The sequence below is a fragment of the Mchenga conophoros genome, linkage group LG16 (genome assembly GCF_057382185.1).
Source record: "Mchenga conophoros isolate Kocher_MC1m ecotype Shallow Benthic linkage group LG16, M_conophoros_male_GT1.1, whole genome shotgun sequence".
Classification (NCBI taxonomy): Eukaryota; Metazoa; Chordata; class Actinopteri; order Cichliformes; family Cichlidae; genus Mchenga; species Mchenga conophoros.
The window spans coordinates 11,276,693-11,528,484 of NC_140541.1; the positions used below are offsets into that span (position 1 = coordinate 11,276,693).

A 251,792-nucleotide genomic window follows, 5' to 3' on the forward strand; every position below is an offset into this window, starting at 1 on the left:
TATCTACCTCGGGAGTTCAGTCATGTGATCTGTGTGTGTGTTTACATCCCTCCGAGGGCCGACGCAACAGCTGCCTGTGAGAAAATACACACAGTCACAGCAAGACTTCAGACACAAAACCCCGAGGCTTTCATTATTATATCTGGAGACTTTAACCATGCCACACTGGATTCTACTCTGGCTGCTTTTCACCAGTTTGTGAATTGTCCCACAAGGAGCAACAGGACAATTGACCTACTGTATGCTAATGTGAGAGATGCATACAGAGCCACCCCCCACTAGGGAAGTCAGACCACAACCTGGTTTACCTACAGCCACAATACACACCCCTCGTCCAAAGGCAGCCTGTCACAACGCGCTCCATCCGGAGATGGACCCCAGAAAAGGAGGATGCTCTGAGGGACTGTTATGACACCACAGACTGGGATGTGCTCCTGAGCCCACATGGTGAGGACATAGAGGGGGCGACACACTGTCTTACAGACTACCTCAACTTTTGTGTGGACACAGTCGCCCCTGCTAAGACGGTACGGTGTTATCCTAATAACAAACCGTGGGTAACACAGAAAGTCAAAGCTGTCCTCAACATGAAGAAGAAGGCTTTCAGGAGCAAAGTGAAGGAGGAGATGAAAGCAGCACAGCGGGAGGTGAAACGCTGCCTGAGGGAAGCAAAGGACACCTACAGGAGGAAGGTGGAGCAGAAGTTGGAGAGGAACAATATGAGGGAGGTCTGGAATGGTGTGAAAACCATCACAGGCCACAACACCAAGAAAAGCACAGTGGGGGGGACTGTGGAGAAGGCAAACGAACTCAACAACTTCTTCAACAGGTTTGACCAGCCCACAACCCCCCCACCCTCAGCCTCACCTTCACTACAGAGTCCTCTCCCCACTCTCCTACCTCCCTCGCTTCCCCCCCTTCCTGACACCATGACACCCCCCTCCTCCAATCCCTCTCTCAGCAGCAAGACATCTCCCCCCCTCCCCTCCTCCCAAACATCTCCCAGTGTCACAGTGGATCAGGTCAGGAGGCAACTGAGGAAGCTTCGCCCCAGAAAGGCAGCAGGCCCAGACAAGGTGTGTCCTAGGATGCTTAAGGCGTGTGCTGCTGAACTTGGGGAGCCGCTACAACGAGTCTTCAACCTCAGTCTGCGACTAGGGAGAGTGCCCGCCCTATGGAAGACATCCTGCATCGTCCCGGTCCCCAAAAAGAACCGGCCCAATGAGCTGAATGACTTTCGACCGGTGGCACTGACGTCACATCTTATGAAGACTCTAGAGCGGCTCTTCCTCAACTTCCTCCGACCACAGGTACAACATGCCCAGGACCCACTACAGTTTGCATACAAGGCGGGTGTCGGAGTGGAGGATGCCATCCTGTACCTCCTACACAGAGCCCACTCACACCTGGATGGGGGAAAAGGCACGGTCAGGATACTGTTTCTTGACTTTTCCAATGCCTTTAATCCGGCCCTGTATGCTTCAGGAAAAACTGAACAGAATGGAGGTGGACCCCTGCCTGGTGGCTTGGATCTCCGACTACCTCACCGACAGACCACAGTACGTCAGGCTGAAGGACATCACGTCTGACACTGTGGTCAGCAGCACAGGAGCACCACAGGGAACTGTGCTGTCCCCTCTTCTCTTCACCCTGTACACCTCTGACTTCTGCTACAACTCTGAATTATGCCATATTCAGAAGTTTGCAGATGACACGGCCATCATGGGGTGTATCTGGGATGATCAGGAAGAGGAGTACAGAAGTCTGGTGAGGAACTTTGTCGCATGGAGTCACACAAACCACCTGCAACTCAACACCTCAAAGACTAAGGAACTGGTTGTGGACTTCGGGAGGTCCAGAGAAGGTCCACTGCCGGTTCAGATAGAGGGGGAGGAGGTGGAGGTGGTCAACAAGTACAAGTACCTCGGGCTGTGGGTGGACAATAAACTGGACTGGTCATGCAACACAGAGTACCTGTATAAAAAAGCCCAAAGCCGACTGTACTTCCTCAGGAGGCTGAGGTCTTTTAACATCTGCAGGAAGCTCCTGAGGATGTTTTACCAGTCGGTGGTTGCTGGAGTACTTTTCTATGCTGTGGTGTGCTGGGGGAGCAGCACAGCAAAGAGGGACTCATCCAGACTGGAGAAACTGATCAGGAAGGCTAGCTCTGTGGTCGGCATGAAGCTGGACACTCTGGTGACAGTGGCAGAGAAGAGGACCTTAAAGAAACTGATGGACATTATGAACAATGCCAGGCATCCTCTGCACACGGCCATAAACAATCAGAAGAGTCTGTTCAGTGACAGGTTGCTTCTCCCAAAGACAAGAACTAACAGACTTAAAAACTCCTTTGTTCCACACGCCATCAAACTGTTTAACTCCTCTCTGGAGGGGAGAGGGAGGGGAAACAGGAAACAGGAGGACAGCCTCACTGTACAATACCTTGTGCAATACTTTTTGTAAATAGTCAACAGTGCAATAGACTCAATACTTGAAATGTGCAATTCACTTGTATTTTTATTTTTTATTCCTATTTATTCTATTTATCCCCTTTGTATATTTTATTTATATTTGTCTCTGTATTTATATGTGTGTGTGTGTGTGTGTGTGTGTGTATGTGTGTATGTGTGTATATATATATATATATATATATATATATATATATATATATATATATAACAATTCTGTAACTGTAACTTCGGTCGTTGCTGTGCTTTTTTTGGAAGTCGAATTTCCCAGAGGAACCCACCCGAGGGATTAATAAAGTTCTATCTTATCTCTTATCTTATCTTATCAGTAACACACTACAACGGCAGGGAATCAAATCCCGCAGTGCCAGACGTGTTCCGCTGCTGAAGCCAGTGCATGTCCCGGCCCGTCTGAAGTTTGCCAGAGAGCACATGGATGATACAGCAGAGGATTGGGAGAATGTCACGTGGTCAGATGAAACCAAAGTAGAACTTTTTGGTATAAACTCAACTCGTCGTGTTTGGAGGAAGAAGAATACTGAGTTGCATCCCAAGAACACCATACCTACTGTGAAGCATGGGGGTGGAAACATCATGCTATGGGGCTGTTTTTCTGCCAAGGGGACAGGACGACTGATCCGTGTTAAGGACAGAATGAATGGGGCCATGTATCGTGAGATTTTGAGCCAAAACCTCCTTCCATCAGTGAGAACTTTGAAGATGAAACGAGGCTGGGTCTTCCAACATGACAATGATCCAAAACACACCGCCCGGGCAACAAAGGAGTGGCTCCGTAAGAAGCATTTGAAAGTCCTGGAGTGGCCTAGCCAGTCTCCAGACCTCAACCCCATAGAAAATCTGTGGCGGGAGTTGAAAGTCCGTGTTGCTCGGCGACAGCCCCAAAACATCACTGCTCTCGAGAAGATCTGCATGGAGGAATGGGCCAAAATACCAGCTACTGTGTGCGCAAACCTGGTAAAGACCTATAGTAAACGTTTGACCTCTGTTATTGCCAACTGTTAGAGCCAATCTATAGAGAAATATTTTTGATACTGTTTCAGTTATTATGTTACATGTTTAATTTTGTATGATATGTTGTTAGAGAATAAATGCTGCGCGTTTAATTTGTATCGGGTAAGAAAACATTACAGCGCATGTGTGGTAGCAGGTTAGAGTGAGCCAGGACGGCAATGGAAATGTGCGCTGTAGCAGCAAATAGTTTTTTGACCGTGACATCTTTTGTTTGTATGTACGAGTCAGAAATAAATCTGAACAGCTCACATTAAGAAGTGGAAGAATTATTTTTTCGAAGCTTGGGACAGACATTCGCCACTACATAAAAGTCAAAAAACTAGCGAGTAATGGAGGAATGTTTTCTGCGGTGGAGCCACCGACTGAGACATAGAAAAGTTACCGGATCGTCGGCATAAGGATGCCTACACACAACAACACGGCGAACAGCTAAGTAAAAAGTGTTTTGTCAGATGCATCTTACCTGTGGAAGTAGCATAAAGGAGTTTGTGCAGTACACCACCCGACAGCTGTGCCGAAGAAAATCATTACGGCTTAGCGGTGTTATATAATTACATTGGCGGACGACATTAATGACAGTGTGGGTGTAGTTACGCGTGATGACAGCCAGAGGGCGATGACAGACAAAGGTCTGGAGTTCAAACTGCATCAGCTTACAAAGGTGAGAAGAGGCAAATTAGGACAAGTGACAGCACAAGAAGATGAAACTGAGCGACTTTTGAGCCATGAAATTCTGCCGGCTGTAAATGATGTGAGAGAGGCACTGAAAGTTTACAAGAAGTTGTATGAAGAGTTTCAAGAATGCAATTATGCAGTGTTGCTGTGTATTAAAGATGAGGAGGAAAAGGAGGCTGACCAACAACTTTGGTTTCAGCCAATGTCAGAACGATGTTTGCAGTTCATTAATAGAGTTAATACATGGATTGAAATACAAACATGTGATCAAGAGATAACTCCCATGGACAGTGCATCCAGAGTGTCAAAAACATCTAGAGTGTCAAACAAGTCTAAAGTATCCAACACGTCAAGGGTGTCGACAGCATCGTCAGAGCGTGTCAAGGAAGAAGCTAACAGAGCAGCTCTGATGGCACGAGCAGCGTCTCTGAAAGAAAAACAGGCTCTAGAGTTACAAGAAGCAGAAATTAAAGCTGCAAAGGAAAGACTGGAAATTGAAACAGCCATTGCTGTGTCTACTGCCAAAGTGAAAGTGTATGTGGAATGTGAAGGGGTTAAGTCTCAAGTGAGTGAAACCAGACTTACGGTAATGCCACGTCGTGACCTCCTGAAGATGAATAACGAAAATGGTCATGGCAACGTAAAACACACACCAGGGAAGCCAACAGAGATAGAGAGGTCTGCCTCTTGAAGGAATCCTGGTGATCCAGGTACTGCAGCAGGGGCCATACCTAAGACACATAGAACTCCACTGCAGGGGCCGAGCCAACGCCAAGATGGTGTCTCACTTCAGGAGACCAGACCAAGTGAGCTTTATCAAGTTATGCAGAAACAGGCAGATATCACAGAGATGCTTGTAAAGAACCAACAGCTGGCTCGGTTACCACAAAGGGATGTGCCAGTGTTCCACGGAGATCCTTTGGAGTACAGGTCGTTTATGAGGGCATTCATGCACGCTATTGACACCAGAGCTGATAGCAATTCAGACAAGCTATATTTTCTGGAGCAGTATACTCGAGGCGAGCCTCGTGATCTTGTGAGGAGTTGTCAGCATATGCCTGAACATCGGGGGTATGAAAGGGCTCTGCAGCTGCTTCAAGATAAATATGGAAATGAGTTACAGATTGCTAGCACGCTAATTGAGAAGACATCGACGTGGCCACAAATTAAGGCTGAAGATGGAAAGGCGTTGAGCGCATTCTCTGTATTCCTGGTGAGCTGTCGTAATGCCATGGAGGATGTGGACTATATGGAAGAGATGGACAACCCTGCAACTATGAGGGTCATCATTTCCAAGTTGCCATTTAAAATAAGAGAGCGCTGGAGAATCCATGCATATGATATCCAGGAGCAGCGCTGCAACAGAGCAAGATTCACAGAGCTGGTGGCCTTCGTTGAACGCCAAGCAAAGATCATGTCCGACTCACTCTTTGGCGATCTTGAAACAGCAGTGTCAGACAAGGTTATGAAAAAGCCACAGCAAGGAAATAAGTTGAAGAAAGACATTAGACATGGGAGCAGCTTTGCTATCAAGGTTAACCAAGGTTCAGAAATGGACAAAAGAAGCAGAGTGAGTAAGAACCAGAGTGACCTGTCACTCAACTGCGCCTTCACAAGACCTTGCATGTTCTGTGGGAAACTTCATACACTGCAAGAGTGTTACAAGATTAGAGAGGAGACTCATAAGGATAGAGTGGACTACTTGAAGAAAAACGGACTTTGCTTTGGATGCCTGCTAAAGGGTCACATGAGCAGAGATTGCAAAAAGAAGATGGTGTGCGAGGTTTGTTCACTCAAGCATCCAAGTTTGTTGCACTTCTCAAGTTATGAGGAAGAGAAGCCTCCCGATGAGGTCAATATGGGTAGCACTGCTAAAGGCCCAGCAGGGTTGTCTGAAGAAAAGGAGACAAGTGCCTGTACTGGGGCTGGAGGCAGCTGCGTGCTTGCCATTGTACCTGTAAGGGTGAAGTCCTGCAAGAGTGACGAGGCTGTGGAGGTTTACGCTTTCATTGACCCAGGTAGCTCTGCATCGTTCTGCACCGAAGCCTTGGCAAGGCAGTTGAAGGTGCAAGGCAGACGAACCGAGCTAACGTTGAGGACCATTAATTCCAAAAGTCGAGAGGAGAGTTATGTGCTCACAGAATTGGAAGTCAGCAGTCTGGCAGACAACAACTTTATCCCACTGTCAAAGGTCTTCACACAGAAAAGTATTCCTGTTTCCAGAGAGAACATCCCACTCCAGAAAGAGGTTGACAAGTGGCCGTACCTACGCAAGGTGCGGTTGCCTCATATTGAGGCTGAAGTGGAGCTTCTCATTGGAACTAAAGAATACACCATATTGGAGCCATGGAAGGTGATCCCAAGTGAGGACAATGGTCCATATGCCGTAAAGACAGCACTTGGATGGATTCTGAATGGACCACTCAGAGAAACAGATACTGCAGCCAATGATGTACAACCATGTGCTATTGTGAACAGAATAGCCATCGACAACGTGGAACAACTGCTTGTACGACAGTATAACCACGACTTTCCAGAGCGTCACTGTGATGATAAAGCAGGAATGTCTCAAGAAGACCACCACTTCATGGAGTCTGTGTCAAGCTCTACTCGTCTCACTGATGGACACTATTCTATAAAAGTCTTCCTACGAAGAAGTCATGCGTTCAGATGCCGAACAATCGAAGTGCAGTGTTACAGCGTGCACTGAGCCTTCAGCGCAAGCTGAAAAGGAATCCTGCACTCCATGAAGAATACACTGAGTACAGGATGATGGTGCATATCTTCGGTGCGACTTCTTCTCCCAGTTGTGCCAACTATGCACTGCGAAGAACAGCAGAGGAGAACCGCAGCAAATCATCACCTGAAGCTGTAAGCACAGTTCTGGAAAATTTTTATGTTGACGACTGCTTGAAGTCTGTTGCCACGGAAACTCAAGGTATGGAGTTATACACAGACCTCACTGAATTGTGTTCTGGTGGAGGATTTCACCTAACGAAATGGACAAGCAACAGTCGTGCCTTGCTCTCATTCATCCCTGAGCATGAGAGAGCCAAAGATGTCAGAGACCTGAACTTGAACCATGACCTGCTGCCTATGGAACGTGCTTTAGGAGTTCTATGGTGCCCTGAGTCTGACGCATTCAAGTTCAGGATTAACATCAAAGAAAGACCTGTGACGAGACGTGGAAAACTTTCCGTCACCAGCTCCATCTACGACCCACTGGGATTCCTTTCCCCAGGAACTCTCCCTGCAAAAATGATCTTGCAGCAGTTATGCAGGGAGGGTCTTGCTTGGGATGATGAGATTCCAGAACAGCTCAGTCATAAGTCGAACAAGTGGTTACAAGAGCTGTGCCAGCTGTCAGAGGTAACCGTACCCAGGTGTGTGAGACCATTGGACTTCGGTCCTGTCGCAACAGCACAGCTCCACCATTTTTCTGATGGGAGCGAAAGTGGATATGGAACAGCATCATACTTGAGGATGACTAGCAATGACGGACGGGAAAATCCCGTGTGGCGCCCATGAAGCAAACCACTATTCCACGAATAGAGTTGACTGCAGCTATGGTTGCTGCAAAGACAGACAAAATGTTAAGAAAGGAGCTTCAGATGAATCTTCTTGAATCTACATTCTGGACTGACAGCACAACTGTGTTGAAGTATATTGAAAATGAAAATCTTCGCTTCAAGACATTCGTGGCCAATCGCATTGCGGTCATTAGAGAGCTAACAAATCCCCAGCAGTGGAGGTACATTGGTACAGCAATCAATCCAGCTGATTGTGCATCCAGAGGGCTTGCACCATCTAAGCTCATGAAGAATCTAAGCTGGTTCCACGGCCCAGCTTTCCTGAAAACCCCAGAAAGACAGTGGCCAGAAAGACCTGGCAAGGAAAGGATTGATAAAGATGACAGCGAAGTGAGGCATGCAACCATGGTACATCTCACAAATGCAGCTGAGAATGTTCACACGTTGAACAAGCTGATCAATCACTACTCCAGCTGGCATCGAGTGAGGAGAGCTGTGGCATGGATGATCAAACTCAAAGACTTACTGCTACGATGATGTGAAAAAAGGAAAGAGACGTACGTTAAACAGAAAGAACAAGACAATGAATCAATGCAGACAACACTTACCCTGAAAGATCTGGTGCAAGCTGAGACAGAGATCATCAAGTTCTGTCAAAGTCAACAATTCCAAGAAGAGATCACCATGTTAAAGAAAGCCAAGTGTGTGATAAAGACTAGTCACTTGAGGAAACTTGATCCCGTGATGCAGGACGGAGTTTTGAGAGTTGGTGGTCGCCTCGCAGCTGCTGGGATGCCAGAACATGTGAAGCACCCAGTCACTACACCAACAAAGGTTATGTTACAAAGTATTGAGTTGTATTTTTGTTATTGACCAAATACTTATTTTCCACCCTGATTTACGAATAAATTCTTTACAAATCCTACCATGTGGGTTCATGGATTTTTTTTTCACATTCTGTCTCTCACAGTTGAAGTGTACCTCTGGTGCAAATTACTGACCTCTGTCATCATTTTAGGTGGGGGAACTTGCACAATTGGTGGCTGACTAAATACTTTTTTGCCCCACTGTATGTCTCAACCGTCCTCTCTGCCTTCAGGTCCTAAATGATGCTACTCTGAAGGACATTCGAGAAATGCTTTTGGAGAAAGATGAGTGACATTCAGGCTTTCCTGTGTCTCGTCACACAGCAGTCTGTGATAGAGTATTAAAGCACTCCCACTTACAGTGCGACATCATGAACTCATCTTGTGGAATGAGAGAACATGTGGTGTCAGGAATCAGGATAACAAAAGCCAAAGTTTTTATTATGATGAAGGCTAAATTATGCTATAATACAAGGAATTCAACATCAACTTTAGTCTGTAACTATTGCAATGCACAAAACCAAACAGCAAATAAACCTATTTAGCTTTTTCACACCTAATTACATTTTAGCTATTATGCCTCAACCTTGGTAGCTTATTCAATTACCACTTTGACAGAGAATCCTCTGTAGCTCCTTTTATTGAGACAAATGCAGAGTTCAGAAAAAGTGGAAGCCCTAAGGGGAATAAAAGCCCTGAACTGTCTGATAAGACCATGTTTCAACCCTCAAGATTTTTAATAGATGAGACAGGTGAACATGTGTTATCCCTTTAATAGTCCTGAAGCCAGGTACAAGGGCAAATTACCCTATGAATGTAAAATCCTGAGTCCCACGTCCGCCTGTGGCTCCTGGTAAAGTGATAGCGTGTTATTCGATTAACGTGGTGGAACATGTAATTAGTAAGCCAAGCTGAGCACTCAGACAGGAGCCTCAATCCATTAACCATTCGATCCAATGTGATTAGCTCTGCATCAAAGGCTTCATGACTTTGATAATATGATGATAATACCAACCCATCCTGTTCCAGTAGAGTTGCTCATGTCACCAGTCACACCAGTCCCATCAAACCAGTCACTCGGTCTAATTACAGGTTCATCCTGTTTAAGTGGTTTATGTAATCCTCTCCCAAATAAATCATCCTGGATTTATGCAGTAATGGTGAAAGTAGCAAACGGATATCTTAGGAGATGTAGGTGTAAACCCTTAAGCTACGTCCTTAGTCAGATCTAGATTTTTAGCCTGATGATTCTCTTTGTTCTCATTCTGTGGATTTATTTATTTTTTGTCACTTCCCCTCCAAAAGTAATCATTGTGTGTCTCTGCAGGATTGTTTTGTGCACCTTTGTAAACCCCAAAAGGTTGATTCTGTTCATCTGGTGTTTTCAGTAGGAGACACATTTCGTCACTCATCCAAGTGACTTCTTCAGTCTCAGCTGACTGCAGGTTTCCCCCAACTGTATAAACAGTACCTTTGCACAATGAATGAAACTAGCCCACAGTGAGCGGCTGAACAGAATCAACTTTTTGGGATTTTCTTACCTGGATGATTGAGCATGCAACAAGACACCTTTGTAGACTTGTTTTCTCTCTTGGGTGCCACTTTATGTATCTCTGTAGTTGTTTTCTGCCTCATTTCTTTCTGTGCTTTTTTGTAGATGTTTTGCATTTCTTTGTGTTTCTCATTTAGCAGTTTCTCTCTGGTCTGGCTTTTGTGTCTTTGTGTGGTTGCCTGAGTCGAGAGTGAAGCAATGGAATACTAAAAAGTTTTCCAGTGTTCATTTACTATCAGTCAAATGAAATTACCATTTTTAAAAGCCAATTAAAACAATGAATTGATTAATTAAATTTGCATTTAAATGAAGTAATTAAAAGATCACATGTCCAATCCAGTTATTAGCTCCTTATTAATAGACAGAATTAGGAAATGGAAACTGAATTATGTTTTCATTTCTTACGGGTTTTTAATTCATCATTTATATGCAAACACTGAAACGGTCGACAGTTACTCTATTGGCATATTTCACACCCCTTGGAGCTTTAATCAAGCAGAGCTTTGGTTCTGGCAGCCCGAGAAACATCTCAGTATCAGCTGATCTCCGTGCTACCCGATATCAGCTGATGGCCATCCTATTGGCTAAACTCAAATGGGATGAGCTACTTAAGCACCAAAGCTGGTGTTCTTTAGGAAACGAGTGAACATGCTAAGCATTCACCTGCTAAACATCAACATGTGAGTGTTATTTTTGTGTGCCCCATTATTCTGAGCAGTAGATCAGTTCTTTGTTGCCTTTTGTGTCTTATTTCCTAGTTTGTATTCCTTTGTGCTTTTCCCGTCTTTTTGTGGTAATTTCTTGTCGCTGTGTAATCATTTCTGGGTCCCTTTGTTGTCATTTTGAGTTTCTTTTGTGGTCTTTTGTGTTTCCCTGTGGAAGTCTTTGGTCTTTTTGTACTGTGAAAACTGGAGCCCTGACACTTTTCCCAAATGAGTCCCCATAACATGCCAACCTGACTGTAAACAGACACCCATAGCACAAGTGACGCCAGCACACAAAACACACAAACTCACAATATAGAGAAGAAGCCAATCGTTAGTCTGTCGGCACGTGTCAGGATGTTGTGATTTTAATCAGACTGAAATCCAATAACTTGCTTGAGTGGGATTCATGACAACTGTATGTGTGAGTGTGTGTGTGCCTTTTTGGCCTCTTTGCGTTATTGTTCTGTTGTTTTCTCTCGGGCACATGTGGTACAACAGTAAGCTACCTGTGTAATATTGTGTGGGCCTCTTTTATGCTGTCACAAACAGCTGACCTGCTGGGGACCTCTTGGGGTGTACTATGGCGTCTGGCACATGCCCAGTGGGTGCAGCTTGTTTGCTTGTGGATCGTGATCCTCAGTCAAATTGGAATGTGGAGCGTTTGCAGGCTGGGTCAACACCTCGGGCAGTATGTTGTGTTCAATGAGCCATTCCTAAGCAGTTTTTGTGGTGCGCTGCGTGTATTTTCCTGCTGGACTGAGCCAACAATCTGCAGCACTGATTGTTGGGTGGGGATAGCGGTAATTAACCATGCACATGAATACCATGATCAAAGGTTTCTCAGCAGAACATATGCACGTGTGTACGTGTGAATGTTTGTGTGTGTGCATAGCAAGCTGGTAAAACCCTTGTAAAAATAAAAAATTTTATCCTGAAGAAGAGAAGCAGATTTTCTGCCTTCTCACTTTGCATTAGACATTCAGGTGAACACAGCCCAGTCAAACTGAGCTTCTGCGAAAGAAAGTTGGGTAGTGTGACTTAAAGATGTGATTTAAAGATTTCTCATTTTACTCCAGTAACATTTTCAGATTGCATATTAAAGTTACTAAACTTCATATATCTTATTTAATGCAAAGCCACTTGGTCAGCTGGGTTTGCAAGGGGGGGTTTTCTTTGAGTGCTTGAACTTCCTCCCATAGTCCAGGCTCCATACTCTTTAGGTTGACTGGTGATTCTAAATTGACTGTGGATGCTTTTATATACATTTAGCTATGCAGTTTTAGCCCAATCATTTCCAACCTACCATGTATAGCACGTGACTACTGATCCCTGAAGCCACATCAGAAACGGTCTCTGGAACGGTTGCTGTCAAGAAGGAAGGAAATGAGAGCAGGACTAAGAATCACTGACAGCAGGTTTAATGAAGTGATGAACTCAAATTTGAAAATTCTAGTTCACTTCTATAGAGGTCAGAGGAGAAATATATCAGTGAATGTCTACAGCCGTCTGTAAAACTCATTGGAGACTCTGTCATAGTTCAGGGCGCTGTGGATTTTGTCAAAACTGATTGAATTACAAACACAGAAAAGCATGTAAGATCTTGATCCACCATGCATTACTATCTGGAAAGCATCTGATTGGTAACAACTGATCCCAAACACACTGCCAGTGCAGTAAAAACATACTTTTACAGACTAGACACACTCAGTCATGGATCGGCCTCCTCAGAGCCCAGACATCAACGTTATTGAAGCAGAGTGGGATCATCTTGACAGAGAACAGAACAAAAGGCAGCCAACATCCAAAGAAGAGCTTTGAATGTCCTTCAAGAAGTCTGGACAACAATTCCTGAAGAACTGGAACTGATAAACAGCCAAAAAACTGTTTTGCTTGTGTTTCATTTCGCCTTCCTTCGTGTCCTTCACTTGGTTCCTCCACTATAAACTCATCATACATGATATAAAATCTGCAAATGGTGGTGAATGCCAGTAAGGAAAGGATCTTGAATCTCATTTGTGTACTTCATTTTGACCACTTATTTGTACACTATCATCAAATTTCAGTTTGACATTAGCTTTAATCATAGACTGTGTTGTCTGTATGATATGTATATTTAACATTAGATGCTTGGTTCCCTCTGTCTCGCTCTGCGATATCACTCTCAGTGATATCTTACCTGGTTAAATAAAGGAAAAATGATGTGAAATAAAGTAAGGTCTTCTATGAAGATTGTCAGATTCTTCCTTGCAAAAGAATGGTAGTTAACCTGCACTTCCACAGCAAGTCACGGTGCTGATTACTGATGAAAGCCCCACTTCGTATGCAGGGACAAAAGCTCTGCCTTCTGCATCTCAGAGAAGCCAAATCAGCTCTCATCACCTGATGATGCTTTTATAGCAATGGATTCGACTGCAAAATGTTAGCCTTACTGGGATGACACAGGAATCGGCTGATCTCATACACGAGCAAATAATAATATGAAAACTGAAGAGAATTTTTTTTCATTTAGCCTTTAGAGTTGAACTAGGTATCTGTGAATATTTAATATATTAAGACTAGATTCCCAGTAATTTTGTAAATCTGGAATGCTAAATTGTAGCTTTATTCTCAAAATAAAAATGTGGAATAATTATTAAAATATGACATTACTTTTGAAAATATTATCTCTTTTATAGAAACGTTACTTTTTTTCCCCTTCCACCTAGCCGACTGTGTGAACGATGGAATTATGAGCAGGAAAACTGTTTGTGTGTGACAAATTCGGTTTTCAATGGAGTCCTCAAGAGCACATGGCTGCAGGCGTAACCATAATCATGTTGGGAGTGTATTTGAGGCTGCTGAGTGAATTTAATCTGTGGTGGGTTTTTTTCAGTTGGGGGGTGGGTAGATGAGGGGGTGGTGGATGATTTGAAATGGTCTAATTTAGGAAGCAGCTGCAGAGACAGACGGGGCACAAGTATTAGTGTACTCTGTTTGTATTTAATAAATTATTCACAATCTAAGTTGTGCTTTACGGTAAAAGAGAGTGAAGATTACAGGAAAAAACTGATGATATGGACAGAAAAGTAAAGGAGATGCAAACCTGCAGGAAGTTAGGGAGGTGGTGTAAAACAGACTGAGAGAGTTGCAGAGAAACAGAATTACACACATACAGAGACAATCAGATAAACATAGACAGACTTTATTGGAGTGAAATGAGACTTCATACACAATTTAAACAAATAACAGGAAGAAAAATGCAATTTTCTGTCTATCTTGGATCAAAGAGTGAGATTTCTTCTGCTTTTGAAAAGTGGAAAAGAGAGGTTACCAGTTCTTACATGTAATAGAGAAATTTATCCATTCATGGGCAATGCAGGTGCCCCCTAAAACACTCGGGTTTACTACAAATTATGCAGACCTACAAATCCAGACTAATTGGAATGAATTATAATTTGTGGAGTACACTATTACAATATAAATGTTACAACATGACACTATGAAAAGCCTCTATCTTCTGGTCTAACAGTGAAAAAAACGACTTTTAAGGCCTTTGCCATTTAATTGTGTTTTATAATGTTACAGCTTTATTCCTAAAATATGATACATGATTTAGGTATATGATTTAATTCTTAATATATTAAGAATTTATTCCGATAAACAAGTAAAATAAAGATATTATAATGAACAATACAAACAATATTGTTAAGTATTACTGGTTATTGCTCTGTGACTAGCAATGCAGCATTCTTCCTGATAAACACCGGCGCCATCTAGCGTCTATCTAGGGTTACATCAAGTCCTGCAATATTCTAGGGGGTGGCGTCATCACGTCAACCTTGACGTTGTCGTACTGTGGACTCTGTGCTTTGCACGGCATCGACGGGGACTTTAGCAATTTATCCAGTTACACTGATAAATTGATTGATTTAATAAGGTATGTGTTAGTCATGTGTTCTGCTGCTGCTTTGCTGCGTCCCCGTGTTTTCACTTATGTAACTTTAGACAGAAATTAAAAATGCCACTCAAAGATATCTACATGGGCTAACTTTACTTGCTAATCCTTGCACGCCCAACTCTTATTCTATTGCTGACCAATTTAACTCCGTCTGTGTAAAATCTTAACAAAAGCTTAGTGTGAATGGCTTAAAAGACATGTTGCATGTATAGAAAGCGATTATGTTTAATTCGGCGTCATGCAGGACGTAATTTGGATTGAATGTTGTACTGTAGGTGCTTTGCCTTGGTCACTGTCGTTAGTACCAGGGGTTGACTTTATTTTAAGCCAAGGCTGGAGGGTGACAGCAGCCCATACACTGACCTGTGGTTGTATTCGTTGCTGTTGTGGTCAGATTTGACATTTTCTGTAAGCTGCTGCTCAGCTGCCTTAGACTTTGAGACTTACCGTTGTTTCTCAGAGTTCGCCGACTGTACTTGCAGCGACGTCGCCTCGTGAGTACAGTGGACAGGTAACGGACGCTTCTTAGCCGTCCTAGTTAAAGCCTGAACGTTAATCGCAACCACCGCGACATCAGTTGCATCTGCTTAGTGTTTGGACTACCTGCGTTTGTGCTTATCAAATCCGGGGCCTCATTTATCGAAAGGTTCTCAGATTGGTGCTGAGCATTCACCTGTTTGTTCATGGAGCCATGTATGGAGTGTTTAAGTTCTTTTAAATGGGAATGCTTCTTAACCTGACTTATTATCAGTGCTGCTGCCAATAAATAGTTTTAATAACTAAGCCAAGTCCAATCCAAGTGGACAGTAACTAACAGTTACATCACAATACCTTATTACACATAAAGATTAGGGTGTAGTAGGATATGAAAGCCAGGCAGTCCATATTTCGAAGACTTGCTCATTTCTAGCTCTATATTCCCCCTCGATCTTCCTAGACTCCGCTCATTCATGATCAAAATACCTCTTATTTACTTCAAATGTGGCTTCAGCTTAGCTCCTCAGCTCATCCTTTGACTGAAACAACCCCCTTTAACCCTGCTTTCCTCTAATTGGCTGCCTTCTGCAAACAGAAGGTAGCTTCAGTGCCTAGATGACCATATTAGCGACACCTGCTGTCTTTGATGTGATAAAGAGCTAAGAGTAGGAAAAGCTGCGTGACAGCTGAGCTTGTACAGACACTGAACGCATTATTTCAAACTCTATCATGTTTACTTTGAGCTTTCATTGTACAAGTATTTACATGATAGAAAATAAGGAAATGCATAATATGGCCTCCATCCATCCGTTTATCCAATTCAGGGTCGCAGGAGGCTGGAGTTTGTCACAGACGTCATAAAGAGTGTGTTCAGGAAGTTCAGTTTGTATTTTAGCTTTGTTATCACCTTTTATAGAGATATTATATCCTATATTAATTCAGTTTGCACTCATTGTATTTATATTATTAAAAAACAGTGTCATTTGTTGCTCTTTAAAAGCGTGCTTAGTACAAGAAACATCCTCGTGTGCATCATTAAACTTCCATAATGCAGTGCTTCACATTTGCACCCGATATAAGAGATGTGTACATTACTGTGAAACAAAACCATCTCACCCAGTGGGGAGGTTGAGTAATGTGGGCTGGATGTAGTCTGAGTGACTTTAAGCAGGAGTACACTGTGTTTGCGTTTACTCTGCTGCTGTATGTCCTCAGATCAAAGATGGCCCTCACACTAGTGTCCTCCAACAAGTGCGCTGGCGGATTCCAGAAGGTTTTTGAACATGAAAGGTGCGACACATCTTCAGACACTCCTTTGGCCTCACCTTCAGTGACTTTCTCATGTGTGTAAAAGTGTATAAATGTGTAAGAAGACTGCACTAACGTGTTTGTATTTACTCTGTGCAGCACTGAGCTGAAGTGTAAGATGAAGTTTGCAGTCTATCTGCCTCCAAAGGCTGAGACCGACAAGTGTGCCGTCATGTACTGGCTCTCTGGTGAGTTTTTGAGTCATTGTTTACCTTGATCCATTAGATTAAGGTGTGTAAATGTTAAACGTTTTCTTAGATCAGTTGAGGAGTTTTTCTCCTGTTTAAAAGATTAGTAAATAAGTCAACAGGAAGATCCTGACTCGGTATAATGTATGACAGGTGCTAAACAATGCATTGTTTGTTTAACTGAAGAAGAGAAAATAGACCTGAGAGGGCAAAAAGCTCGAATTAGTCTCAGTTTGGTAAAAAAAGAGAAAAAGAAAATGATGATGATTTCAATTTTTTAAGTCAGAATTGAACATTTTCTCACTGTAAAGAATTGTTAAATCAAATTAGTAAAAAAACCCTCAAATTTATACCTGTTAGCTTAAGATTTTTAAGTTCGCTAACCATGCTAAATGATTGGCTGAAAGCGATAGGTGTATAGTTATGGACTGTAGAATTAGCTAAAATTAAATGGATAAATTGTTTGCTGAAAGAAACAAATAGCTGAGAGCAGTTAATAGATTGTTCAATATTTTTAATTGCTAAAAATTTAAAAAAAGATATTTATCAATATCCAAAAGTAGCTAACAGCGTAAAGTCATCTATAAGTAGTGGCAAAGATATTTAAAAGTAGCTTCAACATAATGGTTAAAAAGAAATAATAGACGAAGGGTTAACTGTAAATGCTTAAAGTTGTTTGCTAAAAGTAATGGAGATATGTTTAAAATGTTAGGGTGAAACGGTGGTGGCATAATAGCAAATCTGGTAATAAATGCATGGCTATATTATGTTTTTAGGGATGTAGAAATACCTATGCAAACTGTGAAAATCTATAAAGAAAATAAAAGTTCACTGTGACTGTAACAGTAAAGCCTCAGTCACATTAGATTGTGACGAGGAAGAATCAGTGATTTCCAGGTAACTGCATTGGATTTATTTTTTTTTTTTTACAGTTGTTGACAGATTGGTCTCCCAATCAATAGGCAACAAGATCTCAAGTCGCACTAATTGTTGCAGTAATTTTGTTCACTCTGTGGTGTTCGACCACTGTTATCCTTACGTGGCTCAATCACTCAGGTTCTCCTTCTAAATGACTGTAGTATGAACGATAACTTAAACACAGCCTGACTGATATTGATTAAAAACTTTTTCGTGAAGCATGAAATCAAATGAACGTATTTGGACAGCCTTCAGAAGATGATTTGATCATAAGCTATCATGCCTGTTCAGAGCAGCAGTGACTGCGGCTCATCAGTTTTCACTGTCTCTCTGCAGGCCTGACGTGTACGGAGCAGAACTTCATCACCAAAGCCGGCAGTCAGCTCGGTGCTGCGGAGCACGGCATCATCATCGTAGCTCCAGACACCAGCCCCCGTAAGTTCACCATCTGATAGTAAGCACCTCAGCACGAGTGCGCTTACGTCTTTGTGCTGATTCCCACGGTTTGTTTTGAAGTCTTGATTCTGCTCAGTGAAATCTCTATGAAGGTTATGGTGGGGCTTCAGCATCTTTAGAGCTTTTGTGACTGACCAACCATGTGTCATCCCTCCTAAGGTGGCTGCAACATCGAAGGCGAAGATGAGAGCTGGGATTTTGGCACTGGTGCTGGTTTCTACGTCAACGCCACCCAGGACCCATGGAAGACCAACTACCGCATGTATGCCTACGTCACCGAGGAGGTATGACGGATTTAAGTCTTCCACGTCCAGCAACACCTGTTTTTCCTAAAGCTCCTGTGATTTAAATAGTCTGCCTCGTCTCTGTCAGCTCCCTAAACTGATCAACGCTAACTTCCCCACCGACCCAGAGAAGATGTCCATCTCTGGCCACTCAATGGGCGGCCACGGGGCGCTCATCTGTGCCCTGAAGAACCCGGGGAAATACAAGGTACTGTACTATTCACTTGTACAAGAGAAAAGGCTTCATTAATGAGGGCAATTGGTTCATCTCTATAATCTCTAATAGATTTAAATTAGCTTTCATTTTTATTTTGTTTTTTAATCATAAATAACATTTCCTGTCATTAATTTGTCAGTCTGCTTCTGCTATGCCTTTTAATAATTTTTGTTATGTGCCAGGGATAATGAAAAGTTGTGAACTGTGTATGTCATTTTGACTGTTCCAATTATCAGACAGATTAAATTAAATGTTTTAAGTGTATCTGGACACACTAATTGAAATATTCCACATCTACACACAACATGTTTGCTAACGACTCTGACTTCAGTCTAATTGAAGTAAAGCTGCGTAAACGCTGGAAGCAATCTGCTCGTTAACGACCATTTCTTTTTTTTTTTCCTTGATAAAAATGGTGCAAAAAACGAACGCATAAGGACAAAAACTGTGATGAAAATCAGAGCTAATGAAGATGTGTAGATAGGCTCAGATAGACGGGATTATACAGGCGATTGCATTTATTAAATTTTCAATTTTATAAAGTGCCAAATCACAACATTTGTTGCCATCAAGGCACTTTATACTGTGAGGTAAAGAGCCGAGAATCAAAGAGACGTAAGGTGTGGTGGATTCTTTGGTTGTATGAGATTTGGTTTTCATGTCTCAATTGCTCAGTTATGTAGTTTGCCCAAGTACTCTTTTAAAAAGCCAACACCAGTGAAACTAGTAAATCATTTTTCTTTATCAGATTTGTTTCATTAAAACTTCAGGAATCTCTGTGGAAACATTTTATTGTCACAAAATATCACATCACCAGAACTCTTGCATCCTGTCAGCCTCGGCTGTCCTCTCTCTTCACTTTCCATCAGTAGAAACACATTCTGAATAACTGAAAGATGCTGATAGATCCTGATGTGTCTCCTGCAGGCTGTGTCTGCATTCGCTCCCATCTGTAACCCGATGCAGTGTCCCTGGGGACAGAAAGCTTTCTCAGGATACCTGGGCCCTGATAGGTCAACATGGGAGGTAAGAGCACTGAAGTTAGTGGCCAAAGAACCTACTAAAACATGACCCCTAAGCTGCTGGATGAAGAGTCAATGAGAGTTTCAACGAGGAGAGTTTGGCCACCAGAGCAGAAGAAACGGGTGATAATGGAGCATGATCATGTGACTTATGCAACTCGTCATTATTTCTTTCAGGCGTACGACGCTACCGTGTTGGCAGCTTCGTATTCCGGTCCTCAGCTCGACATCCTCATTGATCAAGGCAGAGACGACCAGTTCCTGTCAGCTAGCCAGCTTCTGCCCGACAACCTGATCGCTGTCTGCTCCGAGAAGAAAATCCCTGTCGTCTTCAGGCTGCAGCCGGTCAGTTCCTGTAGTCTCTACAAAGTAAAAGCTCTGATTCTTGTCAGAGAAATCAGAAATGTCTTCAAATAAGTCGTAGAGCAGCTGAGAAAATGAAGTTTATTTATTTTTGATCTTCATATTTATGCAACACCTGATCTGTGTCACTGTATGCTGTTTCCTTCTGCAGGGCTATGACCACAGCTACTTCTTCATCTACTCCTTCATGAACGACCACATCAAACACCACGCCAAGTACCTGAATGCCTGAACAGCCAACGCAGTTTGACCCCAGCCAGATCACTCTGACCCTGCTGCCATCATTCACCTTTTCTGTTTCATTTCTCCTCTGACTTCCTGTAGCACTGAGTTCACCCGTTTCTGGGAACTAAACAAAGCATGTCAGCTCACTGACAATTCGTCCCACTTAGAAGCCTTTGTGCCTTCACTGTGAAAAGAAGAGAAACTTCTGTGTTTAGTATTTTTTTGGGGAGGTGTGGTTACAGCCACGTTTCTAATATCAGGAAGTATTCTTGTGACCCGACTGCCAGCATGTGGATTTTCTTCTGGACTCAGAGCAGAGACTGGTCAGTCTTTCATAAGAATAAAATAAAAAAATAAATCTTGCTGATAAATTTTGGTGTTTTGTCTTCATTGCATTGCTGTTGAGTGTTTTTTATTTAAATTTGATTTCTAAAGCACCAACTTTGAACAGTCGACTCAAGAAGCTTTATATTGGAAGGTAAAGACAGTAATACAGAAGGAACCCCAACCACCAGATGAACCAGCACTTGGTGACAGTGGGAAAGAAAAACTCCAGAACCAGGCTCAGGGAGGGGCCGCCATCTGCTGCATTTGATTGGGGGAGAGAATAAAAGACACTGTGGAAGAGAGGCAGTTTTAGTAATTATTAGTGATTAAATGCAAAGTGATGTATAAGCACAGATTAAAATAAGGTGAGTGAAGAAGCAGCAGCCTGGGTCAAGCAGTGTAATGAAGGTTCACCTGATCCATCAGCAATACCAACCGGGAACGTTTTAAGGCTAATCTTAAGTGGGTGCCTGCAAGTCAGCAGTCTGAGAGTGTAGCGCTCTATTGGGGTAATATGGTACTATGAGGTCTTTAAGATTAGATGGCACTGATTATTTCATCTTTGTGACTGCAGTTATATAATCGGCCCTTAAGACAATTTTAAAGCTTAAAATGAGCTTCAAAGTCAATTCCAGCTTTAAGGGGTTAACATTTCTTTCTTGCATCCTTTGGTCATAAAAACAGTAACAGAAACATCCGTTTGTAGTGATGCATGCTGTTTTTTTAAACTTCAGAATGGCTAATATACATAAAAAAAAAAGCTCAAAAATACAGTATATGAAGTTTTCCAAACTTCATGTGAGGACTTACTTTGACATTTTTCCTTTTAATTAAATAAATATTGAGTTCATGTTTTACCATTTAGAGATTTTATTGGGGATATTTCACTGTTTCAAGCCTTTTGGGTTGATTATGTCCTCCTTTATCCTCAATTCATCAAATGGCTGCTCATCTGTCAGCCTGGTTCTGCTGCAAGTCTCTACCTGTTAAAAGTAAAATCTTCCTCCCTACCGTTGCCAAGTGCAACTTAGTGGTTAGCACTGTTGCCTGGTACAAACCCAGACTTGGTCTTTAAGTAAGATGTGCACGTTCTCTAGTACTCTAGTTTCTCCTGCCACCAAGAACCACGCTATATTAATGCTGTCCAGTTTGACCGAGGAGACTCGTTCAATATCAGAAATGATGCATCAATAGAGTCAAATTTTAGAGAAATTCAAGGGAGGAGAAAAAAAACTTATACAAATGAGCCAACAACAGACTTTTGTTTCAGGTGAGGTCTTTACTGATAAAGTGAAATACAGTACAGTATATACAGTATTCACAGCAGTTAAGGCGACGTTACAGGGACTATTCATGCATGTAGATTTGAGTTGCTGTACAACAAAAACTTACACAAAGGTTCACAAAGCGTTACAAAAGGGTATGTTACATCCAAATTTCAACAAACCTGAAAATAAGTCACATAAAAAATAAATGTGCTCCCAGTCAAAGTACAAAAATGTGAGTACAGGCTGTTTCTGGACAATAGATTTGTACAAAAGATGAAACCTTAAAACAAAAACACACACTGCTTTAGGTTCAGCAGGCACACATTTACATATTTTACAACAGCGTCACGTTTGGAACCTTAAAGGATCAGTGTGTAGGATTTAGTGGCATCGCCACTCTTTAGCCCTCTTAAGAGACAGTGTTTGGTTTGTTCCTTCTGATCTCACACTTGATGGTGACCTATAATAACACAAGTAAATATTACATTTCTACTTATAGCTCCCAGTAAACCCCCCACACTGGCCCTTTAACTCTCCATCTCATTTTCAAAGGTGACTTCAGATTTGCTCAGTTGCCAAAACAAAGATATAAATACAAGTTTAAAGTGCAGATTCTGTTGGGGAAGCAGCCAGTTTGGTTTTATTGCTTTTTCCCAAAACGCTGTGACATGATGTGCACAGATCTGTGGAAAATGGCATGATTATGTGAAGAAATGCAGATAGAGATTCAAAATAAGCACGCTGGAATCATCCGGCTCTGTTACTTATGTCACAGCTAAAGCCGACATGCTAATCCTCATAGTGGTAGTTTTCTCACTGTACTGTGTTATATTTAATATTTATTACATTGTTATTAAGAATGTAATAAGTATGTTTCCCTGCATGAATCAACAACTTATTATGGAGTGGAGGGGTATGCATGCCTGCATGATCCCAGGAGCAATGGTAGGGTGAGGGGGACAGGCTAAAAATGATTTAAAACACCCCTACGTAGAAGAAGCCATCAGACCAGTTAACTCACCTGAGAGAGGGGTTCAGGGGCAGTAGCCGCAGTAGGGGCCCCAGTAGTGATGGCACTCCCAGTAGGGGGTGGCACCCCATTCAGTACTTTGTGGGCTGGTTGAAAGTGAGCAGTAGGGGAACTGGCATCCTGATCCACAGTTGCTAAAGCTCATTGTAGGGATGAATGAGTACATTCTTACCCTGTTCACGAACTCAGGGCAGCAACTGAAGGAACAACATCATTGATACAAGCAGCAGAAATGAGGTTCCTCTGATGGATGTCTGAGCTCTCCCTTAAACACATAACTCCGTCAATCAGAAATCGTCAATCTGAGTAATTTTCCCCCGCAGTCTATGTAAACCAGCTGAGATGATTAGGACATCGGACTAAAATAAGAGATCGTGTCTTTTGACTGGCCTGGGAACCCCTCGGTCTCCCTCTGGATAAGATAGCAGCTGGTAGCAGAGAAGATAGGATCGGTCCTCTTAGACCGCTGCCCCTGTGGCACAGATAAGTGGCAGAAAAATGGATTTATTGATGGAAGAATTATGGTCTGTTTTTGTTTAAACAAACTTAATCTCTAGGTTAAAAAAAAACATTGAGCTTTTTATTTGCTAATGTGAGTGTTTCATGGTGAAATATACAGTACATGAACAAACAAATTCAACAATACAAAAAATCCTTGTGATAAATAATATGTACACAGGCATACAGCACATTTACATTAAATCCTTTATGTTTTATCACAGGAGAGAAAAAGGTTTGTTTTGGCAACTGTCAAATCTATCCAGTGGAAGCATTTATCTATTTATTATGGAGTTCTTTCTAATTACTGCTGAATATTTAAGTAGCTCAAGCTTTGGATTCCAAGCTGCACAGGAAAAAACAACAACAAACAATTAAAAAAAAAAACAACAACCCAAAAATGTAATCCCCCATTCATACAATGTTGTTGAATGTTGCTGTTTCATGTGGTGACATTCTGGCATTTAGGAGGAAAACATAATGTAATGCTTGTTTTAAAGGGGCAGTAAGAAGATTTGGGTTAGCGAATGTCTCAAGTGCAGCCCTTTTTAAAAATCTGGTCTAATGACCATGGTAACTTATGCTAAACATATGGTCATTTATTTTATATCCTGTACATTCCTGGATAAGACTGCAGTAGGCAGTACATGGTTGGTTTATTTTGTGAATAAAAACAGTCAAATCAGGCGTCCCACAGTCACTTTTATGCTAGCACACCCGGAGCCTGAAGCAGAACGCCTGTGTTAACCCAGGACGCTGATAACAGTGTTGTGATATGTGATGACTGTGGTTTCAGGTTTTGCCGAGCCAGCTAATGCAAAGAAAAAGTAGCTTTGTTAAACTTGCTATATAGCATAAACCTTAGTTTCAGAAACAAGTCCAGCACTTGTCTGACAAGTAAATCTGCCAAACAGTACAACATGACTGTTGTGTATCAATGCAATCACACAGCAGAGGCTGATCAAAGTCCATAATAATGTTATTCAAAATAATACTTCCTACTACCCCTTTAAAATCTCAGTCTGAGCCAGGTCTGCACAACCACATGTTTCAAAAGACCAACCAGCAACTGCCTTGATTTCACACACACCCATGACCACACACACACACACACACACACACACACACACACACACACACACACACACACACTGATACTGTTGACGTAGCAGGCTGTGGAATGAAGGGCCAACAGTGTAGTAAACCCAAACCTACCCTGAGTCACACAGTCTCTGATCTCACACACCAACAGCTCTGGCCTAAACCTCAGAGGGTAGAACCAGTTCACTCACGAGCCCCTCATGTGCTCAACTGTTCAGCAGAGGAGCGTTTCATTTTAACATCTTCATATTGACTGCTAAGCAGCAAAAACCTCATTAGACTCAAGTTTTTAAACCTAGGGATGTTTTTTTTAACATAGTGTTTTAAGAGTTTAAAAAAATGGTAGAGTCTTAACTAGCTGAGACTGTCTGAGCTAGGGCGATGGCTACATGAAAATCTCGTCTTCACACACACCTGAAATATAAAAGTCACATACAGTTTCAGGTGGTCTACGAGGCCTGAAGCTCAGACATAGACATATTACTCAACAACAGGCCCCCGGGCGCAGACCCTTTCTACAGTGGAGAATGACATCATCCAGAGCCTCTAGTCTATTACAGTATAATGGGTTTGTTTTTTTGGTCAGTCTGTTTGTCCTCATGGATGTTGTCTATTTGTCGTCTCTTGAAGTCGTTTTGTGTGTATTAGTGCAATGTTTCTCTGTGGTGTTTTTTGCAGTTTCTTTGTAGTCACTTGTTGTGTATACAGTAAGGGTCCTGGCTAGACCGCCCATGCTAAAAAACCAAGCCCTGGAATGGCGTGGCTACGTCTGCAGCCTGTTCGTAGCTCGGACACAAAACATTTCACTGCATGTCGTACTCTGTATGATTGTGTATGTAACAAATAAAGCTTGTTTGTTTGTTTGTGGTTAGTTTCTGTCTCTTTGTTGTTGTGGTGTGACCATCTGTTGTTTTTTATTATCTGTCTCTACAGATGCAGATTCTTAGTTATTGTGTGTCTCTTTGTAGTCATGTTGAGTGTGTTGTGTCTCTTTGCGGGTAGTTTTTGTTTTGTCTGGCTGTAGTCATGTCTCTCTGTAGTTATGAGGAGTCGGTTTTTTTTATCTTTTTGTGGGTACTTTTGGTTTTGTTTCTTTGCATTCATTTTTTGTCTCTTTGTAGTTATGGTGAGTCACTGTTATTACCATTTTTTGGTGGGTTGTTTTGTGACCTTTTGTCACTGATTTTTATCTCTTTGTAGTCACCCTGGGTCTGTGTTTTCTTTTTCTTTTTAATGTTCCAGATGAAATTAGCTGATCCCTTCAAATTGGGGCTCTGAGCTGGGCCACCCTGACCGTGGGTCCCTGTAACTGTAGGCCTGTTCAGTAATCCATCCATGACCACAGTGATGCATAATGTTCCCTTGAAACACTGACTGGTTTTTGCTTTTGTTTGTTCATTTGTTCCACTACCACCACATGTTTTGGCACATTAGCAAACTGCATCTCATGACAAATACCACAATAGGAGCTTCACGGACCAAGTCTGAAAACGTTTCCAGGTTCCTTATGTGAGCACTGACTACCAACACGCGTAAAAGGATAGAGGGTAAGAAAATAATCACCTGGAATCCATCAGAAGCTTGAGAAACACAGATTAGTGTCCCCAGACTAACGCACACTCAGACCTGCCTCATGGACGAGCAGACAGCTCCACACAAAGTCATACTACTAAAAATGTATAAAACACATACAGTTATACCTAAAATATATTAGAGAAAAATATTTTGGCCTTCTTTCTTTTTGACTGTATATAACAACTCAAGCGGATTTTCTCTGCATCTCTTTATATTATAAATAGTTTCGTGTTTAAATACAAACTGCAGGTAAAAGCCGACTCCCTCTACATTAAGACTAAAGTATTTTGGTTTTATTCTTTTCAGGGTAGTGAGAGCAACACACGAATTACTCACACAGTCCAAAAACACTTCACCAGAAACCTCAGTAGGAAAAAAAAAAATCTGTAGAAACATAACTGATAATTTAATAAAAATCATTTGTTAACATGTGCATAGACACCATGATATAACCTGGTGAAGTTGGTGCAACTGCAGTACGCCACAAAGGCTTTGGCTCCAGCCAATCCACTCGCAATTTAGAGTTCAATCGTGGATTTAAAACAACACATTACCAGAGCCACAGTCAGAGAACGAAAACATTGATTTTGAGAACACAGATGCATCTTTTTTAAAGAATATACCAATTAAGTTGTATAAAAAAGAAAGAAAATTGAGGTAAATAATTGAATGGAAGAATTATAAAACCCCCTCCTCCCCAAATTGCAGATTTAAGATTAAAATTATTATTTCAAAAGAATAAATCTATATTTTTTTTATAATATATTATGACACTTTCTAAACTTTGAGCCTTTTCTCTCACGTTATTTGTGATATTTTCCCCAAACTTTTCTGGTTCTACTCTCAAAATCCAATCTCACTTTCTGTCACATTGGTCTTCATGGTTCAAAAGTTTGGTACCAACCAGTGTAAGAAGATGACATCAAACAAACAAACAAACAAAAAAGATAATTTGAGTTTCCTAGCACACCCTTGGCTTGGCACGATGGTAAAATCTTAATTGTCCAAAAAAACTGTCCTCTTATGAATTAGTAGATAATACACTTCTGATGGGTTTAGTTCCCTTAACACCATTTTTTATCCTTGAATACTATTTTAAAAAACAAACAAACAAAAAAACCACTCTGTTACTTAAGCTCATGAAGGATCGGAGGCTTTTTTTTAGCGTTGTGTGAAATCACATGAGCGATTTCATCTGGGTGAGTGTCTGTGGTACGTGTCAGTCGGTTGAAGCTCCGCCCATCTTTACTGCTCACGTCAGGGCAGAGTGTCTGGGGGAGGCTTCATCCACCAGAGCCTGCACCGTGATGGACACTTTGACCAGGCCTTTCTCCTCCAGGATGTGGTGAGGAAGACACAGTTTGTCCTGCAAGAGCAAAAGCAGGGAGAGAAAAAAACAGCAGGAGAGAAGAAAGAGAGCAAGAGAGAGAGGGAAGGAAGAAATGTGGGAGCAGAAGTAGAGACAGGAAAGAGACAAAGGCGGCACTGGGTTTAGTCAACACTTAAATCTAACGTCTGTTATTGCACGTATGTCTGCACATTCAATACGTGCAACTCTAGCTTCGTCTTAGCTTAGTGCTGCTTTTCTGTTGAGAGTTAGTTTAGAGTTTATATGTATAACGATGCAACACGTGATGTTAAGTTAACCGTCCATTACACTCAGACAGTTCAGTTGGAGCAGTCTGAAGAGTGGACTCAGTTTCTGACATCATTAGTCAATCCTAAGTCATTAGCTAATAACTTTGACAAGATGTTAATCAAAGAGCGCATGTTTTCATACCACAGATATATCCTCCAAGACTGAGATTTACTAAATAAACTTTAGTATTTTACCCAATATGAGTCATAATAAAAAAACACAAGAGAGGAAGGTGTATTCCTGAAATCTTCTAAAGGCCAGAAGTCTTTTTGCAACAACAGCTATCACCATCCGGTGGCCTTCTGATAGAATGCAGTTGTAATGCACTTCACCATTAGCTTTATTTTCCAACCATGAAGCTATGTCTCTTTCTTTTTTTTTTTTACTGCCCACCTGTGATGACACAGGCGCACAGCCTTGTTCAGAGCTACTGTGTGCTAGTGGCAGCCAGTAAGAAGAATGTTGGTTTAAAGGGAGTGGTATGAACTCAGGAGCTGCACCAAAGCCACTGTGGTATAATTAAGGATTGTTTTGAATTATGAATTATGCAAAGCTACCCTAACTAACTAGCATCAAACTAAAAGTATTGTAATTGTTATTGTAAATGAGCACAATGTGTCTGCCTTTGATACATCTGCAAGTCAAACGTCCCTGTTTGCAGTATAATGTCCAAAATAAGGCCAGTTTTTTTAAATGTCACCTCTTCGTCCAATCTGATTGGTTGACACACTATGTGTGAGAAAAAAGAACTCTTGTAGAAAAGTGGCTTTATTCAGACATAAAAGCAGTGCATCAGTCTGCATATGGCAAAACCGGATGTAGGTCATGAAAAAAAAATGAACATGGAGATGACAGCTGACGTTGGTCCACTTTCTATTTTTTGTGATTTTATTGAATCTGTGTAGATCTGAATATGGTTGGGAATGAAATGAGCACATGAAACCTCCACATGTTAGACCTGAAAAGGTTTCAATATCAAATCCTAGTTGTACTCTGACCATTTCTTATTTCACATGGATGGACCTATGGCTGCCTAAACAATGACACCGAAGAGCAAAAAAAATCCCTAAACTGTATTTATTACTGATCTTTAACAAGTTCTAATATCATACACAGGTCATAAAAATAATCGTTCTTACATGAAATCTGTGCAGAGAATGTGGCATCGACAGCAAATCACATTTACTCTTCAAATCATTTCATGGAATTTGAACAAGCAGTAAACTACTTCAAATAATCACATTGTTCAAAAGCTTATCTGTTGTCCAGCTTCATGGCGATCATTCATACATAAAGATATTTACCATTTTCATACCATCACAACTATAAACTATAAATACTGGAGAAGACCTCTGTTCTCATTCACCCAGTGAGCTGTCAGGCATAGTTGTGTCTTTAAAGATTCAGTGGGCACATGTCCACATTCCTTTAGTTTTCAATTCAAACAGAACAGTCTGCAACTGCTCCATATACAGAAGACTAATATATAACTTATAAACTCATCGGGTTACTTTAGCCCTTCAAATATTCTCCAAAAACAGTCACATTGCATATCAGGGTGCAGCAGAGCTCAGTGATGTAACTTAAAATGTTCTCTCTGCAGGTGCCGGACAAACGTAAAAATAAATAAAATTCACATTTTCCTCAAGTTTCAAAACATCACACATCTCATAAATAGAGCTTTTAAATAATCCTTTAGGCAAACAAAGACATGAAAATACATCCAACTGGTTTTGAATAATCAACAAGTGAAATATGGCTTCCGTTTGCTTCAAGACTTTAGACGTCAGGAAAAGAGCAAATACTGTTTGTGTGGCTCTGTAATGGTGAGCGTCTCCGTACAGGAAACCTGTGCTTCTGTAGTTCACCCATTCTGATACTCGGGATCAATCATATTCAAGTCTGTAACTTCAGACAGTCTAAAAAAGAAAACTCCAAAAGAGCAGGGGGCAGTCGGATAAAAGTTCACATATGATAAAACAGGACCTCAGCAGTACTGTAGCAGCCAGTTTGGAGGTCTGCAGTTTTTACATCCAAGTTAACACTTGACAAATCATCATGGCATCATTATTATCATTAACTGTAACACTCATTGTAGTGTGACATGCAGTAAAAATACAGCAGCGTGAGATTAGATGCCATTTAAGAAAACATGAAGATTAATTTAACTGAGATTTTGCCTGATTTTTATACAACACTATAAAATACAAATGAGCTCGTTGACTGGGTCGGTTTTCCCAGAGCCAGTCAGAACCAAGTTCAGCCCGTCTTAATACAGTGGCATTTTCTTTGTACACCACAGTGGTGCACAGAGGCAAAATTGTGTATCTGAAGTGCAGACTTCCGGCTTTAATTCAAGGTGTTTAACAAAAGTATTGCATTTTTACAGTCAACCACTTTCAGAGGCTCAAAAGTAAGTGGACAAACTTACACGATTTGAAATATAAAGATTGTTTTCAACAAATTGATGAAAATACTTTGCTGTCAATGACAAAGTCATTTATGGATATAAACAAATACTGTTATGCTCCAGCCCTGGATTCACAGCATTTGCTTGCTCGGTCTTTACTGTGGCCACCTTCATTTGGGTCTTTGTGTCTTCAGTTTCATCTTCAGTAACTGAAAAGCTGCTCTTCTCGGTTAAGATGACTGAGTTGAAGAATATCTAACTTCTTTGCCTTGAGAAAACGCTATGCTTTGTATCATTGTCAATTTCTACTGTGTTACGCTGTCTGATCAGTTTTGCTGCATTTGGCTGAATCTGACCAGAGTACAGCCCTGTACACTTCACGATTCATCCTACTTTTATCAGCAATCAAATCATCAACCATCAGTCATGGTGATCTTAAAGGTCGGTACCATAACACTCCCTCTGTGCTGTTTGACAGGTGATGTGGTTTTCTTTGGATCATGAGCCATTGCTCTTTTTTCCCCATCATTCTGATACTGTTGAACTTTGTTTCATTTGTCTAAAGGACTATTTGTCATAACTGTGCAGGCTCTTTTACATGTTTCTGACAAACTCTACCCTGGGCTAACGGTTTCTAAGTGTAACCAGTGATTTGCTCCTTCTTGTTAGCCTTCTGTATTTCCATTCATGGAGATGTTCATTGATTGTACACCTGATACTCCCACCTCCTTAACCTTTATACTGTTAAGGTGAATTTTGAGCTGTTTTGACATTGCACAGCATTAAAAACTGATCGACTTCACCTAAAGTAACCCAGAACACAGTGAAATTAGAAGATTTTAAAATTTTATATTGTAAAGATGCTACAAATGTTTGCACATTCAGGCGTACTGAGACTGAGTCCCCAGTGTGGGACAAATATGGAATATGCCATGTCTGTGAGTATTTTTAATGTAAACTGGAGACAGAGTTCATGGGGGAACTATCACAGGTATCATGGTGACTGGTGAATTTGCCATGGAAGCGAAGGTAATGAAGTGCTTAGTGATTAGAAAAGTGCTACATGAAACCAAGTACATTACATTTGCACCTGCAGTGTAACAATAATCTACAAACAAATTATAATCTATTTATTATTTAACTGAAATAAAAGATCTAACTGAGAGAATATAAAGAGGGGCTGGTGGATGTTAAGATCAAAAGGGCACCCAAAGTGTCCCTGAGTGTGGGAAAGACGTGAAGTCCCACACACACAAGGTTTCCTATCACTGCTCTGAATGCACGCACTAGTTTTACTTTAAATGTTTTGTATTTATAGTTATGAGAATTTTTTAAAAGATATCGTTTTATAATAAATCCCAGTCCCTAGAAGTTCTTGCCATTTTCACTTTCAATAAAATACAACTGAATGATTACAGCCGTTATATTTTCGTGTCTTAGGTAAAACAGGTCTATAATCTGCCTAATCTGTCATGGAATACTGAAGGAGTAAACCTTACCTGGCTGTGAACAGTTTTTTAGTTTTACTATGCAATCACCACATATTAAGCCTCTGAGAAAGGGGATTTGTGTATAAAATATAATTTCTAAACAATTAATATAATAATTTCATTAAATTCTTTGAATTGCAGCTGAAAGTCTCCACTTTAATCACATCTTAATTGTCTGACCTCAAAACCTGACTGTGTCTTCCATATTTACAGACTACCATCATAATGTGAATGTGTTCTGTTCTGCTACTGTAGTGGAGTAGGTGGTGTTTGGAAGCTTACAAGACGGGGAAAGTTCTTTGGGGTATCAATTCCCACATTAACTTAAAGTAAATCATACACACAAGAAGCATCATCAGCTATTGTTAGCACAGGGACATTTTATTAACAGACCAAGAAGTAATTTGACTGAGGGTATGTAAACCACCACACCAGTGCAGGTTAAAAACCTGGTAAAGGCTTTTAAAGATGGTGAATGGCCTGTATTTGTATAGCGCTTTACTAGTCCTTAAGGACCCCAAAGCGCTTTACACACACAGTCACACACTGGTGATGGCAAGCTACATTGTAGCCACAGCCACCCTGACAGAGGCAAGGCTGCCGGACACTGGCGCCACCGGGCCCTCTGATCACCACCATCTTCTTGTGCACCTCTGGACCGCTTTCACAGTACAGACTATTTTTAGACTCCTTCCCTAAAGTCCTGTTCTGTCCCTGTGCACTTGCACTAATGGGTGCTGGATCTCCTCCAGTGCGTTCAAAGACTGATCATCCACTGATATATTTAGTCTCTCTCTTTTTTTTTTAAGACAAGTGGACAAGCTGCATTAAGGAAAACCAAAGTGAAGGTAGTCTTTCTGTGGACAAAGAACTCCTGCATTTAGCTAGTACACACTACAAAATAAGGCTGGTTCCACCATATAGTCTCCCTTCAATGCCCCAGAAAGTTTCAGTATTTGATTCTGGGGTATGAATCCATGAAGCTCAACAATGTGAACAATTCAGAAAAAAATGCAGCATGTTTCTCGTCATTCTTCAAACCTGAAGTGCCTCCTCTGGACCTTGGAACTGTGGACTTAAACTGAAGTGCTCAGTTCTAGTCAGAGCATTAAATGTCATCACCAGCAATAAGGTTTGAAAGTTTGAAACAGATTGTAATGTGGGCTCTCACTGGTCTGAAAACTGTGGTGAATGTATTTACAGAGCAAATGGTCCTAAGAGGACTTTCAGGGAGAAACCTATAAATAGCAATTGTCTAAGAATAGACGATAAGGTTGAAAGTGAAGAGGGGGCCAAATTTAAATGCAGCATGGTTTAGGATTTTTATAGTGATCTTTCCAGAACTCTTTGATCACACCTTTTCAGACAATATTTCAGAGCTTCTTTTTCAGTCAGTTCACCACTAGACCTCCAAAAGGCTGCAAAATACTGCCCACTAATCCAAAATTAAAATCTGATCACTGCTATGGAAGTGGTACAAATACTGGCATATTCACTCCCTCTGCAAGAAATTTCAGTGAAATTCAACCGTTTCAGAGCCCCAGACTGACGTGACCCAGAGAAAAGCAATAAGCCCTCGGTCCTGCACAGATGTGATTATCTCTGCTGGCCAACATGTTGATAAGACATCATTGACTTCAGATAACCTATTACTCTGCATGCCCTGCTTTTGTTATGTGTCAGTTTATTGCAAAGACGTCATAGAAGGATAAAAGGAGGATAAAAGAAGAGGCATCCACTCATGCTGATGCTGCATTTGTGTCACATGGGATGGTGCTCATTAAAAATAATAGAAATATTATAGATTCTATGTGAGGAAATTAGATTGTCATGTGTTTATTTGAGCTTGTTGTTTGACAGATCGCCATGGTTACATTTGGTGACTGGCTGACCATCAGTGACTCCAAAAACAGACTCATTGCATCGACCACTATGTTTATGGGAAGTATTCCTCTTTCTTATTTTAGCACCACACAGAATGCAATTTAACACTTAATTACTGCAACACTGACCGAATAATAACAGATGAGTGATTAGATCCACTAAATGAAATTTTTCCCACCCGTGTGACACAAATTCAGCAGAAATAAGGAGGAGGAGCCTGGGCAGAAAGAAGGCAGAGCTTGCAGGTGTCACGGTTACGTCAGCTCGGTCCAACTATAGGCCACGAAGAGCAGAACAAGGCAGAGGATGTGAACTAAGCTCGAACCAATAAGGTCCCAGATCTGCCAGGCAGGAGGCGGAGTTTGAGTGGTTACAGAAACTAATAAGGGAGTCTCTGATGCCCCAGGGGAAGTGGGGTTTGCAGCTGAGATTGCCTCCTCCCGTTTCCTGTCTGGATCCAAGGCAACCAGCGCCCGAACCGTGGTGCGAACCGGCTGCAGGCGGCACTGGATGATGTCATAAGGTGAGCAGAGGGACGACTGTTGCCCCCATTAGGAAGAAAGGAGGGAAGAAATGAGGAAGTGAATGAGGAAGGAGGAAAAATAGTGGGAGAAGTTGGAAGAGAAGGAATGAAGGGAGCAAAGATGGGAAAGATGAAGTAGGACAGAGAAGAAAGAGAAATATAGGGCAATAAAATGGAATGTGTGATGAAACAAATGAGAGAATATGATGGAAAGGTAAAAGACACGAGGAGGAAAAAAGGCAACAAGTGAAGGAAAACATAAGTGTGTAGATAAAAAAAATGGATTGAAGTTTGAGAAATGAGAAAAAGGTTAAATATTCTCCACAAAAAGCAAGAAGGTTGATGAGAAGAAGAAGACAAGGGAAAGGAGGAGGGATATGTGGTGCGATCCAGCCGGAAAGTAAAAAAGAGAAAAGGCAGAAGGTTAACCAATGGATACAGAGGTCAAAGGTCACAGAGTGAAGGAGCTGGTGGTGAGGCAAGCAGGGGAAGGAGGGATGCTTACTGAGAGGATGGCTCAGAACCTCTGCAGAACCCTTTGTCCTCCCAGTAAGCAGTCCAGTGATGAAGAGGTGAGGTGGCTAATGGGAGAGCCAGTGCAGCAGGCCAGCGCATTAGCATAGAAGCTGTTAGCACGTAAGCGCAGGGAAGCTTTGCAGAAGCGTTACTAGTAAAGCAGTCAGGCTGCAGCTTAAATGGCGGCTAGCGAACACAGAGGCCAGAAAACAGCCAGCAAGCAGAGATGGAGGTCAAAAGGTCAAGGCAGGTTAAACCTTTGAACTTTAATTTTCTAACAGATAAGAGAGCAAAAAAACAAACCTAAAACAAACACACAGATATCAACATAACATCAAATAAAAAAAATCAAACTACCAATCATAAAGTGTAATAAAATAACCAATTAACCCTGACACGTCTCACACATGCTGCTGTTTACTTTTTTGCATTAATGCTAGATTGCAGAAAAAACTATCTAATGTTTGCATTTCCCCTAATAACCTGCACCCTTGAGCAGCACCGTGTTAAAAATCCGTACTCCTGTTTCTCTTAAACTGGCAAATGGAGCCTGTGAATGTGACCTCAACTCTAGATCTGTAGCAGTTCTACCTCTAAAGCCAGTCTTTTTCTGTTTCTACAGCTGCAGAAAAGCAGAATGAGTAGTTTTTCTTGCTTTCCTTGAGACTGATCTTGCTTTGCAGTATGAAGCTACAGATAAAAACTGGAAACAAGCAGAAACAGCCAGCCTGGATGAGTATAGTGGTAACAAGGTCCGCCTGCCAGGTAGCCTTGAACTATAGGTGTGCTGGGATGTAACAGCAGGTGTACCCCTCTGTGTTTACTTTTCTTTCCTGACTGTAGACTTTAATTCTGCACAGCCTGCTGGGAAACATAAGTACCTTGGTAATGACCCAGGTCTTTGGACTAATGCTGCATTATAGTTGTCCATGATCTCATTTCCACAGCACACATTTCAAACATTTATTGTTATGTAAAATTATAGGAATCTAGCAAAAGCGAGCCTAAGTTTTCTCTTCTACAATTATTTGCAGTTGAGATGTTGTAAATGTTGCCCTCTCCTAATTTTGATTGGTTGATGAGTGACAAAGGACAATGGAGAGACAGTGGCATTTCAAATGCTGAGCTATTTTCAACCTAATAAGGTATAATCGGCCTTAATAATAAGGAAGACCGTGAGTGTCAAAACTCAACTTCACATAATTTGAATAAAAAATGAAAGCACAAAAATATGTTTCCTATGGAGACCCAAAATGCATACGAAACAGCTGCCAAAATGACAAACTGATGTTTTTCCTCAGAAAAAAAAGGTCATCTGTGTACAGTCTTTATGCTATCATAAGCTAACCAGCTACTGGCTTTAAGTTAGTCATTCACCATAAGGTGGCAGCACTTTAACAAAAGGTTTTGGGGTAGCTATCCACAGGTTGCAGTCTTGAAAGTTGACTTTTATGCCATCTTGGTATTTGACCTTAGTAACTTCATGTTACTAAGACCTCAGTCACAGACCTAGAGAGCAGTCAGTGACCATCTGCCCAGCTTTCAGTTGCTAGGGAAAAATGTGTTTGCTGGCAGTTGCCATGAAATCAGTTCCTAAGTCCTCATTCTAAAAGGCCAGTTAGTGATTCCCCGTGGTATCCACTGGTTGCTAGACAAGAATGTGTATTCTTCAACAAGTTGGCAAGTGGTTGCTAGAGTGTAACATAAAAGCTGCTCCTTTTGAAATGCATCTGCTGCAGAGGTAAGGCACAACTCTTACTTTGAAGGCAAATGTTTTTGGGTTCGAATTTGAAGTCTAAAAGGCAGACAGGTTGGTGTCTTCCATCAATCTAAAGGCAACTGCAGCCATCCACCAGCAAACAAAGCAATCACAAGGGTTTCAGAGCACCCTGTTTGCAGTTGATGTCAGCCTGCAGCCACTTCTAAACCAGTCAGGGAATACACAGTTCTCTCTAGTGACCTAGTTTCGATCTGGTCACTAGAAAAAAAACTGTTGCCCGAGGCTGAAGGCTAACCTGAAAAATGTTGGAATGTCTCAAGGGGGTATTGAGCCAATACCACTAAAGCAGGGGTGGGCAACTCCAGGCTTCGAGGGCCAGTGTCCTGCAGCTTTTAGATGTGTCCTTGATCCAACACAGCTGATTCAAATGGCTAAATTACCTCCTCAACATGTCTTGTAGTTCTCCAGAGGCCTAGTAATGAACTAATCATTTAATCGAGGTGTGTTGACCCAGGGTGAAATCTAAAACCTGCCCTCGAGGCCTGGAGTTGCCCACCCCTGCACTAAAGGGTCTGAGCACCATCTTGTGTTTCAAAGAGATATTACACAAGAGTGTATCTGGAACCTACTCCAGGCTGATATGGACTCGGCAGACATCTCTGTAACACGACACACAGACACACTTCATAGTGTTTGTCTCTTCACATTCTCACTATAGTTTAAGTTTATTTTGAAAAGGGCTTCAATTCCTTTTAAGGCGTTTCAAGCGATTTTATTTTTTATAAAAAGTACCATCAAGTGTGCATTTAACATCTAGCTCATCACTGTGCACACTGCTGAACTTTCACTTTAAATCTGTGTTATTATTATTTTTTATTTTCAGAATCCACCACACAGGGTCTATGAACAAAAACCTGCATGAAACATCATATGTTCTCAGTCTGGACAACACTCCTTAAATCAGTGCAGAGGTGGAAAGTCAAATCTGAACTTCTACAAGTGTGTTCACGCACAAGGAGTAAACACAATCAGCCCAGCATGCTCTGCACCAGACTGGAGCTGCCACTTTGACTTCTGTCATGATGGAGGAAGCTGTAAGCTGCAGGCAGCGATGACAGCGGTGATGAGTCAGCATTGTTGAAGTTAAACGACCCCATTAGACAGCCAAAAAAGACAAAAAGAACAAAAAGGAGGCAGAAAGGATATTTAACCAGCCGTGGGAAAAAGCTGAGTGGTTTTCAAGTTTTTGTAAGATTTGGGTTCAACCTGTGTCAGACTGCTCTACTTATTGTTCAGTGGCATAAAGGTAAAAAAATAATGCAATTGTGTTATCAGTTCTAACTGCTCAAGGATGACATTGCAAAAAGTTGCTTTTAGACACACAGAACCATCAGCTTTCCTTCCATGTCTGGTTTATAATTTAGTGTCTGGCAAAAATCTTTAATTGTAGTTTTCACCTCACTTTCTGATATAAATTACAAGGAAATGGAAGGTGCCAATGCTACAGTGTCATTAAAGTAAAATCATAGCCCTAATGCTGAAGAGATCTGATTTTTGCAGGACACTTCTTTTGACTTATTGTGTCAACAACAAGCCAACAACCCATTGAATCAGGCTGAAATGGACTCAGTTGGGAGTTTCTCTGAAGAACTGGGGGCGTTTTCAGGTTGGAGGTTGCTGGTTTAAATCCCAGCACAGGCTTAGAAAATGTCCTTCAGCAGCAGTGGGGCTGCACAGTAGCCATCATGGTATTACCTGATAACTGCAGCGTCAGACAGACTCAGACTCTGGGTGTGTAATAACTGATTAGACTTTAAGTAGGTTTTGGAAGTCATTCAACTTGAAATCCGCCCCCAGTTCAGACAGGCCATGGCGTCTAGTAAAGGTGTTATTAATGTACAAAGATGCACTTCTTACCTCTGGTACGCCTATTTTTCTACAGGCATCCAGAAAGTTCTCCACATTCCTCCGACACTTGGCCATGCTGAGTTTGGGCTGGAAGACAAATATAACAACTTACTGAGCTACACTTAGAAACACAACTTTGTATTTTTTACACTTTAAAGGGGATATTGGGAAACTGAACGCTCATCCAGTGATTATGCGAAGGGTCAAAGGTTGCAACTGTCAGTGAGACGTACCACTGCAGGTGAGGGGACGTGGATGCTGGCGACAGAGCGTGGGCGAATGTGATTGGCCAGATGGCAGAGCACGACGCCGTCCATCAGAGACGAACCAAGGTCTTCAGGAAGGACGACCTTCAGTCTGCTCTCGATGCTCTGAGCAAACAATGCAAGCAGCTTTGTGTGAGTAAAAAGGACTGGATCGCAGTATCATACAGTGAGAGAAAACAGAATCAGACATCCTGATGATATCGTCCAAAACAAACCTCCATAAACTCACTTAGATGACTGAAAATCTGAATTTGCCCGAAAACCGTAGCTTTGATGGGGTCAAGCTCAAAGATGCAGTTACTGAATGTTTGAGTGTTTTCTTTTGCGCTCCAAATAGCACAACTCTGAGTCACAGTAAACCTGAACGCATCACATTCAGTGTGGCAAAACACAAAGCAAAGTGGGAGATTAGTTTAGCTCTGGGTTCCTTCACATGAAAAAAAACAAAAACAAACCATAAAGAAACAGAACAGGACTTCCCTGACAGCTGGCAGGCTTTAAAGTTTTCTTTAGTTTAAAGGTTAACTAGTTACAACCATCCTTAAGTCTGTTGGTTACATCACATTCCAACATACATTTGACTTACATGCAGGCCACATACAGCCCTTTCTGATCCCAAGAGGCCAAACTAAAAGTGCCAAAAACAAGCCCAATTTCAGTAGCATGTTTCAGTTTTTCTACACAAAGACATACTGCTGCAGTGCATGAAAGAAACCTGTAAGCACGACTCTTTTACAGAGAAAGTTCTGGTAGCACACTGTCCATCTGTCACGTACCTACAGTGGGTAGTAAGAAAACAGGAACTTTTGTGTTATTTAATTGCTTATCTATCATTTTATTACTTTTGGTGTAGTATAAATGGCTATGTGGGAGGTCTTTACCAGTAGCAAAAGTTGTAAAACTAAAGATACAGTTAAAAGTCCAAAGTTCATGCCCTTCTTCATAATTTTCCAAAGCCATTCAATGCATTTATTCAGTGTGTTTTCCGGTCTGATTTTATGTTTGAGACCTGTGGCTTACAGAAACAAATATATGTCTAAAGAAAACGTCCAGGTCATTTGATGCACTTGTCATAAATATAAAGATATAATTGTATATTATTACCATCATCATTATTATTATTATATAACATATATTCTTACATCTTTGCAATTTTCATTCAGTGAGATTTCACTGAGCTGATAAAATGCTGAGCTAAGAAAACAAAACAACAAACAAAACCCTGTGGTTCCATGCAGAGCGTCAGACTTATTTTAAATCAGAAGAGGAGCTCCGGGTTTATGATCCAAATCTGCAGTTAAGATACAATGAAGGCTTTTATGGTGACAGATATTTAGTCTGGCCAGGGTGAAAACCTGCTTAACCTCAGTCATGCAGGCTGGATATGTTTGACATAAGCTCATATCAGCTCTATAACACCCCACCCCCCACTCAAATAATATAAAAAAATAAAAGAACATTAGCTTGTCTCACATCTCTCAGCTGCTCCATGAGCTCCAGTTCCTCCCGCAGCTGCTCCATCTTTCTTCTCATGGTGAACTGAGGATCCACAGACTCCAGGCTCTTGTGGCTCCGCAGGAACACTGCAGCAACAACAAAAGAAAATGGAACATAACACATTAAGCATCTGCAGGAGTACACAGTTAGTACCAGTTAGAGATAAAACAAGGACAGCAGACGTCTGAGGAAGGAGAGATTTGCCGTGATGAGCAGAGACTGAAAAGCTGCCACTGGAGGCGGGAAATCTAATAATCATATGCCACAATAAATACCAGCAGTGCATTTAAACAATGAGCAAAGACCTTCTCAAGCAGCTGATAGACTGCAAGATATTAAATATTCTACTGAAACTAAAAATGCAGTAGCAGGTCTTTAAAACACAAATTTAGACTCCTTTTAACTAAATCACACAGCAGGATCAAAATCCACAAAGACTTTGGAGCACCGACGGAGAAAAGAACGTCTGTCAAAACCTGGGAAAGGGGACAGAAAAAAACCTCCATATTTGTATCCTAGGACTACTACAGTAGCTTTGCATGAGTCAAAGTTAAAAGTAATGTTCATTTTTTAAATACTGGGCCGTGGTGCTGCACTTCAGTTCATCCACTGTGCAGCCTGATGCAGACAAACATCCCAGAATGAGTGTGTGACACAAACTGACGTGAGAGGAAAAAAAAAACTGTTCTGTGAAAAGTTTACACAAGCACAGCATTCACATGCACTCGTGCAGTCAGAGCTCAGCATGCTGCTCGCTGCCGCTCTGTCACAGGAGCCGTCATGTGAGGAGGAATTAGGGCTCCAATAAACAGCTTGTACAGGGAAAAAAAGCCCAGACAGATGGATTATTAAACGTTAAGTCCTCTGTGTCTCTCATGTGCTGTGGTCTTTCAAGGCCTGGAAAAGAGTCAAAAACCTTCCAGGCACTCAGATTTTTAATGTGCTGATCTATTAATCAGACAATAGTTACCAGGCCTACTGAGCTGAGGCTCAAGCAGGGAGACAGTCGACTGTCTTTTTGTGTCTCAAAAAACACATGAAACAGATGAGAGACGTGTTAATTAGTGAGTGTTCGAGGGCCTGGCAGGTGGATGTGTTCCCTTCAGTCAGACTCAGCCAGCTGCTGCCCCAGATACCAGTCCTAAAGTTTCTTGTCTGCTTACTGTCCTGCTGCCTCTCAGCAAAAAAGCAAATCACCATCAACACCCCACCCTTGTTACATTTACTCTCCAGCTTCTCTGCTGGAGAGTAAATGTAACAATATACACATATGTATATGTATATGTATGTATATGTATATATACACACACACACACACACACACACACACACACACACATATATGTATTCCCACATACCAGATCTTTAGTTTACCCTCAAAAATAGACAGATGGCGGCTCTTTCGTTCTTTTGAGGAGATTAAAATAAATATGTAAATATTTGCAGAGTCGCTTTACTTTTGCCTGAAAAAAAAACAACTAAAAGCATAAATTAAAGATCAAAACAGCTGCTGGGATTGGACTGTTCCAGCTTCAATTTAAATAATATCAACAATTGGAGCAGAAAGTGAAGAGAAGCTCGGATTAGAAATGCAGATGACGAGATGCACTTTTATTTAGCGTGTGTAGGAGGACAGAGTGTGAAACACACTTGGTCTCTTCCTACACACCCACACACATGAAAGGCACACCGCTAAACTCTGAATCATTCACCTCTTCACTGTCCTATTTTCCACACGCATACATCAGCCTCTTACAGCTGAATGAAGCTGAACACTGCCTGTGAATGTGCAGTTCCACTGAGCGACCACAGAAGGGAGCTCCAGGCTTTTCAGTGGGAGTCATCTCATGTTTTGAGGAGGAGAAGATGAGAGGGCTTCAGGGTGTGAATGTTTTCAACAGTTTTACCCACATTTCAACTCTGCACTGTCAACACTGACATTCCTCTGGAACTGAATGAAGCTCTTTGACTAAACCCACTGATCAAGTTGACGTTTTTTTTGAGTTGGTAAAATAATCTACTTGGACCTTGGAGCCTAGTTCCTCTGGGGAAACAGCAGGTGGAGGAGCTGGGGTCCACTAAAGGATAATGGAATACCGTCTTAGTGTGAAAAATCTTTTGGTTGGCCTGAGCTCTCCGTTTGAGACGAAGAGGAAGGGGAATATGGTGAAGGGCAAACGGTTTTCTCTCACTCGGTTTATATTCTGGGTCACGTCATGCTACAAGCTGCTCAACACTCCCTCCTCTTCATCATCTTCCTCCTCTTCTCTCTAAATATCTCTCTGTCTCTCTGCCATCTGGACATTCTGAGGCTGTAGCATCTTGTTTCTGTGCCTCTTCTCTGAAGGTTTTTTTTTCATGGGGGGGCTTTCAAAGTCCTGCTTGTTGGCGTTTTCCTCCAAATACCCTCCTGATTTGTAACTGGTAACATAAAAAATTAAACACTATCACAATCTAAGCAGAATTTGGACTACAAACTGCAGCAATACTGACAGAGCATCCCAGGCTGTGTTTACAATAAAAGCAATAAATAAATAATATTAATCAAAGAAGAATAAGTGTGGAACATCTTTCATCATGGTGGCTGCAGCCATCTTTCATAATGTCCACGGCTCCGCTGCTTGTCATTAAGTGGTACAGAGGTGGTCGAGATCCATTTATTATCCATAATCATTCACCTTAAGTCATCTGGATGCTCTCTGAATCAGCTGACAGAGGGATCCAAACAGTGTGTTGGTTCAGGCTGAAGCTAGTGTGAAAGTGTACAGTGGAAACATCAGCTCACCAAAGCATGCCCATGTTATTGCCCAAGGACCCCAAATTCTCCATGACTGTGGCGGAACAGAGTTTATATTTCCTCCTCTTAGCTCTCACTTTAGCTCCATCTTTTAACCCTGCCGTCTCCTCCAGGACTACAGGCCTCGGCTTGGGCAGTAGAACTGAGGCCAATTCGCCAATAATGAGAGTGAAATGAGATGAAAAAGACACACGCAGGCTTGACAAGACAAGACTTGAAAAGCAAAGGTAACCACATTTTCCAAGGATAAACACAAAAAGCAATGAATATTGACTTTGGATGATTGAATCGTTAAAAAAACAGCAGGAGCTGATATAACAGGCTGTTACACAGTAACTGCTCACATCTGAAGGGTATCCAATCAGGTTAGTATACTATCAAAGACTGGCTGATTGCCTTTTTGATTACAATTGATTAAACGCTCCTGGCCTTTGATTACATAAACCCGATTCCAAAGAAGATGGGACGCTGTACAAAATGTAAATTAAAACAATGCAAATACATGCAAATCTCATAAATCCTTTTATTTATAGCATAACACAGAAAAAATATATTAGCTCAATTTGAATATGATGGCAGCAACAGGTCTCAAAAAAGTTGGGTTTACCGCACTGCAGCATCTCAATTCACATCATATATGTAGTAACATCGGATTTTAGCAACAGTCCATAAAATTTGGGGAACTGAGGAGAGCAGCTGCTGGACTGACTGATACAGGATTGTAGCTGCTAAACAGCTTCTTTGTTGTATTTTACGTTTCAGAATGTGTGGAAAGATTGTAACTGGTGAAAGATTCTCCACTATGAAGCCACGCTGCTGTAATACTTGCAGTTTAGCATTGTCTTGCTGAAATATGAAGGACTTTGCTCTAAAACCTGTATATACATTTCTGCTGCTATCGTACCATCAGAGATGCACACCTGTGAACTGACTGCTGATAACAAGTTGGATGGTTCCTCTCCTCTTTAGTTCCACTTTTGATTTGTCTGACCATACAACACTTTTCCATTTTGCCTCAGTCAGTGTAAATGAGATCAGAAGTCATTTTCATATGTATAAAGAGGAAGAAAAAATAAACATTTGCAACAAAACATGTTTTAGTGTAACCTGCAGTAAATTCCATCAAGTAATCCAAATGTCCTTTGATTATTTTTTATGGATTCTGATGGTTTACATAACCATTTTTAAAACCGGCACATAGTTTTTAAAAATGATGGTAGTTACATGTTTAAAAAGACAAGTATTCAAAGACTGATCACACGCAGTCTGTGCATGCATCTGCACTTGAAGTCACTCACACAAGGTGATGATTGGTCACTAATGAGGTCAGGCGCACTGACGATGGGAGCATGATGTCATTCTCCCTGAGGCCTGAACCCATTACGGACCATTAGTCACCATCTTATCACGCTTACACATAAGGGGCTCGTGTAGAAATGTTGTGCTTCAAAAAGAGTTTCAGGAAGCCACTGATAGATAACTAATGATGCTCTCCTTACAACAGCAAACACTGAGAGCGCAGCAGCTCAAAGACGCGAGTCAGATAGCTTACAGTGTGAAAGTTAGCATCAACAGACCGAATCACTGTACTTTTAAGTTCAGCATCAGTACACTTGAAAAGTTTTTTATATAGCGAGGGCACAAAAGGGAAACACATGTAAAATGTTACAAGAGTGAAATGAAAATGAGTCAGACTTAAAAACTGAAAGTGGTGAGAAAGTGAAGTTTAAAGAGTCTCTGAGGGTTAGTAACAGATTTGTGAACATTCAAGAGTTATTACAGCGAGTGTGTGAACAGCTCACAGCTAAGAGTCGCCGCGATATATCAAAGCCTTTTATGGACCAAACGACTAAATTGCAGCTCTCTTCTGGGCCGCACAAAAATAACTTCTAGCTCTGTGAGCACCTTCCTCGACACACTGCATTTTCACATCCCCTTTAACCCAACCTTAAACATTACAGCTAAATGACCCAGCCAAACTTGACTGTTAATCCAAGTGTGAACCCTGTCCTAAAGTCACAACCAGGCAAAACATGTCCACACTTTGTGGTCTACAGTTGAAACTGGTGCTGATGAAGATAAATAAAATATGACACGGCTGTGATCCATCTACTATCTTGGACTCTATTCCAGTGGAAGTAGGATACCCCTTTAGGGACCATTATCTGACGCTTAAAATATAGGAACCGAAAATAGACGCACACGAAACCCAGACTCATTGATACTTCATACATGCACAGACGCATACATCTCCAATTGTATGTGTGTGTGTATCAGACTTTCCTAATACGGTCTCTGATGCTGCAAGCCATGTGATGGTTAGACTTAAGACATTTCAACTCACAACACATGCAGGCAGTGTCACGACAAAGCCGACACAAAACAGAACTGTTCCTTCTGGAGTGAAGTATGAGAACAGAAGTGAAAACAAATGCTGGGATTCTTTGTATTAACGCATTAAAAAAAAACCCTAATAATAACATTTTTTTCATTTTGCTCAAGTGCAAGAAGGACAACTTCAGTAAGATGTAAGGTCCACCAGTAACAGGTTTACTCAGTGTGCCCAGCTCAGTGCATATGCAGCAGAGCAGACAGCTTTGCCAACATACACTATATTATACACTACAGTGCAAGAACTTACACTCACCCATTCAAACCACTGAATTTAGGCGTTCCAATCACTTCCATGGCCAAAAAGTCTGCCCTGACCATCATGGACTTTCCTCCACAAAAATCAACCTCATTCAGCATTTATGAAAGCACTTGAGGACTGGGGAAGCTATGTATGACTGACAAGAAGCTCTTTAGAACACTGCCAGATCAAACTCAGTCCAGCAAACACGCATGTTCAGGCAAACAGTGGGTACCTGTGAGTGAACTGCGTGGTTGTGCACATTGCGTAATCTCACATTTCTCCCATGTGGGCAAATTTCCCCCCAGGTTAGCCACCTGTGGATCACATGTGGTTCCTGCACTGTGGGGCAAAGGTGTCAGACTACTAGACCCCAGTTTGTAAGGCACTGGGGTTTTCCTTTGAATCAGCAAGCTGCATTTGATGATTCTCAGTCATTAGAACACACTCACTTATATAGAAGCAACAAAACACTTGGTTTGTTACAATAGCTATTTTCTTAGAAATGTAAATTTCAGACCTTCTAGATCTTCTACACAAGCCAGCTGCAGTCGCACGCACAAATCATGGCATCAGCTCTAACTTCTACCACGTGCGCCTGCTGGTCCACAGCCACCACACACACACGGGAACAGCTGGAGATGAAAGCAGAGTGCGGTGAAGCTCGTCTTTGATCACAGTCTGCTGTTTCAACACACAAACGTATGCACGCGCGCGTGCATGCAGAGCATCTAATCTGAAACACCCTAACATGTGGTCTGAGGCAAAGAAACACACAGTGGCAGTGGACGAGAGAAATTAAGAGAAAGCTGTGACAGAATTTCAAAGGAAAGGAAGCTGCTGTCCCCATTCGCACCAACGAGAGGAGCCAGTGAGTCGCAGCTTGATGAGATGACAATAAAGTTTCTTAAAACCACAGGTGAACACAAACTCAGACCCTCTGTGTCAAAAGGTTGTCCAAAATGCTGTCGTCAAGATTAAAAAATAAATGAAATTTATAAAAAACTCAGCTTCACCTTAAATCTCAGTGTTTGCAGTTTAAATGTCTGCATGTTCAGATGCCTGCTGACAGCCCAACACCACATCATCAGACATTACTGCTTTTTCTTTAACTGAGGAGGAAAACTGAAGGAAGCCACAGCTCCTTTACTCCTTTTTTCTTTCACAATCGCCACTCAGGCTAACTCTAAAAGATTATAAAAATTATTTGTGACATATTTCTGCAGGTACAACAGGCAAATTCTTTTTTTGAGGTACTGTGCTCAACAAATTTATCAGACCACACAAATATTTGAGAAAGAACAAATCAAAAACTTGTTTAAAACTAATAAATATATTGTCAGTTAGTTGCCAAATAGCTGAGACTTTTTTCCCCAAAATTTGAGCTGGTACACTGGACTGAGAAGTGAGAACTACAGGAAGCAACATTAAGGGGGGTACACAGTTCCACAGTGAGAGTTGCTATGCCAACAGCTACAGAGAGTGGTGGAGGCAGCAGAGAACGTCACTGGCAAGCGCCTCCCTGCCACTAAGGACAACGTAAGACTCAGAGCATTATCGAGGATCACAGCTAGATTGAGAACAATCTGTTCCGAGATTTCCTTCATCAAAAATAAAAAACCATACCCGATCTCTCATTCAACACCATTGTCTTCATGCCTGGATGGCTTCCACAGCACAGCCGCTGTTTTTCAATATCTCTCTGCAACCTGCGATGCGCCTCCTCAATAGCCTCCAGTGTGCTAAAACGGTCACCCTTATATTATTGCACTAAAAGCTCAGTGGGGAAAACATTTTGGTTTGAAATAAAAATAAAAATGTAAAAAGCAGAGCTTGGAAAAGAAAAACAGTACAGAAAAATACAAAAATATCCTGGAATTCCCTTTAGTTTTAGTCTTTTTTGTCAGCACAACCAGGCTGTGAATGGTTAGCATGTCATGACTGGGACTAAAGGACCTTCACATGTGTATCAATAATGCTTATTCTGACAGATATAAAGCCTTGTTACAACTAAAACTGAACCTAACAAAACTAAACTAAAAGAAAACCTAAAATTGAAAAAGGTAATGAAAAATACAAAACTATAGCAACGCTGTTCAGATGGAGAGAAGCTGATGTGTGCACTCATGGCTGTGAAAGTTTGAAGGCTGTGGTGAAGTCAGAGTTGACAGTTATATAGTCATAATGGGGTTTCCATGGAGAGACAGAACAAGAGCAACTGTGCTGGAAATGGTTCCTTTACGTGGACTGGAGGTGACTGCAAGAGGAGATCGCCCAAATTCAAATCAGGTTGGTTTTTCATTTATAATGGCTCTGTTCCTGGAACTCTGAAATTAAACCTGGTATAGATCAGTAATTCCCAATGATATAACCTTAATTAATTAGTTAATTAATTAATTAGCAATCCTCTTTGCTTATCCTTTTCAGGACGGGGGGGCGATGACAGCTGTCTTAGCAATGACTCTGAAAACCAATTCTGATACGCTCACTTTTTGTGAGTGCTGCTGGTGTTAAATAAAATGATATGATATGACATAGGATGGTAAACAAGTTGTGGACTAATGAACAGAAAAACAACAGACAAAAGACTAAATTCAAAATGTTTTTTGTTTTTTAAAACACATTTAAAGACCACCTTTAAAGTTAAAGACCAGTAATGACAGGCTTTTCTGGCTTTGAAGAGAAAACGGTCCCTACCCAGGGTTTGTCAGCAGACAGCTCAGCCCAGATGTGTGTCATCTGGCCAATTAGCAGATAAAGCGGGACCTACCCCGGTTGTGATTGCCTCCGTCGTCATGGCTACGAGGTGTATCTCTATGGAGGGGCGAGGCCTGTGGGAGGAGGGAGGGGTCGAGAGAGGAAGGCGGGGGCGAGCAGGGCAGCGAGGGTGGAGCTACAACCAGGCGGGTGGGAAGTGGGAAGTGTTCAGAGACGCAGGAGGTGGGGGGTGTGTGTAGTGCAAGGAAGGTAGTTGGAGGAGGTGGTGGTGGTAGGGTGAGCATCAAGGTGAACCAAGTACAGCAAGGCAAAGTTCATTCCACGAAAAACACACCCCGAAAAACAGCAAAAATCACCAGGAGAAAGTGTGAATTAGTTTTCAGGAATCAATGAAGCAGGTATTGATTCAAAAATGCAGGCAGGTCAGATTAAATGAGTGTTTATGTGATTTTAAACATCAAAGGTCATGCAGGAGAAATGAAAGTGCCACAAAAAAAGGCAAAAAGCAAACAAACAAGTAAATCAGAAAAGGTAAAAAAGGTGAAGCAAAGAAACAGAATGAGATGACAAGACACAAAACAAAACAGCACAAAACAAAATAAAGATTAGTGGCATTTCACATTACAAATCACTCTCACATGCTGTTAGCATCATGTTAGCTTCATTAGCGGTTAGCATCATTTCACACTGGTAACAGCAAACAAAAGCTGGATGGTTGCCAACTATAATAAAGCATGGGCAGAAGCTTTCTATCATTCTGCAAATAAAGCTGATGAGCAGGGGCCACAAGCTGCCACAACATGACTGCTGCTGCTTCGCTTTAAGCTAATGACTAAGTTCAGGGTTTCCAGCGGTGTATCTGATATGCCCGTGTTGGTGTTGTTCAATACTGTTTGTCCAGGATCAACTGACCAGTCACACTGTTATGATGTCATAGCATTGCAATGTTCGGGAAAAAATGCCTTAGTTTGTATAAAACTCTGTATAAGATTCTGGAACAAATGGTAAGCATTTCAAGTTGTTAATTTTTACAAAATAATAAATATATTACAAAATTAGGTTTGCTGTTAGTCAAATTTAGGTATACATGTTGGTTTGTGAGCAAGAGTTTTTCAAAGCATTAGCTGAACGCTCAAACAATGTCAGTTTTAATGTTTATCCTGGACCAACATTATTATGATGACGTTTCCAGCAGTGTATTAAAGCTGACACCCTTTTAGGGCCTTAGAAGAAAAATAATTAAGTGCGTTTGCTTTTTCACCCACCTGTAGAAAGTTTTGCTTTTAGGGTTTTTAAAGCCATATAAAGCCACGTAAAAGAAAGACAATTTCCTACACTCTTGTTTAACCAATATGGATTATATCAATTAGAATGTTGAGCACTAGGCTAAGCTTAAATTAAAACTACATAAGCTACAAACTGTATGACTAGAGCAACAGAGCTCATGTCAAAATCAGGTGTTCATCCTACACTCAGACTGTGCATTTTTTTTCAGCGACCAGCATAGTAAATGCCATTAAATTATCACAGTGTGGTAACTGAAAGTATACTCTGTCCAGAAAAAAACCCCAATTTGTTAACCTGTACATCTGGTACTCCAGTTAACCTGGTCCACTATCTCAGCTGACTCACCCGAACGAGGTTTCAGTCCAAAGGGTGGGCTGGAGAAGGATGGAGGTCCGCTCACTGGAGATCTGTCATTTCGCTACAACAACAGAAATGGAAACAAAAATTAAAGTCAGTCCTATTTTAGTCAATTTAATGAAAAAATGCTGGACACTCTTGATCCTGTGCTTCATGTGCAGTTTTCAATGACACAGACTTATGAATGACTCCACAGAGAGAGATAAAGTACACAGAAACACATTCACTCCTGTGATGAACCTGTGCAGACTAACAGGAGCTCAGTGGCCTAAAATTGAACTCAGAACAACACTCCACTCAGTTCCTGCCTCCTCTACCTTCAACCATCACTCAACTCATATGGTGAGCAGAAACACAGATACAGCAGACTAGCTTAGTGTCAGCACCAACGCTCCAGAGGTGTGTAATTCAACAAAATTGAAGAGGTACATATTCTTTTCCAAAGACTGTTTTATTTTTATTTAAAAAAAAAAAAATCCTACGGTCTTCCATATTTTCACCTGGTAATAACATCTGATCTGAATTTGCATTTCTTATGTGAACAACAGCAGTTTAAAATATATGCAGAACACACTGCAATATATATCTTCTTTGATTTCCATTTGTTCTAAATACAGTGCTGCTTACAGGCCTGTACAAAGAGTGATGACCATCAAAGCAGAAACCCACTGCACTCATAGTGTCACAGGTTTGCTATTGTACACATTAAGTTAGCTAGCTAAACACAAGAAAAAATGTTAACATAATGGAGAAAACAAAGAACAATTAATTGTGACAAAACAGGATAACATTTTAGACAACATCCATAAGTTTTGCAAATGTAAACAGACCTTGCCCAAAACACCCCATGTAACATAAACTTAATGGTACATTCAATTCAGTGTCTTCCATACAGAAACCTATCATTCCTAATCTAATTTGAGGAAATAGGGAATGTTTTACAACAGAATTCAATTTTTCAATTGAATTCAATTTTATTTTTTTATTTGTAACCATTGTCAAATTACAACAACGGCTGCCTCAAGGCACTTTATGGTAAAGACCCTACAATAATAGAAAGAAAAAGGAAAAAAGCAATAGAAAGACTAATTCTGGTATTACTGTTTTAAGCATTGGATGTTTTAACCGATGCTTTAACCCAGAAATAAATAGAGGTAGTACAGAAATATAAAAAAACAAAGTTTTGGTGTTAATCCAATAAATAGTAAACATCATAATATATAGTTCATGAAATTACAAAAATAACCCTGAAACAGTGTTAATTATAAAACAAAGTCACACAGCCACTTCAGCAGATGAATGTTGCACACTAACATGGGAGAGAGAAAACACCAGCCACTTGTTTTTCTACTGTCCACTACAAAGGCTTTCAGTAAACCCACCTTCAGTTTAGCCAGTTAGTAATTTCCCAAGAAAGCCTGCGAGTAACTGGTGAAAGATTGAGACTCGCATGTAGCAACAGAGAAACACATTCCCTCTCTGTGCACATGTGGATCAGGCTGCTGGATGAAATGCGACACGTGAAAAGCTCAGAGAGGTGTGATCGGCAGCTAACACAGCAAACAGACACACGACCGTTGGATCACTGCGAAGCACGACCGTAGACAGCTCACTCGGAGGACAGAGACTACATCCAGAGGTCTGGCGCTACGTTTACCTTGATCGACATATGCCACTCATACTCCCGGCACGCAAGCTGGGCTTCAAACCTGGCCTTTTCTAGAATCATCTGTCTCTTCTTCTGGAACTCACAGCCACCTTCATCCATGTGCTGCTACAGGACGCATCAAAGGTTTCAGCTGTAAGTATTTTCTGTTACTAGCATACCTACATGTTCTGCTTGGATGGCTCAGGGATCATGAAGGAAAAATGAAGGAGAGTTTGAACGTTATTTGGCTGCAAGTACCAATTCTTTCCTCTAAAATGTTTATACCAAAATAACATTTTCATCTGTTGAAACTTCCTCTGGTGCTTTTGTCAAAGAGAAGAGCCACCAGGCATTTCCTGAAAGTTCTCATTAATAAAAATCACTGCCACCTGCTGACCCAGAAATCCAACAAAAAGCTCAAAATCCAAGTTTTAGCAGAACTCTTCAGACACAGTGAATGTTGCTATTTTATTATAAATTACTGGCCAACAAACTGGAGTTTGAACCAACCTGGAAGTCCTTCCAGAAACTAAGAAACATGTATGTGTGTTAGAGCTAAAGAGCTCTAACGAGCTCATACTGTACCTTTGGTGATGTGGCGCCGTCATCACTGTCCTGCCCGCTAAGGAGAAAAAAAAAGGAAAATAAGGGCAAGTGATCTACTTTACCATGACCCTACATAAAACAGTGTACAGAATCAGAACTACATTTATCTTCAGGAACGACCATATTGGCCCAAATACAAGAAAAGACATTTATTTTATGTTTTTCAGAATTTAGGTTTAGAAGCATCTTAGGAACAAGATGGCATTGAACTGTCTTCTACAAAGATGCATGATGAATTCTTTGTAATAGCCATTTTTTCAGCCCATTTACAGCAAAGGACTACAGATGAAAAGTAGCCTTTTTTGCTAATTCTGCCATTTTAAGATTAATATGTTCACTAATATACACTGTTCCTTTTAAATGAATGAATTCAATTCAAACTCAAAATTGTGAGACAGTTGGTCCAGGACTTTCTGATCATGCCTAGAATATTTACTTACACAAATTGAGGCTATCGATTGAACGTTAATAAAATGATAGCTGTCACTGACTGTGGGCTGACAGAGAAGATGATACAGAGTAATCAAGTCTGACATACAAGACACACTGATGGATTTTTTGTTGTGTTCATACACCACTCTTCACTCAATCATTACTCATCATTAATGTGTTGCTCTCCTCCACAGTGTGTCTTGGTCCCATCTCCCTCCCCTCACCCAATGGCTCCCCTCCCTGAGCCTGGTTCTGCCGGAGGTTTGCTTCCTGTTTATATCAAAGCCCTTTCTCATAGGGGGTCATCTGTTGTTTGGCGTTTTCTCTGTTTTCTCTGTATTGTCGTAGGATTTCCACCTTATAAAATAAAGCACCTAGAGGCAGCTGTTGTTGTGATTTGCTGCTATATAAATAAAACCGAACTGAATTAAATAGAGGTAGAATGCTTTCGGAGCTAAAAAAAAAAGAAGAGATTTTTAACACAAAAACATTTCTCCCCTCAGTCCATCAGGCCAAAACCTTTTCCACAGTCATAATACAAGTAGTCTTAAATGCAGATTCATGGAATCTTACTTGAGTGACTCGTCCACTGTGACCATCTCCACTGGATAGAGCTGGACTCCAGACAAATCTTCCTCTGTGTTCACCCTGATGCACAAAACACAATAGTAATGCCACAGAGTGCTGGCTTGCAAATGAGAAAAACAAACTAAAAACAAAAACATGACTTCAGTCAAGTTTAATTCTCTCATAGTTTAAGTAAGTTCAGCAGTGGTAACATAGTGCTGCAGATATGAATTATTACTCAGCAAAGGGAAACAGACTATGGATACTCTTATAGACTCACTGTGGTGTCACTTAGCTCTAACTAACACTCAGCTGTTGGTGTTTTTCACCTGCTGGGGTCCTGCAGCAGTTCCACAGCCTCTTTTAGCTGGTTGATCATGTCGATGTGGAGCTCTGTGCCCCCTGTGACTTTTGACCTGCAGCCACAAAGATAGAAATGAGAGTCATGTATATGTACAGTGTATTTACACGGGTGATGATGGTGCCATATCATAAAATCACAGCTGGTAAAATCCCTCAGAGGATACTTGTAGATTCTAAATTGTCATCAATCAACAGAAAGAAACACAAAAAAATCACTACTGATTTTGAATGATGCTGCAAAAAGATACTGAATAACCTGTGCTAATAAAAGTAGAAGAAAAATATCTAATTATGACATACAATACAATAATCTACCAATAAATGAGGAGAAACTAAACGTGAGTCATAAAGTGGAAATCGAAACGACACTATGCTCACGAACTTACGTTTGTTGTGTTGACCAGTGAGAGTCTTCTTCTATCCTGAGGGGCTCGTCGAAGTCTGCTGCCGTCCTACCCTGCAAAGACAAGCGTACGCAAATCAGCAACAGCTGCAGAAATCACATGATCCACAGTCCGGCTCAGAGACGTTACCACTTTCTCCTCCGTACAATTAGAAAACAGAGTCCTTTTTCTTCATCCATTCCTTCCATTCTTTATGCTTTTCTTGTTTCTTACTCTTTTCTAACAGCAAGTCTTTATTCTGCAATTTGACTGTAGAGTACTTTGGTATACAGAGGAGTTCACGGCCAATTCAATGACTAGAAGCAATGTGCAACTGGAGAATAACATCGGCAGAGGTAAAAACTGAGTTTTGATGATGTGAAACCCGTTTGTACTTTTAACTTGGAATAAGCTAAAAAAGGTGGATGAACTCCAATACTAAGTAGAGCTGGCTCTCTTCATGACAATTCAAGCAAAACTTTTAAGTCTAAAAGGAATTTTAATTGAGATTAACATAAAGTGACAGTTTATGCTGCAGGCTCCATTTAAACAAACCGCATGAGCCTAAAACGACAGGCAGCGTAACTAATGCTGGAATAAAGTAACCCAGTGAACATAATAGTTTTACATAACCTCAATCAGAGGGAGGCATTATGCATGAAGTGAACCATTTACTGCATCAATTTTTAACTGAAGCACTCAGAGGTGTGCAGACGCAACACAACACGAGCTCTTGCCTTGATGTAGTTGATGAAGCGAGTGCTGAGAGAAGAGTCTCTGTTCTGGTCTCTCAGGGCTTCCGTAGGGCTCTCCTCAATCAGCTGCACCGAGTCAGAGTTTGGGTCTGCTGAAATGAAGGAAACATGAACTCTCAGTTTTAAGCTGAAGTGTAGGCTGTAGAATTCTGCACCACAGGTTTGATAGAATATGAAAAATATGGGCACAAAAGCACAACTCCCATGAAAGTGAACCCACGAAGGATTATAATTACCTGCATAACCAAAGTTATAAAGGGACTTGTAAACGTCACAGCTCCATCAATTTTAGTCAGTCATGCGTAACGCAGCACAGTTTTTGTCTATGTGTTTACACTCATTCAAACAGATTCACTTTTTAAAAATATCAAAGTTATTATCAATGTGCAAGAAATAAAACACAGATACAAATACAGTCTGATCACAGCTCACCAGTCACAACTAACTAGACACTAAATGGAGGAAATAAGCAGAACTGAAGAATCCTGAAAAAAATTATGACAAAAATTTGGCACCAAGCCTCAAACAGCCAATCAACAGCTGAAACATATTTATGAGTGTCAGCAGGCACACCTCCGTCACATAAACTGGCACAGAACGTGTTCAGTCCTATGGTGGGATGAGCAGATGATTGGATTGAGATGCAGTGAAACTGTGCATGCACTACAGAAGTATAAATTGAGGAAAAAGAAAGCTACTTTAATCTTGTTTGGGGACAAAGCCGCCAAACCTTTGAACCACTACTTCAAGTTATGGCTGTCTCTCCTTGCACTTAGACAAGGATTTCAAAAGAACTGTCCAAATATCTGCCCGGAGCCGTTGCCAAGACAGATGTCGAGTGGCAGAATGTGCAGGAGAAGCGATTGGAGGAAAGCAGGTCAGGTGCGTGAGTTAGCCCTTAAGTCAGCTCTTAAAACCTTTGAGAATTCTTTCCCTAATTTTTTGTGTTTGTTTAAATTTCATTCATTTTCTAAACTTTTCACAAGAAAATTGGCGATAAATAATAAAAACCACAGCAGGAGCTTGCTGCTATTTTAAAAACAACACATTTGTCAAATATATAATATGTAAAACATCTTTGTGACGCCAGGATTAAGGATTTGTTTAGAAATATAAATAACCTCTTTTCACTCATCTCAGTTCAGTAAATGTGACCCTCCATCAGCTCTAACCTAATTAAGGCTGATTGAAGTCTATTTAAACTGTGTCTGGGGAGCTGCTGCTGTTCTTTAATAGAGTTCAACAGCCCAGATACTTTTACACACACAGCTGACAGGTTAGAAAAGCAAAACTACTAAACCCTCAGTTTGTACACTGCTGAACCACATCGCATGGCAGGGCTCGTACAGGATCTCCTGACTTGTAGATGGTGCTGAGCACTGCTTCATGCTGCATGAACAAATCCAGCAGCAGATAAATAATTGTGCAAGTCTGTTGATTACTTCACTCTTTCCTCTTTTCCATAATCATTGACTGAATCACTCAATGTGCATTCTCAAATTGGTTATGCTTTTTTCTCAACGGAGTCAAGTCCAGATGATGTTTATGCTCCCAAAGCATGAGTAATAAGAGCGCACGTGCACACACTATTCATTCACATGGATCCGGGCTGTCCAGAGAGTTTAACCAGGTGACAATAGATAGCATAATACAGTTTGTCTACCATCGCCACATGCTGGCCACTCTGTGTGTGTGTGTGTGTGTGTGTGTACCTGTCAGAGAGCTGATGTGTTCACTCGAGTCGTCTTTGCCGATTCCCTCCTCTGTGATGTGACTCATTGGCACATTAAGGCTCAGACTGTCTTCATCTGACGGCTGAAACAAGCAATGAAACAGCTTCAGAGCTGAAACAAAACTGTGAGAACCTCAACACAAGAACACAACAACTGATGAGTGTTAAAAGTGTAAACGTTCTCAGTTGTAGTTTATTACTTTTCTCGTAGTTTTGGGTCAGGAAAAGCATATCAGTTGCAAATTAGAGTTTATAATTTCAGTTTCGCAGACCTGGAGCTGGCTGCTGCCTTGAATAGCTTTCTATCTCAACAATGACCAAAAGTGTGAATTAGTAACAAAGAAAAAATGTGTTCATTCTAAAATGAAAAGGAGATCTCTGACTCCCACTGATGCGACGTGACGTCAGTTTACAGAATCCTACAAAATTCCTCTGCACTGCACGGATAAAGACTACGAAAGACAGAAAAACTTTTAGCTTATCAGTTCAAATGAAGAGAATAACTTCAACTAAACGTTAAGTTGCCCCTAATTACAAGATGAGGCCAAAGTGCCTCCGCTCTAACAGTATTTCATTTCAAGACCAAATCCAGAAGAATCTCAAATTCAAAGTCAAATATTAAAATTTTCAGTTATTTGTCATTTATTTCAACTTTGTATTAATTCATCTTAAATAATGCTCTTTAACAATTTACTGTTAAATGTAACAATTCATTTTTTGCCATTTTTCACAATCATTTACTCACAAGTCCACAAAAGAAATAACAATTTGCAGAAAAAGTGAGTGACGTCTAAACGGGTCCGTCTTTTAATGTCACCGCACTCACTCAGATACACCGACTTACAGAGGAAAAAAACGATGAGCTGGTGTGATTAGAAAATGAGGATTAAAGGAGTAAAGATGAGTGTATTAAGTACATGTCTAACGCATATTTGTGCATGGATACATACACACACATAACTATACACCTATATTTGAACATGTTACAGTCATATTGGTACAAATGTACAAAATCCCCCCCCACACACAGACACACAGATGCAGAGACACACACACACACCTCAGTAGCAGACAGTCTCTTGTCTCCGTTGTCGCTGCCGACTCCTGAGTCACTGTCCTGCTTCTTCTGCTGCTCCATGTCTTCCACACTGCAGACACAAGACACAGGTCACACACCTGACACACACACAGGAGGCAGGCGTGTGTGTGTGTGTATGCACAGGCGAGACAAAGAGCAAGGGAGCCACAATGACAGAGAGGGAGACAGAGAGAGAATGCTCCCCCTCCCCTCTCTGCTTCTCATGCTGCGTTCACACTGCTGTGTAAATTCTGATTGGCTGTTTGGATTTAACCTTTAACTGCTGTCATGAAAGTTTCAGGGCATCTACAGGTGTAAGCCGGTTAAACAAAAACTTTTTTTGACGTCACTGCAATCAACATTTAAAAATGAAACCTACAACCGAAATACACAGACCACAGCAAACAAAGTAAAGCCTTCATCATCCTCACTTCCATCACTGTACTGCATGTCTGCATGTACCCTCTCCCAGGCCTGAAGTATTCTTCAGGAATTTATTTAGTATTTTTATGCATCTTCTCGGCATTCTTTAACTTTACACATGTAAAGACAGCCGAATGTGTAATGAGGAGAAATTCTTGAGGTGACAGGACTAAAGAGAGACCCATCTGAACCACCAGTAGCACAGCTCAGCCTGCTATGTAGACACCCCTATGGCATCAGTTTGAAAATCCTACATTACCTTCTTCTCGAGTTATCGCATTCACAAGATTTTCAGAAAACTTGAACTTTGACCTTTCACTTTAGGTTCATGTCACAGAGATTCAGAGTAGTCTGAGATGATTTGTAAACGTGCCTGTGTTATTGATTTCAAGCTCATTCTGGAGTTATTGGGTTCACAAGATTTCAATGAAACTTGAACTTTGCAATTCAAACGTGTTCAAGATTTATTTTGTAGACACACCTATGGTATCAATCTGAAGCTCCTACACTGCCTCATTCTCAAGTTATCTCATTCACAAATTTAGGTTAGGTTTTCACTCTGCCCGCCCAGCCTGCCCGGTGGAGTGACAAGAATACTCCATCAGCCTTTTACAGCTGAGGGGTAAAAACTTATGTACAAAGTTTCTGAACCATCCATCCATCCATCCATTTTCATCCGCTTTGTCTGGGGCCGGGTCGCGGGGGCAGCAGCCTAAGCAAAGTTTCTGAACCTTAGGACGCAAAATTTAATTTAGGACCTTAAACAATCCAATGTCACATGTTTTTCACTGCCAAGCTTTCTATTAAGCCCCATGGATGGCATGAAGTTCCTATACTTAATCCTTCATTGATTTAAAGTCATAGCTTCCTTAATGTTTTATATTACTTAGACAGTTAAGTGCTTTTTTTCTGGCCTATGAATAGAACGACTTGATGCGATCAGACAGAGGAAGCCTAAAATAATATTAAACAATAAAGAAGCTCATTGAGTGGTTAATATGATAGTTAAAATAATAATAATAATAATAATAATAATAATAAGGTGTAAGCCTTCAAATAGAGTTTAAATCAACTTTTTCTGTAAGACTTTTCTTAAACAAACTGACCTGTCATACTCTGTATAATATTGAAATCTAAAGCATTATTAAACAAATTCTATTATGTTTATTATTTATTCATAATAGAACAAATAGAATATATTTGTTCTATTGTGATAAAACATCCCTATTTGATCAAGGGAAGATCTGAAAAAAGGTTTTAAAAATCAGTGTTTTAGAAAACACACAGGAGTCAAATACAAGGGCATCTGGGGAACTTTAATTGGCCGTGTGAACACTGGCCTGTGGCAGTCTCCAAGCAACTGAACAATAATGAGGCACTGGAATTGCTCACACACACACACACACACACACACACACACACACACACACACACACACACACACACACACACACACACACACACACAGCATTTTCTAATAACCCTTCTGTGAGCAACAGTGTCGCTCCTCTCCTCTCATCTCCTTGATCATGATTCTACAAGTGCAGTTGCTTCATAATAGCCCACACAGGTCACTTTAAGTCTGAGACAAATTAGGGTTCATCCATCTCTCTGTGACCTCTGACCCCCTGACATCCTCATCATGTCACTAAAAGACTAAAACTCGTGTAATAGCCAAAAAAATATGCCATCATAAGCAAATGCTATGAGCAGATCTGGAACTTGGACTGTGTTGTTTTACTTTGGCGGGGCACTCTTTCTTCATTTGGTAAACCATAAACGGATCCATGCTGGGTTTCATTTTTATCTAGCTCTGTTTAAGGTCATCGTATTAATGGGGTTTTAAAAATAGCATCACTCTGTTCTCAGCTTCCTCTGGAGTGAGACGGCAAACGACTGCACCTCACAGAAGCGTACTAATTTATTATCCACAGCCTTTTTTTGAGTGAAAGTGGCATTGCATGTTTATGAAAAACAAAGCTGAGAAACAACAAATTCAGAGTGATGGCTTGTAATAATGTTTCAGTGAAAGACGAAAAAAGAATCGGAAGCATTTGAGGATCACAGAAGACGACTAAGAAGAAATCATAGAGCAGGAATAGAAGACTTCTGTTAAAATAAATATGAAGTTGAACTTTAGCATATCTGTCTTTCAGAATCATAGCTTGTCAAAGTCAGGGATTGGTCTAATTTCAGTAACCCTGCATGGAAAACACAGCCAATCAAAAACGGCTCGTCTACCAATTCAAAGATTGGAGAAGTGCAGAGCGGAACCACCAGTCTGCATGCCAAAGTATCCTCGAGCAGGATACTGAACCCTGAGTTGCCCCTGATGCATCTATCAGTGTGAGATAAAAGTGTGTGTGCGAATGGGTGAGGCTGTAGCATAAAGCACTTTTGAGTGCTCAGTTAGAATGGAAACCACTATAAGTACCAGTTCATTTCCCATAAAATCAGTGACGTCACCAACTGTGTATTGAATCTAAATGCAATCGATTATCGATGGAATGCCAATCAGCAGGCGGTGCTGTTTTCTGGTATTAATTGAAAATATATGGAGCCAAAAAACTGACATATTAACGTATAAACCAATAAGCAACTTACTGGGTTTGGGGGGGGGGGGGTTAACATATTCCCACACTATAAGGCGCACTTAAAAACCTTTAATTTTCTCAAAAATCTACAGTGCTTACTCGACAGTGGTTGTGCTTACTGACCTCGAACTGCTTTTATGTGGTACACAGCACTTAAAGATCTGCCAAAAAATGTTTTAGTATTACTTTGGTAAGCTATGAAGGCGCACCGCTTGATGAATTGTCGGAGCATTATTTTACCAGGTGTAACAATTAAGTTAAAACATCCAGGCATCCATGAAAATAGAAGTTATTAAATTTAACGGAGTTAAAAGTTAGCAGGAAGTTAGCTCGCTAGTTTCCACCTAAACATGATATTGCATGTTCTGACTGAGAGATTTCTGAAAAAATTAAAACGTACAGCTCTGCTATCACTTCCAACATGAATGAAGACAGAAAACTAAACAGCAGTGACGTTTGTAGGGTTATTGAAATTTGGCTAGCTGGTATATAATGATTTGCTACGTGATCGCTAGTGACACAGCTATGTTAGTATAACATAAACACAGTGAAGCTGGAGGATGAACACTAACATTTTTCCACTCGATAAAAGTTAACGTGAGGGTTCCTGATGGTTAGGGACAAAAGCAATCACATGGCAGGATGATACAAACGGACCAAACTTCAGTCAGGAGAACAACTGAGAAAATCCATCCACAATACCAGATTAGTCATTAATACACTGCAACATCATGGGAAAAGAGCAGCAGAGAGAATTCAACATTAATGAATCAATGCAAGAAGAATGAGTGGAGTAAAGTTCGACTTATCTGACTGTTTTGTTTTGCTTATAATCTGGTGCGCCTTATATACGGTCCGAAATATACGGTAGTTATTTCTGGAGTGGCCACTTTAGGTGGTTCCAAAACCAAATTAATTCCCATAGACAGACAAGTCAGAATCCTCAACTTGATGGCATTAAAGAGTTTACAGCTTTTCCCAACGTCTTTACAGCAGAAATAAAATGGGGGGGAAATCTGCCAAACAGCAAAGCATGACAGCTGCAACAAATGATGAGCTTAAAACCAATCTGAAAATTACTAACCGTCAGAGAAAGAGAAAGCAGACCTGTTGCAGTGCTGTAGTTTGTCAGTCTGGTTTCTGTTCTGGCGTTTTATATGTATGGACTCTATATCCACACAATATCAGCGCTCCCTCTAGGTCACCCCTTCATACCTTGGATGTTGCTGATGCTTTTATCTTGTGTGTCATGTGGAGTTTATTTAATCAAAGAAATCAAGAAGACAAGTGACAAAAGCATGAACAAGAATGAAAGCTAAAGGAAAACCTGATTTACATGTAAGTGTAGAGTCTGTGTGAACTACAGGAGAACAGAAACTGTTTTTCCTGCCCACATCCTGGGAGAGTTTCATGTGGGCAGGAAAAACAACTCAGCTGAAGCTGAGTGTTGAAGGACCTGAAGAGGCAGAATTTTTATTTCCTATGTATTTCTGTTTTTACCGTACTTCCCTCCAACCCTCACCAGTTGCCCACCAGCTTTTTAAATATTTTATTCTTTATTCCTTTGCTTTTTGACATTACATCGCTTGGGTTAGACAAACTAGAAGTCCTTAATCCTAAAGCCTTTGGTAATCCCCCGACTTTGGATTGGAGGATGGATGAAATGACATAAATTCATTCTATACTGTACTCTGTAGATGTGAGTACTGTTCCAGTTTCATAATACAGTTTTACCTCAGACACACAGCTAGATTCCGGGTCAATCGACTGTCTGACATGATTTCTCTGCCTCCTCAGATGTTGTTCCCTACTCTGCCAACAAGAGTTCAAACTGTGCCACCAACATCCTAAAATATGTATGAAAGCGGTCATGACAAAACTTCAAGTGCTGGATCAAACCATGAAATTCTCCTTGCTGCTGCTGCCCCATGAGAACCGGATGAACCCAGAATCTCTGTTTCTTCCTTTTCTTGTTTAGAAACATCAGGACCAGCTCATCATCGCTTGATGTCAACTTCATTTTTTCCACATTGCATTTTTTCAAAAGATGAATTTTCTCACAAAGAAACAACGCTTTAACTGTGTACAGGGTGGGCCATTTATATGGATACACCGTAATAACACCGTGATAAAATGGGAATGGTTGGTGATATTAAAGTCCTGTTTGTGGCACATTAGTATATGTGAGGGGGCAAACTCCTCAAGATGGGTGGTGACCATGGTGGCCATTTAGAAGTCGGCCATCTTGGATACAACTTTTGTTTTTTCAATAGGAAGAGGGCCATGTGACACATCAAACTTACTGGTAATGTCACAAGAAAAACAATGGTGTGCTTGGTTTCAATGTAACTTTATTCTTTCATGAGTTATTTACAAGTTTCTCTTTGTTCACAGCCATTGACATGTCGAAGAGGTTAACACGTGAGGAGCAGATCGAAATTGTGTTGATATCTGGTGAACGCAGTAACCGGGTCATTGCAGCAGATTTCAATGCAAGACACCTTACGAGACCACCCATCTCCCATGCTACAGTCAGCAAACTGCTTGCTAAGTTTCGTGAAACTGGTTCAGTGTTGGATTTGCCAAAATGTGGACGCAAGAAAACTGTCACTAATGAAGAAACATCAGTGGCTGTCCTAGCTTCATTCAGCAAGAGCCCGAAGCGTAGCACTCGCTGCATGTCACTGGAGAGAGGCATTAGTCGAACATACCTTCGGCGGATATTAGCTAGTCACAAATGGCACCCTTACAAACTCCAGCTACTGCAGCATCTCAACGTGGATGACCCTCACTTCACGCAGAAGATTTTGTTCAGTGATGAGGCAAACTTTTATGTGAATGGTGAAGTTAACAAACAAAACTACCGCTATTGGTCTGACACTATCCCACATTGGATGGATCCCTCCAAGACTGTTGGAACAACAAAAGTGATGGTTTGGTGTGGTATATGGGGTACAACAATAGTGGGTCCATTCTTCATCAATGGAAACCTCAAGGCCACTGGATATTTGAAATTGCTACATGATGATGTGTTTCCCTCTTTATGCACTGAAGCTGGCACGTTCCCTGAGTTTTTCCAGCAAGATGGTGCACCACCACATTATGGGTGCCAGGTCCGAGCATTCCTAGATGAACAGTTTCCTAGAAAGTGGATTGGTCGTCGTGGGCCAGTTGAATGGCCCCCAAGGTCTCCCGATCTGACCCCCTTAGACTTTTATCTTTGGGGTCATCTGAAGGCAATTGTCTATGGTGTGAAGATATGAGATGTGCAGCACCTGAAACTACGGATACTGGATTCCTGTGCTGGCATTTCTACTGCGGTGTTGCTATCAGTGTGTGAAGAGTGGGAGAAGAGGGTTGCATTGACAATCCAACCCAATGGGCATTGAACACATTTTCTAAGTGGTCAGAAACTTGTAAATAACTCATGAAAGAATAAAGTTACGTTGAAATCAAGCACACCGTTGTTTTTCTTGTGACATTACCAATAAGTTTGATGTGTCACATGGCCCTCTTCCTATTGAAAAAACAAAAGTTGTATCCAAGATGGCCGACTTCTAAATGGCCACCATGGTCACTACCCATCTTGAGGAGTTTTCCCCCTCACATATACTAATGTGCCACAAACAGGACTTTAATATCACCAACAATTCCCATGTTATTACGGTGTATCCATATAAATGGCCCACCCTGTGTATAAGTTTGAAACTGTGTGTAAAGGCCTTAATGCTAATTTGCGTAACCAGGCAAAACTGTCCTCTGCCAGAGACCTGGGAGCTTGAGAGTCCAGTATCTTTGGTGTTCCTAGGACTGCGCACTTCTGGTGTTGTTCCCGGGACCTGCTGGAGCCACTCGCCTAGCTTGGGAGTCACCGCACCTAGTGCTATGATTACCACTGGGACCACCGTTACCTTCATCCTCCACATCTTCTACAGCTATCACTACAGCTGTCTTCCTCTGCTTGTTAGCCTTCACCATTTTGCCCTTCTGTATCTGCAAGTCCCACAGGATCTTAGCTTGGTCCTTTTTCGACCACCCTAGGGAGCGTCTCCCATTTTGACCTCGAGATCTCCAGGCCATACTTGGCACAGATGTTTCTGTATACTATGCTGGCCACTTGGTTATGGCGTTCTATGTATGTTCTGCCTGATAGCATCTTGCAACCTGCTGTTATGTGCTGGATTGTCTCAGGGGCATCTTTACACAGCCTGCACCTGGGGTCTTACCTGGTGTAATATGGATCTTGTGCTCAGAGCTTGTTCCTGTGCTGCCATGAGTATTAGTTTATAGGTGGCCAGCACTGCAGGGGTTGTTTGTTTGTTAGTTTGTATTCCTACCATTGTTTCATCTGTCAATTTCTTTCTTTTTACATTGCTTCCTGTTTGTATTGTTATTCACTCTGTTTAGCTCACTTCTTTTTCTTTTCTTTGTATCACTGTGTGCAGTCCATCAACCCATTTCTCTGACTGCTTCAACAAGTCTTTCTTTTGTCCCTGAGATATGTGCAGTCTTTTTTTTGTATGTCCTTACTAGGTGTCATCATTCAAGGATTGTAGTCTTTCATTCCTTTGTCTACTTAAATGTTTTCTTCCTGTATTCACTCCCGATTCCTTTATTCATCAGTCACAGAGAACATCTCACACACCGGTGATGAGATTTTGGACAAACCTTTCAGTATGATGGCAGTCTGTCACTGCTACCCAGCTGGGAGCCGGAGAAAGGATCAGTTTCAGCTGACTAATGGAGGATTTGGCTACAGGCTGAGAAACTGAGCAAGCTCAGATCACAGACAGTTTCTGTCTACGTGTAATGTTGTTAAAACCATACGAAATAATGGCCCTGGGGTGATGTAATGTGCTTCTGGCAACTATCTTGGCAGTCCAAAGCTTAAAACAACTTACAGCATTCATAAATAACCTAAAAGTCACAAAAATTTGAAACAAATGTCTCAAATGTTTTCTCTGTTTGCTAGTTTTCTCATATGTCCTAAACTTTTCTAGAAACAAATGATGGAGTGGGATGTGGATGTATCCTGTACACTAATACTCAATAAAACTGAGTATTTCCAGGACTGGGAATACAGTTCAGATGTGAACCAAAAAACAGAAAAAGCTTCAAAAGTTCATGATTTTACGACTTGAGTCAAATTATAGCTTTTTCTTGCTGCTGTTACACCCAAATTTCCCCTGAGGGACAATTAAAAGATTATTCTATTCCATTATGCCATGTCAGTAGTTATATATAGTATACTTTCTCTTTGTCAGGTTAACAAAACTGAAAGAAACCTTTGTTCAGGTTAAAGGTACAGTCAGTCATTTCTTTGAGGCCACTTAATAAAACAAATGTTGTAATCATAAATATAAATTAATAAGTGTGTAATTATTTCTTAGGACAAAATGATGCATTCTCATAAACTTAGTACATCAAAGGAGAACAGAACTCGTAGACAAATTTTATTTTGCGTCAGCACCTTCAGACTCAAGATATAAAAGATCATACCTGTGTTTTACCAACGGAGCAAAACCACGAAGGAAAGAGACATAGATCCAGATCAAAGTCCATCCTCTCCTTCCTAACCTTAAAGCTAAGAACAAGCTGGCTACATAACAATCGCTTTAAGCTAACATCACACCTACTAATGCCAGAGTCAAGTGTCCTAGAAATAACACTTTCCCTCTGATAAACAGTTTTTATATTCTCACATCGTAACAAGAGTTTATTCGCTAAGCCTCGGAGTCCAACAATGTTAGCCTCACTTCAATGAAATTTTCACCAACACCATGCAACGCATACTGACAGAAAAGTTCAGGATATCCTCAAAAACTCACACCAATATCACTGTGATCACAGAGAAGTGAGCTTTACTGACTCATCAGACCCCTTTCACAAAGTTTTACAGTCTCCTGCATAGTAAATAGAAGCGGATACTTCTCACGCAGCATTGACAGCTGAGATAAACTGCAGACTGAGCCTAACCAGATTTTTTTTGAGGTGACTCAAGGAAAAAAAAAAAGCTAAACCCTGCAAATATTTAGTGGACACATATCACTTTTTATTTATTTTTAAAAGTATTTCTTTTTTTTTGATTTATTGTTACATGTTGCTATTATTCAAATATTAGAAAATATAAAAATGTCTTTTTTACACAATTGGTAGCAGACACATGGTGGCCAGCCGTGGCCACTATGGCTCTTTTGCTGACTAAAGCACGTTTGTCCTGCAGCAGCCACTGTAGCTCGGATTATACACTTTGGGAGGGGGAAGAAAACAATTAAGTCGCTGAATTCTTGCAGGTTACATCCCATGCTAATTTTGAAACCCATCATTTAGCTTTAAAACTAAAACCATCACTAGCTGCAGTATCATCATGCTACTCAGACAAGAAGCCAAACAGAAACAGTTCTATCACTGTGTCTGGTTTTAGGTACTGGAACCATGAGGCAACACTGCCATCACAAGTCAACATAGACTCAACATCTTGCTCTGTTATTTTCACCCAGAATACCATTAATGAAAAAACAACAAAAATTGCATTGCTACATAACCGCTAGCAATCCTATTCACTTTAATGATAAAGAATTGACATTTCGACACCAGAACGTTGTCAAAGACGTACAGTCTAACTGCACTACAAGAGCAGACGCTGATAATGAAGAGAAGATAATCCCCCCCAGCTGTGTGATACCACGGTAACTGACCTGCCAGTGGTGGGCCTTGATAAGTTGATTCGCCCCATGACAGGCAGGTAGAGAGAGTCAGGCATCTTCTCGCTGCGACACGCCTCAATGCTCAGATACTTGAATATGTGAACTTTGCCCTTTATACAGATCTGAATAATGGGAGGAAAAGGGACTCAAATCAGCATCAAGTAAAAGTCCAGCTTTGCTTTGTTTTCTACATCATTTCAGCCTTTATTCACAAAGACTGCTGAGTCACTTGTGTCTTTTTTTAGCTCTTGCAGCTGCTCGTGCTTAACATTTCCAAAAGCAGGTACATAGCTTTATACTACCTATTGCAATACTGCTGCTATGCTGCTATGATCATGATGATTGCTGTAATGGCCAGATAATAGCCCTGTGCAGGAACATTAAGCTGAAATGATACATTTAAAAATATAAATTTATTATGAATGTCTGTTTCTTATATTAGGATGGTATCTAAAAAAATAAAGTAGGTTTAATTTTCAGAGATGTGCACCAAGAATTTATGTCGAATCATGACTCAGACACAAAGAATAGTGGAAGATATAAAGTACATTAAGACAAAAGTGTGTGTGTGTGTGTGTGTGTGTGTGTTTGTTTATGTACCTGTGCGGGTGGACTCTGCAGTGGATTGTTTTCTAACTGGAGAGTCTGGAGCTGTTTCATCTTCCTGTAACACACTGGGATGGTGGACACTTTGTTACAGGAGAAATCGAACTTCACCAGAGGAAGATCAGCCAAGTCTGTAGGAAGACACAAACGCACAAACATCAGGCAAACAGCTCTGGTCATCTGCTCCTTCAGAGCGAGCAGATTTGTTTTGATTTGGCTTATGTGATATACAATGCAGCACATAAGGGGATTATATCTCATCAGAAAACTTCAGGGTTATCTTTTTTTTTTACCCAAACCATGTTTGTTTTTCTTTTACTTTCTGCCCAACAATAACTCGAATGGAGACGCCCAGGAGGTTTAAAGTCTGACCCTTTTGGTTGATTTTTGCAGAAGACAACACTCAAAATTTGAGACAAACTGCACCTTTGAAATGCCAGCAAACTAATGGATTTAATCTTCCCGGGACTTTACCCCTGCTGTGAAAATGCTAATCACAATGTGCTGGATGAACTTTCACTCCCCAGAAAGTTCCAGAACATTCGTTTTTTCGGGGGGGAAATTAATGTTCCTGGAACAGCGAGTGGAAAATCACTTTTGGAGAACTTAGGCGTGTCTCAGTGTCTTCTGTTTTCATGTAATCCAGACTGACTCCATGGTGGTGAGATCTGTGGAGGTCGGATGATCTCTGCCAGAACACTTTGTTCTGTTCTTGCGTCTGAAGATAGCTCTTTGTGAATTTTCTTGCTGCAGAATTATTTTTAGACGGCTTAGACCTCTCTCTGATGGCACCGATGAGAAAGATTGCATCAACCTGCAACCTTAACCAGGCTGAAATGAGTGAATTCTTGTTATTTTGAACCAGGAATTCTTAAAATAGATGCTAAAGAACAACATATTTGGGCAGGAATATTGAAAAAGTGGCATTTATTTAATATGAAATGGTCAGAGCAAGATGCCCGCTCTCCTGCATCAGCTGCATAGACCATACCACCTGCCCAGTCAGGTGTGGGACATGGAAAAACATGCATTATCTAGTTTCTGCTGACATGCACACGCTTCAGTGATTTGCATAGAATTACAGATATTCAGGTGTTTTCCATAATACTACACTAAGAGGCTTCAGCACACACACAACCTGATTTTAAAATAGACCGATACCAGCAGTTTGTTTAGTGACAGTGGAAACCCCCCCTGTTGCTGATTTAGTTGATCTCAAGTAGACTACACACACTTACACTTTCACATGGGTAAAACCACCAACATGTTTCCCACCAGATAACACAATGCAGCTCTTGTTGTTATTTTCAGACTAGGTTTGTAATTGTTAGCAGCCCAGAGTCAAACTGTTTCTCTTCATGTGAACTTTATTCCTCATTAAATCCAAAATAACCTGGAAAACCTGGAACACCTCTCTTACACAGCGTTTTACTGGAGTGACTAAGCTGTAATTTAACAAAAGTGTCTGTTTTATGTTTAAAGAGTTATGTAGAGTCAATATACAAGCGTGCACACCTTCACAGAGTACCCAATATGTTAACAAGTTAGATGAAGAGGTTGACCACACACTTGATTACAGATTCCAGGTTGCAGCAAGCTTTGGAACCAGCTTTTAAACTAAACACGGTACATTTCTCTATGTATTTCTGTATTTCTTCCCACGGTATTGGGTTTTACACTGGAACAGTGATACAACACTGCTACCATGAGATCCAACTGGACATAACACCACCCCCCTTATGGTGGTACCATAGACAGTATAAGAGATGAATGTAGCTTCTGTGGGCAGATAAATGAAGCCAACGCTGAGGTGCCTTAAACTTGCATGCCTTATTTGTATGGCATTCGATTGCAATAGCTGTGGTTGCAAAAACACTTCCAGTCCTAAAGAAGTGTACAGGTATGGGATTTCATTTTTGACTGCTGTAAGCACTCTACTGTTCAGTTTATGGGCATGGTCATTTATGCCCATAAACTCAACCTTGAAGCTAGCTTCCAAGTACCCAACCTTATTATAACAACAGGAACCTAGAGACCTTGAAGCTCACTTCAACTGCACTCACTGAGTGCAGTTGACATTAACTGAGCTAATGATATTTAGCTCAGTTAATGAGGTCTCTTTGCGCCTAAATCTACAATTAGTCGATTTAGAATGTAATTTTTTAGAAAGCGAGAATTGCAATGAATGAAAGGGAACAAATGCATTTTTCAAAATATCAAACTGTTTCTTTGAGCATATCATAAATATGGGAAACAGAAACACAGAATCATTTTTTCAAAAGGTTAACACAGATCTAAAACTTACCCTGAACTGCACTCAGACTACTAGCTTGCTAATGTTATCCAATGCCTGTTTTCCCCAGCTGCTTGGCTCTCCCTGATATTACGTGATTTGGAATTTATTACCAGAGTCACTGTAAGCTCATCTAAATGTTAAAAAGGCATTATATTTCTCACTGTGAAGCAATTTATCTCTCTATCTTTTCTAAGTCTTTGCAGTTATATAATTAACCTTTCTTTGAAACCTAGGGCAGGGATAGCTCAGTAGGTAGAGTGGTTGCCCCATGATCGGAAGGTCGGGGGTTCGATTCCCCTTAACAGCTACCCTGAGGTACCCCTGAGCAAGGTACCGTCCCTACACACTGCTCCCCGGGCGCCCAATGGCTGCCCACTGCTTCACTGAGTGAATGGGTTAAATGCAGAGAGCAATTTCCCCACGGGGCTCAATAAAGTACAATAATGTACACACTTTCTTTCTTTCTTCTTTTAGCTGAGGATAAACTGTGAAGGTTTTTAATGGTGCCTTTACCTAGACTGGCAAACAGTCATATACAAGAAATGTATAAACTTTCCGGACTCCTGGTCCACCAAACGCATTGTCCTTATTTGTCTTCTTTCCCAGTGTAAGATGTCCAAAAGAAATTCTCTATGTGAGTGTATGTGTGTGTTTACAGATCCTCAGACGGATGTTTGGGTTTGTGGGCAGAAACCAATGGGGGAACCATATCCTGCAGACTGCTAATGATGCGCAGCTCAGGAACCCATCAATTTTGACAGCATGATCATTACAGAGTGTTTAGACAGTTTCTCATAATTAAAACCACGTGTAGGCGGTAATAATGTCAGCTAAGCACATGTGATGGTGTGAGTGGTGACACCAGAAAGCATTCCTCTGGTTACTGGATAAAAATATTCTCTATACAGTACTCGATTAAATTATGCATAAACATATGTTCCCTTATGCCTTGAGATCACTCAGGACAAATGTGTAAATTTCATCTATAGTGCTCTAACAATTTTATTATAAAACCATCTGACTTTAAAACCAAAAAAACAACAGCAGCAGGCCAATCATGACAGCAGGGGAGACAATTCCTATAAAAGGTACAAACTACAAATTCTCTTTTCACTCCGTTCCCTTCATCTACTCGTAGGACTGGACTCAAAATCTGAGGTTCTAGATCTTGTGCTGAAACACAAACAAAATATACTAGGGTTCACAAAGTTTTTAACCTGCAACGGTATACAAAAACGGGAAAAAACTTGCAAATTACTCCTAAATCTTTTTTAAAAGAACAATAAACAGAAAACTTTAAAAGAACTGAGGCCTCAAGTTATCTAGCAGTCTGTTTACATATGTTCAGATATGCACAGCATCGAATCTGACTGCTGCACACCACCTCACAGGTCTGGAGATCTGAGAGCTGGGCTGATATGAACCATTTTCCTGGTCTTAGTGAACTGTGGCTGTCTGATGAGAAATCTGCAAAGTAGCTGTGCCTGAAATAAAACACAATAACTGCTGATTTACTTCAGATGTTTGAACCTTTTATTGTTTTATGTAAAGCACTTTGGTATGCCCAAGGCTTTTAAATGTGCTCTATAATGTGCTCTATAAATAAAGATTGTTGTTGTTTGTTGTTGTTAGATGTTACACTTTGGGCCTGAGTCACTCAGGCTAGAGACTAGATGAAGATTTCAGACATGGCTCATAGTTCTTTTCACAATGCAGATTTTTGTTATAACTAAATTACTAAATTTTTACAAGACCATCCATGTTTTCTTCTTTCTGGGTTGATAAATAGCTGCTAATAGCATTATTAGACGACTTATTACTTATTGAGGTACAAACTTGCAGAAGCCTCCTCTGATGTCACTGGAAGGAATATGAAATGTATAAAGGATTGACGACACCAGTCTGCTCCATTGCAGCCTTGATGCATTATGCTGCTAACCAAAGCTGCTGCTGCTGCCATGATAATTCTGGCTTTAAAGATCATTTTCCTACCAGCTCTGATCTTCTAGTTAGAGTCTGACTCTCTGACTTTATGCTATTGCCACCCTGAGCTTGGCCGACCGTTAAAAAGCCCTCAGCAGTCATGGTGGTCTTATCTCAGGGACTCTTCAGAGCTGCACAAGTTCAACAGATATTAAATCAAAAACAACATCCCTCCCTTTGTCGGGGCTGCCGTCCAGTCTGCCTGGTTGAAGCCCCCCTCCCCCCAGCACCGTGGTACTAAGCTTCTGAACCAGTTCAAAGCTCATCAATCAATCCAGGAGATGGTCATAAAGGTGAGGGGATGGGGATATGTAACAATTCAGGAAACTGGAGCAACAAATCCAAACCGGCTGAATAAAGCGATTGGAGTTGCTGTTGTTTATCATTCTGATCAACTATCTGCTGGCCTGACTCCATGTCTCGACTCTGTTTATCAGACTATCCAAATGCTGGACAACTGACAATGAAGACAGAAATTGATTTTTTTTTTTTATATCTTGACTATATTGACTACAAAACAGGAAAAAAAAGATCAACAGACCCATTAATAACTAAAACAGCTATAAGCTCAGGCCCTAACTTAAAAAAAAATACTGTAGTCAGATTGTATTTGGGTACTGATACTGGCCTTACATGCAGAGTTGTTCTGGTGTTTATAAATGGCTGCCCGCCATGTAAAAGCCAGTCTCTCTCCAGCCTATCAGTTAGTCAGACTGGGCGTTGTCTCACTAGATGAGCACCAGACCTTTGTGGCTGTTGCTCATCTCTGTGTCACTGACTTATTTCAGACCTTTTGGGCTGGAGGTCGCTCCTCGGTCACACTGAGGGTTAAGTATATTTTTAGGCCCAAGGATGGGTGTGGCAGTGCACGCAGAGGACTCTGTGGTCTCAGATGCACCTCCCAGTCTTGCATATGGAAGAGATTATTCCATTTCTGAATTTCACTCTAAATGAGACTTGACTTTCCGATCCTCGAGTCACAGCACGGAGTGCACAATAGGCTTCTGTAAGGTGCAGAGGTAAGGTGGGATCAAAAGAAAAGTGAAATTAAAAGGCTTAAACGCTGCCTAAAGGGAACATAAATCACCTTAATTACACACCTAAAGTCAAAACAAAGATTTCCAACCAAAATTCACCAGTCTTTAGGACACAGAGAGCTGAAAGCCTTCACTTTCTGAAAGTCATCAAGAAAGACAGGACACTGCAATTTGCCTTATACTGGGGGGGAAAAAAGGCACTCACCTTCTGGCAGGACACAGAGAAGGTTTCGGCGCACGTTTAGCTCGCGCAGAGCTTTGAGTCTGCCGATGTGACGAGGAAGAGCTGTGATCTCGTTGCAGCTGATGTCCTGCAGAGGACAAAAATAAACGAGGGGAGTGAGCGGTTAATATTTATGATTAGTAATTGTTTGAAATGCTCTCAGCAGCACGGGAGCAAACGTCACAGCTGAGCAGATGGTGCAAAGTCGAGCTGGGTTTTCATGCTGAGAGGACGCTGCTGGAAAGTTAATAAGCAATAAGACTTTAATACCATATCACACACATATACAGAGTCCAGGTATAAAGAAGAGGTGAGAGCAGTGATGTAGTTGCCTGAGCACAAAGAATTAAACTCATACTGACAAGAAGTGAAATAACAGTAAGCAATGGGAAGCTTCCAGGTTCTGAGTTATCTCAGATTTGTTTGAGCAGACAGTAGCTGCTTTTAGCTGAAGTGAAGGACACTTCTGACTGACATATGAAGGAGTGGGAATCAATTAGAAGAGACAATGTGCGATGAGCTAATCACTTTATATGTGGGCGGGGCTTTAGTTTAGAGTCAGGCTTGGCTCACGACACTTCAGCTTATTTCATTTTCACCCTAAAAAGACTTAAAGTGATGATGTGCCCCGATTGTCCTGCTGCTGACCAGAACTAGACCGTTTTCAGCTAACAGGCCAGGATGAGGACTGTCATTCTCATTAGCCTCTGCTCCCTGCACAGGAGTGCTAACAAGCAATGTGATTGTTTTGCCTGCCAGCAATATTCCATGTAAAGAGCTAAAACAGCATCATTGTGGCATACTGACTCTCCTCTGAAACAAAACGGACAGTGTAATGGGTCATGAAAATATCTTCCTCATCAACCAATCTGCCAGTGCTGCCATCTGCTGATTCCTTGTTTGCACAGCTCTGTCAGTCCTTGTAAAAATTCACTCTGTTCACAAGTTTGACCCAATCAGATCAGGTCGGTCAGCATCACGCACATTGTGAATGAGCTAATCACAGCACACCACCACCACCACTGGATAAAGTGAAATATCCCGCAGATGGGCTTCTGTCAATTTTTCTGTCAAAATCCAGCTTCCAGTTTGGATTCAGGAGACAGACACTATCTCTACTTTCAAGATTAGGCTTAAAACTTTCCTTTTTGCTAAAGCATATAGTTAGGGCTGGACCAGGTGACCCTGAATCCTCCCTTAGTTATGCTGCAGTAGACAAAGGCTGCTGGGGGATTCCCATGATGCATTGAGTTTTTCCTTTCCAGTCACCTTTCTCGCTCACTATGTGTTAACAGACCTCTCTGCATTGAATCATATCTGTTATTAACCTCTGTCTCTCTTCCACAGCATGTCTTTATCCTGTCTTCCTTCTCTCACCCCAACCGGTCGCAGCAGATGGCCGCCCCTCCCTGAGCCTGGTTCTGCCGGAGGTTTCTTCCTGTTAAAAGGGAGTTTTTCCTTCCCACTGTTGCCAAAGTGCTTGCTCATAGGGGGTCATATGATTGTTGGGTTTTTCTCTGTATCTATGAAGCGCCTTGAGGCGACTTATGTTGTGATTTGGCGCTATATAAATAAAATTGAATTGAATTGAATCACTATCAGTTGTATATATTATGCAGCACTTTATTGTGAGACTTGTTTGATTTAGAATAAGAGATGCTGTTGTGGAGGAAAAAGTAAAAAATAAATGTCTTATTATGAGTTTAAGAAGAAAATACCATTTCATTTCTTCTGCTTATCCAAGGCAGGGTCCTGGGAGCAGCACTCTAAGCAGAGAAGCCCAAACCTCCCTCTCTCCAGCTCCTCAGGGAGAACAACAGAGAGATATAATCTCTCCATCATGTCCTGGTTCTACCCCAGGGCCTCAACCTAGGAGGCATCCTAGTCAGATCCATGAACCACGTCAGCTGGCTTGTTTTGATGTGTGGAGTAGCGACTCTACTCTGAGCCCCTCCCGATTAAATGAACTCCTCAGCCTTTCTCTAACAGACAGCCCAGCAACCCTTCAGATTTTGCTGCCTGTATCCGTGATCTCGTTCTTTCATTCACTACTCCGAGCTTGTGACTGTAGGTGAGGGTAGGGACGTAGATCAACTGGTAAATCAACAGCTTCAGTTCTCCTCACCACAACAGAACAGTACAGCATCTGCAGCCAATGTCCCAATTCATCTGCCGATCTCCTGCTCTGCTCTCCCCTCAGTCGTGAACAAGACCCCGAGATACTTAAACTCCTCTCTGACCCTGAGTGGGCACTACTCAGGGTCACAGAATCGACGATCTGATCTGATTTGTATCTTTTTTCAGAAAAAAAGACACAAATGTAACATCAGAATGAGCCAAGGAAATATAAAAAGAGAGTGACGACGTATGTCCCTAAATTTCATGTGACACATAAAGCTTACTGAAGAAGGGCTAAAAAACATAAGCCATAAATCCTCTCCAGACTGGGATAAAAGCAGTGAGCAGCACAACTGGAGCATAAGATATTCACATACAGACAAAGAAACACAAAAATAGAAATATTATTACTCACTCCTGAGTGCCACAGGAATAAACCAACACAGTGACACAAGTGGTAAAACAGCCTTACCAGCTCCATGAGCCTCTGCAGTTGTCCAATGGTCTCGGGCAGGCTGACCAGCTTGTTGTTGCTGGCGTTGAGGACTCTCAGAGGTAAACCACACAGGCAGGCCGGCAGGGAGCCCAGCTGGTTACGACTGCAAACACAAATATCATTCAGTCGAGGGGATCACTTGTGCTCATGTGGTTTTTTTCTTACACCACTTAGTATCTTTAAAGAGCTTTAAAATAAAAAAAGATTAAAACGGTAAAAGCCATTCCTTTTACATTGGACTACAGGTGAACTATAAGCTGATAAGCTGATCATGACGCAATTATAACTTTGTTTCTAAACATTTATGTTCCACACGGCCCAGTGGGATGTGACTGAAAGGGAGAAGAGCTACATGAACATTTTACCACCAAATCATTCAATGCGTTATTAAGATTACAGTTGGAGAGTTAACGATGAATGCAGGGAAGAATTCCTCACTCCCGAGTAGGGATGGGTACCGGTTCTGACATAAACGGTAGTAACCAGACTGAAAAGCAGTGCACATTTCGGTGCTTTATTTCGGTGCTTTATTTTCCTGAGCTGTGACACACTTTGGATTCTAACCAATCATTTTACGTTTCCGAGGATAGTAGGCGGGTCCAGGTACGTACGTTCTTTTAGAGCAGAGCTACAGATTAAAAACTCCCAAGGCGAAGCGGTCAAAAGTCTGGCTGTACTTCACAGCAAAATATGCAAACTCAGCAGCAACAAGTGCTTTAAGGTGATACTGTGCAAAGGAGGTAACACCTCGAATCTGATGAAACACCTGGCGACGCATAGTGTTTTTTTTAAAAGCCGAGAAATGCGCCGTATTTGATAGCTTGCTGCGAGACCTCACTCCGTGCACATCTACTGCGGGTTGTTATCGGACCCGGAGTTAGCAACATCCCCCAAGAACCCGAAGAGGAGAGTCCTGGCCCCTAGCCCTGCCAGTGTAGCAGAAATGATGACGGATGATGATGGCAGCAGCAGCCGTTCTTCTTTGGGTGAGTAGCTTAATGTTGTTCATGTGTAATTTACGTTGAGTAGGCTAACCACGTTATTACATTAATGCATGTAAGGTGAACTAGTAAACATCATCATAGCTACATGCGGCTGTCTTCTTGTTTGATGGCAGATACTCCCTTCACCCTGGCCAAAAAGGCTAAAATGACCAAAAAAAAAGTGGAAAATAGTTAAACATGAGAGGTGTTTTGTGTTTATTCCATTGTTTAAGCACTGCTTCCAGCCAAGAGTGATACCATATATGCCCCATAGCTGCAGAAAAGGCTAACATTGTTATCTTTTTACAAAAAAACAGCTGAACATGAGAGGTTTTTGGACAAAGTTGGTGTTCTCGATTCTTTAAGCACCGGTTTGAGCACCGTTTAAGCACCGGCACTGTTTCAAAAGTACCGGTTTGGCACCGGTATCGGATAAAACCTAAACGATACCCATTCCTACTCCCGAGTCTGTTTATGTTGCCGTTTGCACCTTACAGCAACCCTCAGGGAGAAATAAACATGTCACAGCAATGTTTCCTTTTTACTACACACACACACACACAAATATGAAAACAAAGATGTCTTTTTACTATTTTTACAAGAGGAGACACACTGCAGGAAACGCTGTACAGAGGAAGTTATGCTATGGATGGGCAACAGTCTATTGTCTTAGGGTCTTTTTTTTTTTACCTTCATCTCTCTTTTCTAAACAGGACACGACCACTTTTGAATTAACTTTACTCAACTTTTACCAGACCAAAGCTAGCAGGGGTATTGTACTCATGCTCTACACTGTGGGTGCCTGACTGACCTGTACAGTTTGAAGGAAGAAGTGGAGAGTTGTCACATCTAGTGCAAATAACAGATTACACGTGTCTAATAAAATCTGTAGTGTCCAAGCTGGAAGGCCAGCTACAGGGAAGGCAATTCAATATATGAAATTTCCAGGAAATCCCAAAAAATACAACAGGTGTCGCTCCTCCTTTTGAAGCCGTCCTTCATTAGTCACACACAGACACGCACGCATTTTCACCACAAGACTGCGAAACCCCGTCTGACTCGGGGTTCTGAAAATAGCAATCAGGAAACATACAGTATAAATGAGTTTATGCAGCTGTTCCCACACATACTCCGACACTGAAGAAAAAGAATGTTACACTTTAATACTATGATGTTGCAAAAGCTCCAGAGGTGGAACAGCCTGACATCCTCTCTGCAGACTGGGTGTGGTACAAGTAGCTACAGTATATTTTAATGGAACAGGTTAATTACACAAATAACTATTAATTCAAATATGCATCGTATATAATAGTATAACAGAGCACATCTCAGTAATGAAACAGATTCCAAATAATAATCCAAACACACTAATTCAACCCACCCAGAAATAAGATCCACACCCTTTGAAGATACTCTTAAATATCTAGAGTCGCTCTGTGTAGCTACATGTTGGCACAGTAGTGCTCTGAGCTACCCTTACTGTCCACCCCTAGGTCCACCCTTACTACTTCTATAGGGAATAAGAGGTTAAGCAGCAGCCAGGTGCTGATGATCAAATAGACTTGACTCATCAGCACCTTTCAGGACCTCTATAAAAGCAGAAATGCTAGCAGTTTGCTGGTCTGGAGCCTTCATGTGTGCATTAACAACATGTCCCAATCGTCCCATGAGTGGATGTCCCAGCAAATTCACCCCAAGGTCAGACAATGCAATTTTCAGAGAAACAAAACCCTAAAAGCTACATCTAAGACTTTACTGGCCTCAGTTAGCATGTTAAATGTTAAAGTTCAAGACAGCATACTTAGACAAAGCCCCTCCCCTCTCCCTCTAAATAAAACAAACAAACAAAAAGAAAAACATGGCAGCACAGCTAGCTTCACAAAGTTGCATTAGAACAAACCACAAAACCTCTGTAACAATGTCCTTTGGACAGACAGGACAAAAGTGAAATGAGATGTTTGGCCAGAATGCACAGTGTCACTTTTGCTGAAAATGAAACACAGCATAGTGGCATAAATACCTTATGCCAGCTGTCTAGCACGGTGGTGGTGGCATGATGATTTGGGCTTGTTTTGCATCCACAGGATCTGGACACCTCACAGTTATTGCACTGATCATAAACTCATCTTTATACTAAATTATTATGCAGTCAAATGTGAGGCTATCTGTCTGACAGCAAAAATGGGTTGTGCAAAAGGATAATGATCTCAAAACACCAGATCATCAAACCTACAAAGGAATGTTTGAAAAAGGAAAGAACTGTTGCCATGGCCTTCAAAGGAAAAAAGTTTGGCAGAATCTTAAAGGAGCTGTTTGCAACCTAAATGTAAAGTAATAGTGGGCAACTATGTGAGAGACAAAAAATGATTACTTTAAGTTATCTAAGGAGCTTGGAAAGAAAAGAGACTTAACTTCTTGAAGTTTCTTGACAACGTTTCACCTTTCATCCAAGAAGCTTCTTCAGTTCCTCCTTCTAATGGAGCTTCTATGGGTCCTGAATAATATGGTGTACCTAGCTTTTTATAGGATTGTAAAATATCTAGTGAAATTTGTGTTTCACATGTAAATGTGTAACACAATGAACAAAGCTATATTATATTGTTTAGAGTGTTTAAATTAATTAAACGACGAATTACATGCAATGTGGCAGATACACATCATCAGCTATATTTTCCCTTTAATTTCATATAAACTCAGGACCGGATAAAACCAGATATTTTTCCCCGTAACTAGGACAACAGAAGAAAAGCACCACTAGCAGGACTGTTCTCCTTTTACATGTTGTAAACACTGTGAGGAAAGAGGGCACACAAAATATTTGCAGCTGTGTGGTCCATATTTGGGATTTGTTTTCAACACCCTAGCAAAGTCAATCTTTTTGAATGCATATTTGTGGTCTGGACTAACGGCACTCAAAATAATCACAATGTAGTTTAATGTTATGTTTTACAAAAACTGACATTTTCAAATTTTAGGGAGGAAAAAATACATAATCACAACAAGTCTTACTTTTTGAAATATACTAACAATCTCCTTGTGTTGTAAAAAATAAAAGCACTTATGAGTAAACAAAAGTTAACACTCACAGAGGTCTGCGTTTCAGATGTGCCAGCGAGCTGCTGGACTTTAAAGACTAAAAATATCCTGGAGAGGAAGCAGAGTGTCCATCCTATTCGTCTGTGTGTGTATTAAAGCCTAAATGTGATATTACACTTCCTTTCTGCAACCAAGACTTGCTGCAGTGTTTAAAAATATTCAACACAGACATACTTCTGGTACTTCAGTCTTTGCAAGCATGGGCTCATGCAGTCTGGTTGTTTACTGAGCAGATCAACATTCAAATCATATCATCAGTTCATTTTTTATTACGTTAAGTTAACTTAACTTAAGTTACTAATGTAGTCAGTGACAGCACAGTGACTGGCAAAGCAGCACAATGTTCCACACTGCTACTAATGGGCTTTTCCAAGAATTTTTACTTTAAAGTCGTAGCTTTACAAAGGCTGCACTGGAGCAACGGCAAAAAAAAAAGAAAGAAAAGAAAGAAAAGAAAGTAAGAATAAAAGTTACTTTTAAAAAATCTAACTGTATTCACAGTCTCTTTGTAATGTTGTGCATTGTACTGGGAGACATACACCCCAAAAAATAACAAGATGATGATGGGAGAGGGTGGGGGAGTGTGACAGCGTGGGAAAAGTGTGGTTTAAGAAAACTGCTTTCTTCCAATTCTTTCAGGATGATGTCAAGTTGCAGGAACTTCAAAACAAAGCACAAAGCTTTCAAAGTTACACACCACACCTGCAAACAGCTTGTTTTCTGCACCTGAGGTAAGGTGTGAGTCGGGGTTGAAGTGGTTGAAATGTTAAGACTGCATTGCAGGAGGCAGAGAGCTGGTGTTGTAAGCCACCACCTCTGTTCCATGATGAACTCACTTCTTGCCTCGGGTGACCTCAGTAGGTCACATGATAGGCTGGGGAAAGGTAAAATGTCAAAATCGCTAGCGATTTTTCCAGTCAGGCTACTAAAATCCATCTCAGCCCTGCCGGTCGGGCTATCATAGGAAGGAAAAATATGTCAGTGCTTTTGCATTCTTTCGCAAACGTAGCTGGGCAATTATGGCATTGGCATCGATGAGCCTCTTTCAATATGTCACGTATTGAAATCGCGTTTGAATTTGTGCTTGTTTTTTGCTTTCACTTTCATTTTACAATAGCACAAACTGTGTATAAAGAGCGGCAGTACTGATTGGTGAGTGACGATTAATGGAGGTGAAATGGAGGGCAATGCACAGGAAGAGAAAGCTGATGAAGGAGATGCTATGCCCTCAACGTCGAGTGCCATTTTCTCATCTGTGACTTCAGTGGAAATTTCAGATTGAGGATCTGACACAGACTGATTCATGTTCTACAAAGTTCTTACACGTTCACAGAAACTTCTGTTCAATTAGAACCAAATATTTGAGTTGATGATTCTAATTTTTATACAGTTGTTGTAATTTGTGTATTAACAATTTTGTTTTTTGATTGATGTTTTGTTTCATTTATTTAAAAATTATCTTATTTTTTATTTGGGCTACTTAAATTTATTTTGGGCTACCAAAATCTGAAGAATGCCTGCCCAAAGGGCTACCAGGAATTTTGAAATTTTGCGGGCCCTGTATATGATTGTGAATGAACTTTGAGGGATGTTTTGTATGTGTTTTGATGTAAACTCCCATGTATTTTGTCAATAAAAGGCATTAAAAAAAAAAAAAAGAAAGGAGAAAAAAAAGGTCTCACAGCTGTTTCAACCTCATGCCATGCTCCAGATACCTCGGAACTTGGGAGTGTCATTAAGGCTGGGTATCGATTTCGATTTCTATACTCGATTCGATTCCGATCCACAAGGTTTTATTCGATTTTGACTCAGACAGTCAGAAATATTATAATTCTGATCATTTATGAGTACATATCCATATTTTTATATCTGTGTATAACAACAAAGATGACACTTGTGAGACTTCATCAGAGGTGCAAGCATCACAGCAGATGCCTTTGTGTTAAAATAACTGAGGATAAAACACAGAAAAACATGAAGGAAATTTTTCTTCCCTGGCTTTTTATAGCAGATAACCTGAAAATATTTTGCAGTAGATCAAAAACTGAAGAAAACCATGACTCAACATATGAACATTACCTGATGCTGCTGACGTGAAGCAGAGCAAAGTTACAGAGGTTTAATTAGAGACACAGCTAAGTGTTTTGAATAATTTTAAAAAGTTTATATTTCTTCGGTATTGAACAGCAGAAATGAGGCTTTCTTGTTAGAGGTCATTTTAAAAAAACAAACAAAAGAAAAACAACGACTGACAGCACCTTCGTCCATGTGACGACTCATATGACAGAGGGTAGGGTTGTGCCATATGACGAAAATCTCATCTCCCGATATAAAACATTTATCGTCCTGACAACGATATAAATCACAAAAATGTAATATTTTCTGTAAATTCTGTTAATCTCAGGCAACTCAACTTGCGTGAAGTTTTTACAGCTGGGCGTCCTTTACCTGCATTCGAGTGTTTTAACCGATGCATGACACTATACGTTTTTAGTAGGGGTGCAACGATACACAAAATTCACGGTTCGGTTCGATACTTTGGTGTCACGGTTCGATATTTTTTCGATACAAAAAAATGTTCATGCCTTTTTAATTTGTCATGTATTAAAATTATAAATATATATTTGAACTCAAAAGTACAGTTTTGAAATTTAATGTTGCTGAAACAACAACAACAACAAAAAGTGATTTCTCGATCAGATAGATCGAGAAATCACTCATCTTTGGAAAAGAGTTTATTACAGAGAAATGTCTCTTTCCAAAATAAAAGCTATACTATCCGCTTCTTCTGGGTTATATTCTCAGCAGAATATTAAACATATCAGGTCCCCATAAGGAGAATCATGTGCTAACGGCTGTCTAAATGACTCGGGTAAAGTTTGTAGCATGCGTGCTTGTTGTTTTTGTCTGCTTCCACTTGTCTTTGCACTAGGATGATGTCGGCGTAAATGTGCAGTCATTGTGTTCCCACTAGTGCTGTCAGCGTTAATCTCGTTAAAATGACGTTAACGCCATAACGTGGCAAATCTCCATTAGTGAGTTACCGTGGCTCGCGCCGTGCGTGGGGCTGGACGGCGTCAACACGTTAACGAGCTAACTGGGCTAACGCACTAGTTCCCACCAATGTAATTGAGCATTGCGTGGCACATCCGACATACTGGTTTACTTTTGTCCATCAGGGTCATACTTCACATGAAAACCAAAATAGTTCCAAACGCCAGATCTGAATGAGGGTGGGGGAGGTTCAATTTCAGGTAGCGTTGAGGCAGTTGCCATGTTGCAACGAGCTTAGCTTCTGTCTTGCTAGCTTGCGCTGCGCTCAGTGGATCTGCGCTCGACAGTGCAGCCTAGGCGGAGTAGTCGAACGCAGATCCACTGAGCGCTCAACACAGACAGCATCGTCAGAAGAAAAGTTGATAAAATAAATTACAAATTTTGTACCGAACCGAAAGCACTGTATCAAACGGTTCAATATCGATACGAGTATCGTTGCACCCCTAGTTTTTAGACATACGTTGTAACGGCCACCATTTGAGTCTAAGGTTTATTTTTTAGCACCTGACGGCTCTTTTTTTCCTTCTCATTTGTAAACTCTTGCATACTCTTTAACGTGATTCAGTTTTTTTTGAAAAGTCTCAACAGGATCTTAAGCTTAAACAAACAAGCGGACGTAAAAACAGTCGCTTGTCCGTCCGTAGTGTGGTTATATTAAATATAAGAGAAAGAGAGAAGTTTAAGAGATTAATATAGCCACTACAGTGACCATCAAAATGATGAAAAAATATTGCTGTAAACAGTTTATTTTACGACACCACAAAACAAACGATAGCGTAACAGGAAATGATAGACGTTTTTATATCGTCATCCAATATATATCGTCATATCAAACCGCCCTAACAGCGGTCATATGAGTCAATGGCCCGCAGGAACATATCCAAAGGGGACAATCAACCATTAGTATTGAAATACCTGGGACACCAATTTGTTTTTGTAGCTGAAGAAGCCTCTTGGATGACAGGGGAAACTTCTTTACAAACCTAAAGATGTCCAGTCACCTCCTTGTGTTCAAGCTTTCAAGGCTACCATGACCTAGAAGACTGAGAACCTGCTAGTTTATTTGACTGACACCTCTTCTCCTACCCTGCACAAACCAAACCAGGGGAGAGAGGTGGGAACTAGAGTGTCTTCAAAAAAATACAACAAACACTTAACCTTTGAGATGTAGAGTCACAAAACATTTCAGGCCGCCTTCACTTGCAGAGTGTGACAGATATGATACAATGAAGAGAGTGGCGAAACCTTGACCTTTAAAGGCAGAGAACAGCACAGTTTGTGAAGATCAACATAAGCCGAGTGTATCAAAGGTTTACAGTTAACTAACAGTTCACTGAACATCAGCTGTGTGAGACACTTGGCAAAATGATCACCCTGCAGCATTGTTGGCACATCACACAAACACGGACACACACCTGCATTGACCCCAGGCAGCAGTACAACAGCTCAGATGGGCCGAACACTGAAAGCGCTACCACCCAAAGCTGACACACAATAGCAGAGTCTGCCCACATTAAAGGACAATAACACTGCTTTATTTATGCTCTGTCACTCTCATTCAGTCTGATGCTGTGTTCAGAGTGCGGAGCCTCAAATCTGACAGGAGCCACACGCACTCACAGGTCCTTCTGTCTTTGTGAGGACACTGATATAATGCGTTACCTACGGCTTCTCTTTAGTTGTCACAACTAATTACAACACCCTAACCCATAAGGACAAGGTTATGGTCTCTCAGAACTAGTTTTCCCACGTATTGTGCAAGACGCACAGAACTGTACAACTGTGCATTCGTTTTTTCTCTTTTTTTGTCAAATTCTCATGAGGGTAGAAGAAGCAGAATAAAAAGACAAAATCAAACTGATCTCAAACCATGTACATCTGTCAAATGGCTTCACCCACAATGACAAACAGTAAGAAAGAAATGCACAATGTCTTACTCCTTACCTTCCCACAGCATTAAGTGCATCTGAATATCATATAACGATGTTGCTCTGACCAGCAGAGGCACTACTGAGTATAAACAGCACGCTCCTGCTGTGGCGCCCTCTTTGCCAATATAAAGAATTCTGGATGTAATTTTTACATAACTTAAAACACTATACACTGTATATTTATTGTATTTTAGCATATGAGAGAAAAGGAACCACTGTATCAGGAACCTTTTAGAAATCAAAGCATGCAGCTCAACAGTTGTGATGCAGCATCAGTGAGTGTAAAACTCCATCTGTCTGAAGAAAGTATTTAAAATATGCTAAAATTATGCAGCATCACATTATTCTACTGCATTTATGCAAAAACACAGAGTGTTGTTTAATACCTAGTTAATGGGTTTGATGTTCATAAAACAGAGGTTTCACTCCCTCAGTCCCTGCTGCAGAAAATGTTCCCATATCGTAAAACAGCAGTGACACCAAGTGTGTCGATGTGTGTACCTGAGGTTTAAGGAGGTGAGCGACTGCAGGCTGATGATGCTGTCTGGGATGGACCTGATGCAGTTGTGGTACAAGTTTAGTGTTTCCAAGGCAACCAGATGGCATACCTCTGAGGGGACGTCGGTTAGTCGGTTTTTTGACAGGTCTGCAATGGAAACCAAGAAAAACAACGTTTAGAACAATTAAAGGGCACATTGTAATAATAAAAGATGCAAAGGTAGCAATTTGAGTAGTAGTTGAATGAAATATTAAACATTTTAAAAAACAAAAACAAACTTTGACATCTGGTGTGTTAATTGTAATAAAAATCAAAAATAAGTTGAAAGACAGGTAGCACCACAGACTCATATAAAGGTCTGAAAATGAATCCAATGTGTCCTTTTTCTTATGTAAAAATCAGAGGAGTGGCTCTTTAAACGGTCTGACTGGATGGAAGTCTGAGAAAACAGTTTACCTCCTCCATAAACTTAGTAGGCATAGCCCAAGTTGCTAGTTTGAATTGGTTTTCAGTTCGGCCCTGAGTACAATAGATGGTGATGCCATGTTTTAAGACATGGCATGCATACAGTGGGGCAAAAAAGTATTTAGTCAGCCACCGATTGTGCAAGTTCCCCCACCTAAAATGATGACAGAGGTCAGTAATTTGCACCAGAGGTACACTTCAACTGTGAGAGACAGAATGTGAAAAAAAAATCCATGAATCCACATGGTAGGATTTGTAAAGAATTTATTCGTAAATCAGGGTGGAAAATAAGTATTTGGTCAATAACAAAAATACAACTCAATACTTTGTAACATAACCTTTGTTGGCAATAACAGAGGTCAAACGTTTACTATAGGTCTTTACCAGGTTTGCACACACAGTAGCTGGTATTTTGGCCCATTCCTCCATGCAGATCTTCTCGAGAGCAGTTATGTTTTGGGGCTGTCGCCGAGCAACACGGACTTTCAACTCCCGCCACAGATTTTCTATGGGGTTGAGGTCTGGAGACTGGCTAGGCCACTCCAGGACTTTCAAATGCTTCTTACGGAGCCACTCCTTTGTTGCCCGGGCGGTGTGTTTTGGATCATTGTCATGTTGGAAGACCCAGCCTCGTTTCATCTTCAAAGTTCTCACTGATGGAAGGAGGTTTTGGCTCAAAATCTCACGATACATGGCCCCATTCATTCTGTCCTTAACACGGATCAGTCGTCCTGTCCCCTTGGCAGAAAAACAGCCCCATAGCATGATGTTTCCACCCCCATGCTTCACAGTAGGTATGGTGTTCTTGGGATGCAACTCAGTATTCTTCTTCCTCCAAACACGACGAGTTGAGTTTATACCAAAAAGTTCTACTTTGGTTTCATCTGACCACATGACATTCTCCCAATCCTCTGCTGTATCATCCATGTGCTCTCTGGCAAACTTCAGACGGGCCTGGACATGCACTGGCTTCAGCAGCGGAACACGTCTGGCACTGCGGGATTTGATTCCCTGCCGTTGTAGTGTGTTACTGATGGTGACCTTTGTTACTTTGGTCCCAGCTCTCTGCAGGTCATTCACCAGGTCCCCCCGTGTGGTTCTGGGATCTTTGCTCACCGTTCTCATGATCATTTTGACCCCACGGGATGAGATCTTGCGTGGAGCCCCAGATCGAGGGAGATTATCAGTGGTCTTGTATGTCTTCCATTTTCTGATGATTGCTCCCACAGTTGATTTTTTCACACCAAGCTGCTTGCCTATTGTAGATTCACTCTTCCCAGTCTGGTGCAGGTCTACAATACTTTTCCTGGTGTCCTTCGAAAGCTCTTTGGTCTTGGCCATGGCGGAGTTTGGAGTCTGACTGTTTGAGGCTGTGGACAGGTGTCTTTTATACAGATGATGAGTTCAAACAGGTGCCATTCATACAGGTAACGAGTGGGGGACAGAAAAGCTTCTTACAGAAGACGTTACAGGTCTGTGAGAGCCAGAGATTTTCCTTGTTTGAGGTGACCAAATACTTATTTTCCACCCTAATTTACGAATAAATTCTTTACAAATCCTACCATGTGGATTCATGGATTTTTTTTTCACATTCTGTCTCTCACAGTTGAAGTGTACCTCTGGTGCAAATTACTGACCTCTGTCATCATTTTAAGTGGGGGAACTTGCACAATCGGTGGCTGACTAAATACTTTTTTGCCCCACTGTAGTGACTTGAGGTTCTTAGTCAGTTCCTCCCTAAATTTGTTGTGTAGTTTCAAAGGGCCAAGACTGCGACAGCCCAAACAGTCCACAAATCAATGGGTGACCTCATAATGCCTCCATCAATTTTTTTTATACACTGTAGTTTTCATTAAAAATATGGTAACCTGATTTAACATATACATAACTCATACAGTCCTCAATTTTGATTAAATACAGTGACTTATTTGATGACAGAAGGATAACCCGGGCTGTGTTTTATTTTCTGTTGGTGTTAAAGTCTAGGTAAAACATTGCTCATAAGGTAATTAAATATATTTCAGTACGATATAAAACTTTGTAATCACTCTCGTCGGAGCTGGACCTACAACAATTTGCTGTAATGCACTATACACCTATTTGCACACCCAACAATAACACATGCATTAAGATTTCTCGCTCCGTTTATTGTACAACATGCAGATTTTGGACTAAATTCTCTCTTTCCTTGTAACATGGAGCACCACAGACACGCCAGCAGAGGACCGTGAATCTGAGGTACGACTGACGTCAGACTCAAGGAACTCAGCATTTGACATGAGGACTCAGGTCAGCTGCTCAAGCCAGGACTGTTGACATCACTTCCTGCCGTAACTCAGCAACAATAATATCAACTTCAGTTATCAGCAACCCAGTAAGGCCAAGAAATGTCAGTGCAATTATTCCACATTGTTCTGCCGAGGCTGAACTCTGAGCCTCTTGAAAAACACATTTTGTTTTGTTAATGGTGCAAGAACAGCACAAGAGTTCATTTCCTCTGGTGGAAACAATCGGGGAAAAGTCATGTTGTACTTTTGTATTCAGTATTTATAGTCACGGTTTTCAATTAATATCCAGCAAGACTATGAGCAGAGACCTCGTTGCTATTTTTTTTGTTATACTAATGTTCCAGAGTTATGGAACAAGAGAGGTACTGCCTAACAACCAGGAGTAATCCGGAATTCTTTTATTTGATATTAAACAGGCCAAAGCAACAAATCATCTCACAGCAGTTGTGTTTTTTATTTGTAGAGGGAGCTGAACTGGTTGCAGAAAGTGTCACATTACATATAATATAGCTAATATAGCAATTAGCTTCTGCCAATGCCATGCTAATGTTGCTAAGATGGTGTGGGCCATTTTTCAACCAGTGACAGCTGGGATAGGCTCCACCTCCTCCAAGCCTAAGCTGGAAGACCAGGTAAGAAATATGCAGAAAAATGCAGTAACAAAACCATGACCTTCACACAAATTCTGTCCCTTGACTTAACTATGATGACACACAGGAACAGATATATATATTTTTCCATCATAAAAATGTCTACAAAAATAAATGACAATGAAAATAGGGCACTTTTACTGAATGTGCTTTGTAAGCTGGTGAATAGTACAAACACCAAACTGTACAAACAGCTCCTCTGAGGCACAAGTGTAGCAGGCTTTCATCAATTTAAAAAACAAAGAGAAAAAAAGAAAATCACATCTGCATCTGGGCATCAGCCACACGTAGAACGCATTGCATCATGGATCACACATTAACAGGAAGTGCTATTTAAAACACTGAACGAGAAACAAAGAGCCCGCCGGTCCTGCTTTCATCCGGCGAGCAAACGGCAGCAAGCTGACTCAACTCACAACAACACAAAGCTATTACTGGCAGGGCGTATGTGTGAGTGTGAGCGTAAGGTGCGTTCAACACCGTTAATGCTCTTATTAATCTCCAAAACAACACTGTGGAAACTGTAATGCGTTCAAAGCAGCAGTGACCTACTATAAACCACGAGACACACAGGGACAGATTAAGGACATGTCGATCCTACAGACACACATCTGTCAAGATACATTGGCCTGTATCTATATGTGAGGCCATGTAAGGTGACACAAGTGATGATGCAGGCCTCAGGACATTTAGTCCATGACATACATAGATCTTCTTTTCACTCATATCAGCAATACCAGCGCTCAGGCCTGACTGAGTGTTTACACAGACGCACCTGTGACCGTTTCTGAAGTTTCGTGTTTTGTTGATGGCACCTGTTAAAATCCTACACTTGGATGGATGGACGTGGCACTATGGCAACAACATATTTTAGGGATGCAGCGAATTGTTGTTTGGATTGGACATCTGTGCAATATTGAGTGAAAAGGCAGGATCCAGTATCACTGACAATGGGCTTATTTCTGGGGATGATCCATCCAGTTCATTCAATTGACTTTACAAAGTTCATGACTGATATTTAAGGAGCCACTGTGTGACTGAGTGTGATGAGAGTTTTTCTACTGTAGATACCCTTTTTAAGAAAAGAAAAGAAAGCAAATAAGTTTCAAACTTCAGCTGCAGTTATTACTTGCGTTTTGATGTAAGAAGAAAGAAAATGTTAAACATGGTAACTCAGGTATGATGTGAACGTAGCTTGAGGCTACAACTAAACCAGTAAGGGCGTAAAGGCGAAACCTGCTGTTTAAATGTAGTCCTTTTCAGCCATACATCTTTTTTTAAGCCCTCTGACATCAATTTTCCCACACTTTTGTATGTTGCATTTTATTCAAGGTTTAATGCCTAATGAACCATTTTAAACAATCTCCATCCCGAGGCCCTGATGCTGCTAAACAATAACAAGGTACTCCCAGTCAACTGCAAATTTAAGCTCTGGATTAGTTTCACAAGAACCCATTACAGAGCCATTAGATAGTTAATCCTGTTTATGGGGGTATTCCTAAAAGCTACAAGTCTTCATGCTGTAAATACAAAACGCACACACACACGCACACACGCCACACCCTGAAAAGCAGGCGTGGGGCTTCCTGTGTTAATAACAACACTCTCCCTCTCATATGAAAAAGGAAATGACCTATTGCTGCCACTGTGTGACCTCTGACTTAAGAAGAAGAAAGAGAAGAAGCCTGCTGCAGGAACACAATGACTTTACTTCGCCTAAACCTGATTCAGCATCTTTTTAAGATGTGAAACAACACATGTGTATCTTTCTCCCATTAACTGTCAATCCAACTCAGACATCTAGGACAACGTGCGGGATTATGAACATTGCAATTAGAGGAAATTCAACTGTGAAAACTGATACTTTATCTCTTGAGCTTCCTTGTTTATACCCCACAATTTGTTAGAGCCAGACTTCACCTACACTGCTGCTGGTGTGAGGAGGGAAACCACTGATTAATGAATGAATGTGTATAAACCAGTCAGCGATACCAGGAGACTAATCATTTACTGGGCAACTGTTTGCAACAGATTCAAGATCACGTTCAACAAGGTGCTGGAAAAATCTTCAGAGATTTCACATAGTTACTGTAGATCCCGTTGGCTGCACATCCACAATGCACCATGCTCTACTGGACTGAGATCTGGTGACTGTGGAGGCGATTTACACACAGTGAACTTATTGTCAGGTTCAAGAAACCAGTTTGAGGTGATTTGAGCCTTGTGGCATGCTGTGTTATCCCCGCTGGAGTCTCTGTAAACCCTAGAGATGGCTGTGCAGGAAAATCACAGTTAGTTTCTGAAATACTCTGACACCAGCAAAGATGCCAGATTAAAAGTCACTTAGCCCGTCTTCTCCACTTAGTTTGACATTCAGCAAGTCGTCTTGTCTTTGCTCGAGTCTACAAGCCTAAATACATTGAGTTGCTGCCATTGACTGAAATTGGTGATTGGCTGATTTGGCATCTGCGTTAACGAACAGTAAACCAGGTGTACCTAATGAACTCTAGTCCACTAAAGTTAACGTAACAGTTACACCTTTTTTTCCCTTAAAAAGAAAAAAAAACTTTGAAATACAAAACTGATCCTTCACAATAAAAAAATAATTCAACAACAACTGTGGGATAAAGACAGCACAGAGATAATAAAGAAGGCGGGTTTCGTTTTTTTTTTTTTAACAAAATGTTTCCTGTGCAGATGTTTCCTATTAAAAGCCTTTTAATCCATCTGAAGGAAGTTTTATTGACTTGCGTCAGCACAGTAGACTGGACATAACTGCAGCAGCGTTGTGAGTGTTACATTAATGTGCAGTCTTTGAGGATACAATTTCATGTAATTCAGTTTTACTGAGTCAAGACACATCAGAGCAGTGACAGTGATTTAGTACGGTCAACACAATACTGTGAAGACATTACATATGCTTGCTGGGGATTTTGATTTTGGCATAAAAGACGTGAAAAATTAAATTAAAACATGAAAAAAAAGGGTTCTAATAAGATGTTAAGGACACCATGTGACTATGCCTGGGCAATATGGAAAAAAAACACCCACCTTACCATGATAACTTGTTTTGTATCAGTAATATCAATATGTATGACCATATAAATCACTATATCTGTTAGGCTTAACAGTTCCTTTTTACTCTTCATTTAAGATATCTGGGTAATTTGTAATTTAAATATTTATGTTCTGTCTGAAGTTGAACATAATAACTGTACCATAGACCATTACACAGCTGTGCTTTAATCAAATAACATAAATATATGTAACAAAATACAAAAACTAAAGTTTTGAGGACACAATCCTACAAATATAAAAAGAAATAAAAAACAAAACATTCTGCATATATCCTCAGTACAAATTCAAGAAATGTGGTCTGGTTACGCTCCAAGGCAATAAGTACATGAATGAATAAGGCACAGTGCTTTACTGTGTCAGTGAAGTGGGCAGTGAGGCTTGCACATGGATCAGATGTGCGATTTGACCACCAATCTGAGGTGGTAGTGAAATGGCTCTACACTCTGTCTGGTGTCTCTCTAAAAGAAGCATATGTGCAGGGAGCAGGTAACGACATTCAGTTACTTTCCTCGGCTGCTTAAATCCAACATTTTCGACTTTGCTTTCTGCCATCGTGTCTTTCACAATAAGGCAGTCTGCAGCACTTGTGATATCACAGTATCTGTTGTAAGGCATATGTAACATCAGAACAGTTTTAATGCATCTCGCTGTTGTTTCTCTAGATCTCTCAATACCAACTTGGATGACAGTCTAACACACCACTTCAAAACCTCCACATGAGCTGAGATACAAATCGAGCTAGAGCTCTTAATTTGTCAGACATCTCTACCTGGCAAACCAATGTCAGAAGTCAACAAGTATAACCCCAAAATTTGATGACAGCTTCTACAGTTTAATATGTTTTAAGCTCTTTCCGTGTTCTTCATTAGGAACACGTGTGCACTCACGTAGTGTTTCAGCTTCACACTGCATTTTAAGACAGAACAAGTGTAAGGGCATTTTTAGTTCTTACCAAGCATGCACTGATACTTTGTGCTCTGCTCAGAGTAATCCAATTTCCCCAATTACATAAACTGTTTGAGTTAATATGAGGGTCATGAGGCAGCCTGCAGGCTAACAGAAAACTGAACCCTTTTTTTGTCTATTTTTTGACAAAGCTGAGACACGATTTTCCTTCCATTACGTCTGAGAAACTAAATCAAACATAAAATACAAACAACAACAACAACAACTATTAAAAAGACAGGCTGACACAATCTGTGAGAAATATATAAAGCTAGCTAAACTATTTGAAAGACATTAGAGATAAAGAGCAGTAAGTGTGTTAGTGACGTGAACTGTGAGAGCCCGGCTTGTCATACAAAGACTTGTACTATACAGACACTGCAGCCACTGCAAGAATGTGGAGGCTGAGCAGCTGAGACACGAGAATGTTTTCTTGCCCACTGATTAACACAGAGCTCTGTCATCTAACAATAATACAGTGCGACAACAAAGAGGGAGGGAGAAGTGGCGGGGGTGAGGAAGAAAGGACGAAGGAAGGAAGGAAGGGAGACTGAGGAAATAAAAGAAGATCTAAAGAATGACCATGTTCACATCTGTTTAAGTTTAGCTACTTTTAAATTCATTAGCCTGCTTATTTACCCACCACATAGAGCAGAGCATTAACTAATGTGACCAAAGGGACACCAAATAGTTGTGCTACTCAGCAATTACATGTAGTATATTTACTTAAATTCTCAAGGAAGCAGACTACTAAGTTTGCAAAAAATCTGACTGAAATCATCCAAAAACAAAAACAGAGCATGTTATCTGCCGAAGCATGCATCCAACCGTAAGCATAGCTACAATAATACCATTATTACTGCCTGGTTGCAACATAAGCTACTCTGGAGTTATTATCCACTGTAAAGTGTTTCAGTTTAGCCATCATTATACGCCGGTTCCGTAGACATCCCCATAACCCCAACTTGTTGTAGCGTAATACATACTCTGTATAAATCAGTATTGTGCCCCTACTTTCAACCACGCCATGTAATGTTATGCTGTCACTATGCTTTGTTCTTGATTAATGCTTCTGCTTTTTAAAATGCATATACCAAAAGTAAATAGTCACGTATCTGGTTATTGTTTTGCCTGTCATTCATGAACCAAACTGGTCACCGGAGTTTACAGACTATCCGCGGCTAACCACTTTAGCTAAACAATTTCCTGCAGTGACACTAAAATAAATATTCACTTCAGCAGCACGAAACCGACAAGACAGATCACAAACACAAGACTATCATTCTACAAGCAGTATTCTGCAAGGCATTACATTTGCCATACTGTATTTTTCTTTTATTTTTAACTATCCTTTTGAATCCAGGAGGACTGAGGGATAGCTATTTCTTGCTTGTGAATTGCATGTCTAACTTGCATGCAAGTTAAGGCTATCATTAAAAACAATTGCTTTATAGTTTTAAAATTAGGTTTTGAACACAAAAAGATCACAGTTCTAGTGTTAAAGTAGTGGACGTAGTTTGCTGTTGTCTACCTCCTGCATGAGTCCAGTTTTTTAAAATTTTGGTTGAAGACTTATAGCTATTTACATGAGTATGCATTGTATCTTAAGAGACTGAATTTTCAGGAAATAAGGTGATGAACATCATCGTAATTTTCTTAACTGTCACTATTTTTCTGGCCAGTGCAGATAAGAAAGATGTTTTGCCTGTGAGCTACCATTCTTGTCAGAGATTTGCTGCATTTGTATTGGCTGAGAGTGCATGAATATGTTTCTCATATTACCAAAGACTGCTGGCTCCTGACGGTTTAACTCTGAATTCTGCAGAGTCAGGCTGCGCCTGTCTGAAGACCTCGAATGTAAAAATGTTCTCTGAGCATGTGCAGCTGCATCCTTTGGTTGGACAGGAACTCCTCCCTGTAGTACAGTAATGACAGGCTTTACACCACACACACAAATGTGCAGGCAGGCACACACAAACGCAACAGACTAGTATAGAGCAACACTTTTAAACCAGATACATAGTGCGGCGTTAGAACAAAAGGTGTAGAGTTCAAAACTAGAACCAACACATTTGCCGAAAACAACACAGAAAAGGAGAGCGAGAGAGAGAGAGAGAGAGAGCGAGAGAGAGCGAGAGAGAGGACAGAAAATGTCATGAGAAAAAACAGAATAATAACGAGGGGAGATGAGTCAGGGATTATACAGCTGAGCAAAAGCTAGAGTGAACACTGAAATAACTCTGTGGTTACTGCTATAACTGTTCACTCGTGTAAACTTTTACACACACAAGACATTTTCACACAGTTTCTAACAATTTGTGGTGATATGTAGATTGAAACATTTGAGGAAGTTGAATCTTCAGACAGAAATGACATTTCAATTCCCAGTCAACTATCAGTAATAAGGTTACTTCAGTTGTCAAGTGTTTTGTTACTGTCACATACCTCTTAAATTTGAATATACATAACAAAATACAATATTTCACATTTTGATGTTGTGTTTAAATAACGTTCAATTAAAGCTGCACTTGGAGGGTTGTTGTGGCTAGAGGTAGAAAATATTTTGCACTGAACTCTGAATGAGTGGTTGTTATTCCAAACTTACTTGATGATTTTATCCAGTAGTTCCATCCCACTTTCTATTTTTGTCAATTAGCAGTATACTGGAGCTGAACAGAGCTTGTAAAGTTCTGTGGAGTTATGTTTAACACAAGTGTAACAGCTGGAATGGACAGCAGCTGTAAGCATTCAGTTAGAACAATAATAATGCCGTGTTTGTTATCGTAAAGTAATAATGGGCCCATGAATTTTCCACGGACACATAACAGCAAAAAAAAAAAAAAAAGTACACAAACTTCAGAGAGCAGACACCAGTGGACTAGACCATGAAAGGACTCTGATGTGTAAGACTGGGTTTGAAGGTTCAGGTTAGAATCAGCTTTACGTTAATAAGAAGGTAGCTATGATGGATGAGGGTACAGTACGCAGCTGATGCATGATGTGAATGAGGGTCCTCAAAAAGGGAAGCACTTGGTTTGTAGGGAAGGAAGGGGAAGGGGTTTTTCTTGGCGGTTTTCTCATCACTTGCTGCCTACAAAGGAAACAGCCGGCTCTCAGACGGGTGGAGTAGCTCCAGGATGCTGAAGGTGCCACTGGGCGAAAAACTTGCTGCCTCAGACTGAGTTACTGCTGATGAGGACAATGATGAAAACCAGCTTTGTTATAGTAACTGCTGCTGCCAACTGCTGCAGCCCTGAAAAGATACTCAGACACCAACCAAAACACCAAGAAACGAATACACTGATATTTGATAACCACAAACCACCCTTTTGATTTTTGTTCCCACTGACTATTGGACAGTTCGTGAGGAAGACTGCCCTTCCCTATAGGAAGCAAATCATGTGAAAAATGTCTTCTTTCACCAGCAACAGATTTCACCATTTTAGATATGTGGTCAATGTTGGAAGTTGCTACATCCATATACCGTGTATAGATGTAAGAACTATGACATCACTTCAGTTGTCACCATCTTGTTGTGTTGAAACTGGATGTAACACATTCCCACGCCTTAGTTATTTGTCGATCACAGAGAGGCTCATCCTAAACTATAGCTTTAGCCACCTTTTAGAATAAAGTGGAAATTATAAATTCAGTATGACTAAAAATGTGAACCTCTAACCAGCCTGTGTCCTGGTGGATACCAACAGTTCCATTCATTTAGGCTAATAAGGCTAATGCAGTGTCTGTGGTGGTGTCTGTTCAGGTCGTAACAAATTCCAGAGTGGTTCAATTATGGTTTGAAGGTGATCCGAATACAATCAGACCCCAACTACCAGGTGTATATTGCAAGTTTAAGCAAAACTCCTTCTGGTAGCCAGGAATCCTTTGCATTCTTGGATGCAACAGCACAGTACAAGTTAGCAAGTCACTGTGAAATGAACGTAATATTCTCCAGTGGTCCAGAACACAGCACCTTTGTTGCTCCACCCCAGATACTTTAAACTGAAATGTGTGACTGCAAAACCATTCTTACTTGGTTTGTAGTGATGCATTTTGGTTCACTTAGATATCGCTTGGATTTTTCTGTCTCAAAAGAAACCAAACCACAGGAAAAAGCTACAAGTTTACAAATTCATCAACTGAATTGGACCAAAGTAAACGAACTATAGATATGAAAACACTAAGTTATAGCTAGCAGCAATGTGGTGACCAGAGACCACAGATAGTCAGTGACTAGATAGTGCAGCAACTTCCCTGACATATTAGCGACAAAAACTAGCCACTGAGAAGTTAACCTTTTTTCAGCTTCAAAGCAACCGAATCAAAGTTGAGAGTTCAGAATGCTGCTGATTGACATGAGACATAGCAAATACATCAGAGGGTTATCTAAGCAAGCAGAACCTAGAATGTGAACAAGCAACCACCCATCCATGACAAAGCCACACGCACGCAAAGAGCAAGTTTCTTCCTGTGTTGATGGCCCTTAAGGAAGCAATCTTAGCAATTCTTCATCTGCAACCCTGAAGCTAATAGAGTTACTGCTGCTGACAATCCCTCCCCTGCCTTTGCTTGACTCTTGAAATATCTGATGATGATTCCTAACAAAACTTTGAAGTTAAAAAAAATATATATTCAGGAGTCCCTTGGGAAAACAGAAAAAAAAAACGAAACCACATACTAAGAATGCGGTACAGGAAGCAGAAAAGAAGAAATGAAGAAACAAATAAAGAAAGACAAGAATGAAACACAGGAAATAGTAAAGTGGGAGGAAAAGACAAAATAAAAAGTGAAGGAAGTGGAATGACAGGAGCCGTGGTTGCCATGACAACAACTTTCTGCATGAATGCAGAGTCATATCTGTGCAAACATACATGTGTGTGATCCCGTACACATCAGCAGCTGCTGTAAGCGTGTGTGCTTGAGTGTGTGTGGTTAATGTGCATCTTGTGGCCAAAACATGCTTTTGTCTAAGCATTTCCAGTTCTAAACATAGATGCAGTGTGTATGTGTGTGTCCTCCCACAGGAATTCTGCATGACCTATTTCTCAACCCATGTCCATCTGCCGCAACCTCGCTCACACACATTCACAAAAACAGCCAGCAGTAAACATCACATTGGTTTTAAAAATGTCTATTTATGGCAGAAACACACACACACACACACACACACACACACACACACACACCAGAACATTCCTCTCTCTTTAAATTTATTTAAAAATGATCTACAGTAACTTGGCAGTAAACAGTGGTGAGTGACTAAAAATCTAATATACTGGCATGTGGCTCACCGAGTTTGTAATCACACAACGATTTTCTCTTTAATATAAAATAAAATGTTTGAGTATTTTACTGTAATGCCTTGTTTTAAACTTAATTTTAAATGTAGGATGCATCAAAATATATAAAATATATTTAAAAAAAGGATAACACTGGTGTACACTGCTTCAGAGTCTGTGACCTTGACAGCTATAATTTGAAACAGTATAAATCTAACTGTAAATGAATACATAACTGTTGGTCAATGATTTCACAGAAGTAGAATGACCACAGGCCACAATGCGGTTGGAGTTTGGTGCTGCAGGAAACCTGAGGTGGCAAGATGGGGCTTAAGTTACTCTAAAGACAAAGAGATGGTGATGCATTCAAAAATTCAAAAATTTAGTCAAATCAGTGAAAGTTTTCAGGTTATTCCAACTTGAAACTTGTTTTGACTGCTTGACCACTTCAAAACTGACTTCTTCAGACCTGAGCCGCCGAGTTGTGAATGCACTGCTGAGAATTAATTAAAGCTGTAGATAATAACAGACTTTCCAACATGATTTGTGATAGTTGTTTCCATCTTTAAAGCCTTCAAGCACAGACAGACAATGCTTGGCACCCATATGTGCAAGCATACGTCTCGGTTAAATTTACATTGATGTGCTGTACAGATTGTTAGACTGGATCAGTAGAAGGGAATAGATTTCTGAGATTGACCATTTCACTATCAGTCCCCTGTTCTGAATTCCAACCAATCCAATCCATTTCCAAACTTCTCCTGATCTCCTGTTCAGAAAGGTCATTTTCAAGTGACTTACCTATGGCATAAAGTCCAAACAAGATGACGGCTGGATATGTTTATGCATAAGTTCCACAACCACAACTTCACTGACAGTTGTATGGATGAGGATAGGATAGTAAGCCTATGGCTCATGATGGCCCCACTTCATGTGCTGCAGCACACAAAAAATCAGCTTGTTTGATCTAATATCAGATTTTTGTACCTGTGAACTGAAGACTCCAGACCACTGTTTGTTCCTGCCGACTTTAAACCGTGGCTGTCCCACATATTTCTGACAGTGCCCGCTGGTGACGGTAAACACCTAAAGCAGTCGTGTGCTGTGACTTTACAGAAAGGCAAGCAGAGTTGATGCAAGCCCTGCTTGCCTTGCTTGTCCTAAGAGAGCTTCACTGAGCTAAAGTATGTAGACAACAGTCTGCAAATCTGTGTGCCGTCTCTGCATAGAACTGCGACTTTCCACTGCTGCTCATCTAGATAAATGGACTAACCTTACTGGTTCACAGAGTTTCTTTTTTGTCATTTTTCTTTTGTTTTTCACTTCTTTAATAGTGCGCTCAGAATTTGCACTTGTACTTTTACACCCTGCAACACAAATCACGTTCTCGCTGCTAAAATGATATGCATGCAAAAACACTGAAAAAGGAAAGACCGAGCAGTACCTACTGAAACAACAGGATGTAAACTTCCTGTTTGCATCCTTCAACATATTATGGAAGCTGCATTCATCTATGTAAATAGAAATCAAGGAAATAACAGCAATGGTGGTGCCAAAGTCCATAAATATTTCCTATTATGATGCCCAGGACACAAACATGCAGCACCAAATCAATGGAAGATTCACATATAAAATCATTGTTCCCTGCTGTCACTTCCCACCATTTTAAAAATTAACTGAGAAGTCCCCTTAAGGTTACAGTGAAAACAAATCTCCTGAAGAGTAATTTTGGCTTTTCAGCTGGATCCTCCTTAAGGGATTTGGTGACTGAGAGAATGTGTTCACGCATTAAAAAGAAAAAGGAAATGAGACTTTGTTTGAGGGTCCATGCCACTCCCCCTCCTGCCTGGTCACCCGTTCCCCTTGCTCCATTTGTCTCTGAATCTCTATGTTTTGTTCTCCAGAACAACTGAAACGACTGTTACATAACAGAGCCCAAGCAGTCCAAATGAACATCTACCCACATCAACTCTGAGAACAGTCATGTTCAGCGTGCAAAAGGGCTTACCAGCACATACACACAGGCAAGGGCTTAATTCCTTTTAAGGACAAAGCAGACCTAAAAACAACAATCTGTGTGTTTTATTTTTTTGTGCCATAATTCACTCATGCGACAGTGGGGGACAATGTTTCATCGTCCTGCTGCTTCGGCGCTTGCCGTCTCGCTTCTCTGCCTATCTGGAAGGAAAAGTAGGACCAGGGGAAAACACCCAAAGTCTGCTGCTTTATCATGTACGAACAAGCACACACACACACACACACACACACACACACACACACACACACACACTGACCTAACTTGGGTCCACAGTATTACATAATTAAGTCCTTAGAAAAATAATATGACACAGTCCATGTTGTAATGTTAATAGTCGAGCAGTGAAGTGAAATGATTTGTGAATTAGCAACATTTACATGCAAGTTTGACCTTCTGTGTCCACTGTCAGTTCTGTAATATTACAGATTCTCTAGCGCACCAAATGGAGTCATTTAAAGTAAGTCTTTTTAACCACTGTGCCCTACTTACTGGGTGATGACACTTCCTGTTTAACTGTTGAGACCAAAGTACTACCTTTGGCATAGTCGGTTATCCTGAGTTCAGAATATACGATACTGTTTGTCTGATATCATCAGTGTCACATTAGTGTAAATAGAGGCCAAATCCTATGAATGCACCTATTCATATGCCCTCTATTGATACTGGCACACTAAATATAGTCAAATCAAAGGGGGGTGTAAAAGCAACGAAAACCAAATAAAACAACTGAAACATGACACCTCCCCTATTGATCAAATTATTGTTTAGATCGCTACTGGCCTATAATCTCACAATTGGTGCATTCCTAATAAACTCCTGCCGTGTTTTGACCGAGGGAGGGACATTGCAAGTTTGTCCCAACTGCAGCTTAGCAACAAAGAGAAGGAAAGTTTTATGTTACTATTAGGGCTGCCACAAACGATTATTTTGATAGTCGACTAGTCACCGATTATTTTTGCGATTAGTCGACTAATCAGATCATCATCCATTGGACGTAAAACCTACAGCTTATTGCACCAGCAGCATCTGCTCTTATATAACTATCATTAGCTTACAGCTTTAAGTGTTTAAGGTCTGTGCTAACTAAAAATAAAGACAAGATGATAGTTTATTAAATTTTAATGAAATCTGCAGATTGTTTTGGTGAAGTTTAATAAACTCCTTGCTATCTAAAATATAACAGGACACCGCAGTATATTCTTGAGCATCTCACACTTCTGATAATCAGTTGTCTGCTTGATGTTTATTCAGCTGTGTAAAAACTGTAACTTTAATCTCAGCCAAACCGATTTACTCAGGAACAAATAAAATACAAAAAAAAAGCCAAACAATAACATTTTTAAGTTATCTAAGTGACTTATATATATTTAACCGGAGTAGCGAAAGACGGCGGTGGGTTTGAAAACGATTTGCCGGGAGTCCGGTGTTCTCATGGGCTCTAGTGAGCCTTGAATCCCGGCTAACTATCGAGCTGGTGGGTAACAGACGTCTCCGAAAACGTCGGAGCACTTTTGAAAATATGTGGTGTCTTGATAAACTGAGCAGATATTTGAAGTTTACACAGCTACATTCTAGCCTGAAAATATGTTAAACGTTTATTTTGTGACCCAGAAAGAATAATAAGAGTAATATTAAAACTAACTAGCTGCCGCCATTGTTGGAAACTGAGCTGGGCTGCGCTATGAATTCTGGGACAGAGCTACTTCTTCTTCTTCGGGGTTTAACGGCAGCTGGCATCCTTGTACATGCAGTGCTGCCATCTTCTGTTTCAGTCCGTTATTACACTCTTAAGTCCCACTACTTATTCCTGCCTCTTTTGTGATCTTACAAATCTTCAAACGAGGCGTCGAATATTAAATCAGTCGTCGGCGATTTTGATAGTCGACGTAATCGTGACTAGTCGACTAATCGTGGCAGCCCTAGTTACTATGCTCACATTCAGTCATATCTATGCAAGTTCACATGTTAACACAAAGCCGAGGCAATATATACACTCCAAGACGCTAGCCTGTTTTAATCAGTATAGTTTGGACTAAGTACAACACCTCTTTTGCACAGACCAGTAGGAAAATGTACCGCCTCTGAGCTTTTGTGTGTGTGTGTGTGTGTGTGTGTGTGTGTGTGTGTGTGTGTGTGTGTGTGTGTGTGTGTGTGTGTGAGAGAAGCTGGGGGATCTGTCTGTCTGACCCAGTGACCAGCTGACAATCACAGATTAGTATTTAGATTTAGGGAGTTGGTGTGATTATTGTCAGGGCAGACAGGGGAGTAAAAGTGACAGTCAGTGATGATTACAAATACACTGTATGTGACTCTTTTTTTAAAATCCAAACCAATGCTGAAATTTCACTGATTTCAAGAAACAAACTGTCCAACAGTTGTCATTCATTGTGTATTATTATTTTTTCCTACCAAAGTTTCTCATTTGAAAGCCAAGATGTGCAAATTATTTTCATGGAGAAGCTTCAGACACAAAAACCCACTCAAATTTGTTTCAATAAGTCAAAAACAGACCCTACACTTAAAAAAAATACATAGAACAGAATAAAAAAAAACCCAGATAAACACTGAAAGTCTCGAACAATCAAAAAAAGAGAGGTTTTACTTGTTTTACAAAAAAGGGAGGAGAGAGATAGAAGCGGAGATTTTACAGTAAAGATGAACTCAGACAGTGTGAGAGATGGCGAGGGGAAAAAATGTTACCTTTAAAAATAGCGAGAAAAAAGGAACATGGAGGAAGAAGGGGAAGAGAGCTGGCAGGCAGGGACATTAACAGGATTAGTGAGGGGGAGTTTCCTCAAACTGGCAACCCACCAGGCACACTGTCAACACATATACATACACACGCACACTCACACTCATCATCATCATCAAATGCAACAACAAACCCCCCACTACTGACCCACATCTTTCTCTGCTGTCGGCATATCACTAAACTGTGAGGCCAAGTGTGTGTGTGTGTGTGTGTGTGTGTGTGTGTGTGTGTGTGTGTGTGTGGCCACTGGCAGGGCTGCAGGGGATGGCATGCTTACAAAACAGCACCCACTCCCACCAAAACCCTGGCACACTGACACACAGACATGATTCCTGGCATTGTAGAAATGTTAGGTTATGAAGCCTTCAAATTCAAAATACTACAACTGCAGGGAGCGTCCAGGGAGGGGCTCTGTCCCTCACAGAAAACTGATTTCCTTAGTTAGCATCATTAGCTTAATGATGCCGTTTTCAGCTTGGAAAAGGTGCTGCTTTTAGTTGGTACAGCATGTTAATTCTCCGGGGTACCCTTCATAACTCCTCCTTCAGACATTCAAAGCTTTCCTAAATAATTTAATTGCCCAGACACTGATTGGCTGGCACGCCACAAAAAACCCACCAACTCGACAATCCTGTCTGTCAAAGTCTGCACAGAGGCGAAAAAATGAAACACTCTCTTAGCATCAACCTCAAACGAGGAAAAGATGAAGCCCACAGACATTACAACAACAACACTAGTCAGAAATAAAGAATCATTAATATAACTCTAGCATCCACAAACATCACAAACGCCTCACCTACTGTAACACTTGGACAGGTGAGAGAGCCAAACAGTCAAGTTTATATCCAAGCAGACTTTACGTTATGTGACTTAATGCTACAAGCTCTTTATCAGACGGGATGTGGATTTATTTTATTTCATGCATGTGTGTGCGTATGTGTTTGAGCATATGTGAACGCTTATTTATGTATGCTGGGATGTGCTTCATGGTGAATTAGGATAAGCCTGAAGCAGAGGGGTATGGAAAGTGTGTGCGCTCATCACAGTGAACTGGTTATTGATATGGATGTGTGTGTATGTGTCTGGATGACAGTATGATGCCAAGAGGATTTAAGTGGGAGATAGAGAGAGGTGTGTGTGTGTTGGTTTTGGGGGTGAATCTGGCCTACATTTGGAGGGATGAGAGAGTTCCTCTTTATTTATTCAAAGCGTCTGTCAGGACAGACCAAAACTGTACATCTCTGATTTAGAAAGACACAAGGTGGTCTCATTTTGTTTTAAAGCTGGGATGCAATTTCATTTTTTTATTATGCAGTACACATTTTTAAAATTTCACTGGATCACAATAGGTCACACTTCACTGAATGACTTTTTCAGGGTCCCTATCCCAACTGTCTTGGGGCGAGAGGCAGGGTACACCCTGGACAGGTTGCCAGTATGTCGCAGGGCTAACACATAGAGACAACCATTTGCACTCACATTCACACCTATATTAACCCTATCCCCACTAACTGCACGTCTTTTGACTGTGAGAAGAAGCCGGAGTACCCGAGAACATGCAAACTCCAAACAGGAAGACCCCGGCCTGATGGTGGAATTGAACTAAGGATCTTCTTGCTGTGAGGCAACAGTGCAATCCATTGTGCCACCACTCCACTGAATATGTTAATTTTCTTTTTATAAACTAGAGTGCTATATGGACTGTGGCACCATATAACAGACTACAAACTGCAGAAGGTGTCAGATCTACATGAACAAAAAGCAGAACTGCACTGGTGTCCAAATAATCGTCTGAAAGGGGACCACGCATGCTTCACCTCGTTTTCTCTCGTATACACTCTCTGGACGCTTCATACCAGGTTGCACCTTCATAACTGTCTTAATTCTTTGTGCCATGGATTCAACAAGGTGCTAGAGACATTAGTCCTCCCACATTCTGTTCCATATTGACATGACAGTATCACCGTTTCAGCAGATTTGTGAACCGCACATTAATGATGTAAATGGCCTGTAAATGGCCTGTATTTATATAGCGCTTTACTAGTCCCTAAGGACCCCAAAGCGCTTTACATATCCAGTCATCCACCCATTCACATACACATTCACACACTGTGAACATTAATGATGTGAATCTCTCATCTGCTTCAGGGTAGAGCGTTTTCAGAGATGATCTTCTGCATACTTTGGGTGTAACGAGTGGTCATTTGACTTATTGTTGTTTTCCTATCAGCTTGAACCAGTCTTTCCATTCCTCTTTAACCTCAGGGACAATTAACAGAACAATATTTAACATTTCTAAAAGCATTTTTTGCTCAGAGAACTGCTGCTCACTGGATATTTCGCTTCTTTTTTCTCTGTAAAGGTTTACTAGTGTAAATCCCAGCAGCTGCACCAATCATAACACATTCAAAAATCACTTAATTCACCTTTTTCTCCCTTTCTGCTGTTCTGTTTGAACTTCAGCAGGTCATCTTGACCATGTCTGCATGTCAAAATGAACTACGTTACCATCTGATTGGCTTATTAGGTATTTGCATTAACACTGAATTGAACAGGTGTACCTAACAAAGTAGTTCATGCGTGTATCTTTCTTCTTCTTTTGTCCCTGGTTGACGGTTGGCAGGGGGTGCCGTACGGTTTCCATCCCAGTCAACTATGCACTTCCAGGCCTTGCAATCTCTGGACTTGACCTTTGCTTGCTTGAGGGTTAGACGTCGTTGTTTAAGATTGTTTTCAATTTGCTTGATCCAACTCTTCTTGGGCATGCCATGCTTGATTCTCCAGTGGGCGAGGTGCTGCTGCAGAGTAGGGCGATATAGCAAGCGACGGCTGCTCATGCGGCAGACGTGGTCAAACCATTGCAATCATTGCTTTTCCATCACCTCTTCTATTGAGGGCTCCTGGTGACATTGACTACGTGTTGCACTGTTGCTGAGACGATCGCGGAGGGACACTTGGAGAATCTAACGCAAACACGCATTTGGAAGACCTCGAGCTTGTTGAGGTCGTGGTAGAGGATGACCCAGATCTCGGATCCATAGAGAAGAATGGGCAATACCAGTGTGCGGCACCAGCGGATTTGGTGATGAAGGTTACGTCTGTCTACTTCCAGAGGCACCATCGGAGGAAGACGAATGCCACCATCGCTTGACTGATTCTTCATGTGTGTGCTGCCCCAGGGTTGTAGGTCCTATTAAACATAGTCAGCATTTCTAATAATAAGATTAGAGTATGTACAAGTAGATCCTGTAAGCCAAAAGGTCAGACTCAGTGAGAGCAGAAAACATAAAAAAAGACAAAAAAATATATAAGACACCCCCTTTAACTGGTCCAGAGGAGACCATTAAGAATAGGGGCACCAGGCTCATCTGTAACTGTCAGGTTATGTTATTGCTCTTCAATACAAAAAGCTTGCTGTAAGTGAGCTGGATGAGGTGTGATTAGTCAATGTGAAGCTAAACAAACTAAATACAAAAGAAGCAGTTTCTCTCAGCTGACCACTGGTATAAAACCAGAACTGAGCGTATCCCTAAGCATAACAATGACACTATAGCAGAGTGATGATTTAGTGAGCTCACAATAATTAACACACAGACAGACACAGTTTATACGTGTAATCACACGGTGCACTGTGCAGCAGAGAACAGAAGGAAGTGACCTTCAGATTGCAAAAGGCCTGAGGAAGGAAATTTGTTCCCTTCCAAGGTTATCTAGTGAGACCGCTCAGAGGGGCACACTATCCAACAAGAATGCAGGTGGGGACGTCCTGATGCAGACGAGTGGTTCAAATAATTAGGTATTTTCCTTGGACCTTCCCATGTCATGACTGCTGGGGTGGGGGTGTAAGTGTTACTCCAGGACACCACACAGCAAGACAGTGTTTCACCTGCAGCAAATGTGGACCATTAGTACATTGCACTTCTCTGGAATTTCTTTAGCGGAAGATTTTAAATGAGCAGCAAAAGCTTTAAAAAAAAAATCATTCTGTTTTGCTGTACATGTCTAAATGTTAACATTAACATCTGCAACCGCCATTCATGAATCAGTGAAGGGTGGTAGCTAACCCTGCCAAACCTGAGGTAATAAATCCATGTGCTGAAGGAGGAGAAGCAGGTTTACATGAGCTGACTGAGGCTGGTCTTTGGTCTGTCAGTGTGTTTGTATTTTCAGCTCCACAGAGCAGCTTCAGAGACACGTCTGATCTGTGCAGCGCGCAGCAGCAGATGACAAACACTGATAGAAGAAAGCCTCAAAAGATCTAATTCAGTCACAGGCGCACAAGATGTGACCACACACATGCTGCACTGCCGTAATCGCAAGCACATAGTAGACTACAGGACAAAACGTGAACATGAAAGAAGAAGAGGGGAAAAATGCTTAAAACATGATGTAATGTATGACATCAGTGTCAAGCAATGTGTAAAGCGATGATACAGCCTCAAGTCAAATCCTGGCTTACGGGTAAGTGTCAGGTATCAAAAGCAAAAACCTTTTCCTTATATGCTCAGTGATCGAGTGTCCCACAAGTCATGCCCTCCTGATCCTTCCTAATCCTTTCTGTTAGAGCCGTAACTAATGGTTACTTAAAATATTTTCCCACCATTAATGAAATAATTGTTTGATCTGTGAAATATTAACCTGTCACAGACTCCCAGAGTCTTTGACTGGGAAGTTCTGACCTTAATGTTATAACACAAGAGGGCCTTGATACCAAAGACCACCTTAAAACAGAGGGGCTACAGTGTATCGCATGATTTCAACTAAACCGAGTTCAATGACTTTTGCTTAAGCAACATTGTAAGTCACTGTCACTGGTGTTCTGAATAATGCAACTGCACATCGAAGGCTTTCCTCATATCATCCAGATAACCAGTCTGTCGCAGGGCCTTTTAATAACCAATCAATGCTAAATTAAAGAGCAAAGCATTGCTAGTCTCTTCCTCAGAGCGATGATATTAATGGACACCCAAAGCCGAGGTATCATACACAAAGTGGAAAAAGTATATTTCAATTTCGTTATCAGTAAATGTCCAAAAGGCCGCTCACAGGAAGCGCAGCACATGTGGGCCACAAAAGGACTGTGTTAGTTTACAGAAGTTAGCATTTAGCTCCAATGATAGCCTCTCAGAGCTGCCAGCAAGTGTGTGACCCTCCAGTGTTATTGTTAAATTTATGTTTGCTGTGTTTTACTTCACTAGGAGAACAAAAAAAAAAAAATCAGCATTGCATTAGGCAGCCATAAAGTAATAATTATATAAGTCCAGCTGTAGCTGCGGCTACGCTTTACAGTTGTGGTGAGGGGGTGGGGAGATACTGGGCTTCCTTAACAGGAAAAGCTCCAAGGCACTGCCTCCTGAACACAATGTAGTGGGGAGCAGTTACTTCCCTCCTCTGTGCTGGTGAGAAAACCAGCATCTCCACCCTCATTTCCCCGCCTTACAGTATCATTATCACAACTCCACCCATCTTCAGGTTAGCTTTTGCTCCACTGACTAAGAGCAAAGCTAGTGCAAAGACACTTACAGCTCTGCAAGGTCTGCAAGCCTCTGGACATCTTTGTCATTAACTACACTTACAATAATAAAATAAAACACAGACATACAGTTCACCATTATCATCACTATTAATGAGTAATTAATTGATAATAGTGACATTGCCACGGCTACTACAGTAGACAAACAACTTTGTAAAATAGGTGGGAAAAAAGAGATTGTAAAATTGAGTAACCTAGAACAGTAGGTCCTTGGTGGCAAACCTGAGAGATAATAAGACATTATGTTTATTCTATTCTTTATCTTATATTAAAAAAGCTGATGTATCCAGAAGTGATCTATCAATTTTCCTATCCACTTCTACATTTGTCTGGAGTATAACATATAATGTTCATAATGGAGTAAGAAATTAGTCACCAGGAACATCCCTAGTTTGGGCAGATCTAACTTCAATGTTAGCTTGACCTCATTTTAGAACTTTGTCTGAGTTTGCTGTCTTTTGTACAATTACACAGAATTTCTCAGAGATGATGTAATATGTGACATCAGTGTGACAGTTTCGATGTGTAAAAAGATGTCACAGCCTGAAGTTATATCCTTACTCATAGGTAGGTGTCAGGTGTGCTCAGGGATCAAGTGTTCCATATGTCATGGCCTCCTCTGATGAGATCCTTCCTAAACCGCTGTTAGTTGTAACTAAGACATTATTACTTCATCAGGAATCTTTTTTCCACCATTAATGAAGTTGTTGTTTTTTCATAGAAGTGCTTTTTTCTATGTCTCAGTGTTTTTGCCCAATATTCTCTCACAAACACACACACACACGTATTCAGGCAAGGCATCAAGCCACTGTCTTTCCTTTAACTTAGTAAACACGACAGTGTTTCCCCTCAGGCACGATCTGATATCGTCGTGTTGGTGTTGTTCCCAGATCATCATACTAAATGTTGTTCCAGTTGCAAGTGACCAATCAGAATGTTGTGATGTCAGACTTTTGCGACTTCGGGAAAAACCGCCGTAAAAAAAAACTGTACTTAAGCTGCGAGAAACCGCCTCTGTCCGCCGATCAACGGACCCTGACCCTAACCCTTTAATAAACGGTAAGCAGAATTGATATAGTCCTTGCAACACTGGAATTTCATAAATGCACGAATGGCTTGGTGCGCAAAAGAATAACTTCACAACAATGTGATTGGTCACTTGCAATGTTGAACCTGGAACAAGATTTTCATGATGACCTGGGAACAACACGACGATATCAGATCATCCTTCCCCTCAGAATTAACCTACATTCGTGGTGGTAGTATGGAGGCATGCTAAGATATGTAAGCAGACTCTGTGAACACAGCGTAGCAGCATGAGAAAAGGCTCAGCACTTGCTGCTGGCTGATGTTAGACGGATGTTAAACTTTCATGCAGTGGTTCTCCAGATGAGAACAATGACCACAAGACAAGAGACTCAACACAGCTGAATGACACTGAAGACTGGCAGCAGCTGAACTTTCAGAGTAAGAGAAGGGAAGGTTGCAGTAGCTGATGGATCACATCACCATTTTGGATGGATGATTTAAAAAAAACTTGATAAATATTCTGAGGAGCTGTCAATATATCAGGTGAAACCAGTTTCCAAAAATCTTGCCCATCCATGCGCTGATCCAAGCTGACAGAACCTGGACTCGGTCCTGTTAGATTGCACTTTCCATCTCAGTCCACTGAGCTCTTTTCTGATGTCCCTGAGCTCCTCACTCTCTCCGACTGGCGTCTCTGTAGCTCTTCATTTCTCAGAGAGAAAACCATTAAATGCTCCATTAAGTGCTTCTTTAACTGCCTCATTCTATATGCATGAGCCGCTGGTCCTCCCTCTCAGAGTCCTCTGAGAACAAATCAATAGGAGGCGGCTGAAGGTGAAGCTCACAGTGAGGGGTAATGTTAAGGCATCTAATCACAAGGAAGGAAAGCATGCACTTCTGTCTTTTGGTTCCCTAAATTGTTAAAATGTGTTAATTAAAATTGTGCTTTTTGACACTTTCAAAAGACCACTCTGCTGTGGTTACTCTGTCCTCCAAATATAAAAGTGTTTGAGGATCTGAGGGTGTGTGTTTCCGTCACAGCTGTCACTACGTTCAGGTGTGGCGCGAACACTGAGCAGACAGTGCCTCCTCTAACCCCACATCCCAACACATTCCTGGAAATCCAACGCTTCCTGAAAGGGAAGGAACAGCACTGAGGTATAGGAAGTGAGGGTGGTAATGTCATGGGGGATAAATCATGCCTCAGGCACACATTATGCATCCATCTACACACATTAAACACACACAGACACACACACAGCTGCATCCTTCAAACCTTTATTGCACTCTTTCTGTATCATTAATGACTTCTATAATATTGTAAACCACTATCGGGCCAACATGGCAGCTTGTTGGTCTATTGACTGGTAAAATATTGCATAGTCAGATCAATAAGCAAGTTGCCCACAAATTATACAAGGACCCCACATCATTGTTTACAGTTTCTATGAGAAAAAGAAAAAAAATATTTTGATTTCTTCAGAAAAAAAGAAAAATCACCATGAGAGTAAACTGCGGGAAGAGCGATCGAGTAAACCTGTCCTCCCTGCGACAATGGCAAATGGCTCTTTGGTCAGGTCGGAGGGCCCTTTAGAGTTTTGCTTACAGACCCGGGGTCAGGACCCGTTCTGCGTTACATCTGGTATCTGGTGAAATAAATAGACCTGACTATAAGTACACGTCGTGTTGACAGATTTCTTCAACAAATATGGAAAACATACTTAAATTGGAAAGAAAAAAAAATTCCCTGTAAATAATTTCAGCATCTAAGACCTCTGCAAACCCCGGACTGCTGTTTTACTGTATTCATTTTCTTTTCCCCCAGTCACTCTGCATCTGCTCCTATTCCAGCTGACATTATAGCGATAGGCGGGTACACCCTGAACGTCACCAGTTCAGTGACAGCGCTTCTCATGCAGCAGTTTTAGGATAAAAAATACAATCGTGGCTTAAAGTTTGGGCAGTTGCACCACTACAAACTTCTCAAATTCCTCCTCAAAGAAAAGTCTAAAGTAAAGAAATATTAGTAGAAATAAATAAACTGCATTCATATAGCAACAGAAAACAAGCATTTATTAACTGTGTATTGTGCAGCTAATTTTCCAAAAGCATCTTGCTGCAAATAGTGAATGTCCCAACTAAAATTTGATCTACATAATTTAAAGGCATGATTTCAGTTGGGTTGGCTATTAAACAAAAAATGAAAAAAAAAACTATTATCATTATTATTATTATTGTAGTCACTTTTGATTGGTAACTTGGTCTGTGCTCTGGGACTTCCTCCACCTTTCATGTACACACTTGGAAAGTAACCACAGTGCAATAAAAAATGCTGAGATATGGCAATCCAACCTGCTGATGGTCAGAGAATGTCTCACTCCGTTAGGGTTGATGGTCAACAAAAAAAACTGCCTATTAACAGAATAAATCGCAGATATACTGATGAACATGCTTCTATGTGCAAATGCATTTAAGTACAAGTGGAGAACAATTTGAACTTTTTAACTCCATATAAAAATTTGCACAGTACACCTGACAAACGCAGGGAGGTTGTTGCTGTCAGTTTACACACATATTGTAAAGCTCTTTGTGTGCGTGCCTGTGTGTTCGTGTCTGTCCACTAAAAAAAACTGCCAAACACTGCAGAAATGTGTATTGTCTAGAGCTGGGTATGTGGTGGGAAGCACATGCTCACACACATAAAACCCACAGCAGACAGGCAGAGCATTAATACCAAAAAGCTCATCAGTGTGTCCACTGTAGGACAGTAACACAACCACACAGCAGCACAGAGACAGCTACAGTGTTTTTCTGCATCTATGTAGTAATATGAGGAGAAGATGATTAATTGATGAAGAAATTAACTGAATAATTCATAGCCCCATCATACATTGTACACCTCTGATTCAAGCCTTCCAGATATAAACATGTTTGTATATTAGTGATACATTTATTACAAAACGAGCGCTCCATAGCCGAGGACCATTTAGACACCGGTGTTGAAGGAATACCTCCAGGTCCCTTTTTCAGTGAGGTACAGGGCTTATGAGTAAGTCAACATTTTTTACACTTAACCGTGGAGCTGGATCCTGATGACCCTCTGCTGATTGTTTCCTCCATGCCATGTTAGCTCTCGGGCTAGATATCAGTGCACGGCTGCTGACAAGTAGAGCAGCCAACAAAGAACATGAAACTGAATTGAACTGATCACCTTATACATTAGCCCATCACTAGAGGACTAATTATCGTTATTGTCACTAGAAGGTACAGGACGTACAATGAATCTAAGTGTTAATATTTTAATTGATTGCCAAGGTCATTAAATTGTCACATGTTATGTGGCCGTGGCCATCTGCCACCAGATGATGCTGCAGCTCTGATACTGTTGTAGAAAACAGTCATAACTTTAAGCCTATTATTATTAGTTATTGAGAAGGCAAAATAATTAGATCGTGGATCTTTTGTGGGAATGCATGCTGGAGATTATGTCATGCTAACTGAGTTAGAATAGCAGAGTGGATGTGTTAAAAAGGAGGGTGATGTTTGAAATCATTGTTCTTCCTGTTAACCATGGTTATCTGCAAGGAAACACATGCAGCTATCATCGCGGTGCATAAATAGGGCTTCACAGGCAAGGATGTTGTTGCTACTAAGATTGCACGTAAATCTACCATTATCGGATCATCAAGAACTTCAGGGGTAAAGATTCAGTTGTTGTGAAGAAGGCTTCAGGGTGCCCAAGAAAGTCAAGAAGCACCAGGACTGGCTCCTAAAGATGATTCAGCTGCGGGATCTGAGTGCCACCAGTGCAGAGCTTGCTCAGGACTGGCAGCAGGCAGGTGTGAGTGCATCTGCATGCACAGTGAGGCCGAGACTTCTGGAAGATGGCCTGGTGTCAAGAAGAGCAGCAAAGAAGCCACTTCTCTTCAACAAACAAACAAAAAGAAAAACATCAGGGACAGACTGATATTCTGTAAAAAAAGTACAGCGAGTGGACTGCTGAGGACAGGCGTAAAGTCGTTTTTTCTGATAAAGATGTTTGGAGCATCTGGAAAAAAGGATGTCTGGGGAAAAAAAGGTGAGCGCTACCATCAGCCCTGTCTCATGCCAACAGTAAAGCATCCTGGGACTATTCATGTGTGGGGCCGCTTTCCCACAATTTTGCCAAAGAACACAGCTATGAATAAAGAATGGTACCAAAACATCCTCCGACAGCAACTTCTTCCAACCATCCAAGAACAGTTTGGTAAGGAACAATGGTTCAGCACGATGGAGCACCGTGCCATAATGCCAAAGTGATAACTAAGTAGCTTAGGAAAAAAAACATTGAAATTTTGGGTCCATAGCCAGGAAACTCCCCAGACCTTAAGCCAATTGAGAACTTGTGGCCAATCCTCAAGAGGCAGATGGACAAACAACAACCCACTAATTCTGACAAACTCCAAACTTTGATTATGGAAGAATGGGTTGCCATCAGCCAAGATTTGGCCCAGAAGTTGATTGACAGCATCTCAGGGCCAACTGTTCTTGAAAAAGAAGGGCCAACACTGCAAATATTGACTCTTCACATAAACAGACTTTGTGAAAACTAATATTCATGCCATTCTCACAACTGTACAGTGGTGACCAGAAAGAATCAGTTTTATTACTGAAAAAAATCATCTCCCTACTCTCTTCCTCTTTCCTGGAATCATCTTTAAACAGAAATCCCCTTCAAGTTCTCAGATTTTTCCCAAACACTTTCACCCTGAGTGCTAGAACTTTTATATATAGCAATTATATCAGGAACGGTACAAAAGAGGATTTGTAAGCGCATAAAATGAAAGCAAAATCAGTTACGTGTTATTGCTGTGGATGATTGCGATTTAAAAAATAAATAAATAAAATCTGCGGTTAAAATTTTGTCATTCCTCAGAACTAAACATTATGTCATTCTGTTTATCTTTTAACTGTCTGGCAGTTAAGGGATGTTTAACACCCCAAACACACAAACAGACACACACACACACGGTTTGGTAGTTGCTGTTGATCCCACCACATTTGAAAGCAGACTGACTGGTTGGTTTGGTTTGAAAATCACCTTCCTTCACCTTTCAGTTCCTGGACACAAGTGATATAATCTACCCTAAAATAAATACCTGCAACCACACATATGCAGCCCCTCCCTGAGCGTGTCATATTAATAAATCTTATCTCACGTTCAATTAGATATACCACATTTTACCCTGTTAACAATCAACATCAGCCTCTGATCGTTCTCAGTGTTCTTTTTCTTTATCCTTTATAACTGTTTCAGTCCCTCTTCCTTGATCACAACCATGTGCAACATCTTCTACGAGGAAGCTTTTGAAAATGTGCCTTATACTTTTTCAGCACCATACAAAATTATAATGATGCTTTATGATGTGATGTTTCAAATCTCTTCTTCATCTGTGTGTTGTATGAATCAGGTGTGATTAAGTATTAAATAGAGGTTTGAGAACAGGCAGAAGCAGGCCCAAAACAGCAACTGCAGAAAGGAGTTAAACCCGCCATCTTTCTGTGTTTCTTCAGCCCGCCTTTCAGCGTGGTTCACCCGAGTGACTGTAAACACTCTAAAAGTAGCTCTTTTCCAACAAAAAGCCACCTCTTAGTTTGAGAGAAGCCATTAGTGGGAGGAGGCTGTAAGGAAAGCAGCTCCAGCTTGTGTTTCACTACAAGCCGAGACTTGCGCGGCTGCTGATATGAAACTAGGAGGAAGCACAGTGTGAGTCCTTGCACTTCTGTCGACTCTGACACACTGCTTCTGTGTGCACTTTAGCTGATTTATATAAATACGCGTGTGCATGTGTGCATTTAAAGACGAGTGCTTCCACAGCACGCTCGTCTGTCACAGTGACTCACTTTGTTCTGTCTCATCTCATTTCTTTTCATGGGAACTGATCACAGTTGCTGTGTGATCAGAGACGCCTCCATCTTCACTACAGAAAACTCAACAGGCCACTGTTTACTACTGTCACACCAGCATGTCGGTCATATCCACTCCAAAATGTCTACAGCAGGATTTTCAAGCTTCTTCGGTTCTTTTTCCCAGCGCCAGAGATACTTTGATTAGGGCTGGGCCATATTATACCGTTCACGGTAATACCGGTATAATGTTAGGCAACGATAGGAAAATGAAATATCGCGATAGAATGGGAGTAAAGCGCGCATGCGCAGTGCCTTTGTTTTCATACGCACATGGCCGATTGTTGAGTGAAACAGATGAACCAGAATTGGTTTGTAAAAATGGTGCAACTTCTGTGATGTGGAACTGGTTTGGTGTTTGTCCGTCAGATACACAACAAAGCACATTTTTTTGCAGAACATGCAAGCGGCCGTCGTTATTGTCATATTTGTCGGACTAAGATGCTCTTAAATCTGGGAGTAATCTGGGTCCTAAACTCCGTATTCTTCAGGTCAAACAACACTGCAGCATCACTTAGAGTTAAAAACTGTCTAAATTCTTTCATCTTTAATAAAACGATCAGCATTGCTGCTTTACCAGGTGTAACTATAAAGTTTAACTTCCAGGCATCCATGAAAACAAAAGTTATTACATTTAACGGAGTTAGAAGTTAGCAGGAAGCTAGCGGAAGTTAGCTCGCTAGTTTCGCTAGTTACCTAAGCATGATATTGCATGTTCTGACTGAGAGATTTCTGAAAAAAAATCAAACGTACAGCTCTGCTATCACTTCCAACATAAATGAAGACAGGAAACTAAACAGCAGTGACGTTTGTAGGTTTACTGAAGTTGGGCTAGCTGGTATATAATGATGTGCTACGTGATCGCTAGCGACACAGCTATGTTAGCATAACATAAACAGTGAAGCTGGAGGACGAACACTAACACTTTTCCACTTATAAAAGTTAACGTGAAGGTTCCTGATGGTTAGAGACAAATGCAATCGCATGGCAGGATGCTGTAAACGGACCAAACTTCAGTCAGGAGAACAACTGAGATAATCCATCCACAATACGAGGTTAGTCATTAATATACTGCAACAACATGGGAATAGAGCAGCTGCCAGAGAATTCAACATTAATGAATCAGCCTGCCAAATGCTCCAATCTGGCCCCAGTGGACAGCTCTGGAAAATGTGATGAAATGTGATGAAAGGCATATGTTTGGACTAAGTTTTACAGCTTTTATCTATTGTATAATGAGCATCAGGACCTTTTCTCTTATTTTACATGTTTTGTTTCTTACAATTTAAAGCCAGAGAGTTGTGACAGTTCTTTCATTTCCTGCAGCAGCATTTCCTTATTGTGCAGAAAAAAACTGATATGTCCTGATGAGACTGGCCTTCTTTTTCCTCATATAAAGATAACTCAAGGATTAAATATGTAGTTCAACTTTTTTACACGGAAAGAAAGACTGTTTCTCATTTGGCCTATTTGCCAAATATTTGCTGTGACAACTCAACAAACTATTAAATAAACACTTATGACCTAACTATGTACATGAAATCATTAATCTCATTAATCTGACACCTCCTTCTGTTTCCTGAAGTGGTTAAGATAATGCACCTTAAAAGCTATTTTCGGCTAATCCCTCATTCATAGAGCCATCGCAGCAGGTAACGCTGAATGTTTGTTTTGGCAGACTTTCACACCAGATGCCCTTCCTGACACAACCCCAATGGGATTTCTGTCTCCTCCAGGATGGATCTGTAAGCCACTACATCAGGATGATGCACCTTGAGACCGTCATGGTAAGAAAGCATTAAATAAACTGGCATCAAATTAAAGAGAAAAAATAAACAGAGTGTTAGGAGTGTTAGGAGTAAGAAGTTTTGCTACCACGTGCTGCCAGAACAGATTCAATGGCCCTTGACAGCAATTCTATAAATCTCTGGAACAACATTTTTGTACAACAACATCTTGTCACTTTAAAGGAAAATGCCTTCAGCGTCCTGACACATATTACACAAACATCTACAGCTTGCAAACTGTTAGGGCCCAGTTTTACCTGCTTTCTTTTTTTCTCTTGACTGACTCTTAGGGATAAGAGGCAGGACAAGCACCCTCTTAGATTTATAAGAAGGATTCTCTAAAGGTCATTTGGTATGTAAGTGACACAAAACATCCCAGATCACAAAGTCTTGTCCATGACCAGGAATCCCTAATATATACTGCAGGAACGCTGTTAAACTGTAGCACACAATCTTCACACTCTCATTTTACTGCCATCACTTCTATCGCTTGACTTCATACTGCTGCTGCGGTGTGCGTGTGTGTGCATGCATGCGTGGGTGGGTGGGTGTATGGTTCTGTAAACGTGAGCTCCGCAGCAGTTACGTAATCCACATTTCTTTTTTAGTGTACATAAACAAAGTTAGAGACCGAAGTGCAGCAAAGTAACGTCACTTGTCTTCACTGCAGCACAGCCAACCCATTTATTCACTTACTCTGAAGAGCAAAGACAGCCACAACTTAGTTTTTGTTGCCAACGGCATTAGCAGGCAACATTTAGAGCACGTGTCTAACCCAGTGTTTCTACTACTTTTAAAAGCTGAAAGATAAAATGCCTGCACAGTACAGCAAATCAGCTTAACCAGCATGCCCCCAAATCTAACCTTATGAATCCACATGATGTCAGAGCGAACACTGAAAACTTATGTGGATCAGGGCAGTAGGTCAGTGATGAAAACTTGACTGTTTGATAACCACAGAGACCTGCACCTTATATCCTATACTCCGTTTGACCTGGTATGTATCAATAAGAAAATGCCAATCATGAACCCCAGTATGGATAAAGGTAGTCCTGCTTCTGGCCATACTTATCAAGACTCACAATATAGGGCTTTGGAGCGTGATGTCACGGGAGCTGGGCCACGCCCCCTCCCACCATGACAGTAGGCCAAAGAAAGTACACGGAAGCGTCAGCTATGGTTCGTACGTGCTGCGTTGTCGGTTGCAACGTTAGATCACACGATAGGGAAGGCAAGAAGCTGGAAAATGGGCTCACTTTTAATCGTTTCCCCTCCTGGAGGCAAAGGGAGGGATTTCATGTATCCGATATTACTAAACGAAGATGTCAGGCTTGGATTGCAGCGGTCAGATGAGCGGATATCGAGTTCTCTGCCATCCCCAATTTTTTGTTGGTTTGCTCGCAGCATTTTCTTTCCGGTGAGTCCTAAATAAATTCATATCTCTCTTAATAGGCTTTTAGTGTATTTCGAATGCGCTGAGGTCATAGATAATTAGATAAAACATCGTAATGTGTGATGCTATAGAATCACGTCATGTTGACGGAGTTATTTGGCATTATTGCAGGCAAACCAGCATATGAAATATGAAACAGAAAAGAAAAGTATGTTTATTTTTTTTATTCAAGATCTGTTCACCTGTAATTAGCAAGTACATACACATGAAATGCAAACTATTTACATGGCAACGCACAGCTGGCAAGCTGGCTGTATCTTGGTCATATGGTCAACGTACTCACAACGTGGAGGCTTAAAAACGGCCAAATCTTGTACCCAACTAGAACTAGATGTGTGTCTCCAGGAATTTATAATTCCAAAAAAGATTGGCCGTGTATGCGCTGACTCCACAGACAGGGTAAGCGAAGATATCGGGATAGGACAACGGCGGTAGGCTGTCTGGGTTTCCACTCCACTGCCTTATTTCATACGGGTCCACACACTATTTTTTCCAAGTACCATCTCTTGGCGTCTGGGCGCAACGGTCACGATACAGCCCTTTGTCTTTTGCGTTGATTTTAAGCAAGGTTCTGGCAGTCCCGCTTCCAACACAGTGTGTTTGTTTTGATTTGTGGCCTTCTGACATGGCGCCGCAATCCCACAATGCACTGCGGCGTGACGTCAACTCCAAAGCCCTATACACCAAGATCATAGACTGTATTTAGAAGACGGATGCAGCCACCAGCAGCCATCAGCCATTGGTTTAGGACCTCACACTGAAAGCTCAATGTTAGCATTTTGGCTGCTACCATGTTATTTATTTATTTTTAAGTCCTAAGTGATCACATATGAAAAAGAGAGTGGAGCGCTACTTCATAAGCTAACTGCTTCTATAGCCTGTACACATATATTGCAAAGATACAGAACACTGCTAGTTAGTTCTACATAACATATTAAACCCACACTATAATTTTATTCACAAAGACTGAGGCACAAACTTCTGAAAAGCCTGTTTCACTTAGCAAGTCATATTATTGTCCTTTAATGCAGCCACAGAGCCAAATTTAAGCCTTACCAGCACACAGACAGGAAGCTATTACATATATGTACATATGTTGTACAGAAGTTCATTAAAATTGCCCTCGACTCCTTTATTCTCTGACCAGAGTAAACACTTTCCTGATGAGTTTATGGGCTTGGTTGTTGATTTTGGATCATACTGAATAAAGTTCAAGTTTAAATCCAAATTATTATCATTTTTAGAGTCATAAATCAGGATTATTTAGGGCATAGGTGTCAAACTCTGGCCCGTGGGCCACATTTGGCCTGCAGTGTAATTACATTTGGCCCGCGAAGCCATACCAAATTATTATTAGAGCTGGCCTACTGATATTACACAGCTAATATATATATCGTTTAGTATTAAGCCTTGCTTGTTCCATATTCAGTTTTTCAGCAAAACTTGTTTGAGTCCATAAGAAAAGATTCATTCTTATATCTGGAGGAAGATTTTTTTTTCAATAAATATTTTTTTTTTTTCAATAAATATTAATGTTAGCCCGCAACATTGTTCCAGTTTTGAATTTTGGCCCACTGTGTATTTGAGTTTGACACCCCTGATTTAGGGTATGCTAATTAGCTAGTTATTTATGAATCACAAGACATCACCCTAGGTGTATGCATAGTTCTTTCACAGTCAGCTCCACCCCTTTGTCCTTGTCTAGTATCAAAACATGACAACAATAACAAAAAACTCAGCTCAGGACTTCATAATCAGTCTTCAGTAAGCAACTGAGGGTTGCATGGTGGCTACATCCATCTTTTACCTACAGTCTATGACATGGATAGGTAACTGGTCTGTTAGAGCGCAAACACATTTAAACTCATGACTCCTATATCAAGCCTTCTTTGTAACAAAGAACCCTCATATAAAACAACATCTGCTTTTCTTAAAGACCCTTTCCTTCAGCTTTTACAGCGCAAAAATACATCTTTTTTTTATTGTTTACCTTTATGTTAGAAAACTTCACACACATAACCTTTTGTGTTCTGGTAATTAACGTGATAGGGGATTGGGTTGGAAAGAAAATAGCTATGTTGTGCCTAAAACAGCACAGACTGAGTGTGTCGGGGTTCAGCCAACTCTCCATGCCTGTTTACATCTTGTAATGGATTAAAAGGAAGTAGTGGGGATTTCCACTGAACAGTCGGATCAGTGATAAATGCTCCAGTGCCCACTTTCACTATAGCCCTCCATAAACACAGGGCTTCAGTCATTTGGAAACTTGAAACTTTTCCTATGACTGTTCTCTCAATAATGAACAAATCTCAGGTCACAATGAGGCCAGTCAGGAGGCTAAACACAACTCAGTGGAGGGGTTAAAGTCAACTGTGCATCCGGTTCAGGTGAAGCCAAAGTTCCAACTTGCAAACACCACCAGGGCTGAGGGCTCGGCACACCACCCGTGCAGCTTCGTGAGCAAACGCTCAGTTAGTCCTCGTGGATAACGGAAATGCCAATGTTGTAAATAACGTCCAGCGGTTACTTAAAGGAGTCTCCACGCCGCCGTGACGCGTTTATAGCGGGGAGCAGTTACCGCCCAGCACCGGTGTGCCCCCCCCTTCTTAAAAGCTAACCGGGATGGGCTGTTGGGGGAGTGCAATACACCAAAGAACAACCTACCTGCTTCCACCGTGTCCGACAGGTCGTGGTTGGCTGCTGTCCGGGGAAACTCCTTCAGTTTTCGGCAGCTGAGGTTGAGGACGCCGCTGGCCGCCGCCTCCTCCAGCGCCCGCTCCAAGCCCCGGTTGGGAGGCAGGTTGGCGCTGCCGATGTGAGCCTGGACTAACGGAGAAGAACCCAGAGGGGGGCGAGCCGACTCCGGTCCCAACGTCGCCATAATTTTCCGCCTCTCCGCTGCGCGTGTCCGTGTATCGGTTATGTCCGAGAGAGCGCGCGGGGTTGGCTACGTTCAGGTAAACAGCGGGACACTGACTTCACAGACGTCCGTGGCCGTGCCGCGCGTTCTGAGTTCGTGATTGTCGCCGCCGCGTCTGCCTGGAGGTCTGCGCGTGTCGTCAAGCGTCTCAGTTGGACGGTGCGACATCCGGGGAACAAATTTCAAAATTGTACACCGACCAGGCCAATGTTACGGTGGAATGAAATAATAAATACGAAGCCGTTTCGGGTATAATTTAGATATTCATTTTTTAAATTTCAAATTAAATATTTCAGACACAAATGTAAAGGTCTTACCATTGAAATGTGGTTATAAATCCAGATACGAGGGGGAATTAATATACCATGATTGCAAATGTATAAGTAAAGCACTGTTAATGCAATTGTGTAAGTGGTTATGTGGCCTCAACTCTGTTCTTATAATCTATTATATAAAGATGACTGACGATATTCTACTGCGCTACGATTTTTATTTTGAAAACAGTGTTTCCGGTCTCACGCCGCATTTCTTCTTTCTTTTTTTTCACTCAGTGCGGCTGCGCACTAGCCTTTTGCGGCCCGTGAAAGGCAGTGAAAATGAAAGTGGGGCTGAAATTTAATGAACAGTGACCTCTGCTGGACAAAAGCGACAAACAACACATTTCGCGCACTGAAGCTTTCTCATAGAGTTTAATCTCTGTTATATCTGTTATAGTTAGTTATCTCAGAAATTTTCATTTTGCTTTAAAACACAAGGTTTAAAGACTAAAGGGCTGGGTGTCCTATTTTGCAGTTAGGCCTGTGCTTAAGTTATGGTGGTTTCCTTTTGACTAAAGTGGCTGCTGAGACCAAGATATCCAGGTCACACCAGTTACCTTTAGCAAGGATATAAGAATAAGTAACTACTAACAATGCAGTGAAAAGTGTATAGAAGATTGTAACTACAGTTCTCTTGTAATGTAAGTTCTCTCTGTGTAAGTTTTAGATTTAACAATTGGTACAAACCTTCACAATTTTTTCTTCATTTTTAATGTCATATTTACACTATCTGCAACACCACTGCTGCAGTTTATGAGCAGTAATGTCACCAGTTCCAAATGAACAATAAATGAACCATAAATATACATTTGATCAAATTTTATTGTTTGAGATTAAAGCACCGGAAAGCAGCTCTATGAGAGGAGAGAAGCTGATTCGTGCTGCAGGCCAAAAACCCTTATTTACAACCATCCTGTGTACATGAAGCTTGTGTGTGTGTGTGTGTGTGTGTGTGTGTGTGTGTGTGTGTGTGTGTGTGTGTGTGTGTGTGTGCATGAGTGATAATGAGAGAGTCCCACCGGGAATCAGAAGGAAGTGCTGAGTCAGCTCATTACATAACGAGCTTGCATCAGCAGATGATGCACAGTGCTGACCCCTGATTACACTGAGCACCATCACTTGTTCATACTTACATACTTGTGAGGACCTTTGCTAACCTAACACACAACACATCTTACAGATTAACTCAAACTCAATAATTATTGCAAATTTTTAGCCAGTTTGCTTTTTGCATGCACAGTTTAACCATATGGAAAATATATATATAAATCTTATAAAGTTTGTATCTGTCTTGTGTGAAACTTGTGTGAAAAGCATACAGGACTGAAAACAGATATAAGAGCCCTTGAAAAATTATATAAATGAAACTTGGATGTTTTGGATACTTACTAAAACAATATATGAAAGTAATTAGAAAGTGGCCACTTTCATGAGTAAATCATATAAGCCTTCTATGATTCACTGTATGAAGTAGGCCACATCTTATACAAGTCTTTTATAAGTTTTTACTATTTATTTTCCACATGGGTATAATTACATATGTCCTTTTTTATCTTCATAAAAGTCAAAGCAGAGAAGAGGGGAGTAACACGAGGCAGTGGAAGGAAGAAGTTTAAGAAGCGACTCAAATATTTCTCACAAAAAACGTTTTTACCAGTTAGAGCTTTCTTTTCTTTCTGATATCACAATTTTCTGACATAAAGTGATGTCATGTCAATGAGGTACCAGGATGTAAAAATGTGTGTTTCAGGAAATGTGTAGCTCGTGTTTCCTTTTTAAGCACTTTTTTTTTTACCCCCAAAATAGTGACTATGTTACAAAAAAGTTGAGCTCACTGTAAGTCAATTATGTGGTCTTCATAACAATGAAAGAGATCTGATTAAGCCACAAAATAACAGAGGAATAGACGACACTGACTCCAGACCAAGTCCCTACTTTCTATGGCATTTTGAATGGCATTATCAAAACATATGTTGTTGTTGTTGTTGTTGACTACAAAGTCTGGTATTCATGTTCACCAGCTAAAAAATGAGGAAGTACACCAAATATGCAATAGTATACACTTAAAGTGAAATTCAAATCATCTCTGGATGTTCATGCTTGAAAGAATGAAGTGCTGCGGTTTAAGATTTCGGTGTTTCTTTCCCAAAAAGACTCAGTCATCTATCTTTATCTTTTATTAAAGCAAACAAATGAGTTGTAATGTTTATTTCATAATCACTAATAAAAACAGCCATATTTACTTACAACATTTACTGAATCATTACATTTAGACTTGTAGTTTAAAATCAGACTTATAAGAGTTTTCTCAGATGACTCGTCTTGCTTTGTCTACTGGATCAAGTTACCCCTTAAAGAGAAGACATGGCAAAGTTGAAATATATTTTATTCATCCCAGAGTTGTAAGGTCTCTTTGTTACAGCAGTTAAAAATTAACTGAAAAAGTCCTGAGCATCACGAAAACATTTAAATCACTTCCCCCCTTCAGAACCTGGTTTGAATTTCACCAGTCGACTTGACCGTGTCTAAAGTACTGTGCAAAAGTTCTATGCTATCTCTCATGTTGCTTGGAAAATAGGAAATGTTGCAGCAGTTTACTGAAACATGCAAACCTCCATGGAAATGCAGTATATGAAGTGAACACAGACAGGTTCGCTTGTCTGTCACAGACAGACAGACAATTCCTGGTTGCATCCTTTATATCTGAAATACCAATGGTTCTGAAATATCAACCGAATGTCAACTGACGTTGAGCTATGTCTGGGCTCTGAAATGCTGCCACCTGGAGGTAAAGACTGGAGGTAAGTGTCTCAATCTGATCACGTCTCAACAACACCCTCGGCCATTGATACTTGTCTCTGTACTAGAACTTCCTCTTTCACCTCTGCCAGCTGCCAGCTAACATGCCAGCCTTTGCTGAGCACTGAGAAATGTCACGTAAGATATGCTGCTGAACGAAACCTTTGCACTCGCGTCTGTGACGGTGTTTAAATTGAGGAACCTTTGAACACAACATTTAAGACCTGCAATGGGTTTAAGGAAACACTTTTGCTCCTATAATCGATCTGATTATATTTCATTAAATGTTCCTTCATTCTTTAGAATGAAAGAAACAAGAAATATTTTAATTATATGTTATGTGTTATGTATTATGAACGCTCCTAAAATAAAAGCATGACTTAATACATAATGAATCAACTCCCTGTTATTAAATAGTTGAGAAAAAGTCAGAAGCCTGTGTTTTTTTAAGTGGCAGATTACATATTTAGGGTAATTTTGTGGTAAGGTGCTGTGCGGTGTACTGAGAGCTTCTTGGTGTCTCTGTTCTTAGTGGAAAAAAAGCCCAGCACTGACTGCTGAGACACAGAAAATACAAACCTGATTTAAATACAGGAAGTGCTGAAAACCAACCAGCCCTCTTCCTTTCTCTCCAGCTGCCGCAGCTTTTTGAAGACTCGCATTAGTCTTTCCTTCACCAGACTGACAGGTTTCCTCTTCGAGTCACTAACTGGTGAGTAGCCTGAGCTTTGTGTTCTGGTCAGTGCTGCTTCTGCTGTCTGCCTTCCCCCCTCTCTCTGCTTCCAACGTGTTGCTTTTTACTTTGACTGAAACAAAAAAGGGAAATATTTTAGACATTATCACTTACAATTGAATCTACTTCTGCATTCATACAGGAAGCTCTGTTTGCTGATTAAAGCGAAGCAGCTCCTTGAAGATATATGAGCGATATATAAGAGAGATTAATCAGCAGGGCTCATGTAGAAACTGCTTTCTGTGTCGCTTTGAGAGTAATACATTTGTATTTGCACTGAAATATCTTTGGCTGTTTTCTTCCTTTTTTTTTAAATCTCAAATCTTTGAAATCCACTTCTTAGATTTGTTTGGGGATACATTTTGTTGTATATGTGTGTTATGAGGATACAGAGGGTGGACTATAAAATAACTGTAGTTTTAGTTGGATGTGAGGTCTGTTAATGACGTTGAAGGCTGTTCAGTGCTACATTTTCTCATTTAATTTAGTTCTTTTGTGTTTTACGCTGATTTCTCATCTTTGATTAAACATTCCAGCTTTATTCAGATTCAAAGACGGTGACATTCGGTTCACAACACTTCAGTACCAATGTAACCAGTAACCACTTGTGACACCTCAATTTGATCGTCATGGATCATGTTTTAGCCTAAAATCCCCCTCTAGCAGGCCTTGTCATTTATTCCCAGGTAGAAGTAAAAAAAAAAGTAAAAAAGCAGAAGTTGGCCATCAGGGTGCCCTAAACTCAGGACCAATAAGCTACAGTGATGTCAGGAAAGTTCTTATCTTTTTAAATCACCAACTAACCTCTGCATTATGTTAGGCAGAACTGACTACGTGTAAGTCATGTAAAAAAAAAAGTTAAGCTGTAAGTTGTAGTTATCTGGTTGTATTGACAGCAGCTGAAACTAAAGACATGTCCTGGGTATTTTTATTTTGTTTTAGTTGGCTTTATAAGCGTTCGAGTTTTTTTAAAAATTTGAGTTCAAACAATAAAATAATTTTTTAAACGTCATTAATTTAACAAGTTTCTCAGTGTTACCTTTCACTGTCAGGTCTTTACAATAACCTTTATGTAGACTGATATGCTTCGTAGTTCTAATGTTTTGTCTTGCGTACAGGATAGTGCTAATTCTCACAGAGTGATGTCTCCAACACCCATTTTTTTTATCAGAGTCACACCCACACTGCACAGGCTGGGTTATTTTACAAAGCATGAAAGCTTAGATCTTAGATCTTTCTGCACATGGTTGTTGGAGTTTCTCGGCTGAGACTGTTCTAATTCTAGATGAACTAAAGACTTTGCTAGCATGTATTAGCTTTTATGAAGTATTGGCCACAGTAGCTGTTTTCCAGGAGAGTTTGTGAGGTCTTTGAAAGCAACTGAAATGAACGATTGATGTTCAGCCCCATCTGCTGTAACCTAAAAGACACCCATGTTCTGGTTCAGTTTTAGAAACTATCATTATAAAAACACCCAAATACCTCTGAACGATGGTTATACATAAATACTCTGCTATTCTCATTATTTTAGTATGATGTTTTATGTTTTTAATACACTGAATTCCTCCATTTGAATTCATAAGGCTGGTATGAACTTTTAAAAACATATTATTTTTTACAAGGATCTTCTTCATTATAGTAGTTGTGCAGCAAAACAAGTCATTAAGAATAGTGTATATAAACACATGCATCACTTAACTCTGTTAACTCTTTACATAAATGCTTAAATCCCCTTTGCAAACAGTTTTTTTTTTTCATCATTGTTTTTATTGCAGATTTTCCTTTAACACGACAGTGTCTCGACAGTAGACACAGAACAACAAAACAGTACAAACACAAAACGTACACAACAGCTCTTAAATAAGGCATAATACAAGATACAAAATACAAAATATAACATACAAGAGGTGGTGAGTCAGTCTTACAGCGCCCGGGTGGTGATCACGTGTGTAGTAGTCCTTTGAATAAGATAGCGGAAAGGTCCGGTCCAATATAGTCCAAAAAGGGGTGCCACATCCCATAGAACTGACCCACACTGTGGTGTATAACGTGTGTGAGGTATTCCAGAGGAATCAGTTCAAAAACTATTTTGCGCCAGCCACAGACAGTGGGAGTCCTATCGTTGATCCATTGTAAGAGGATATTTTTCCTGGCTGCAAATGTTAGAGTGTTATACAATCTTTTGTTGGCCGCCGCTTTTAGGCGGTCACTTGGAAGACCTAGAATCAGGGACAAAGGGTCCATCTCTATATCAACGTGGAAGATTTTCCCCAGTTCACCTGTAATGTCAGCCCAGTATTCTTGAAGCTTATAACAGGACCAAAAACAGTGAGTTAAAGTCCCTACATCAGTTTTGCACTTAAGACACACAGGGGAAAGAGAGCGGCTGAAGAGGTGTCTGCGGTGAGGGGATACGTGTAATCTGTGTAAAATCTTAAATTGGATTGCTCTTGTCCGAGTACAAATTGAAATCCTTTTTGCGAGAGACCAAACGGTATCCCACTTATCTTCATCTATGGTTACCGACAGTTCCCTCTCCCACACACGTCTAATCCCCTGCGCATCAGTGGTAGTCAAAGCATTAAGCACATGGTAAAATGAACTCAGAGACACCATCAGCTGTTGCCCAAACAAAACCCTCTCAACATCAGATACTTCAGGGTGCTCAGCAAGGGTTGTATTGTGAGTGATATAGTGTCGTATTTGCAAAAAACGAAAGAAATCCTGTCTAGGCAAGCCGTAACTGTTGGTAAGCTGTTCAAACGACATGAGTTCACCACCCGAGAAAAGGTCACCAAGAGACTTAATATTCTTATCAGACCATCGTTGAAAGCCGGGGTCCAAAGAACCCGGAGGGAAAGCAGGGTTATTCATTATAGGGGTAAAGGTTGATGTTATTCTCGATCTTCCCTCAAGACGGCGGACAATTCGCCACGCTTTTAGGGTGTTGATTGTTACAGGATTTGTACAAAGGGCCTTAATTCCGTTAAAATCATTACAAAATAATAGATCGCTCAGTTTGCATTGTGACAGAGCTGTCTCAATATCCGACCAGATTGAGGTTTTACCCCTAACCCAGTCGCTCACAAATCTTAAATGGGCAGAAAGCTGATACAATCTAATATTAGGTAGATCCAAGCCGCCCCTGGAGCTTGGCAGATGCAACACTGCCATCTTGAGTCTGGGTCTGCGCTTGTTCCAGATGAAAGAGGTGAGCCAACCATTTATGTCCTTCAGTACTCTCTTAGAGAACAAGACGGGGATCATTTGGATAGGATACAATAGCCTGGGCAGCACATTCATTTTGATCAGGGCAATGCGTCCTAGCCAGGAGACAGGAAGTGACGCCCACCGCTCTAGGTCCTGTTTGAGTTTGCCAAATAAGGGTGTGAAGTTGGCTTTGTACAATTGGTCGAGAGACGGGGTAATAAAGATCCCCAAATACACAAATCCATTAGGAGACCATTTAAAAGGAAAGGAAGGAACAGTAGCCGGCATTGTGAAAAGAGTACCGAGAGGCATGGCCTCTGACTTAGCCAAATTGATTCTATAGCCAGAGAAATGGCTAAACCTGTCAATCACCTCAATGAGACTGGGTACGGATGTTACAGGGTTAGTCAAAAGAATCAAGATGTCGTCCGCGTATAAGGTTATTTTATGACACAGCTGTCCAATCTCTAAACTACGTATTGTGGGCGTCGCCCTTATGGCCTCAGCAAGAGGCTCTATGGCCAGAGCGAATAGAAGGGGCGATAAGGGGCAGCCCTGCATAACTCCCCTATGAGTGTTGAAGTAATCAGACCTAAGTCCATTAGTCAGGACTGCTGCCTGTGGATTATTGTAGATAACTTTGACCCATTTTATAAAATTCTCCCCTAAGCCGAATTTGCCCAGAGTATACAACAAATAAGACCACTCAATTCTGTCAAATGCTTTCTCCGCATCGAGAGAAAGCACCAGGCCGTCAATAGATTTTTGCTTGAAAGCTACAATAGCGTTCAGTAAGCGTCTAACATTGGTGGCTGAGTTTCGACCCTTTATAAAGCCTGTCTGGTCCTCCCTTATCAGCACAGGTAAAAAATTTTCTAAGCGGGTGGCCAGAATTTTAGAAAGCAGTTTCCTATCTACATTCAAGAGGGCTATAGGTCTATAGGATCCGCACAAATCAGGACACTTCCCTTTCTTTAGAATTAGGGAAATGTTGGCTTCCTTCAGTGTCTGCGGGAATTCACCCGTAATGAAGGAGTGGTTGAACATATCAAGAAGCGGTTCCACAATAATATCCCGAAACTGTTTATAAAATTCACAACAGAAGCCATCAGGCCCTGGCGACTTTCCACTTCGCAGTGATTTAATAGCCTTAAACACTTCGGTCTTAGTTATAGGGCTGTTAAGGGCAGTCTTCTGTTCCTCTGACAAATTTGGTAAGTCGAATTGGGTGAAGAAATTATGCATCAGCTGCACCCCCTCCGGGACTTGTTGAGAAGAGTACAAGGCTTCGTAGAACTTCTTAACACAGTCATTTATCAGTTTGTTTTCATATATCTTGTGGCCACCTTCATCAGATATCGCTGCAATGGTATTCGATTCTGCGCGCTTCTTAACATAGTACGCCAGACATTTACCGGCCTTATCTCCATGCTCGTAGAACCTCTGTCTGGTGTATTTAAGTTTCTTCTCTGCATCTCTGGTAAGAAGGCAATTCAGCGCTGACCTGAGTGCGGTTATTTCTTGCCATAATGGTGGTGATGGGGAGGCAATATATGTTTTCTCCTTATCCATCAATTCGCTCTCTAAAGATTTTTGTTCCTCCATCCGTTGTCGCTTCTTTGTCGCAGAATACGAAATAATTAGGCCCCTCGCATAAGCTTTGCATGTTTCCCACAAAACAGAGGCAGTAGTAGCTGAGGGGGTGTTGATATCCAAAAACGCTTTAAATTCTGCAGAGAAGTGAGAGGTAAATTCCTCATCCTTAAGAATAATGGTATTAAGCCTCCAGTGGCGGGACCTATGAAGCGCAGCTTTAAGATCGAGATCCATGATTACCCTAGCGTGATCTGAGATGATTATACTTGTTATGTCGCACGATACTACTGAACCTAAGTCAGTTTTCGGGAGAAAAAAGTAATCAATTCTAGTTTGGGACCTATGCGGAGCCGAAAAAAATGTGTATTGCTTATCGGAGGGGTGAGTATATCTCCAAGCATCCACAAGTCCAAACTCGTCGCATAGAGCATGAAGCGCTTTGGCCTGAGGAGAAGGAGTTGCAATGCTGTGTGGAAATCTGTCCATAAGTGGATTTAACATTAAGTTGAAATCACCACCAATAATAACGGTAGAGTTAGGAAGAAATGGGGCTAATTCCAGAAACATTTTGGTAAGAAAGGTAGTTGGGTGGGCAGGTGGAAAATAAACATTCAGTAATAAGATATTTTGGCCTTGCAAAATCCCTTTGACTATCACGTAGCGGCCCTTCAGATCCTTAACGCAATCAGTTACTACAAAAGGTACATTTTTCCTAATCAACACTGCCACTCCTCTACTTCTTGTAGTGAAGGATGAAAAAAACACTTGTCCATATAATCCTTGTTGCAACTTCAAGTGTTCATTATTATCAAGATGTGTCTCTTGTAACATAGCAACATCTACACCGTCCTTTCTTAGACAAGTAAATATCTTCCTCCTCTTAATAGGGCTGTGAACCCCTCGTACATTCCAGGTGCATATTCGCAGCCTACTCATTATTAGACTTATTCATGTATCACACAAAGCATATTGAGCCAAAGGGTGCACCACACCCTGGTTGAAAAAATAAATAAATAAAATAAAAATAAAAAAGGCATGAAAGAGCTGTGTGACGGAACATTCAAAGAACAGTGATTTGGCAACAGCCCTACTAAACATGTAGGGAAAAACCAATCTCCTCCTGCCCGTCGGGAAAGCCGAAGGGCATTGCACGCGCGTAACTCACGCCTACCCATAGACGAAAACACAGTCCGTCCGGTGCCCGATGGGGTGGAAGATTTCACCTGGTCGCTTATAAGCAGCGAGGACGAAAAAAAAGAGTCATATACGCCTAGATTCGGCAAGTACTCACACCGGTTAATTAAGGCATAGTGTGAAGAAAAGGAGTACTCCGGTGGTTACGGGGATTCAGGGCAGCGAGTCCGCGTAGGACGCAGCTGCCTCCGGTGTGTTAAATCTCTTCTCCTTGCCGTTGGCAAACAGCCTCAGTGTGGCGGGGTAGAGAAGCGCATAATCCACATTCTTCTTCCTCAGGCAGCTTTTCACCTCGTCGAAAGCCTTGCGTTTCTTGACTACCGCCGCTGAATAATCATTAAAGAAGGAGACTTTGATCCGACTTGTTGGTTGGTTCGGCTGCGTAGCCAGGCGCCGAGCTGCGGCCATCACACGTTGTTTATCAGCAAAGTTGTGAAGCTTCATAATGATGGGTCTGGCGCGCTGGCTGGGGCCCGGCCTCGGTGCTAGAGAGCGGTGAGCGCGGTCTAGTTTGATCTTCCCATTTTTAGTTGTGAGCTCGAGATAGGAGGGGAGCCATGACTCCATGAAGGCGACAACATCATTTCCCTCCGTGCCCTCGGGAAGCCCGACCAGGCGAAGGTTACATCTGCGGCTGCGGTTCTCTAAATCGTCCATGTGGTCTGCCATGTCAGTTACTTGTTTTTCGAGTCGAGCCACTTTCGCCTGCAATACACCTGCCGTGTCTTCCACGCCTGAAATCCGTATCTCGGCGTCTCCCACCCGTGTCGCCAGAGCCTGGATCCGAGACGTCTGTTCACGGATTGCGGCCAGCACAGTATCAACTTTAACATCCAATAAAGTTGTAATGCTGTCAGTTATCTTACTCAGAGCCGCAAGGATATTCGGGTCGATATCACTCCCAGTTTCCTCAGCGTCAGCGGAGATTTCTGTGTCGCTGGCGTTAGCTTCTTCAGGCTCAGCCGCCATAGGACCCACAATGTCGCTAGCTTGCACAACCGGAGCTGTCTTTTTCTTAGACCTGACGTTAGGCATTTTAGAAAAATAGTCGTCCAGACTCATTATAGAGTTACTCCCACGCACATTTGTAACGTTTCACCAGGTGAACACGTATTTTAGACGGATAATCGGGGGACCTCACCGGAGCACAGCGAGACGGGTGTTCGCGCTACGACGCCATCTTGCCAACCTCCCCTTTTCAAACAGTTATCAGCATCTGTGGATGTAGTAATATTTATAACTTGCCAGTTGAAAGAATTGAGAACATCCAGAGAAGTTGATGGCACAGACAAACAGTTGCTCTACTTTGAGCTAATGAAATAATTCAGCTACACACTCTGTGCAGTTGTGACTTGCACAAGTAAAAAGTCTATGATGCCACATTTCCTGGGAAATGCATGCATTGCTCCACACTGGGAGTTCGGATGACAGTGTATTTGTAATTGTTTTAAATTTGAAAAATCTTTAACTCTCCCCTGAGATACCTTCACACTTTAAAATTTGCATTATGATAAAGATTTAGGTTACAATCTTGCATATCCTTGCCTAATGAATATGTATATTTATTTATTTATTTTTATTCTCATCAGTTCCAAATTGTGGCAGAACTAATAAACCTTCCCAACATTTTCAGCAGCTTAATAACTTACACAATATTACAGAACATTTAATACTTTCTGATCTTGTACAACCATTAGTCAATAACACAACTGGTACTTGTGTTGCCTCTGCTCTGAAAGCAGCAGGAAGTTTGCTTCAAAGTAATTGAGAAACAATGCCTCTCTTTTTCTGCACAGATGGGAAGCCACAGCACCATGTCCTCCTCTCTGTATAGTTCCAAGTATGTCAGCTGGTATGTGGACATAGTGGAGTCAAAAAGCCCTGCAATGGCATCTACAGGTAAGATCCAGCACATATTTGTAAACCTTCTGTTCTAGGCATCTTGAAAGACGTATGACCGCCACCACACAGGAAACACCAGAGAGTTACTGAAACATTTATCGCAAAGCTTTAGTTTAAAACTTCTAGGCTTTTAGCTTGAAATTATCTGGACATATCTTTTCCAGAACAGTCTCTGTTTCTGGTTCCAGCTCCAAAAATCTACGTGCAATTAAAACGAAGAATGCCTTTGGAATACATATTGATCAGGCCTAACTTTTTCTTTGCTGTCTCCCTTGTTTTGCTTTGCTACCAAACACAACAGTCAGCTGCTATGGATTCTAACCCACTTCTCCTTCTGTCACCACCAGAAACTGACAGAGCAGAAGCAAATTCATCATCTTCCCATCACCACCAGCAGACAAAAGTCAATTGCCTCAATTTTAAATCTTTCCTTGACTCCAAGTCAGACAGACTCAGCCACAGCAGTGAGGGTTTGAGTGATGAGTGTAAGAAAGGCAACATAGTATTGACAGATACTGACATCCAGAGCAAAGAGGAACTTTCTCTTTTGGATCCAGAGGATAAAAAATTCCACCTTCCCCGGAGCAGTCCGGTCATTTCCAGACGCAGCAGGCCCATCTCCTGGCACGGAGGAGTAAATGATACATCTAGTCCCAGGTAACCACTATATATGTTCAAAGCATTACAAAACATTTCAGCAATATCATTATTACAAATGATTGCATAACAAATAAAAAAATGACCAAGAAACACAGATCTACATGTGTCATAGATGGAATATACGACTAATTATATAAGAAATAATAACAAAGTGCGGTGAGATACACCTATCAGCTAAAGCATCTGTTGTGGCTGAGCAGTGTGTAGAGCGATCAGAGTGCAGTGTGCTTTTAAAAAAACAATGCCTCCTCAAACATATTGAAACTGTCTCCCACATTCTGAGTGACTCTAACTTTTAAAGGGCAACACTGCAAGATAGATACTTTTCTAAAGTCTTGTTGTTATTCATTGGGGGTGAAGAAACCAGGGAAGGGTTTCATGGGTAAAAAAAGACAAAGCCTAAACGATTATATTACGTTTCTAAAGGTGCTTTTTTAGGTGATGCTTTTCTAAAATAAGCTGTAAGCTGTGATGATGGGCAAACCAGTAACTATCGTATCAAACTTGAAGTAAGAGTTGTGCATGAGTCATTCAGTCTTTTCTCTTGAGTGCTACAGTTCATGAATGACTTTTATCATTAGCTGTTTGGAATCCACACAAAGCAACAACTTTGTCCACTTGAACAAAGCTGCATGCTACATGATTTTACTGCGACAGTTCAGTACGCACAGGTAAACTGTAGGTGGCATAAAACATGTTAACACTTGTATTATTCAGATACTTAGGACCAGGAGTTAAAATGGGATTCGGCTGGTGGGGGAACCCTATAATTGGGTGTAGTGGTGCTGTGCTGTTATTCTGATATTTTCTGTTCTTTGGGCTAACTCGATTTAAATAAGACATAAGCAGAGAGCTAAAAGGCTGATTTCCAGACCTCTAGATCAGCCCAGAGTATGGTATGGCCCCGGGCTCCACCTGGCCCATTTGGTTGCCCCTGCCAGTGTGAGGCCAATTGGAAATTGGGATTTAAGCATAATATAGATAGATATACACCCAGTTTGTCCCATTTCAGCCAGCAAACAGTCCTTACATTTTGTGGGAAATCACAATAGAACTTAGTTTCTTTTGCTGTGAAGATGATATGAAAAAACAAAACAAAACAAAACATGCATTTATGTCTGCAAGTAAATGCCACTTCGAGTTTGCTGGCCCTGAAATATGTCAGAAAGACTGATGCAGAATATAGAGCAGGGGTCTGAAACTTGCGGCCTAGAGGCCACTTGTGGCCCACGTCACACCTACTTGAGGCCTGTATATTGACGTGAAGAAATATAATACAATTTGGCTCTTGATGTTACCTTTTTTTTTAGGGAAGATTTGTTTGTTGTTGACTGCAATGTTAAAATAAGTCCTTTAAAAAGCAAAAAGCTATTTAATATGAAGGCAATATGAACAGAGAGTAAAAACATGTTGAGGGATTGAGTTTAGTGAGAGTTATTTGTGAAGAAGACAGTTTTCACTAGCAGTCAAAAACTCATGTGTACACTTATGTCTGCATTCTTATCATAGCTGAAGTGCTGCCACGTGTCTGGTCAGAAACAGTTTACCGATTTGTTTCTTTGGTAGTTCAATAAAAGGCTTCAGTTATTTAAGAGTCACAAAAAAAGTCTTCCTGTTTGTAGTTTTGTCTTGTGATACAATATTTGAAATTATTAAAAAAACGAACAAAACACTAGATTTTCAGAAATATTTGTGGGTGTTTTCTTATTTGTTTGTTTTTTGAACACTACAGTGGCCCTCACATGAAATGACAGTAGCAGCAGTGGCCTACAGCTCATTTAAGTTTGAGACCCCCTGATGCAGAGTTTTTAACACACAGTCTTCTAAGTATTTATTTACTGTAGTCACAGGTAAAGCCATGTGTGTGGTTTTTGGAGCAGATTACTATGTTTAAGGATTGAGAAATACAAGAACTCGACATCTGAACCTTTGCTAGCAAAGCTACGCAAGCAACAAGCCCTTCTCTTTTTTTCTTTAACAATCTTTAATCATCCAGTTTTTTATTTTTACTTCCAACAAAATCGCTAAAACTGTAATTCATACTCTGATGGGGAGTTTATCAGTGAATGTTTGGTGAATTCTTTTGCACCTGAGAGGAAAGGAGCAATTAAGAATATGCCACTCTCCAAGCAAGATCAAGAGTCTTTCAACACCTTTGCAGGAAATCTGGATTTTCAGTTGAAAAGTGGACAGCGGAGCTATCAGGAATGTGTTGAGTGAAAGGCATGATTGGAGAGGCAAGCTCTGCAATGGGACAAACAGGCTGATGTTACAAACTATGGCTGTTCAAATCTGCTTTTGAAGCAGATGCAAAATGAAATTAACCAAAAACAGGAACTGGTATTTTTGAACTGTATCATACAGCAGGACGTGCAGTGTAAGTCAGTGCTAAAAATGAATCAGGTTTCTGATGCTGTAACTAAAATAGTCAATTTCATCAGGGCAGGAGCATTGAATCACCGACAGTTTGTTGCACTTTTGTAGGCACATCAGACTGAACATGGTGACATAGGTTCCCACACATGGGGGAGGTGGCTCAGCGTAGGCAAAGTGCTAAAAACAGAGCAGAAATTTTGTGACAAGGACATTCCAGAGCTCTCATATGTACAATGGAAAGCAAATCTTGCATTTGCTATTGATGTGACTTTCCTTTGCATTTTCAAAACTGCAAATGATGTAATTAAACTATAAACAGAAAATCTGGAAATTTTACAAAACACACTTTGTCCACAATTGTTTGTGGGAATGTTGATTATAGTGATACAATGTTGGCATGTGCTTATTTCACATTTGCATTGACAAATTGTAACATCTACTCTTAACAGACAGTGGCCATTTATAGAGATAATATTAATATTGAGCCGAAGTTCAGCTTTTTGATGCAGTTCAACACAACAGTCCCACCCTTGGGAAATTTAATGGTCCATCCCAGTCCTACACAATATGAAGCTAGTAGCAAAGGTAGAAATTATTAAAATAATACCTAACATGTGCACCACAGCCTGTCCTGCACCAGTCCAACATAGTGCATCACTGGAACCTCCACAGCGGTACAGCTAACTAACCTGTTCTGCCTCTTCTACACTTCACTAAACTGTCTATATTGCATACTTTTATGCATCCTTTAGCAAAAAATTAGGACACTTCAGTTAGTTTTGCAAGATGCTTCACAAAAAGGTATCATTAGTCATGTATAGATCTGATAACTATAAAATTAATTAAAGGAGAGTTAGAGTTAAGTTTTCAGTTTATATGGCTGCACCCTTATTTCCCACAGGGTGTCCACAGTGGATGGATCTGCATGTTTGATTTGGCCCTTCCTGATGTAATCCTTTGATTTGTGATAAGCAGTAGGAAGACACAAAGTTGGGCTCCCTTGAATCTTTGTTTTTGCTTCCTCCTGGTCTCAAAGCTTTTCCATGTCAGGTGAATCTGTTAATAACTACACCAAAAGTACATTTTTGTAAAAGAAAAAGTGTTTTTTGACCTATGGAGACATTATTCACCGTATATGTATCTAGGTAATATGCAGATTCACTTACTGTCTACACTAAGCTAATAAATGGGGAAAAGAAACAAATAACCTTAAAGTCACAACTTTGCCTTTTTTAGTGGAGTCGAACTCAGAGAAAAGGAAATGCAGCTTCACTGAGTTCCAGCTGTAACGCGAACTAAACACAGCACACGCCAATTTTACAAAATATGTATTGCTCTAAATAAGACACGGTGCTGTGTGAATGCCTTCCTGCTGAAACCAAAAGTCACCAGACTGCTCAGTACGCACAACAGTTCCTAGTTATCGGGATAGAAAAAGGGAACAGACAAGCGAAAGAAGCCTCATGAAAAACACAACCTTGCATTCCTCAGTGAGCAGGCTGGGAAAATTTCCTTCATATGAATGAGTATTTTTGTCCTTTAGTTTGTGTGTTTATTTTTTTAAATTACACACATGAAAAGTGCAGGCCCTCTCTTAGCATTTCACCAGCTGTCCCACATTGTCTCACAGACACACACTCTTTGCCCCACATTTAGGTTGTTGCTTTGTGGTCACCTCATACCTAATAGTGAATAGGAATATAGCACAGTCTGCTTACCACAGTGTTAATCTAGCACCACTTGATGGCGCTAAGGCTTTAGAGACTTCAGTTACTGTGGGATAACTGGCTGCTGGAGGTAAAGTAACACAATAAAACTAATAAGCTCATGTTAACACTACACAGTATGCTGTATATGTAAACAACAAGCTTTACTTCTTGTGAATAATTGCAGCAGGAGCCAGTGTTTACTGCTTAGGACTCACAGTGTTTGACATTTGAGATGGTAAATGTCATGAAAGTTGTGTGGTTGCCAAGAGCCTATGAGCAAACAGGAACTGAAATGAGTAAATAAAGAGACCTTTATTTTATTTCTGCAGCTATGGTTTTATGCCTCAAAGTAAAAAGAAGAAACAGGATATTCCTCATGTTTCTGTTGAAAATACAGTGAACATACTATTTTCACTGCTCACACTAACTACTAACAACTAATTACTTGTTAAAGTGATGAGTAAACATTTGATGCCACTCAGCTGCTTGTCAGGTGATGCACAATATGTGCTTTTTAATGGTTAACATTTAATTTGGTGTTTATTTCTTGGATGATCTTCACTTGCATTGTTTTGAAACCTCTCCATCTAAAGTGAAATGTTTCTGCTTTTAGCTCGGACCCACCATCTCCTGTCTTTGGTTCACCGTCTCTGGGTCCCCAGGAGTGGTCGACATCCAGCAGTGGGGAGGATCTGGAATCCAAACCGAGCTCCTATCAGTTGTCATTCGCAGTGGAGATGGCTAAAAAGCAAAGCTCTACCTCTATCTCATCAAATCTGAAACGGCTTCTGACTCCCAGCCTCCACCTTCCCTACAGTGGTCAGCAGGGATTAGCTGAGGAGCATAAAAGGCGGACCCAGAGTAGTTGCATTCCCAACAACACACCAGGTAAAATAGCATTACTGGGGTTTACTGATTTTTGTTTTGTATTTTTCAGCTGTGTCAAGTAGTAAAGGGTGGCTGGCAGTTTTATTGTGCCTATAAGGAGACTAACCATGTCCAAAAACACACTAACTCTATGATTTCATTCCCGGTTTTGAGCTGCAGATTTTCTTTAATAAGGGAAAAGATTATTTAGGATGGCGTCTTTCAAATGTACCACAAACACTTCTGAATCTCAGCGTGATGAAGTTAAGAGACATAAAAGTTGACGGCAACAACTCATAAAAACCCAGACGTCACACTGTACTTGTAAGGTGTAAAAGTAAAAAAAAAGAATAAGAGAAAGTTCTGTGAGGAGAAGGACATCAGAAAGAAGCTGGATTCAAGGCATGAGTGTAAACTCAGGGATTCAGGGAAAACGTATACGATAAATAGGGATTATTTTGAACTGTGAAACATGTAAAGCTACTCCAGGCTTTGACTGTAGGCCTTTGTACACATTTATATTGCCACCTTTTCCTTTGGCATAATCTTGAGAAAACTTTTTAGTGTTTTATGAATACCCACGTTTATACTCTCAATAAAGCCCAAGAATAAAAATATAGAACTGAGCAGACAGTAACAGTGATACACTGAGTGCACTGAATGCAAATATGAACCTGACGTTAGCAACACTGAAAACATATAAATGTTAAAAAGGCTAGAAACCCAGTCAGTTTATTTATGTGTGTGTGTGTGTGTTTCATCAGGATGTGCTACCTCAACACAACAAAGCAAAGAAAGAAGCAGCAGTGATATCCCAGCATCCCCTGCAGAGATCTACAAGACCAGTTGTGAACTGGAAAAGGTACATTACATTTTCCCCCCAACAGTCATTCACAGTTTTATTTATTTTGCAATGAAATTAATAAAAGTAAATATAAAAACGCTAATGACACACCCCTTTATTTTTCTATTGTAAAACAAGCTGCTTATTTTAAAAATTATTGGCTGAGTCATACAACTGCAAATTATAAGCTACAGATATATGAAATTAAAGGTGGTAGAATAATGTCCCACTATTAAACATCAGTAAGGTATTAGCAAGTGCTTAACTTATCATTTATATATCAACAATCCTCCTTAGCATGCCATTAATAAACACATATCTTTATCCATCTGTTACTATTAGACCATGTAAATGTAAATCTAAGACACTGAACTTTTTTTTTTTTTTACCTTATTGAATTACTTATGAATTACTTCATTTTATGCCTTTAATCGGGTTACTATAGTGTTTGGCATTAAATATAGAAATGTGAAATCACAGCCAGATTTGTGCCAGCAGACAGGTGCCAAATGCTCTCAGCAGCGTCTCACCAGTGTCTGTCTGTGTGCAGGAAAACGCTCATTTTATTGTGGTGGACATGGTGCTGGAGATGCTCGAAAATGCAAAATGGACTCTTAGCTTAGATCAGTGGCGTTCCACGATGGACACAAACTGCCTGATGTGCAAGGAAAGACATAAAAGCTCTGCACAGGAGAGTTCGCCACAGAAGCAGACATTTAGATTACACAGGCATAAAGTAAAGTACAGCAGAGTTGATCCTAGACGAGAGAGATACAAGCGAAGACATCTTGATGAAGACATGAAGATGTCACACAGAGAAACACACCCATGTGTAGAGCAGCAAACACAGGACAAAGCGGAGGAGGAAGCAGGGAAGGATGAGCCTAAACATCAAATGAAAACTCTGTCTGTGCTCTCCACTGACAGCGGATTCGAAGGTAAGAAATTCTATTTTTAATGAAACACACATTCCTTAAATAGTTCCTCATCAAACATATTGTTTTGACCAGGAATGGGTCGTCCTACATCTTCCTTTGTCCCAACTTTGTCCGGATAATGTTTTTAGACAAAAAGCCAGACTAAAAAGCTACAGGATGACTAATTTCTTACAGCCTAAATGCTGTGAAGATGGTATCAACAGGTTGATTGTTCCTTTCCACCAATCTTCCATCTGAGTCAAAAGCAACAAAGAACTCATATAAACATGCTTTGATCAGCAGAAAGTGCTTTCTTACTGTGAACGTATCTAGATTTTATCTGCGCTTGGAAATTTGAAGCCTACAGTATTTGTTTCCCCCCTAGTGTTCACTGACTTTATATCAGGAACTGATTGTTTTAAACGTTGTTTTTTTTCTATGACATTTATCAACACATATACATTATTATATCAACTAAATATAGAAATTATTTTCTTAATATTGGATTAAACGAGAATAAACATAATCATCATATTATGTGTTTCTGTTTCAGACTGTGGAGTTGATCATACACTAACTCAGAGAGAGTCTCTAAAAAAGTAAGAAAACCTATTCCTTTCAGTAAACATGCATTTTAATAATGTAAGCGCTTGTTCTTTTAAATCTGACTAAATCTATGATGTCCATGGTGCAGTGCTGAGCAGCTAGCCCAGCAGCTGGTGTTGGATTTCAAAAAAAGTTGGCTCCCTTCTACTGAGCTTCAGCGTGGCCGGCAAAGCCTTCGCAGCTCGCTTCAGGAGGTGAGAACAGCAACCACAAATCAACTATGACTATAACACTTTCTCAACTTGGTATTTTAATGCAAGATAAATATATAATAAGATATTGGTGGCTGATGACAAAGAAAACTTTCCCGCATATTTATTACACGTTGCTGGGACTGGACTCCAGAAATGACCACAAGTATCCTCTGTTCTTCCTGTTCATACCAGCTGCCGGGTACAGAAAATGTGGCGGTGAGCAGCGATAGCCTGACAGAAGAGATCCGACAGCGTACCAGGATGAGAGGATCCCTGAGCTGGGCACCACCACGTTTCCAGATCATCTTCACGGTCCAGCCAACGCACAGGTCTCATTTATATGTGATGACACAACAGCGCAGCGGAAAAATGGTTTATTTCTGATGCTATAAATGATTGTGTATTTAGAGCTGAATGTGTGTGGGTTTCTTTTCTTTGTTCAGACGAAGCGAGGTAGTGGCTTCGCAACACTTCCTGTGTGCAGGTTGTGGGACCGAGGTGGAGCCCAGTGAGTACTGCATTACATAATATGAATTGCAGAGGATTTTTGTTTTAGTTTTTATCTGAACATTACATTCGCATTCATAAAACCATTTTTAATCCCTCCACAGGAGAATAAACTATAGTCAGAAAATGCTTCCATTACCGAAAAAGCAGAGAGATTTATAAGTCATGCACTTCACTAATACAACTGTATTCAGCATTTTTGTCTAAAACTCAAAGTCATTCTGTGAAATGTAACTTTGTCATTTCTTAAAAAGGAATAAATAAATGTAAAAAACTGTTCCTCACTGAAATCATTGTTGTCTATAGTAATCAAGGTTGAGTACCAGTAAATACCAAACACAGGCCTCAGCCATGTCTTCACAATGTAACAAGCAGCAAAACCAAATATAAGACTCTCTGTCTCCCACCAGGGTACATCAAGAAACTGCGGTACTGTGAATACCTCGGCAGGTATGGAAAATAACATGTTATTACCCAAATATGAGCTAAGTTTTCCTGCAATCAGATATTAAACCATCTATATTTAAATAATGAAGTTATTACAAATGAATCATTGATCTGTTGTTATTCATTTTTGCAGATATTTCTGTGACTGCTGTCACAGCGGCTCAGAGGCTGTGATTCCGGGTCGAGTACTGTCCTGCTGGGATTTTGGCAGGTGATCAAATCAGACAACATATTATAGTAACTGTTAACATATGTTAAATGTATAGTTAATTCATATAGAAAACTGAAATGATTAAATGTCTTGTAAATGTAAATTACTTCTAAATAACTTGCAGTGCACTTCTAAACCCTGTAACATCATCATAACTCACAATAATCCTGATATTTCAGGTACCCTGTGAGTGATTTCTCCAAACAGCTGCTGGATTCAGTGTGGCAGCAGCCTCTGTTTGACCTGACCTGTGTTGGTAAAAATCTGTACAGTAAAGTGAAAGAACTGGACAGGTTTAGGGTGAGTTAATGACTAAATTATTACTGTTGTGCTTACCGTGATCATAGATGCCCGAAAGCAATCATTCACATTTAAAAACATATCGATAGCCATCGGAAGAATCCTGGCATTTTATTTATTCTTTTACTGTATTTAGTAAGTAGTCTGTGGAATTAGATTTCAAAGCCGATACTGAAATTCAATGACAAAGTATTAGGTTGTTTTCATTTAGTTTTGTATTCCTTTTTAACATGTCCCTCTATCCTCCCATCAGGAGGTGCAGGATCAGCTGCTGGGAATCAAGAAGCTGCTAAAAGCCTGCAGATTATCACAAAGGTAACATTTGGAGATAATACAAAGTTGATATATATTGTATGTATGTATAAACAGCTCATGTCCTTGTTTTATAAAATAAAGACATTACTTCATTTACAGGTTTGGCAGTGGATCAAAATGTGTTTTTCATTAAATTTGCTGAGTATTTTTTTATGTTTCTATCACATATTAAAGAACTATTACAAGGATTTATTAAGTTTCAAAAACCTTTTAATGGTAAATAAATAAAGAGTTTGGCCGTGACTGTATGCTAGGTATAAGATTTACTAGTTCACACACGGTCTAGTAACTACTTAGTAACTTAATCTGCCCTGTGTTTGTGTCCTAGTGTGCTGGCTGAGCTGGAGCATCTCCCTGCTCATCTGAGGGAGCAGTCAAACCTCTTCTCCATGGATGACCTACAGAAGGTGAAGAAGGGTCAGCTGGTTCCACAGGCCAAAGCAGTGCTGCAGTCTGCCATTACTCATGTGGAAAACTGTGAGGTCAGTCATTCTGAACCAGATGGCTCCTGGCCTCTTTAATGTTATTTATTAGCTAGAAAGTACAGACAGTACATTTCTACCTAAGGACAGTGTTATTATTTTCCAGTGCTGATGATATGCATTTGGTAATTAAATATTATTGCCGCTTACCTAAATTAAAAGCATTTCTAATTTTAAATGTATTTTAAAGTTAGGGATTGTAGATCTCAGGCCCATTCACCTGACTTAATATGTAAATGATGACTTAAAGAAATAGCTTTTCACGACTCCTATCCTTGTGCCCGTTTAAACAAGTACGCAACATTTCAGACAATATTTCAGTTAAATACAGCCAGGAATACAACACATGTTTAGAGGAGGAAAACGTGTGAATGTTTGTATGAAATTAAATCATTTTGACTTTCTTCTCTCACTTCTTTCACACAGCTGTGTCTTGCCCGAGGTTTTATCTGTGAGTTTTGCAGAGAGAAAGACATCATCTTTCCTTTTCAGACAGACATATGTAAACGCTGTCCAGGTGAGCATAGACAAAGCGAGATGCAGTCTGTGTTCCTCTATAGACTAAAACCAGGATTGACTTAGTACAACTTCATAATATTCTTCTGACAACCCCCCCACAAATATAACAAGTAATATGCTGCCACTGGGTTTATATGCAGGATACATAAAACCTATGAATATCTTCTGTCTTTCACAGAGTGCAAAGCCTGCTTTCACAAAAAGTGTTTTGTGGTGAAAAAGTGTCCAAAATGTGCACGGATCCAGTCTCGGAAAGACCGTCGGAATGAATCCATGAAGAGTGACACCTGAAGCTGCAGCAGTTCTGTGTTGCAGTGGTTCATTTAACACTTTTTAGCTGCATTTTCTTTTCTGTAACTTCACATAAAAACACTTTTAATATGTCAGTAAGTTTCTGCTCTCTCATCCTGCTTATCTCTTACTACTTAAACCACACTGTTAAACATGCATATTCCTTTACATGACTTAATATTTCCTATGGAAATTTGATCGGCACGAGAGTGATTGTACCTCAAAAAACAAGATAAAGCACTTAAATTATGCAAAACTGTTTTTCCCATTTTTGGCAGGTTATATGTACTTTTCAGTGTAATGCTGATGGACAGCATATCCATTCAATAGCTGCTTGCGATGTTTCCATGTGCGATATTTCATGTCAGGATTGTTGCTCAACAGAAATAATATATTACACATTACTTACTTAATCTCTTGCTGAAGAAAGCCACTAGGTACACTAACTATTTAACCTCTTTTGCGTTATTCCATAACATGGCCTGAGATGCATTTTTTCATGTAGATTCCAGTCAACAATACAAACCTGAAGCTACAGTCCCACAAACACTGACACGAATCCCCAAAGAGGGCACATTAATTTTCTTTCATAATTTATATATGAACACAAAGTCTACAGCATGCCTGCAGAAAGTCAATGTCCTTTTAGCAGCAGCAGATGTTTCAAATGCAACTGTTTCTGTCCAGGATGCAGTGTGCACATTACAATTGTGATACTGTCCTTTCATATAATGAAAATAAAAATAATTTCCACAACTCTACTTGTGAAACGTTATTGAGAACTTTGCCATTTCCTTGTTCAACCCAACAGTGGCTATATATTATAGGCTTATCATATAAAATGAAACATAGCTAGTACCGCTAGCCGTCAGAAATTTGTAGTAGAGCAAAATGTTTTCATTTGAAAAGCCGTGGAGCCCAAATATGATGTGTCAGAACAGGAAATTATAATTTAGTGGAGTAATTGCACTGTCAACTATCACCACCTCTTGGACCAGGTGGCCCAGATTTAGACTGCTTTTGTATCATCCTAATACGTCCTCCTAATACTTTTGTACCCATCCTGTTTGCTAAATCTTGGAACTCTGGCCTGCAAAGTGTGCTTGCAATTATTATTTATCCCTTTGCAAGTAGTACACTTCCTTTACTTCCAGAGATCTGTTCCCAAGAATTCTGTCTGTCATTTCTGACCATGAGAAATCACGGTCAGATATGATACTAATTATTCTGCCGAATTAGCACTTTGCATGCACCTACTATTAAGACATATCACCAGATAAGGTTAACTGAAAACTTGAATTATGCAGAAGCCATTCTAGTGCTTCCCCCCAGTTTTTAATAGTTGTCAACATCTATATTTTCTTTGTTAAACTGTGTTGAAATCCGTGTTGGTCAGAATAGTAGGGCGTCACATTTTAAGGGCCAAACCTAGTTTCTCCACTATTGTGTAAAATAACAGATTGATCCTGGAGTTTTGAATAAAATGGCAGGTTTATGGTGCAGCAATGAATCTTGGGGGTAATATAATGTAAGTCAATGTGTATTAACATGTACTTCCTGTATACAGTGAGATTGAATTTAGTTTTTTACATGGCAATATTTGCAAAAAGAATACGGTGTAAGCATTTGGTATTAAAAATGTTATGAATCATTTCCACCAGTTTTTATTGCATCGTGTTTCTCTTTCACTTCAGTGCCTTGGCTTTTCTTATACCCTCCCCTATAATTATGATTTTATTTTGGCTAGTATTCTGCCAGTGGTGTGTGGTCGTTTACAGAAAGGCAAGCAGAGACATGGTAAAGAAAAATGAAACAATAAAACAGTATGCACAAACCTCACTGCATGTGTATTATTGGCAAATTGCACTTCAATGAATAAAAAGCTGCTTTTATGCAAAAAAAAAAATGTTTGCCATCAGTGTTAAGTGGCTCAAGAACACATAACTCTAAATAATATCCTTCAAGCTCAGAAACACAGGCCTAAATGTTGATTGTAAGAAAAAAAAAATCAAAATATATGACTAAAAGGCTTGAACATTGTTTGACATGGTTAATTGCGAATACAGGAGGACTAAAATTTTAAAGGTGGTTAATCCGTACATTTGGTGAACCAACAAATCTCTCAGAGAAATTAAAGTGCTGGTGGAGTCTGAACCTGTTGTCAGGGGTCGTGTGCAGAGGCGAGGATCAGCTGACCCACACGCAGGACTCTTGGTGCAGAATGAGGTTTATTGGAAACGGAGACAAAAGATGACAGGATGGCTGGCTGAACTTAATGGACTGGTAGACTAACTGGCTGACTGAACTTAACACGCGACAGGAACAACATCCATGACACGACAAGGGCTGAAGGGAAGAGAGGGCTTATATACATGACTAACAATGACAACGATTGGAGACAGGTGAGTGAACAGCTGAACATAATGAACTAATGATAAATGGGAAGAGGACTGAACATAATGCACACAGACCAAGGCTAACACAATAAAACAGGAAGTGGAACAGGCAGTAGATAAACAGTGAATGTGAACTGAAAATACTGGGTCAACGACCCAGAAACCCTGACACCTGTTTAGCTTTAATTAAACTTGTCTGTTGTATCAAACTGGACATGGAACATCTCTTCATCATCAACTGTGTCCTTGCTAACATTGCAAAGAAGTTCATATAAAAATGTGTTCACACTATACTCTAACAGCCTCACTTAATATCACACATGTTGGTCAGTAAGAGGAAACTGATCTATTACCACAATGAATCACAGAAGCTTGTTTACTTGCTATCAGCCAGTAGCAGCTTGTCAGTTTCCTGTGCAAGACCGGAGGTTTATTCATATTGTACATGCACAAACAACCAGAAACAGCCTGGCTTGACTAGCTCAAATCTTGGCTAATGGGACACAGACATACCCTGAAAGCACAGGCCTCACGGAGATTCTGATAGAATATTAGTAAAGCAGACTTAACCCTGCTTCCAGACACAAGATGGCAGTATTTTAAAGGGTGGACTCAAACAGGCCATATGGTCTGATATGAACACTGTTTGTGATGAAAGGACAGAGATTGGTTGCCCTTTGTTACTTTTTAATTGATGTCTATTTTTAGACTTCACTAGACAAGTGCTGCTTGCCTCGACAGATTGACACTGGAGTCTGTTATTCAGTTTCTTTGCAGGGCCACAGAAAAATATTTATGAAGTCACAAGAATGCATGAAAAATACAAGCAGTTGCTGAATAAAGAGTAATAACAGGTCACATATGGGGGAAACTCTAGTCTAAGACACACTGACTGTGTTGGGTCTTTGGTACAAACTTTTAGAAGAAAAACAAAAAACTTGAGACAAAAGAGGAGTTAAAGTGAATTCTGTGTGGACTTGTTTGTGCAGTCTTAATGAGCCCAGCTAAATAAAAACTAATAGATGAGTGTTAACTTTTACTTCAGTACCTGTGACACTTGCCTGTGTTCTATGGCCATTAGCAGACCTGAAACACAAACACTCACAAGTTCCCATAAGACTTAACCTGTGGCTCCATGAAGAATGTTTCATAGCCCATTAGCTGCTCCTAATGGCCGTGCAATGAAACCCTCAAGACATGCTTCACACCCGCATGGGTGAGTATCAGATAATGCTATCTCGCCTCTGAGGTGTCACTGCAATCAGAGGTGTGAAAAAAACAAGCTTCAGGATAAACACATGATGCAGTCTCACAAATCAACATGTGATGCAATCTCAGTTGAGAAGTTTCTTAGCTGGGAAAGTTTTCTGTCATCACTTCCAGTCATTAGATATTTCTGTAATATTTTTATAATAGAGAAGGATCAGATTGTCACAGCACAGCTCCTCAGAGAGTTATAATGTTGCTCTGCAGTTCCCTTAGGCTCTGTGCAATGCACTTGTGTTCTTTAAGTCATTGTTTTGATTTATAAAGCCCACAACTTCAACTTTACTATGGATTATTTGGATTAACAAATAAAAACTTAAATCTATTTTAATGAAAAAGAGTAAAAATTGCACTGAGACATCAGTCATGCACAGAGGCCAACTGCTGAAGAGCTATGAACACCCAAAGGTTTAGGTGTACGTAGAGAGGATGTTCCTGGGACACAAACACAGAATTACAGCGAAAACAGAAATTAGGCCCATATTCATCAAGAGTCCAGAGACCACACAGACAGACAGACAGACAGACAGACAGATAGATAGATAGATAGATAGATAGATAGATAGATAGATAGATAGATAGATAGATAGATAGATAGATAGATAGATAGATAGATAGTGAAGAACGTTTTTGCTGTGTGTGTGTGTGTGTGTGTGTGTGTGGGTGGGTGTTTGTGTGAGTGTCAGAGAGAGAAATAGAGAGAGTGTAAAGTGTAAGTCTAGGAAAACTGGTCCATCCGCAGCCCACAATAGTACTGAGGACCCAAGGCCACACATCTCGGCGATATCTGTGCGGCCGTCCTGGAAGGAGAAGGAGGGAGGCCCTAGATTGGGTGTCCATGTTAATTCTCCCTCAATTAGCCATTCTTTTATTTTAATATGTTTAATATGTTTTAATCTGGAATTGGGATTGAAACCAGCCCAAAACTTTTTTCCTTTTTTTTGCCACTCAGAGGTGGGCTTGCTTGTCTGTTTTGAATTATTATCCCGCTTGTTAACCCAAGTGTGTTTGAACATCAGGGCACAAACTCATGGCTGGATATTCTCATTCATGATTGTCTGGTAGCAGAATTCATGGTTCCATCAATTCAGATAAGTTGTCTAGGTCCTAAGGCAGCAAAGCAGCAAAGCACTACACTACCACCACCATGTTTAACTACTAATAGGAAGTTGTTGTTTTTGTTTTTTTATAAAATGCCTGTGTTAATTTTACATCACGTGTAATGGGATTCAAACTTTCCAAAAAAAAATTTCCTCATCAGTTCAAAGAATATTTTCCCAATAGTCTTGTGTTTTTTTTGTAAATGCCAGCTAAGACTTTGTGTTCTTTTTGATCAGCGAGGGTGGTTTTCACTTTGGAACTCTCCCATAGATGCCGCTCACTTTGTCAGGCAGTTTCTATTTAGGTGATTTCTTGATTCAGCCATTCTGGCATTAATCAGGCCTGGGCCTGGCCAGTGAATTGAACTCAGCTTACCAAAAAGGAGTGCTACACGGTGATCTAAAATCTGCCTTTGATATTTATCAAATTATGTGGTAATAATTAGTCTCACATTTGAGCAGCATATTAGGAAACACTAAGAGTGTAAGTAATTCAAGCAAAAAAAAAAAAAAAGTAAGAAAATAGGAAAAACGATGAAAACAAAATGAGGTAAAAGCAGAAAAGGTGTGTGGAGGAGAAAATAGTGATGGAGTCTCAATTATGGAGTTCCACAGGGTTCAGTGCTAGGACCAATTCTTTTTACATTATACATGCTTCCCTTAGGCAGCATCATTAGAAGACATAGTATACATTTCACTGCTATGCAGATGACACCCAGCTCTATCTGTCCATGAAGCCAGATAACACACACCAATTAGTTAAACTGCAGGAATGTCTTAAAGACATAAAGACCTGGATGGCCGCTAACTTTCTGCTTCTTAATTCAGATAAAACTGAGGTTATTGTACTCGGCCCTGAAAATCTTAGAAATATGGTATCTGTTAGATTTGTATTGTTGATTGTCATTTATGCTTAGAAATATTTACTTATATATGCTTAGAGTTTTGTAATTAGTTGTAGATTGGTAGAGGTTTTGATCCTTGATAGTCTGCAAACTTTGTGTGTATTAGACAGCACTTTGGGAGCATGAGAGGTCATACCGTGTCTTATTGTTTTATGGTAGGATTAACGTAGTTGCGTCTGTTCTAGTCTAAGTGCTCTTTGTTTAGATGAACTGCAGGACTTCCTCACCGTGTTATCTAGGATGAACCATCTAGGGTGAGGGGGAGGCTACCCTCTTCCTGACCAAGGATGTTTGACCCTTTGATCAGCAGTCCACACACACACACACACACACACACACACACACACACACACACACACACACACACACACACAGGCAAGGTACTCTTTGTGTGTATGTAGACGTCATATGTTAATGAACTTATGCATATTCATGTAACCTCAATGAAAGAACAGTGGTACGGGAGAACGGACGAGAGCAACTGGGGTCAAGCGAAGGAACGGTGCCTGTCCGGTTCTCTCCCGTGCACGAGAAACATGAAGAAGCTTGCCTACTTGTGTCTTGCTTTGCAGTGTAATTATATTGTCTTCAACGTTCCAGCGGATGGGTTCAAGCTACAAACCTATCAGTATCTAACCAGATTCTTACTCTGGATGGCATTACCTTGGCCTCCAGTAACACTGTGAGGAACCTTGGAGTCATTTTTGACCAGGACATGTCCTTCAATGCACATATTAAACAAATATGTAAGACTGCTTTCTTCCATTTGCGCAACATCTCTAAAGTTAGAAAAAAAGTTAGTTATTGTTATTAATTATTATTATTATTATTATATCTTTATTTCAGACATATACAACAAACCAATATATACATGTACACATCAAATCAAATCACTTTTATTGTCACATCACATGTGCAGGTACACTGGTACAGTACATGCGAGTGAAATTCTTGTGTGCGAGCTTCACAAGCAACAGAGGTGTGCGAAAATACAATACCATAAGAACAAACAAAATATAAGAATGGCTATATCTGATATGAATAAATATATGTACAATATAAGAGTGTATGCACATTACTGAATGTGTATACTAAATATGTATATCTACGTGTGTGTGTGTGTGTGTGTGTGTATGTGTGTGTATGTGTGTGTGTGTGTATGTATACACTCACACACACTTCAAGGACCTCGTTAATCCCACTGGCATGTCTACTGTAGAGGAACCAGAGTCTGGGGATGAACGGGACGACTCATCAATCACCGTGGGTGAAGTCACTGAGGCAGTTAAACAACTCCTTGGAGGCAAGGCCCCAGGGTGGATGATGTTTTTGTGTCTGAGTTCCTGAAGGCTCTGGATGTTGTGGGGCTGTCTTGGTTGACATGCCTTTACAATGCTGTGTGGAGATCAGAGACAGTACCTCTGAACTGACATACCGGGGTGGTATCTATCTTTAAGAGGGACCAGAAGGTATGCGCCTGCTGTAGTGTATCACAGCCTCCCCAGGAAAATCTATGTCAGGGTGCTGGAAAGGAGAGCCCGTACGTTAGTCAAACCTTGGATTCAGAAGGAACAATGCCGTTTTCTGCAGGCTGTGGAACAGTGCACCAGCTATTTACCCTCTCCATGATACTTAAGGGTGCATGGGAGTTTGCCCAACCATTCTACATGTATTTTGTGGACTTGAAGAAGGAACACCCCGGTCCCTCGGGGTATTCTATGGGAAGTGCTTCGGAAGTATAGGGTGTCTGGCCCATTGCTACAGGAGATTTAATCATGCAACAACTGCAGGAGCTTTTCTCATCCTCTTTGGAAATGCTGCAAGGAGCCACATTTTTTTTAAAGCTCAATCTACAAAAAGCTTATCATCTGGTCTTAATCAAAGTGGTTGAGGTGGGTGTTAAAAGCAGTTTTCCACTCATCTCTCTCTTCGAGCATCTTGTCGTGCCCTTTAGCAGTGTTGGGAAGGTTACTTTTAAAATGTATTCCATTACAGATTACAGAATACATGCCCTAAAATGTATTCTGTAACGTATTCCGTTACGTTACTCAATGAGAGTAACGTATTCTGAATACTTTGGATTACTTAACATATTATCATGCATTTTACAACTACATGAATGTACTATTGCTGTGATTTATTACTGTTACTGAAGGTCCGCGGCTCCGAACCGTAGTAAAGGGACCTCTGACTAATACGGTTCCGTGTTGTGCTCATAGCCGAAAACTAGCTTTACTTTGTTGTCTGGGTCAACTTTGCTAGCGAGAGACAGAGAGAGGCGTTGAAAGGCTGCTCCAATGGAACTTATTGTTTCGGAGGAAAACACGAACACAGCGTACAGTTGAGTCTTAATAGCTTACTTACAACTGGGCTCGTCAGGCACTCTTCTTGGCTGCAGTGGTTATTATTATATTTACATGCTTCCAGCTCCCGTTTCTGCTGGATGACAGCTCGTACTTTTCGACTCTCCTTTTTCTCCCTCCTCGCGCTCACAGACACATAACGTGTATGGCAGTCCGTTCTCCCTGCAGCACGGACTACACTGCCCATGAGGCTACATTCTTTAGAGCTGTAGCATTCTGCCTATTAGCTTAGCACAACAACAACAAGAAAAAGGTGCTCTCTCACCCAGGAAACACGCAGAGCGAGAGCGTCACCCCGTAACCATGGCAACCGCAACGCTGCCGCCTGGAACAACAGAACGTAGCTGTCAAACAAAACCCAAACAGTCCTGACCCGCGACAATATGAAACAGGAAAGTACCGCCGTGTAATCCATTTATTTCAACAAAGTAACTGTATTCTAAATACCACCTTTTTAAACGGTGACTGTAACGGAATACAGTTACTCATATTTTGTATTTTAATTGCATAACGGCGGTACATGTATTCCGTTACTCCCCAACACTGCCCTTTTGTCTTAACCAATCACCCTGGTGTTTTTCAGGCTATTGTTAACAATGTTCTCCATGATTACCTAAACTATTTTGTCTTTCTATATCTCGATAACCTCATTTTCTCAAGGACTCTCTTGAAACACTAAGTCCTTGTTTACCAGGTGCTGCAGCACTTCCTAGAAAATAAAATCTACATCAAAGGTGAGAAATGCGACTCAGTCTCTTTTCTTGGTTTCATCATAGAGAAAGAGCAGATCAAGGCAGACCCAGCTAAGGTGTAGGCAGGTACTGGCCCTTACCGGTACTCAGAAGCATTGCCAGTGCTTTCTTGGGTTTGCTAACTTCTGTCTCCTCAGCAAAGAGAAGGTAAAACGTTCCCTTGTGCCATTTTCTCCCGTTGTCTCTGTCCCACAGAACTAAATTATAATGCCCTGGAAAAATAGAGGGATTGGCTGGAAGGAGCTGAGAAAGCTTTTGTCATTTGGATGGATAATTAAAATCCTTGAGTGTCTTTGCTAAGCAACTAAATGCTCATCAAGCCCAGTATACCCTGTTCTTTACTAGATTTAACCTTGCTTTTGCCTACAGACCTGCAATGTAAAAGAAGATGTTCTGTCCCATCATCAGTGCCCCAATCCTTCTGGTCCATCACCCATCATCAGCTCACTAATATGGGAGATTGAGACACTTGTCCATAATGCTTAGCAGGATGAGTCTGACCCAGGAAAAAGACTTGACTGTGTTTTTGTTCCCTCCAGTGTTTGTTCTCAGACATTGGGCCCATACTGTCAAGTTCAGCTGTCACCCTGGTAAGAATGACAGAACCTGAGTTAAAAGAGAAAAAAGTCCAGTCCTGCCTGGACCATGACATTTTAAGCAGTGTTAAATCCTCTCAATTCTTTAATCTTTGGGCTGAATGAAGGACAACACTCGGTGTATAAATGCTCAGTCAACAATCATTTTATTCCATACCATTGTCATTATTCCATACAACACTCTTGCGCAATACATCCAGATGGGAGATGTGCTGAAGAGGGTAACAGCAGATCTCAACGTGTCTGACCATTTCTCACATTCTTATAGCTTCAGGAGGCCCCCACCTAGTCATAAAACCTAAACATCCATATTCCTTCTCTCTCTCAGTGAGCCTAAGTTATGACCTTCGCTTCCTGTGCAGTATGTTCTGTTCTTTTCTAACCAGACAAATAAGGCCTTGATTCTCTGAAAACTGTATCTCTTATAATTTATCTAGGGATTGAGAGTAACGCAATTTCTATTCTCTGTATGTCCTGTACATGTGGCAGAATCGACAAATAAAGTTGACTTTGACTTTGACTTTGACTAATGCAGCAGTATCATGCATCATAAAACAATCTCATTCATTCACAATAAATCAGCAGTCTAATGTAATAAATCAGCAGTCCAATAAATGTAATAGTTGTCACCTTCTTCCAAGTCAGGAGAATAATGCAAACTAAAACTACATAATAATTTCACAATCTTTGATTAGGGGTATAACGTGGCATAAGATGATATAATAATCTCACAGCAGGCACATGTTGCAATACATAATATAATAATAACCAATATCATGAATTTCAGATCAATGTAAAATTAGTGATTATTAATCGAGTGAACAGTGAAAGTATGGTGTTACGCAGGGGTGTCGAACTCCAGGCCTCAAGGGCCAGTGTCCTGCAGGTTTTAGATATCACTCTGTTTCAACACACCAATATCAAATGATTAGTTCATTACCAGGCTTCTGGAGAACTTCAAGACATGTTGAGGAGGTAATTTAGCCATTTAAATCAGCTGTGATGGATCAAGGACACATCTAAAACCTGCAGGACACCGGCCCTGGAGTTTGATACCTGTGGTTTAGTGAGAAAGAGGAGGGACATTTTTGTGTGTGTCGTGTGTGTATGTCTCTGGGTGGTGGTGTAATAAATCAGGTCTGTGAGAAAACATTCTGATCAGTGAGCTGCAGCTGTCTGATGATGGAGATTCAGAAAGCAGCTGAGCTTTGTTTTCCACAACTCCTCAACAGTTCCTGCAGGAAGCCGACACTTCATTGGTCCAAAGCTGTGCTCCTGAACATTGTGCTGTCCTGCATCTCTCTGATCACTGCTGCTCTAAACCTCCTGGTCATCATCTCAGTCTCCCACTTCAGGCAGAGATACATTTCTCTGCTGAAACTATACTTTAAAATTTAGAAACTTAAATTTCAGAAAATTATGATTTATGGCATTTGATTTTATGATTAAGATTGAGATGATTGAAGTGGTGTATTTTAACCAGCTATTAAGTTTTATATACCTAGACTGAATCTTACTACATACTTTAACTAATGAAAATCTAATTTAAGCCATTTAAAAAAATATTAATGTCCATTATATTCTTTTCTGTTTCCCTGCAGGAAGCTTCATACACCCAGTAACATCCTGCTCCTCTCTCTGGCCGTCTCAGACTTTCTTGTGGGTCTTCTGCTGATGCCATTAGAGATCTTTAGAAACACAGCTTGCTGGGTACTTGGTGATCGTATGTGTTCTGCTTATTGGTATTTGACCATCAACATTATCTGTGCTTCAATAGGGAACATTGTTCTAATATCAGTTGACCGCTATGTGGCTATTTGTGACCCTCTGCATTATCCCAGCAGAATTACTTTGGCGAAAGTCAAACTCAGTGTTTGTCTCTGTTGGTTTTATGCTTTTTTCTACAGCAATCTTTATACAAAGAATATCATGATTGAACCAGGCAGGTATAATTCTTGCTTTGGAGAGTGTGTATTTTTTAGCAGCAATATTGCTATTGTTGCTGACCTTATTTTATTCTTTTTTGTTCCAGTAACTGTTATCATAGCCTTGTATATGAGAGTATTTGTGGTGGCTGTGTCTCAGGCTCGTGCCATGCGCTCTCATGTTACATCTGTCACACTTCAGTGTTCACTGAATCAAGCAAACAAATCTGAGCTGAAAGCAGCCAGGACTCTGGGGGTTCTTGTAGTTGTATTTTTGGCATGCTACTGTCCATTTTACTGCTACGCTCTGGTTGATAAAAATGTGGTCAATGATTCATCTGCATCTTTTGTGGTTCTTGTCTTTTATTTTAACTCTTGTTTAAACCCACTGATTTATGCTCTGTTTTACCCCTGGTTTAGAAAAGCTATTAGATGTGTTATCACTCTGCTGATATTTAAACATGACAGCAGTGAGGTCAACATAATATAGAAATACAATGAAAGCTGCTCCACTAAGATTTTAAACCAGTAAATTGATACAGTTCAGTCTGGAAATGCATCAAAAACAAATTGATAAGGAAATTCATAATTCTTAAGCTTTGTTTAAATTATGAAAATAAAATTAATGTGATCATGCGTGAGTTCAAAGTCAAAAAGGAAAGGATTTTCACAAGGAATTGCCATGTGGAAATCATTAGGTCTCAATTATCACTTCTACTTTTTTAGTACTTTTGGCTGAAAATAATTTAAGCTAAAATGTTTAACCTCAGTGGCTCATTTTGTGTGTTTGCCATATACCTTTTTAAATTTCATATGTCATAAGCACTATGTTATCATACATATTTTTCCAGGCCTTCATCACATGAAAATAAAAGAGATGTTTTAGGCCAATAGAAATAGTTCCAACATACACAGCAACTGTTTTGTATATATATAGCACTTGCTGATATGATGTAATAAACTGGATGAAATGGATACCAGTCAGTAATCTCTGTTACCTATGACAGACAATCTACAGAAACATGCTTGTGATTGACTGAGAGCTCTGTCTATGGTAACAGTCTACATTGAATTTGAAAGTTTACAATTTCCCGGTCTATGCTGGACAATAGACTTATTAGATATTACGACATTTTGATATTTTGTCACACTGGTTAAGAATAAGTTGAGTTCAGGGCCTTTACGTTGTACACTCTAGTCATGTGTCACACCATTAATGCTTGCACACTGAAACTGAGTAGAGACAATTTTATTTTTATCCTGTTTGTGAACCTTGTGCATCATCATCATCATGACTATGGTGAGATTTGTGCTGAGATTTCAGCCAAACATTTACTTTTGAGGGAATAGTATTGTATTTTTTTAGTACATATTAGTTCATGTCATTGTTTATTAAATTTACGTAAATATTCAGTAATAAATATCAAGGTTTTTTTTTGATCATATGACAAAAGAAAATGATACTTTTTCAGGAATATTTTAACTTGTTACTATAATGCTACTGTAACGTAACAAAGTCATATTAAAATTAATCAACTAATTAATGCCAACATGTTCTCGTCAATCTGAAAGCCTCATGTCACTTTAAATGAAGGTTATGTGTAAGTACAGTAAGGTATTTACTTATTGACAACTTCGTAGACTTTGTAACTAATTTTATTTCTCTATCTGATAAGAAAAAAAGATAAATGGTGAATGCAATATAGTTTCAAGCTGTTTTAAGCACCACATCTGAAATTCAAGCACTTTTCAAACCTTAAAAAGAGACAATATTAAAATCCAGGCATTTTCAAGGATTTCAATTGCCCATATGAAACCTGAAATAATAAGAACAAATAATTTAATTTCATAGGGACTATTACCAGTTTAAAGCAGTAATCTTCTAGTTCTATAGTTTATGAAAGCAGATCACTTCATAACATCGGTAACAGGTTTGCACGTGTAATCTTGGACACTTTTAAACCCAACCCATCCTGGCCGATTGAAATACTACGCCATCAACAATGGACAGGACGCTCACCCGAGGCATACAACAAAGAAGTGCCGGGCTAAACGCGCTGTCGTTCAGAACAGACTGAGGCAGCAGGCAGATATGGCTCTGTCTGAACTACATGATGTGCTGAGTGCATTTCAAAACAACACTAATAAAGCAAACCTCAGACAAGTCATGCCGAACTTTCACCAACGTGTCACGTGTCCGACGAGGGGAGACAGGATATTGGACCATTGCTACACGCCATACAAGCAGGGCTACAAGACTGTTTCACACCCGGCTTTTGGGAAGTCTGACCACAACGCCATTTTCCTCAACCCGAAGTAAAAACAACACATACGGAGGGATGAAGTAACCACGAGGGAGGTGAAACTGCGCAATCAGAGTGACACTACAGGACACGCATAACGATGTAGACTGGGACATGTTCAGAGCATGCGCAGTCGACATCAATGAGTTTACGGATGTAGCAGTAAGCTTCGTAAACATGCTAGCAGAGGAGATCATCCCCACTGCGAGAGTCGTGACATTCCCATACCAGAAACCCTGGGTGGACAGATCGATCCGTGCTGCAGTGAATGCCAGGACCGCCACCTACAAAGCAGGTGTCGCCACTGGCAATATGAGCGCCTACAAAGCGTCCTCATACGAACTGTAGTGTGCAGTGAGGGATGCCAAACGGCGGTATGAGGAGTGTGTGGAGTCTCGCTTCAGCCAGGGTGACACACGAAGCATGTGGCACGGACTACGCACAATCACAGATTACAAAGCCAGGGATACTTTGCCGACCAGCGCTGTCTCTGCATTCACCAACGAGCTGAACCAGTTCTACGCCCATTTCGAGGTTAGCCAGGTGGCTAATGCTAACTACTGCCTGACAACTGAGGACGGTGACTTCATCAGAGAGGGACCAACAATCATCATCGCAGAGCACGACGTCAGAGCGGCGCAGAGGAGAGTGAGGGCAAGGAAAGCGGCAGGAGCAGACGGAATCACCGAAGGTGTGTTCACTTCGATTTTCAACAAATCCCTGGCTAAGGCTACGTCCACACTAGCCCGGATAGTCTGAAAACGCTCCGCATCCTCACTAGTGTTTTCAGTTGTTTTCAAGAGTTGGACGTCAACACTAAAATGGCCGAAAACGATGATGTTGCAGTTCTAAAACTGCTGTCCGATACCGTCCACCATCTTGATTTAAGTGGCCACATGACTGCATCATATGACCAACATGTGTCATCGTTTTCGAGTGTCTCACTGAGACAGGACAGCTCTGTTTTGAAATGTATGCGTTTTCGAGAGTGTTTTCAAAACGCTGTGTTTTTCCTTGGGGAAAACGCCGTCTCAGTGTGGATGGGAGGCCAAAACGGATAGAAAACGATACGTTTTCAAATGAAAACACATTAGTGTGGATGTAGCCTAAGTCTGTGGTCCTCACATGCTTCAACACTAGAATTACTGTCTTTTTTATTTTAGATCCAAGGCAGGCCAAACCTTACAACCTTCAGAAATGCCTGCCGTATCTATACAAAGTATCCCACACATTGACTGACCGGCAAATATGAAAGACACACATTCAAAATATATGGAAACACAAGTCTGTTTTATTTATAAAAAATTGTGTGAAAACAGAATGAAAAGTTGCTAATACAATGACATGAGTGGCATTGAGATTTCTGGTGCCAGTAATCAAAGAGACAATGCCTCGAGATACATTAATTTCTATTACGCAACACCTTTGATTTGATGACAAGGACACGTGGGCAGAACGGGTGAAAACAGACAAATTTGCGGCGATCTCTGACATCTGGACACGCTTCAACTGTGTTAACAGTTTCACTCCAGGAGAACACATGACCATAGATGAACAGCTGTTTCCTACCAAGGTTCATTGTCCATTCATACAGTATATCGCAACCAAGCCAGACAAATTTGGGATCAAGTTCTGGATGGCCATGGATTTGGAGACCAAATATGTCTCCAATGCATCTCCTTACTTGGGAAAGGACTCCAGTAGTCAGAAGGGAGAGAGGTTGGCAGAGAATGTGGTCATGAAACTGATGGGATGATGGGAGAAATGTCACAATGGACAAATGCAAATGCAAATGTTGCAGACACACACACACACACACACACACACACACACACACACACACACACACACACGCAGCAAATCTGTCTTTATTAGTCCCAGAAGTGGAAAATCTGCGTTGTCATTGTGGACAGTGCAAGACAAAAGCAGGAAAAATAAAAACTGTACCGAGAGTACAGTATAAAAAGTGCACTACACAAGGCCAGCCGCTTGAAGAGGTATACCAGAGAGATCGAAGGCAGGAGAATAAACCAGCTGTTCTCCACAGAACCAGCCAAAGTGTACTCTCAGTGGCAGGGGAACAATATGAGAACAGCACCACCAAGGCTGGAGACGGAACAATACTGGAAGACCATATGGATCCAGTAACCATCACAGTGGCAGACATCAACAAAGGGTCTCCAATATGAAGAGTTGGACAGCACCAGGTGCCGACATGGTTCACTCCTACTGGCTGAAGAAGGTGACTGAACTCCACGAGCGCCTGCCAGCACAAATGAACCAGCTGCTAGTTGACAAGAGACACCCAGCATGGCTAACCGAAGGCCGGACAGTCCTGATCCTCAAGGACCCCCAGAAGGGACCGGTCCCCTCCAACTACCGACCAATAACCTGCCTCAGTACTACATGGAAGCTCCTGTCAGGCATCATATCGGCTAAGATGAACAGGCACATGGGTAAATACATGAGCGGGACACAGAAAGGAATTGGCAAGAATACCAGAGGCGCAAAACACCAGCTACTGGTAGACAGAACAATCAGCCGAGACTGCAAGACCAGACTGACCAACCTTTGCACTGCCTGGATTGATTACAAGAAGGCCTATGACTCAATGCCCCACAGCTGGATACTGGAATGCCTAGAATTGTATAAGATCAATGGGACCCTAAGAGCCTTCATCAGGAACTCAATGGGGATGTGGCGTACAACACTAGAGGCCAACTCCAAGCCCATAGCACAAGTCACCATCAAGTGCGGGATCTACCAAGGAGATGCTCTGTCCCCACTGCTGTTCTGCATAGGTCTGAACCCCCTCAGTGAGAGAGGAGAGGGAACAAAGAGAGGGAAGGTAGTCAGAACTGAGGGGATTGAACTACCAGAAGGCAACATTGCAGACATAGAGGACAGTTACAAGTACCTGGGGATCCCACAGGCGAATGGGAACCATGAAGAGGCCGCTAGAAAAGCTGCAACCACCAAGTACCTGCAGAGGGTCAGGCAAGTCCTGAGGAGTCAGCTGAATGGTAAGAACAAGATCCGGGCCATCAACACGTACGCCCTGCCCGTGATCAGGTACCCTGCTGGGGTAATAGGCTGGCCAAAGGAGGAGATAGAAGCCACTGACATAAAGACAAGAAAGCTCCTTACCATGCATGGAGGGTTTCACCCCAAGTCCAGCACCCTGAGGCTGTACGCTAAGCGGAAGGAAGGGGGCCAGGGACTGGTGAGTGTCAGCACCACAGTCCAGGATGAGACAACGAACATCCAAGAATACATTGGGAAGATGGCCCCAACTGACCGAGTGCTCAGTGAATACCTCAGGCAGCAGAAACCCAAGAAAGAGGAGGGAGACGAAGAACCATCATGGAAGGACAGGCCCCTGCACGGTATGTACCACCGGCAGATAGAGGAGGTGGGTGATATCCAGAAATCCTACCAGTGGCTGGACAAAGCTGGACTGAAAGACAGCACAGAGGCACTAATCATGGCAGCACAAGAACAAGCTCTGAGCACAAGATCCATAGAGGCTGGGGTCTATCACACCAGGCAAGACCCCAGGTGCAGGCTGTGTAAAGATGCCCCAGAGACAATCCAGCACATAACAGCAGGGTGCAAGATGCTAGCAGGCAAGGCATACATGGAACGCCATAACCAAGTGGCCGGCATAGTGTACAGGAACATCTGTGCCGAGTATAACCTGGAAGTCCCGAGGTCAAAATGGGAGATGCCCCCAAGGGTGGTGGAGAATGACCGAGCTAAGATCCTGTGGGACTTCCAGATACAGACGGACAAAATGGTGGTGGCTAACCAACCGGACATAGTGGTGGTAGACAAACAGAAGAAGACGGCCGTAGTGATCGATGTAGCGGTTCCGAATGACAGCAATATCAGGAAGAAGGAACACGAGAAGCTGGAGAAATACCAAGGGCTCAGAGAAGAGCTCGAGAGGATGTGGAGGGTGAAGGTAACGGTGGTCCCCGTGGTAATCGGAGCACTAGGTGCGGTGACTCCCAAGCTAGGCGAGTGGCTCCAGCAGATCCCGGGAACAACATCGGAGATCTCTGTCCAGAAGAGCGCAGTCCTGGGAACAGCTAAAATACTGCGCAGGACCCTCAAGCTCCCAGGCCTCTGGTAGAGGACCCGAGCTTGAAGGATAAACCGCCCGCAGGGGCGTGCTGGGTGTTATACAGTGTATATATATATATATATATATATATATATATATATATATATATATATATATATATATATATATATTTACAGTGGCTTGCAAAAGTGTTCGGCCCCCTTGAACTTTCCCACATTTTGTCACATTACAGCCACAAACATGAATCAATTTTATTGGAATTCCACATGAAAGACCAACACAAAGTGGTGCACACGTGAGAAGTGGAACGAAATCATACATGATTCCAAACATTTTTTTTACAAATAAATAACTGCAAAGTGGGGTGTGCGTAATTATTCAGCCCCCTTTGGTCGGAGTGCAGTCAGTTGCTCATAAACCTTGCCTGATGAGTGCTAATGACTAAATAGAGTGCACCTGTGTGTAATCTAATTTCAGTACAAATACAGCTGCTCTGTGACGGCCTCAGAGGTTGTCAAAGAGAATATTGGGTGCAACAACAACATGAAGTCCAAAGAACACACCAGACAGGTCAGGGATAAAGTTATTGAGATATTTAAAGCAGGCTTAGGCTACAAAAAGTTTTCCCAAGCCTTGAACATCCCACGGAGCACTGTTCAAGCATGTGTAGTGGAAAACTAACACTGCACATCACTCTGAAAACACCATCCCCACTGTCAAATATGGTGGTGGCAGCATCATCCTCTGGGGGTGCTTCTCTTCAGCAGGGACAGGGAAGCTGGTCAGAGTTGATGGGAAGATGGATGGAGGTATGACTCACATCAAGTGCGAGAATGATGTCCTGCATGAATATCCTTTAGCCCCAGTGGGAGTGTGCTGTACCACTGTTGGGATGTCTTTGAATGTCTTGGACCTAGAGGTCAGCATCTCATTTTACACGGACAAAAATCTATTACAAAACTTATCTCTCTCCGCTAGCAATATACCCACAGGGGAAGAGAGGCTTTTCTCTAATTGTTTTTCCTTGGCTGCAGTTCTGAGCTGGTTATGAGTGAACCCAGCCCACATTAAGGCTCTGATCGGTGATTGGGTCATTCAGGCCCATCATTTACAAACTGCTATGTAGTGTGTGGTATTATTCATAGAGTTCTTTTTAAATTCTGGAAACAGCATGCATTTGGCACTGAAATTGAAGTTTGTATTAATGGAACATTTTAGTGTTACAACAAATAAAAGAACTCTAGCCTTCCACTACCAACTGCAGTTGAAACAAATATACAGAAATATGGATAAACGATGTATCTGCCATTTTCACAAACATTTAGCAACTAATGTTAAATAGCAACTGTTGGTTGATACACTGCAATCTAAACAGAGACTGTGAAAAACACATTTGCCACTGTGTCAGGAAGGACAAATGTGAATTTTAATATCCTTCTCAGTTGCATTTTCATATAGCAAAACATTGAAATGCCATCAAGTCTGGATCTAATATTATGTTATACAATCATCATCTAAATGAGATACAGGTTCTCTTATATCATATTAGAGGAAGAATGATTATAGTGGAATTATTATTAATTTATTATCTATCTTAATATTGTTATTATTATTATTATTATTATTCCCTGATTAAAAAAAACAAACATTTTTTGTGAAGAGTGTGGAAACCACTTGACCTCTTCACTTGACTTGACTGAACATGACTGAAGTTCAGGAATATAAGGTTGGAGCATTTACAATGTTTAAGAGACGCTAAATAAAATGAGGAAATCTTTAGGTGCATCTTCTTTGAGCTTTTATGTACATAAAATTCTTTTTTGTTGGAATTGCAACAGACCTCTGAACCAGAAAAAATAAATCTTATTGACATTACATGCTTTTCACAACATTTTAACTGTCTTCATTTTCCTTTAAATAAATGCAAACTTTTTGTACATTTTCAAATTGTCCACCATATCTCTTCAGTAATGCAAAATATCCAGTGAAAAGAATCTGCATGAGTGTTCAGCAGGAAGACAATCATGAAATGCTATATTTTCTCAGTGCAAAGGGCACCTCATTCCGCTCATCATGAGAAACATCCAAAAAGAACGGGAAAAAAAAGAAGAAGAAGAAAAAAAAAGGGAAGATGGATGGAGCCAAATACAGGGCAATCTTGGAAGAAAACCTCTTGGAGTCTGCAAAAGACTTGAGACTGGGGCGGAGGTTCACCTTCCAGCAGGACAATGACCCTAAACATAAAGCCAGGGCAACAATGGAATGGTTTAAAACAAAACACATCCATGTGTTAGAATGGCCCAGTCAAAGTCCAGATCCAAATCCAATCGAGAATCTGTGGCAAGATCTAAAAACTGCAGAGTGAGTTCCTGGAGCTCCTGCAAGATGTAACAGCCTCCCCCACCAGTTGAATTTAAATACAACAATGACAACTATTATAAAAATTAACCTAACAATGTGGTTCTGTTTGCCTCATCAGGTGGTGGCCTTGAGCTTGCACTGGAACGGTTCGCAGCAGAGTGTGAAGCAGCGGGAACAAGGATCAGCACCATGGGTAGCTGGACTCTCCCTTAGAGATGGGATAGGACGGCTTGCCATCTGGGAGGGGCTCAGAGTAGAGCCGCTGCTCCTCCACATCGAAAGGGCCAGTTGAGGTGGTTCAAGCATCTGACAAGGATGCCTCCTGTGCGCCTCCTGAGTGAGGTGTTCCGGGCATGTCCCACAAGGGAGGAGACCCCGGGGCAGACTCAGGACACGCTGGAGAGATTATATCTCTTGGCTGGCCTGGGAACACCTTGGTGTTCCCCTGGACAAGCTGGAGGAGGTGGCTGGGGAGAGGGAGGTCTGGGCTTCTTATGGATGGATGGATAGATGGGTTTAAAAGATAGCACTGTAAATTGCATGTGAGATGGGGAGTTTAAAAAAGTGAAACCTCAGCAGTTTGTGTAGAGAAAAAGAGCAGAAATGGAAGGATGGGGAGGTGGAGGTAGAGGTGGGGTTGGTGGTAGAGATAAGGAGAGCTCTATAAGGGAAAGCTTTGATCAGAGAGCTGCAGCAGTTACAGTTGTCTTATGATGGAGATACAGAAAGGAGTCGAGCTCTGTTTTCCAAAACTCCTCAACACTTCCTGCAGGAAGCCGGCACCTCACTGGTCCAAAGCTGTGCTCCTGAACATTGTGCTGTCATGTGTCTCTCTGATCACTGCTGCTCTAAACCTTCTGGTCATCATCTCAGTCTCTCACTTCAGGCACAAAGTTAATATTTTAAATGAAATGGATTTTAAAGTTTAGAAACACAGTGATTGATTGATAAGTGTAATGAATGTGGCACATACTTGATGTACTTTAGCAATGACTGTAATGTTTCATGTGGCTAGAAAGAATCATGTCTTTTTAAAGGAGGTCTTTTACTAATGTAAAAGACCTCCTTTAAAATGATATCAGTAAGGATATATTGAAATGATTATTGTTGAATATATATATTTTTGTCTCTCTGCAGGAAGCTTCACACACCTACCAACATCCTCCTCCTCTCTCTGGCTGTCTCAGACTTTCTTGTGGGTCTCTTGCTGATGCCATTTGAAATCTTTAGGAACATGGCCTGCTGGGTACTTGGTGATCCTATGTGTTCTGTTTATTGGTATCTGACTGGCAGTGTTGGGGAGTAACGGAATACATGTACCGCCATTACGTATTTAAAATACAAAATATGAGTAACTGTATTCCGTTAGAGGTACCGTTTAAAAAGGTGGTATTTAGAATACAGTTACTTTGTTGAAATAAATGGATTATACGGCGGTACTTTCCTGTTTCATATTGTGGCAGGCAGGGCTGGACTGGGACAAAAAATCAGCCCGGGCATTTTGACTAGAGACCGGCCCACCAGCAAAAACCATAAAGCCTTTGAATAAAAACAAATGTCGTTGTGACAGTGATGTGCACTGTCTTGTTGGTACATATGTATCAATCTAATAAACTTAAACCTACACCATCCTCCCTATTCTGGTATTCTAAACAGTAGCCGAAACCCAAAGAGTTGGTCGAGTTAACCTCCTGAACTACACATGGTGGAAACCTAAAATTAAGCCAGAGAAGACTAGAGGTGAGACATGATCATTACTGAATATTAAAAATAATAAATGACAGATTTAGTGATATTTTCATAAACTATTCATTTACCACATCAATAAACAGCATGGCAGGGCAACATATTTTTTCTAACATGGCAACCTTTAAAAAGTGAAAGGAGATAGACAGATGAGAAAGAATAAAACTTAATTGAAGTTTCTAGAAAATGTGGAAAAACACTGCCATCATATACAGTTCTTACTTCTGAAGAAATTATTTTGGGATCCTCCAAAAAAATTACTATGTACAATAATAGATTTCTATACATTTGACATCAGATAAAAATTTTGGTTGTAAGATATGGATAATTATTTGTTAAAAGCTAGACATTTTAAATGAGAATAAGAAAGAAACGTATTTTTTGTGCCCTCCTTTTCTTATTAATGCCCAACCTGGCCCCCTGGCAAAATTTTGCTAGATCCGCCCCTGCACAGTTACCAGCTTTCACCTACCAAGAAAAGGATCCTGGTGTTAATTGTCTCTCAGTAAGGACATCTCCTGGTTTCACCTTCATGTTTGCCACATATCCAAACGGATATCATGAGCAGCAACTTTACAGCTGTGGCTCCAACAAACATCAGCTGATACTAGAATGGTAAATGGTAAATGGCCTGTATTTGTATAGCACTTTTACTAGTCCCTAAGAATCCCAAAGCGCTTTACACATCCAGGCATCCATGAAAACAGAATTTATGACATTTAACGGAGTTAGAAGTTAGCAGGGAGTTAGCTCGCTAGCTTCTATCTAAATACAATATAGCATGTCCTGACTGCGGGGTTTTGGAAACAAATTAAAACGTACAGCTCTGCTATCACTTCCAACATAAATGAAGACAGAAAACTAAACAGCAGTGACGTTTGTAGGGTTACTGAAGTTTGGCTAGCTGGTATATAATGATGTGCTACGTGACCGCTAGCGACACAGCTATGTTAGCATAATATAAACAAGCTAACTTTTTTTCCTACTCGATAAAAGTTAACGTGAGTGTTCTCAGTGGTCAGGAACAAATGTAATGGCATGGCAGGATGCTGTAAAAGGACCAAACTTCAGCCAGGAGAACAACTGAGATAATCCATCCACAATACGAGGTTAGTCATTCATATACTGCTGCATGGGCTGGGCTGTAGTTACATCATAAGGTTTTAAAAACTGAGCTTAGATTTGTGGTAATAAAAGCCGAGGGAGGTCAACAGTGATCACTGACTGTTTTAGAAGCTTTTTGAGATCAAATAGAAGAAAATACATAACATTAAACATGTTAACAACACAAAAGCCATATTAAACGCAGACTACTTTAGGCCCGGAAGTAGGATTCGTCGCGTCATCACTGAACAACTGGATAGGCAGAATGTAGCATCATGGGCAGTGTAGTCCGTGCTGCAGGGAGAATAGACTGCCATACTCGTTATGTGTCTGTGAGCGCGAGGAGGGAGAAAAAGGCGAGTGGAAAAGTACGAGCTGTTATGAGCAGAAACGGGAGCTGGAAGCATGTAAATATAATAATAACCACTGCAGCCAAGAAGAGTGCCTGATGAGCCAAGTTGTAAGTAAGCTATTAAAACTCGACTGTACACTTTGTTTGTGTTTTCCTCCGAAACAATAAGTTCCGTTGGAGCAGCCTTTCAACACCTCTCTCTGTCTCTCACAAGCAGAGTTGACCCAGACAACAAAGTAAAGCTATTTTTCGGCCACAAGCCTGACACGACCCGAATTAGCCAGAGGTCCCTTTACTACGGTTCGGAGCCGCGGACCTTCAGTAACAGTAATAAATCACACAGCAATAGTACATAAATATGGAAGAAATATAGTATCATCAGAATTCAAGTATTTTTAGACATTGAATTTATGACACTGAATTTTTATCCTCCAAATTTCCCTGCAAAAATATTCACCTGCAAAAATTCACCTGCAAAAAATTCACTTGCAAAAATTCACCTGCAAAAAATTCACCTGCAAAAATTCACCTGCAAAAAATTCACCTGCAAAAATTCACCTGCAAAAATTCAACTGCAAAAGTGATGAACTTGAATGACCCAAGCCAGAGCAATCAGCACTAGATCGAGTCCAGCGGCTCTCAGCCAATTAAATTACTCTGTTTGATCACATGACACCGTTAGCCAGCAGCTTGTCTCCTAAAAGAGAGCTGTTTAAAGGTGAGTGATTAAGTTTTTCTCCTAAATAGAGATCATTACAGAACGCCTAGTCCTACTTAAAATCCCATTTATTTTTATTTTATTTTATCATCTACTCGAACTAAGGAAAACGTTTGACTAACTCAATTTCCACGCCTCCCCTGCCTGACTGCAGAGGCAGTTTTGAATTTAGGAACAGCAAGATGGAAGTGGCGAACCCTGGCGATTCTCCGGTAATTATATTGTTTTTTATCTTCAAGTTTGTCTTTTGAAACGTTAATTTTATTTAAATCCGTTGCTCACGTATAAAGTACACAGACGGGGTCTTTGCTCAACTCGTCTGAGGCGTGTCTCACTAAGCGCTACATGCTAGCATCCTGCTAACCGAGCTACCCTTTACATGCTGTGCTTTAGAAAATAGGATACTTGTTAAAAAAAATACTTTTTTGCAGGTGAATTTTTGCAGGGAAATTTGGAGGATAAAAATTCAGTGTCATAAATTCAATGTCTAAAAATACTTGAATTCTGATGATACTATATTTCTTCCATACATAAATGTAGCTGTAAAATGTAATCCAAAGTATTCAGAATACGTTACTCTCATTGAGTAACATAACGGAATATGTTACAGAATACATTTTAGGGCATGTATTCTATAATCTGTAATGGAATACATTTTAAAAGTAACCTTCCCAAAACTGCTGACTGGCAACATTGCCTTTGCCTCAACAGGGAACATAGTTCTAATATCAATTGACCATTATGTGGCTTTTTGTCCCCCTCTGCATTACCCCACCAGAATTACTGTGGCAAGAGTCAAACTTAGTGTTTCTCTGTGTTGGTTATTTGCCATTTTCTACAGCAGTCTCTATATGAAGGATGTACTGATAAAGCAGGTATAATTCCTGCTATGGAGAGTGTGTGTTTATCATTAATGATATTGCAGGGATTTTTGACACGGTTTTATCTTTTTTTTGTTCCAGTTCCAGTTATCGTAATTCTGTATATGAGAGTGTTTGTAGTGGCTGTGTCTCAGGCTTGAGCCATGCGCTCTCATGTTACAGCTGTCACACTGCAGCGTTCATTGAATCACACAAACAAATCTGAGTTGAAAGCATCTGGGACTCTTGGAATTCTTGTAGTTGTGTTTTTAATATGCTACTGTCCATTCTTCTGCTTTTCTTTTGGTGTAGAAGACATGGTCAATAATCCATCTACATTTTTTGTGATCATGGTCTTTTACTTTAATTCTTGTCTAAACCCTTTGATCTATGCCCTGTTTTACCCCTGGTTTAGAAATGCTGTAAAACTGATCATCACACTGCAGATTTTCAAACATGAAACTAGTGAAGCCAACATACTGTAATAAGACTAATTAGACAAAATCATGCTCCCATAATATAGTAAACCTGTAACTTCATTAATCTATTATCTACCCTAGAAATGTAAAATTGCTTTCTACTGTATCATGATGCATGCAATTAAATTTATCTGAACATCCTGTTTATCTACAATGTTTATCCAATTTACTGGATTAACTATAAATTCAGTGCAATCAGTGTTAGCACATTTGTATTTATTTCTGTTCTATTCAAAACACAGACAGATAGAAAATTGCAAATTAAATTTATTTGATTACTTTTTTCTTATTTAGGTAGAAACATTACAAATAATTTTTATGTGAAAACTGTCATTTGTTACTTGTATTTAAGTTTAAGAATAAATTAGCTTCAGTACTTTAGATAAGATTAGATAAGATGAGATAAGATAAGATAAGATAAGATAAGATAGAACTTTATTAATCCCTCGGGTGGGTTCCTCTGAGAAATTCGATTTCCAAAAAGCACAGCACCGACAGAAGTTACAGAGTTACAGAATATTATATACACACACACACACACACACACATACACACACACACACACACACACACACACACACACACACACACACACACATATATAAATACAGAGACAAATATAAATAAAATATACGAAGGGGATAAATAGAATAAATAGGAATAAAAATAAAAATACAAGTGAATTGCACATTTCAAGTATTGAGTCTATTGCACTGTTGACTATTTACAAAAAGTATTGCACAAGGTATTGTACAGTGAGGTGAAGAGGCACTACAGCTTAGTTGTTCCCCCCTCCTTTGTCCTCCTGTTTCCCCTCCCTCTCCCCTCCAGAGAGGAGTTAAACAGTTTGATGGCGTGTGGGACAAAGGAGTTTTTAAGTCTGTTAGTTCTTGTCTTGGGGAGAAGCAACCTGTCACTGAACAGACTCTTCTGGTTGTTAATGGCCGTGTGCAGAGGATGCCTGGCATTGTCCATAATGTCCATCAGTTTTTTTAGTGTCCTTTTCTCTGCCACTGTCACCAGTTTCTCCAGTCTGGATGACTCCCTCTTTGCTGTGCTGCTCCCCCAGGACACCACAGCATAGAAAAGTACTCCAGCAACCACCGACTGGTAAAACATCCTCAGGAACTTCCTGCAGATGTTAAAAGACCTCAGCCTCCTGAGGAAGTACAGTCGGCTTTGGCCTTTTTTATACAGGTGCTCTGTGTTGCATGACCAGTCCAGTTTGTTGTCCACCCACAGCCCGAGGTACTTGTATGTGTTGACCACCTCCACCTCCTCCCCCTCTATCTGAACCGGCAGTGGACCTTCTCTGGACCTCCTGAAGTCCACAACCAGTTCCTTAGTCTTTGAGGTGTTGAGTTGCAGGTGGTTTGTGTGACTCCATGCGACAAAGTTCCTCACTAGACTTCTGTACTCCTCTTCCTGATCATCCCAGATACACCCCATGATGGCCGTGTCATCTGCAAACTTCTGAATATGGCATAATTCAGAGTTGTAGCAGAAATCAGAGGTGTACAGGGTGAAGAGAAGAGGGGACAGCACAGTTCCCTGTGGTGCTGTGGTTTATGTATTTTTCTCATTATTGTATCTAAGTTTTCATACATATGACTGCTCTAATTAAATAATTAAAAACATTAGCATGCACATTAACAGGTTCCTATGTATTGCATGTACGGTTCTGTAAATGTAGCTATCAGCCGCCCACTGAGGCCCACTCTTTCGATTACACAGCATTGCCCAATTTGTAAACAAAGTGACCCATTGGAGGCTTCTGCAGCCACAACCAGCATTCGATGGGAGGCTGAAAATCATCCACAGGTGATCTCTGTAACAGCTAGAGAAGTCAAGTGGCCTGGATGCGTACAGTAGCAGGTGAGCGAGTCAGGGATGCTCAGATGGCAGCTACTATTTATAGCAGCACCATCTAATGTGATTGGCTAGTAGCAGGATCAACAAGCCAGTATTGAAATATAATATTCATTCTGCTACATTGGCTAAACCCAGAGATTGCCTGATTTGTTTCCCCGGAGGAGGATAAGCGCCAGTCCACAACAGCCCCGGTTGTGGTCTCCATTTCAACTTGTGTTAAAAGTGTAGACTGCAAACTATATGCCAGTTTAATTGTGTTGACAGGGCACATAAAACTAGAGTTTTGATAGAAAATACACACGAAACAATAAAAACAGCCTTTTCTAAGCACAGCGCTCGAAAGCACAAGGTGCTTGTGACAAAAGACAACCAATGGCCATTAGGTGACATCAAGTTAACACAGATGATATTCTAGCCCTACACCAGACTCTGCAGCAAGGACGTGGGCTCTGCCCTATGCTCTCCTGGCAAAACTATTGAATCAGCAGGCAGTGGCATCTGAAAGGGCCGTGGTTTCATTGATACAGGGGGATCATCTTTAGTTGAGGTCCAGGCTTCAAGGAGGGTTATATGCTCAAGCTGCCTCTGGTATGTTCTGCAGAAATGTGTTTAAAAATAACTGAGAGTAACATACGTTCAGTTCAGATAAAATATAAAGAAGGTTTGAAGTTCTGAGAAAATTTAAGCTGATTAATAAAAGACCCATTGTCGTTTATCCCCGCTTTTGCTTCCTTTCCCTTCATCAGCTGCATCGCTTGCTGTTCCCAACAGTGCATTGCAGGAAGACAGCAAAAAGGAATCATCATCTTTTGATAGTGCAGTGGTAGTAAAACAAACAATTAAACAAATAAAAGTAAACTGCTATAAATTACAGGGAGCAATAAAATAAACTAATAACTCTTTTAGATAACGTCCCCACCTACACAGGTATTTTTGAAAATGCAGCTTTTTCTATGCGTTTGGACCTTTCATTCACACCTAAACGGCGTTTCAAATCACCAAAAACTGAGATTTTTTAAAACTCAGTTTTTGCGTTTACGTGTGGAGAAGGAATTGGGTGTTCGTCACGCAACGTCAAAGGTGTGTGCCTTTTTTTTACATCACGCTGTTTACATGAGAAGAATTTCTACAATGGCGGATACAGACAAAATACTGTTACTGTTAATCTTACTATCTGCAGGTTTTACACGCTTACATATACACATGCAGTTACTGTCCCTCCATTTAGAAAGGCAGAGGCGTCATGGTGTAATTATTTTAGGTGTAGTTGCTTTTTTTCTGTGTAATAATATTCAACATTGCTATCAATACATTTTTCAAAAAATGCCTCTCTGTGCAAAATGGGTTCAAAAACAAACAACTGTGGGATACTGTTGCTGTGATTTGGACAGAGGGAACAAATCGTGACAGGATCAGCCTGATATTGTTAGTATCCCACTGTGACTTTACTGTATAAAGAACCAACATCTCCAAAGTGTCAGGAGAAGTTAGTCAAGAAGTAAGAAGTGTTTGTGAACTAAAAATCAAGAATGTGGGATACTGTTTGTCCGTGATTTGGGCAGCCCAGTGCGTGCTCCTGACGTAGGGAAAACTAATTCTGTTGGGAATTGATCAGTGGTCTTTGATCAGTGGTTGTTGATCAATGGTCATGAGAATTTACATAATTATGATGAAGGAACTGACCTCACAGCCCATTGTTCCTTCAGTGGGCTTGTTTCAGTCATTATGCAAATGTACTGTTGATAAGATTGGGGAAACCTGCAGTCAGCTGAGACTGAAGAAGTCACTTGGATGAGTGATGAAACGTTTCTCCCACTGAAAACACTACGTACAGATGAACAGAATCAACTTTTGGAGATTTACTTACCTGGACGATTGAGGATGCATCAAGACGACTCACAGACATGCTTCATATTTAGCTCTATACAATGGTTTTTTTGTTTGTTGGCCAACTATTTTCTTATTCACAAAGGTTATATGGAGACATTTTGGTTATTGCCACAGACTCATTCTCTTACTACGGATGGAGGATGTTGCGGTTTTACAACCCATGGACCAAGACTCAATATGTTCACTTAATATCAAATTGAGACTCACTTGTGTTTAAGCCTCTCACACACCCACACTGCTCTCCTCCAGCTTATATCACCTCTGGAGGGTAATTGGTGATAAACGAGGGCAGATGAGCAGCAGAGAGAAACACGGGGAGGGGCAAGAAAGAAGGGGGGGGGGGGGGGGGGAGAGGGAGAGGACAACACCATGCCCACACACTTCCACAGCCTCACAGGATGTAACAGGTTTCCTTTAAACTACACATGTAATGCGGATGTGAGAGAGGCTGTGATGAAGTCCAAGAGTTCTTAAAGGACGTATGTGCTCCGGTCCAGAAATTTGTATGAGATATTGGACACAGGTGGTAAAGTGCTGTCACACCCTGAATAAATTGTCCTCTGTTGTTACAGATATTGTTTCAGTTATTCTTTGGTTAGCTGACATATTGGTTACATAATCATATTGTTTATCAAATCAAATCAAATTAAATCACTTTTATTGTCACATCACATTGGTACAGCACATGTGAGTGAAATTCTTGTGTGCGAGCTTCACAAGCAACAGAGTTGTGCAAAATACAATAATGTAAACAAGCAAAATACAAGAATGGCTACATCTGAAACTAATAAATATATGTACAATATATAATAGTATATGCATTTCTGGATGTGTATACTAAATATTTTTCTACGTGTGTGTGTGTGTGTGTGTACACATATTTTACAAATTAAATAGAGTAAACAATAAATAAAATATATAAAAATATACAGAGTTGAGACATGTGCAAAACAGTGGCATTACTGTACAGTATGGAGTGCATAATGTTAAAGTTCCAGTAGTGAAGCTGAGGTGTCTATGACGTGTTCAGCAGTCTGATGGCCTGATGGAAGAAGCTGTCTCTCAGTCTGCTGGTACGGGACCGGATGCTGCAGAACCTCCTTCCTGATGGAAGTAGTCTGAACAGTTTATGGCTGGGGTGACTGGAGTCCTTGATGATCCTCCCCGCTTTCCTCAGGCACCGCTTCCTGTAGATGTCTTGGAGGGAGGGAAGCTCACCTCCAATTATCCGTTCAGAGCACCGCACTACTCGCTGGAGAGCTTTGCAGTTGTAGGCGGTGCTGTTGCCATACCAGGTGGTGATGCATCCAGTGAGGATGCTCTCAATGGCACAGTGATAGAAGGTCCTGAGGATGCGGGGGCTCATGCCGAATCTTTTCAGTCTCCTGAGAAAGAAGAGGCGCTGCTGCGCCTTCTTCACTGTTTTGTTTGTGTGTACTGACCACGTAAGATCCTCAGCCAGATGTACACCAAGGAACCGGAAGCTGCTCACTCTCTCCACAGCAGCGCCGTTGATGGTGATGGGGGTGTGTACTTCTCTGCACCTCCGGAAGTCCACTATCAACACCTTTGTCTTTGCGACGTTGAGTGTGAGATGGTTGTCTTGACACCAGTGGGTCAGGGCGCTGACCTCCTCCCTGTAAGCCGTCTCATCACCATTGGTGATAAGACCCACCACTGTAGTGTCGTCCGCAAACTTCACAATGATGTTGGAGTTGTTAGTGGCTGTGCAGTCGTAGGTGTAGAGTGAGTACAGGAGAGGGCTCAGTACACACCCCTGTGGAGCACCAGTGTTCAGTGTGATGGGGGATGAGGTGATGCTGCCCAGTCTGACCACTTGTCAGTCAGACAGGAAGCTAAGGATCCAGCTGCAGAGGGAGCTGCTCAGTCCTAGATCCTGCAGTTTCCTGTCCAGCTTCGAGGGAACGATGGTATTGAATGCTGAGCTGTAATCTACAAACAGCATTCTCACATACGTGTCTCTCTTCTCCAGGTGTGACAGGGCAGTATGTAGTGTCAGGGCTATGGCATCATCAGTGGACCTGTTGTGGCGGTATGCGAACTGTAGAGGGTCCAGTGAGTCGGGTAGTGCAGAGCAGATGAAGTCCCTGACCAGCTTCTCGAAGCATTTGCTTACGATGGGGGTCAGGGCTACAGGTCGCCAGTCGTTCAATGAGGAGATGGTGGAGGATTTGGGTACAGGGACGATGGTGGCCATTTTGAAGCAGGCTGGGACTACATACAGAGAGAGGGAAAGGTTGAAGATGTGTGTGAACACTCCAGCCAGCTGAGCCGCGCATGACTTGAGGACGCGGCCGGGAATCCCGTCCGGACCAGTAGCTTTGCGTGCGTTCACCTTCCTGAAGCACTTCCGCACATCCTCCTCAGACACAGTGTGCGCACTGACGTCATCCGCGGTGCGCACACTGTCCGGTCTCATGGTGTTCGCTGTGTCGAATCTAGCGTAGAATACGTTTAGATCCTCACACAGAGAGGCCGTGGTCTGCGGTGTGCTGGTTTTCCCTCTAAAGTCTGTGATCGTGTTTAGTTCCTGCCACATACTCCGAGGGTTGTCAAACTGTTGCTCCACCCTGTCCCTGTACTCACGTTTGGCTGCTTTGATCGTCTTCCGGAGTTGGTAATGTGCGTGTTTGTAGTCCGATGTGTTCGCGGAGGCAAAGGCGGTGCTCCGTGCCGCGTGAACATCTCCGTTAATCCAGGGTTTTTGATTTGGGAAGGATTTAACTGTTCTGGATGGGACGACATCTTCCACGCATTTCCTGATAAATCCGCAGACTGAGTCTGTGTACTCATCAATGTCCCTAGCAGCCACGTGAAACATTTCCCAGTCCGCGTGATCAAAACAGTCCCGCAGCGCAGACTCCGATTGGTCCGTCCAACAGTGCACCGCCCTCCGGGTTGGAGCTTCCTGTTTCAGCTTCTGCGTGTAGGCGGGCAGGAGCAGGATGGAGCGGTGATCTGATTGGCCGAATGGGGCGCGGGGGAGGGCTTTGTACGCATCCCGGAAAGAGGTGTAGCAGTGGTCGAGTAGCCGGTCTCCACGAGTGTTAAAATGGATGCGTTGGTGGAGTTTGGGTGAGACTTTCTTCAGGTTTCCCTTATTAAAGTCCCCGGTCATGATAAACGCTGCCTCTGGGTGTGCAGTTTCCTTGCTGCTGATCGCGCTGTACAGTTCCCTGAGTGCTCGGTCAGTGTCGGCTTGTGGGGGAATGTAAACAGCCGTAATAATCACTGCTGTAAATTCCCTCGGTAGCCAGAATGGCCGGCACTTAATCATCAGGTACTCCAGGTCCGGTGAGCAGAAGGATTTGACCGGGTGCACGTTCGCATAATCACACCAGCTGTTGTTGATCATGAAACACACACCACCGCCTCTGCTTTTCCCAGTAAGATCCTGTGACCTGTCCGCGCGATGCACGGAGAACCCCGGTAGTTGTATTGCGGAGTCCGGTACCTTGTCCGATAGCCAGGTTTCTGTGAGGCAGATCACGCAGCAGTCCCGCATCTCTCGCTGGAATGAGATCCGTGCCCGAAGCTCGCACAGCTTGTTCTCCAGAGACTGCACATTAGCCAGTAATAAACTGGGTAACGGTGGTCTGTTAGTGCGCCGTCTCAGTCGAACCAGAACGCCAGATCTTCTCCCTCTGCGTCGGCGTTTGCGGCCTCCAGGGCCAGAGAACAAAGGCGTCTCAGGTGAGATGAATGGGGGGTCTGCAAACAGAGCGTCCGTGTTGCAAAACTTGAATTCCGGAAAGTTATAAGAAAGACCGTCTTTTATGTCCAGTAAGGTTTGTCGGTCGTACACAAGGAGACATGTGCTACTCGCGAAAAAATGAAGGAAAAGTAAAATTAAACACAGAAAAAAGCTGTTGCTTGGGGGAGCTCGCGACGAGGCTGCCATACTCGGCGCCATCTTGGACATCACATCACATTATCAGAGGAGAAGTGAGAATTTTATTATACTGGAGCCTAAGGTTAGGTGCAATAATACTCAACCGTAATATTAGCTTATAACTGTGTTGTCAGTTAGCCAGTGTTGTGTCAAAAAGTCATGTCTTCCATAAACTAATTTCCGGTATTTGTCAAAAACTGCTATAGACGACTTTTTGGTCTATAATATGTGAAACATATGTCAAATGTATCCCTCTCGGGTGACATCGAGTCATCTTGTGCCACAAACAACATTCCTGTAACAAGGTAGAAACTGCAATCAGTTTTTGGCAGTGATGTTTATTTCTCATTTATTCATTTGACATTAAAATTACTTTTAAAGAGTAATCTGTCCAAGAGGACAGTAGAAATTGCAACAAATATAATAATCATTCTGCAAACATATTTTAAGTGGCCCAAAAGGACTGGATTAGTTTTAACGTAGTTACAATAACACAGAGTTATAAATGTACTTAAAAGATGCAGGGGCGGTCCTAGTCTGTTTGGTGCCCTGTGCAAACACTCCCTCTTCTGGAAAAATGTGTCTGTACTCCAAATTTCTCTCCCATGTTTTCCATAGTGGTGAATCTCTCTTGGATGGAAGATACTGCAGCATCAACAACAACATTAAAAAAAGGTCACCTCCAGCTCTTTGGGGCATCACTCAATGGCTCACCAAATGACTCGTAAGAGAAGTGCTGCTTTGTAGATCTCAGTCTTTTCTGTTGCAGAACAGCCTCTATGTTCATGTCCTGACACATATCATTGGCTGACATTTGTGCAGCTGATTAGCCTGTTGCTCTGTAATTGCGGAGACCTCTTTCTGTCTTTTTGAGGAGATTGACTGCTACATGCACATGTATGTTGGGAGACTGCATGAGCTTGCTCACATGGTGGATGTCATACCACACCACTGAACAAATGCTGAATCTGTATGATCCCACCTCCTCAGACAAAGACTGGGCCTCAATATTTATAACTGAGGGTTTGGTGTGGTCTCTCACCTCCATTAAAGCCTCTCTCACTGCAGATGCTTGGTACCTCAGGGGCTCAACACTGTTGATCTTACTTTCCCACCTTGTTTCAGACAACATCTTTAGTCTAATGTTAGCATGTTTTTCAGGATGGCCCATCTCTGAGTGGAGTCTTAAAATAAATTGTAAAGTTTTTGAAAAATCCCAAATTAACTTGTGGCATCAATAGATCCCTTTGAAGCATCAGCCGCAACCAAATTCAGTGTATGAGCTCCACAGGGAACAAAAGAGCTCTAGGATTCAGTTCCAGCAGCCTGGCTTGAATGCCCTTGTTTTTTTCCTCTCATGTTAGCCCCATTGTCATATGAATGACCTCTTCAGTCCTGAAAGGGAATTTTCAGCTCTTCCAGACTGTTTAAAATCATGGATGTGAGATGCTTCCCTGTGGATTCGTCAGTATTCTGTCCCCTGCGTGCGTGGTTCTGGTACACGAAGTGACAGATAGCTAAACATATGCCGTAAGCACTGAAAGCGTTGAATGATGAGTCAGGCGTGAAAGTAAAGTTGAGGGCTGTTTACTTGTTTGTCTTCATCAACGTACAACTTACAGTGATTTCCCAGAACTTGTGAAACTACAAAAAATACAAAAAGAAATATGCTCAATAAAGAATTATGCATTTGCTTCACATGGCGAACAGATCTAGGCATTTATATATACATCTCTCCAAATATGCATAAAATCAATAAAATACACAACACTCACTACTTATAAAGATGAAACACATTTCAAACTTACAAACAAAGCTTCTCCATGGCATAACACAGGTGGATGCTTAAGGATTAAACAGGGAGACTTCTGGTACGCCTCATTGTGCAAATCCCAATACTAAAATGGCTTCCTGCATTACCCCACTCATGTGACTCTAAACATCCAATAGGAAACTCTTCCTGTATCACCCCACTCATGTGACTCTAAACATCCAATAGGAATACAAGCCAAACCACATAAAAATTCACTTGACCGCAGTCTCCAAGCTAACCACTAGGAGATGCTAAAATTCTCAATGTGCACATAACATTACACTCCCCGCCTGGTATTGAACACAATACCACTATCAATTTCTTAGCAGTTCAATCAGCTAAAGAAAATAACACATTGACTGTCCATGGTAGATAATCAGATAGACAAAAGTACCACTACTTCGGTTACTGGTCTAAAGAAGGTCTTAATGGTACCTCCTTTCGTGACCCTCAGTTCGAGTTTCCTGACCTTTCCATCGCTGTCTGGGTAAGCCTTGGTGACAAGAGCCATTGGCCACTGATTTCTTTTTACCTGAGGGTCTTTGAGCAACACCAAGTCCCCTTCCTTGACATTGGGCTGACTATTTTGCCACTTGCTTCGATTTTGAAGAGTAGAGAGATATTCTCGCCTCCATCTCTCCCAAAATGTATTCGCCAAGTGCTGAACACGTTTCCACTGCTGACGATACATATCTGTAGCTTCAAATGATCCTGGAGGAGCAAGAGGGGTGCAGACCTTCTGTGTCAAGATCATTGCTGGAGTCAGAAGAAACGGTGAATCTGGATCACTTGAGATGGGAGCAAGAGGCCTTGCATTTATTATCGCTCCTACTTCAGCCATAAGGGTCGAAAGCACTTCATGAGTGAGATGCGAGGGACTGATCTGAGAAAGCATAGAGTCAAGAATCCGTCTCGAAACCCCAATCATTCTTTCCCATACTCCTCCCATATGGGAAGAATGAGGTGGGTTGAACAGCCATGTGCATCCTTCCTCACTGAGGTACCTTGAGATATCGGTTTCATCCCGTAGGAGAATTTGAAGTTCTCTGCAAGCCCCCTTAAAGTTTGTGCCACAGTCAGAGCGGATCATCTTCACAGGACCACGCATAGCAAAGAACCGCCGTAGAGCATTAATGAAGCTCGATGTGTCCATTGACTCTATGAGCTCGATATGTACAGCACGAACACTTAAACACGTGAAGAGTACTGCCCACCTTTTAGAGTTTGCGGCACCACCTCGGGTGCGATGGGTGGAGACATTCCAGGGGCCGAATACATCCAGGCCCACATTTGTAAATGGAGGTTCAGTGCTAAGACGATCAGGTGGAAGATTTGCCATCTTTTGCTCTGCGGGTCTACCACGAAGTCTGTTGCATGTAACACACTTGTGCAGGTTTCTGGAGATACATTTCTTTGCCCCTACAATCCAGATGCCAGCCGTGCGGATAGCTCCCTCAGTAAAAACTCTGCCTTGATGGTGAACCCGCTCATGGTAGTAGTTTACAAGTAGAGTAGCTATGTGGCTGCGGCCAGGAATGATGAGAGGATGCTTTTCATGTGTCTCGATTGAAGCATGCTGGAGCCGCCCACCAACTCTTAAAAGTTTGCTATCATCAAGAATTGGGCTGAGCTTCCTCAGAGGACTGCTTTTGGGAATTACTTCGCCTTTCTCCAAACAAGACACTTCCACTTGGTATGTCTCCTTTTGTACACATCCAATAATGGTATGCCTTGCTTGCGACAGTGTATCCATTTTGTGTGGCTTCAAACAGTGATGCCAACCTTTGCAGTCTTGCCCATTGCTATCCTTCTCAGACCTGAAGGATTGGACGATGTGGATTAGGGAGGCCACAGCTCTGACAAGGGGTTGCCACATGGAGAATCTTTCAAATCGATGCGACCCCATACTCCTATGGGGGTTTGCAACAGTAGTAATGTGGCTTCTGACCTCTGTATCAGAGTCTGGATCAATGAGGTCATAGGATGTTTCTTTACCTGAGTCTATGTCCCCAGAACGTCTCAGAAAACGTGGACCTGTAAGCCAGTTGGTGCTTAAGAGACGAGCTGGATGCACTGACCTGGTGGCAACATCTGCAGGGTTTTCATCAGTGTGGACATATTGCCACTGTTCAGGGCATGAGAACTTCCTTATCCGTTCCACTCTGTTGCTGACATACACATAAAATCTCCTGCTTTCATTGTAAATATACCCCAGCACCACCTTGCTGTCAGTATAGAACTTCAGACTATCAAGACTAATGTCCAGCTCTTTCACAAGCAGCTCAGCAATTTCCACTGCCAGAACAGCAGCACCTAATTCCAACCTGGGAATAGTGTGGAATGGCATGGGGGCTAACTTGGCTTTCCCCATTATGAAACCTACATGACATTTACCTTCCACATCTTCCACTTTGAGATATGCCACAGCCGCAATGGCCTTGGTGGAAGCATCCGAGAAGATATGGATCTCTGTACGTTGTGCAGTGGACAGGGACGTAGCAATGTAGGCTCGGGAGATTGCAAACTGTTCCAAATCCTGCAGTGAATCCCTCCAGGTAATCCACTCTGTTGCCTTTTCAGACGGGAGGGGAGCATCCCAGTCACTGCTGTCACGAGTGAGCTGCTGCAACAAGAGCTTTCCTTGAATAGTAACGGGAGCTACGAGACCAAGTGGATCAAACAAACTATTGATAGTTGCAAGAACTCCTCTTCGGGTGAATGGCTTCTCGCTCCTGGCAACACGGAATGTAAAAGTGTCATTCACAAGGTCCCAGCTTAATCCAAGACTTCGCTGCAAAGGAGGTGAATCTTTGTCCAGGTCGAGATTTTTCAAGTCTTTTGCATGATCTGTTGATGGGAAAGCCTGCATGACAGTTAGGCAATTGGATGCTATTTTATGAAGTCTCAAGTTGGAGATGGCAAGCATGCCTTGGGCTGCCTTGAGAAGACTGATAGCTGCTGTTGCAGATGGCAGTGACTTGAGTGCATCATCAACGTAGAAGTTCCTGTGTATGAACTCCTTTGCCCCCTCCCCAAACTCGCCCTCTCCATGTAAAGCTGCTCTCCGAAGCCCATAAGTAGCCACAGCTGGAGAGGGGCGGTTGCCAAACACATGGACTCTCATACGATATTCCACAACTTCCTTCGTGATGTCATTGTCTTTAAACCACAGAAATCTTAGGAAGTTCCTGTGGTCTTCCCTGACAACAAAGCTGTGAAACATCTGCTCAATAGCTGCTGTGATGGCTACCTGTTCATGCCTAAACCGCATTAGGACTCCCAGCAGAGTGTTATTTAAGTCTGGCCCTGTCAACAGCACATCGTTCAAGGAGATGCCAAGATAAGGAGCGCTTGAATCAAACACAACTCGGATCTGGCCAGGCTTGCGTGGATGATAGACGCCAAAACTGGGAAGGTACCAGCATTCATCTCCATCGTTGAGTGCTGGAGCTGGTTCAGCATGATCTCGATCAAAGATATTCTGCATGAAAGCCAGAAAATGTCTCCTCATCTCAGGTTTCCTTTCTAGAGTTTTGCAGAGACTGGTGAAACGAGTCAGAGCTTGTCCTCTGTTGTTAGGCAGCCGTGGTCTTGGCATGCGAAAGGGAAGGGGAGCTACCCAACTGTTAGCATCATCTATGAACATCTCATTATTCATCAACTGAATGAACCGTTTGTCCTCAATAGATGGGGCAACTTCATTGTCATTCTCTGTTCTTTCGAAGATTTTGTTGCCAAGTAAATGATCATCAGAGTTCTGAAACAGGCTGTCCAGAGGATGAAAGTGTGACAGGGTTTGAGAGTTGAGAGGTCTTATGCCTGTCCTTGTTGTAAGCTTCTCTTTCACAACTAGGTGGTTGGGACATGGACTGAAATGAGAGTGACGCCCATTCTCCAGAACGTTAGTGCGGTAGACATTAACTGCTTTCGGCTTGTGAGCTGCACCCAAACAGACGTCTCCAACTACGACCCAGCCAAGGTCCAGTCTTTGGGCATAGGGTGCATTATTGGGCCCGTTGCGTTGGTCTCTCACTTTATGGACTTGTAACACATCCCGACCCAGCAGAAGGAGAATTTGCGCATTTGGATCAAGTTCAGGGATGAGATGAGTGATAGACTTTAGGTGTGGGTGGTGTTTGACTACATCAGGAGTAGGTATCGCCGATCTATCATCTGGGATATGGCTACACTCAATAAGTGTGGGAAGAGGAATGCTGAGACGTCCATCCAATGGCTGAGCAACAAATCCAACTCCTCTTCGGCCAGATAACTCAGTGACTCCCGCACATGTGCGCAGCGTGTAGGGAGAATCGCTACCCTTGAGGCCAAACAGGTCGAAGAATTTGGACCGAGCAAGAGACCTATTGCTCTGGTCATCAAGTACGGCATAGACTTTTATAGATCTTTCTGGTTGTCCTCTACGATGCACTTTTATGAGACAGATTTTAGAGCAAGAGCGGGAGTTATTGGCAATTCCACACACTTCTGTGCATTTGGAGATTATGTCAGGAGAAGCCGCTTCATCTTCCTCCCCGCCATGCTCATCCTCAGGGTCTTTGACAGCCCATGGAGCTGGTCCTGGATGAAGTGCTGTGACGTGCTTGTCACTGTTACACTCTTTACAGTGAATAATTGTTTTGCAGTCTTTAGCAACGTGTTCAGTTGAGGAGCAGCATCTGAAACAAACTCCACTATCTCGCAGGAACGTTTTGCGTTCATCCAGTGTCTTAGCTCGGAAGCCCCTACACCGCTTGAGAGGGTGGGGTTTTTTGTGAATCGGACACTGTCCACATCCAACTTACTGCTAGCTGACTCTGTGGGCTTGATGGCAGATGTTGATGTAATCTCTGTTTTGCTGGATGAGACGTGGTTCCTGGAATGCGTGTACCTTCTAGGTGAGTTTTCTGGTTTCACTGTCGTCATCCCAAATGAGCTAAATACAAAACTTGGATCATTACGAGTGCGGGCTTCTTTGCAGACAAAGTCAGTGAAGAATGAGAATGGTGGAAACTGGCCTTGGTTTTGCAGCTTGTACGCACTGCCTTGTGTCATCCATTTTTCTTGAAGGCCATACGGCAGTTTCTCCACTATTGGGTTAATGCCGCGAGAGGTATCCAGATAGGCGAGCCCAGGCAAACAACCTTCTAACTTTGCTGACCCCAACTCCCTTAACAAGTCACCAAGCTCTCTCAGGTTGAGAGGGTCCCTGTTGCTGATCTTAGGAAATCTCTCCAGTTTGTCCAGCAGAGCTTTCTCAATTATTTCAGGAGACCCGTAGTTCTCTTCAAGTCGCATCCACGCCATCCTGAGCCCTGCAGCGGGGTCATTGACATGAACAGCTCTGATTCTCCTGACTTGCTCAGATGATTGAGGACCTAACCATCTAGTGAGAAGGTCGAGCTCTTCATTGCAGGTGAGTTTTAGCCCTTCAATGATGTTCATGAAGGTAGACTTCCAGCCCCAATAATTCTCTGGACGATCATCAAACTTTGTCATCCCGGATGTCACAAGTTCCCGGCGAGCCATGTATACAGCAAAGTCATTAATGCCGGTATGGTTCAGAGCAGAGGGCTGCGCTGCTTGCATTCTAAGAGGATGTGTGTGTGGTTGAGGTTCCTGCAGGGGGGTGACACTACATGGATAAATCCCAGGGTAATTCTGAGCAGATGGATGCTTCATACCATTTTCTTCAAAGGTAGTATGGCTCTTGACACGAGCTGGAGTGGAGCTCAGTCCATCAATGGCTGTACGAATGGGATTCAGTTCGTTGTCCTGGAGTGGTGGAGCATGAGAGAAATCGCGTGGCCGACTGGAGGTGATATGGGACTCAAGGCCGGGCAACGACAGCTGACTAGAGTGCATTCTTGAGTGACACTCAACATAATCATTTGTTCTTTTTTCTGTGGAGTCAGGGGGAATTCCTATGACGTCCGCTGCCCTGAGATCTTGTTTAGAGCCGAGTTCTGCTACGGCTGATTCCAAAACCTCCGCCTCAGCTAAAGCCGCTGCAACTTCTTTCTCTTGCTTCAGTGTGGCCAGAGCAGCCTCCATGCGTGCCTCTTCTACTCTCAACTGGGCTTTTTCCACCATGAGTTCAGTTTCTTTTTTGACAAAGGTGGAGCGAGCACGCACTGCTTCAGCTCTTGCGCGTGCTTTAGCAGCTGCTAGGCTTGCTGAAGACTTGCAGGAGCTGTTAGAAGAACTAGCAACAGATCTGGTCACATATGATTTCACAGATGTTCCTGGAGATCTAGTCTTCTGTTGATCTTCTGTATCTGGCTTATTGTCCATGATGACTATTCGGCATGCAAGGTAAAACTAAACGAGGCAGGAAGACTAATGAGCGTTAGCGGTCTCTGCTATCCAGACTTACTGTATTATCCAAGGTGTGATGCTGTTTTTTCACTATTCTGTCCCCTGCGTGCGTGGTTCTGGTACACGAAGTGACAGATAGCTAAACATATGCCGTAAGCACTGAAAGCGTTGAATGATGAGTCAGGCGTGAAAGTAAAGTTGAGGGCTGTTTACTTGTTTGTCTTCATCAACGTACAACTTACAGTGATTTCCCAGAACTTGTGAAACTACAAAAAATACAAAAAGAAATATGCTCAATAAAGAATTATGCATTTGCTTCACATGGTGAACAGATCTAGGCATTTATATATACATCTCTCCAAATATGCATAAAATCAATAAAATATACAACACTCACTACTTATAAAGATGAAACACAATTCAAACTTACAAACAAAGCTTCTCCATGGCATAACACAGGTGGATGCTTAAGGATTAAACAGGGAGACTTCTGGTACGCCTCATTGTGCAAATCCCAATACTAAAATGGCTTCCTGCATTACCCCACTCATGTGACTCTAAACATCCAATAGGAAACTCTTCCTGTATCACCCCACTCATGTGACTCTAAACATCCAATAGGAATACAAGCCAAACCACATAAAAATTCACTTGACCGCAGTCTCCAAGCTAACCACTAGGAGATGCTAAAATTCTCAATGTGCACATAACATTACAGTCAGCTTTCATCAAAAACATAAAATACTCCTCAACATGGGGCTTCTCTTGTAATGACACAATCCGAATCACAACTGACAGCTGGCCAGTGTGGCTAATACTAAACTACTAACTAAAACTACTAAACAAATTCACGAGTTTTGTACATGGTGACCAAGATAGCTGGTGTGGCTGCTGGACACGGTTAATGTGCTCTTGCATCATGGGATCAAACCTTGCCATGAGTAAAACTTCTTTTATAAAATTGCCATTTGATGGAGAAAACAATGTTTCTGGGTGTGTCCTTACAGTGCGTTCACACCAAACGCGATAGACGCGACCAGAGCTTCAGGTTTACATGTAAAGTCAATGGAGCAGCGCGATGAAGCGCGAGTGGGGGATGATTTCAGAAGCTACGGAGCCCCGCAGGGGACATGGGAGGATCTCGCAAAACTAACTCGGGATCTCGCAAAACAAACTCGGGATCTCGCAAAACTTTTGCGAGATCTCGCAAAAGTTTTAGCTGCATTCTTCGGACGCCGGCTCGAAGCCGACCAGGAGGTCGAGGCACGATGTGCCGGGAAAACGGTGTTCCTCCCGGCTGTAGTAGGTCTCGACCTCCCGTTAGCTTCGAGCTAACGGGAGGTCGAAGGCCGAAGAATGCGGCTAAAACTTTTGCGAGATCCCGAGTTTGTTTTGCAAGATCTTGCAAAACTTTTGCGAGATCCCGAGTTAGTTTTGCGAGACCTTGCAAAAGTCTGTCTTAATTTTTTTTTTTCCCATGTCCCCTGCGGGGCTCCGTAAGAAGCAGATTTGCGTCGCAAAAACGCTTTTCTGCCTGATTCGCGCAACCAAGTAGCACGACTGACACGTTTGAAGTGCGAAGTAAAATACGTGCTGCAGTTTGTGTGGTGCATTTTGTGCATTCACGCTTATCGCGTCTACCGCTCGAGTTGAAAAAATCTGAACTCCAGCGTCAAGTCGTGCTGCAACAAACAAACAGGAGCCTTGTGATGTGATACTCTGACCTAGTTCAAACGGGCAGGTCCAGCCAAAGCCATTCATTCTAGCAATCAGTGTTTTTGTGATGAGTCAGCAGGCTCTCCAGGGCAGAAACAGTATTCTTATTTTTCTCCTCCTTCTCCCTGAGGCTCTTCCACTTTAAGCTGGGTCCTTTTTATTCCTGTCTCTCTGTAAATAGTTATATTTTATATATTTATGTTTAATGTTTTTCTGTTTGAGCATTTTAATTAGGGATGGGTACCGGTGTCCGGTGCCATGATGGCACCGGTTCTGACATAAACGGTAGTAACCAGACCGAAAAGCAGCGCACATTTCGGTGCTTTATTTCGGTGTTTTTTTTTCCTGAGCTGTGATACACTTCTAGCCAATCATTTTACGTTTCCGAGGATAGTAGGCGGGGCCAGGTACGTACGTTCTGTTAGAGCAGAGCTACAGATTAAAAATGCCCAAGGCGAAGCGGTCAAAAGTCTGGCTGTACTTCACAGCAAAATATGCAAACTCAGCAGCCTGCAACAAGTGCTTTAAGCTGATACTGTCAAAGGAGGTAACACCAAGAATCCGATTAAACAGCTGGCGACGCATAGCGGGTTTTTTTTAAAAGCCGAGAAATGCGCCGTATTTGATAGCTTGCTGCGAGACCTCACACCGTGCACGTCGGGTGGATTGCCAGTTATCGGACCCGGAGCAACATCCCCCAAAAACCCGAAGAATAGAGTCCTGGCCCCTAGCCCTGCCAGTGTAGCAGAAATGATGAGGATGATGATGCAGCAGCAGCCGTTCTTCTCTGCGTGAGTAGCTTAATGTTGTTAGTGTGTAATGTGAGTAGGCTAATCACGTTATTACATTAATGCAGGTAAGGTGAACTAGCAAGCATCATCATAGCTACATGCAGCTGTCTTCTTGTTTGATGGCAGATACTCCCTTCACCCTGCCAAAAAGGCTAAAATGACCAAAGAAAAAGTGGAAAACAGTTAAACATGAGAGGTTTTTGGACAAAGTTTATGTTTTTTCCATTGTTTAAGCACTGCTTCCAGCCAAGAGTGATACCATATATGCCACATAGCTGCAGAAAAGGCTGACATTGTTATCTTTTTACAAAAAAAACCAGCTGAACATGAGAGGTTTTTGGACAAAGTTTGTGTTCTCCATTCTTTAAGCACCGGTTCGAGCACCGTTTAAGCACCGGCACCGTTTCAAAAGTACCGATTTGGCACCGGTATCGGATAAAACCTAAACGATACCCATCCCTAATTTTAATATTATGTCAAATACATTTTTGTAATGACTAATGTGTACAGCGTCCTTTACGACGCTGCTCTGCTCTCCACAGTGAATAGAGGCAAAGCAAGGCAAGTTTATTTGTATAGCACAATTCAACAACAAGGTGGTTCAAAGTGCTTTACAGAGACATTAGAAACAAAAACAAATAAAAAGCATGATTTAAAATTGATTAAAACAAGCAAACAAACAAACTAACTAAATAACAAACAAACAAACAAACAAAACAGTATGTAAAAAAAAAAATCAAAACAGATAAAATCAGAACAATAGATAAAATCAGTAGTTAAAATGTAACTTTTTGAAGTTTAAGCTTAAAAGTGTGGATTTGGTGCTTTATTCAAATGCAGCTGAGAACAGGTGAGTCTTCAACCTGGATTTAAATAAACTGAGTGTTTCAGCTGATCTGAGGCTTTCTGGGAGTTTGTTCCAGATATAAGGAGCATAAAAGCTGAATGCAGCTTCTCCGTGTCTGGTTCTGACTCTGGGAACTGATAAAAGACTGGATCCAGATGACCTGAGGGATCTGGAAGGTTCATACTGGGTCAGGAGGTCACTGATGTATTTTGGTCCTAAACCATTCAGAGCTTTATAGACCAGCATCAGAACTTTAAAGTCTATCCTCTGACGGACAGGCAGCCAGTGTAAAGACCTCAGAGCTGGACTGATGTGGTCCACTTTTTTGGTCTTAGTGAGGACTCGAGCAGCAGAGTTCTGAATGAGCTGTAGTTGTCTGACTGATTTTTTAGGTAGACCTGTAAAGATGCTGTTACAGTAATCAAGCCTACTAAAGATGAATGCGTGGACTAGTTTTTCCAGGTCCTGTTGAGACATCAGATCTTTTATCCTCGAAATATTTTTGAGGTGATAGTAAGCTGATTTTGTTATTGTCTTAATGTGTTTTTCTAAGTTTAGGTCTGCATCCATCACTACACCCAAATTTTTCGCCTGGTCTGTGGTTTTTAGGTGTATAGATTGAAGTTCTCTGGTGACCTGTAATCGTTTTTCTTTGGCGCCAAAGACTATTACCTCAGTTTTGTTTTTGTTTAGCTGGAGAAAATTTTGGCACAACCAGTCATTAATTTCCTCAATGCATTTACGAAGAGCCTGTACAGGGCCTTGGTCTCCTGGTGACATTGTGATATATATTTGTGTATCATCTGCATAGCTGTGGTAGTTTATTTTGTTGTTCTTTATAATCTGTGCCAGTGGGAGCATGTAAATGTTAAACAGAGGGGGTCCCAAGATGGAACCTTGTGGAACTCCACATGTGATACTTGTCTGCTCAGATGTGAAGTTACCTATTGATACAAAGTATTTCCTGTTTTCTAAGTATGTTTTGAACCAGTTTAGTACAGTTCCTGGGGGACCGGGGAAGATCGTGGTCCCTGGTCCTGGTCCTGGTCGTTGGTGTTGTTGAGAGAGTTGGAGGCAAATAGGGACCCCTCTTCTTGCCTCAGATGTCTCTCCTTTCTGAGGCTCTTCCCGGGTGGGGGCAGATGGAGCTCCTCCTCAAGGTTTCTGCTGGGCTTTGTCTGTTCTTGGAGTACTGTTTGTTCCTCTTTATGAGATAACTCCTCGTTTATCTCAGCCTTGGCACCAAGCACAGATGGATGACGTATGGAATAAAACAAGTTGGAGGTGAACAGTTTCACCCCTGACTTGTTAAAAATAAATCCATTTGCTTTAAACAGATGCCTGCGTTCCCAAGAGAAGGGAGACTCTCTCTTCAAATGCTAGATCGACACCTGCCGTCTTGGAAACATACCGTCTGGCAGTACTTCCTCCCACATTTCTGCTTCACGCGTGTGAAAATTGCATATTTTAAAGCACAACCTGTTGCATGGTTGAATTTTAGCCAAGCTTTAGCTGTTGGATAGGTATTAGATGTCTGGTTTTCACAAAAAGTGAAAACAAAAGCAGAAAAACAGTAGGTCTTTGGTGATGTAGGTCTTTGGTGTTTTTCAGTTTAACTGAGTGTTGCATAGTCTGACCTTGGAGCAAATTGCTGAGCTGTCCACTTCTAGGTGGATTGGCAGGTGTCTTGAAGGTTTTCCACTTGTAAATAACATTTGTAAAATGATGGGTGTCACACTGTTTAAAAAGTTGTTACAGCCTTTCCCAGACTGATGTCCATCAAAGGTTCAGTCTCTAATATAACTGCTGATGTTTTTTCTGCCTGGCAATATTTTAACAGACACCAGAATGTTGACCAGTAAACTGCCATTCCTGGGTTTATAGATGTGGTCACATTAATGCTGATCAGTTAATCAAATCCATTTGATTATCAGCACCAGGCTGGGTTCATACTCAGGACAGTTTTGCTATGAGGCAACAGTGCAAACCACAACATCACCATGCTGGTCAGAGACAATAACTAAGGTTCAAAATGTGAAAGAAAATATATAAAGCTGAAAATGTAAAATACATGAAATACATGGAAAATAAAACTAAGAACCAAACAGAGAATACCAAAAAACTGACCATAATCTAAGAAAATCTATTAACCAAGCGTGAATGAGACAGTCAGTGTTAAAAAAATGAAATTGTGAAGGAAAGGAAGAAGAGAAAAGGAGGGTCATGTTTTAGACTGAAAGAGATTGGTGGGAGGAGTGAGATAAATTAGCTGTATGAGAAGAATTTCTAATTAGAGAGCTGCAGGTGTCTGATGATGGAGATACCGAAAGGAGTCGAGCTCTGTTTCCCACAACTCCTCAACAGCTCCTGCAGGAAGCCGACACTTCACTGGTCCAAAGCTGTGCTCCTGAACATTGTGCTCTCATGTATCTCTCTGCTCACTGCTGCTCTAAACCTTCTCGTCATCATCTCAGTCTCCCACTTCAGGCAGAGATTAACTTTTCAACTGAAACTACAGTTTAAGTTTTAGATGTGTGAAAGCTTCCATTTACATTATATGACTTAGTGATTAAAGAATGAATTTTAACCATGGTCATAATGTCTTATTTGCTTGAATTGAATCATGCCTTAGTAGTGCAGCATTTTCACTGAAGACATGTTGACATTAACGATGTGCATTATATTCTTTTCTGTCTCCCTGCAGGCAGCTGCACACACCCAGTAATATCCTCCTCCTCTCTCTGGCCGTCTCAGACTTTTTTGTGGGTCTCCTGTTGTTGCCTTTGGAAATTTTTAGAAACACAAGCTGCTGGGTACTTGGTGATCGTATGTGTTCTGCTTATTGGTATTTGACCAGCAACATTATCTGTGCTTCAATAGGGAACATTGTTCTAATATCAGTTGACCGCTATGTGGCTATTTGTGACCCTCTGCATTATCCCAGCAGAATTACTTTGGCGAAAGTCAAACTCAGTGTTTGTCTCTGTTGGTTTTATGCTTTTTTCTACAGCAATCTTTATACAAAGAATATCATGATTGAACCAGGCAGGTATAATTCTTGCTTTGGAGAGTGTGTATTTTTTAGCAGCAATATTGCTATTGTTGCTGACCTTATTTTATTCTTTTTTGTTCCAGTAACTGTTATCATAGCCTTGTATATGAGAGTATTTGTGGTGGCTGTGTCTCAGGCTCGTGCCATGCGCTCTCATGTTACATCTGTCACACTTCAGTGTTCACTGAATCAAGCAAACAAATCTGAGCTGAAAGCAGCCAGGACTCTGGGGGTTCTTGTAGTTGTATTTTTGGCATGCTACTGTCCATTTTACTGCTACGCTCTGGTTGATAAAAATGTGGTCAATGATTCATCTGCATCTTTTGTGGTTCTTGTCTTTTATTTTAACTCTTGTTTAAACCCATTGATCTATGCTCTGTTTTACCCCTGGTTTAGAAAAGCTATTAGATGTGTTATCACTCTGCTGATATTTAAACATGACAGCAGTGAGGTCAACATAATATAGAAATACAATGAAAGCTGCTCCACTAAGATTTTAAACCAGTAAATTGATACAGTTCAGTCTGGAAATGCATCAAAAACAAATTGATAAGGAAATTCATAATTCTTAAGCTTTGTTTAAATTATGAAAATAAAATTAATGTGATCATGCGTGAGTTCAAAGTCAAAAAGGAAAGGATTTTCACAAGGAATTGCCATGTGGAAATCATTAGGTCTCAATTATCACTTCTACTTTTTTAGTACTTTTGGCTGAAAATAATTTAAGCTAAAATGTTTAACCTCAGTGGCTCATTTTGTGTGTTTGCCATATACCTTTTTAAATTTCATATGTCATAAGCACTATGTTATCATACATATTTTTCCAGGCCTTCATCACATGAAAATAAAAGAGATGTTTTAGGCCAATAGAAATAGTTCCAACATACACAGCAACTGTTTTGTATATATATAGCACTTGCTGATATGATGTAATAAACTGGATGAAATGGATACCAGTCAGTAATCTCTGTTACCTATGACAGACAATCTACAGAAACATGCTTGTGATTGACTGAGAGCTCTGTCTATGGCCCACAGTAGCCTGAATAAACAGCAATTAAACTGGATACTGTCTGTTTGCTGTGTACTGAATGTCAAATGATACAGTAGGATAGGCTGAGAACAAGTTCATGTAAAGTGTGCTGCAATTTTCTTCTAATATATTCTCACTATTTCCATCTGCGATTTTAGGCAAAGATTTTCTTTCTTTTTGCAAACTATTAGTAACAGTCTACATTGAATTTGAAAGTTTACAATTTCCCGGTCTATGCTTCTCTCCACTCTACTGCTACTCTCTTGTTGATGAAAATGCAATCAATAATCCAGCTGCATCTTTTGCGGTCATTATCTTTTACATTAACTCTTGTCTAAACCCTTTGATCTATGCCTTGTTTTACCCCTGGTTTAGAAATGCTGTTAAACTTATCATCACGTTGGAGATCTTCAAGTATGACACAAGTGGTGCCAACATACTGTAAAAAGAGTACGAAACCTGCTTGTGCAATGGTTAGCACTGACACACCACAGCAAGAAAGCCCTGGATTTGAATCCAGCTGGTGCATAGTTTTAATGTTCCCTTGTCTATGTGGGGTTACACAGCTTCTGCTCAGAATCAAAAGACTTGCATGGTGATTCTAAATTGACTAGGTGTGAATGGCTGTCTGTCTCTACTTTTTGACCTTTGACATACTGACCACCTGCCCAGGGTTTATAGTATGTGTCTGCCCCCTTGGACCATGATATGGGCAAATAGAAGAGAATGGACGGTTGAAACTGACTTACTGAATTATGGTTCTAAACAGTGATAGAAAAAACATCACTATTGCTGTCACAGTTGTGACTGTGGTGCATATTCTAAATGAAAATTACGAGAAAAATATATGTAAGTATTTTTAATTCTTCTTATGTTTTTTATGTGTTAATTATTACCTAGTAAATCTCACTCCATTTCTTTTTCAGTGTATTCACCTTTTGGCTCCAATAATGTTCACTTCAGTGGTTCGTGTTTTCTTGTTTTCTCTGGTTATTATACACTGTTGTTATATTTGCATTTTATAAATACTGTGTTGTCAAACATAGTGTACAATAAAATTAAGATTAGATAAGAACTTTATTAATCCTGGGATAAATTATTGTGCCTTTTACATACACAAAAAGAAACACTGTGTTCAGAATCAGAGAGAGTAATAAATGTAACAGCTGGAATAAATTTAAGAACAGAAAGTTAAACAGCTAATGAAAAAGATAAGAAGAATTGTATAAAACATAAATATGAGTATGACCAGTAGTGCAAGATGACAGAAAGTGTCACAGTAATGATAATAATGTTAATGCTTCTAGCAAGTGCAACAATTGTTAACTAAAACTAAATTACAAACAATAATAATAATACAAATAATGACTTACTTTCTGTTACAGCTCAGTAATAAAGTGGAAACATTAGGATAACAGGGCAAAAATAAGACCTTAATAATGTGGTAACTTCTAAGTTATTACCACTCAGTTTTCAAAGTAATAACCACTTAATATCCAGGTAAAATCATGGTAGCACGATTGATTACAGTTGAGTCATAATACACTGAAATGTATATAATTGGATAATAAGTGGGGGTGTAGAAAAATACAGTTCAGTAACAAAGGGGTAATACTAGGGTAACAAGGCAGAAAAAAATAATATAACAATATAGTAATTTCAAAGCTATTACCACTTTGTAGATACCACTTTTCACACCTTGGCTCGTGTGATAAGACAGAGGAATAATAGGAGGCTCAGGACCTTATCAGGACACTCTCAATAGAATTTAATGATCTGGGACTCTCCACTAATTGCTCTTAGAACCTCTCAGATGACAGGCAAAATGTCTTCAAGAAACATAAGAAGTCCAGAAGCTTTTCTTTCCAAGCTCCTTCTCATTTAATGTTTTCTTCGTTATTTCTACTACTTTCTAAATTGTAGATACATAATAAAGACATCAAATATATGAAGCAATATATGGAATCATGTCGCAAAGAAAAAGCTTAAAAATAACTGTAAACATGTGTTATATTTTAGATTCCTGAAAGTAGCCACCATTTGCTTTGTTGACAACACTGCAAACCCTTGGCCCTCTCTCAATGAGCTTCATGATTTAGTCACCTGAAATGGTTTTCACTTCACAGGTGTGCCTTGTCAGGGTTCATCAGGGGGGGCATGAACCACAAAGAATGGATGTTAGACCAGTGGAAATCTGTGCTTTGGACTGATAAGTCCACATTTGGGATCCTGTTTCCACCCTCCGTGTGTTTTTGCATTGCAAAAAAGGTGAACGTGAACATGATTGGTTGAAACAGTTCAATGTAGCCTTAGGTCTGATATGGGCTCACGTTTCTTCTTCTTCAACTTTCTGGACATCTCCTTATATGGAGATGACCCTTCTATAGGCAACACTCCTATTACCATGATAACCACCTCTTTCCTCCCCCAGGTCTGTAGAATTAAAAAGGGGGGTATAGGGCTTTGGAGCGTGATGTCACGGGGGTGGGCGTGGAAAGGATTTTGGCCCGATCCGCCATTTTGGGGGTCTAGCGCAAGTGAAAAGGGAGCAAAGTAACACACAACAGCCATGGTTCGTATTTGCTGTGTGGTCGGCTGCAATGCTCGATCACACGACCGGCAAGAGAATAAGCTTGAAAATGGTTTATCTTTTCATTCTTTCCCAACCTGGAAGCAACATGAGGCAGCTCGTGTATCGATGTTACCAAACGAAGGTGTCTAGTCTGGATAGCAGCTGTGAGACGAGCTGATATCCAGTTCTCTTCCATCTCCAAATATCTGTCGGTGCTCCTGACATTTTCATTCCGGTAAGTTCTAAATATGTTCATATCACTCTTTATAGCCTATTAGTTTTATTTTCAATGCGCTCTGAGCTCATAGCAAATTAGAACAAACATCCTACTGAGTAATTTTGCAGAACTACCTTCTATTTATAGAGTTGCTAATTATTTGGCATTATTGCAGCAAACCAGCCTATGAAATGGATGAAACATCGTGACTGGTTTCTGCTTCAAACATACCACCATGCCAATCAGATTACTTCTTCCATGTGAGGGTGAAGAGGTGGATAAGATGGTGAAGGTTTGCTGCGTTTGGTGAACAGTGTGATAATAAAACCAGGGAAAAATGAAACCTGCTCCTGTTAAATATTCTTAAGTCTTGTGCTGTTAAAATTGCTTTATTTTTTCAAAAGATACAGTAAATAATGTTAGTAGTGGGTGATATCATGTAAACACTGTCATGATTTTATGTAAACATTTTGTCATTTGTGAACTATAAATGACATGGATTCTACATTGTAACTGATGTGATGTTCTATAAGGTGGTTTTAATAAAAAAAAAAAAAGAGGCAAAAATTAGTTTGTTTCTTTATTCAACTTTTGAACAGTGGTACTCAGTCAGTACATAGTCAGTAAATGCTAATTATTTACACAGCAGTGCACTACGGGCATAAATCTAGACCCCTAGATAAAACATTATGGGTCATTCCCACAACCCACAGCTTTACTGTGTTCCAGCAAAGTATCCAATAGCAGTGACAACTCCTCCACAGTAGCAGGTGGGATTTTTCTGTTTTGAGGACGGCTCCTTTTCCCTGTCACTACAGATGGTCTGTTTATGTTTTGATTGAGAGCCTTTTTTTGGGCAGCTGAAGAGGAGAAGTCTATCTTATGGCCAACCTCTGGCTGTATCTTGGTCATATTACCCAGCAAAACCCAGTATGCAGGTTCATCTGTAACAGTCCTTGTGCCACGGATCAACACTGTTGCTTCTACATTAAACAGAAGAGCAGTGACGTGGGTGCAGGTCTCCGCGACTCCGGCCTTACAGGTGCAGTGGGCGGCTTCAACCTTCCCTGTGATGCTCACAGTGACCCATGGCTGCAATGCTGGTTCATTCAGTCTTTGAGAGTGCAGGACCTGAAACACACACAGACAAAGTTCATTTAAAGACAAGAACTAATGAGCCAAGGCCGACATAAATGCCTTTAATCTACTTTATCATAAATGTAACAAAGTGTTTAGAAAGTTAGCACATACATGTAATTTTTCATTTTTTTTATGTATCCATCTATAGAACGCTGCATGTTATATTCTAAATCTGCCTGTTCTCTGTCAGAAACCTGCCTGCAGAAAATGAACCTAAAGTATGTAATGCAAGGATGTCATCACTTTAGAGATGGAGAAAGCATAAAGTGACAATTATGAATCACTTAATATGATAAGGAGATTCTGCAGGTCATTGATCAATGTATAAAACTAAAATACAATGTATTTTTAGTGACACAGGATACAAACATGGAAGCAAGATGTATAATTAGAATTATTTATAATAAATATGAATAAATTGGTGCAATTTCTTTAACCATAAAGAACAACAATCCTTCAGGACAATGTCTCATCAATGCACTGAACTCACTATGTTATCCCTCTAACAGCCTTCACATGTTCTCACTGTAATTTCCCCTCATGAATGAATTTATGCTGCACTAATGTGAATGTTTGCAGGGAAATCAAAAGCATTTCACTCGCAGTACTCGAGCTGACTTACCTTTGTTTGAATGACGACTTGTACGCGCTGACTCCACAGACAAGGTCAGGCTACGTCAATAGCGGTTGGTCTTCAGGGTTTCTACTCCACGGCCGTATTTCATACGGGTCCACATTTCCAATGCACGCTATTTTCTGCAAGTACCGCTGCTTCGCCTCTGGACGCAATCGGTCTCTAAACAGTTCATTCTCTTTTGAGCTGCTTTTAAGCATCTTTCTCGTAGTCGTCGTTCCAACACAGTGTGTTTGTGTTGATTCGTAGACCCCGAAAATGGCGCTGCGCTCCCATAATACATTGCGGCGTGACGTCAACTCCAAAGCCCTATAGTGCATACTATAACAGCAGATTTATGATCGAGGCCACATTCCTGTGAGGAAGTTGTGAGGAAGTGTTGTTTCTGTTAGTATCCGTGTGAGTTCAAAACTATTCTACAATGCACTGTGTGCAGTAAAAGACAAAACACAAATATATGATGCTAATTATGAGATATTAGTCTTAACATTAAAATACACTAATACACTGTTGGGGATTAATTCAAAACTGAAGGCACATTGAACCAGTGTGGGTACCACAGCATCTTTTGGTGACCTCAAACACACCTCCAGGCTGTGTATGGCGTAGGGGTATTTTACCAAGAAGGAGAGTGATAGAGTGCTGTGGCACTGCCACATAGAATACTGAACTTGCCACCATTGAGAACAGGCAGCATAGTCCTCAAGACATTGAACGACTTCAGCCTAGATAAAGGCTAAAACTAAAACAATGTTATTAACGGTACAGGGGGACTACGGGGGGATTATTTAGAGGTCAAAAGGTCTATTCAGGGTCAACTTTTCGCATATCCCAATTTTGCCAGGTGGCTATTGTCCTTAGTCTACCATTTGTATAATATAGAGGTGGACAAAGAACTGCTTCACACAGTGTTCATAAAGTTATGACAAAGAGCCTGGCTACCAGTGCCAGCAGGAATGGAAAGGGAAATAAATGAAAATAAAATAACAACAATACAAACAAAAACAGAACAGCTTTACAAAGAATCACAACCTACATTTTAGAACCAAGATAAAAAGACTTAGATTAGCTAAAACTTAGATTAGCTTCTTAGATAAGCTTGACATAATGAGAGCTTGAGGACAACGTCAAATGACAAAAAAGTTTTTTAGTGCAACAAGACACTACAGGCTTGGCAGCCACAGCTGGTACCGGCCACTTCAAGCCACTTCGACAATCTCATTGGACCCCCCCCCCCCCCCAAAAAAAAAAACAGCTATGGAAAAGTACAGTAAGGAGTCACTGGAAGCCAGGTTAAATCTACCTTGGTCCATACCTCTCGCCACCAGTTTCTTTCTTTTGAGCAAAAAGGATGATAAACTCAGGCCTTGTATAGATTTTGGAGGACTGAATGAATTAACTGTGAAGAACCCTCTGAATCATCGAAACCAGTGCATATCTTACTTGCATCCTGTGTAGTGGGCGCTGTTACCTGGGAAATCAAGACATTGGTGCGCTGTGCACAGCCAGAAGAGCCTGATCCAGCTGCGGCCCACCTCACAGGCTATTTGCTCCACCTACCGCACACTCCCATGTGCTGCACTGGCTCCACACAGCGCACTTTGATCGCAAGGACAATTTCCTTGTTAAAATGCTTTTAGTGACTCTCTTTAGAAGGTGATGCATGCAAATATGTTTTGGCATTTTTTACGCCCCTTAACGGTTTTAAGTCAGCCCTGGTCTCACATTGCCTTAGATTTTGTCACCGGCTTGCCGTACTGCTCTAGCAACTTTGTCATATTTTCCATAATTGACAGGTTCTCCAAAGTGGTCCATTTTGTGCTTCTGTCTCGATTCTCTATTTCTAGTCATCGCTATTCAGTGATATGAATTATATCAGAACGCGGCAAATAGACTCCAATTTGTTCATGTAAATGGGGAGTCTTCTTCACTCGGTAGGATTAATTACAGAGTACCACAAAGTCCTGTGCCAGGATGAACGCTGTTTACTTTATGCATTCTGCTTATGTATGCTTGCCTTAGGCAGTATCTTTGAAAGTCATAGCGTACATTTTCAGTTCTATGTAGATGACCCCTAGCATCATCTAGCCATGAATCAGATAGCACACCAGGTTAAAGTACAGGAATGTCTTGAAGACATAAAGACGTGGTTACCTCTAATTTTCTGTTTCTATATTCAGATAAATCTGAACTTATTGTACTCGGTCTTGAAAATCTGAGGAAAATAGTGGCAAACCAGATACTTACTCTGGGATTACCTTGGCCTTCAATAATTCTGTAAGGAGTCTTGGAGTCATTTTTAAACAGGATATGTCCTTCAATGTGGATATTAAACAAATATATAGGAGAGACAGACACACTCTATTACATTTAAAAGCGACCTTTTTAATAAAGCTGAAAGCTTAGGGCTGAATCAGGTGACCTTGAACCCTCACTGCAATAGGACTAGGCTGCTGGAGGATTCCCATGATGCACTGAGGGTTTCTTCTTCACTTGCCTTTTGTTACTTTTTTGTTTAAATACCACTTTAAGGGAGTTTTTCCTTCCCGTTGTCGTCAAATAATTGCTCATAGAGGGTGTTTTAATTTGTCGGACAATGCTTATGATTTTCTGTGAGTCTGTTCACCCCATTGCCATCCTCTATGCTGTTGCATGCTGGAGCAGCAGGTTAAGATGCCAACACATTTTATGTGTCACACAGAATGAAAAGGCTTCACCACATCTACGAAATTAAAAGAAAAAGGTTAGTCATATTATTCCTCAGAACACCTCAGCGATTCCCCTCTCGAGTATATTTGCTCCGGGCCTGCAAACCTGTGTTAAAAAATGAAATCAGTTTAATTATCATGTCAAATCTTTTGAACTCCTGGCTCCACCCAGAGCCTACATCCACAGAACTACCTAGAAACAAAACCTGTGTGTTAACATGAACTTCACATTTGAGAACCCCGTTTTTATTTTTTTCTCTTACTTTGCTCTTGTTTTCCTGCTGTACCATGTCCGATCGTGTCAGGCGTTGTGTGGAGGCGAGGAAGAAGGAACCCAAACGCAGGACTGGCAGGTAGGTGAAGGTTTATTATAGGGAGTGGGTGAACAGAGGGTGAACGGACACTGACTGGCTAGACAACTGAACGGCTGACTGAACTGAGGGAACACACGGGAAGGACAACGTAACATCAATGACACGACAGTGAACGAATAGAAACAGAGGGCTTAAATACACAGACTGGTGAGGATGATAATGAAAGACCGGTGAGTACACAGCTGAACATAATCTGACTAATGATACGTGGGAATAACTGGAACACAATACGCAGGCGGTATGCTGCCACAGAAAACAGATGTGAAAATAAACTGAAGATGACAAAACGGAAAACACTGGGTCAACAACCCAGGAACCCTGACAGATCGCATGCCCCTACCGGTTGTGCTCTCTTTTTTAATAATTTACTATTTTAAAGGGAAAAACCTGGGTCACTTGGACCAGTGTTTGTTATTCCATAACTGTACTTTGAATGTGACAAATCTATCCTTCCCCTATGTAATTCATGAATATTGTTTTGGTTCTGACTATTTTCCTCTATAACATTTAACTGACTTCTACAGTGGCCTGCTATGGTTAATGGTTACATGAGTGATATCAAAAATTTTCTTAAAGCAAACATCAGCCCCCCAAAATTAATCTGAAGCTCCACACTCTCATGTGAATCTACAGTCTCCCCCTCTCTCTCTTATCCCCCTGCTCCTGCCAAAAGCAAAAACAAAACAAAGCAAAGCATCTGATAGGTTTGTAGCTTGAACCTATTCGCTGGAACGTTGAAGACAATATAATTACACAGCAAGCAAGACACGAAGTAGGCAAAGTTCTTCATGTTTCTCGTGCACGGGAGAGAACCGGACAAAAGTCCGTTCCTTCGCTTGACCCCAGTTGCTCTCGTCCGCTCCCCCGTAACACTGCTCTTTTATTGAGGTTACATGAATATGCATAGGTTCATTAACATACGACGTCTACATACCAACAAAGAGTACCGTGCGTGCGTGTGTGTGTGTGTGTGTGTGTGTGTGTGTGTGTGTGTGTGTGTGTGTGTGTGGGGTCAGAGTGTGACCCCATAAACAACTTCCCTTAACCTGCTGGTCTGGAAAATCCAACAGTTCATCTATATGTAAAAGGCACTTAGACTCAACTACGTTAATCCTACCATAAAACAATAAAACAAGGTACGACCTCTTCCCATGCTCCCAGGATGTAGGTGTGCATTCTGGAATGCACACCAAGCCTTTGTAGCCTGCTAAAGATCACACATCCTATCACTACACAATTGATTATACACCTCTAAGCATATATGGTTAAATATTTCTAAGCATAAATGACAATCAACAATACAAAACCTAACAGCATCCACCCTTTTCTGTGAATATTTGTCAACATTTACTCATCCTAATGTTGGTCCAGTCTTTGTCTCAGTGTCAAGTCAGTCAACACTTTAGTCCCCATCGTCAGTCCATCATAGCCCAGTCACACACGTTCATGCACACACACTCACCCGCATTCACACGAGATATTACTGATAATAGAGTCCTGCGCGCAACCTTTTCCAGTGTCCATCACCAGGAAGATGACGTCATCATTTTAAAAAGAATAACAAGTGTTTATGATTTTGGACTGATCGGGTCCCCATAGGTAGCTGTCTCCTCAGCCCATTGTAATCTGGAAAAGCTCACCTTATATTTGCTCTCACAAAAATGTTAATTCAATCTTGCAGGCCTGCTTAGAACAAAAAATAATAATCAGCTCTTTTTTTTCTAAGTCATCAAAACAGAAAACATCATCACCATAAGGGTGACACCTGACAGGTTTTCGCTAAGTGCACTGTTACAAAAATAATGGGCCCAGTTCTGGACATGTCCATGTATAGAAAAACTCTTACTAAAACAAAACCCCGAAAATCTGCCAGATTAATCACAGAAAAGTTTTGCTTACTAGTGTAACAATATGTTATGGGACATCACTAAATTATAATTTATTTATTTACCTTTCTGTGGCGATGCTCTGGACATTTCTAAACCTCCACAAGTTCAGCATCAATTTTCATATGCTCTCACTTTAACAAGACCAGCCTTCACCTCTCACCCGTCCTCGTCCCCTATTCTCACAGTTGCCTGTGTGTCCTCCCAAATCTCCAGCAAACACAGGCCCAAATCAGCTGTTTCTTTCTCTCTGTTATTCTCTCTTCCTCTTTTCAGTCTCTTTTGCCCAGCATGGCAAACATAAACCTCAGACAGTCCCATCAAGTGCTTTCACACAATAATGTCACTGGTACACTTCCCAGCTGGTGATTAGAGCACATGTTTCCATCAATGATGGTATTCGTACATGCTGCTGGACCCTTCAGAGTTTTAGCTCAGTTGTGCTGTCTTTTGCTTTTGCCTGCTGTTAATTCTTCAAGTCCACAGTGTTGCTCTGTATGTCTTCATGAAGAGATTGACTGTCCTTTAAGCTTCTCCTCAGGATAAGGACAGGATGAGAGGTGAACCTATGAAATTTTGAGTCAAAACCTGGCCTGTTTGTCGTCCCAATTAAGTTAATCTATCATTTTGCCGCTGTACTCATCCACGAGGTTGAGCTAAGTCCATGGGCACCTGTATCAACACACTAAGACATTTCTTTAATATAATTTTCCTAGTTATCAACACATTCATTGTCTAATTCTTCTATCTAGATTTTAAGACATCTTTCTCTCTCTCACGTTGCACACACATCAGGCAATTTCCTCCAAACTGCCTGCAAACATTTCACTTCCTGTCACAGACACACACACACAGCGGTTTTCACACACACTCCTCACCTCACTCCATTTCATCAATTTCTGCAACCTAATCGAACTCTTGTTTTATGTTCACTCTCTATATACTGTACCCTCTGTAACTCTACTCATTTTTAATGTACTCATTTTAAGAATGCACCCTCAGCCACACACACACAAATTGAGCAGCTTCACACAAATATATACTCAGGTCTTTACATTTGCAAGCATTAACCAAACGAAATCCTTCACATCAAAGTCTTCAACGTGTTTATCAGAATTCCTTCAGCACAATTTTTTTTTTCTTTTTTTGTGTCCCGTTTGGATCTTTAGCCATCAGAATTGTTGTCTTAAGGCCAAGAAAGATGCCAAGCGGATATCTTCAGCACAATTAACAGTTTTTCCACACACATAACAATTCTTTTAGCTCAGCTCTGCGGCACAATTCACTCAGCTCCTTTAGCAGATCTTCTCTTACACAAGCCACACCCTTTTTCTATCACACTTTCAAAACAATATGCACTTTTGATCATGCATCCAAAGAACAATTTTACACTTTCCTATATATTCACACGTTTATACGTATAACAAAATAACACCAAATGCCAAGATACATTATTTCCATTTCCTTACCACACTTTACATCATCCTGTACTGGTACCAGTTTTCCCTACACAATTTTGACAACTTTAAAAGCCTATGAGCCCAGGTCCAAATTAATTCATCAATTAAACCGTTTCTGTCCCGGACAGAGGCCTGATTTCTAAGTCTTATTTTAATTTAAAAGTGTTTCCCCCACCCGCAGCTTTACCGGAAGCTTTACTTTACCAGCATCTCTCGCCTAAAACTTTACCAGCCACTCTATGTTGAGGTGGTCATGCTCGAGGCCCGGCCTCTTCACTCAAACAATGCACCAAAAGTGGTCCCTGACCACTGGCCGTTAACCAAGGTCCCAAGTCTTGGCAGTGGCCAACTGAGATAATCCTGACGCCGCAGGGTCTTGCCACACGTCCGAAGCAAGGAGGGGGTTCTCACCCCTGAACTTGTGTGCACTCCTAGGGATCGCCCTCCCCGTCCTAAATCAATTTAAATAAATTTTCAAACACCACTGGGGACTCTAACCACCAGTTTACTGATGTCCAGGCCCAGCCTTCTGCCCAAAATGGGAACTCAAATCCCTTAAACAAGTGCCTAATTACCAACTCTAATCTCTTTTCTCTTGGCTGACACAACACAGTTAACATTGCACACAACACATGAACATTAAAATTCAACCCAACATTAACAGTAATACATTTTCATCAGATATTTCCCCAGACTTTACTGTTATTATCACAAATTTCCCAAAATCACCACGGATATTTCACCAGAAATCCACTGAACAAATTTTGTAATTTAGCTTAATTTTACTACAACTGAGCCAATTTAACTGTGAAGATCATCAACTCGGCGAACAGATAATTTAGAATTCATCCAATAAGCACACTTTGCTTTTTTAACAGGTGGTGCTTAACTTTAAATTTGGACCTGTCCTCTGTTTGCCTCATGGCCAAATTGGTCCTCTCAGCCGTCAAAGAATCCGGGTTCACGGCACCAATGATCAAATCCGGTTCCTTTATATTCTTTTACTGACCAAGAAAAAACCCGACTCAGTGTGGTCAAAGCTCAAAAATCCTCTTTAGTCTACATTTCTGGAAAAGTAGATGTGCACAGGCTAAATCCTGAGCAGATCTGAAGCATTACAAGCCAAATGAGCATAACATAATCAGTCATACGTCACACATGGTTTTGATCAAAACAACTGCTGCGCTGCACTCTAGTTTCACTTCCTGTACTCTGCAGGCCTGCACAAAGCGTCTTCTGCAGTTTCCTGTCTTACACAGTACTCTGTGACCTTTAGCACACATTCTAACTCAAAGTGGCGTTTTTTCTACACTGGCCTCTATAAAACATTATAAACAGAAAATAAGCACTAAGAATATATTAAATTTATTCCGTAACACAGTTCTGTGATTTCCTGGATACTGAGTGATCCCCTTTGGTTATCCTGGTTCAGATTTCAATAGGAAGATGAGGCTTGTCTGCTCAAGTTGCCTGTAGTATCATCTGCAGACATAAGTTGAAGATAAAATAGTCATCCCATTTTAGTACTGTTAAAAAAAGATGAAGATGGTTAACAATTATGACCCAAGTGTCTGCTTGTATAGAAATGTTCAACATTGAGTCCAGAAAAATAAAGGTTTATAAGTTGACTGTGGGAGAGAGCGAGTTTGAAAAAAAGAAAGCTCCAAAGGTTGTGTCATTAGAAAGAGGAGGGATGGGACTGGTGGGTGAAGGACAAAATAGATAAATGAGCTCTGTGAGGAAAAGCTTTGATGAGATGCAGCAGCCTGATGATGGAGATACACGAAGGACTAGAGCTCTGTTTTCCACAACTCCTCAACGATTCCTGCAGAAAGCCAACACTTCACTATTCCACAACTATGCTGCTGTATATTGTGATGTCATGCATCTCTCTGATCACTGCTGCTCTATCACTGCTGCTCTAAACCTTCTGGCCATCATCTCAGTCTCCCACTTCAGGCAGAGACCAACTTTTAAATTAACTTAGATTAAGGTTTAGATATATGAAAAGTGAGATTTGCATCATTGGAATTAGCAAAGAATACATTAAGTGAAACTAATAAATGTCTTTGGCTCAACCATGACTGTTAAGTTGTGTAAGGTTCACCGTGTCTTAATAAGGAAACAATTTCACTAAATACATTTTGACATAATTAACATATGACATAATCTCAACTATCTTATCACTATCATTTCGCTGCCCCACCTTGGGCATAGATAAACCTCAGCTGAAAGGTGAGGTTTATCTTTAGACTGTAATTTAATTTAGTGATGAGTTAAGTTAGTTTGGCACATTCTGTGTATTTTAAACAAGAATTGAATCATGCCTTACTAATAAATCATTTCTACTAATGGAATTTTCACTAAAAACAATGTAACATTTTTAATGTGTATTATTTATTTTTTCTGTTACCCTGCAGGCAGCTTCGCACACCCAGCAACATACTCCTCCTCTCACTGGCTGTTTCAGACTTTCTCGTGGGTCTCCTGTTGATGCCGTTACGAATTTTAAAAAGCACCACCTGCTGGATACTTGGTGATTTTAATTGTTTTCTTTATTGGTATCTGACTGGCAACATTACGTGTGCTTCAATAGGGAACATAGTTCTAATATCAGTCGCTATGTGGCTATTTGTGACCCTTTACATTACTCCACCAGAATTACTGTGGCAAAAGTTAAACTCAGTGTTTGTCTGTGTTGGTTTTATGCTATTTCCAGCATTAGTCTTTATGCAAAAGACTACCTGATTGAACCAGGCAGGTATAATTCCTGTTATGGAGAGTGTGTCATTAATGATATTGCAAGGACTATTGACCTTGTTTTATCCTTTATATTTCCAATTACTGTCATCATAGTTCTGTATATGAGAGTATTTGTGGTGGCTGTGTCTCAGGCTCATGCCATGCGCTCTCAGGTTACAGCTGTCACAATTCAGTGTTCTCTGAATCAAGCAAACAAATCAGAGTTGAAAGCAGCCAGGACACTTGGAGTTCTTGTAGTTGTGTTTCTACTGTGTTTCTGCCCATATTACTGTGTCTCTCTTATAAGGGAGGACTTTAGCTCAGTAGCTCCTGTAATGTTTGCATGCCTCAAACATTAATGATGACACCTTCAGTATTTCTCAGTTCCATTCTTTAATTCGCAGGCTTGCAGCGGCAACACAGTCTGCAGCGCTAACTTGTTCATCTACCGTTTTTCATTGTCCCTCTTTTCTATCCTCTCCTTCCGCCTAACATTCGACCTTTCAAAATAAAATCTCTGTAAACATCACAGCGCTCATTGTGATCAGTCTGTTCTTTTCAAACTCCTGTTTAAACCCAATGATCTATGCCTTGTTCTATCCTTTTTTTCATAAAAGCTTTGAAACTAATTGTCACTTTACAGATACTGCATTTGTTGTAGAATATGTAGACAGTAATTCATTGTGACAGGAATCACACCCACTTTTACGCTTTTCACAAACTTTATTTCTTATTGTTACTGTTTACACACTGGTTGCAGCTTTGCAGCTCACAGCCACAGACGCTAATAACAACAACAGTGAGGACCTAGTTCATTCTTTTAGTACAGGTGTGGCATGTTTACTCATGCCACTCAGGTGTGTCTGCCTCCCCACGCCACAGACCGCCACATTCATCTACATATTCTGTGGTCATAGTACAGGGTGGGCCATTTATATGGATACACCGTAATAAAATGGGAATGATTGGTGATATTAAAGTCATGTTTGTGGCACATTAGTATATGTGAGGGGGCAAACTCCTCAAGATGGGTGGTGACAACCGCCCCACAACCACATAACGATGTCAGCCTGGAAGAGGAGTATAAGCTCTTTGAGAAATAATTCTTTATTTCCATGAGATTCTTACTGACATGTATCTGGACCACAGTGAGGCTGTGAATGGGTGGATTAGATCAGTAGCCTTCAAGAATCCCAGGCGAATGAACCTGATTTCACACTTCATCCTCCCCCAACAACTGCTCTGGACTCCACACCATAGCATCCTGCCTCGTCTGTTGCCTCCAGCTGTTCATCTTTGCCACTACAGTATTACAACTCCTCACTAAACAGGTCCTTGCTGCTAAAGCCCTGAACCTCAATCACACTGTCATAGTGGTCCTGCTCGACAGCTGCCCTTGCTTTGTCAAAGGCTTCAGTAAAGCTTCTTTAAAGCCCGTTGCTGGTCAGGTTTATGTTGATGGTCAGCATATGCACATGGATAAGAGAGAGTTGGTTGCAGCCCACACTGCAAAATCTCCAGTGTTAAATTGACACTAGAAAGTGTCTATGTGTCCACTCTCCTGAGTGTTAAATTAATGCTTTTGACAGTGTTAGATTTCTAACAGTAACCTAGTCAGTGTTAAAGATTAACAATGACTAACACTGAGTAGTGCTGATTTTCTATCACTGGAAAATAACTAAAAATGCTGGTAACATTTCAGTGTTAGAAAAAACACACTGCTAATGTTAGTCATTGTTAATCTTTAATACTGACTAGGTTACTATTAGAAATCTAATACTGTCAAAAGTGTTAATTTAACACTCAAAAGAGTGGACAACTATAGACACTTTCTAGTGTCAATTTAACACTGGAGATTTTGCAGTGTTTCTTTTATCACCTGCATTGCTTCCTGTGCCCAAAAATAACCCACAGAGTGCTTGATCATCTTGCAGTCTCGGGTGGGATGCTGTAAAGTGTGCGTTCAGGCTGAGGCCACTGTCATTCAGTTCTTGACGACTGAAAGTGATCAGTACGTTGCTGGAGGACACAATAAAACAGAACCACAATCTGTTGATTGTGTATGAGGTTCTGTTGGTAGGGAAGAGAAGAAGGAGAGGTGAAGGGGGTGTGGAGGTGTGGCGAGATAAATCCCCTATGTGACAAGAAGCTCTGATCAGAGAGCTGCAGCTGTATGATTTTGGAGATGCAGAAAGAAGCCGAGCTTTGTTTTCCACAACTCCTCAACAGCTCCTGCAGGAAGCCAACATTTCACTGGTCCAAAGCTGTGCTGCTGAACACTGTGCTGTGCTGCATCTCTCTGCTCACTGCTGCTCTAAACCTTCTCGTCATCATCTCAGTCTCTTACTTCAGGCAGAAATTAACTTCTCAGCTGAAATTGTAGTTTAAGTCTTAAAAACCAATGGAATTAGTGAAGACATTTTTACATTATTAATGTGTAATATATTCTTTTTTTCTCTCTCCTTAGGCAGCTTCACACACCCACTAACATCCTCCTCCTTTCTCTGGCTGTCTCAGACTTTCTCACTGGTCTCCTTATGCTGCCACTAGAAATAATTAGAAACACGGCCTGCTGGGTACTTGGTGATCTTATGTGTTCTGTTTATACTTATCTGACAGCCGGTCTTTTCTGTGCTTCAACTTGGAACATAGTTCTCATTTCAGTTGACCGCTATGTAGCTATTTGTCACCCTCTTCATTACCCCACCAGAATTACCGTGGCAAGAGTCAAACTCTGTGTTTGTTTGTGTTGGTTTTGTTCAACCTTCTACGGCAGTCTTTTAACAAAGGATGTTCTAATTAAGCCGGCCAGGTATAATTCCTGTTATGGAGAGTGTGTGTTTGTCATTAATGATATTGCAAGGTTTATTGATCTTGTGTTATCTTTTATTTTTCCAGTATCTGTTATCATAGTTCTTTATATGAGAGTGTTTGTGGTGGCTGTGTCTCAAGCTCGTTCCATGCGCTCTCATGTTACAGCTGTCACACTTCAGTGTTCAAGCAATCAAGCAAACAAATCTGAACTGAAAGCAGCCAGGAACCTTGGAGTTCTTGTAGTTGTGTTTCTCGCATGTTACCTTCCGTTTTACTGTTACTCTCTTATTGAAGTAAATGTGATCAATGACTCATCTACATTTTTTCTGATCATTGTGTTTTACTTTAACTCGTGTCTAAACCCACTGATGTATGCCCTTTTTTACTCTTGGTTTAGAAATGCTGTTAAACTTATTATCACTCTGCAGATTTTTAAGCATGACACTAGTGAAGCAAACATGTTTTAAAAAGATAAGGAAATCCACTCTACTAACAATTGAAATCAATAAATCAATAAATTCAGAAATCTGAAAATGAAAATTTTGACCTTGTCACAAATGAGGAAATATAGAAAATGTCATTAAAGTATGATAGTGTTGCGGCAATGTATTTTATTATTTCTTATTTTTATTTGATTATTTATATTATATGCCACTTCCGAGAAGGAAATTGCCAGTAAAATTTCATGAAGTACTTTTTTAAAGGTTCTAATACTTTTTACATAGACTTTATCCAGCTTTTGGCTCAGTGTGATTAAAGAATGTGTGGGGATTATATCATTTTAATATCATGTTTATTCATTCATATCCTTTTTATTCGTTTATATCCTTTTTATTAAGCTTTGAGTAGCGGCATTTGATTAAAACATTTATTCAATATATTACACATATAGTTTCAGTTACAGAGGAGTTGGCTTTCTGTCTAGTAAGAGGTTATAAGCTTTAGTTGGCGAGGTGAGACATGAGACAGAGTGCACTGAGGTGTCTCGACCTCAGTGCGAGACACACACAGTTTGCCTGCACACACACACATAGTATATAGACTCATATTTTGCTTGTAACTGCATTTTGTGCCTGCATAAGTGACAGTTTTTTGTAGGATGTGGTTCTGATGTTCCAGAGATAAGCGAGAGTAAGAAGATCAACAGGAAGCACCTGGCGTCAAGACGGAGAAAATGCTCTTTTTGAATGTGTCAAAGGTTGTGGTTATTGTAGTTTATGCATGTTATGTATCTGCTTTGACGCATGAAGGGGCATAATAATACATAAAACATTCTGAGTAAGCTTTCTTTGGGGGATTCATGCTGAGGATTGTGATGGTGTATTTCCTCCACATAAAATCATTGTTTTGACGCACTTGGACTTGTGGTCGTTTGTCTCTCACCTCAATCACGAATCGGGACAAATGTTAACTTTAGTATTGTCTCTCTGTCTGTTGCTATTATCATTTACCACTGTTATACTGGTTTCATAAGTACCATATTACCATGTATTTTATTTTTAAAGGGGCCTACAGAAATAGGTCATACCATAAAAATAACTTTCTATCCAAATTTAAAGGTTTTCCAAAATTATGTTAACATTAACTGGAAATGACAAGTAATGAAAATAAGACAGATGTATAAGCAGGCTTAAGCTTTTATTACTCATTTTATATAATTATCTATATACAACAATAATAAAATGTAATGTAAGAAATGTAACAATAGCTGTGTTTTAAAAATACATTTTTGCCATTGAAAAGACTGTTTAGGGCTTAGTGGTCATAGTTTTGTTAGGTGTTTGTTGTCCCGACACCAATATTTGTATAATTATACTCCTATAACGACAACTCCTCACACAGTGTGTATGATGTCATCATAGACAGACTGGCTGCCTATTCCAGCAAAATAAGGTATAAATAAATGCAAATTAAACAAGATGTTTTATAGCTAAAACTTTGAGAAGCGTTACACAACAATTTTATTACATTGTGTAATAATGTATTAATGCATGCTCAATCATCCAGGTAAGAAAATCCCAAAATGCTGATTCTGTTCGTCTGGACGTAGTATTTTCAGTGAGAGAAACATTTCGTCACTCATCCAAATGACTTCTTCAGTCTCAGCTGACTGCACGTTTCCCCATTCTTATAAAAAGTACATTTTGCATAATAACTCAATCTAGCGCCACTGGCAAAAAACGAGCTGTGAGGTCCGTTTCTTCATCATTAATATGGTAATTGTTATGACCATTAATAATAATAATAATAATAATAATGGATTGGATTTATATAGCGCTTTTCAAGGCACCCAAAGTGCTTTACAATGCCACTATTCATTCACTCTCGCATTCACGCACTGGTGGAGGCAAGCTACGGTTGTAGCCACAGCTGCCCTGGGGCAGACTGACAGAAGCGAGGCTGCCATATCGCGCCATCGGCCCCTCTGGCCAACACCAGTAGGTGGTAGGTGAAGTGTCTTGCCCAAGGACACAATGACCAGGACAGAGAGCCCAGGGATCGAACCGGCAACCTTCCGGTTACAGATACGCTTCCCAACCCCCTGAGCCACGGTCGCCCCAACAACCACAGATCAAAGACAATGATATTGATCATTCATCACTGATCAGTGACAATGGCCATGAGTACTATTCTCAGAGAGTTGGGGAATGGTTGCAATCACAGCATTACAAGATCTGTCCACCTCAATTCAAAGAAGGTCTTTTCCTTTTTCATGTATATGGCCTCCTTGACTCCTCACTTTCTTCCTGTTCAGGATGTGTACATCCTCATCATTGAAAGAGTGTCCACTGTCTATCTCTCCTGTTGTACAATCCACTTAGGCAGCGGTTGTTTGGTTTTCACAATGTATAAATCATGGCGATCCTCTTGGCTCTTGACAGCGTACACTGTATTACTCTGTTCGTGTCAGGGGATTCGAACCTTGGGGTGCACCACTTTTTGGCACAGCTTGTGTTGAGGTTTAAAAGCCACAGAGACGCGGTGTTTAGAGATAATGTTTCTCAACTGTTTCGATAATCCTGACACATAAAGGATCACTAAGGGTTTTCGCTTAGACAGCAGTTGTCTTTCTCTCCTGGATCGCCTGGAGCTTTCTTTAGGTGCCTTCCCAGCTTTGACAAATGTCTCACTGGGATAACCACATTTACTCAGGGCCTCCATGATATGACGTTCTTCTGCTGGCCACTGTATGTCTGGTGATGGTGTTTGCTCTGAGAGTCAAACCTTAAAAACTGATCCGTATGTATTGGTTTAGGGTACACATTGACTTTTAACTGTCCCCCATTACTGATGAAAGTCTCACAGTCTAAGAAGCCTAACCTGTAATTTTTCTTATCCTCTCTGGTGAACTTGATGTGTTGGTTCATCCCTTGATATGTCCAGATTTGATTTTCACCCAGGTGTCATCCACATACTTGAACCAAGTAGGGTTTCAGCAAAAAGCACAATCATAGCAGTTCCTTTATACCCTTTGTGTGGATACAATCTTTGTCTGTTCAGCAGTTGGGAGTTAAATTCTCAACATCATGTGAGCACCAGCCTGATCATGAACTGTGCTGTGGCCATCAACACAACTTAGAGTCAGTTGTTTTCCCATCTTTGCAAATACATTTTTGTACAAGACAGTTCAAATTACATACCAATAATTGACAGAGGTTAGATGACTGGAAAGACAAATTTTCCATCACACCAACCACATTCATATACATTTTGATGGTCCTCAAGACATTGAAAGACTTCAGCTTAGATAAAGGCTAAAACTAAAACAATGGCATTAACAGTAAAAAATGACTACAGGGGGATTATTTTGGAATATCAGAGATCAAGCGGTGCTTTTGGCATGAGAAAAAAAAGTTCTATTTAGGGTCTAATTAAAATAGAATTTCGCCAGGTGGTTATTGTCCTTAATGTACCATTTGTGTATTATAGAGCGGGAGAAACAACTGCTTCACACAGGGTTCATAGTCATGATCTGGCTGACACTGTCAGCAGAAATGGAAAGGGAAATACATAAAAACTAAAATAACAACAATATACAAAGAATAAAAAACCAGAACAGCTTTACAAAGAACCACAAACTACATTTTAGAACCAAGATAAAAAGACGATAGCTAAAACTAGATAAGCTTCTCAGATAAGCTTGACATAATGAGAGCTTGAGAACAATGTCAAATAGCAAAAAAAGTTTTTTAGGGTAAAATAACACTATAGGCTTGACAGCCACAGCTGGATTTATTGCCCCCACCTCACAGTCAGTGATGTCAGAGTTGGTTTGGAGTCAAAATGTGAGGCAGAGTGAAAAGCCTAATGCCAGAGCTCCAGAAACCCTGATGCTTATAAGATTCAAGATTAAAGATTCAAGAGCTTTACTATCAGTACAGTGGTCTACACAGTATACCAGGGGTCTCAAACTCAAATGAGCCGCGGGCCACTTCTGGCACCGTCATCTCATTGGAGGGCCACTTTAGTGTCCAAGTAGTACAAAAAAACAAAAACGAAAACACCCACTAATATTTCTTAAAACGTAGTGGGTTTTTTTTTAAAAATTTAATTCCAAATATTGTGTAACAAGACAAAATTGCAAACATGAATGCAATTTTTTTCTCACTCTTAACTATCTGAAGCCTTTCAGTTTCAGTTTCATTTGTCATACGCAAGTTAGCGCAGGGTCAACATTGCAATGAAATGTATTTGACCAGAAGACAGTCACTCAGCAGTATAGTACAGTATAGTACAGTAGTTTCATTGAACTACCAAATAAACAGCTCTTTCTGGCCAGACACGTGGCAGCACTTTTGCTACAATTTTGTTTGTATTTAACAAAATAAAAATGCAGGCATAAGTGTACACATTAGTTTTCGACTGCAAGTGAAAATTGTTTTCTTTCCAAATAAATCTCTCACTGAACTAACACAGGCCTCAACATGTTTGCACTCTCTTCTTACCTCGGCCAGGTCCGCGGCTCCGAACCGTGGTAAGGAGACCTCTGGCTATTACTTTGGGTTCCGTGTCGGGCTCGTAGCCGGGAACTAGCTTTACTGTCTACGTTGCAAGCGAGAGACAGAAAGAGGCTTTGAAAGGCTGCTGCAGCAGAACTTTTTTGTTTCGCAGGAAAACACGAACACAGTGTAAAGTCGAGTCTTAATAGCTTACTGGGCTCGTCAGGCACTCTTTTTGGCTGCAGTGGTTATTTTTATATTTACATGCTTCCATCTCCCGTTTCTGCTCGGTAGCACCTGTACTTTTCACTTTCCTTTTTCTCCCTCCCTCACCCTGTCACGAAATTAATATATTGTTAGTGCTTATTTAGTGCATATTGTTACTTGTTTTTAATATAGTCTAAAAGGGCCATCAAGATCAAGAGAGAAGGAATGGAGCGAGGAAACAGCTGATTTGGGCCTGTGTTGATCTGCGAGGCCACACAGAAAACTGTGAGAACAGGGACGAGGATCAGTGAGAGGTGAACCGAGACATGATGCAGTGAAAGCATGTGGGAAATTGGATTGAAGATTGAGACTGAACTCATGGAGGTTTAGAAATGTCCAGAACATCACAACAGAGAGGTAAAAAATAAAAAAATTAAAAAGAGAGAGAGAGAGAGATAAAGAAATAAATAAACTAACAATTATTGAATTGAACAATTGAATAGAAAAGACACATATACAAATTGTTACATGTGAAATTATTTTTGGAGAGAATCAGAAGTGAGACAGTTTGAATCCACAGCTCAGTGCAAAGATGCATGAATTAAACCTGATTATAAAAACACATCAAGGCAATGAAGACCAGCTTACACTCAATATTAATCTGAATACAAATACATACACGCAATGAAGACATGCTTACATTCATGAATGCGAATACATGACATAAATGCTAAATGGTGGAGATTTAACACACTTAAGTTTGAAGTTGAGGAATAACTCAGGGAGTTCCATGAAAATAGAGGGATTTTTGTGAAAAGGAAAAAGGATAAACCAGTGATTGGAAGTGTAAAGTAGTTTTAGAATAGTGAATTAGAAGTGCTTTTGTGCCGATTGAGCAAAACAAGTTATTACTCTAGAAAGAAAAGAAAATAATAATTTAATTATGTGGTAATGTTTTAAATATGCATTTCTCTTGTCAAGGCAACTTCTTATGAGAGGAGAGAGTATGAAAATTAGCTGAATGTGTGGCGACATTCAGCTAATTGTGAAAGAAACATGTCTGTGAATGAGAAGAATTGCTTGGTATAATGGTAAAATACAGGATAATTAAATAAAGTGGTCAGGTCTGTGACTAAGTGCAGTATTCCAGATTTGGAAAAGAAATTTAGAATTTAGTGATGATCGATTGTTATAATGTTTTTAGAAAGGGCTTAATGGGAATTAATGTTAATGTTGTGCAAAACTGTGTGGCTTTTAACAAGATTTTCTGTGTATTTAGCAGGTGAAATTATGTCAGTTGACCTCAGAGTGTCAGGATCCTGAAGAACCTGAGGCGAACATATTGTTAGATTAGCAAGCAAAAGTTTTCTCTGATTAAGATTTTTGGGGTTGTTGTTTTATTGATGGGTTGATTCTGTCAGTTAGGTTTGGCTTGTTTTCTTATTTCAATAGAGGGAGTTTTATTAAACATGGACATGTCTATAATGGGCCTTTATAATTGTAACAGTGCACTTAGGGAAATCGTGGCAGGTGATTATGTTTTGTGTTTTGATGAGCTAATAATCAGCTCTCTTTTTCTCATTTTTGTTCTAAGCAGGCCTGCAAGATTGAATTAACAGCGCTGTAAAAGTTTTGGGAGAACAAATTTAAGATGACCTTTTCCAGATTACAACTGGCTGAGGAGAAGGCCATCTGTGTGGATCTGATCAGGTTGTAAGATAATAAAGAACTCTTTTCCAAAAGCAAAAAACAAAACAAAATAAAACAAATGAATGAGCTCATGTTGCTGAGGGTGGAGAATTTGATTATTAGTCTCCACTGTCAGCAAATATCTTGAGTGAATGACTGAATGTGTGACTGAAATGTGACCTGACACTGAGACAAAGACGGGACCAAGGTTAGGATGCGAAGGGGGAATGCTTTGCTTTGTTTTGCTTTGCCATGAGCAGGAGGAGAAGAGAGAACGGAGGGGAGACTGAAAGGTTCACATGAGAGTTTGGAGCTGCAGACTTTTTTGGGTCGCTGATGTCTGCTTTAAGAAAATTCTGTTTTATTGACTGGGTTTAGATTATGGTAGTACATTATATAGTTGGGAAGATGCCAAATGCTAAAGGGGAGAAAATGTTGGACGTTACTCATGTTACTATTAACAAACGCAGGCCACCGTAGAAGTCAATTAAATTTTATAGAGAAAGATAGTTACAACCAAAGTAATATATAGAAAAATAAAATAGTATAGGAAGTTGTTGACCTGTCCTTTATGGGCTGAACTGTCATGGCTTGCTGTACCGGAGGAGTTGGTGAAGATGATGGCTGAATAGGTGGCTGAGCTGATGATAAGGCTGATGAGTCGTCTACCAACTGAGCTATTGACTGGGCTATGGATTGTGAGGCTGAATGTGATGGAGGTGACGGCTGGGCAGCTGACTCAAAAAACACAGCCCCGGTATAAACAGTCACAAGGTCTGGCGAAACAGACAGAGTGTCTTTTCCACTCACCACAGCAACTCAGAAGTCTCGGGACCCGGCTGTGGCGATGGGCGTCGGCGGCGTGAACGTCGCTTCCTTCTCGGGGATAGCTCCGACCGGCCGGGTAATTCCACATCCGGCGGGCCGGGCCGCAGATTGCCCGGCGGGCAGTGCAAAACATTCACCACCGGGCTGGGTCGGGAAGCAGTAGCGGCTGGAGGTCGAAGGTGCAGTTCTTTCAGAAGGAAGTCCTGTGCAAGCGGGTGAAGAGAGTCCAGTAGCCAGGGGTGAGCAGAAATTAGCTGCTGTAGCCTGGCTTCTACAGCGCGGTGAAATTCCTCTCCCTCACGTTCAAGCCACAGGTTAACCAACCTCGAAACAGAGTCAATCACTTCCTCCCGAAACTCCTGGGAAGGTGCGGATAATGCTGGGTCCATGTTTGGTCGGCTCGTACTGTCACGGCTGGGGCAGCAGTCGTGTTGTGGAATGAAAGGAGGACCCAAAATGCAGGCAGCCGACTGATGATATGCAGTGTTGGGAAGGTTACTTTTAAAATGTATTCCATTACAGAATACAGAATACATGCCCCAAAATGTATTCTGTAACCTATTCCGTTACGTTACTCAATGACAGTAACGTATTCTGAATACTTTGGATTACTTAATATATTGTGGCGAGTTCAGACAAGGAGGAGACGGAGGTATCGTTTGGTCTTGCTTCCCGTGAGCTAGCCAGGGAGCACAGCCGTTTATTACATTTGCAGAAGAACACACTGCCACTAGCTAACTGCTCAGCGCGGCAACCACAACACACATAGGGCGCCCTCTGACCCCGGAAGGACACACCGTCGCAGCGAGAGGGCGTCACCCGTCACCATGGCAACATACACAAAACATAACTGTACAAGCAGAACCCCGAACAGCCCTGACCCGCTACAATATTATCATGCTTTTTACAACAACATGAATCTACTATTGCTGTGTGATTTATTACTATTACTGAAGGTCCGCGACTCCGAACTGTAGTAAAGGGACCTCTGACTAATGCTGGGCTCACACTGTGCGATTTTTGGCCCATTTTGAGCCGATTTTTGAGTCGTGCGATCGTTTTGGCGATCGGCCCGATTTTGGCCTTCATCGTGCGTCGTGCATCGTGTAGTATACGTGGGGTAACGAGAAGCGATTGACACCTCACGACCAGCTCCCGATCATCAATCGCTTGGTCGTGAGGGTGTCACCGCAGTTTGCCACACTGCGCATCCGCAAACACAAATGTCAGCGAAAAAGACGGCGTAGCACGGCAGTGCAGCGTGTGATCTGGACACAAGCGATGGAGGCACAACCTGTAGAACCATCCGAGCCCTTTCGATGTGGCCTCACAAAATTATCACGACCACAACAACCGTGAAAATAGTTGGATTGACACTGCTGCTCAATCACAGCTGCCTGACCAATGTTTTTTCATTAGCAATTTAGCGAAGTTGATGGTGGTGGTGTGTCTGTGTGAGTGAAAGACGGAGAGGGAGAGCGAGCGACAGAATTTCTGTTATAACCTTCATTTTTATGGACGCACAGTGTGAGCACTCAGGTCGCATCAGAGCATCGGGCCGTATAGTGTGAGACCCTGCATCGTGACCTATGAACTTCTAACCCCTGCGAGTCAATCGTACAGTTTGAGCAGGAGCTGAATAACGTGACTGAAAAAATCGCACAGTGTAAGCCCAGCATAATACGGCGGGGTCCCTGTCGGCTGGTAGCCGAAAAATAGCTCTACTTTGTTGTCTGGGTCAACTTTTCTTGCGACAGACAGACAGAGGCGTTGAAAGGCTGCTCCAACGGAACTTATTGTTTTCGGAGGAAAACACGAACACAGTGTACAGTCGAGTCTTAATACCTTACTTACAACTGGGCTCGTCAGGCACTCTTCTTGGCTGCAGTGGTTATTATTATATTTACATGCTTCCAGCTCCCGTTTTTGCTCGATGACTGCTCGTACCTTTCCACTCCCCTTTTTCTCCCTCCTAGCGCTCACAGACACATAACGTGTATGGCAGTCCATTCTCCCTGCAGCACGGACTACACTGAACATGATGCTACATTCTTTAGAGCTATGCTTGTAGCATTCTGCCTGTTAGCTTAGCACAACAACAACGAAAAGGCGCTCTCTCACCCAGGAAACACACAGTCGCAGAGAGAGAGAGCGTCGCCCTGTAACCATGGCAACCGTAACGCTGCCGCCTGGAACAAAAGAACGTAGCTGTCAAACAAAACCCAAACAGTCCTGACCCGCGACAAAATGAAACAGGAAAGTACTGCAGTGTAATCCATTTATTTCAACAAAGTAACTGTATTCTGAATACCACCTTTTTAAACGGTAACTGTAACGGAATACAGTTACTCATATTTTGTATTCTAAATACGTAACGGCGGTACATGTATTCCGTTACTCCCCAACACTGATGATATGAGTGAGAGTTTATTTACAGGTGACAGTGGCAGGAACAGGCAACGAATCATGAGACATACTAACGGAAACCTAAACTGGGAAAACTAAAGAGCAACTAGAAATCCTCAGGGCACGGGGTGAAAAGCAGAGAGATGCAGACTGACGGAGGATACCAAAAACGCAGAGATACACAGATGAACGCAGACGAGCCGACAATGAACACAGACCGACACCCACTAAATATACACACACAAGGTAATCGGGTAATCACACACAGGAGGGAAGAACAGCTGAACCCAATACACATGAGGTCCGGAGGAGACAATCTGAACACAATGACAACAGACACAGACTTTCAGAACAAAACAGGAAATCTAGAACCTAAACCGGACACAAGGGGGGAGGACACAGAATAACTAGAACAGAAGGACATAATCATAAAACACAAAACGCTGGGCCAACGACCCAGCACCATGACAGAGGGGAGAAGAGACGGTGAGAAAGGGGGGAAGAAAGAAAGAAAAACAAACAAAACACCTGGATCACCTGTATGGAGAAAAAAAAACAGAAGAGAAAGCAAACAAAAAAAGAGCAGCATAATAAACACAGCACCATCACAATAAACTAGCTAGCAGTAGATAACAGTAGATACTGAAAATAAACGATATTGTGCAGCACGCAAGATCGACAGTGCACAATGTGCTTTGAGGCAGCAGCCAAGCAGCCATATACACAACCAAATACTCTGCACTCACCCAACGTGTAGACAGACACAAATAGACACTGCACAGACAGTCGCACTCCCCAATCATACTCTATATCCCGGGTCCAGGTACCCTCGCCCCCAGAGGGGCAAGCCGCACCTAGACCCAGGAGATGTAACCCTTCTCTCTGGGGTGGAGGCAAGCGGACCACCTCCTTATCTGCAGTAGCAGGGAGGCCCCGCATCCCAGACCCCAATCTGACGGCTAACAGAACCGGGGTGAGTGAAGACCCCAAACCTCCCTACGCCCGCTCATATGTAGTGTTGCTGTGTGCTGTTCTAAAGTGCATTTAAAACACAGGAGAGCATGGTTCCTGCTTCCTCTCAGAGAGCAGCCCGGCTCCTCCCGAAAACCCTTAGTGTCTATGTGCATTTAAAAAGGCTCCAGTCTTAAAGGGCTGTGCTTGTAACACTCTGCCTTCATATTAAATAATTTTTCATATAATATTTTTTTACAACTATTTCTTCACATCAATATGCGGGCCGCAAGTAGAGGTGACGTGGGCCGCAAATGGCCCGCGGGCCGCGAGTTTGAGACCCCTGCAGTATACAGTGTACCAAAATGCTGTTTCACTCTAAGCCGCATGGTGCATTTATAAATATATAAAGGATATATCTCCAAGAGATATAAAATTAGGAATTATAAATGAATAACATGCTAAGTTTCAGTAAGACCTTAGTAGTGGTTTCCAGTATGATCCGCTGTTTTTGTTTACAGTTCCTGTTCAAACAGTGTTCTGCCACACAAAGGATGTCCTACAGTTGCCTCCATCCTGTAGACTGCTGCCATCTGTGGCCACAGTTGGTTGTCATGTCTGGAAGCTAACTTCACTACAAGCCACTGGAATCAACAATTTGTGCGATGGGCATGTCTGTGTCCTCTTACGAAGAATTGAACCTCTGCAAACTGTGGGGGAAACAGCTTGTTAAAGTTGTTTGCTCATTGCAGAGTGTGGATGAAACCTGATGTTAATTGAGGTCACCATAACAAGACAATAATCTAACTATAATGAGCAATATTAATACCAGGTTAATGACAAAACTATTTACCAATTGTGTGTGAGACAGTGAGTATAAAAAAAAGTTGTGTTGCGTTAACAGGTTTGGTTGAGAGAAAGAGGAGGCTCCTCATCTTGAAAACTGAAAGAGCTTGGTGAGAAGGTGGAGATTAATCAGCTTTATAAGAAAAAGTTCTGATCAGAGAGCTGCCCCTGTCTGATGATGGAGATGCATTTGTCATCAATGATATTGCTGTTGTTGTTGACCTTGTTTTTTCCTTTATTGTTCCGGTTTCTGTCATTGTAGTTCTGTATATCAGAGTATTTGTGGCAGCTGTGTCTCAGGCTCGTGCCATGCGCTCTCATGTGACATCTGTCACACTGCAGCGCTCACTGAATCAAACAAACAAATCTGAGCTGAAAGCAGCCAGGACTCTTGGAATTCTTGTAGTTGTGTTTCTGGCATGCTTCTGTCCACTCTACTACTTTTCTCTTGTTGATGAAAATGCAATCAATGATCCAGCTGCATCTTTTGTGGTCATTATATTTTACTTTAACTCATGTCTAAATCCTTTGATCTATGCCTTCTTTTACCCCTGGTTTAGAAATGCTGTTAAGCTTATCATCACTCTGCAGATTTTCAAGTATAACATGAGTGAGGCCAACATACTATAAAAAGAGTATGAAACTTGCTCTACTAAGATATAAAATCAGTTGTGCAATGTTTTGCGCTGTCACCCCACAGCAAGAAAACCCCGGGGTCTTTCTGTGTTTAGTTTCTGGTTTCTGCAGCAACTACATGCATGAAATTAAAAATGGAAGTTAGCTGGTGAATGGTTGCCTGTCTCTATGTGTTGGCCATAAATAGACTGGCCACCTATCTGGACCCTGATTTGGATAAGCATAAGGAAAAGAATGCATTTTTACTGTATTACTGAAACTGACTTTGAATTATGGGTATATTTAGTGATAGATGATGTCAGTAATGATTAGTACAGATGTAAAAATGAAAAAAGATATGAACTGTGACTGCAGTATGTCCTTACCAGTAAATTATAAGTAAAATTAACTTTTGCACTTATGATGACTTCTTAAGTAAAAATTATGAATTTGGATGTGTTAAATGTTTCCTACTAAATCTCACTCCCACTCTTTTTCAGTATATTCAGATTTTGGCTCAAAGTAATAAAATATTCTTAACTTCAGTGGTTCATGTTTTCTCTTGTTATTATATAGTGTCATCATCTTGGTGTTTTATAAGCACCATATTATCCAGTTGGGGCTGCTGCAGGGGCCCAATTCACCCATTCGCTGTAATCTGCCCCTCATTTTTTTTTTAACACTTTATTTGTAGTGTTAAAAAAATCATTCTCCCACTGTTCTCGAATGTGTGTAATAGACAGGTTACACCTATTCATGATATTTGAGTAAATAAATGATATTCTGCCTTTTTTCATCTCATTGACCCTTAGTATGGAATCCAAACAGGGAGGAGCGGGTAATGTAGCAAAGTTAGAACCCTTTTTACATATAAAATCTCTAATTTGCAAGTATCGCAAAAAATTATTATTATTCAGATCAAATTTTCCAGATAGTTGTTCAAAGCTAGCAAACGTATCTGTTACTGTTTGCCATGCAGGACTCTGAATTAGGAAGCTTCACAAGCAATTTATTTACACAGTTCACCGAGCGTATACACAAATCTGCAGAAATAGTGCTATGTACAAAAGTGGGGTGATGGGGCTCCAGGGAAATCCAGGGAAACAGACTTTCGCTCTTCTTGCAACAATCCACACACATGATCAGGCTCTCTTTCTCCGACACTCACCACACGGGAAACGGGAAAACAGTCCTGGGAGTCTGTACACAGGGAAATGTTCGGTAGTTCAATGCTCAGAAACACGAAGGGAAAACTTAGCTGGCAACTTGATGACACTAACGCGAGTCAAACACAATGATCAAGTGAAGAACAGCAGTCATCGTCTGGCTTAAATGCTGGTTGCGTTAATAAGCCTCAGGTGCTTCCTCCTCCAAGGGGCGTGGGCCGAGGGCGTGAACCCCGGCGAGATACAGGAAGAGAGAGAAAGAGAGGAGGCGAGAGAGAGAGAGAGAGAGAGAGAAACAGCTGATGAGCGCCCTGCTGATCCCCCAGGCTGTGACAGTATCAATAATATACAAATCTTCAATGCTGTGAATGCCCCTGTCGTACCAAGTTTTGATAGTTTATCATTCCAGTCCTTTAGCCATAAAGGGATGGCATTAAGATTTGCCGCCCAATAATACGTGTGCAAGTTTGGCAGTGAAAGCCCACCTATGTGTTGGTCTTTCCATAAATTCTTTTCCTGTGTGAGGTGATTTATTATTCCATAAACAAGAAGAAAACATTCGATTTAATTACTTGAATAAAGTCTTGATGCATTCTCAATCATCCAGAAAAGTAAATCTCCAAAAGTTGATTCTGTTCATCTGGACGTAGCGTTTTGTGAGAGAAACGTTTCGTCACTCACCCAAGTGACTTCTTCAGCTGACTGCAGGTTTCCCCAATCTTATTAAGAGTACATTTGCATAATGACTGAAACCAGCCCACTGAAGGGACAATGGGCTGGGAGGTCAGTTCCTTCATCATAATTATGCAAATTCTCATGACCACTGATCAACAACCACTGACCAAAACCCACTGACCAAAGACCAAAAAAATCTAAATCTTGAGCCCATAAAAGAGGTCAAAATAACAGAACTCTACTCAAGGTTGACAAAAAACAATACTGATAACTCAAACAAGCTGACTGTTAGGTTTAATGTATGTATTGTAGGTTGCCATTTAGAAAGCTAGAATGCTTCTGTTTGCTATCTCGGTAACCTAAGCATATGACTACGTACATGACTTTGATAAGGGGAACAAGCAGCCTTGAGAAGAACAGATTCTACCAACAACAATCTGGGAGAGCTGCACTCCCATCATATAACCACACACAATGTATAATCACGCTTGCACAGCACAATCACACTTTGTATCTAGTTATAGTAATTTCTCATAGGTAATACAGCAACAAGCTTTATGAATATTCATGTGTATAACCAATAAAAACAACCTGCAGGGGGAAAGCAAGTTGAAGTGGGTTGGAGACAGCTGCTTCCCCCTCGCGAGTGAAAACTTGAGCTCTGTGTGACCTTGTTCCTGAGTGAGTTTCTGTTTTATCCAGCAGTATCAGGGGTAAAACTCTGACACTGACCTAACTAAACAAGATGAAGGGGAAACTTAAATAGTGGCTGATTAGCCCACAAAAACACAAAAAGGGGTAAAAACACACAAAGCCTAACTGAAACTAACATAACAAACTAATTCTAAACCAAAACCAGTTATTCACTGTCCTTTAAATTAATTCCTATATTTAAAGACAGACAAATGTGAATCCAGTGTTATGTATAAGCCTCTACACTGATATTGCCACTGTGTGGCTGAAACTGCAGCCATCACACTGACAAAGAATATCCATGCCTCATCCCCATTAGAAAATTGAATGGACCACTTAAGAATATTGAGGAGGAGAGTAAAAACAACCATGGTCCAGAAGAGCTTGGTCGTTTTTACTCTCCTCCTCAATATTGAACCCTTAACAGACTCCATTAATTTTCAGTACACTCATAATGTCATGGTACAGAACCTGAATCATTGCTTTAAAACCTGGGCTGAAAGCAAAAAGCACTCAAAGTTTACCACAAATATTGGTGTTTAACCCGGTCAAAAGTTTTTTGTTGGTCTATAAAAATGAGACCAATATCTATGTCCAAAGAGCTAGAGATTCTCAAAATATCTTGAATTAAAGTGATATTATCACTTATTAGTCTGCTTGTTTGGTCTCCATGAATGACAGAAGCCATCATATCCCAAAGTTTAGTCCCCAAGGCTTTGGAAAGAATCTCACAGTCTGAACACAGAAAAGAGACTGGTTGCCAGTTTTTCAAATTGCATAGAGCTCCCTTCTTTGGTAGCAGAGTAATGACCACTCTTCTACAGCTCAGAGGCAGAAAGCCTCTATGCAGACTATTCGTGATAACCTCCAGCAAATCCTCATCCATCACCGACCAAAAAGATCTGTAAAATTCGGCAGGAAGACCATCTATGCCAGTGTGATGCCTGTTGTACTCCTTAGCATCTAACATCCTCTTCAACTTTTCTACCTTAGTGAACATAATGATGTCGGGCCAGGTAGGATCCAGAAGAGAAGGAAGTATTAGCACTGTGGTGCAAAGCTGAGCTGAGCTGTTCTGTAACCACTCTGAAGGGGGATAGATCTATAGTCAAGAAGAGCCAGATAGGAATCCCTGGCTTTTTTAACAGTTTGAACAGCCAGTACCAATACTCTTTGGAAACCTTGGACTGCTGGTGAGATGCTTCAATCTATATGATCCATGACCCATATGTAACTGCAAAAATGCCAAAGAGATGTCATGAAAACTGAGGGCCATTATCTTCCAAATGACTTCCAAAATACCATGGTTTGCAAAAATAGACCTTAGATGTACAATGGCATTTAAACACAATATATAATCATATATAATGTAATGTGTAAAGACTTATATCAAATGATAAAAATAGATTTTACAGCGTCACACCAACAGTCACAGGACATGCTTTGACCTTTTTCCATTAAATGTAAATACCTGAATCAGTCACAAAATTATTGTCAACTGCCATAAATTATTCATAATTATCTGCCCATACTGACCATGGAACACCAGTATGATGAAACTTAAGACTATAGTTTATGAAAAGTTGAATGAGTTGTTATAAAAATTACAAATGGATAAATTCATGGAAGATGATATGCTTTATCTAAAACATGAGTAAAGATGATTTGGTAATGTGACTTTAAGTTTGTACAACAAATTAATTTATGTTCTGACTAAGCTATTGCAACCTTTGAAATAAGATCTCAAAGGATTATTTACACTCATGAAAACTTCTTTTTCCATATGACTATCCAGTTGCTGAGTTTGCAGGCAGTTTTTTTTTTTTTCTCGTATGTGCATCGAGACTTGGTGAGGGATGGTGAAGGAGCTCAGACCCTGGTTCAGCCCGGAGAATTGTGGAGTTAAAATGTATTCATGGTGAAATTTACGAATATCCTACGAATGGGTCTATATGGTTCTGTGCGGCCTACACACAGTTTAATGCTTATCCTATGCCCTGAATTGACGAGCTCCGGGACTGATTGGGCACTGCTCTTTTTTCACAACACTAGATTTGACCAAGGGATACTGGCAAATTAACTAGTCTCCAGAGTCTAAGGAAAAAATGACCTTCTACATCTTGTATGGCTTTTGCCAATTCATTTTCAGCTCTGCTTGTTCAGAGCCAGGCCACTTTCCACTTTCTCATGTACAGGGTGCTGCAACCGCACATGCATGTGCTGCTGCCTACTTGTATGACATTATCAAAGACAATGACACCTGGTCGGCGCATGTACAGATGATGGCCATGATGCAGGAGTCTCTGAGGCAAGCGGGGCTCTTGGCTGCCCCCAAAAAGTGTGCTTTGGACATACGGAGGTACAGTATTTGGTGTACCACTTGGGGATGGGCAGGTGCACCCTCAAACAGGAAAGACAGCGGCAATCGAATCCTGCCAGACCCCCAAAACCAAAAACAGAGGTGAGGCGGTTTTGGGGGGCTGGTCAGCTGCTATCACTTTATTTACTGACCAGCCCCCTTACCTACCTGTTTTGTCAGCAAAAGGATCAACTGTCAGGGTCCTGGGTCTGAGCGACCCAGGATCCCTGATCAGTTATGGACTAATATTATAATATATATTTTGTATTGCTGTCCCTCGTTATCCCTGCTTGTATGTGTGTGTGTGTATGTGTTTCTGCGGGCGCCTTCAGGCCTGGTGGGTGAGGCCTTGCTGGCGGACTGGCCACACCCGAGCTGGTCTGTTTGTGAGTGTGAGCTTACCAAGTGAACTGAGGGTACTAACTACTGCCTCTATTTTCCCAGGAAGGATTGCTGGATGAGAGGGCAGCAGACACAGAGTGCACTGGCACTAGGGAGCAGGCACATGGGCACAAACACTGGGAGAAGACACGGAGTGGAAGTCGGGAGCACACGGGGATGTATTATTGTTGTGTATCAGTTCCATCACTGTAAATAAACGCACTGCTTGTACATAGAGCACCGCGCCTGGGTCCTCCTTCTCCACACCCCCCACAGTTTGCCATGCCGAACCGTGACATCAACTGTGTACAGCAAGAAGTTGTCTGAGCGAAAGAGTGCTTGGCGATCCAGGGGGTGACCAACATTCAAGTTCAAGATAGAGAGAGAGTTACCTCCTATTAGTATTGTTACCTCCTATTAGTTAGAAGGGACAGTGTGTTTGAGTGTGTATGCATATGGGTGTTTGTGTCCATAGGCTGGTGGATACTGATGTCTCTGTACCAGATGGCCTTTCAAACCTCTGCTCAGACCATTCCAGTGCATTAATAATGTCACTGCCTTAATTGCATTGGTATCCAGCTCTGCAATTGTTCAAGTTCAAGGTGATCAGTGGGTGTGTGTGTGTGTGTGGCACGGTGTGATTTATGGCTGAGCTGCAGGGGAGGTGTGGAGGTTTCAGCGGAAGTGCCAGGTCATGCTGCCTATTATCAATTAAACACATCTCCCTTAATTTGTCTCAATATTACTCTAGGAAAGTCTACCTGACTAGGTAGAGTTAAACTGAGTGTATGGAGTCCTGTGGGGGGTTCTGCCATAACCATCTTGTTACACTAGTATGTAAGTAATCAAAAGACCTCATCATCATCAACCCACTGTCATGGTCCTGGGTCGTTGACCCAGCGTTTTGTGTTTTGTGATCATTTTCCTCTGTTCTAGTTCTTCGGTGCCCTCCCCCCTTGTGTCCGGTTCAGGTTCTAGATTTCCTGTTTTGTTCTGAAGGTCTGTGTCTGTTGTCATTGTGTTCAGCTTGTCTCCTCCGGTCCTCATGTGTATTGGGTTCAGCTGTTCTTCCCTCCTGTGTGTGATTACCCGATTACCTTGTGTGTGTATATTTAGTGGGTGTCAGTCTGTGTTCATTGTCGGCTCGTCTGCGTTCTATGGTGTTCCGTTCCTGTCTCTGCCCCACACCCCTTTTGTATGCTCTCAGGTTTGTCATTTAGTTCTGCCAGTTTAGGTTTCTTCAGTTGTTTTCTCATGCTTCATTGTCTGTTCTGCCACTGTCACCTGTAAATAAACCCTCACTCATATCATCAGTCGGCTGCCTGCATTTTGGGTCCTCCTTTCCTCCAACACCACACGGCTCACCCCGCCAGCCGTGACAGTACAAGCCGACCAAACATGGACCCAGCAGCATCCGCACCTTCCCAGGAGTTTCGGGAGGAAGTAATCGACTCCGTTTCAAGGTTGGTCAACCTGTGGCTCGAACGTGGAGAGGGAGAGGAGTTTCACCGCGCTGTAGAAGCCAGGCTACAGTAGCTAATTTCTTCTCACTCCTGGCTACTGGACTCTCTTCACCCACTCGCACAAGACTTCATTCTTAACGAGCTTCACCTCCAGCCGCTACCGCTTCCCAACCCAGCCCGGCGGTGAAGGTTTTGCCCGGCCCGCCGGAGGTTTTGCCCGGCCCGCCGGAGCAGTCGGCAGGGAGGAAGTGACGATCACGCCGTCAGCGCGTCACCCCACAGCCGGATATTAGGACTTCAGAACTGCCGGCTGTGGTGAGTGAGAAGGACCCTTTTTTGGACTGTGGGACAGTTTATTCAGGGGCCTTGTTTTGTGCAGCAGATGACAAGGAGAACTGTTTGTTGCCTGTTCATTCTCCTGCTCAGCTGTCTTTACCCCAGTTAGCTTCCCAGCCAGAAGCTCAGTTAACTGCCCAGCCGTCACCTCCATCTCATTCAGCCTCACTACCCATAGCCCAGTTACAGTCACAGTCAGACTTATTAGACACCATGTTACAGTCCATAGCCCAGTCAATAGCTCAGTTGGTAGGAGACTCATCAGCCTTATTATCAGCTCAGCCATCGTCTTCACCAACTCCTCCTGTACAACAAGTTGAGTCAATCCAACCCGAAAAGAACTACACTGAACAAAAATATAAACGCAACACTTTTGTTTTTGCTCCCATTCCCCATGGGATGGACGTAGAGACCTAAAATCCATTCCAGATACACAATATAACCATCCCTCCCAAACAGTGGTCACAAATCAGTCCAAATGTGTAGTAGTAGGCACATCTGCTATATTGAGATAATCCATCCCACCTCACAGGTGTGCCACATCAGGATGCTGATCTGACATCATGAGTAGTGCACAGGTGTACCTCAGACTGCCCACAACAAAAGGCCACCCTGGAATGTGCAGTTTTTTGCGCTATTGGGGGTCTGGGGACCCAGAAGCGGTCAGTATCTGGTGTGACCACCATTTGCCTCATGCAGTGCAACACATCGTCGCTTGGAGTCTATCAGATTGTCAATTGTGGCCTGTGGAATGTTGGTCCACTCCACTTCAATGGCTGTGCGAGGTTGTTGGATATTCGTGGGAACTGGTACACGCTGTCGTATATGCCGGTCAAGCACATCCCGAACATGCTCAAAGGGTGACATGTCCGGTGAGTATGCTGGCCATGCAAGAACTGAGACATTCTCAGCTGCCATCTGCCCTGAACAATGTGAACCATGATTCATCCGTGAAGCGCACACCTCTCCAACGTGCCAGACGCCATCGAATGTGAGCATTTGCCCACACAAGTCTGTTACGGCGACGAGCTGGAGTCAGGTCAAGACCCCGATGAGGACGACGGGCATGCAGTTGAGCGTCCCTGAGACGGTTTCTGACAGTTTGTGCAGAAATTGTTTGGTTGTGCAAACCAATTGTTCCAGCAACTGTCTGGGTGGCTGGTCTCAGACGATCTTGGAGGTGAACCTGCTGGATGTGGAGGTCCTGGGCTGGTGTGGTTACACGAGGTCTGCGGTTGTGAGGCCGGTTGGATGTGCTGCCATATTCTCTGAAACGCCTGTGGAGACGGCTTATGGTTGAGAAATGAACATTCAATGCGCGGGCGACAGATCTGGTTGACATTCCTGCTGTCAGCATGCCAATTGCACGCTCCCTCATTGCTTGTGGCATCTGTGGCATTTTGCTGTGAGACAAAACTGCACATTCCAGGGTGGCCTTTTGTTGTGGGCAGTCTGAGGTACACCTGTGCACTACTCATGATGTCAGATCAGCATCCTGATGTGGCACACCTGTGAGGTGGGATGGATTATCTCAATATAGCAGATGTGCCCACTACCACACATTTGGACTGATTTGTGACCACTGTTTGGGAGGGATGGTTATACTGTGTATCTGGAATGAATTTTAGGTCTCTACGTCATCCCATGGGGAATGGGAGCAAAAACAAAAGTGTTGCGTTTATATTTTTGTTCAGTGTATTTTTCAACTGTTCATTCCAAGCAGAGAGACAAACCACCCAATATTGTAATCAGTCCTCAAAAGCTGGCCAGTTCAGAGACTGTGAGTGTGACTCTGGACCCCTGGAGGTTAAGAAGCCAGCTGAGGACTGCACCCGGCTGTCGCTGCCTGAGCTGAGTCAATGCTCTGTGCAGCTGCAGGCTGCTTTGTGTTTGCCAGAGGCCCGTGCGCCTGCTGGCTCTGATCCGTCCCTGCCAGAGGCCCCTGCGCCTGCTGGCTCTGATCCGTCCCTGCCAGAGGCCCGTGCGCCTACTGGCTCTGATCCGTTCCTGCCAGAGGCCTGTGTGCCTGCTGGTTCAGCCCTGCGTGTGCCAGGGGCCCCTGTGCCCGCTGGTTCAGTGACTATTTCCGCTGGGGGTTCTGGAGAGCCCGGCCAGCACTTTCCTGTCTCCGCTGGAGGGTCCGAGGGGCCCATTCAGCCGCCTGTCTCCGCTGGAGGGTCCGAGGGGCCCGTTCAGCCGCCTGTCTCGTCAGCTGGAGGGCCCGAGGAGCCCATCCAGCCTCCTGCCTCGTCAGCTGGAGGGCCCGAGGAGCCCGTCCAGCTGCCAGCTGCAGCCTCATCATCCTCGCCGGCTTCAGCTTCATCTTCGCCTGGTCCGGCATCTGCATCCTCAGCGTCGCCTGGTCCGGCTTCAGCATCCTCAGCGTCGCCTGGTCCGGCTTCAGCATCCTCAGCGTCGCCTGGTCCAGCCTCTGCTTCTGCCTCGCCTGGTCCGGCCTCTGCTTCTGCCTCGCCTGGTCCAGCATCTGCATCCTCAGCGTCGCCTGGTCCGGCCTCTGCTTCTGCCTCGCCTGGTCCGGCATCTGCATCCTCAGCGTCGCCCGGTCCGGCTTCAGCATCCTCAGCGTCGCCTGGTCCGGCCTCTGCTTCTGCCTCGCCTTGTCCGGCCTCTGCTTCTGCCTTGCCTGGTCCGGCCTCTGCTTCTGCAGGGGCCACGCAGCCTTTGGGTCCCGAACCGCCGCCTCGACATCGGCGGTCATCTGCCAGGCCGCTAGTTGGGCGTCATCGTCGATATGGACGACCTCCCAGACGCCGCCGCTGCCTTCCGCGTGGCCGGCCTCCAGACTTGTGTCACTGCCGCCGTTGCTGTCCGCACGGTCGGCCGCCTGAACTGTTTCCTTGTCGCCGCCATTGCTGTCCACACGGTCGGCCGCCTGAACGGTTTCCCCGTCGCCGCCGCTGTCGTGTGCACGGTCGGCCCCCTGAACTGTTTCCACTTCGCCACCGCTGCCTTCCGTGCAGTCTGCTTTTGGATCTGTGTCGCCAACGCGGCCGGCCTCAGACGATGAATCGTCCTGGACTTCTGAGTTGTCAGCCTCCGGGCCGGCCTCCTGAACTGTGTTTTGTTATTGAACTCCAGCATGTGTGTTTGTGTTTTGGACAATTCACTTGGTTCGCTGGAGCTTGTTTTTGTTCGGTGTTGGTCCCTCCGTCCTGGGCCCCCGCCGCCCGCCCTGGGTTGGTCGTTTGTTTTTGTTTTGGGCTGTCTGGAGCCAGCCCTTGGAGGGGGGGTACTGTCATGGTCCTGGGTCGTTGACCCAGCGTTTTGTGTTTTGTGATCATTTTCCTCTGTTCTAGTTCTTCGGTGCCCTCCCCCCTTGTGTCCGGTTCGGGTTCTAGATTTCCTGTTTTGTTCTGAAAGTCTGTGTCTGTTGTCATTGTGTTCAGCTTGTCTCCTCCGGTCCTCATGTGTATTGGGTTCAGCTGTTCTTCCCTCCTGTGTGTGATTATCCGATTACCTTGTATGTGTATATTTAGTGGGTGTCGGTCTGTGTTCATTGTCGGCTCGTCTGCGTTCTATGGTGTTCCGTTCCTGTCTCTGCCCCACACCCCTTTTGTATGCTCTCAGGTTTGTCATTTAGTTCTGCCAATTTAGGTTTCTTCAGTTGTTTTCTCATGCTTCGTTGTCTGTTCTGCCACTGTCACCTGTAAATAAACCCTCACTCATATCATCAGTCGGCTGCCTGCATTTTGGGTCCTCCTTTCCTCCAACACCACACGGCTCACCCCGCCAGCCGTGACACCCACAGCTTATTGTGATGGCATGGAAAAGCTCTGGGGAGTGTGAATTGCTCACTTATGCTGAGTCCCTCCTATATTAACCACCCTCGATGAGTAATATGGCTCTATTTAACTAATAGAGCCATATTACATATTACTTAATGTTCAGTCTCGAACAGTTCTTGACCAGCTCACCAAGTGCATCCAAATCACATGACCGATTGAGGAAAAAGGACCATCATCGTGTCTCTGTTTCAGCTTGCGCTAAAAGTGTGGACTTGAAACAGTGTGTCAGTCAAAAACAAAGGAAGTTGCAATCTCATCAAAAATCAGCGATACAGGTCACACAGAAAAAGACCACAAATACAGACACCTGCAGAAACACTGGCAATGACACTGCCAACCACAGGTGCCATAATACCCAATTAACTGGTATTTGTAATATAGACTAACACTACATTAGATCAGCTTAATATAATGAACTAACTAGAACTAACTAACAAACTTTATAAATTACAAATTTGTTCCATTTATTCCGCCCTAGTCCGTGGGTGAGAGAGTTCCTCCCAATGTATGGTTTTCATGCTGGTGTTGCTTCAGCCCCTGGCTCTTTCGAGCACTACACATCTGATGCAAACGTCAAAAGATTTAAGATTTATCAGAAATAAGTACAGTATCATAGCAAACAGACTGCATGAAAGTGCCAATGAAACCTTGTCTTGTCAAAAAACTAATAGCAGACTGATTGCATGTTGTTGGACTTGTTTTCCCATTTCATCATTGGACCCAATACAGTCATTTTTACCAGAAAAGTTAAAGCAAATGGATATGAAGAAATAGTTGGTTAACAAAGTTGCTGTTCTAGCCCTGTACCATCAGCATCTGTGGTAAATACACTTAAAAAAAAAAAAGAGAATTACCTCCGATTAGTATTATTAAAAAAGAATATGGTTTGAAGCTGATTAATAATTGTGACCCTTGTGTATTAAGAAGATATTAAACCATGACAACTTCTGTAGTGACAAGCTGTAGGACTGGTTTTAATAGTTCAAATAAAGAAGACATTAATACGCTTTGCGTGACATAGTGAGTCTGACAAAGTGGAAGTGCCGATTGTGCGCAAAGAAATAGGAGGGACAGTGTGTTTGTGTGCGCGTGTGTGTACGTGAGTGAAGACGAGGGGATTGGAGTGGGGGTTGATAAATCCACCCTACGGCTCTGATCACAGAGCAGCAGGAGCTGGACATGCCTAATGGAGATACAGAAAGTGCCCGTGCTTTGTTTTCCACAATTTCTCAACAGCTCCTGCAGAAAGCCGACACTTCATTGGTCGAAAGCCGTGCTGCTGAACATTGTGTTCTCCTGTATCTCTCTGCTCACTGCTGCTCTAAACCTTCTCGTCATCATTTCAGTCTCCCACTTCAGGCACAGATGATTTTTTTTATTGACAATAATGAAATGCAACTGATAAATATCTCTGTTTTTAATTTTTACTTTCGTTTTGTTAGATAAATAAATATCTTTGTCTCAGTTATCACTGTTAAGTTGAATAGGCTTCTTCATGTCTTAATAATGAAACATTTTCACTAAGATGGTTTTAACATGATTGACAAAACATTTTCAGTGCAGCTGTCAGCAGTCTTATTTTCATCCTAATCTTACACTTCAGACACTTCAAACTGAAATTGCTTAGTGATGAGTGGAATCAATTTTGCATGTTCTTGGTGTATTTTTATCACAACTGAAATATTTTATTTGCCTCGATTGAATCATGCCTTATTAATAGGACTTTTTCACTGATGGAATTTTTACTGAAGACCTTTTGAAATGATGAATTACTTTTTTTTTTCTCTTTGTAGGAAACTTCACACACCAAGTAACATCGTCCTCCTCTCTCTGGCTGTCTCAGACTTTCTTGTGGGTCTTCTGTTGATGCCAGCAGAAATATTAAGAAGCACGACCTGCTGGGTACTTGGTGATCTTATGTGTTCTGTTTATTGGTATCTGACCGGCAACATTATCTGTGCTTCAATAGGGAACATAGTTCTAATATCAGTTGATCGTTATGTGGCTATTTGTGACCCCTTGCATTACCGCACCAGAATTACTGTGAAACGAACCAAACTCAGTGTGTGCTTATGTTGGTTTTATGCTATTTTCTACTGGAGTCTTTATATAAAGAATATCCTGATTGAACCGGGCAGGTATAATTCCTGCTACGGAGAGTGTATGTTTGTCAGCAGTGATATTGCAGGGATTATTGACCTTTTTTTATCTTTTATTGTTCCGGTTTCTGTCATCATAGTTCTTTATATGAGAGTATTTGTGGCGGCTGTGTCTCAAGCTCGTGCCATGCGCTCTCATGTTACATCTGTCACACTTCAGCATTCAAGCAATCAAGCAAAGAAATCTGAGCTGAAAGCAGCCAGGACTCTGGGGGTTCTTGTAGTTGTGTTTCTGTCATGTTACTCTCCATTTTACTGCTATTATCTTGCTGAAGAAAATGTGGTCAATGATCCATCTGCATCTACTGTTATCATTATTTTTTACATTAACTCTTGTCTAAACCCTTTGATCTATGCCTTGTTTTACCCCTGGTTTAGAAATGCTGTTAAACTTATTGTCACTCTGCAGGTCTTCAAGCATAACTCCTGTGAGGCCAACATACTATAAAAGACTCTGAACTCTTCTCCAACTAATTTTTGTCATTATTTTCAGCTGTTAGATTTTTTTGGTTTGTAAGCACCATTTTATGTCAGTCATATATAGGGATGGGTACCGGTGTCCGGTGCCATGATGGCACCGGTTCTGACATAAACGGTAGTAACCAGACCGAAAAGCAGCGCACATTTCGGTGCTTTATTTCGGTGCTTTTTTTTCCTGAGCTGTGATACACTTTAGATTCTAGCCAATCATTTTACGTTTCCGAGGATAGTAGGCGGGGCCAGGTACGTACGTTCTTTTAGAGCAGAGCTACAGATTAAAAATGTCCAAGGCGAAGCGGTTAAAAGTCTGGCTGTACTTCATAGCAAAATATGCAAACTTATCAGCCTGCAACAAGTGCTTTAAGCTGATACTGTGATACTGTCAAAGGAGGTAACACCTGAAATCCGATGAAACACCTGGCGACGCATAGCGTTTTTTTTAAAAGCCGAGAAATGCGCCGTATTTGATAGCTTGCTGCGAGACCTCACACCGAGCACATCTACTGCGGGTGGGTTGCCTGTTATGCAACATCCCCCAAAAACATGAAGAGGAGAGTCCTGGCCCCTAGCCCTGCCAGTGTAGCAGAAATGATGACGGATGATGATGGCAGCAGCAGCCGTTCTTCTCTGCGTGAGTAGGCTAACCACGTTATTACATTAATGCATGTAAGGTGAACTAGCAAACATCATCATAGCTACATGCGGCTGTCTTCTTGTTTGATGGCAGATACTCTCTTCACCCTGGCTAAAAAGGCTAAAATGACCAAAGAAAAAGTGGAAAACAGTTAAACATGAGAGGTTTAGGACAGTTTGTGTTTTTTCCATTGTTTAAGCACTGCTTCCAGCCAAGAGTGATACCATATATGCCTCATAGCTGCAGAAAAGGCTAACATTGTTATATTTTTACAAAAAACAGCTGAACATGAGAGGTTTTTGGACCAATTTTGTGTTCTCCATTCTTTAAGCACCGGTTTGAGCACCGTTTGAGCACCGGCACCGTTTCAAAAGTACCGATTTGGCACCGGTATCGGATAAAACCTAAACGATACCCATCCCTAGTCATATATATATAGAAACTTAGCAAGCAGTTTGCTAACTGTAGCATGGGAGATGGGTGGTCTCGTAGGGTGTCTTGCATTGAAATCTGCTGCAATGACCCGGTTACTGCGTTCACCAGATATCAACACAATTTCGATCCGCTCCTCATGTGTTAACCTCTTCGACATGTCAATGGCTGTGAACAAAGAGACACTTGTAAATAACTCATGAAAGAATAAACTTACGTTGAAACCAAGCGCACCGTTGTTTTTCTTGTGACATTACCAATAAGTTTGATGTGTCACATGGCCCTCTTCCTATTGAAAAAACAAAAGTTGTATCCAAGATGGCCGACTTCTAAATGGCCACCATGGTCACCACCCATCTTAAGGAGTTTGCCCCCTCACATATACTAATGTGCCACAAACAGGACTTTAATATCACCAACCATTCCCATGTTATTACGGTGTACCGTATAAATGGCCCACCCTGTACATACATTCAGCAACCACTTTATCAGTTACACTTTACTCCAGTGCTCGCCACAATAATCCATATTTCTAATTAGCCTTTCTCATCAGCACCAATTCAATTTAATTCGATTTTATTTATATAGCGCCAAATCACAACATAGGCGCTTCATATTGTACAGTAGATCCTACAATAATAGATACTGAGAAAAACCCAACAATCATATGGCCCCCTATGAGCAAGCACTTGGGCGACAGTGGGAAGGAAAAACTCCCTTTTAACAGGAAGAAACCTCCAGCAGAACCAGGCTCAGGGAGGAGCAGTCATCTGCTGCGACCGCTTGGGGTGAGAGAAGGAAAACAGAATAAAAGACATGCTGTGGAACAGAGCCCAAGATTAATAGCAGGTACAATTCAATACAGAGAGGTCTATTAACACATAGTGAGTGAGAAAGGTGACTGGAAAGGAAAAACTCATCATGGTAATCCCCCAGCAGCCTACAGGGAGTGCAGAATTATTAGGCAAGTTGTATTTTTGAGAAATAATTTTATTATTGAACAACAACCATGTTCTCAATGAACCCAAAAAACTCATTAATATCAAAGCTGAATGTTTTTGGAAGCAGTTTTTAGTTTGTTTTTAGTTTTAGCTATTTTAGGGGGATATCTGTGTTTGCAGGTGACTATTACTGTGCATAATTATTAGGCAACTTAACAAAAAACAAATATATACCCATTTCAATTATTTATTTTTACCAGTGAAACCAATATAACATCTCCACATTCACAAATATACATTTCTGACATTCAAAAACAAAACAAAAACAAATCAGCGACCAATATAGCCACCTTTCTTTGCAAGGACACACTGTAAAACCTAATAAGTTCACAGAACTCAAAAATTGTTGTGTATATTTTGGATAGTAATTTGGGGGGTTTAAGACTAAGAAATTGAACCACACTTGGTGGTGTTTGTAATTCAACTTGACCCGGTTTAAATTTCTTTTTTACTATGGATTTAATTTGTTGATATTCTAAAAATCTTTTCTTGTTGATCCCATATTGTGTAACTAGTCCGTCAAATGAAATAAATTCTGTTCTTTCTAGTATATGTTCTAAATATTTGATTCCTTTATCACTCCAATCTGAAAAGTTTATCATATTATTGTTTTGTAATATGTCAGGGTTGTTCCAGATAGGTGTACGTTTGCATGGGATTAATGAAGACGCCGTCAATTTTAGAAACTCCCACCATGCTGTCAGAGAAGAGCTGATGTTGATGCTTTTAAAGCATTCATGTCGTTGGATGTTTGAGCTGATAAATGGTAGGTCTGAGATCTCTAGATTATTGCAGAGTGCTTGTTCTACATCTAGCCAAGGTTCATCTAAGAGGGTGTGTTTTAGCCATCCTGAGATAAACTGAAGCCTGTTGGCTAAGAAGTAGTGCTGAAAGTTAGGCAGTTCTAGTCCTCCTTTATCCTTGGTCTTTTGTAGTGTTTTTAAGCTTATACGTGGGGGTTTATTTTTCCAAAGGAATTTGGACATACATGAATCTAGAGATCTGAACCAATCTTGTGGCGGTTTAGTTGGGATCATTGAGAATAAATAATTTATTTTTGGTAAGACCATCATTTTTATAGCGGCAACCCTTCCCATGAGTGATATGGGTAGACATTTCCATCTAGCCAGATCATCTTCTACCTTCTTTAAAAGTGGGATATGGTTTAATTTAGTTAGATCTGCAAGCTTGGGAGAAACATTAATACCTAAATATTTTATATTTCCCGATTGCAGTGGTGTAGAAGAGGAATTATGGAAGGAGCAATTAATCGGTAGGACTGTAGATTTTGACCAGTTAATTGAGTAATCTGATATTCTTGCAAAAGAGTTTATCAATTCAATCACCCCAGAGATATTGGTTTGTGAATTTTGGAGAAAGAGTAACACATCATCCGCATAAAGGCTGATTTTATGTTCCACGTTCTTGCATTTTATGCCCTTAATTACTGAATTCTGTCTAATTGCTGCTGCTAGTGGTTCAATAAAAATTGCAAATAGTGAAGGGGAGAGTGGGCATCCCTGCCTGGTGCCCCTCAAGAGACAGAAGCTGGAGGATGTCTGGTCATTTGTTCTAACACAAGCTGTTGGGGAATTATATAATATTTTTAACCAGTTTATGAAAGAGGATCCAAAACCAAATTTGTGTAAAGTTGCAAATAGAAATTTCCAGTTAACTCTGTCAAATGCTTTTTCTGCGTCTAAAGAGAATATTGTAGTTTCTAGGTTTTTACTGTATGAGTAGTCTATGCTTTCTAAAACAGATGAATCAATATCACTTCCTATTGCAAAATGGGAAGCGGATTTATCAGTTAACTTAGACCTAAACTTCTGGTCTCAGATTTGCTTAAAAACCTTTCATCTAATTAGAAATCCCAGTCTTCAATTAATTCAATACAAAATATTACATAGAGTGCACTATACAGGTCATCGGATGTTCAAGATGGGCTTTACATCTACCAACAACTGCTCACACTGCCAAACCAATTCACCGGACAATTATATCCACGCTCTTTGGTTCTGTCCACCAGTTCAGAAGTTTTGGCGCGAGATATGTGAAGACTTATCGAAGTGTCTGAAATGTAACATTCCAACTTCCCCCTTAGTGTGTTTGTTGGGCAGCTTAGATAATGTCACTTCAGAAAAGAATATAGCCCATATGGTTTTCACTGCCCTATGCATAGCCAAGAAAACAGTCCTCATGAACTGGAAAAATAAAAATAATCTTAATTCTAACCAATATAGAAATTATCTATTAGATTACATTAGTCTTGATACAGCCTCTGCCACCACATCAGATCAATTGCTCTGGGCTCCTTTGATCAGCTCCATCACCTAGTGGGGGTGGGGGGTCATAGTTTGGTCCCGCCTTCACTGTTGTGATTGGTGTGGGGGTAGGGACAGGCTTAGGGCGTCGGGGGGTTCCCCGGAGGCATCTTCCTTGGGGGGCTCAACCCGGGGTAGCGGTCATGTCCGGTTAGGGGCTCTGTTGGCTCTCCGGTGACTGTTTCCTCGCGGCTGCGTGCAGCGGGGCTAGGGGAGGGTCTGTGCTGACGGACGTGGGTTACTGACCTGGTAGCCTGGCTGCTCCTGGGTGGGTCCGGGATGGGCGTGAGGTTCTGGGGGCGCTCCGTCTCTGGGCTGGGACCCGGACCGGGCCTCGGGGGCTTGGGTCCTGGTTGGTGTGTTGCCGGGGTTGTGGGCGGGTGGGTGCATGGGGGCCCAGCCCTGGAGCAGGGTGCCGCCGGTGCGTCGAGCCACCTGGGGGGCTCTTCAACTGGTGGGGGAGATTGTCACATCTTGCAGGAGCTTTCCTCTCCTCAGGAGCTGCCTCTGCAGGAGGGGGAGATACAGGAGAGGTGGAGGAAGATCTCAGCCTGGGTGTTTATTGTCTTATGTAGTCTGGAAGATGAGTGGATGGTGGGGTGGGTGCAGTTTTCTCTGTGGTGGGGTTGGGTGGACTGTCCCGGGCTCTGTGGGGCCGGGCGGCGCTGCTGCACTGGGCCCGGTCTGGATGGGCCTGGGCCCCCTTTCCCTGGCGGGTCGCGGAGTATGGGGGTGCCTACTGGGGTCAGCGGGGGAGCTGGCCCCAGGGAGGGGTCACTTTCCCCTCCCTTCCTTCCCTCCCCATCTCCAGCTGCCTCCCTCTTCCCGCTCCACCACAACCACCCACACATGCAGGGCCTTGGAGTAGGGGTATGTCACCAGGGTGCAGAGGAGGCTACCCCCCCCCCCCCCCTCTGTCCCCTTCTGGCTGCCTCTGCCTCAATTTTATCCCACAACTTAGACATTCACATTACTCACACTCTCATTACACATACATATAGGATCTTGGGGGTGGGCACGATACACGGAGTCCAAAGTACCATCAGGGTGTACACCCCACCCCTGGCATTGTTGCCCACCTCTCAATTTTAAATACACGTAGACATTGAGGGCTAGCAGGAGGGACCATGCGCTTACCTGCTGCTCTCTGGCAGGTAGCTCCAAGCCCTCCTGGGTTTTAAATGCACCTTAGAACACACATGCATCAACATTACAATGAGCGGGTGGAGGGAGGTTCGGAGTCTTCTCTCACCCCCGTTCTCTGCGACCTGCTGGAGCAGGGGGGCTAGGACTAGGAGGAGGAGTTGGCCGTCCGACTGCGGTCTGGAGTGTGGAGCCTTCCTGCTGCTGCGGAGTCGGGGCGGTCTGCCTCCCCCCACCGCAGGGAAAAGGGAAACACCACCTGGGTCTGGGTGCAGTTCCCCCCTCCAGGGGCGGGGGCACCTAGACCCGGTTTGTAGAGTACGCTTGGGGAGTGTGATCGTGTGTACAATGTCTCTTTATGTCTGTCTCCACGTTGGTTGAGTGTGGAGTAAGTGCATATGAGAGCATGAGGGTGGGAATGGATGTTTGTATCTGTGTGTGCCTGTATGTCTGTGTCTATATGTCAGGTTGGGTGTCAGGCACCACCTCTCTGGGGACATCTCAGGCCCTCCAAGGTTTGGAGGCCTATCTCCCCCTACCACCACTTCCCCTGCCAGTGGCGGACCCCTCAGACATCGGTGCGTTGGTGGTTCTTTGTGTCCGGGGATGGGCGTCCAGGTACACACCGGCTCACTCCTTGGCGGCCGCTTATCGGGGCCTGGAGCCTGGGGCTCGCTCGGGCCACTTCGGAGGTGGGGTGCCCCCAGCCTCTCGGCCTGGGGCTCGGTCACTCAGGCGCAGCTGGCTGCCGGCGGAGCTCACGGGCGCGTCACTGCAACTCCCCCTGGCTTCTGCTCCGCGGCTGCTGAGTGAGCCCTCATCTGGGACTCTCCTCAGCTCTTTCCGGGACAGTGGCGCAGCTGCCCCTCTGTTGGTCTTCCTTGGTCTCTTGTGTTCTGGGGGCCTCTGGATGTCTGGAGTTTTGATCTCCTCCACACCTGCTTCACGCCCTGGAGGACGGGGCTGTGGCCCCCCCACACCCTCTAGCAGATTATTACATGAAGGAACCTTTTAAAAAAACAAAAAACAAGCGCGTCCATGCTCACAGGTGTACACACGGGTGATCACATCCACAAACTACACCCTTTTTGGCTCCTACCTCAAAGCACACTGTGTTCTGTTGATCTTATGTGCTGCACAATAATGTTTAACATTTAGTATTTACTGTCATATTCCCATATATCATTGTGATGTTGTTTATTCTATTACTCTTGTTCTCTTCTGCTTGCTTTCTTTTTTCTTTCTCAGCAGGTGATCCAGGTGATTGATATATGCATTTTTTTTCTCTGCCCGTTCTGTTGGTTTTTGTCTTTTGCCCTTCTCCCCCGTCCCTCTTCTCAGCTGTTTCTCTTTCCCTCTTTCTTTCTCCCCTTCTTTCCCCCAGTCAAGTCTTTCCCGTATTCAGTAAGTGAAAATAAAATAAACAATAAAAGGTGAATCAAATGGACCATTACGGCAAGGCTGGGATGGTCAGTTTGGTAAAGTAAATCCGTTGGGCATCTTTCTTTGCCTTTAGACAACAATTCTGATGGCAAAAGAGCCAAACGGGACAGGCCAAAAAAAAAAAAAAAAAAAATTGTTGTGTAACAGATTACACAATTTTTTAGTGATGTTTTTAAAAGTTTTAAGTTTAACTAAAAATTATAGTTGCAGTTGCCTTAAATTACCTCAATGTTAACTCATAAATGTTGATATTCCTCAACTTATAATTAGGGAGTAATAAACTCAAAATGTTCAATATTTTTCAACTTAATTAAAAAAATAATTAATTAATGACGCTGGCCAAATCTTCCCCGCATCAAGGTAAATTCAAGATGGCTGACTCAGCTTTCCTGAAGGAGCGACAAGACTCCACCCACCAGAACGTCACTAATATATGCTTCTTAAACTTTTTGAGCGTTCCAAAAAAATTAGCTAAAAAATATTGAGCCCTGTTGAATTAAAGCTGCATAAAAGCCAACAGAGCTCAATACTTTATAGTTTGCTCAACTACAAAACGACATTTGAGTGTTATGAGCTTATTAGTTATGAGCTAGAACAACTGTTAGGGATTACAGTGCACTCAAAAGCCTGCCATCCATGGATTCTGTCAGTGTTTTGATCTGTTCACCATCAACATTGCGTGCAGCAGCAACCACAGCCTCCCAGACACTGTTCAGAGAGGTGTACTGTTTTCCCTCCTTGTAAATCTCACATTTGATGATGGACCACAGGTTCTCAATGGGGTTCAGATCAGGTGAACAAGGTGGCCATGTCATTAGTTTTTCTTCTTTTATACCCTTTCTTGCCAGCCACGCTGTGGAGTACTTGGACGCGTGTGATGGAGCATTGTCCTGCCAGAGCCAGAGTAGGGGAGAGGCGAGCTGGAACAAACCATTTTGGGAGGGGGGAGGGGTTATCTATAGTATACTAACAAGTTACGGTACTGCATTACTGAAAACTATAAAGCATCACACCCGACAGTGGTAGCGACCAAATTGTCCCGTTTTTAGTTTGTCCATTCTGGGCTCCAGATGGGTTATTGCGTAAAAAAAAAAATTTTAAATTGTGATGAAGGCATTAACATGGTAAAACTGACAGCCCTACAACAAACACAAAAACAGAAGACAATATGGTATAGATTTATAATTTGCACAGATGTGTTTTCTAAATTCCATCACACACTTACACGTGAAAAGTGAGCGTGAGGGCCCTCGGTGCGCCTGCTTGCTGTTGTTGCTCACACATAACCGTTCGAAAGGGGAGGGGGGCACGCTGCTTCCAAATAGTGCACATTTCATTCATAATGGTTGTTCATTTCATTCATAATGATGTAGGATGTTGATACTGGGGGTTTTTTATAGTGCAAAAATACTGATGAAAGATAGACAAGAAAGGTCACAGCCATCAGGTCCTCAGTTTAGAAAAAAGAAGAGGAGAAACGAGCAAAAGATGCAGGTAAGCAGATGTGTCTTTAGATAATGGCAGGTATTATGTATGACATGTATCCTGAAACAAGATAGCATTCATTAATAGGGACTGGGAAAACGTCTGTTTACCTTTGTTAGCCACTTGATATGATAGCAAACAGTAGACAGACAGTAGACACTGATGTGGCTTATGAATCTTTTGGACCATGTTCAGCACAGTATTAATTGATTGATTGATTGATCATAGTTTATTCATCCCGAGGGAAATTGGGTTAAGGCTGCCAGTCGTGCCAGCGTCTTCTTACCCTTCCGACCATACATACAGTGGGGCAAAAAAGTATTTAGTCAGCCACCGATTGTGCAAGTTCCCCCACCTAAAATGATGACAGAGGTCAGTAATTTGCACCAGAGGTACACTTCAACTGTGAGAGACAGAATGTGAAAAAAAAATCCATGAATTCACATGGTAGGATTTGTAAAGAATTTATTCGTAAATCAGGGTGGAAAATAAGTATTTGGTCAATAACAAAAATACAACTCAATACTTTGTAACATAACCTTTGTTGGCAATAATAGAGGTCAAACGTTTACTATAGGTCTTTACCAGGTTTGCACACACAGTAGCTGGTACTTTGGCCCATTCCTCCATGCAGATCTTCTCGAGAGCAGTGACGTTTTGGGGCTGTCGCCGAGCAACACGGACTTTCAACTCCCGCCACAGATTTTCTATGGGGTTGAGGTCTGGAGACTGGCTAGGCCACTCCAGGACTTTCAAATGCTTCTTACGGAGCCACTCCTTTGTTGCCCGGGCAGTGTGTTTTGGATCATTGTCATGTTGGAAGACCCAGCCTCGTTTCATCTTCAAAGTTCTCACTGATGGAAGGAGGTTTTGGCTCAAAATCTCACGATACATGGCCCCATTCATTCTGTCCTTAACACAGATCAGTCGTCCTGTCCCCTTGGCAGAAAAACAGCCCCATAGCATGATGTTTCCACCCCCATGCTTCACAGTAGGTATGGTGTTCTTGGGATGCAACTCAGTATTCTTCGTCCTCCAAACACGACGAGTTGAGTTTATACCAAAAAGTTCTACTTTGGCTTCATCTGACCACATGACATTCTCCCAATCCTCTGCTGTATCATCCATGTGCTCTCTGGCAAACTTCAGATGGGCCTGGACATGCACTGGCTTCAGCAGCAGAACACGTCTGGCACTGCGGGATTTGATTCCCTGCCGTTGTAGTGTGTTACTGATGGTGACCTTTGTTACTTTGGTCCCAGCTCTCTGCAGGTCATTCACCAGGTCCCCCCGTGTGGTTCTGGGATCTTTGCTCACCGTTCTCATGATCATTTTGACCCCACGGGATGAGATCTTGCGTGGAGCCCCAGATCGTGGGAGATTATCAGTGGTCTTGTATGTCTTCCATTTTCTGATGAATGCTCCCACAGTTGATTTTTTCACACCAAGCTGCTTGCCTATTGTAGATTCACTCTTCCCAGTCTGGTGCAGGTCTACAATACTTTTCCTGGTGTCCTTCGAAAGCTCTTTGGTCTTGGCCATGGCGGAGTTTGGAGTCTGACTGTTTGAGGCTGTGGACAGGTGTCTTTTATACAGATGATGAGTTCAAACAGGTGCCATTCATACAGGTAACGAGTGGGGGACAGAAAAGTGTCTTACAGAAGACGTTACAGGTCTGTGAGAGCCAGAGATTTTCCATGTTTGAGGTGACCAAATACTTATTTTCCACCCTGATTTACGAATAAATTCTTTACAAATCCTACCATGTGAATTCATGGATTTTTTTTCACATTCTGTCTCTCACAGTTGAAGTGTACCTCTGGTGCAAATTACTGACCTCTGTCATCATTTTAAGTGGGGGAACTTGCACAATCGGTGGCTGACTAAATACTTTTTTTGCCCCACTGTACATTACACAAACATCACATGGGGAAGACAAGTCAGAGGGGTATAACATGGAAAAAGCACAACATGAGGAAAGATAAGGAGGAAAGATAAGGAGAAAAAAATAACTCCCCCCAGACTGTTATCAACATTACGCTCCGTGATGTTGTCATTCTTGTGCTCAAAGAGCCGATTCTGAGAACTCAAGACCGCAGTGAGCTTCTCCAAGATGTGATCCAGTTTGCGCTCAGAGGTCTTATTCTGAGTATTCACGGCAGCCGTAAGCTTCTCCAAGATCTTATCCGTGCTGCACTCAATGAGCCCATTTTGAGAACTCACACCTCGTCCCATCATTTCAATCCCAGTGGGCAGCCTTGTGGGGGTTTGAACAGCCGGTTCGGCTTCCTTAATTCTTCGATAAGCCAGGGCCAGGCCAGCTCCGATCAGCAAGAACCCTGTTATCATGGTTCCGAATAGGTAGATATCTTCAGTGCTCACCCGAGAACAGACTTCTCGTTGAGAAAAGGGTGTCAATTGCATTCAGAGACCAGTTTGTCAAATCCATAATTCTCTTTTAGGTTTTAGAGAACAGACTGTGAGAGAGTGTTCCAGGGAAAAGTAATACAAAAAACACGAGACTACACAAGGACACAAGAGGCTAAGCAGGGAAGCTAAGGGAGAGGAGGAGAGGAGAAAAGTGCGACCGCCTTCGTCAAGAGCAAGATCTTCTCAAGATTAATTAGCCATTAATTGGAAGAACTGTATTGTTGATTTGTCTGCTATTTCAATGTATGATGAATCATAATGGCTCTTTGTTAGCCATTTCCATAATCTCTCTCTCTCACTATATAAAATATGTATCTGGTTAAATTCAGTATGGTTCCGACAACAGTTTACACAATAAAATATGTTAATGTGGGAGGTGAGGAACCATTGCGGGGGGTGGGGGGTATGAATAAAGAAAAAAGAACACTTGGACACTGCTAGCATAATGGATGCTAAACAAAAGATGAAGCATCACCAAATATGTTTCCAACAAGATATAACAAGAATAGAAAGTATAATGAAGCATATCTTGCCTTTGGCTTCACCTGCACAACGGTGGTGCCAAGGTAGGTTTCCCCAGTAGAATTTGTTTCTCCTGTGTTGGGAGCACACGCTGGGCTGTTCAAATCACGGACAAACAGTATCCAACAGTCTTGATTTTTAGTTCACAAACGCTTCTTATAATAACTAACTACTCCTGAAATTTTGGACATGTTAGCTCTAGGGGTGGGTTTTGATAATTGATTTATCGATTAAAATCGATTCAGACTTGGATAACGTGATATCGATTCATTAAAATCCTGCATCGATTTTTTAATATAAATTTATTTTGCCCAGAACGCCAGAATCTCAGGTTAAACCTCACAAAATTTAAACAACCACCAAACAGCTAAAACAGTAAATGAGAGCAGGTACTGTACATGGATTCTGCACAAAGACGTAAACACAAAGCACAGACCCGCCGATGGATCAGAATCAGTGAGATGTCGCCTTTCTCATCCGACGGCACGGACACGGTCAGGGCTGAAAGCCGACAGTTCGCTGATTCTGATGTTTCGGCGGGTCCGCGCTTTGTGTTCACGCCCCTTTTGCGCTGATTCTAAAGCTGTTAGTTTGATCTCTCTCCAAACAATATTGACCGAACCAGCAGCAAAAGAAGATCCAAACTAAGCTTCACATAAACTGTCAGCCGGTGATCAGCTGATGACGGGGCCGGGTTTAAAAGAGAGACGTCACCCACCTGTTCGCCGCTCAGACATCGTTCTCTTCATGTCAGGAGCTCCGAAACCTTGCCGACGTCAGTCGCCGCCTGATTCATCAACTGTGAGTGTTTTTCCTCTCGACTCTTTTTCTCATCCCGGCTCCGCTCGCTCTCCGTCTGTAACACCAGTTCCGAAGCTCCGCTTCGTGCACTGATCGTTTCTAGAATAACTGCGTGTCTGTTCCAACCCACCGCTAGCCTTCGCCGCGTTTGGGTCTAGCCAGCACGCCACACGGGCACGCCGAATTACTGTGTGTAATCCGCCCAACCGTGACAGGATGTCTGAGCCGCATATAGACCCAGCGGAATTCGAACAGCTGAAAGCCGAAGTATTATATCTTCGCGGTGTGGTAGATCGGATGAGCACAAAGATGGAGTCTCTCACCAAAACTGTCCTCCAGCTTTCCTCTTCCGTCACCTCGCTGCAACGTCAGCTAGCGCCGGTGAGCGCTGAACCCCGGATACCCTGTTTGTGGAGGAGTTAAAAAAGACTTTTGTTCCCCCGAGCAGTGAAGTGGAGTCACAGCTGCTTCATTTACGCCAAGGCACTTTGCCAGGGCATTTACGCCAGGGCACTTTGCCTCCCAATTCCGTACCCTGGCCGCTAAGCTACAATGGGGAGATGCTTCTCTGCGCTCCATCTTTCTGGAGGGACTGGCTGATTACATCCGAGATGAGATGGCCGGCCGTGAGGCCCCAAAGTCTTTGGATGAGGCCGTGGACCTTGCCCTGAAGATCGACCAACGAGTGATGTCACGGCCACGCCACACCCCTTGGGCCTTCAAACTCTTCCAGCCTCAGATGGCCATGTCTTCGCAGCCTCCTCCCCCCTCTGGAGGAGCTGCTGCTAGCCCAAGCAGTACATCCACCGAGGAGCCCATGCAGCTGGGTAGGCTCCCAAAAGAGGTGAAAGCGAGACGCTGGCGTGAGGGCCTCTGCGCCTACTGTGGATCAGCCCAACACCGTCGTCCCCAGTGCCCACTACGTCCGGGAAACGACGATGCCAGGTAGACTGCGGGGGAGTCTCACCTGGCCCTTCACACTCCTCTGAACCCTCGCGTTTTCTGTTACCAGTACTATTTCACCTGAAACACCGACAGTTCTCATCTGAAGCCCTCCTGGACACCGGAGCCGCTGAGAACTTCATCGACCAAGAACTAGCATCCCGACTTCGCATTCCGTTAACCCCTGTTGATCGATTCCTCCCGGTGACCTCAGTAGATGGGCGACCCCTCCAACCCTAGCTGATCCAGTTCCAGACCCAGCCGGTTTGCATGTCTATCGGGGATCACCAGGAGGAGATCCGGTTTCTAGTAGTCTCGGCCACGTCCTCTCCTCTCATCCTTGGATACCCCTGGTTCCGTCAACATGACCCCTACGTCTCCTGGTCTTCAGGGCTTTATCCACCCTTCTACCTCTCCTGCTGCTGCTGGGTTCTTCTTTGTCAAGAGGAAGGATGGCGGGCTCCGCCCTTGCATAGATTATCGGGGCTTGAACAAAGTCACCATCAAGAACCGCCATCCTCTTCCTCTGCTATCCACCGCACTCGATTCCCTCTCCCAGGCCTGCATCTTCACCAAACTGGACCTGCGCAGCGCCTACAATTTGGTGCGCGTCAGGGAAGGGGACGAATGGAAGACGGCCTTCATCACCCCTAACGGGCACTGGGAGTACCTGGTGATGCCCTTCGACCTCTGCAACAGCCCTGCTGTCTTCCAACATCTGATCAACGATGTCTTGCGGGATATGCTAGGCCGGTGGGTGTTTGCTTATCTAGACGACATCTTGATCTACTCCCGCACCGAAGTGGACCATATTCGCCACGTGAGGGCCGTGCTGAGCAGGCTGCTCGAGTACCAGCTGTTCTGCAAACTGGAGAAGTGTGCTTTCCATCAGTGGTCCACCACCTTCCTAGGCTTCACCATCTCCTTCGAGGGCCTGACCACGGAGCCGCAAAAGGTCCAAGCCGTGACCCAGTGGCCTCAGCCCTCCAGCCTTAAGCAACTACAGAGCTTCCTGGGCTTTGCCAATTTCTATCGGCGCTTTATCCGTAATTTCAGCGCCGTTGTCGCCCCACTGACATCCCTCACCAAACCAGCTAACCTGCCTAAACCCTTCTGCCTCTCCCCTGGTGCAAAACAGGCATTCCGAGACCTCATCCACCGGTTCACTACGGCCCCCGTCCTGCTCCACCCTGATCCTGCCAGAGATTTCGTAGTGGAGGTCGATGCCTCCGATGTTGGCGCTGGTGCCGTCCTTTCTCAACACGGCCCGGATGGAAAACTGCACCCATGCTGCTATTTCTCAAGGAAGTTCTCTCCCACGCAGCAACGCTACGGTGTCGGCGACCGAGAACTCCTGGCCATTAAGTGGGCCTTAGAAGAGTGGTGGCATTGGCTCCTGGGAGCGAAAAACCCCTTTCTGATCTGGACTGACCATCAGAACTTGATCCATATTCGTTCTGCCAAGCAGCTCAACCCAAGGCAGGCTCGTTGGGCCTTGTTCTTTGAGCCTTACAACTTCCACCTCGCCTACCGCCCTGGTTCCAAGAACGCTAAGGCAGACGCTCTCTCCAGGCAGTTCGCCCAGGACGGCCTCACGTCAGACCCGAGTCCTATCCTACCTTTTCATTGCTTCGCTGCCCCCCTTCAGTGGCCCCTGGAGGACTCCATCCGGGATGCCCTGACCGCCGAACCGCCTCCGCCTGACACCCCTGCTGGGAGGCTCTATGTACCATCCCGGTGCCATCAGGAGGCCTTGCTCTGGGCTCACTCCTCCCCGCTCTCTGGTCACCCGGGGCCGGACAGGACCCTCCAACTCCTCCGTCGTGCCTTCTGGTGGCCCTCCATGACTCGAGACGTCCGTGAGTTCGTTTCCGCCTGCGACACCTGTGCTCGGGCCAAGTCTACCTCTCAGCCTCCCGCTGGCGACCTTCGCCCTCTCCCTGTGCCGGGACGTCCCTGGTCCCATGTCGGCCTCGACTTCGTTACAGCCTCCCATCCGTGGATGGTCTTGACACCATCCTCACCTTTGTAGACCGGTTTTCAAAGGCGGTGCACCTGGTCGCCCTGGCCGGCCTCCCTTCCGCTGAACGGACGGCCGAGCTCTTCTTGGACCACGTCCTCCGGCTTCACGGGTTCCCCAAGGACATAGTCTTGGACAGGGGGCCCCAGTTCACTGCCAGGTTCTGGAAAGCCTTTTGCCACCTGATCGGTGAGTCTCCCAGCCTCTCGTCCGGCTATCACCCTCAGACTAACGGGCAGGTTGAACGGACCAATCAACAGCTGGGGCGCTTCCTGAGGTGCTTTGTCTCTGCCCAACCGTCGCTTTGGCCTCGTTACCTGTTGTGGGCTGAGCTGTCTCATAACCTTCATGTCTCTTCTGCCACCGGTCTCTCGCCCTTTGAGGTCTGCCATGGTTTTCATCCTCCTATCTTCAGCCATCAGGAGGCGGAGGTCGACGTGCCTGCTGCTGAACGGATGGTCCGTCGCTGTCGTCAGGCCTGGATCAAGGCGCAGGCTGCCATTTCCCGAGCCAACGCTCTGTACACCAAGCAGCATCGTCGCCGCCACCGCCCGGGTCATCCTTTTCAGCCGAGGGATCGCGTCTGGCTCTCCACGAGGCACCTGCGGCTCCGCACGGAGTCCAAGAAGCTCGCTCCCCCGTTCGTTGGCCCGTACGAGCTCACTGCCCGGCTCAACCCCGTGACTTATCGTCTCCAGCTTCCACCCGCCTTGAAGGTCCATCCGGTTTTTCACGTCTCGCAGCTTAAACGGCGCATTACTTCTCCGCTGGCGCCCCCGGCCCCGCCCCCGCCCAGGTTCGTCGATGGGGGCCCTGTCTACACTGTCCGGCGGATCTTGGACTCTCGTCCCCGGGGTCGCGGGGTCCAGTATTTGGTGGACTGGGCTGGCTACGGTCCGGAGGAGCGCTCCTGGGTGCCGTCCCGCTTCGTCTTGGATCCCTCCCTCATCTCGGATTTTCGTCGCCGCTGTCCTGGACCGTCGGGTGCCGGTCTTTGGGGGGGGGGGGGGGGGGGGGGTCCTGTCAGCCGGTGATCAGCTGATGACGGGGCCGGGTTTAAAAGAGAGACGTCACCC

At 41.8% G+C, this 251,792-nt stretch overlaps 7 protein-coding genes and 2 pseudogenes across 15 annotated transcripts; 8 read left to right on the forward strand and 1 right to left on the reverse strand.

Annotated features, from left to right (window-relative positions):
• The first annotated feature begins 14,629 nt into the window (after positions 1-14,629).
• esd (esterase D/formylglutathione hydrolase) lies at positions 14,630-20,596 on the forward strand. Its single transcript, XM_085250016.1, has 9 exons — positions 14,630-14,746; positions 16,460-16,534; positions 16,652-16,740; positions 17,995-18,093; positions 18,274-18,398; positions 18,487-18,606; positions 19,543-19,641; positions 19,815-19,982; positions 20,152-20,596. The coding sequence occupies exons 2-9, from the start codon at positions 16,467-16,469 to the stop codon at positions 20,230-20,232; spliced, it is 849 nt and encodes a 282-aa protein (XP_085106142.1). The 5' UTR covers positions 14,630-14,746; positions 16,460-16,466; the 3' UTR covers positions 20,233-20,596.
• A 2,808-nt stretch (positions 20,597-23,404) lies between these two features.
• Positions 23,405-121,581, reverse strand: lrch1 (leucine-rich repeats and calponin homology (CH) domain containing 1). Of its 7 annotated transcripts, XM_085250224.1 has the most exons (20): positions 121,186-121,581; positions 85,281-85,425; positions 75,692-75,818; positions 73,084-73,189; positions 67,557-67,693; positions 66,948-67,078; positions 57,215-57,302; positions 56,135-56,237; positions 54,405-54,514; positions 53,671-53,741; positions 53,251-53,337; positions 52,928-53,002; positions 51,902-51,938; positions 51,326-51,442; positions 49,657-49,729; positions 48,077-48,199; positions 39,854-39,963; positions 38,348-38,485; positions 38,124-38,201; positions 28,724-33,986 (listed from the first exon to the last, which is right to left on the reverse strand). In XM_085250224.1, exons 1-20 carry the CDS (start codon positions 121,400-121,402, stop codon positions 33,702-33,704), a joined length of 2,358 nt encoding a protein of 785 aa, XP_085106350.1. In that variant the 5' UTR covers positions 121,403-121,581; the 3' UTR covers positions 28,724-33,701. The 7 variants fall into 7 exon arrangements, with proteins under 7 accessions (XP_085106348.1, XP_085106349.1, XP_085106350.1 ...); XM_085250222.1 differs by lacking the exons at positions 28,724-33,986; positions 51,326-51,442 and adding an exon at positions 23,405-27,390; XM_085250219.1 differs by lacking the exon at positions 51,326-51,442 and having other exon boundaries at positions 54,405-54,511.
• Positions 117,015-145,211, forward strand: rubcnl (rubicon like autophagy enhancer). Of its 3 annotated transcripts, none has more exons than XM_085250228.1 (18): positions 117,015-117,068; positions 125,193-125,269; positions 133,087-133,189; positions 133,540-133,849; positions 138,551-138,825; positions 139,569-139,666; positions 140,199-140,586; positions 141,119-141,164; positions 141,260-141,365; positions 141,558-141,694; positions 141,809-141,873; positions 142,283-142,322; positions 142,453-142,530; positions 142,710-142,830; positions 143,084-143,145; positions 143,474-143,627; positions 144,054-144,144; positions 144,325-145,211. In XM_085250228.1, exons 3-18 carry the CDS (start codon positions 133,087-133,089, stop codon positions 144,435-144,437), a joined length of 2,187 nt encoding a protein of 728 aa, XP_085106354.1. In that variant the 5' UTR covers positions 117,015-117,068; positions 125,193-125,269; the 3' UTR covers positions 144,438-145,211. The 3 variants fall into 3 exon arrangements, with proteins under 3 accessions (XP_085106354.1, XP_085106353.1, XP_085106352.1); XM_085250227.1 differs by lacking the exon at positions 117,015-117,068 and adding an exon at positions 124,653-124,695; XM_085250226.1 differs by lacking the exons at positions 117,015-117,068; positions 125,193-125,269 and adding an exon at positions 127,936-128,501.
• Positions 145,212-154,994: 9,783 nt separating this feature from the next.
• LOC146556341 (trace amine-associated receptor 13c-like) lies at positions 154,995-156,230 on the forward strand. The gene is made up of 2 exons (XM_085248827.1): positions 154,995-155,170; positions 155,417-156,230. The coding sequence occupies exons 1-2, from the start codon at positions 154,995-154,997 to the stop codon at positions 156,228-156,230; spliced, it is 990 nt and encodes a 329-aa protein (XP_085104953.1).
• An 8,974-nt stretch (positions 156,231-165,204) lies between these two features.
• On the forward strand, positions 165,205-169,756 carry LOC146556342 (trace amine-associated receptor 13c-like; annotated as a pseudogene).
• Positions 169,757-191,218: 21,462 nt separating this feature from the next.
• Positions 191,219-192,425, forward strand: LOC146556343 (trace amine-associated receptor 13c-like). Its single transcript, XM_085248828.1, has 2 exons — positions 191,219-191,394; positions 191,612-192,425. The coding sequence occupies exons 1-2, from the start codon at positions 191,219-191,221 to the stop codon at positions 192,423-192,425; spliced, it is 990 nt and encodes a 329-aa protein (XP_085104954.1).
• A 13,330-nt stretch (positions 192,426-205,755) lies between these two features.
• LOC146556344 (trace amine-associated receptor 13c-like) lies at positions 205,756-207,386 on the forward strand (annotated as a pseudogene).
• A 1,512-nt stretch (positions 207,387-208,898) lies between these two features.
• Positions 208,899-210,006, forward strand: LOC146556345 (trace amine-associated receptor 13c-like). The gene is made up of 2 exons (XM_085250336.1): positions 208,899-209,077; positions 209,193-210,006. Exons 1-2 carry the CDS (start codon positions 208,899-208,901, stop codon positions 210,004-210,006), a joined length of 993 nt encoding a protein of 330 aa, XP_085106462.1.
• Positions 210,007-234,086: 24,080 nt separating this feature from the next.
• Positions 234,087-235,784, forward strand: LOC146556346 (trace amine-associated receptor 13c-like). Its single transcript, XM_085250337.1, has 2 exons — positions 234,087-234,259; positions 234,694-235,784. Exons 1-2 carry the CDS (start codon positions 234,087-234,089, stop codon positions 235,505-235,507), a joined length of 987 nt encoding a protein of 328 aa, XP_085106463.1. The 3' UTR covers positions 235,508-235,784.
• The last annotated feature ends 16,008 nt before the right edge of the window (positions 235,785-251,792 follow it).

Excerpts from the sequence above, each read along its gene's own strand:
- LOC146556345 (XM_085250336.1), top strand. The coding sequence starts at position 208,899 with ATGATTTTGGAGATGCAGAAAGAAGCCGAGCTTTGTTTTCCACAACTC. Across the intron at positions 209,078-209,192 it reads ATCTCAGTCTCTTACTTCAG|GCAGCTTCACACACCCACTA; the intron begins GCAGAAATTAAC and ends CTCTCTCCTTAG.
- LOC146556341 (XM_085248827.1), top strand. The coding sequence starts at position 154,995 with ATGATGGAGATTCAGAAAGCAGCTGAGCTTTGTTTTCCACAACTCCTC. Across the intron at positions 155,171-155,416 it reads ATCTCAGTCTCCCACTTCAG|GAAGCTTCATACACCCAGTA; the intron begins GCAGAGATACAT and ends GTTTCCCTGCAG.
- LOC146556346 (XM_085250337.1), top strand. The coding sequence starts at position 234,087 with ATGGAGATACAGAAAGTGCCCGTGCTTTGTTTTCCACAATTTCTCAAC. Across the intron at positions 234,260-234,693 it reads ATTTCAGTCTCCCACTTCAG|GAAACTTCACACACCAAGTA; the intron begins GCACAGATGATT and ends TTCTCTTTGTAG.
- esd (XM_085250016.1), top strand. The coding sequence starts at position 16,467 with ATGGCCCTCACACTAGTGTCCTCCAACAAGTGCGCTGGCGGATTCCAG. Across the intron at positions 18,607-19,542 it reads AGAACCCGGGGAAATACAAG|GCTGTGTCTGCATTCGCTCC; the intron begins GTACTGTACTAT and ends TGTCTCCTGCAG. Across the intron at positions 19,642-19,814 it reads CTGATAGGTCAACATGGGAG|GCGTACGACGCTACCGTGTT; the intron begins GTAAGAGCACTG and ends TATTTCTTTCAG.
- lrch1 (XM_085250224.1), bottom strand. The coding sequence starts at position 121,402 with ATGGCGACGTTGGGACCGGAGTCGGCTCGCCCCCCTCTGGGTTCTTCT. Across the intron at positions 53,742-54,404 it reads GCTTCATCAACTACATCAAG|GGTAGGACGGCAGCAGACTT; the intron begins GCAAGAGCTCGT and ends TTGTCTTTGCAG. Across the intron at positions 49,730-51,325 it reads AGTGGCATATGTCGATCAAG|CGAAATGACAGATCTCCAGT; the intron begins GTAAACGTAGCG and ends CTGTTGTTGTAG.
- rubcnl (XM_085250226.1), top strand. Across the intron at positions 133,850-138,550 it reads AATGATACATCTAGTCCCAG|CTCGGACCCACCATCTCCTG; the intron begins GTAACCACTATA and ends TTCTGCTTTTAG. Across the intron at positions 141,165-141,259 it reads CAGAGAGAGTCTCTAAAAAA|TGCTGAGCAGCTAGCCCAGC; the intron begins GTAAGAAAACCT and ends TCCATGGTGCAG.
- LOC146556343 (XM_085248828.1), top strand. The coding sequence starts at position 191,219 with ATGATGGAGATACCGAAAGGAGTCGAGCTCTGTTTCCCACAACTCCTC. Across the intron at positions 191,395-191,611 it reads ATCTCAGTCTCCCACTTCAG|GCAGCTGCACACACCCAGTA; the intron begins GCAGAGATTAAC and ends GTCTCCCTGCAG.